Source organism: Delphinus delphis, chromosome 18, assembly GCF_949987515.2.
Source record: "Delphinus delphis chromosome 18, mDelDel1.2, whole genome shotgun sequence".
Taxonomy (NCBI): domain Eukaryota; kingdom Metazoa; phylum Chordata; class Mammalia; order Artiodactyla; family Delphinidae; genus Delphinus; species Delphinus delphis.
The window spans coordinates 13,642,998-13,886,790 of NC_082700.1; the positions used below are offsets into that span (position 1 = coordinate 13,642,998).

The 243,793-nt window shown below is 39.2% G+C and overlaps 1 protein-coding gene across 1 annotated transcript; it reads left to right on the forward strand.

Moving 5' to 3' along the window:
- Window positions 1–90,460: 90,460 nt before the first annotated feature.
- Window positions 90,461–243,335, forward strand: FREM2 (FRAS1 related extracellular matrix 2). Its single transcript, XM_059996086.1, has 24 exons — window positions 90,461–95,639; window positions 106,530–106,619; window positions 159,738–159,884; window positions 166,571–166,801; window positions 176,599–176,724; window positions 177,804–178,055; window positions 203,366–203,515; window positions 205,199–205,408; window positions 206,789–206,986; window positions 207,764–207,928; window positions 208,498–208,680; window positions 211,856–211,986; window positions 213,925–214,083; window positions 217,856–218,159; window positions 220,273–220,404; window positions 223,438–223,769; window positions 233,190–233,382; window positions 234,898–235,002; window positions 236,476–236,603; window positions 236,702–236,836; window positions 237,586–237,712; window positions 238,940–239,127; window positions 239,712–239,858; window positions 242,815–243,335. The coding sequence occupies exons 1-24, from the start codon at window positions 90,461–90,463 to the stop codon at window positions 243,322–243,324; spliced, it is 9,522 nt and encodes a 3,173-aa protein (XP_059852069.1). The 3' UTR covers window positions 243,325–243,335.
- Window positions 243,336–243,793: the final 458 nt, after the last annotated feature.

Here is a 243,793-nt window from a genome sequence, read left to right on the forward strand (position 1 = left end):
CTGTGCCACCAGGGAAGCCCGAGTTTCTATTCTTAACATATATATATAACTCTCTCTCAATAAAAGACTCTGAGACAAAAAGACAATGTGTTTCCAAGGAAGGCAAGAAACATATTTGAGTAAAGAATAAACATCACATAGTGGAGGGAACAGAGACAGCGACAAGCAAAGATAGACGAATGACAAACTTGAAAAAATATTTTCAACAAATATCCAGTGATCCTGGAATGGAGCTCTTCTCATGGGCATTGACAAGTCCTACCACTCAAATTCCCATACTGATTTCCATGGGGCCGGGCTTCCCTTTAAGAGTCCAATAGAGAAAGGGATGGAGACAGTGCCCTTAGTTCCCTCTATCTGTTTCTGGCATGGGGAAGATCCAGAACTCCTTCATGCTCTAGCAGGAGCCAAGAAGATGATGACAGTGGCCTTGGATTGAGAGATGGTGGAGTTAAGACAAGGAAGGCACAGAAGATCTGGACCACAGGACCAGGGGCCGAGAATGGAAGCACAAATGTCAGTGAAGGATGTAGCTCCCAAGGACACGTGAGTCCTAGTACAACAGCAGATGCTGCAGGAACAGAGGCCAACAGCAAAGCCCAAATGGGAGACAGATCTCAGTAGCAACAGAGATTACAACACAGACAACTCTTAGCAACTATCACAATGTTTCCCATCTTTTCTTCTTTCTCCATAAAGGAGAAAGGAAAGCCCTTGAGAGGAGAGCCCTGAAGTTACTGAGAAAGTAAGTGGGAAAAAAATGGTTTTAAATTGAAAGAGATGGATTTAATTTAAGTGACTAGATATAGTCTTTTCTGTCATTGGTACACTGGTTGAGAATGTTACATTTCTGCATACGTGAGTTGCAAATGTGTAAATTTTAAGTCATCTTCTTATTTATGGCATTTCTTTATAAGGACCAACGTCAAAAAGAGTGTCTAAATATCCCTAAGTATTGCCAATGCTCAAACTAATATTTTATGATCAAATTATACATTGGGAGTATTCACTTTTTACTAGAACTTGAACATTATGTGTTTTTTTGAATGAAATTCTATTTAGTATTTCTATTTAGAAGCAAGAAAGTGTTCTTTATTTCCTTAGCTTGCTTGATCAAGTTATCCAAAGTTAAAACTAGTATCTCTAAACACACTACCATTTATAGGGGAAAAAAGTGTAATGGCTAAGAATCTAGAACCAATTTATTGTGTTCAAATCCCAGCTCCATCATTTACAAGCTATGTGATTTTTGATCAAGCTGCATAACTACTCTGTTTCAGTTTCCTCATCTGTAAAATAAGTGTGAAAACAGTACCTACCTTATAAAGTTCTTAAGAGGATTAACTAAATTAATATTGTAAAATTCTTGCAATAGTGCCTGGCATGTAGTAAGCCCTGCATAAGTCTTATCTATGGTTAATATATATTTTTTTAATGTTCTAATCCTGAAGGTCTTTTTAAAACAGAAGCAGACTGGGGTCTTAAATGCCAGGCATAATCACCGATGATCAGTACTACCCACCTAAATCAGCTCTATAGAACAACAGTGGGCTGACAGTGATATCTAATTTATGTCTCTAAATATGATTTACTATTCTTCTGTATTTTTTATTTTGTTGTTTTTCCTATGACTAAAATTGTTTAGATGTCTTTCTTGTCTTATACTGACATTTACAAAATCCCCAATAAGGAATGTACTAGTAAGTTGACCCATCTTTAAATATATCATTTTTATGCCTAATATCTGCAGTAAAGATTTGCTTTTTGAGTTGTCACCTTACAAATCTTCTAAATAAGAATGTAATTGGATATTAAGACATCATTAAGAATAAAGATCCAGGGCTTCCCTGGTGGCGCAGTGGTTGAGAGCACCTGCCGATGCAGGGCACACGGGTTCGTGCCCCGGTCCGGGAAGATCCCACATGCCGCGGAGCGGCTGGGCCCGTGAGCCATGGCCGCTGAGCCTGCGCGTCCAGAGCCTGTGCTCCGCAACGGGAGAGGCCGCAACAGTCACAAAAAAAAAAGTGAAAATGAAAGTACAAAAGAGTTCATAAGGATTTTAAGTACAGCAACCTCTGTGTCAATTTCTGCTAAAATAAGTGGGGAGGCTGCCCACGTATCTACGGTAGAAAGAACATGTATTTTTCTTGACCAAGAGGTCTCCCCTGGACACCTCTACACCCAGAGAAGCCCCTCTGCTGGTCACCATAAATGACCAGTCAATTACAAGTTAAGGACTTAGAAAATTATTGGTTAATCTTATCCTCAGGTTCACACTCCCCTTCCATTTCTCAGTCACAATTAAATTTCATTATAGCCTTTTTTAACTACTCGATATTCTCAAAACCACAAACACTCTGGATATTTTCCCCCCTCTACCCACAATGCCGTCCTCTCTTCACTACCCACCAACACATACTCATCTGACTCAACCTTATGAGTCATAAACTTATCTGACTCACATCCTTAAATTTTTGCTTCAAATTTCACCTCCTCCAGGATGACTTCCTTGATTTCCTCAGGTGAAATTAAGAATTTTCTCTCTTTAATGCTATGTACATAACTCAAATCTATTTCTTCTTGAATTTTAACTTGTTCCTGCATGTATTTAGTCCTCCAACAGAATATAAACTTGGGGATCAGAGATTATTGCCTATTCATTTTTGTCTTTTATATACTTATCACAGTGTTTAGAACATGGTAGACACATTAAATTTTTGCAAAATATAAGTCAGGATGAAGAGAAGATTCTAAGATGTGAGCTCAGAAAGGTCTTCTCTCATTTCTGACATGAAAATATTTCCTGTAAACAAACGGTCTTAAATTCAGCAGAAATTGTTGGGTCCATAGTTTTTTAAATTTTTATCTATTTTGAAGCAAGTGATTTACTTCATCAACATTATTAAAGTTGAATGTCTTCGGATATGCATTTCAATATTTTTAAAAGCCTAAATGGAGAAATACAAATGATATCAAATACCTGATTATTTTTCCTCCCTGTGAGGTTTCAAAGATATATAACTCCAAATTTTTTTCCTCCGTATAAAATAAATATAACAAAGCATAAAAGTATAAGTGATTCAGTGACATTTTAAGAAATGGAAGCTTTTTTTCCATTTTAAGAAGCGGAAGGTTTTCCTGGAACATCCCATGTGCAGAGGCTTGCTATCAATGACGAGTCCAACTGTAAAGTAAACCCCCTTCCCCTGCTGTTGGAAGGCAGCGTATGTAGCAACCTCACACTTTCCAGACATTATTCGTCAACTTCAAACATGGTCCTCTTAAGCGAGTCCAGCCGCAGAGACTGCGCTCTTCACAGAAGCACAGCAAGGCTTAAAGTGTCACTCAACAGAAAGATAATGATGCTTTGGCAAGGTTGTGTCATTTGATCTTTAGTTCTTTCATAAATGCCACTAAGTACCTCTTTGGCCGAGCAACAGGTTTAGCAAACAATGTGAATTCAAATCTCCAATGAGATTGGGCAGGAATGTGCACTGACTGACCGGGTAGTGGTGGAATGAGAAAGCAGAGCCCTTTGGATTGGGGTTGGGTTCCACCTCTTTATTGGTACCACCGGCCTCGCGAGGCTGATGGGGGCTGCTGCTGCTGTATACGCAGCATCCGAAAACAGGAAGTCACCCTCCTCAGGTTGCTCTACCTGATGCCATAATTATCAATGGTCTTTCCTAACAGAAAATTGATCCAGTTTAACAAAAATCAAAACATGGTTAAAAAATAGCAGCTTCCTAGTTGTCAATGAAAAGTTAGTAGACTTTCAACGAACGTAAAACGTTCCTAGAGAAGTGTATATACGTCAATCCCAGTCTCCCAATTTATCCCTCCCCCCGCTTACCCCCTGCTAACCATAAGTTTGTTTTCTACATCTATAACTCTACTCCTGTTCTGTAGATAAGTTCATTTGTACCTTTTTTTAAGATTCCGCATATAAGCGATATCATATGATGTTTGTCTTTCTCTGTCTGACTTACTTCACTCAGTATGACAATCTCTAGGTCCATCCATGTTGCTGCAAATTGACATATACACACTACTATATATAAAATAGATAACTAATAAGGACCTACTGTATAGCACAGGGAACTCTACTCAATACTCTGTAATGACATATATGGGAAAGTAATCTAAAAAATAGTGGATATATGTATATGCATAACTGATTCACTTTGTTGTACACCCAAAACTAACACAACATTGTAAATCAACTATACTCCAATAAAAATTTTTAAAAAAACCAAAAAGCATTCCTAGACTGGAGAAAACCCCTCATGGGTACCTCCAACCTGTCAGGCTTGTGGTGGGGCCTTTACCTAAAGGCACTTGCTTTTATCTTCACCATCACCCTATTCGTTTGGCGTTATTATGCCCACTTCACAGATTGAGGAAACTGAGGCCCAGAGAAAAGTTATATAACTTTTTCAAGTTCTCATGGGTGGGAAGTATCACAGCTAAGATCTGAATTCAGGAATCTAATTTCCTTCCCACTACAGCAAATACATTTCTATTTCACTCCTGGCCTCAATATTTCTAGGTCTTATAAATCCCCCTTTCCCTACCCTAACCAGTCTTTATTCTTTTCCTCTCCTTCTCCCTTACACTTTCTATGGATAAAACCTTAAGAAAATGCACCAACTTCATCGCATGCTTCCCAAGATTTTGTTCGTAACCTTCACAAATTTCAACCAGGTATAGGTGACTTCTAGATTCTTATTGTTTGGTAAGTGCACACTTTCTCGTGGTAGGAACCACTTCCAAACATAAGGAAATCAACCATGTTTCAGAGTGGACTCAGAAACAGGTAAAAGAGAAAGCACAGGCTCTTTAAACAGTTGCTTCTTTGGAGAGACGTTCTCACCATCAGCAACGGGTGCAAATGTATCTTCATTATACTTCGCTTATATTAATGTGTGATGCCCTAAAACTTCACCTTGTCTCCAAATAAAGCCACTTCACCCTGGCTTTTTGCAGAAAACAAATATTTCACTCGACTTTCAGAGGCTGTTTTTTCCTAATTCTAATTTTTCAGATCAATGAGCAATAGCAGCTAGAGAACAAATTTGTGAAAAGGACTTAAAAGGCTAATTGTATGCCAGTTATATGTGACTATTTATTTTCTGATATGTACCAAGATTTGAATGTTTAGACTTTTGGATTTTAAAGATCAACTACAAATGTTCATAATTCGCAGGATGATTTCCATCAGCTGCTCAGTCTCCCAACTGCCACCTCACCCTCTCCATATACAGCCTGCATCAAAGACTTCAGTACCTGCTGCATTGTGTGTCTTTCCACCCATGTTCTGTCGTCGTCCTGGCCAATAACATCATCACTGACAGCACATATGATATCCCAGAAAACCAGCTCCTTGATCTCCAAGGATATTCACCTCCATTCTCCATTCAGCTACAGATACCCCCAGACCATGGTTCCAAACTAGCTAATGTTACCTCCCAGAATGGCAGATGCTTGCGAAACCCCAAGCCCAAGGTTGCTGGGAGCAGCTGAAAAACAATCACACAACCTTCTCTCAGATGAGTTTGTCTGCTGACTCATGGGGGACCTATCTTAACTGGGCTTTCAGTTACCATCCTCTCCTGTCCCAGGAAATTCCCCTTTTCTCCAAAGCTGTTCTTTCATAACCTTGTGTAACTTTGCTAGAATTTACTATCCAACCATCAGCCTCTGTCCCACATTTAAGTTTTTACTTACTTATTTCTTCATAATGAAATATTTATTGAACACCTACTGTTTGCCAGACCCTAAACTCAGGGTCTCAACTCCTACTTCGCAAAGAAAATGGGATCCATTAGAGAGGTAAGACTTCAGTTTCTTTTCATGCCATCTACAAACTACCTGGCATCCCTACCCATCCTTTCCAGCTTCTCTGTATCAGAAGGGGTTCCCACCTTCATCCTGCTGAAGATGCTCCCATCCTTCTATGCTTGGTTTTTTTTTACTCCTTCCAACCTGCTCTCCTTTACCCCAGCCTCTCCTTTTCTATTGGCTTCATGCGACCAACACAAAAACATCTTCAAACTCTCTAAATTAAAAACAAACTGAGCAAACAAACAAAAAACCCCTCTCCTGACTGCACCTTCCTTTTCAGCTACTGCCTTTTTCATCCACTTTCTCACCTCTCATTCACTCCTCCACTTCTTGCAAACCAGCTTCGCTTCCCATCACTCTACACAACATCACTCGTCAAGGTTATCAGCAATCTCTCTGTTGCTAGAGCCAACGGACACTCGATAGTCTTTAATCTTACTTCGCCCTTCTCAGATGTTTGATACTCTTGGCCACTCTGTCTCTCTCTTGAATTTAGAGACACCTTGCGCTCCAAGTTTTCTTATTATCTTCTCAGGTTCTTTGTGGGTTTATCATTCTCTCTGCCCTGTGCCTTCAAGTTAAAGTCCAAATTCACTCACATGGCAAAACTCTGTCTTCTTCCCAGAAGGTCCTGCCTCTTCTTCATCGTAACACATACAACTTCGCTTTTCTTTCTCCCCGACACCTTCCATTTTCACTCTTATCTGGCAATGCCCACTCACTGACAGGTACCACCTTCTCTAAGACTGTTTATCATCCTGTCACAGCACTAATCACACTGTACTGAAATTGCCTCTCTCCCTACCAGACTGTGAACTTCTTCAAAGCTGAAGTGATGGAGAGTGCATTGTTTTATCTTTAGCATAGGACCTGGCAAATAGGTACCCAGTGATTTTAAATTTATTTAATTTATGAATTCTGGGCATTTGTATCTTTTTCATGTACTTCACTCTTCTTTCCTTGATACTACACTATCCTCCCATAAGATTTCTCAAAGTCTCACGCCCAAGGCTCTCTTAGACATAGAGCTTTGTAGGTGTACATTATTAATTCAAAATAACTTTGCTGGTTAGAACATTATGAGTCAATAGTAAGAAGTCAACCTACTACAGAGTTTATTATTATCAGAGTAAATTCCAGTTTAATTAAAATGTCCTCTCACTTTTAAAGAATTAAGTCACATTTTACAGCACACCACAAAGTCTATGATATCAAACATAAAGTGACAAACATCAAAGGAACAAGACAAAAATCAAGAAGAAAACACAAGCTCTAAAACTGAACACAAACTGAAAAAAACAAAAAATGAACCTAGATGTATACAACATTGTCAACATCAACTTATGGAAAAGCGTTAGTGTAAGTAACTTTTGAATATAGTACTCTGTAAATTCCTAGTGGGATATATTCTGAGGACAAAAATAATTGTAAGGAAATCTTAAACTTGACTCTATGTTTAGTGACAGTAGTGCTGTTGGTATTGTAATTCTGAAGAGATTTCAGCTATATTATAGGATAAAGCAAATAAGTAAATACCCTAATGTTATTATGAATCCTGATTTGCAAAGTAAGAGAAAAGAAATTCAAAGACATTTAAAAATTAAACTATATTATTAAACGCAAATTGGAAATAGAAATATAAGCCCATATTTTCTGAAAAGTATATTTCCTAGCTCTAGCCACAGAAAAAGCCTGGAAGCAATGACTCATCAGTACCAATAGACAACCTTAGCACCAAGATTTTTGTTTCTAGATCATTTACATTAAGTCAGATCCACTAAGAAGCAGACATGAAAACTGAATTATGGGCTTCCCTGGTGGCGCAGTGGTTGAGAGTCCGCCTGCCGATGCAGGGGACACGGGTTCGTGCCCCGGCCCGGGAAGATCCCACATGCCGCGGAGCGGCTGGGCCCGTGAGCCATGGCAGCTGAGCCTGTGTGTCCGGAGCCTGTGCTCCGCAACGGGAGAGGCCACAACAGTGAGAGGCCCGCGTACCGCAAAAAAAAAAAAAAAAAAAAAAACTGAATTAGATGTGCAAGAAGTTTATTAGGAGAGGCAGCAGAAGAAGGCAGGAAGAGTCTTCAGACCAAGAGACAGGCGTGACATATTCGGAAGGAGAAGGGGAGGGAAGGAAAGACATCTCGAAAAGGAGAAGTCTTGGACAGCTGCACATTTCTGAGAAAAGATCAGGCAGACCAACTGAGAGGGTTGTTGCAGAAGTCACCTGTTGGAGGAGTCCTGCATCTTGCCAGAATGAGCCTGTGTTCATAGCCTTGCCATGCTCAGTCCTTGGCTGGAAGCAGACACGGGAAGCATGGCCTCTACGTGAATTTGGTGATGCGTCCAGATAAGCAGCAGCTGCTACTGTCAGTCAGTGATGCTTCCCACAGCAGGAGACCTGAGTGGTACATTGGCATGGCCATTATACCGCTTCCCACTAAAAGGAAGCTTTGTACTCTTTGGTCAAAGGACCCATTCCAGATCTAGGCAGGAAAGGTTGAAAGTAAGCCTGAGATATTTTGTATCAAGAGATAAGGAAACAAAAACGAAGTAGGTCTTGTATAAAGGGCTCGGAGCTATCCTGAAGGGGCTACGACTAGCCAAATTTGGGGAAAATGTATATTGCATCTAAAAGAATTTTAAGCTTAGTTTATTTAAAATATGAATAAATTAAAATCCAAGATTTCAGAATATAATGATACTTCAAAAATTAAGAGAAAAAGAAGAATAAAAACGGAAAACTTTTATTTACAGAAGAATACAATCTAGAAGGAGAAATAGAATTTTTAAAAAATCATAATTTTGCACCCTCCAATGTAACAACTGACACAGATACAGATCATCAATGGATCCTAAAGCCAATAGATGAATGATTGTTTGGCAACAGGTAAGTATCATCTACAATTACTTACTAAGTGCCTACAGAAAAATGTACTTTTTTTTTTTTTTTTTTTTTGGCGGTACGCAGGCCTCTCACTGCTGTGGCGTCTCCCGTTGCGGAGCACAGGCTCCGGACGCGCAGGCTCAGTGGCCATGGCTCACGGGCCCAGCCGCTCCGCGGCACGTGGGATATTCCCAGACCGGGGCACAAACCCGTGTTCCCTGCATCGGCAGGTGGACTCTCAACCACTGCGTCACCAGGGAAGCCCGGAAAAATGTACTTTTATAATGAAGAGACATGGCGGTCATCACCTTAATTGATCAAAATAAGCATCACTTAAAGTGGGACAATTCAATAGTGGGAGCCTTTTTATGTGATGATAATAAAGTGACATACATAATATCACCTGTGAAATATTCTTTCCTCTGAAATTTAATCTGAATGTAATCAAGCTTCTGGACCTGACAGGATTCAGGAAGAAGTTAAATAATTAATGGGGAAATAATCAGACAAATCCAGAATGTAAGAGGTTCTAAGAAAACAGGCTTGAATCCTGCTAAAAGGTAAAATTAGAGGGAGAGACAGATGGAGACAGAGAGAGAGACAGAGAGGGAAAGAGAGGTAGAGAGAGACAGAGAGAAAGGATGGTTACTTCTAGATTAAGAGTCATAACCATCAAGTACAGTTCCTGAATCTAAGTTGGATCTTGGATGAAATAAAATACATACAAGGGGCATTCTTGGAACAATGGAAGAAATTTGAATAAAGACTACTTTTTAATGATATTATAGAGTTATTGTTGAATTTCCTAATAATGATATTGTGATTATATAGAAGAATGTCCCTGTTCTTAGAAGAGTCATGGCCAAGTATTTCAGAGTGAAGTGTTCTAATGTTTTCCTTTTCCAATTTCCTTTTATATGGTGCATCGTACATGGGATGGATAGATACATAATAGGCAGATAGGGCAAATATGTAAAATATTAAGTGTTATAGAGGGATAGAGAGAATGTGTGTGCTTATTATAAAAATCTTTCAACTTTTTGCATATTTGAACATTTTTATAATAGAAGTTGGTAGTATCAGAAAATTAAAAAATGAAAGTTGGCAGTAAAAAGACAATGAGACAAAGATAGCATAAGAAACAAAGTCCAGGCACTTTTTAACCACTGTAAGAAGAGATTAAAGTAAGAGCTTAGCAGTTTTATTTGACATTTCTGTGCAATAACCATTCTGATTTGGGGAAGACTGGGCACAGTAAAACCTGATACTTTTGGGTGCGTTTCATATTATATTGCTCTTTCTTAACTTTTATTTCTATTTTAACCGTCACACTCCTTGTTGGAGAGAACAATCATAAAATCTAAGTCCAAAAAAACCTAGATACTTGAAAAACAGAGATAATTTTTTAATTTAAATCGTTTTTAATTTCTTATACAGTTTTTAAAGGTTCCTTTCCATTTACAGTTATTACAAAATATTAGTTATATTCCCTGTGTTGTAATACATCTTTGAGCCTCTCTTACACCCAATAGCTTGTACCTACCACTCCCCGACCCCTATATGGCCCCTCCTCCCCCCATGGTAACCACTAGTTTGTTCCCTATATAAAAACAGATATAATTTTTCAATGCCAAATTAAAGCACGTTGATTTATATAATATTTTCAATATTTATATAAAAACCTTCACTTTCTCAAACATTATGATCCTGAGATAACATATACTCAAAGCACAGGAAATTGCAACTCCTAATCTTGGCACAGTTGCTAGATTTCAACTTCGGCGATTTGTTTAACCTGCATGACCCAGACTCCTCCCATTAAAATAAGGGCAGGATAAGGGACTGTCTCAGGGGGTAACTACAAAGATTACCCTAAAACATCATTCCGCGTCGTCGTACAGCCCATCAACACATCACTGTGTTTTTGCTGTGCTGATGTAATTGATGTCTACTAATTTACTGAATTTTACAGCAATCCGAATTGTGAAAGCTTCTGGTTTAAAATTATTTGAGAAATCTAAATTGTACACAGTAAGAAACAAAACTTAACTAATTTTAAACTGACATCACATCTACTCTTTGCAAATTATAATAAATTTAACCTCAAAATGAATGAGTCTCTTTGTTTTCAGAATTTAAGGATAGTAGCCACCAGTATGGGTTTTGCACTCGTGACAAAATGCCTTTTGGATTTAAGAGCTAGGCTTTTTGTCATCAGATTTCTAAACGATTTCTTTCCTCAGGCCAATTTTCAGGGCTTGAAGGGAGTCATGGCCTTTATCAAAGTCACCTTGTTTTACAGAATCCATCACTACCAGCTTCTCTTAAGTTGTCAAGATGAGGTCAGCTCCAAAGATAATAAGGTGGAATTCAAACAAAATTCATTTGGTTTTGTACTGATCTCCTTTCTGAAGTCTCCTAAATTACGAACATAGTTTTAAAGAAGACCTGCTTTCAAAAATATACTTGTTTAAGAAATGTCACAAATGACCTTCTTAGAGACTTTAGGAGGGCATAGAGGACATAACCGCATTTAGCAAATTGTCTTGTGGTATACCTAGTTCACTACACATGAACAAAAAAGTACAAGGCTGCTTGCTAAATAGGTGAGGTCAGTGTGATCCGCTCCAGACGAATCATCAACTATTATTAAAGCACTGCCGGGTTTAAGGAACATATGGAGAAATCAAAGACATGGCATATCTGTCTCTTTAAGCTTCAGACTCCACATTTCAACTACTTTCTAGACGTATATTTATGAAACACCATAGTATGCAGAGCTGTAAGTCAGATATGGACTCTGACTCCAAGTATTTATAGTCTTGTAAAAGAGATTAGACCTATTCCTAAATAGCTGTAAAGCTGGGAGAGCTAAGGTAAATGCTTGAGGAAGATATTAAAAATATGTTATGGCAGCGTGGGGAAGTTAAGAGCAGAGATGGTTTCACATGGATGGAAGCTCAAACTCATCACGTTCCAAACTGGACACCTGTCTCCCCCTCTTTCTCATGCACTTACTCACTGCTTTCTTCAAAAGAGTTGTCAAAGTACTCAGTATATGCCACGCACTGGGCTGTGCTGATGACAGAACAATGCATAAGATTCAATCCCTGCACTCAAGGAACTTTCAGTCTAGTTCCTCAAATCTTTCCCGCTACGGTGTGTCCCTTCTCAATTAATAGCACCTTCATGCCCCCCTTCCATCAAGCCAAGAACCTCAAAATCATCTTTGACTCCTTCTCCTTTATATTCAGTTAGACCACAAACCCAGTCCATTTTACCTCTTTTCTTTCTATTCACATTGCCACGTTCCAAGTTTAGCTATTTGTTAATACTTCATTATAATAGATCCATCGCAATATGGGATCTCTCCACCGTCCTAGTCAATATCTACAGGTCACCAAAACACAGACCTGGTGCTGTCAGAGCCTTAACTCAGAAATAGCTCCTTGTCTGTTACAAAATGATGTACGATTCATTCCTGCCATTACCCTGGCTCTTGTTATCAGATACCAACCTCTCTTCCCAGCCTCATCTTTTTTTGCTTTTAGTTTTTCTTTACAGGCCCAGATGGGATTTTATTAAATTTACTTGGTTCTCTACAGGTTCTAATTTCAACCACTGAATTAAGTTACATAAGTCAAGTAGCCTGCATTCCATGTAAAAATTCCCTTTGACGTTATAGTGATCATTAGGCAACATTTTGTGCCTAACGCTGCACTAGGCTCCCAGGAGAATACAAAACTCATTGGAGGAGAATGTTGCTTCTGAGAAGCTCTTAGTGGGTATAACTCCTTGGTGATAATCACCTTGTATTATTGTGAGTCTTTCATTTCTCAGCTCTGGGTCGTAGGCATCTGGATGGTACTTGCACATCACCAGCATTCCTCCATGTGTATTTTTTTTTAACATCTTTATTGGAGTATAATTGCGTTACATTGTTGTGTTAGTTTCTGCTTTATAACAAAGTGAATCAGTTATACATATACATATATCCCCATATCTCTTCCCTCTTGCGTCTCCCTCCTTCCCACCCTCCCTATCCCAACCCTCTAGCTGGTCACAAAGCACTGAGCTGATCTCCCTGTGCTATGCGGCTGCTTCCCACTAGCTATCTATTTTACATTTGGTAGTGTATATATATCCATGCCACTCTCACTTCGTCCCAGCTTACCCTTCCCCCTCCCCGTGTCCTTAAGTCCATTCTCTACATCTGCATCTTTATTCCTGTCCTGTCCCTAGCTTCTTCAGAACCTTTTTTTTTTTTTCAGATTCCATATATATATGTGTTAGCATACGGTATTTGTTTCTCTCTTTCTGACTTACTTCACTCTGTATGAAAGATTCTAGGTCCATCCACCTCACTAGAAATAACTCAATTTCATTTCTTTTTATGGCTGAGTAATATTCCATTGTATATATGTGTCACATCTTCTTTATCCATTCATCTGTCGACAGACACTTAAGTCCAGCCTCATCTTTTATACATCTACTATACAGCCAAGACACCAGTCACAGGACTATTCACTTTTCTGGAATATTCCCTGTACTTTCATGCCCTGTGTGTTTGGTCAGAGAGCTCATTCTTCATAGATTACCTTTCCTCTACCTCATTCTCCTTCAAAGTTTTATTTAATTCTTCAAGTTCAACCTCCCTTAAGCTTTTTCCAGTGTCCCTGGTCATAATTATTCATTTCTTCTCTTGAATACTTATAGGCTTTTGATTATGCCTTTTAATCATGACATTTGTACTACACATTGTATTTTATTTACATAATGATATTATACAACTTGCAAAGCACTTTCACAAACTTCTAATAATCACAACCTTGAGGTGAGTGAAGGAGACCAGATGAGGGAACAGTTTCAGAGAATTTAAATATAATGCCTAGGTCTCACAGCTCAATAGCTCTCCAACAATTTTTATTCATACATAAATGTGGAACATGTATTTCAGATTATTACTATAATCTGTTTCCCCTGGTTGACTCTGGGTCCCTGAGGGCAGGAGTCCAAACATTGCCTACTGCCTGGAACATAGTAAACGTCAATGCCAACTTATTGAGTTAATAAACCCCTGCTGGAATTCCTTCTCTATGTCCATCTCTCTCCTTAGTTGAGCTCACTTCATTCCCTTGAATGAATGAAAGAGATAGAGGTTGATAATCAGCGCTGAATCAGACCTGCCTACTTCATATCTTGTATTCCAGATGAAGGAGCTGTGTACCTCAGTCCTATTTCTGAGACAAAGTCTCAGAGTAATAACCTGATTTTAGTAAGCAAGCTTTGCCTTATATCTCTGGTCCTAAATCCCTGTCCTTAAAAAATCTGCCCAACAAAAGCTATAAGCAGACAAGGCACAAAAGAGAAAATATACACAAGAAGCTAAAGTGTGGAATAGTATTGAACCTTACTTAACAATACGTCCTCATTACCCTTCAGCAAGGCTGTGTTATGCGCTTGGCACTGTGCTACATGCTACATTTACATTGTTGAATTGTTTCAAAACCCCTGTGTCGGGTAAGCACAATAATCATTTCCATTCTCAGATGAAGAAACTGAGACTTAAAAAGGTTAAATGACTTTCCCACTGCTAATAAGAGATAGAAGTAGAACTTGCCCAAAATTTTTCTGCGGCAAGGGAACTTGTCTTTGGCTTGCAGAACATATACACACACACTTATGTGTGTACAGGAAGTCCCCTACCTATGAACGAGTTCTGTTCCGAGAACACGTTTGTAAGTCCAATTTGTTCATAAGTCCAACAAAGTTAGCCTAGGTACCCAATTAACACAATCGGCTATATAGTACTGTACTGTCATAGGTTTATAATATTTTTCACACAAATAATACATAAAACACAAACAAACACAACAAATAAAGAAAACATTTTTAATCTTCCAGTACAGTACCTTGAAAAGTACAGGAGTACAACAGCTGGCATCCAGGGGCTGGCATCGAGTGAACAGGCAAGAAGAGTTACTGACTGGAGGAGGCAGAGGGGGTGGGAGATGGTAGAGCTGAAGGATCGTCAGCAATAGGGGACGGAGGGCAACCTGCAATTTCACTCACGCCTGACGTGGATGGCACAGGTTCTGGTTCCCTGCTGGATTCAATTCTATCCACCCTCTTGAAAAAATGATCCAGTGATGTCTGGGTAGTAGCTCTTTTTTTCTCATCATAGATGACACAGTACCACTGGATGCATTCTGAACGCTGCTGCAACCTTCGAGTACTGTTCTACGTTTGGGTCCTGTGCCTCAAAAACTAACAGTGCCTCCTCAGATAAAGAAGATCCCCTTTCCATTTCCTGCGTCGTGAATCTCTTCAGTTCTTCACTTACTTCTTCCTCTTGTCTCTCTTCGTCCTTTCTCTAGGCCTCCAATTCCATCAGGTCTTCATTAGTAAGTGCCTCGTGTTGCACAGCAAGGAGTTCAATGCACGCCAGACACATGAACTAACTTACGTGATTGGACATGCAAACACATTTCACATCTTTGAGAGTTTGCAACTTGAAAGTTCGTATGTAGGGGACTTACAGTGTGTACTGTGTGTACATATATATATGTATTTGTATGTAATTTCTAACATGAAATACTAGAAAATGTACATTGAAGTTGAAACTCATATTTTTTTTGGCAATTTTCATTCTTTCAAACCTTTTTAGAAAATAATATGAACTTATTTATCATTACCAATATCTTTTGACTAAATCTTCTTGGGATAATTCTTATACGGTAGTTAAAAATGTTTCTTTCGGAATTAAACAGACTCCATTCTTTATTAGTTGTGTGATCTGGGGCAAATTCATTGAGGCTTCATAGAGAGGTCAATAAAGCTTATATATATATTTATTTATTTATTTATTTATTTATTTATTTATTTATATTTATATAATAACACAGACACATCTAACACACACACATGTGTTTAGATGGGAAATAAAGGTTTAGAAAGGTCAATAAATCTGCTTGCCCCCGAATGCCAGCCCTAGCCTGGGCCCAACTACTCACTCTGAGGCCTTCCTGGTGTCAGCCTCAGCTGCTGCATTTCATCTGCTCTTAGACCCCCATGATCAGCCTCTGCCCTTCCAATTGTTGAACCTGCCATGGCTTCTTCATCTCTATCCTTCCTTGAGCTAAGATGGTTTACTATGCAGTAAGGTACATACAACTAGAGATGGACTGTAATTTAGTCATCCATATAGAAGGGGAATTCTCACAACTGAAATAAAAACTGCATGGAGATTAAATTCATCATATTTTAAGAAATAGAAGGAGCTCTTGCTTATAGACCACATCCTAATCATCTCATCATCTTCATCACCATCATCACCATCATAAAATGGAGGACATTTAATTGTATGCAAAGTCTAGTGAAGTACCAATAGTGGAATATCAAGTTTTCCTATAGTGCTTTCTCCAGGTCAGATGTGATTTGTTAATCTGGAAAATGCCACTAGTAACAATAAAATTCTCTAGAGGGACTTCCCTGGCGGTCCAGTGGTTAAGACTCTGCACTTCCAATGCAGGGGGCACAGGTTCGATCCCTGGTTGGGTAACAAAGATCCCACATGCCACGTGGCATGGCCAAAATATGAAAAAAAAAAATTCTCTAGAGATTTCACCATCTCTTTTCCAATGACTGTATTATTGATTAGTAAGATTAGCCAAAGTGGGGCTTCCCTGGTGGCACAGTGGTTGGGGGTCCGCCTGCCGATGCAGGGGACACAGGTTCGTGCCCTGGTCTGGGAAGATCCCACATGCCGCGAAGCGGCTGGGCCCGTGAGCCATGGCCGCTGAGCCTGTGCGTCCGGAGCCTGTGCTCCGCAACGGGAGAGGCCACAGCAGTGAGAGGCCCGCGTACCGCAAAAAAAAAAAAATATATATATATATATATATTAGCCAAAGTGAATCTTACCAATTGATTGTGAATAAACTAAAACAATTGGAGATATTGTTTATGGAGTACCTACTACATGTTAGCATTCTGCTGGGCTGTTTTCAATTCATTATCTAATTTAATCTTCTCAGTTACTTAGGGAAGTAGTAGTAGTACCAGGAAAACTGAAGCTCAGAAAGCTTAACTAATTGGCCCATAACTGAAAAACGGCAAGACAAGGGTAACTTGCTCTCTCTGTGTAATTACAAAGTCCATGCTCTTTCCTCTGTGCCACATCCTATTTAGTTGAGAAATTCTTGAAATAAAAGATTAGTTTAGCTTTTAAATGTAAAGATGATTCCGTGCTTTGTGTTTTTATGTTCAGTGTGTCGATTATTTAAACATCTTTAATTCTCCTCTGTCTTCCAATCTTACAAAAGGCTACAAAAGGCTACTACATTGCTACAGTGACTATATTAGTACAAGATTTACTATCTTAGGTAACATAAGACCTAGGTTCTGTTTCCAAGTTTGAGCTTGGACAAGTCATGAGATTATTGTGCCCCTACTTATTCACTATATAGTTGAGAGTTTGGACTAGGTGACTTTTAAGATTTTTATCTAGCTCTGAAATTTCTCTATTAACTCTAAGTTAATTCATATTTTGAGTTTATTCTCCCAATGGAGGGGAAACATGTGGTTCTCCCAAGAACTTTTCTTTCACCATAATAAAAGATCATTAACTCAAATAACATGGTTTTTTTGGTTTTTTTTTATTGGAGTATAATTGCTTTACAATGTTGTGTTAGTTTCTGCTGTAAATGATGTGAATCAGCTACATGTATACATATATCCCCATATCCCCTCCCTCTTAGACCTCCCTCCTATGCATCTAGGTCATCACAGAGCGCCGAGCTGATCTCCCTGTGCTATACTGCAGGTTCCCACTAGCTATCTATTTTACACATGGTGGTGTATTTATGTCAAATCTAACCTCCCAATGTATTTAACTTGGAAATTATGGTGATGAAGGATTCAAAATGTTAACTCAAAATGCCATACACGAAAAATATACCATACATGAGATTTGTTAATGTTTTTCTACTAAAATGTAATTTCTAAATCTTCAATATTAATAACAGTTTTGACAAAGTGAGTCCTGAATATTTATGTATATATTACTAAAAAGTGGAAGGAAAGACAAATGTCCACAATCCAAGTTCGACATGAATTAGTAAAGACTGACGCCTACAGTAATAAATTTCAGGTCTGAAGATATTCTATCTCTGGTCCATAATGACTTCGGCCCTGGTCGTTACAAGTGCTATTTTACTATCTTCACGTTAAAAAAAAGTGACATCTCAAGATGGATAAGAGAAAGGCATTAACACTAGAATTCTCACTTACATTATCAGAACTGTCTTCCTCTCCCCTTCTGCTATATGTTGCTAAAAGACCAGCTTTGGAGTATGAATTCTCACACTCCCACGTTACTCCTTCCAGCGAAGTTACAGAAATGACAAGCAACACATGAAAACATTTGACAGCTTAATATCTGTGCCTCACATTTCAGTGTCTCCTTTGATGCTGTAAGAAAAGCTGGTGGCCCTACATAAGACAGCAAGATTGGGAGGTATGTGTTTCGACTTTGACTATATCACAGTGTGATAACCTTACCTGAATTTTCGGTTCTTTCTAAACTAGAAAGACTCCATTGTCACAAAGTCAAGTCTGAAATAAATTATTAAAGGAGGTACCCATATTGTGTTAGTAGTAAATTTAATCCAAATCTTAAATCTCTACCATAAAATTATTCTGTAACGAATTAGGAGTTTGAAGTAAAACATACAAAATAAATTTTTGCGCTACTTGAAAGCATTTAGAAGTTATCTGTATATTATCTTCAGTTCCAAGCATTGTACTTTAAGAAGAAAATGGATCAATGGAAATATAACTCAGAGAAAATCACCAGGTTGGTGAAGGAACATGAGACCACAGGATATCAAGAACTGCTGAAGTAATTGGGGGGTTTATCTTAGGAAAAATGAATATTCAGGAGGGAGACGACGATTATATTCAAGTGTCATTTGAAAAGGATGGTATTTGCCTAATAAGACACTAAGATTTAAAATAAACCCAATGGATAATAATTCCAGGTAGGAAAAGAAAAGAAAGAAGAACTAATTTTTGGATACCTTGAAAAAGAAAGGGCTTCTTTGGAAGGTTATATAGTAATATATTCCCTATAACTAGAGACGTTCAAAGAGCCACAGTGACCTGGTGGATTCTGACCCTGAATGAGTGGGCCAGATGATCATTGGGGTCATTTGCAACCAGGGATTCTGTGATTCTCTTATTCTATGAAAACAGAGTTTTTAGAAAAGTGATAAAGAGCTTCTAAATAATGTGTTCCAAGCATAGAAACAAGTAAAAAGTTGTTATTCAATTATAAAATGTTTCTTTTTTCATTCTCTGCAAAAATATAATTCCAACTGATTTTTCACTCATTTTCAAGGATCCAAGGAACACGGTAAGTAAACACATTATTAAAAATAAAATATTCATCCCCAGTTTTGTCAACACTTTATGAAACTGAACTAAGAGAGTACCTGGAGATGAAGTTTCCATCCAATGAGATTTTACAGGGCAAGCAAAAAAGCAAGCAGCAGGACAGCAGGAGTAGTATTTAAATAAGCGAAAAATTTTGGAAATACAGAGTAGTGATGTTTGTACAACATTGTAAATGTAATTAATGCCCTTGAATTGTATACCTAAAAATGGTTTTGATGGCAAATTTTACACTGTATATATTTTACCACAATAAAAATAAAGGCAGTGATGATACTGAGGAAAAAGAGAAAGAAAGAAAGAAAGAGAGAGAGAGAGAGAGAGAAAGAAAGAAAGAAAGAAAGGAAGGAAGAGAGAAAGAAAGAAAGGAAGGAAGGAAAGAAGAAAGGAAGGCAGAAAAAGGAAGGAAGGGAGGGAGGAAAGAAAAGAAAAGAAATAAAAGAGAAAAAATTGGAACATACACCAAATTACTAAGTAAGGAGTGGTTATTAAGAATAAATATAACTTTTTACTCATTCATAATATTTGAAATTTGTTTCAATAATCCTGTATTATTTTAAAAAGTTATATTTGAAATAATTGTTAAAATAAAGCTAACAGAGGACCAACCCTTCTTTAGTACTCAAATAAATATGAATGACTTTCATTATAGAAGTTCTCAAAATACATTTCTGCCTTAAATATAATTTATTTTGGATGGTACTCTGCATTAAATTGTCTATTAGATTTAACTACATACCAAAGGAATAACACGTGAGGAAAGTAAAGCACTATTCCTTTCTTCATGAAGCTTATAATCAAAAAAGAAAGGGCAAGAAATACATCCACGATATAACTAAGGGGCATATTTACCAAGCAACATATTAACAGAGTAGGGTTCAGTAGAGAATAGTGAAAAAAAACTATGTACATAAATGTTAAGGAATCCTAAATAAAGGCAGGGTTAAAATTAGGTGGGGTTACACAAAAATACCTTCTGGATGAAACAGAGATGTTATTGCAAATTTCAAAGAAGATAAGAGACGAGGAAATACATTAGATTAAATGTAATTGTATGACTCCTTCTCTATCACTCTTTTAATTATTAAATCCTTTCATAGATTCTCACCCCCACTTAGGAAAGCAGGTATTCAGTTGTTCTCTTTGCCGCCTCTGTGGAGCATGTAGTGCCTGGAAGGCTGGCCTCAGGCCCACCCACATGGACACCCTCCCTCCTAACTGTGCCTCAGTGTCTTTGTTTTTTATTTTTTATTTATTTTTTATTTTTTGGGTTTTTTTTGCGGCACGCGGGCCTCTCACTGTTGTGGCCTCTCCCGCTGCGGAGCACAGGCTCCGGACGCGCAGGCTCAGCGGCCATGGCTCACGGGCCCAGCCGCTCCGCGGCATGTGGGATCCTCCCGGACCGGGGCACGAACCCGTGTCCCCTGCATCGGCAAGCGGACTCTCAACCACTGTGCCACCAGGGAAGCCCTGTGCCTCAGTGTCTTTGGTTCCCTTCCTCAGTGTTCCAGGGAATGCCATGTAAATGGAAGGTTTGCACACTTCCCAGGCTTCACTCACGAAAGAGTAACATTGAACTCGATGTTCTTCACTCACTTGAACCTATCCCAGTGTGCTCGCTATGTAACTGGAAGTGTGGACTAGGTGACTTATTTGATGGAAAATCCAATCCTACTCCCTGGGCTTTCAAATCTAAGAGAGATCCAAGTCCTCAACTCTACTCCCTCTCTCAACTCACCTAGTCCTAAGGGCTCTCCTCTGTTTTTTAGGAAGTCACGGTCTTATGACTCAACCTTCCTCCTCTCCAACTCTTTGTGAAAACCTATGCTCCAGAATTCCAGGTGTGGCTTTCAGGATTTCAAGGAAAAACCTTTCCTCCATTCAACAAAGTCTGACTTTTACAAATCAAAAGTACTTACTTTTAGGCTATGATTTTCCTAAGAACTCAAAAAACTCGACTTATTTTAAAACTCAAAGCAACTTCTTTGTGTCAGGGGTATTCTGAAGGAATGAATGCCTCTCTTTCAATGGGGGAAGGCCACGAGATAATTAAGGAATGAGAAAGTAGCTATAGGAAATAAAGACGTTGGTTGAATATTATTTTAAAAACTTTATGCCCAATATTCTACATTTCCCTTGCTCATTAGCAATTCTTTTCAGCATTTCTGACCGTATGCATATGTGTACATATACACCCACATACATACACACATTTATACATGTACTGAGATTCTCCTTTGAAGTTGTGCAAACATCTTATCAGTTCCCTCATTAATGAGTGAAATGACATTTTTTACACATATTCATTTTTATTTGCATGATTTTATCCTGTGAAAATTATACTTAAGAAAGGGTTTAATATTTAAAGTAGAATGGTCAGAGAAGGTCTCACTGGTAAAGTAATATTTGGGCAAAGGCTGAAGGAAATTAGAGAACAAGCAGTTTGGTTCTCTGAGGTAAGATTGTTGCAAGCAGAGAGAAAAGCAAATTCAAAGGTCCTAAGACAAGAGACGTAAATAATGAGAAAAAGAAACTGACCCACTTCCATCTTTCACAACCTATGTACAATTGTGGGCTGTAAGAGTAGACAAGAAACAACACACACACATTGCATGGACATGGGCTACAGATCTCTGGAGTCTATGTAATTCAAAAGCAGAACATACAAATTTCTGAGGGGACTTAGCAAAGGAAATAATATTCTGCTTGGACGAAGAGGCCTCCCTATGGAGACAACAATGAACATTTGGTAAAGTTGGCAGGCAATCAGCAATTTAATCATGCTGATATGTGGCTATCCCTTGTCTGGTCATTCTGAGTAAAAGTTACATTCAGGATAATTTTCTTTTTTAACAATTGTCCTTATTCATGAGAACATGAAATTTAAGAAATTAGTCTGAACACAGTCAGCTTTTTGAATAATGATGTCTACTAGCAAGCAGAAATTCTATACTTGTCTTTCTAATAGAGTTTTTTCCTTAATTTCATACTAAAATAATCTTGAAATATGATTGTAGAGAATATTCAGAATTAAGGTGCATTAATAGGTCCCTAAATCACTGAGATCTGAGTGGTCAGTTAAGGCAATTCACTGTATCACATTTTAGAATGTATAAGAGAGTTGTAATATATACTATATATAATATATATACATATATTGTATATATATAACTGAAAAAAATAAGAAGTCATATTCTATTAAACAAAGTTTAAAATCTGTAATAATTGAGTGATTAGTGTCTTGCTTTACATTTTGCCCCAGAGATGAATAAGGCTCAGATATAATAATAAAGTTGATTTATGGATACAAAGCAGGTAATTTGTATTTCCTATTATTAAGGGAATATTCCCAGAGTCTCTTTAGGAATGTCAAACCACATATGAAAAGAAAATAAAAATTTCATCAGCAAATAAGTCATTTTTCATATTTTTGAAAGCTGACAGAGGCAGGTTGTCTGACCAGTTTTTATTCTGCTTATGCTCTCTTATGTGAGAGATACCATTGTGACATTTTAAAACATTAGGCCAGAGGATGAAGATACAAACTGTTTTGAAATATTTGTCTGCATTTCCCAGACTTTCCTTAAAATGTGTAATTGTTTTGGGCAGTAGAAATAAGCGAATAGTTGTACGGAGATGCATTTATGTCCATGGTCCCAGGCAGAGTCGGAGTGTCCCTACTATCATTTTCCTACTCAACTCTTCTTGTCAACCTACAACAAAAATAGACCCTTGCTCTCCTCCCAGGAAACAGCCCAGCAAAGCATGCACAAGACAGCAAGGTGTACAAAGAATACTCTAAAATAGTGCTTAAAAACTGTCATCACAAATACAATGAGAATCTACATCCTGACCCCACCTTAGCTACAAACGTAGGTGCTGGTCTCCAGGAAGTGTCAGGGTCTAGAAAGCAAGAATGACGAAGCAAATGATCAGAACAACATCAATTTCATTCATGACTGCCTTTGATGGCTGGGGTCACGAGTGCAGAGCGGCATTCATGCCACTTAGCACAAAAGGCAGCTAGAAGAGCACCTGAAGGAAGAGGCTGCCAAAGGAAGTTCTCAGGAAGTAAGAGAAATAGCAGAGAGGAGAAAGGGGAGAAGAGGTTAGCAGCAAGAATAAAGACGCTCTGATTTCTTTAGATCTCTCAAAACCTGAGAAAAATCTACTTATAATTTGGGGGTTTGGGGTGCAAACAAGAAATCTACAAGCAAACATTGTATGGACATAGTTTTTAGATGTCTGGCTGGTGGAATGAAGTCGATTTCAGGAAACCTCCGCAGTTTTAAGACAGCTGGAATGTAAGAATTTCCTTCACCTTCAGGGATCCACAAAAAATGGTGTCTTTGGGCAAAAGATTAGAAAAGAGGAGAAAACCTACTGAGTTAACACCGTTTCCTGATCTATGATAATTAAACTTGTCAACTAGTTCGGTTAACGTCCAGTTTATATGTTGGAGGGTAAACCATTGTCAAGGTCAGTGTCACAGATATTCTACAGAAAGCAGTATATCCATAACACTCTTAGGTCATTTGGGGGCATCAACAAAAGGCTTTGTGTGTGTGTGTGTGTGTGTGTGTGTGTGTGTGTGTATAGTTGGATTATACATAGGCATTGATAGAAAATTATTTTTGTTAGTATTGTATCCTGAACATTTTGACATTCTAACTAAAGACTTTCTTGCTGTCATCTCCAAGAAGCTTCTGTAAAGATTAAGAATTAAGCAATTCGAGGTTATATTGGCTCTAATGACAAAATCATTTTCTAGATCCTCGAAGCTTACTGAATTAAGGTACAAAATTTCAATCTGGCATGCCAAATTTTGTACCTTTCAAACTTTATGTGATTCCATCTTATCACACCATCTGCAGCAGCAACTCAATTTCCGGTGTCTAGTACATATCACCCCAGCCATTCAAGTAATCTAGTTTGTAAAATGTTTGGTTCAATATTATGAAAAGCACAAAGTAGACAGGTGGTTTCATAAAACAGCCTGCAGTATTATGAAACCATTTCTGTATCTCCTGGTGGAAGCATTCCTTTCTTGGGAACTTAGAAGACTTTTAAATCAGGAAAGTCCAAAGTTGCAATGCAGGGAAGCAAACATTTGCTAATAGATCACTAGAAGGAATTGTGAGAGGAGCCATAGAGATGTAAATATTTCTGATGTAAATATTTACAGTGATTAATGTTTTACTGACATTATGAGATTATAACTGCTATGTTCTTATGGAACAAGTAATTATTTAATCGATAATTAATTTTTTTGGCAAAATAAGTGCATTTCTCCCATATAATAAATTAAATATTTAAATGGTATGTGATGCAATTAAAACTAAGGTATTCAACAAGCAACTTATTCAATGCCACAACCTCAAATCCTTTCAAGAATGAGGCAGTGGATAAAAAATTCATAAAACTAAACATTAGGTACTATGTACATTATGTTATACATTTTGCTATAAGATTTGAACCATAAGAAGAGTATAAAACATAGACTATAAGCTTTCCATATAATAAAAAATTGTTTCACATAAGCTTATGCTCAGAGAATATGATTTAACTGTGAAATAGATGGAGAATAAAACGCTTTCTGCAGCTTCCTAATTGCCTAAAAGTCTTTAATGCACTTTTTATGGTTTGAAAATTTGGCTTTAAATGAATAAAAACAGCAACATTTATAATTAACTCCTTTGTCAAAATGTTTTCAGGCAGCTAATTCGTCAGGAAATATAGCATGGTCCACTGCCAGGTAGAATGAATTAATGCTTTATTTTCCCTAGGTAGTATCTCACACCTGTTTCTAATATTTGTTCCTTTGAAATAATTCTACATACTTGGTTCACTGATTTCTCCTTTCCATGTCTGCCTAGTCTAAAAGAGTTGAGCATAACTACTAAACCCACGTGGTCTAGAAATCTTCATCACTGTAGCATTGCGGTTAGCTCTAGTGGGTGGCAGTGGATGTGATGCTGAACAAAACACACCACTTTCTTTAAAGAAATCACACAGACCACACAGTCCCACTTCTCCATTCATGGAGTTGCCTAATGAGATGGGTAAATGAATTTGGCTTCTTCAAAGAAATGATACAGCAACTTCCAACATAAACATGAATTGTTATGCTACAAGGAAAGCAGGTGGTGATAAATATCTTTTTGCGGTTTTGAAATCCGACTAAAGATAACCTGAATAAAAATGCTGGACATTTGAACTGAGTTATCCCTATAATGTGAGGGAGCTTCATTTCCATTTGTGTCGTGAACTTTTGCCATTCGATTGAAAGCCATGGATGCACAAATATATGATCTTGGATTCACTGAACATGCCTGAAAACAAAATGTATTCATTGTTTATTCTGAAAGATAGAATCCCTGCCCTTATAAAGGCCACAGTCAAGTAAGAAAGGCAGATAAAACCACCAAATGGTAAGTGTTAGGGTTTACTGCCGAAGTTCAAAGGAAGGAGATCTAAATCAGAACATTAGGAGGAGAAATGCAAATCTAACATAATGTTCCAGTGAATTTAACCTAAGGTGAGCCTTGGGACCAGTAACAACTAATCAAGTACAGAAGTTCAGAGAGACATTTCCCTGGTGAAATAACAGCTAGAAGGTCAAAAATAGTCATAGTGTTCAGGGAATCTCAGGCAGTTTTATGGGGCTGACACAGGGGCCATTTGTGGAAGTGACAGAAGATATTAGGCGAATAAACCCATATTTGATCATGAGGTTGCAATATCTATACGTGATTACTTGGGTTTTATCTAAAAGCCTGAGTAGCCATTGGAGGGTTTCAGGCTATAAAGTAGCATGACTATATATTGATACATTTTCAAAAGAACCTTCTGGCAACCTGGCATCAATTGGCAGAGTGTCAGGTTATATATAGGAGAGATACGGAATAAGAGCCATAACTGGGGTGGTGATAGTGGGGATTCAAGGAAAGATATGAATTTATGAAATATACAAAGAGTAGTGCAAAGAATTTTAAGAGGATGATACATAGGTTTCTGAGTGATGGATGTAACAAAGCACATTGGTCTGTTAAGGCTGTCATAACAAAATGCAGTGACATACTGGGTGGCTTAAATAACAGAAATTTATTCTCACGGTTCTAGAGGTTGGAAGTCCAAGATCAAGGTGTCAGCAGGTTTGGTTTCTCCTGAGCTCTCTCTCCTTGGCTTGCACATCTTTCTGCACACATCCCTGGTGTCTCTTCCTCTTCTTATAAGGACACCAGTCCTATTGGATTAGGACCCCACCCTTATGACCTCAATTAACCTTAATTACCTCCTTATGGTCCTATGCCCAAACACAGATAACATAAATATTAAGCCCTCAACTTATGAATTTTGTAGGGGATGCAATTCAGTACATAACACAAAGTAAGGACTATTGTTCTCAAACTTTAGAGAGTATGAATCACATGATTAGATTTCTGGGAATGTAGAGATGGAGATCACCAGGCTCTAAAACCTTGGTGAAAGTTCCACATCTTTTCCCCATAGATAGGCTTTTGAGAATCTAGAGAGCAGAGTCATAGTGGGAGAGAGCCTGAGTTCCAGATAAAGGCAAGGAGGGGAGCCTTTGTCTTTCTGCTCTGCACTGTGATAGGAGCAAGAGGGGAGACTTTTTTTTTTTTTTGGCTGCATTGGGTCTTCGTTGCTGCACACGGGCTTTCTCTAGTTGTGGCAAGCAGGACTACACTTTGTTGCGGTGCACAGGCTTCTTTGTTGTGGAGCACAGGCTCTAGGCATGCGAGCTTCAGTACCTGTGGTACGTGGGCTCAGTAGTTGTGGCTTGCGGGCTCTAGAACGCAGGCTCAGTAGTTGTGGAGCATGGGCTTAGTTGCTCCGTGGCATGTGGGATCTTCCTGGACCAGGGCTCGAACTCGTGTCCCCTGCATTCGCAGGTGGATTCTTAACCACAGGACCACCAGGGAAGCCCAAGACATTTTTTTAATATGTTTATTTTGTATTATATACTTTACTTTGAGTACTTCAAGAAAGAAAATCATTACAGTGCTTTCAGAATGCAATCCTTGGATTCAATGAAAATTCTTTACATTTATACCCAATCAATATCTAGAAATGTATGTAGAGACTCAGTCATCTAACAAAATAAATAAGATAACTAGGTAAACTATAAATCTCAGAGGTGAGGATCATTTCATTCATTTTGCTACTGCAAGCATTTTTTTAAAAAATACCATAATCACATTTGTTTCGATCACATATACATCCATTACAAGTTAGATAAAACCACTGATGCTAACAACTTAGAATTATGATCTTTGCTACCTTAAAAGAAAATTTAATTTAAAAGAGAAGAAAATTTCAAGATTCTTGATTAGGAATTTTCAATTCTATGAAAAGACATAGAGGAAACTTAGATGCATGTGACTAAGTGAAAGAAGCCAATTTGAAAAGGCTACACACAATATGATTGCAACCACATGACATTCTGGAAAAGACATAACTATGGAGATGGTAAAAGTATCAGTAGTTTTCAGGGGTTAGGGAGGATGGAGGGATGAATAGGTAGAGCACAGAGGATTTCAGAGCAGTGAAACTACTCCATATGAATCTCTAATGGTGGACACGTGTCATTCTACATTCGTCCAAATCCATAGAATGTACACCACCAAGAGTGAACCCTAATGTAAACTCTGGATTTGGGTGATTATGATGTGCCCATGTAGGTTCATCAGTGGCAGCAAATGCACCACTCTGGCCGGAGATAATGGTTGATAATGGTTGATAATGGGGGAGGCTATAATAGTGTGGAGAGGTAGTATATGGGAAGTCTCTGTACCTTCTGTTCAATTTTTCGTGAACCTGAAACTACTCTAAGAAATAAAGTCTATTAAAAAAAAGTAAAACGTTCCTGTTATCCTTTGTTCTAAACAGTTTATTAGACTAGGTGGTAGAGGGCAAAACAACCAACCACATTCCTTCCTAACAGAAGAAACACTGAGGAGGCCAGCTGCTCCACGCAATTTTCATCTTCATAGTGTGTACCAAGCTCTGATAGGGTGTGAGGCATACTGTACTATATGTCACAAAAATACTTGGAGATATTTCTAGATAATTTGGGATAATGGAGAAACACTTGATTCATTTCAAAAGATTCTAAGACAAACTTGTGCTCAGCAACCTTTAAAAATATAAAGTTCATTTAAAAATTATAAAAGCAATAAGGAAATACAGAAATTAGTAAAATACTACAATGTGGTACAGAGAAGTTCCCCTATAAATCCCCTTCCCTCATACGGAGATAACATCAAGCAGTTAAACATTCCAAAAATGTTAAAGTGCTTGAGGCTTTCGTCTCATAAAAGCCTAGTTAGTCAGATTTCAGAGATCAATGATGTCCTCATATCATCCCCTTTTTCCTCTTTCTAGACGAGTAAACTGACCATGGTGCATTTCCTAAAGCCACCTAAGATAATGGCAGAATTAAAACTAGAAACCCCTACTGTCTGCTTTCTGCCTAATTACGGCTTCCTTTAGTAAAATATTTTAAAATGTTTCTTTCCTGCTTTACCATTCCTACAAGTCTCATCTCAAATACTTACCTCAATAAAGTGTTATCAAAAAGCGATCAGATTTTACAGAAGCAGTGTCCAAAAAATCATTTACAGGCTATAGCCTTGTTACTTAGTACCGTGTAGCCTTTAACTTTTGAAGAATAATATTTCAACATTTCACTGGGCTTTACGCATATGCTCCTGTCAGACTGAGTTTGCTATATACATTCTATAGAAGAGAGGAAGTCATCACCCCAAGATTATGTCCAGAGAATTATCAGAAAAAATAGAAAGGACAGATTTGGTAAGTTTCACTAAACACAATTTGGCTAAAAACCATATACTTATTTTCAGAATAAAAATGAGCATATATTGTAGAAATAAAGGTTAAACTGTTATTCCACAAGTCAGAGGGCTCTGACTCGTGGACTATAATGTGAAATCCCAATATGTTCAAAGGTAAAGTCCTGATAACAACTGGGATTGGAGAATGTGCTTTACTATAAGAAGTCTATGTGACATTTGGATTTAGGTTCATTGTGTCTTCTGACGGACCATACTTGCAATTATTCATGGATGAGGAAGGAACAAAAAAGAACACTGCGCGTGCTTTTGAAAGAGGTGGCCCTGTGCTTGTGAGTTTAGTGTGTGGGAACAGGAAGTAAGAGAGAAAGCCCCATGGCATAATAATCCCTCCCCCTAGTGAAGAACTGCCCAGGGAATATTAGGTTCAGAAGTAAATTGTCAACCCCTCTTACTTTGGGAAAAAGCCAAAAAGGTGTGAATAGAGAGTTAGGAGAGTCTCCCATTCTCATGGGTCAAAGGGTTGAAGTAAAGGAAACACCATCTGAATCTTTCTCACCTCTCCAACAAATTCTTTTTTTATCTCTGATGAAAGAAAGAAAGAAAGAAAGAAAGAGAGAGAGAAAGAAAGAAAGAAAGAAAGAAGGAAGGAAGGAAGGAAAGAAAGAAAGAAGGAAAGAAGGAAGGAAAGAAGGAAAGAAAGGAAAGAAGGAAAGAAAGAAGGAAAGAAGGAAGGAAGGAAAGAAAGAAGGAAAGAAGGAAGGAAGGAAAGAAAGAAAAAGAAGGAAGGAAAGAAAGGAAGAAAGAAAGAAAGATAGAAAGAAAGAAAAAAAAAGTTAGCTTTTTGACCCCTCATATTAGTTTTATATAAACATTCCAAATGAACAACTTCTTGAGATTATAATAAAGTAACTCTCAAACCATTTGAAACTTTTTTTCTGGTTTTATTTTGCAACACTTCTATAACAATGGGAACTCCCAACATTGAGACTGCCAGAAGGTATTCACATAAATTAAGATTAAGGAAGAGATGAACAATCTTCTTGTCTGACTTGATACCTTTGTTCCTCATTCAACACCAGTTGCCAAGATGCAAAGATAATATAACAACGAAATATTTCTAGAACCGAACTGTTGAAGTAAGCTAACAATACAAACGATATTTCTCATGATTCAATGTCAGTTCATGTGCAATAATTTAAATCATCCTTAACATCAATAATACGTCAACATCTTAAAACTTTATTAACCATTTCATCCAATTTTGCCTGGTCAGTGCTTACTTTTCACTTCTTTTTTTCTTTTCTTTCTTTTCTTTACTAACACAAGTTTTTTGTCAAGTTGAGGAAGTTCTCCATCTACAGTTTGCTGAGAGTTTTGATCATGAATAGATGTTGGATTTTGTCAAATGCTTTTTCCATACCTACTGATACAATCACATGGTTTTCCTTTTCTTTTTTGAAAGCTTTATTGAGGTAAAATTGATATACAAAAAATTGCACACATTTAATGTATACAACGTGATGAGTTTGGACATATGCGTACATCTGTAATATCATCACCACAACCAAAGTACTAAACATATTCATCAATCACATGGCTTTACTTATTCTATATAATGAATTACATGAATTGATTTATGAAGGTTGAACTAATCTTGCATTCCTGCATTAAACCCCACTTGTGGTGTATGATTCTCTTACACATTGTTGGATTTGATTTAACATTTGTTGAGGATTTTTGCAACTGTGTTCATAAAAGATCATTGGTCTGTAGTTTTTCTTTCACGTAATGTCTTTAACTTGACTTAGAGTAATGCTGGTTTCATAGTATGAGCATTCCCTCCGCTTCTGTTTTCTGGAACTGATTGCAGAGAATTGGTATAATTTCTCCTTAAATGTTTGGTAGAATTCAACAGTGATACCATCTGAGCCTGGTTGTTTCTTACTTGGAAGATTTTTGATTAAATTTCTTTAGTACTATAGTCCTATTCAGATTATCTATTTCTCCTTCTGTGAGATTTGGTACTTTGTGTCTTTCGATGGACCTGTAAATTTCACCTAAGCTGTCAAGTTGATAGACATAGAGTTTTTCAGTAGGGTCCAGGGTCTGGCCATTCCCTAGAGTGAAAATCTGTTTCAGTCATTTTGGGGCAGAATGCTTTGCTTTGCTTTGCTTTTTTTATTTCTTTAACCCACAAGTTGATTCGGATGGATTTCTAGGTTTAAGAACCACTAATGTACAAGAATAATCAACAGGTTTAATTAATTACCAGAGATGAATTATTTGACCATATATCTTTCCAGAAGGGTTATACTCTGCCGAAGCAGGTAATCTTCCTAGTCAGCAGAAGTGCATCATTCAGGCAAATGACTATATATAGATATTTCTCCCTATAGAGTCTCCTCATAAGCTCTTCTAAGGTACTTGGAGTATTTTAAGTTAAAACTTTGGATTTAAAAATCCATTATGTGTAGAGTATTTTATTACACAAGGGGAGAGACTAGAATAATCCACATGATAATGGACTAGTTTTGGAGACGTCAGTGTGAACTCATGTTTAGCTTAATATAAATAGATATGATTACATACAGAAATATTTATAGAAATGTAGAGGAAATTTATGGAAAATTAGAGATTTGATTTAAACTTCCTTATGCCGATGTACATTTGATGTAGCCTTGAATTCTTATGCGCTTTGTGGTAAGTATTGATGCTTGTAATTGTGCCGGTTAATATAGCTGGTTATGACCACTTCATTTTACTTAGGTACCTGTTTGGGAAGGTTGCCTTTTGATCCGTAGCCACAGAGACATTCCTGACAGGCACGTAAAGGGCTGGATACAGGAAAGGCGTATGTAATCTTGTCCTGATTAGGACCAGGGCACACTGATTCCGACTGGATGCATGCCTCAGGAGGTTTAAAAACTCTTATCACACTTTGTCTGAATTTCCTCACTCTTGCTAAGCACATGCTTGGAGCTTCTCTCTCTCTCTCTCTCCCCTTCTCTCCTTCCTCCCCCACCCCTTTCCCCTTTCCTATTTGTATTTCAGTGAGTAGCTGGGCCTCTCACACAGTGTTTGAGTCCTCGATCTGGAGTGAAATTAGCAAATTTTGGGGGGGTAATTGAGCTTTTTTTTTCAGTTTTTAACTCTCAACATATTTATTGTTTTATAAGATTCACGAAGAGTAATCTTTTCCTGCATTCGTGTGGTATTCACTTACTAAATCACTTGAAAGAATTAGTCACAATTCACTACTCTCACCGTATACAGTTATAGCTTCAATTTCATGTAAATAACTTCACTGATGTTTATTTTCATGGTTTTTCTTGTTGGATAGGACTATGAGAAAAAACTATAATTTTTAAGCTGCTATAGACAGCGTCTCTAATCCACTCACACCTTTTTCTTGCTTTGAATAGAGAAAGCAAGTATCACACCTGATACGCGACATAGGAAACAGCCTGCTCCCAAATATATGCTCAGATATTGATACTTCTGCATCTTTCAAGCATCTGTCAGCTCTCTTACCAGCTGCAGCTTACACCCACTCACGTGACAGAGAAAAATATTTGCTGTGTCTTAACATGTGCCTCTGGGGGATGACCTACCTTAACATTCATTCATTTATTAATAAGTTCAATGGACACTCATCAAACATCTAATATATACAAGGCATTATCATAAAAGCTGTTGATGTAAATGCAGAAAATAGAATGGCATTTTGATCTACTCCATCCAAACATAGAAGGCTCCTTCTATTTTATGTTCACATGTGTTAATTAAATAAGCATGGAATTAAGACTCTCTTATATGCATATTATTCTAATAGCTACAATTTGCTTTTGCTATTTTCTTTGATCTTTCTCTTGACTTGCTCGAATAATAGTTACTCTACATATTAGAAACAATGGGACTGGAATTTCTGACACTACACTTGGACATCCAGAAGGAGTTTTTATAAACCATGGCTTGTTGTCCACCAAATGTCAGGCTGACAGTGAGGGGTAGAAGAGAAGAAAACACTAACTTCTTCCAAGTACCACCACATGAGTGAGATGATTCCTCAGGCTGATTCTGTCTAAATCAATATGCAGTCTAGAGAAACTGGACAGACTGCAGCTTGCAGAGTGAGAAGTAAATTCTCTGGTTATATCAGATTGGGGTTGTATTGCAGATGGGAACACTAAGGAATGGGGTTAAAAAGTGATTCCCAATCTTGGGGCAGGAGGCTGGGAAAACAAGACAAGGGATGCAGGTCCTAGCCTGATACGTGGAGAACCAAGTGATTTCTCTGAGTGCCAGCAGAGATGCCATGAAGGGCCTGATGAGTGTTTTGCCTCAATAATCCCCATCACAATATTCTCCATGATTTCAAATAAAAAGAAAAACGTATGTACAAAACACACAAAGGTTGACTGCAGTTTTCTTTTCATAATATCCAAAAACAGAAAGCCCTGGTATATCTATCAGTGGGAGAATGGATAAACAAACCTTGGCATAGCTACTCAACCAAATACAAGTTTGAGATCAAAAGCCATGGACTACTGATACAGACAATAAGGTGAGCTAGAAGGAAGGCTTGAAATGCGTTCTGACTGCGGAGTCATATTTCCAGCTAAAACTCAGGAGCCATGTCGTTTAAGAGGGAAGAGTATTTGTGGACAGCAACAGACTCTCTGCCACAGTAATGATTGTGAAAAGCTGCCTTGCAGATCTGCTGTTCCATAGGGTAATATGTAATGCTTAGCACAGTAAGTACTAAACTGTTGTAGTGTGCATTTATAATCATTATTATTATCAACTGTTTGTACGTGCTTGAGTCCAAAGGAAGACGTGCTATCCAGCTAGGCTCTAGGCTCAGAAGAAACTGTGTTGTCAGCTGAAAACCAGTTCTAGCAATAACAAATATCCCTCCCCCAAAAAATTATTCAGTACAACCCCTTTCAATAATTAAATTTTTTCAATTTATCTTGGGTGGCCTGATTTTGTTTTTTTCTTTTTCAGTTCAAGATTCCAAGAATAGTTACTTCACATTCAGAGATGCTTAGCAGGATGAAGTTTTGTTTCTATGACCAGCCCTAATGGGTTCTTTGAATGAAATAAGTGGATTATGTATAATTTGCAACAGATCTGTTAATTGCCGACAGGAATTATTTTTGATATTTACTGCCTAAAATCGTTCCCTTAAAATCACTGAGGTAATGTTTCATTAGATTCAAGGTTTAATGCCAGTGAACTAAAAAGAAAAATACACACACCCCCAAATGAAAAGCGTATAAAAATGATTGTGAGAAAAGAATTTTAAGCCGAATTGCCATACGACCCAGCAATTTCACTTCTGGGTATACACTCAAAGGATTAAACAGAAACTCAGCAGATATTTGTACACCCCTGTTCACAGCAGCATTATCCACAATAACCAAAAGGTGGAAACAACCCAAGTGTCCATCGATGGATGGACGAATGATGGAACTGTGGTCTACACATACAATGTAATATTATTCAGGCTTAAAGAGAAAGAAATTCTAACACATGTTATAACATGGATGAACCTTGAGGACACTATGCCAAGTGAAGTAAACCAGTCACAAAAAAACAAATACTGTATGATTCCAGTTAGATGAGGTACCTAACGCAGTTAAATTCATAGAGACAGAAGGTAGAATGGTGATCGCCGGGGCTGGCGGCAGGGAGGAGTGAGGAGTTAGTGTTTAATGGGGTCAGAGTTCTAGTTTGGGAAGATAAAAACAGTTCTGAAGCTGGATGGTGGTGACGGTTGCACAATAGCGTTAATGTACGTAATGTCACTGAATTGTACACTTAAAATGGTTAAAATGGTAAATTTTACACTATGTGTATTTCATGACAATTTTTAAAAATAAAATAAATGATCATGAGAGGAATATATGTTTTACCTTATTGAGTTCCTTCTCCCATAAAATCTGTCACCCTCCTGGTCTTGTTACTATCACTGAGGGTCAGCAGTGGACCAGAGGCAACCATCAATTTGCATAGAAATACGTGTACCAAGTAAGCATTAACTAGTGTCCTCTGTGTTGACTGAGAACCTTGTAGTCTACTCATAAATGGCTTCCTAAGAGAAAAAATAATAATATTGCTTTCTTTACGAACGAAGAGTACTTTTTTAAATTAACATAGGGATTCATTCATTCATTTGTTCATTTTTTTCACCCATCTACTGGTAAGTACCTGCTGTAGATTCAGTCATGTGCACTTTTCCTTTTCCAGATCCTCTTTGTAGTGTAAAAGTAAGATAACTGAATCTTAGAGCTGGAAAGAGAGAGAGGTTGAGGCCAAGAAATAAGCCTTGGAGTTCATCCCTGTGTCTGGAAGCTTCAGGATTATCTAGAAATGTCAGCTGTCTAACGGCTTACATGAGTCTTTGGGAATTTCTGGTTTTTAAATATTTAGCAGTTTTAAATAACAGCAGTCCTTTATTTGCAAAGGCACCCAATTCAAATCGGCTTCATAACCCAGTGGCCTTCTATTGCCCATAGGGGAGCTCTGGCTTCAGGGATGGCTGGACCTTGGCCAGCAGGATTCCCCTTTCTGTGTCCTTGTCCTTTTCTCCCCTTCATTGTGTTCACTGGTTTCAGGTCTCTTGCTGTCGACTACTCCATTCCTTATTTGCTCTGCTGCATAGGCATTGCTCTTCTCTTCTGTTTCTAGAACATTCGAAGTGTGATCCTTGCCTTACAACTTTACATTTACTGCTTTTTTTCCCTGAGCCCTTTCCCCGCAGGTATCCACATGGGTCACTCCATCATTTCATTCATGTCAAATGCCATTTTGTCAGAGAGGTCTGTCCTGACTACATAATTTAGTATAATACACACACACACACACACACACACACACACACACACACACAGGCTCGCCACATCTCTGTCAATGCCCATTCTCCTTACTCTGCTTTATTTTTTTCACAGCACCCAAATGTGATTATTGTCTAACTAAAATGTAAGCTTCATGCACGTAGAGACATTTTTTCATTTGGTTGCATTCCCAGTGTCTAGAGCAGGGCTTGGCGAGACTACAGCTCACAGCCAGATGTGCGCTGCCTGTTTTGATGTGGCTTATGTGTTAACGACAAGTTTTTATGTTTTCAGATTTTTTTAAAAAAATCAAAAGAAGACTATCTTGTGACATATGAAAGTATAGAAAATTCAACTTTCCGTGTCCACAAATAAAGTATTATAGGAGACAATCACATTTATTTATGTATGTATTGTCTATGGCCGCTTTCACCTTACCATGACAGAGTTAGGCAATTAGGACAGAGACCATATTTGGTCTGTAAAGCCTCAACTTTATAGAAAATTTGCTGACCCCTGGTCTAGAACAATACCTGGCACGTAAAGGTGGATGAAATAAATACTGGTGAGTGAGTGCATTTCTGCTCTCCCAATAATAGACTTCTTTCAGTGACCTGAAAATTATACACAGCTTTTATCTAATCACTGGTTCCTCTGATAAAAGGATTTAACTTTCCATAGTGATAAAGGAATTGGCACAGAATCCAAAAAATATTCTACAAGAAAAAAAAGAAGAGAGTAAAATAAGAACAAATGATAAAATCACAGCATAGTCGTATATAAAACTTATGAACAACAATATATCCAGGAACTTAATAACATATTCATCTCCGTACATTATCATTAAATCCCTTCATTCATTCCCTTTGTCTCTTTCTTCTGCTATATAATCCAAGTCTGTCTGATACACCCTATCCTTCAGCTAATCATGACTCTCGGTTCCCCAAAATACCAGATTTTCCTTCCTTCAATAAACCCACACATTCTCCACCCTCTGTCTGGGATGCTTTCCTTTTACCCACCCGGTGAATGCGTGCTTGTTATTCAAAAGATGAGAGCTCAAATACCACCACCTCCCCACCATCCCAGTACAAAAACTACCATACATGATGGCTCACATCTGCAATCATTCATTCATTCATTCATTCATCCTACACACATCCGTTGGACAACCACTCTATGACAAACATTCCTCCAGATACAGGGCTACAGCCGTTATAAAGAGAGATTTCATTCTACTCTCTTAGAGCTAATATTTTATTGGAGGAAAAGACAATAAAATTTTTAAATAAATGATATTGTCAGTGTTGGATAGACAGTGAGTGAGTGACACATGCTGTTAGTAGTTTGAGTTCACTATTAGGAAGTGGCACACAGAGATGGAAACTATGTGAGTATTTTGAAATATTAGGAAAATGTGCACCAGTTTCAGAATTATGAAACTTGTGAGAAAAATAAATGAGAAGATAAAAATTATTGCTATTTAAAGACCCGTTTTTAAAGGGAGCATAAAAGCAAAAAAACAAAAAAAAGGGGGGGGGAGCAAAACATGAGTGTAAACTTAATATTATGTGAGTAGAGAAAATTTCCGTTGTTGGAACTGAATCAGATAATTTTTTAAATCAATTGGTTCATTGCTTTGCAATTAATCTGTGTAGCTGGAATCTGGAAGTACCAGTTTCACATCATATTAAAACGGTCCTCGTTTTTAAGTTGCACTGACCAATTTTTTTTTTTTTTTTTTTTTTTTTTTTGCGGTACGCGGGCCTCTCACTGTTGTGGCCTCTCCCGTTGCGGAGCACAGGCTCCGGACACGCAGGCTCAGCGGCCATGCCTCACGGGCCCAGCCGCTCCGCGGCATGTGGGATCCTCCCGGACCGGGACACGAACCCGCGTCCCCTGCATCGGCAGGTGGACTCTCAACCACTGCACCACCAGGGAAGCCCCTGACAAATTTTTTAAGATTTCGTTTTTCTCCACTGATTCCCTGCTGTGAGAATAAGCACTGTCTCAAGCTATTTATTTCTATGTCTAATAAAATATTAAAAGGCATGTGTCCAAGAATGATAATATTCTGAGCTTTCAATTTAATTTTTAAATTTAAAATATAGGTAAATTTCATACTCATTTTCCGCAATTTCATATTCAGTTCATTCAAGTGTATTCAGTAGATTCAAACAATGGTAATTAAATGAGCTATAGTAATTTTTTAAAGTTTACTTTCTCAGAAGGGCTAAACAAGGTCAAGTTTATTTGCTGATGCCATAGTTTCTCAGAACTTTTCCAAAACATCTAGAGAAGACAGGCAGGGAGACAGCTCTTTGAAATATGGCTTCAAGAAATACTATTTCATATCAAAAACATTGTGAGTGTGTGTGGACACAAGCTATGTGTGTCAGAAAGAGAGTCTGGCTGTGTGTGTACCTTTGTGTATTTTCATGCTGAGAGCACAAGAGTAACATAAACATTTGGGAATGTTTTTGAAAAAGTCTCACTCCCACGTGATAGGAATAGAGATTACATGATATTTGCTGTTGATGTTTCAATCCTAATTATTGAGGCTCAGCGTCTTAGGGTAATTCTTTCTTGAGGCACTGGAAGACACTCCCATTGAAAAGAAAGACAGTTGCTCAAGTGTGTTATGTATTAATGATGAAGACAGAAAAAAACAAGGTGGGAAGGGCTTGGCCCTAAAATTAACTTCCTTTCTACTACAGAAGAATCCCTATTTATTGGCATTCAGGGCAATGTACAAAAAGAATACCTTTTGCCTCAATTTCTGAGAATTAGCAGAAAAATACAACTCAGTTGCCTGGAATCACACTTTCTCCTATTTGTCTGTCTAATTAATAATTTCTTCTATCTTATATTTGTGTACACAAAGGGTAACTGCCTTCTTACAGGATGTCTCCAAATTTCAGAGTTTTCTAAATTTTCAAAGTACATAACTTTGCAAAATAAATAGAGTGATTACTGTAACTCTGTGACTGCCCAACATTAAAAGCGAGAGATGTCTGACAATCATCTGTTTGGGTTAAACCGACTTTTGATTCATAGAAATATGTAGAGGATACCTCTGAAATGATCATTAATATGGTTAATTCTGATAGATATGGCCAAATGAAAATATGATTATTGGTTAATCAAGGAGCAACTTAATGTTATTCAGTAGTAGATGGGAGTTTTAAAAAATGTGCTTGGACTATTGTCCATCTTGACATTGCAGTCAGCTGAGACATCTGCCACAGTGAGCAGTTACTACGGACAAAATCACATTGATGCTGCAGGAAGGTCATCATTGCAGTAGCAGGAGGAAGCCTAGATTAAAGACAAGGGGAAAAAGACAAGAAGGAGACAGCAATCCAGGGAATACATGATTACGGCTTGAATTCAAGCAGTGGGAATAAAAATGGAGTGAAAGGAAGGATTTAGAGATATGAAGAAGGTTGAATCTAAAAGACCTAGAAAATGAATGGATGTGGTCTAGGTGGACTGAGGGATGAGTGAGAAGAAAGAATTGAAGATGTGCTTCAAGTTTCTAGCTTGGATGGCAGACTCTGACGGCAACTGGGGGAGAAACAGATTTCAATGTAATCTTTCATGAATATACTAAAGATGGTGATTTTAAGAAACAGCTCTATTGAGGCATAATGCACATAGCATACAACTCACTCATTTAAAATGTGTAATTCAGTGACTTTCACCATGTTCCCAGAGTTGTGCAACCATCACCACAATCAAATTTAGAACATTCTCATTACCCCAAAAAGAAACACCATACCCTTTAGTCGTCACCCTCAACACCCCACGCCATCTCCCCCAAGCCTAGGCAACCATTAATCTACTTTCTGTACCTATAGATTTGTCTATTTAGGACATTTCATATCAACTGAATTACATAATTAATTACATACATGGTCCTTAGTGACTGACTTCTTTCACTTAGCATAATGTTTTCAAGGTTCATCCATGTTGTAACATGTATAGGTCCATTATTTCTTTTTATTACTGAAAATGTATTATCATATAGATATGCCACCCTTTATGTATCCATTCATCAGTTCATGGGCATTTGGATTGTTTCCACTTTGGGGCTATTACGAATAATATCGCTATGAATATTTACATGTAAGTTTTTATGTGGATGTATGTTTTCAACTCCCTTGGGTACATACGTAGAAGGAGTATTACTGGGTCACACTGTAACTTTAGCCTTTGTAGACTGCCAAACTGGTTTTTTAAATTGTTGCATCATATTATGCTCCCTCCAGCAGTGTCTGAGGACTCCAGTATTTCCATATCCTCCCCAGTATTCTTTATTCTCTATCTTTTCTATTATAACCATCCTAATGAGTGTGAAGCGGTATCTCATTGTGATTTTAATTTTGATTTCCCTAATGACTGTTAACATTGAACATCTTTTCTTATGCTTACTGACTATTTGTATATCTTCTTTGCAGAAATGTCTATTCATAACTTATGCCCATTTTTCAGTTGGGTCATTTGTCTTTTTGTTATCCAGCTGTAAGAGTTCTTTATATATTTTAGGTACACGTCCCTTATCAGATACATGATTTGCAAATATTTTCTCTCATTCTGTAGGTTGTTTACTCACTTTCTTTCTTGTTTTTCTTTTTTTTTTTTTTTTTTTTTGGTTGTTGTTCAATATTTATTTCTTTATTTACTTGGCTGTGCCAGGTCTTAGTTGCTGCATGTGAGATCTTCGATGCCTCGTGTGGGATCTTCGTTGAGGCAGGCGGGATCTAGTTCCCTGACCAGGGACTGAACCCCGGCCCCCTGCTTTGGGAGCATGGAGTCTTAACCACTGGACCAACAGGGAAATCCCAATTCGCTTTCTTGATGATGTCCTTGGAAGCACAGAAGATTTTAATGTTGATGATCTCCAGTTTACCTATTTTTCTGGCATGTACTTTGGGTGTCATATCTAAGAAGTCATTGCCTACTCGAAGCCTACAAAGATTTATACCTATATTTTCTTCTGAGAGTTTTATAGTTTGACCTCTTACATTTAGGCCTGTCATCCACTTTGAGTCAATCTTTGTATATGGTGTGAGATAAGTGTCTATGGTATGAGGTAAGTATCTAACATCATTCTTTGAATGTGGATATCCAGTTCTCTCAGCACCTTTTGTTGAGGAGAGTATTTTTTCCCATTGACCTGTATTGGCACCCTCTCATGGTCCTAGCTGATTGCCCCAGAGTTGCAAATCTGACTTAAAGGTAGTTGATCCGTAAGTTTGCCAATGGTAATGATGTAACTTGAGGTCTAAAAACTCTGCTTCGTAAGAAAGAACTCTGTCAGTGAGATCGTTCCTCTTGGAAATTTGAATAGACATGCAAAAAAGAATTTTGTAATTGGAAGAAAAACTAAAAGATTATAAAGAAAAATGTTGTTAGTCATATGACGATTATGAATGAGCTGAATTATTAATAAGTAGATGCTATAGACAGAGAAAATATAGACAGAGAATGATTTGATTGATCTGACAACTTAGAGAGAAGTGACAAGAGACCCAGGAGAAGCACAGCCTGAAAGTGCTGAGTCATTGTCGAGACAGAGTGGAGAGATGATACAGAAAGCGTTGTTAAGGGTTTTATACAATTTTTTTTTTCTTAAATTCCTAAGAACTACTAGACTCTTCCTTGTGTGAGCCAGAGAGATTTGCTGATCCTTGCAATCAAAATGACCACCCACATGTGTTCTGACAGTTAAATCTATGGGCTCCGTAGAATACTGTTAAATGAAACGAGACAGCTTATGTTAGCAAGTCTGACACATACCTGGCTCCTAATAGAAGTTGCACAAACACCAGTTTCCCTGACCTACTCTCAGACTCTCCTAGCAGGTTTCATGGGCACTGTCGGAATTCTGCAGGTATCAGAGATGCCCCAAGTCATCCCGTTGTAACCTGGATACACGGCAATCTAAATCATAACTGAAATTCCTTTGGCTCCAGGAGTAAATACTGTAATGAATGAGGTACCAAATTTAACTGATGCACAGATGGGGCCTGTCCAGTTGACGTCTCTCTTCAGATTTCCTATTCATCCACCTCAGTGATTTTTTTTAACTTGGAGTCTTTTTACGTAGAAAATATTTTGGATCAGATACAGTACTTTTTTTTTCACTTAATAGGAGAAATCACATTGGAAATGAATACACACACGCCATGAATACATGAGCGATCTCAGAGATACTATATTAATGGTAATCTCAGCCACATATTCTTTCTTTTAAACTAATTGTGATCAACTTTTTGTCTTTGATTTCACGGAATGTTTAGTCTTTTCTTTTTTTTTTTTTTCACTTGTCAATGGATTAAGCTTGAGAAGATAAGCCTGGAGCAATGCAGCTTTGCAAGGAGGCACTAATATTCAGACAAAAATGATAGGGGTGGAAAGCAGATTTTAGGCAAAGTTCCAGGTGGGCTACAATAGCAACATTCTTGAAGACTTAGAGCTTCATTCAGATTTTTTTGAATGTTGACTTTGCTTCTAGGATTTAATGCTGTATAATTATTTTCTTTCTTTACTCCTTAGATCATTACTGACAATAGAACGTAATTTACATGGAAATCTGGGTTACAACAACATAATTAGTGATTTTGCTAAAATGGCATCAACAACAAATTTCATAGAATAAATAGTAATTATAAATTATGCATGTCTTTATTTTTATTATTCATTTAAACCTCATTGGTCCATCAGCAGGACTTCCGTATTGGATGTGGGTCTCCATTTGTGCTCTGGCCCAAGCCCTGCAAATATTGGGGGAAAAATGACAAAACAGAAGATAGAAATTTAAGGCAGAAACTAACTTAATAAACTAGCAAGTGGGAATGTGGTAACTTTTGGTGACTGTTAAGTGAAAAACAAGGAAGAGCAAGACTTAGGATGGGAATTTATTTGGGAGGCACATTGCACCTGTTCTTTCTTCCTTGCTAGAATCATTTTATTTGCTTCCTAACTTGCACCCAAAAATGTTAAATCTCTGGCTCAAGCTACTGTCAGGTGGAGCGCCCTTGTCCCTGGAACCTCAGATGTTTTATTATTCCCTCACTGTTATTCATTTTTTAGGTTGTTGGGATTTTTTTCATATGGGAGAAAATGACCAGAATATTAAAATAGAAAACCCATCATGTTTTATTCTCTCACATAAAATATAAAAACTGTACATCGATGGAGTGTAATGCAAGGATATTTCTCATAGGTAAGACAAACACACGAACACTGCAAAAGCCATAAACACCATAAATAACACTGAGCTAAAATCGAGCATCATCAGTGAAATAGAAAGATGCTTTCCTTATTCCTAATGCTAACTGAACTCTGCAGTGAGATTAATGATAGCTGCAGATAGCGTTAAGTTATTTTGGTAACAAAATTCAAGTGATTACTAATCCTCCATTCATTACAACTTCAACTGAAGTCACCGCATTAAATCACTTGAAGGATTCAGAATTTTTCTCTCATGCAATTTTGAAGAAGGTCTGTATCAGAAACGATATTTTCATATTTGACTTCCTAGAATGATAATATGTTCCATGAGTACATCAAATGCAAGTCTCCGTATTACCTTGTCATGAGGGATGGTGTCTTACTATCCTTCCCATCAAAACTGAAACATCTTTTCTGCAGAAAGCCCTTGCCTGATACCCCAGTCTAAATTTGGTCACATAGTTTTGTAGAGGTATTCCTCATTTTATTGCATTTTGCTTTATTGCACTTCACGTTTTTTACAGATTGAAGGTTTGTGGCCACCCTGAACGGAGCAAGTCCATCGGTGCCTTTTTTCCAACAGCATTTGCCCACTTTCTGTCTCTGTGTCACATTTTGGTAATTCTAGCGATATTTCACACCTTCTCATTACTATTATATTTGTTTTGGTGATCTATGTTTAGTGATCTTTGATGTTACTATTGCAAAATGATTACGACTTGCTGAAGGCTCAGATGATGGTTAGCATTTTTTAGCAGTACAGTATTCTTAAAATTAACGCATGTACCCTTTTTTAGTCATAATGCTATTGCGAACTTAATAGACTACAGTATAGTGTAAACAACTTTTACATACACTAGGAAACCAAAAAATTCATATGACTTGCTTTATTGTGATATTTGCTTTATTGTGGGGGTCTGGAACCGAACCTGCAGGATCTCTTAAGTTACGCCTGTATTCGCCGTGTGTTTCCTTTATAGGGATTGTTACAATTGCCGTTTACTTGGGCCTTTATGTGTTTTAGTTCTATTCCACTAGATGAAGTTTAACGACTACAAGGACCATGTTTGTTAGGTTCACTACACATCCCTGACACCTTGCACTGTTTCTGGCAAACGTTAGTCACTCAAAAATATTTTGGGGATAAATTTTATTCACCTCATCACCATTTACACACTCTGAAGCTCATAATGCAGAAAAGGTAAAAAGTGCAAAGGGAGGTTGGGGGGAATGATGTGATGAAGACTCAGAGGTTCTTAATGTTTAAGGTTCCCAGAGGATCACACAACAAGCAAAAGGCTTGAAGAAGTTGAAAATAGTTTCATTTTGGAATGAAGTCTAGGAGGGCCAATAAGGTGGGCCTGGGTTTATCCTTTTGAAAGGATGCTGATCAATAAGGTGGGAGTTTTATGGCTTCTTGAGTTTCTCTTGTTTAAGAAAGATGACGAACAGATTCAGAAGAGGGTGAACTTGCACCTACTGTTTTCAAAAGTAGACAACGTTTACGTCAGCCCCTCAGGACATTTATTTCAGGTGAGGTCTATCATTTACTAGTCTGCTGGTTACTCTAAGGGAAAATAAGATTTTTCAGACTCCAGTTTGAAAGATTTTATCTATGTCCTCATAGATAAAATTATTGAAGTGTTGAAAAGTTCCATTTCTTATCTTTTCTGTTGGGTTCTGTACCCCCTGGGAATATATTACGGACTTTACCCAATAGGAGAACGTGAAAAATTAGATGATGTCTATAATCCACCCCCTTCCCAAACTAAATGTGACCTTTGTGTCTTATTTGTCTTAATGTCCCTAGAGCCTAGGGCAGTGCCAGGCACATAGCAGATGCCCAAGAAATATATGTTGAATAGAAATACCCACGCAAAAGTACGTCATCTATAGGTCATCCTTTCCCCCAAAACCCCCAGGCCCACCCTCAATCTCATTAGATTGAAAAATCCAAATATATAGGACTGTTTGGAGTCAAAGAGATGGCAGCATACAAGGAGGGTTTGGAAGAAAGTTGCTAAGAACTTGGAAAAGCCCCTCCACGCACATCCCCTGGATAAGAGATAAGTCTTAGACAAGGTCCAACCAGGACGAAGCAGATTTATCCATTTTCTGTGTAGACATCTATAGGCATCTTGGACATATGATGTGATTAGGAATGAGGTAAATCCAAGACACTCATGTTAAATGGTAGCAGCAAATCAACTGGGGAATAGGACAGAGCTTTACTCTCCCAAGACAGTCTGTTCTTGGAGACACAGAATAACCATGTTTACTGATCAAGACGCCAGGAAGATACTGCCTTCCCTAGAGGACAGTAGTTTCTAACCTTTTGCTATAGCGTATGACGTAGAGGATCTGATTAAGGCGTTGGACCATCTGAAGATTGATGTACGTTTCCTGTAGTGCATGGGAAAGACTACAACCATAGAACATCACAGGACAGCTTAGCATCTTTACCCTTCAACACAGAAACAGAAGAATATTGTCAAACCCCACTATGTGAGGCAAAGCTTTTAGAAATATTAAGTAGATGACACTTTACCGGTCCCCTAGAAAGAAAGAAATAGAAAGGAATAAAAAGAAAGAAAGAGGGCTTCCCTGGTGGCGCAGTGGTTGAGAGTCCGCCTGCCGATGCAGGGGACACGGGTTCGTGCCCCGGTCCGGGAAGATCCCACATGCCGCGGAGCGGCTGGGCCCGTGAGCCATGGCCGCTGAGCCTGCGCGTCCGGAGCCTGTGCTCCGCAACGCGACAGGCCACAACAGTGAGAGGCCCGCGTACCGCAAAAAGAAAGAAAGAAAGAAAGAGAACAGCAAGCATGTGGTGGATTCTAATTATAAATAACCAAGGCGGGTGGGGCAAAGCCTGGTGCTCACAATCATTAGTGTTAGGGAAAACGCTTCCCCCCCTCCCGCCCCCCAGCTCTTTGGGAACATCTGGACTTGCTCTGCCCCATTACTTAGTCAGCCCCAAGTGGAAAGACTTATCAGATCGATAAGTTTAGTAAGAAAAAATCAAGCATGCCCTGCCTCTTTTCCTTGGGAGCAAACCTAAAAGCAAGCTATTCCCCAGTGATGAGGCCAGTTTTACTCTTCCTTTATGCCTACATCTTAATTTGTACAGAAACTTGATGGGGAAGAAGCCATTTGTGGTTTCCCCTTAGAGACCTCCACTACTTGGTACCAAGTGATGCTCAGTGCATGCGGTACTTTTTCATTGGTTCGGTGATGTGCACATGGTCTCTCCTTAAGCAAATCTTTTAGACATCTCAGGATTATTCTCAAAGAATCATTACAAGGAGGAAGTTTAGGCATGTTCCACAGAATCTTTTAAAATTATGTAACCTAAGTCGATTCTATTTTGAATTTAAACATAATCTTGTATGGAAATTAGTAGTGAGGAAAAAATGGTCAATGGCTCCACGCTTAGATAACCTTGATGAAAGCTACTTTAGAATTTGTTCGGCGCAAGAAACAATTAATGACGGACTAGTAGCCAATATCTTCAAGTTATTGCATGTTTGTTCTATAGTGATATGCTCTATTGTGGTTGTCATTGTCACTGCTGTTATTCTCAACATTTACTAGTCAGGATTTTTTTCTACTAATTTACAAGGCTGCTTAAATAAATATACATCAGAGAAATAAATGGTAGCTAGGCAAAACTAATTTTTTTCTTAGGTGTAATTGCTGAAATAAACCTCTAGAAATCATGTAAAATCAAAAGCCCGGGCTGTATAAGGATACATAAGTAGATAACAGTTTTTTGTAATCTTTGAAATTTGTAATAAACTTAAATTCACACATACCTACATAGACTTTGCTTAAAGGGATTCCAACAATGTTCAAAGGGATTGCCCATCTGAAGAGCGGTGGCTAGTAAATAGGAAAACACCGCTGGGAATTCCCTGGCTGTCCAGCGGTTAGGGCTCTGCGCTTCCATTGCAGGGGGCCGGGGTTCGATCCTTGGTCAGGGAACTAAGATCCCCCAAGCCACTCAGCGAGGCCAAAAAAACCATAAAACAACAGCAACAAAAACAAGCCAGTGTTCGTCCAGCTCTCTGGGTGACTGGTGATGTCTGGCTGGACGTCTGCTCTGAATGGTTTGTCATTAAGAACAAGTTGAGCAGGTCAGGCCACTCTCCATCAATGCGTGTTATCAGCAAGACCTATTAAACTTTAACTCCACATTATGCGACTTTTGTGGCTGAGAACATTGAGGGTGTGTGTAATACAGGAAATGCATGTTCAGAATAGTTCCCAGCAGGTATTTGGTAAATAATGTTTGTGTCTACTCTAATACGGTTGAGTGATAAGACATTTGATATAAACATTGATTATCTTTATTATAGAAAGTTATAAGTGCAATTCCAAATGAAGCAAAGCCTATATACAATTAAAAAAATACAACTTATTTAAAAAAAATTTTTTTTGGAGTATAATTCTTTACAATGTTGTGTTAGTTTCTGCTGTACAGCAAAGTGAACCAGTTTTATATATATATATATATATATATATATATATATATATATATATATATATATATATGTATATCTCCCCTCTTTTTAGATTTTCTTCCCATTTAGGTCACCACAGAGCATTGAGTAGAGTTCCCTCTGCTATACAGTAGGTTCTCATTAGTTATCTATTTTATACATAGTAGTGTATATACGTCAATCCCAATCTCCCAATTCATCCTCCCCCTTCCCCCCTTGGTATCCATAAGTTTGTTCTCTACATCTGTGTCTCTATTTCTGCTTTGCAAATAAGTTCATGTTTACCATATGTTGTTATTCTGAATATGTGCATTTTAAAGAATGATTTGAGTGTATTGGATTGGGGGATAAGAAAGTCTTTAATCCATGTATTGTTATTAAATCGTCATCACAACTACAGATAGGTATTTTACATTGGATTTGAATTTATTGCCTTCTAAACAATATAAAATACCTTATGAGAAATGGGGTATTGCCTGCCAGGTCACTAAACAAAGGATGTCACAGTCCTCACTGATTACAGCCATCACCGAAGGTAAGCTTGTGAGCCCTGAGGGAACTCAGGAAGGAAACAAACAATACCTGCCATCTAGCAGCCATCAGACTGCAGCCACTCCCCACGGTGAGCCCTGAGGAGACTCAGGATGGGAAAACACAGGATACTGGCCCCAGAGAGCCGAAGTGCTTATCAAAGGGATAATTTCAGTGAGCCCAGACTCTTGCATCTTCCCACGCAGAGAAAAGCGCTAAATGCCTTAACTTGAAATTTCTAGTTTTCTTTAATTAACAGTAATCTTTTGTTCTTACTACCTGCCCTTTTTTGCAAAACTCCTACATATCCTAGCTCTCCCTTCACCTCTTCAGAGCAGTTCTTTCAGGGTTACTTGAGATGCTGCCTCCCCGGCTTGAAGTCATAAAAACTTGCGCCAAGTAAAACATAACTCTCAAATTTTAGGTTGTGCACTTAATTTTTTAGTCGACACTTATAATGTAAAATTTTAACCAAATTTGATGTATTTCTTTTAGACAGTCATCGGTAAACCTGCTTCATTTCTATTTGTTATAAAAAAATAGTCAATGAAAATAATGTATTCTGTAACTCTGATTTCTAAAATGCTAAATTAATCAAATAGGTTTTGGTTCAATATTTGGTGGTAGTAAACACAAATTAAGTGACAGAATTACAAAAGTTCACTGCAGTGAAACCTAAAAACTATATGGAACATACGAGAAAAGGGAGACGTAGATTCTGAGACCACAATCCTTCCCCTTGGCTATTGCAACAAATAATCCTGTTTTCTCTCCTTCTCTCTCTCTCTCTTTTTTTTAAAAATTATTTATTTAATTTTTGGCTGCATTGGGTCTTTGTTCCTGCGTGCAGGCTTTCTTTAGTTGCGGCGAGTGTGGGCTACTCTTCGTTGCAGTGCGTGGGCTTCTCATTGTGGTGGCTTCTCTTGCTGCAGAGCACGGACTCTAGGTGCATGGGCTTCAGTAGTTGTGCCATGTGGGCTTAGTAGCTGTGGCTCCCATGCTTTAGAGCGCAGGCTCAGTAGTTGTGGCCCACGGGCTTAGTTGCTCCATGGCATGTGGGATCTTCCCGGACCAGGGCTTGAACCCGTGTCCTCTGCCTTGGCAGGCGGATTCTTAACCACTGCACCACCAGGGAAGCCCTCTCTCTCTTTTTTTTTAATGACAATGAGCCAATGTATCCAGAAGCATGGATTATAATGTTTGAGTTCATTAAGTAGAATTTTATTTTTAAGTCAATGAGGAGCCCATTGAGACATTATATAAGGAAGAGCATAGTCCAAATTCACATGAGAAAGGGGCATGTCAATGAATCCGATCGAAGAAAAAGGTAGGGAGCTGGGAAAATGATGGCAGAGGTCCAGATTCAACGTGGTTAAAGCCCAGGCAGGAGTCCTTGATGAGATAATATATAGGGTTAAGTGAATGACTATGAAAAATACAGGAGAGAAACACGGTAGATTGAATATAGGTATTTTCTTCTATTCCCTCCTGAAACTCAGGAAAATGGTGATAAAGGGATTTTCTTAAGAGCATAAATGCCCAAGAACAAATGGTAGAGAAGATGTGACAGCAGTCAAATTTTGGAAGCTGAAAAGCCAGTGAACGAACTTAACACAGTAGAGGGAGCCTGGACCTGAGTTGGCAGCAGAGAAAGGCCAGCAGCAAGGCCATCTGAGCTGCAGAAGCCTAAAAAGGCACAGAAATTGGAGGGACCATGTACCTGAAAGTAAAGATGCAGTTAAGAATAAAACTAAGATAGGCTACCTGTTCACATAGGGAGCGGTTATCCCCCAGATTCTCTTACCCTACCCAGCTGAGCAATTGCTTCTCATCCACGCAGGCAGAGGACAAGTCTGCCTTCCGCAAAGGTAGGGTTGGGGGAGAGTGTGAGGCCAGGCACCAGGCTCCACTGGCAAGGGAGTGAGTGAGCCGCTGAAAGTGAAAACTGGGGCTGCGGTGAAAAACCTGTGTAAGAAAAGAAAAAGCTCCCACCACTTAACCCAGTCGACTGGCTTAGTCTCTTTGTCCTTCTAGGCAAAATGATAAGTCTAGTTACCGTCTGTCACCATACAAAGATAGTATATTATTATTGACTACACACATTCTCCACACTGTACATACCATACCCGCGACTTTGTAACTAGAACTTTGTACCTCTTCACGTATTTCTCTTATCCCCTCATCACCCTCTCCCTGGCAACCCCCTGTTTGTTCTCCATGTCTATGACTCTGCTTCTGTTCTATTTGTTCAATTGTTTTGTTTTTTAGATTCCACATATATGTGAAATCATATTCTTTTTGTCTTTCTCTTTCTGACTTATTTCACTTAGCATAGTACCTTCTACGTCCATCCATGCTGTTGCAGGTGGCAAGATTTCTTTCTTTTAATGGCTGAGTAATATTCCTGTGCGCGTGTGTGTGTGTGTGAGTGTGTGTGTGTGTATCACATCTTCTTTATCCATTCATCTGTTGATGAACACTTAGGTTGCTTCAATATCTTGGCTATTGTGAATAAGGCTGCAATGAACACAGGGGTACGTATATCACACACAGAACATTTCCATCATCACAGAAAGTTGTATTAGACAACGCTGATCTAGATTAGTGTGTTCATTATGGAACATGGGGACATGGACTTACTCACCTGAAGGGATTTTATGTTATTAATAATAAGTGATCCAAAGCCATCCCAAAGCTCTAGATTCTATCATCGTCATCCAAGATGTTCAGACTCAAAACCCGATTGCGCTTACCTTTACATAAAAGAGTTAAAATTCACTAGTTTAGATAATTTATTTAAATTTAACAGATTTCTTTACTCCAACAGATCAAAGGCTATGTGGTACAAATATTTTAAATTATCCTCAACATATTTCTCCTTTCTGATCTTACCAGATATAGCCGTATGATCCTCTCCTTTCTTCCTTAGATCAGAAAAATCAAAATGGAAACTTTCTTATTTTCCAATGAAGTTAATTAAAAGCAGTATCAACAAGAGAACAGTTTTTTTTAAGAATGCATAGGCATAATAGGTGTAGATAACATTTATCCATGACATCGTATTAGAGGAAAACTCAAAACATTCAAGCTAAAAGTAACATTTTTGATTTTGGTTTGGGGGGGGTTTCTTTGCAACTCTGAATGTAAAACTTGCCACTGAGTAAATTCCTTTCTCTAACTCAATCATAAGAATGTATAAGCACTATATTGAGCTATACAAAAACATTTTTCTGGATGAATTGAATGAACTCCCAACTTCTAAAAGTTTTAAACATTTACTTATAGATAACACATATAAATATCATGTTTTATTTTATTATATGAATATCAAGATATTTGATTAAAAATATTATTATCCCTACCTCAATATGTCAAATAAGCCATTTAATGGGATCATTAATTGGATTATTAATGAATCCAATCATTATTAAAAAGAAAATTTATATAACTGCAATAAAAGATATAAGTAGGACTTTTTTTCTTTTACGTCAAAATAATACCCTATTCTGCAAATGCTTAGGACTTCAGCCTTTAACAATATTCAAAAAATAGTTAATGAACATCTATAAGTGCTGGAGAGTCAATACTTAGCTAAGCATGGTGCCCCCTGCTGTGAAATTTTCAGGCTAGTGGTAGAACTGACAGCCACGTAGACATTACACCCATTTGCATGTCATGGGAATATGTCAAACAAGATCATGACACAAATCATCCCTAAGAATCTCAGATATAACCTGCCATACATATTTATTAATTCAATAACTATTTCTTGATTTGTGCTATATATCAAGTACAGTTCTAGGCCCTGGTGATACGACAATAAATTGATAAGGTTTTATAAGCCAAAGAACAATCAGCATTAGTTTATATAATCATATTCAAGTTTTATCTCTTGCCTTTTTATAGGCTCATATAGATTGAGAGGGAATTCACGTTGCTGTGAATTTTATCTCTTAGTTATTTGGTTTGCAGAACTAGAGAGTAGAAACCAGTGCCCATCAACTCTTTTCTTCAAATCATAGCAGGGACTTCCCTGGAGGTCCAGTGGTTAAGACTCCGTGCTCTCAGTCCAGAGGGCACAGGTTTGATCTCTGGCTGGGGAACTAAGATCCCGCACGCCGCACGGTGTGGAAAAAAAAAAATCATAACAAATATTTGTTGAGCCTTGAGATACCATCTGAGAGTAGTAATGAATAATTAAATAAACACAAAGTGACAAGGCTGTTATAAAAATGTATCCAAGTACTCTTGGCTGTTAGAGGAAGATACAGATAAGTATTCCAGAGTAGACTAGTAAGGATTTATAAAAGAGAAGACATTTGAGTTTAGTCCTGAAGATGGGTGGATGTTTCCTACGCAGAGAAGAGCATGCCAAACATAGGAAAAATGAGAGCCTCTGAATTCAGTCTGGTGATTTAGAGCGCAGAGTTCAAGGGGGAGAATGGCGAGAGAACGAGATGACATATTTTTAGAGGGTATATTTTTACCATGAGAAATATATGTGTTTGAACTGAATTATCAATCAAGAGCTCTTTTACAATCTGACTCACGAGCCAAACATCCACTTTCTCCTTTTATGTCAAGCTTTTTCACAAGAAATGTATCGTTTTGCGGCATTCTATTTTGGTCAATGCTGGTTGATAGAAAGAATGTAAAAATCATCCTTAATATATTTTCAACTAAAATTTTCATTAACCTAACAGATATTTTAAACCATCTGCTCTGTCCCAAGCACAATATACGGAACTGTAATAACACAAGAGGTAAATAGGATACAGTCTACCTTTGAGAATTTGCTGTTTAATTGGGGAAACAAAGGTGATCCAACATAATTACATACAAACATGACATGTGCTCTCTGATAAAGATGAGGGAATTTGGAGGGGAGGAAAGATGTGGCTACCTCAGGGAAAATATAAGATATTTAACAGAAAAAGTAATATTTTCTGTGTCTTTAAGAATGATTAAGGACTTGGCAGAAAGAAAAGTGAGAAGAAAGTATTCTAGGCAGAGGGATAAAGATAAATGATGTCTTCTAGCTATAAATGTTCCTGGCAAACATTTCTCTGTCCTAGTTTTGGATGTTAATAAAAATATTTTCAAATGTAAGAAATTCATATTTTTATAAACATACTTGCTCATTATAAATGTCTATTTTACTAGATTTTATATGCAGCCAACTAGACACCATGCTTTTGAAAAATATTATTTATGAAATAAACATATTCTAAACATCAAAATCCGTGGACCCAATTTTCATTCCTCCATCATATCCTGGATGTATTTCCCCTACTTAGAAAGCCCCATTTGATATTGCTGTTGACAAGAGCAAGTAAACTTTTAGAGTAAAACAAAGCCAGCATGGGAGACTGAAAAGCCACACAACTTTAATCGAAAAATTCCTTTCCAGTGTTTCTCCAAATTTGGTCCATAGCAAAGTTGGGAACACCTCAGTAATACACTTTCAGATAAGATTTCTCTCCTTTCTGCTTTAACAATTCCAGTATCTCGCTCTTTTATATTTAAGTTTTTACTAAGGTGTAGTTTATACATAGTGAGATGCAAAAATCCAAATGTAATTTTTGATGAACTTTGACAAATATATACATCCAGGTAACCCACACTCTAACCAAATACTTCTGTCACCCCCCAAATTTCCCTCTTCTTTCCATGTATAGAAATTGGTATTAATCATTATTGGTGTCTATATTCTTATACATTCATTTATAACCTGCAATATCAAGTATACAGGAAATCCAGTCTCTGCCCAAAGGTAATGGTATTTAAATACATACACAAGCAATACATAAGCTAATCATAAGTTCTGTAATAACAGCTTCCCTGTAAATACAGGAGTACTTTTAGCATGGAATAGATACCAAAACGTCATCACTAAAAACACTTATTATTTTTATCATAGAAAGAATGCACATAACTATATTTATATGAATGAGTCACCAAACCAAAATAAAAGTAATACCAAATATAAAACGCTTATAATAGAACAATGCTATATACAGACTTTACAGTAAATACTTCATGGAAGAAATGAGATTTCAGCAGAATGCTATATAAGGAGGAAAATACAGGGACTTTCAGGAAGTCACGTGGAAAATGCAGGAAGAATCATGTGTAAATGTTACATGCGTGTGTGTGTGTGTGTTTGTGTGTGTGTGTGTGTGTTTGTTGGGGGCAAGTTAAAAATGGAACAGAGTGTAATTTGTGAAGCATGAGGCATTAGTAATTGCTTAATAAAAACAGTGCTTACATGAATTAAAATAGATCATAGAATCCATTGAGTCACTGCTGTATGAGAATGTCTTGAATTTCTCAGCAAATTCCTGAGACAGAGAGACCTCAAATGGACTGTGGTACAAATGCTACTGGTGTAGAAGATTTTTGTCCCAACCTTTGTAATGTGCTTAGCTGACAGTTGATGGGGGGGTAACAATTTTGACCTTCTGTCCTTGGATAATTTTCACCACTAGTAGATACGCTAATGCTTATTATAAATGTCCTCTAATGTTGCTAAGAAGATGGCATGTTTTATAGTTGAAAACAAACAAAACACCTCTGTGTGTTTGCATTACTTACTGTTATGCTATTCAGTTCTTACCACGACTGCAAACACAACCTCATGATGACATAAGAAATCTCTTCTTGGACTTGTTTGCATGTGGCTTTGAGTTCATTCTTATTTATCTTTCCAATGAATACCATCTGTCTTTCCAGTTAGTCTATAAATTCCCAAATATCTTGAGCCCACTTCTCTACATTGTAAGTAGTCAATAAAGGTTGAGGACAGAATGACTTTAGATGACCACTTATAATGTAAGCTCCAGATGCTTCCTAGAAACATACAATGGATACAAGTCTTTCTTCATTACTCTTTAAATATACACATAAAGCCTTTTATAAAAATATGAGATAAAGTTTATTTATTAAGTTTAGCTATGTATTTACATTCACTTTTTTTCTTGTTATAAACCTCAAGAAAGCAGTAACTGACTCTGTATTTATTTCTACTTGTAAAGTGACTAATGGGACACAAGGCTTCAGTAGAGACTTAAGAATGTATTCTGAGTTAATGATCATGCTATCTAGCTGGGTTATAGTATTACGAGCAGAGAGAGCAGGCTTTCAACAACTGTTCTTAATTGGGAAAAATAAGCCCTTCTGAAAAACAAAACTTACATTTTTAAATCAATACCCAATATAAAACTATAAAAAGGCAAAAGGACAATAAAACACACTAAAAGGCAATAAATAAGGGGCAGGCCATTGAAAGTAAACTGAAGTATTTCTGGGTGTAATCATCTTTTGATGGGTCTACTTGGCTGAGCTACAATGCCCAATTATTCAACCAAACATTAATCTAGTTGTTGCTGTGGAAGTATTTTGTAGGTGTGATTAAAGTTCATAATCAGTTTACATTTACATTAAGTAAATAATCTGGGTGGGCCTGATTCAATCAGTTGAAAGGCCTTAAGAGCAGAGCTGAAGATTTTACATAAAGAAGAAACTCTACCTGTTGACAGCAGCTTCCGCTCCAGAGTTCCAGACTGCCTGTCCTGACAGCCTGCCCTATCTATGTGGGCCTTGCCTACCATCCCCACAACTACATAAGCCAATTCCTTGCAATAATTGTCTTAATATATATCTCCTCTGCTTCTGCTTCTCTGACTGAACTCTTTCTGATACCAGGCATGCATTAAATGACAATGTTAGTGCTTTTATATAAAGCTTCTATCTCAGCCCCTCAGTTTTAGTGACAAAGGATTGCTATAATTGCATCCTAGAGGAGAAATGTCCTGAGATCACGGACTTTTTTTTTAAAATAAATTTGCTTAACACCATTTCAGAGAGCTTTGTATTAACAAGGATTAAAAACTATATCTTCAAATATTTTAAACAAAAACAAATATTTCAATATTTTGTAATCAGAAAGTCATAACCAAGAAAATGTTGTTTAATTCATTTGATGTTAACATGTAAACAATAACCAAGTAAGAAAATTTCAACAGAGTCTTTCAGGTCATTATTTTCATAGGTTTTAAGGCAAGTACCTAAAGTAATAGTTCAGCATTCCTAGCTTATTTGTTTATGCAATGAGAGCCATTAATCATTCCATTTGAGCTCAAGTATTTGCAATTGAACCTTGTACCAGAGCTCTGATAGAGTAGCATACTTGAAGACTGACCCTGTGGAATTTCTTTTCTTACTTCAACAAACAATTCAGTTCAGTTCAAACATTTATTGAATACTCATTAGTTACTAGGAATATAAATTCTTTATGGCTAAGTTTTGATTATTTGCCTATTAAACTCTCAAATACAAAATGGGTGTCAGGATTCAAATACTTACACTACTGAGAAATGTTAGAAAATTAGAAAGCCACCATTATTCATATTCTGAAAGAAATTTTCTTCCATTGACACTCAAATGAAACAATTTCTAATATTTTCCCAAACTTAAACCATACCCCTCTCTTTCCTAATTTGGAGGAAAACGTTTTATAGTGTTGTAATGCATTTGTAATGCAATTCTGTAGCTAAACTAACTACCACTAAATATTATACTTTCTTAATGGATTAGATTAGAAGAAAAGAAAGAAGCTTGGCCAGCACTTAGGGTATAAAAATAGATGGCAAAATCAGAAGGGGTATAAATAAATGAATATGAAGGGAGGGTAGAGAAATGGTCACAGAAAAAGAAATATACAAAAGAGGAGTAAGAAACAGATGACAGACATTAAACATCTAAACATCAGGAAATAAAAGCAAGGAATAAGGTTCAAGCAAAAGGAATTTTAAAAGTCATTCTTCTGTGGAATAATCAATTAACAATAAAAAAATATTTTAGCATCCTTAGAAGAAAGTTTACATAATAAATCTCAGATGATTTGGTCTTATTCTTCCACCAACTAGACAGTAGGAAGACTAACTAAACTATTAAGTCTAAGGCAAGGAAACTGATCCTCTAGAATTCGGATTTATAATACCAGTGGAGATGACTATGGAATACACTCTTATTTTTCTCCTTAGAAATCGAGGAGTGGTCTAAGGCCTAAATTCACTTGAGAGAGTGAATGGATTGGGGCACAGAACTCTTTTAAAAATGTATCTGAACCCACCTTGCTTTCTAATATATTAATAGCTTAAAATAATACATGTCTGTCTACCCCTACATTTAGCCCACAATGTCTGTACGGCTGGCCTACTTTCTTAAGAGCTCTTTTTGTTTTTATGGGATTGCATAGGTATGAGTGCAACCTATCTGCGGAAGGAACTGCGGCAAATCTTCCCATGAATCTCTGAAGTCAGATCTGTTCTCCTCATAATGCACAAAATCTTGTTTTTCTCTCATTCCTGTAAAGTAGCAGAAGTTTTTCTGCATGAAAGGTTGGTTGTGGGCAAATTCCAAGAAGCAAAACAAATTGAAAGACTCATGTCAAAAGGTCAGTTTTATAAAGATTCTTCCCTTGGATTGTTTTCTCTCCTGATACACCTCCCCTGGTGTAAAGTAAGGCCAAGTGTTTATTTCTTACAGTCAAAACATTTGATTCAGCCCAGGTGAGGACACTAGGACAGTAGGAGTAAAAGGGCTAAAAAGAACAGGGGGAGTAAAGACGGAAAATGGTAAACACATAGCTAGTTTGTTTAATGTAAATCCTAACATGCAAAGCCTTCTTTACAAAATCCCTGTTTGCGATGTTAATCTTTTTATCCTTGCCATTGTTGAAGAATGTTCCTCTTCTGGTATTATAAATCCTGGATTGTTTCCAAAAACTCCCTAACCCAAGAAAAATGTCTCAAGGCCCTAACCTATTTCTAAAGATTTATGAACATTAAAAGAAATGAAGGATTTAAGTATGAAGCATGGTCTCTCTGCTTATAAAGTTGGTGTGTGTGTGCTACTTCCCTAGGCCTATTTTACATGATGTTGTTTTATTGGAATCAGCATGTTGGAAGTTTCTAGGTTTGTTTATCTGAAGCATTCGTTACTGACATCTCTTTCTTTCTTTCTTTCTTTGTGTGTTTGTGAGTCTATTCATGTGACTGCTAGTTTTTCTGGTAGCATGGTAGCTGAGAGTTTTTTTGTTTTCTTTAGTTTTATTTATTTATTTTTGGCTGCACTGGGTCTTTGTTGCTGCACACGGGCTTTCTCTAGCCACTGCCAGTGGGGGCCACTCTTCCTCGCAGTGCGCGGGCCTCTTGTTGCGGAGCATGGGCTCTAGGCACGCAGGCCTCAGTAGTTGTGGCACTCGGGCTTAGTTGCTCTGCGGCATGTGGGATCTTCCTGGTCCAGGGATCGAACCCATGTCCCCTGCATTGGCAGGTGGATTCCCAACCACTGCACCACCAGGGAAGCCCAGTTACTGACATCTTTAAAACATCCTGTAGTGTACTTACGTGCCCATTTTGACTGCATTACAGAAGAACTATCTCAGCAATAAGAAGTAAAAGAGGGCATTATTTTTATCGATTAAGGGATCAACTAAAATATTAGAAACTGAACGCAATGAGAGGAACATAAGTGGGAGAAGGTATTGGATAGGAAGAAGCAAAATAACGGATAATATTTAATGAATGATTACTACGATGCCGTCACACTTCTAATTACTTTACATCTGTTGTTTCATCCAATCCCTAAAGCCATTCAGCTAAGCAATAACTCAAACAATATTTTTATTTCTATTTTATAAATGAAGAAACTGAGAAATGATGAAATAAAATAATTTGCCCAGTGATTACACAAGTAATCATATATACACCATATACAAGTAGTATATGGTGAAGGTAGGATTCCAATTCGAGCATTCTGACCCCGATTTCCACAACTTCACACTACGCTACATTGGCTCACTTAAATTATTTTCCTGAATTATACATTAATATCTCTATAACCCGAATTATACCTTAGCAAGATGTTGGGAACTCCCAATACAAAGGCCAGGATGACATCCTAACCCATGTTTCATTTGCTTACACAGATTTGTCATAAGAGTAGATGATGATCACTCCGAATTTTCTTCACTTTTTAAAAAAACTTTTTCCTGGTTTTTCCTGCATAACACTGTAGAAAAGAAATTCTAACCTTTTTGGCCCCATGGCCCCTTCATGCTCTGAAAACTGCTCTGAAAATTTATTGAGAATCTCAAAGACATTTTGTTTATGTAGGTTCTGTTTTATATATTAAATCTGAGAAATGTTTAGAAGCTAAATTTAGTACTTCATTTTAAAATACAATAATAAACCCATTAGATGTTAACATAAGTAAACCTATTTTTATTAAAAATAACTACATTTTCTAACACAAAAAAAGCAAGAAAATTGGCGTTATTTCACATTCTGGCAAATCAACGTCTAGCATAACAGGAGACAGCTGGATTGTATGTCTACTTCTACGTCAATAACGTCCTTAACTGCGCATGCACTGGTGGTGAAAAATACAATGACCACTAGTACCACCAGCATAGTTTGGTGCACTGTGTTGACATGCGCTAAGGCACCAGGAGTTTTGCCCCTCATTACGTTTGCTCCTTCAGTGCAAAGGCCAAGAGACCTGATATTTAAATCCCAATTATTTAAAAAAGAAACAACTAAACACAACCCTGACCAAATAAAGCTTTTGTTTCTACCAGCACACTAATAAAACAGTAGTGGAAGAAATCATCATTTATTATGGAATGGTTTTCATCATGTGATTTTAATCCAATGAGGAAAGTTATTGGGAAAAGAATGGAAACCTTGATCTGATGCAGAAAGCAAAAAGCAGCGCCAGGCTCCTCCTTTTCGGGTGGCAGCTGTTTCTCATAACCAAGACACATGTTTTTTTGGTTTTTTTTTGCGGCACGCGGGCCTCTCACTGTTGTGGCCTCTCCCGTTGCGGAGCACAGGCTCCGGACGCGCAGGCTCGGCGGCCATGGCTCACGGGCCCAGCCGCTCCGCGGCATGTGGGATCTTCCCGGACCAGGGCGCGAACCCGCGTCCGCTGCATCGGCAGGCAGACTCTCAACCATTGCGCCACCAGGTAAGCCCGAGACACATGTTTTATTTTCAAAAATAATTGCGAGAACTAAGGAATAGCTACAAATGCCTTATGTAAAATTAGAATTGTTGTATTTTTATTTGGTTTGTGGAACTTTACCAGAAAAAAGAAGAGATCAAACACTGTTTAAAGGAACTGTTTGAAGTCCATTGAAAAAAAAGGTTGCAATGAGCCATGTTATGATACTTCAGTCTTCCTTTGATACATACTGGATAAAACTCTGGCAGAGATATATGTCTAGCTAAAAAGATTGGTGATGGTTATGTGACCAAAAGAGTGTGACCTGGTAATGAAGACAAGGCTGTGGTGGAATTGACCCGCCTTTCTCCTGGCAGTAATTAGCACCTTGGTTGTGTACAAAACAACCAACCAAACTAACTGTGATATGACAATATTGTTAAAAGATGCTTTTTACTTAGTATGCTCACACCAAAGGACAGGAAAATCTTGCAATCATCAAGTGGGGTCCATAAAACTAAGCTCTCTATTTGTTATTCTTAGAGGGGGCATCTTTAAACACAGAACAAATAAAAGAATGAATTATTCAGAATGGCGGAACCAACACCATCAAATGGGACACATAAACAGAAGTCCAGCAGAGATGTTCTAACACCTTCCTTCGGCCATAGAGATACTTGTCAATCTCAAAACTGAAACAATGAGGTACATTAAAGTCCTGTACCATATATATTTTCTGAGCATCCAGAAAATATACTCTTAAACAAATGTCTCCCTCCAATGACTTATTATCTGAGTAATGGTTTCTCTATTTAGTATATTGTATTATTGCACTTGAGTGTTTCTAAGTCTGTCTGCCTCTGGGACTGTGATATTAAGGCTGAGAAACATCGCCCTCTGTGCCCCCAGTGCCTGGCACACAAAAGGGACAACTTTATATTTGTTTATATCTGTTATATTCCAAGAGTGCAGGGATTTCCCACTATTGCATTCTCAGTGCCTAGACCACTGGCATCCAGTAGGTACTCAGTAGATTTGTTGACTGAATGGCACAGTTATGATTAGTGGCCCACGTACTTCTGCCACTGAAAGACAGAAGAAACTATGTTCCTTTTCTGTTAATTTTATTTTATTTTTTTGTGTGTGTGTGTTAGTTTATTTTAAATAGCATTTTTCCTAACCATGACATAGATTTCTATGGCTTTTGTTTTTACTGATTTGCCCTGGCTAGACCCTTAGATTATAAACTCTTCAAAAACCAAAGACACTTGTCTTACCCATATCTGAACTCTGTACATTTCTCTTCACAACAGCAAACTCTAATGATGTTATCCACGGCAAAATGTCATAGCCTATTCTCAACGTTTTCATTTTATGTTAAGAAAATGTTAAACCTATCTCCTTCATATCTCACTTTCTACGTCCATCAAAAAGTTAAGAAAATCAAATAAGCGTATTTTAGAAAAATGCAATTAGTATAAGCACTTAGAATGCCCTCTGTCACCCATCCGCTCCTGCTAGCTCTGGTCCAGGCTTGTCCTAAGACATCTCCCTGACAGACAGGATCAGGGTGTGGCTCACGAGGCAAACCGTGGAGTCTTCTAGTTCTTGTGCCTCACAATGGGTATTATGCATAAAAGAGCAAAAGTCTATAGAGTCCTATTTCTATGCAATGGCTACTAGGAGAAAATTTCTGTTAATGTCCCATCTACTATGTTTATGCAATACTAAAGTATAATTTGAGTCTAAATGAAAAGTTTAGTTTTAATACTAAAGTTACAAATGTAATCGTATCAACATTAGGAAAAAATAATTTATGAAAATGGTCTTTACATAGTAGCCCCTATTTATGTTCTGGAGCGCTCTAAGGGAAATGACTCTGCCATAGGGAAGCCCAAACACGCACAAAACTACAAAAGCTCACTGCTCATCCTTCTTTAGAGGTGGAAGTCATGGAGTGCAGTGGACTTTGCTTCTATTGGCCAGCCATACTGATAGGCTGGTACCGCCCCCTTATTCATAGAAGGCTATGACCACCTTCACCCAGGGCCTCCTTTTTCCTAAAGAGTCTGGCTTCATCTCCATTTCACAGCTAAGTTAGCTTCCCCAAAGATTATGAATCATCTTCTAATCATCAAATCCAATGACTGGTGTTTGTGTCACATTCTGTGCCATCCCACTGAACCAGTCCATTTCCCCTTCTACTTCTTTCCCCTTCTTCACTCTTTCACCATCTGCCCCTCACTTTTTAAAAAAAATTTTAATTAATTAATTTAGTTTTGGTTGCATTGGGTCTTCGTTGCTGTGTGCAGGCTTTCTCTAGTTGCGGCAAGCTGGGGCTACTCTTTGTTGCGGTGCACAGTCTTCTCATTGCGGTGGCTTCTTTGTTGTGGAGCACGGGCTCTAGGCTTGTGGGCTTCAGTAGCTGTAGCACGCAGGCTCAGTAGTTGTGGTGCACGGACTTAGTTGCTCCAAGGCATGTGGGATCTTCCCGGACCAGGGCTCGAACCTGTGCCCCTTGCATTGGCAGCAGGATTCTTAACCACTGTGCCCCCCAGGGAAGTCACTGCCCCTCACTTTTAAAACTGGGTCTTTGATCTTATTCTTTTCTCACCCTGTCTGCCCTTCCTCAGAAACCCTATTCATTCTCCCAGCCTACATCTAGAATGTATATCACTTGGCTTTCCTTCCCTAATTTTCTTATTTCGGTTTGTGGGGTAGCATCTCTTTCCAAGCACCTACACATATTTTGTGCAAATATTAAACTTTACTGATTCTTCACCTTATTAGATTGAACCGTATGAAGTAGCTATTAATGTAGTCAAAAATGGTCAAATATCAGTAATTTCCCATGATTCACTTTATAATTACCAGCAAACAAGTTCAAGTGCTTTTAATCTCAAACTACTCCAGTGGCCTCCTGTCTCTGTACTTCCATTTCTATACGTACAACAATTTCTAAAGGCTGTAATTTATTAATCCTTCTGAAATACTCATCTTTGAGAACTTGTCTTAAGTAAATAGACTAAATTTCTTCACTTTTCGTTAATCATCTTACAATTTGCTCCAAACCTACCTTTACAGGCTTGTTGCCCTACTGACCTTAATATTCCTCCCTTCCAGTTGAACTGGTGTAAATATCATCTCTCTCCCATCTTTAGTCAGAGAACTCTCCTTTCTTATTTCAGACATTCCTCTGCCTATAGAAACACTCAAACATTAACCTTACGTATACGTGGGACATTCCCAGTATCATTCACTTCGCTTGCAATTATTTTTACTCATGATGTGTCTTTCTACACACTGTTTAAATACCTTCAAAGTACAAATGGTGTCTTTTATGTCTCTTTATTTCTACTTTAAGCAGAGTAGAGAGTCTTATGTATAGTAAGGGATCAAAAGATAGTTGCTCTCAGTGATTTTTTAAGTGGTCTGAGTCATCTCCCAGATACCATCACTTAATCTTCTCATCTGAAAATAGTTCTCCAGGCCCAGAGATGGGATGTCTTTTAAAGTGGTTTTTAGACGAAACTCTTTCCTATCAGTGCTACTGCAATTCATGGTATCACGCACTTGTGGACTGATTTATCTCCTGGGCAGACTCCTAGATTTCATCAGAATAAAAACTGATGAAAGATAGAGACTTTTCACAGGTTTTTAAAATCTTGGACTAGACTTGAATTTCTTTAAATCGCTAGCAATGAAATCTTGTAGAGATGTATAGTGATATATCTCAGAATCTACTAAATCCAAACAGCTCAATGAGTAAAGTTAAATTGAGAACTTTGGTACATGAATGCTGTTTTCATGGGACCTCATAATCTGTTATCTGAATATCCAGACAAGAAAATGCCTCTTTTGTCATCAAGTCATAATTGTCTGGTTCGTCCACTGCCTGCTTGATTTATTTTTAAATACCCTGATCTTTGTCTTCTCCTAGATCTAAACAAAGTAATTCTTACAGGCCCTACTGGTCCCCTAATGTCTTCTACCCATGTTTCATCCGTGCTGCCAGACAATTGCTGAGATCAATCCAAGATGATTTAAAAATAAGCTAGTTTATGTTTTTAGATAACTCCCTAAAAAGGCAACTCTCAATCCTAAAGTTGTATTTCTTTAGAAACTTCTATTGCATTGTCCACTTTATTGCACAAAGGCAAAAAAGACTAAAAATGGGTGGTTTTGACTTTAAAACAACTGAAATAACTTCTATAAAACAGCATACTCTCTTCTGGTCCTTTGGGCCATTTTCAAAGACTACTTATCAGAAGAAGAGTCAATAGACTTAAACAAAGGTTTATACCATTAAGCTCCAGTGAGGAAAAGATTCATTTCAGAGGACCACAAAAATATATGAATAGGGAATAAAATAAATTAAATTTAATCTTCAGATGGGACATACTTAGGTAGATTTTCTAAGTATCTGATATGATAGCATTCAAAGTCATTTGGTTTAAATTCATGATTAAAGAAATAAAGATATCACATTTATTTAAATGTGCTGTATTCATTAATTATTGAACCACATGACTGACTTGCTATTTTACCTTGGTTAAAGATTAATTGTGGTTGTTCTTAAGCTTTCCTTAAATCTTTTTACTTTGTAATTGAGTGGAAAGAGTATGCTTAAAGTTAATTTCTATGTCATATTAGGAAGGAAGGAAAATTGATTACACCAGGCAGAAAAATTTCCCTTAACTCAAACACACTGATCTAAAAATGAAGGCCAAATGAAACAAAAGATCCTGGGTTTTTTTTCTTTTTTTTTTAATTGACCTCTGTTCTTCGTTTGTTTGTCTTGGAATAGGTTATGAAGCTTTCTTACTAAACATTTCATTTCTTGGCTTATAGCCAATGTAATATTATTAGAAAAACATTTTCCCTCTCTATAGAAATTCATATGTCCGTTAGTTCTTTCTTTAATACTGGTATCTGCAACCTAATTGTAATTGAACATTGTAATTAAACATCATCATTTATTTCTCCAAAGGAAAAAATTTGCATTTTTATTTGTTATCTTCCAATTCACACCCCAAAATAAATATTAAATGTCTACTACGTGAGAGTGCTTTAATAATTCCAATAATACTTTGTAAGCAATGCAAGTAAAATGTATGGATACTTTTATTGTGTTTGTATTAGGTGCAATGGGCAGCCTTTACAATGGCTCCCAACAATCTCTGCCTTTCTGTGTTTGTGTCCTTGTGTAGCCTCGTCCCAAATTGTATCAGAGTTGGTCTGTACGAACGTTGAATACAGTAGAAGTAAGGTACTGTATAATAAAAAATGTTCCTGGCTTCCCTGATCTTGCCCTTTGCATCTCTTCATTTGACTGGTTCTGATTTGTATCCTTTATAATAAAACATTATAATTATACTATTATAAATTTATAAATATAATTATACATTATATTTATATGAAATATAATTGTAATATTTTATTACAAAATTATAAATATAGTGCTTTGCTAAGTTCTGTGACTCAGTCTAGTGAATTATTGAACTTGAGATGAAAATAGGAACCTACAGATTTGTAGCCAGTTGATCAGAAGTGCAGGTGACCTGGTGTCTGGGGTTGAGGGCAGCCTTGTAGGAGACTGTGCCCTGAACTTGTGAAATTTAACCAAACTCAGGGAAGCTGGAGTCAGAATTGCATTGCATATGGTATGTCACTTCCAAGAGTACAAGATACAAGATATCGTGGCTTCTGCCTCTCTCTCTGAGATCCCTTGCTCTGGCGAAATCAGTTACCATGTTGTGAACAGTCCTAGTAAGAGTTCCATGGTGAGAAACTGAGACCTCCAGCCTACAGCCATGTGAGGGAGCCTGTTTTGGAATTGGATTCTCCAGGCTCAGTGAAGACTTTAGATGACTAGAGTCCTGACTGACACTTTTGTTATAATCTCATTTGAGACCCTGAGCTAGAACTACCCAGCTAAACCATTCCCAGATTCCTGAACCACAGTAACTGGAGATAGTAATTATTTTGTTGTTTTTAGCCACTAAGTTTGGGATAATTTGTAATGCAGCAATAATTAACTCACTAGGGAGTATAAGGTTATTTGCGTTTGGTTTTAAGATTCAGATCTCTTGTTTTCCGGTCCATCCAAAAGAATAACATGTAACTACCCGTTCGTGTCATTGATTGATTTTTCTTTGGAATGGATCTCAGTAAATTTGCATTAGTGCCCCAAAACAAGTAAGACTATCCCTCTTGACTCTAAGATAGGCTCAACACCCCCAAATCTCACTCGCTTATCATAGTAAAAGTGTATTTCTTGATCACATTGTAGTTAGACGCGGTCCAAGCGAAAGATCGGCCATGTGAACGTCTCTCATCTTTTCACATCCCCACATGGGAAAAAGTGGGGAGAGTCTTATCACCAGGGGTCTTATTACCAGGGCTGGAAATTATGTACCTTACTTCTGCCCACATGCTGTGGCCAAACTCAGTCACACACCACCAACCTAACTTCAAAGAAAGCTGCAAAATGGGCTTTTTATACCTGGCCAAGAAGAAAAAATAGAATTTGTGACAATCAAGTCTCTGCCGTAGACATCTGCTTTCTTTGAGGTCCACTGGCTCCGGCCAGTAGCATCAAGAGGTATAAATAACATCTTCCACCCCAAGTAGAGGAATCTTCACGATTTAACAGAACATAGATTAATGCAGTAACACTAAACATCTCCCTGAGACGGCACGTGTGGCGTATCATGATTGTTAGTTTCTATTTTGGTGAAAATGTTATGCTGTTTATTTACACTGTCACAAAACAGTACGAAATGTCGGTTTCTCTATTTCGTGTACTAGTATGTTTTTGTTCTGTCACGCTTGAGACAGTTACAAGATCTGTACATTTATATATGACCTGATTGTGTGGACTCACTAGGATGAGTAGGGGAAGGGCATTCTCATATGCACCTAGAGACACACACACTCAGGTCCTTTGTTCTGACCTGTGTTGCTTCCGAGATGGACTAGTTAGTGCCTAATTTCTCCAGCTCCTCTCATCTGCGGGCGTTAACTTTACTGAACTTTTAGGTTTTGCTCAACTAGGCCCCTGAGCCAGTACCCATGATGAAAGTCATTCCAATAGGCTGTTCACCAACATGCAGCAATAGAGTATAGCTAATCATTATAGTTCATCTTGCTGCCCTCAATACATGTACATCATATCCCTCACCTGCCTCCTTCTTCTTCAATGCACACCCCTGCCCCGCTTCGTCCTGCTCCCTGTCGTACGCACACACACCTTCCATGTGTGCCCAGTCAATATGCTTGGGCTTGTGCTTAATTGTATGTCCACTTCCCACTCAGAAATTAAAGCATTGGACTGAAATGTAACCTACTACATTTAGGCTCCACTATCCACTTTGGTTCTTGTTAAATTTGAATCTGAACTCTCCATACCCTTTCAAGATATTTAATTTGGACTAAAATACTAGAGGGAGACCTACATTATACATTTTTCTAGTGTCTCTGGACCTGCTCATTACTAAATTCCTCCCTGTACTGGCAGCCACTGCTGAAGTTTCAGCATGTATGAAGGCTAAGCCTCTATGGTGATGACATTACGTTGTTTATTGGTTTTATTCAAAGACCTTACAAAGATGAAGTGAGCTAGAGATAAAGAGAAGCTTAAAAGGACTGAATATTTATTTTTGAAAATTGAGTATTCTAAGTAATTTTTGGTATCTGTAAGATATTAAAGAAATCACCATAATGTATTTTCACATATATGGATTTGCCACAATAAAACGAAGAATACAGAAATAGATATAAATATGTAAAAATTGATCATGTTGGAAACCCAAGAGACAATATATATTACTATAAAACACCTTAAATCATTCTCTTTATATACTCATTCTTTAGTTCCTGAGAACCCAGAAGAAAAAAGTATATATTATCCAAGCTATTTGGGACTCACTCAGAACCTAGAGTTTAAACTGAAACTTGAGATTAAAAGTCGGTTTTGTGGCTAATTGGCATATACCCTAAAGAAGAAAGGGATTATCCGAAGATTCAGACACTCCCTTTCCCAAAAATCTGTCAGCAAAGCTACCTTGAACTTTAATGATGGTAACAAGATTGAAGTTTGATCATGTTTTATTATCTTCTTGAAAAACAGGTGAGGATGGGGGTAGAGAAGGGAAAAAATGCACTAACGAGCACATTAATTACTCTCTTTTAAATCTTGATTCATCAGACTTTCCAAACTGGAAACCCTTGATATCTTATCCTGAGCTCTGCTATTTATCAGTGGATAGATTAGAGAAAGAAAATTAAAAATTAAAATAGCCTCATGTGTTCTGACCTCTTCTGTAAGGGCTCTGAAAAAATGCTTTAAATAAACAGGCATGTAGCATTTTTCTTTCTCTTCTCTCTGGAAGAAGAGAGCGAGGGGCAGATGTTTCCACTGTCCTTTCTTCTAAGCACTCTCTGTTTTAGCTGCCAACCACGCTTAGCAAAGAAAGGGGGCTGATTACAAAATCAGTTCCAAACGCTCTTCTTAGGATGAGAGGCTATAATGAATCATTGAACTGGAGACCTGGGCAAGACCCCAGCTGCTTACAGGCAGTAACTCTTACAGTCGAGATAAAAAGAAAACTGACACAGAAAAACTTAGACAAAAGCAAATTTAAACTTTTCTTCTCTGGAAGTAATAACTGAGCCAATTTTGTCTTCACGTTAAAGCTGGGTGGGAAGTTTTTCTCCCAAAGAGAACAAATGGAAAATTTTTTTTCATTGCAAATATTAACTCTAGGTTTAAATTCTCACATTCATAGGCAACTTGTCTTTCTGGAAGGCTCTCAGAAAGAGTCTTCATCATTTGCTGGTGATTTTATATAAGAAACATGAAAGGGGATGCACTAACTCCACCCCCATCCTCGCTCAAGGGGGTGGGGACTACAGGATGTAGTCCTGTAGTGATGTTTTCATTCTCAAAAATTCGGAGAACTAACTATGTGTCCCACATATTTTAGGTTCTAGGGACAGAAAGATGAACAAGAGGGTCAAGAGAAACGGTTCTTCCCTTATTATCTGTAGGACTTTCAGGTCATCTCTCTCTATTTAAAAGCTTAATTCCCACGCTGTGAGCCTTAAGAGGTACTTTCCCTACTCTGAAGATGTCTTTATCCTTCCGAAGAAATCCAGAATATACATTTTCTCACAGGGCACTGAGACAAAATCAACATTGTCGACAACAGGGGTGTTCCAGCGCTAAATGTGTGTGGAAGGTCGGGCTAGGAGTCAGGAGGAGGTGGGTGGGCATCTGTTTAGCTTTGGAGAAAATGCAAAACCTTTCCAATCACCAAAATAAAATATATTTCTGAGACACTATTGCCCTTCTGCCCAGGTGAGTGCATGGTCTAAAGACGGGATAGAGGAGTAGGCCCTAATTCATCTCTTCTTCCCACACTTACCCCACACCCTTGGGTATGACTGCCTTTCTAACACGTATTATTTCCCCTTATGTACCACACATGCATATATTTGTTTGTTCTCATCTTATATTCCTTCTCTCTCTGAAAGAAATGCTGACATTCCTTACAACCCTGTAACACCCAGAAGACATAAATAGGAATCGGTTCTATTTTGGTACTATTCTGTTAAGGACGCTGTTCAGCTTCCCCCAAATATTAGAGTGTGATGGGATTATATTGGTCTTTCTCACTAACAATACCAGTAAGGTTTTATTTTGTTTGTTAGTTTTATTAATTCGAGACATTATAAAGTCAATAAAAGAATTTGTAGATAAAACTAAACCTAGTTATTTTAATCAATACATATTTATTGAGCATCTATTATGTGCCAGCCACTTTCCTGGCACAAAGACAGACAAAAAAATCTTCTCTCAGGGAGTTTAAATCTATGAAATGTATGAAATGTATTCAGTGCACACACACACACACACACAATGACTTATAACAGGTAGTGTGTGTCTTATGTAAACTAAATAGTATCTTAGAGAAGTCTTTAGCAAGAAAGCGGGAAAGACAAGTGATGATTACCTAGTTTACCTTCCATGTCAGACGCTATACTCATTACTTATTTAATTCTCCTAATCACCTAAGAGATCAATATTATGAGGAAATTGGGAATTTAAGAGATTACACTGTTCAGTGGTAGAATAGCAAAATTCTTTTATATCCACAACTCCCTAATGCCTTCTATAAAAGAACATGGTTTGAAACGAGCAAATTAGCCTTTGACATGTTAACTCTGGAAAAAAACCAGGAACATCATAGGAAAACTAAATGAATGTTGCTCAGTAAAGAGAAGGGCCTTCCCTTTCCTGCCACTCTCTGCTGTCTGTTCCTCTTTTCCTGTCAGTGAAAATAGTACTGCCATGTCCCCCCAAACCAAGCAAGAAACAGAATAATTGCTCACTTTTCTCAGCTCTTTAAATCGCACTATAATTCAGCTGCCCTATTACTCTCAAATCTTTTCACACAAATGCCTTTTCCTGAAATCTTTCTCTCCTTTTTACCCTTACTTGACTCATCTGCAATTTCTCCCCTAAAATATTGAAATCTCCTCACCGCATCCTTCTAGGTCCTGCACACCACCCTCTAGCCACCAGTGTCAGAGTGGCTGCTCTGTGTAGAGACTCCACTCCTTCTACAACGTTACATCCCAAATCAGCAGCAAATACAGCCCTATCTTTATTAATCAGATTAAAAATACATCGTGCAAAAAAATGTTTCTTCTTCGTGCTTGAATTATGAATTCTGTCGTTAAATCTCTACGTCATTGCATTTCCACAGTATAACTGGGAAAATTTTTAGTAAAGTCATAAACATCATTCACACCACTGGGGGTATCTTGCATTTCTTTCATAATACTGATAAAACTTGCAATTTGCTTGTTTACCATTTGTCTTGTGCTAAGTTGTAAGTGCACCTTACATTTGTTTAGCTTCCTTTGGTTTGGTTTGGTTTTAATTCAACAGTATAAGCTCAGAGCCTCACACACCTGAGTGAATGAATAACACAAAGTCAAGACTGGTGCCTGGAACCAAGGAGTGGCTTTGCAACCCAGCTAACTGGCTGCAAGCTCACAGTTAATCAACAAGCATTTACTGCATTGCACACACTGTGCGTCTGGCGGTCTGCGTTTTGTCTGCCTCTAAAAACATGTATCTGCTTTTCAAGCTGTCATCATTGCTTTTCGTCAGCCTAACTAAGGTAGAAAGAGACATGCAGAGGTGGAGAGAAAATAACTGTGCTCTACGTGTTCAAACTTGATGGTGTGTCGTTTTGGTGTTTGCATAATAAAAATATGCCTAAGACTGAATTATGTCAAATATGTACGAATGGTATTTTGCCTGCAGTAGTACCAGAAATCTTAGAGCCTTCAAACCTCTGCAAATCAAAGACAGACACACAGTGCCAGCTACCAGGTGATGTAAAGAAAAGGTTTTCCCATTTTGTGGGAAAGGCGACGGATCTCAAGTTAAGTAATTTGCCCACAGTCGTGAAGTAAATCAATGAAAACATCAAGGTTAACACAAGGTGGGCAACAAAAGGTAACACACTCTCTGTTTAAAAAAGCTCATGGTGGGGCTTCCCTGGTGGCACAGTGGTTGGGAGTCCGATGCAGGGGACACGGGTTCATGCCCCGGTCCGGGTAGATCCCACATGCTGGGGAGCAGTTGGGCCCGTGAGCCATGGCCGCTGAGCCTGTGTGTCCGGAGCCTGTGCTCCGCAACGGGAGAGGCCACAACAGTAAGAGGCCAGCGTACCGCAGGAAAAAAAAAAAAAAAAAAAAGGTTATTTAGTAGGAATGTTCTGACATCAGTCAACCTTAATTTAAAATTCAGAAGCTTCTGGGAAGGAAAGGAAGGAGAGAGAATCAGAGGAAACTAAGACACTGTGGGATGAATTTTATGATTCAACAGAGGGGTTAAATCTGAAAAGATTCTATTACTGCCCCCCCATCATACCTCTCTATTTCCAGGCTCTATTCCATTTTAACGCCTATGTTGAAATTTTAGTCTTTAGCCTGCTGTCTGCTTCTTCTGTTGCTTTCTATAGAGCAGATGTTTTAAATCTAATATCCAAGAACCCCTGGACTCCACGGATGAATTGGAAGCCCGGGAAGTCCCTCTTCATGAACTCCTTGAAACTGCAGGCAAACCCTTCGTGTAAATGTGCAGACGTGCATCCCACAGGCAAGGGGTCAATAGCCTTGATAAAACTGCCATGAGTGTTAATACTATGCAAAAATGAGTCGATTGCTGCCATAAAAACTAAATAACGAGATCCACACAGCAAGTCCTATTCAGAAATCAACAAATTGTTTTGTTTAGAAATACAAGGAAAGTATTAGCTGAAAAAAGTGTTGATAAGAAACATAGAACTCTAAATTGTGCTACTGCTATGCTAGCTGATGAGGGTAAGCTGAAGTACAGTAACAGTAACTTCTCCCCCCTACAAAGGGTCACCTTCCCAGACCTGCAGGAACCCTTCACTCAGCCCTGGCTCATGACTCAGAGTGAGTCCCCTCCCAACAGTGATGGATGTTCTGATGCCCACTGACCGCTGATGTCTGTTCCTTTCCTTTTATCTCCAGATCTTTGGTTTTACTGAAGTTAAAGCTTCCCTTCCAATAATTTCTAGAGTCCTTTTCTCTGGAAAAATATTTATTTGTTTTTTTGTTTCTCTTTCTCTTGTAGTGCGTCAAACAGTACATGATGTGACTTTCTGTGTGCTGTGACATCACAGATGTAGTCAAGTTTCTAGTATACATCTCACTTTCCATCCTGACTGGCAATAGTATTCAATGATGGGTTTAATATCTTAAGAAATGCCCAATTTTAGAAAAGATTTTCATCTACAATCTACCTAAAATGTAACATTTTCAGATTGTTACATCCTTGTGCTAAAAACGGATGACTCTAGTCTAACAACTGACTTCTCAGGCTGATCACGGAAAGAGATTTTACAGTAGAGCAATCAAAAGGAAGTCCTGTTCTCAACTTTTTATGGTAATTCAACTTTATACTGTAATCAAGACACAGGAAACAGAAAAGCAAAGGATTCAGTCCTCATTGTTTTTCTAAATACTTAACTCACAAATGTACTGAAGACTGAAGCAATTTAGCAAAAATTTAAAAAAAAAAGTAAATATAAAAGCACAGGATGTGTCCAGGCTAAGTTAGAAAATATTCTGATGAAAGAGTGCCCTTAATAATTCTAAAAGTTTTTCTGTCTCTACCTAGCACAAAACAAGTGTTTCCCAACAACTGAATTAAGAAATGTCTCTTCATTCAATGGGACTATTTAATGACAGTTAACTTTTATCCTTGATTAGTAAGACCTTTTTGCTGTAATTAATGGAAAGTGAACTCAAAATAGCCCAAGAAAAAAATGGGAGAGGGGGATTTATTGCCTTACATAATACACAAATATTCCTATTTCTCCTTCAGTTCTGAGTTCTAAGTCACCTCCTCTGGAAAGTTTTCCTGAACCCCTACAAATCCCATAGGTGATTCCATAGGATGCCTTATAGATTCCATCTTGGGGTGAGTTTCATTTGAGAATTTTTTTTTAAATTCTATATTCCTAGGAAAAGACTAATCGTTTTATAGCCATGGTAATAAGTAGCCACCAGAACTTTAAAATCGGTTTCTTCCGTGACAATTTGCCTCAGGAAACATATTTTTGTAAGCCACCCAATCAGTAGCAACGCCTCATCAATCAGGAATCAGCCAATCAGAAATAGACTCAGACTCAGTCCTCTAAACGCTCCTTTAAGTGTCAAACAACCCACAGCAGTCCCATCGAAACATATTTCTACAGATGATGTTCAATTCATTTACATGCTTGAAATTTTGCCAAACTCTGAACTGCATTCTTTTTCTAAACCTTGTGTGAGATCCACAGCCTCCTCTGCTCAGAAAGACTGTGCCCGGCCAACGTAGCTCCCCCTCACTGCAGTCAACAATCCACTCATCTTTGTGCTTTTTGCTTTTTATATAGCGTAGTCATCTCATAATTCTTGGACCATCTATATAGTCTGTTTTCTTATCAGTATCCAGCACTGGACACTCTCATTAGGGCAAAGGCTGAATCTGTGTTTGTTGCAGTTGTACTTCCCTTGCCTGGCAAGGAAATATACACATGGCATTTGTTGATTAAATATGTGAGGATGTGAGGATGGACGGGTAGGTGGGTCAATGGATGGATGGATGGACGGATACATCGGTAGATGGATGGTGATAGAAAGGCAAAATCATATTGTCACCTGGAAGGTTCTGGGAGATGGTCCTCTGGGCAAAAAACATCAGAGGTCTCAGAGGGCACTCCAAAAGCAAAGGTAATGAAAAGATCCTTCATAAAGAGATTGTGATTATATGTGAGATACTGGCAGAAATTCTCAAAATAGGTAGGGTTAAATTTTAATGGGGTCCTTTTCCAGTTTTCTAGAGCAGAAGGGGGCCCATGAAAGAGAAAATGATTCAGAGACAATAGTGTCTCAATGAATATATAATCTGACATTTATCCATCATCAGGTGGAATCGGAAGAAACTCAGATTATTAAATTACTTACCAAGCCACTTAGAGAGTTGAAAGTTTAGAACCCATAGCTTAGCATTTGATTTGATCCAAATCACATGCCTCAGGTTGGGTTCCGTGGGGAAAGAGCCTAAGATGGAGATTCTCGTTCAAGTGATTTTTTGAGGAAGAACTCTTGTGAGATTGGGAGTGACAGAAGCAGGACCACGCAGGGGAAAAATCCAAGCAAGAATATAATCTCAACTACAACCTGGCTTTGGTGTGATTCCTCAGGAAAGCTCTGAAGTATGAATTAGTCCGCAGAATTGGTCGCACTTGAGGCAAGGGGGCTAGCCTTGTGAGCCACTGGCCTTGGTCTGATGCCGTCTGGGTAGAATAGAGTCTTAGTTTGTCCAGTGAAGTGGTTCCTGTTTGGCCAAGGGCAGTTCTCAGAGCAGGGAGAGGGCATGAGGAGTTATCAGCCGACCCCAAAGCAGCTGGCAGACAGATGCACCTTGGGGATCTGGGCAAGGTACCAACAGCGTCCTGTACACAAGGCTAAAACAGGGCTTCTCAATGGTGGTAGTATTGCCAATTGGGGCCAGAAAATTCTTTGTTGTACAAGGGATATCTTGTGCACTGTAGGATGCTTAGCAGTATCTCCAGCCTGTACCCACTAGATACCAACAGCACCACACCACTTTTTTCCCCAATTGTGAAAACCAAAAATGTCTCCCAACGTTGCCATACGTCCCCTGGGGGCAAAAATCACCTTGGTTGAGAATGCCTGAGTTAGCACAAGAAGTGAACGTGAAGGTTAATTAAATAACTTTATCTTTTTTTTTTTAACCAGGGCCTGGGACTTTATTTTTTATTTTTATTTTTTTTAACATTTTTATTGGAGTACAATTGCTTTACAATAGTGTGTTAGTTTCTGCTTTATAACAAAGTGAATCAGTTATACATATACATATATCCCCATATCTCTTCCCTCTTGCATCTCCCTCCCTCCCACCCTCCCTATCCCAACCCTCTAGCTGGTCACAAAGCACTGAGCTGATCTCCCTGTGCTATGCGGCTGCTTCCCACTAGCTATCTATTTTACATTTGGTAGTGTATATATGTCCATGCCACTCTCCCACTTTGTCCCAGCTTACCCTTCCCCCTCCCCGTGTCCTCAAGTCCACTCTCTACATCTGCGTCTTTATTCCTGTCATGCCCCAGGTTCTTCAGAACCTTTTTTTTTTTCAGGTTCCATATATGTGTTAGCATACGGTATTTGTTTTTCTCTTTCTGACTTACAACACGCTGTATGACAGACTCTAGGTCCATCCACCTCACTACAAATAACTCAATTTCATTTCTTTTTATGGCTGAGTAATATTCCATTGTATATATGTGCCACATCTTCTTTAACCATTCATCTGTCGATGGACACTTAGGTTGCTTCCATGTCCTGGCTATTGTAAATAGAGCTGCAATGAACATTGTGGTACATGACTCTTTTTGAATTATGGTTTTCTCAGGGTATATGCCCAGTAGTGGGATTGCTGGGTCGTATGGTAGCTCTATTTTTAGTTTTTTAAGGAACCTCCATACTGTTCTCCATAGTGGCTGTATCAACTTACATTCCCACCAACAGTGCAAGAGGGTTCCCTTTTCTCCACACCCTCTCCAGCATTTATTGTTTCTTAATTTTTTGATGATGGCCATTCTGATTGGTGTGAGGTGATATCTCATTGTAGTTTTAATTTTCAGTTCTCTAATGATTAGTGATCATTAGTGAGCATTCTTTCATGTGTTTGTTGGCCATCTGTATGTCTTCTTTGGAGAAATGTCTATTTAGGTCTTCTGCCCATTTTTGGATTGGGTTGTTTGTTTCTTTGATATTGAGCTGCATGAGCTGCTTGTAAATTTGGGAAATTAATCCTTTGTCAGTAGTAACTTTATCTTTTGCGGCACAACGCAGAAGAGGCTGTGACACAGAAGAGTCACGAATCAGATATTTTTGAACAATATTCCAAATTGTGAGGTAAGGAAAAGGGACTCTGAAAGAATTCACATTGACTCTCCAGCAAAAATTATCTCAACAATTTTGCTCTTTCCATGTACAGAAGTATGCACCTATTAATTGTTTTGAATGCATAGATAAATGCTTCTAACACAATGTAACACGTTGCTCCCTAAGTAATGTGTTTCCTCAAGTCATGAGGCACCTGTCACCATGGGGTTTTCTGACAGTGACAATTATCATACTCTCTCATTCTTAGAACCGGGCAAGTAAAACAAAATCCATTGTCAAAAATAGGGCTCAGAGCAGGTGATCAAGCCAGACAGGATATGAGGAGGGTTAAGCAGAAACTTCAGTACATGAGAAATGGAAAGAAGGCACCAGTCGTATAGACTCAAGTGGAAACGGAGAATGTGATCTAATGTATTTCTGCAATTGGTGGCTCAGCAGGACAGGTGTCAATAGTTCCAGCAGCAAGTACCTGAATCAGTCATGGAGGCATCAAACTCAGTGATGAGATGCCTCCCAGCTTGTCTATTTGATGGACGTGTACAAATCCCTTCCTGAAGACTCAGTTGAGTTTTCATCTTCGCTGTGAAAACTTCCCACCCTGCTCTCCCCACAAGCAGAGGTGAGGTTTCCCTCTACTCTTTTTCTCTACCCAGGGCATAGATCTATTAAAATACATACCCATTGTTTCATCACCGTTGGACTATTTGTCATTCTCTCCAACTTTTAAAAAATTTTTATTTTATATTGGACTATAGTGGATTTACAATGTTGTGTTAGTTTCAGGTGTACAGCAGAGTGATTCAGTTATACATATACATACATCTATTCTTTTTCAAATTATTTTCCCATTTAGATTATTATAGAATATTGAGCAGAGTTCCCTGTGCTATACAGTAGGTCCTTGTTGGTTATCTGAGTTTGGGATTGACCTATACCTTCTCTCCAATTAAATGGTGAGCTTCCTAGAACAGGGTTTTGTTTTTTATCTTCATGACTTAAACATCTAGAATATTTATGCAATATTCATTCAACAAGCCTTCACTGAGTACTTGCTATGAACCAGCCACAGTCTGCCTCAACGCTCTTCTGTCCTACAGATTCCCTATAATAAGGGAAGAACACCTCAACACCAAAAAAAGGAAGTATTACCTCTCATTGTCTTGAGAATGACATCACCCTGCTACCCTAAGAGTCTCTGCTTCTGTGATGGGCTTTGATTGCCATTCTCCATCCCAGGGAGAGCTGCACTGTGATGGATTCGGTGTCTCACGAAGTCTGTGTGCCCTGGGCACCCCCTGTAATTTAAGCTGTCCTATGAAGAGACAACCAGAGAACTCAGGACATTTGCTGCAGCTGATTAGCGTTATAATACATGCAATATACGACTGTTGATGATGAATGCCCCCAGCAGAGGGGAATGTTTGATATCCCTCTCTGGGATTGCCTGATTTTTACTGCTACTTTTTAAGAACTCATATAAATCAGAGCCACCTCTTCTCATAAAATTGTTGAGATTTTTCTAATATTATTAAAATCTAATATGTCATTCAATGATATTGGGAAAGAAAGAAATTATATTGGAGAAGTCAAGTGGATTTTGATGTTCCAATAGTTGTTTTCCTTTATTCACGTCACCAGCACTGGGGACATGCAATATATTCCAAAAAAAAGAAACCTTTTTTTTTTTTTGCGGTATGCAGGCCTCTCACTGTTGTGGCCTCTCCCGTTGCGGAGCACAGGCTCCGGACGCGCAGGCTCAGCGGCCATGGCTCACGGGCCCAGCCGCTCCGCGGCATGTGGGATCTTCCCGGACCGGGGCACGAACCCGGGTCCCCTGCATCAGCAGGCGGACTCTCAACCACTGCGCCACCAGGGAAGCCCAAGAAACCATTTTTAGAAGCTACTTTCATTTGGAGACATTAATGGGTTCTTTTAATAGCCTGATTTCCCCCATCTAAGATTATCCAGAACACTTGTGAAATATTTTGATATTTATAGTTGTAAGAGGCCAGTAATTTCGATCACTTAAACTCCCAGATGACATCACAGTAGTACTATCTCAAAATTAGGAATGTTTTACAAACTTTTTCTCTTATATATGTTTTTATCATATACATGTATGTATTTCTAGTATTCCTTTAACAGCTGTTCTACAGTCGGGGCTAGCATAGCAAAATCAGCACCTAAGGTGTTATTTTTAAGCACACACAGCAGCCTATCTGGAAACATAATAGTATTATGAGTATTGTGATTTACATTCTCTGGGGAACAAAGGCAATAAACAGAGTCAGAATTTCATCACGGCCTAAAAAAGATAATCTTCTGCTGTATCATATACCCATATCAACATGCCTATAAAAGAAACATGTTTCTAGATAAAACACAGAACCCAAAGATAAACATATATATTTTTCTGAGTTAAGACTCATCTAGCTTAGCTGCATATTTTTACAAAAACCATCCTCGCAACCTGGAAAGCTGTACTTAGATACACAGTCAGACAGATATCAACATGCAGGGATCTTGAGGCATTAGGAAGAAAAAGTATGAAAATGCCCAAAAATATTATTTTGGCTACATAATTAAAAGAAGAAGATAACTTCTAGAATTTAAGTGGCAAGTTACACATTTTAAAATATTGTAATTATATTATTTCAAAGTCTAAAATAATAGTGCAACGAGCTGGAAGAAAAATCCTCACTGGAGTTTGAGACATTACAACTCTCCATAAGCAGAGCCCATTATGACTATCTTTGAGCATAACAGTTTCACACCAGGAATAGATCAAAGTAACGTAACAGCCTTGTGTATATAATTACAACCTTCCATCCTTTGAAGACAGTATAGTAGATGTGGGTGTGTACATGTACATGTATGTAAAGGCATGCTCTTTTGGAAAAAGAATTGGGCCAAAATTCTCTTGCTTAGGTTGTGTTGAGTTCCAGTTCTTTGGGTCCATTTTCTCCCCACACGTTAGCGGTCAAACACTTCCATTCCTGCTCCTTGTGAAGTCAGTTCGCCACTCTTCCAGTTAGAAACCATGAAGCTGTCTTTAATTCCTCCCTCTTCTTCATTCTCTGTACGTCTATCCATTCTTAGCATAGTCCTTTGCATGCAGTAAGCATTCGACAATTATGTCTTCAAATTACTTGCTATGGACATATTTTCACTTCCAAGTGTTCTAGCCTTTCCTTTTGTTCCTTATTTCTGCAGCGACCCTACTCATTCCACCCTAGTCAATCCACTGTAGTCCTAGGCACTCTATTCTTATTTACCATACAGGAAACTAGCTGCCACATTAATCTTCCTAAAGTATTACTCTATTGATCACCTTGAAAATCCCCAATAACTACTGCTACTTTAGTTTTCAAATCCTAATGCTATTTCCTTTTCTTAAGTGACTTTCTAACCTGAATCACCACAGAGTACTCATCAATACTTTCATTTTATACCACTAAAAAACCTATTTTCACCATCATTATCCACTACTAAGGTGCAGGGTTTTGGGGAGTTTTGGGGTTTTTTGGGGGGGTGGGGGGCGGGGGTTTGGCTGCACAGCATGGCTTGTGGGATCTTAGTTCTCCGACCAGGGACTGAACCCAGGCTGTGAGAGTACAGAGTCCTAACCACTGCACGGCCAGGGAATTTCCTAAGGTGCAGTTTTAACCACACCCTTTGATGTCCTCCCTGATTTATAGACTCTCCTCTCTTTATTCAGTTATTCAAATGCATCCTTCAATTTCCAACCCAAACCTACATCCTTCATTAAACCTTCCTAGTTTCTTCTTCAAGTACTTCATTTTTTTTCTGAACAATTACTGTCCTTAGTCTACCTTGCAACGTTCATTATTTAATTATATATTATTCTTAATTCCCTTCTAATTTTCCCTTAATTTCCTTCTGATTATTCTGGTCTGGTTTATCCAATTTGGCGGTTCAATTTTTAAAGGTAGGACAGGTTTTAACCACCATCTCTGAGCTCAGAAATCATGAATAATAGGCATAGAAGATATAGCTACTTATTTTGTCAATGCTATATACTGATTTTGATGCACTAAGTCAGAATACATCAGACAAAATAATTGAAAGAAAAGTAAAAACTACTTTTTCCTTCCAAGAAATCAGTGTCAATGATAAGCATCATATGTAAGTTATGGAAAACAGCAGGTGCATTAAGTTCAAATTCATCAATATGAATTTGAAAGCTCTTTAAGAAAATTTAGAAATTGCTTCAGTAGACTTTACCATTCTTGTTCTTCCCGTCACCAATTATTCTAGTAAGCTTTCTTAAAGATGAGAAACCTGTATATTCTTATTAGTGGAAAATAATATGATTACATTTACAAGAAGACAAGCTAACAATTAGGAAAATTTGTTTCAATTAAGTTAGCTTTTTAAATGTATTCGATTTAGTATTAGGTTAAAATATCTCCATTCATTTAAAGTGAGATGGACACATTTTGTTTTCTGTAACTGACATTTTCATTGAGAAATAATCTCCTTCCTTTATCCATCCAAATCCCAACTGCTTAACCTTAGACATAGTAAGCACTCAAAAATTATTTCTTCAGATGACCTGCAATGAACACATTCTTACTTCCAAGTGTTTTTTCTCCTTATTCCTACAGCCACCCTAGTCATCCGGCCCTAGGACCCTTATTTAAAATATTATAAATAATAACAAGCACTTGTTACATATTGATCTACAGTGATTTTCCGGTGTTGTTTTGTTTGCTTAGGACAAGGTAATAGGTACAGACAGAGCCATAGTCTGTGACTCAATGGCAACAGCTCATATGTAAAAAGGCAGCATTTGCCAACCCTATTGTGTAATGCGACTCCTCAAGTGACTTCTCTGTTAATTTGCTAAATTTTAATTTATCTATCTATTTTCTTTTAGACAGTTTTTCTTTGTAACTTTTTTAAAGTCCATTATATTGCCGTAAACATCTTTGTTTGTATAGAACTCATTTCAACCTTGGATTAGTTCCTAGGATAAATTCTTAAAATGGCAATAACTGTTTCAAAGGAATAAAAATATCATCTCCTCACTGGGGGCTAACTAATATACTAACAATAAGCTAATTCCTTTCTGAAAGTGTGGTAACCGTGTATACATTTTCTATAACTTAGCATTCCTATTTTTTCCTTTTCCTTTTTAATTTCTGTTGCTGTTGGGTTAGGGTTAGGGCTTTGTTTCTCTGAGAATTTAAGAGGTTAAAATGGAGCTAGGGGGCTTCCCTGGTGGCGCAGTGGTTGAGAGTCCGCCTGCCGATGCAGGGGACACGGGTTCGTGCCCCAGTCCGGGAAGATCCCACATGCCGCGGACCGGCTGGGCCCGTGAGCCATGGCCGCTGAGCCTGCGCGTCCGGAGCCTGTGCTCCGCAACGGGAGAGGCCACAACGGTGAGAGGCCCGCGTACCGCAAAAAAAAAAAAAAAAAAAAAAAATGAAGCTAGGGAACTTTTCAGCTAATTTATTTCTGCTGTTTCAAATTATGTTTAGCAGGATAATGTAGCTTATTTTACTTTGAAATATCCTTGAACCACAAATAATGGAGGCACTGTGTTGGCAGACGAGATTGTCTGGAATAGAAGAACCCAGTCACCGGATCTATATTACCTGGGTTCAGAGCCCAGCTCAGCCACTTATCAGTCCTGCAATCCCAAGAAAGCTATTGTGCTTAGGTCTTGGTGCTACCTTTTAAAACAGACACTGATAAACAGAGCAAACAAAATGGCAAGGGGTCTGGAAAACGTGTCGCAGAAAACAGTTGAGCAAATCAGCAATATTTAGTCTGGAGAAAAGATAACATGGTGGGGACACGATTGCTGACCTCAAATACCTGGAGAGCTGTCATGTGGAAGAAGGAGTAGATAGAATCCATTTCATGCCAGAAAAGAGAATAAATGGAAATGACAAGGAGGCAGTGTTCAGCTTTATGGAAAGATGGACTTTCTAATAATTACAGCTTTTCAGTGATAAACCCAGCTGCCACCTGGAGCAGCAAGCTTTCTGTCATTGGAGGATCTGTAGCTGCAGCCAAGTGACCATCGATCCTAGATGGTGAAAGTTAAATAATGAAGTCTGGACAGGAAGGAAGGAGATGGGGAACGGAGCTTGGGGGACCTGGCAAAAGATAACAGGGCTGAGCGGGAGGGAGCAAATTGGGAACACTGCTTGAGATGCTAGGAGGTCACTGGCAGAACCAAGGCTGGCATCTTTCTAGGTCGGGGCTAGAAAATTGTTGGAAAATGGGGTCTAGAGATTGATTCATAAATAAAAAAGGAAAGAGAATATTTTTTGAAATATGTCAGTGACCTACCAATGAAATCATTCTCGAGGACTAATTCATCTTAAAAAATAATTTCCGAAAATAAATCTGTAACTGTTTCTCTGTTATAACCTTATAATTCTGTTTTGAAGCTATCAAAATAAACGTTTTTTTCCCCCTCTAGGAATGTGTGCACAATTCATTTCATATTAAAGTTAGATTTTTTAAGTTTATTTAAATGTATCCCTTAGATTCCTCTGTCTCACAGAACTTAATTCGTGTGAGTAGACGGGAGAAAGCACTCTATTTCAAAGGAGCTTTTGTAAAACTCCACATGGTATATTTCTAGGACACAGTGAGTACTTCGTTGGAAACCTACTAATAGGAGTCGAAAATAGAATTGCTATAAGAAACCTACAGAAGTCATCCCATAAGATTTTGTTTTTAATTTAAATCCCAGGAAGAGAAGAGTTTTTCCCTTATTTGTTCTTTGTTTAGTTCTTCTGGGTTCCCCTGAGTGGTGGCCTCTTGTTTCAACTGTGCTTAAATTGCACTTCGTTCTGAGTTTTGTTTGAAAACTTATGGGTGGAAAATCCACAGCTATTCATGCCCTAGGATCATTGGCTTTAAAAAAAGATCTTAACATGACACAGCCAAATATTGGGGAAAACTGTTTTTAAGGGCGTCAAGGCTTTTATGCTGAACCTCAGGCCACACTGAGTTCTTATTGCTGGCTCAGCTCAGGTTCCTGCAAAGCACAGTGACCTGGCCTCTCCTCTCTTCTCCCTCCTCCATCAGTTACTTTTCTCAACAAGGATTTTCACAACTGTGTGGATTGAGTACGTTTCCAATATGTAATCCAGTTATCCCCATTAGGAAAGCCCGTCAAAAGATAATGCTATCATGGACCACTTTCCCCTCTCTGCGGTGCTCAGTTAGCCTTTCACTGAATAAGAAAAACATACGCAGGTTTTGCCAAATGTGCTTAAAAATGTTTTTTCATGGCATATTTCAGAATGTAAAAGAAAGAACAAACTAGCAGTAGTCAGATGACTTGAATTGTAATTCATGTAATTTATTTTTCATTTCATCAAATTTATTTAATTCTAATGTCATTAATTGCGTGAACTTGAAAAAAAAACCTCACTGAACCCAGCTATGTCTCAATTTTCTCAGTTACAAAATGGTACTATTGATACTTAACCTGCTACAATGTGCAGTGGTTGTTTCGCTCCCTGGAATTGGAGCTCCTTTCTTCTAAGTGAGAAATTCCCACAGTGCGAATCTTAGTGGTAAGGAGAGTTACTCAACACCAGGAGGCCAAAAAGCGCAGACACACACTCTCCCCGTGCCCTTGGCAGGCAGAATGCGGGCCCGAGACTTAAGCTGGAAAAATCCGTGCCTGCCTGGATGTTTGAATTTACAGTGACAGAGAGAGAGAGAGAATTCATTTGGTCCGTGGCTGCCGTGACCTCGAGTTCAAGAACGGCAGAGGTGACGTTTACCGAGCTGCTGCCTCACACCCAGTGTTGGCCGTAGTGGAGGAGTCGCCTGCAGGGTCCACTGTCCAGCGGTGGCTGCAGTGGCATCCCCACAAGACCCTTGCCGAGCAGGACTTCGCTTCTGGTTGCCTAGGCTTTTCGGTTCATGTTCACTTTTCTGAGCCTTCTGCTATTGCCTTCCCAGATATGAGAGCAATCCAATATCTTTTCATTTCTTTTTTGCTTAATTCTCTTCTGCTTGCTACTAAGAAAACTGAATAATATACCTGGCTACCTCCCAAAGGTGTTGTGAAATCTGGCTGAGTTGTTTCAATCTGGCTTGGAAAAGAATAAAATGTGATCTAATTTCATGTAATAGGTGTTTATTAATGTCTTTATGGAGGTAAAGGATGAGCAAGTATTCATCAGGCTGTGTGCTCAAGATGCTTTCAAAATAGTGATGGGCACAAGAACACAATGACAATACCACAACATACAGTAACATTGGTTTCAGGTGAGAAACGCAAGCAAAGGCCTATGATGCAGGGCGAAGAGGATGGAGAAAAAGTCAAACACATGTAGCGTGTACTAAGTTGAGTAGATGAGCAAAGATTCCATGGGAGAGGGAATATTTGACATCAGCTTTAAAGGTTGAATTGGAGCTTAAAAGAGGATACAGACACTGGCTTTGCAGTTGGAGCTAGGACTCTCTTTTCCTCTCCAGCTCTACACCCAGATCTCAACCTCCTTGGTTCAGTTTCCTCACCTACGAAAGGAGGAAGTTATGGTATTATAAATGGTCTATAAGGTTCTTGTAGTTCTTAAATTTCTGATAGACTCCCGTGGGCAGAGAAGGAGAACACTGCAGGTAGAAGGAGCATGGTGGGCTAAAAAGTGAAGGTTAAAAAGGTGAGATGAGCAAAGATCTAGAAGGAAGACAGCACGTTCAATCCCCAGACAATGTATAGTTTAGCATAAAATATAAAGATGAAGACAGTGTGTTTTACTTGACAGACAATGGGAAGCCAGAAGAGATTATAGCAAAATGCTGTGATCAAAGATGAACTTTTTTTCTGGAGAGATGCATAGAATGACAGATACAACAGTAAGGAGACTGGAATTTGAAGGAAGTTAAAACAAAAATAATGTTGAACTGAACTAGGATGATGCCAGACAGGACTGGGAAGAGAGGACAGTTGTGAATGACATTGTGGAGATAGATTCTCTCCAGCTTAATGACTCCAGAGAATGAGGGAAGTCGTGGTCAAGAAAACTTGCAGGGCGAACGTCACCCGATAGAAGGTTTATAAATCTGTTTGGTAAGGAAGTTGAAATAGTAGATTCAGAAGATTCAACAGATTCAGAAAGAGCGAGATGTGTGCATAGTTTGAGGGGGTACTGCTACTGAGGGAGATTGTTTTCTACAAAATAGGAAAAATTAAGCAAGATTTTAAGCAAAGATGAAACAACTAGGAAGATTGGAAATCCAAGCAAGAGAGGAAAACTGATAGAACAATTAATAGATATAATTAGGATATATTATTTGTTATAATCACAATCAAATGTTTCACTTTCACTAATAAGACACTAAGAAATAAATTCAGAAAATGAGATGAGAACCAAAGAGAAACTAAGAGTTTGCTATCTTTACTTCATAAAAATTTGGAATATATCTCTATCTATACCTATATATTTTTAGATATAGAAAGGTATTTGAAAACAGTGATCATTTTTCTTTATTTCAACTTTGCATATATGCATATACATAAATACATATACATTTTGTTATTTCATCTTTCCTATAGCTTCATGAGGAAAGTCAAGGTGGTATTTTCACCTTCCTTCTCTCCCCTCCAATCACATTTTTAGAAACGGAGACAAGTGACTTGTCCACAGCTCCAAGCAAGTAAGTGGAAAAGCCAACTTCAAAGCAGGGTTTTCTGACTTCTAGTCCAGTGTTGTTTCTTTTTCCACATAGTAGACCCCCATCTGAACATAGCTTCGTCTGGAAAATCTGGGTATTTATGACACTATTTGTATCACCTTATGATAGATCCATCTTGAAAATTTACCTATCCTCATAATGAATTTTAATTTAGTTTTGTATTGCCAGATTTTAATTTTGATTTTCTTGTTGATTAAAAACTATAGCCACTTAATGATGTTGTATGTAAACTGCCCATGTCAATGAATACAAACATTGTCATACAATCGAAAAAGGAACAATCGATTCATTGGCAAAGCGCACAAGCTATGAGTTCTAAGTTTTCTAACCTAGTAGTAGTGACTTATTTTTTATTAACAGAGTCAGTCTTTCTGGCAAGAATGAAAACTATTGCTTCTGAGCACAGAACGTAAGGAAGGAAAATGGCGGGTCATCCATAAATTTGGTCTTATGGCACCAAATACCAAAACCCAAAGGGTAACCAAAGGGGAATTTGTCCACAAAGACTGAGTCCCTTGTTTTATAGTTGAGGAGACTGTGGTTGCAAAACAAAGGGAACTGCTGCAAGGCACACAGTGGGTGTCAGAGCCAAGGCTGGAACCCAGCTCTTGGTCAATCAGCGCAGGGCTGTTTACCCCTTCAGCACTGCTCTGAAATCAGTTAAGTTTGGATTTATAGGAAGCCATGGTTTTGAAGCTATCCAAGAATAAAATTCTATTGAGAACGATTACAGATTTTTGACATAAAGCTTCAATCACTCATCTGTAAGTATTTTTAAGGCGCCTATGAGGCAATCTCTATTGGAGTCTTTTGAGCCAGTAGAGGAGCATAACGTGAAATAAACCCTGAAGTGGCACTGTAACAATCAAAATGTAACCAGGTGTATCTTTAGCTCCAGTCTTACTTTAGAGTACCAAACCCATTGTCCAGTGTCTACATGAATATCTTGCCTGCATCTTAAATTCATCACATTACCTCTTTTATTTTAGGGCACAAATCCTCTGGTGCTTAACCTTAGGTCAGAAGTCATTTGAGTTTTTTTTTTGTTGTTGTTTTTTTTTCATTTGAGTTTTAACGATCAATAAATTTAGCTTTAAGTTGATTTGAGGAGACATTCTGGTGTGTTTTTCATAGAGTAAACAAATTTAAGAATTTATTATAGAGGATATTTTCCCCAGAATATATACAGCAATTGTCTAAAAGCTTTAAAAGGTAAGAACTGAAGAATTAAGCTCAGATTTAAAAAAATTACAAGCTTGTCAACTTATTTTGTCTCTTGTAATATTGTGAATGTTGGCCATAAAATATCCTTGCTAATTTAAGTATAGAAATATTTTAACACTGAGCCATTTATCTTAATGTGAGATCATTACCACCAATAATATTTGCTTTCAGATGAGAATTTAATATTTCACTATTATATCAACGATCATCAATGCAAAATATATTTAAGCAAATGACAGTATGTGTTGCCTTCGATGTAATTTTAAAAACCCAAATAACTAAGACATTTACCAAAAAATAATAATAATTCCTAAGAATCATTCCATCACTTCAGTCAAGGCAGGCTAAATTAAAAAGTCAAAAAAGATTATAATTTACTGATTTCCTTAGGCTACTTGAAAATACATGTGGACCTCTATTCTTCTTCCCATGAAACAAAATATTGAACTCTGCCCTTCGGGCATACTGCCATACCTCAGATGCTGATCTTATCATTGCTTGCAAGTCAAACAGAGTTGGACTTTAAAAGGAAGAAAGGAAATGCCTGGAGCCATTGGGAAGCATCAGGGGTCAGGATGATGGTCTCATTCTGGTCAGAACATACCCAGAGTCACAATGCCTGAATAAGGATGACTTGGCTTCCAGCTGACGTTTTTCAATCAAGACACATAACCAGAATATGAAATACAATATATAAAGAACCATATTCTGAAATTGATGTCCTATTTCACTTGGCATCTTCCCACTTGTTTTATTTGTGAATAGGACATAATAGATGTTTTCCTTGTTACTACAATTTGAATTCTGTATGTAATAGTAAATAAGCATACTAAATTAGACAACAATAATGCCCAAAGCAGATTGGAAATTGCTGAAGAGTTGGTTGGGGATTTTCTCATACATTTAAAAGATTGGTCACATCCCTTCTGTGTTCCTGGATATTCGTTTTGTACTAAATTGTGAAATGTACGTATCAATTGTAAGCGGGAGTTCAAAGTTCCCTAAAAGTACAATATGTATAGAATAAGCTGAAACATATTCAATTAACTAAATGTTATTTGTTTGGATAAGTGGCTCACTTAAAATTAGTCTCTCTCTCCCTCTGGACTCCCAGGGTCAGACACTGCCCAGCGGGCTTCCTGGAGCCGTCTCTGATTATCACTCAGCACTACTTATGCACAGAGGTGATGCTGTGGCCTTGAAAATAGCTCTCAATGCTTCAGGCAGGGATCAAAACCCTAAACTGGGGGAGCTCAGGAGAAAGACACAAAAGGTTTCAAGGGATAACTGCTTCTCACTGCAATGTACCCGCGTATGCCTCTTATATCTTCAATTTAGACTGAAATGTAAAAGGGAATAACACTGTTTTACACTCCTTTTTTTCCCCCCAAATCTAAAATACCTTTAAGCAGGAAAAGGGCAGGATGACCATTATTTCAATTTTATATTCCAATTAATTATCTGATTTGTATTATCGGAGAGAAAAGCACATGACCCAAAATAAAACATTTTGCTCAGGATAACCAAGACTGCTAAAGAACTAATCTAAAATGGTAGAGTATTCATTTTAGTTTGGGGGTTTGGGGGTGGGGGGAAGCAGTTAGAAAACCTTTCGGAAAGGGAATCCACACACTTCTGAAACCCGACAAACACAAGGGGGCAGGCAGCGCTCGAGTCTGACTTGGAAACCTGCTGACTGAGGGTAGCTAACCTGTTTCAGTTCGCCCTCAGCATATTTATCAATTCTCCTGGCAGGCCAAGAAATGTGATTCTGACACGCGGGTCTAGTTAGTACTTGGTCTAATTACTGCGAAGAGAACAGGAACGTCTCTAGTGACCACTACCTCCACAGCGGCGGCTTTGGAAGAGCCAGGGGGCTACATACCCTGGAACGTATCCTCTGCTGCGACTCTCCCGATTCCGCTCTGAGGGCATTTCTCACGCATTCCAAGCGCCCCTTTTTCCTTTTCCTCTGAAATTTGGTCGCAAAGGAGGGGCTTATTAAAATCTCACCAATCCGAGAACTGTAGTCATTGTAATTTACGAGGAGACAGCGAGGGGCGGGGGCGAGGGGAGGCGCAAACTGCTCTAGACGGGCTTTTAATTCCAGCTTTCCTTCTTATGCGCAAAGGCCACAGAGTTTCTCCCTAAACTGCTCTGGGTTTTGATTCACACGCAAGCCACGTTGCGTCTAACTTTCCTCTCGGGTTTGTTTGCAAGTTACAGTGAGACATAAGCATTCCCTGCGCGGGATCCCATTGAATTGGGGGGATGGGAGCTAAAACGGGGGTATTGCTGGATCGCAGGCAGCTGGAAAAGTTGAATCTAGCTCGGCGGCGTGTTCCGGCTCTGGGGCTGGAGAGCCGCAACCCCAGCAGTGCAGTGCGGAGCTAGCGCCCTCACTTCCAGAACCACGCGTCGCGCGTTCTATCTCCTCCCCTCCGCGCGGTTTCCCGGCCTCCGCCCCTAGGAGCTGATTGGCAGAAGTCGCTACCCAACCCTCGTCTCGGGGCCTCCTCCCGGGACCGACGATTGGCCTCCTGGGAGGACTGGAGTAAGGGGGTGCGAGGGGAGGGATTTCCCTCAAAGCTCAGGGTCCCGGGCCCTGGGAGGGAGGAGTGCAGGGACTCAGTTCTCCGCTCGACTGAGCCGCGAGCCGCGGAGCTGGACCGGCTGGGACGGTTTAGCCTCCCCGGCAGCTCCGGGGACCGTGCCGAGCCTCTTCCCCATCCTTCTGGTCCAGCCTCGGCTACAGCAGGAACCCCCGGGCGCCGTGCGGAGTTCCTGGCACTTTCCGGAGGGCTCTCTTACCACCTGCCCCGGACTGGGACTGACTGCGCTCTCAGGGCGACCCGTCCGAGCCCTAACATCCGGACCATGCACGCAGCCCGGACCCCCGGGATCACTGCCCGCGCGCGCCACGCAGCTAACCCCACCACCTCTCAGCTGTTGCCTCCGCCGCCGCCCCGGCTGGTGCTGCTGTTTTTGCTTCTCCTGTCACTGGTAAGCCGCGTCCGGGCACAGCCCCCTGACCCCGGCCGGGCGTTGCTGTCCCCGGATCTCGCGGGCGTTGCAGGAGTCCCCTCCGAAGAGGCCATAGTGCCGGCGAACCGCGGGCTCCGGGTGCCCTTCGGCCGTGAGGTCTGGCTGGATCCGTTGCAGGACCTGGTGCTGCAGGTGCAGCCGGGGGATCGCTGCGTAGTGACCGTGCTAGACAACGATGCGCTGGCCCAGCGGCCCGGCCGTCTGAGTCCCAAGCGCTTCCCGTGCAACTTCGGCGCTGGCGAGGTGCGCTACTCGCACCTGGGCGCGCGCAGCCCGTCGCGGGATCGGGTCCGGCTGCAGCTCCGCTACGACGCGCCGGGAGGGGCGGCAGTGCTACCCTTGGTGCTGGAGGTGGAGGTAGTCTTCACCCAACTGGAGGTTGTAACTCGGAACTTGCCCCTGGTCGTGGAGGAGCTGCTGGGCACCAGCAATGCCCTGGACGCTCGGACCTTGGAATTCGCCTACCAGCCCGAGGCTGAAGAGTGTCGCGTGGGCATCCTTTCGGGCTTGGGCGCGCTGCCTCGCTATGGGGAACTCCTTCACTACCCGTCTGTCCCGGGACGTGCCAGCGAGGCGGGCACCCAGGAGCCGCTCCTGATGGACTGCAAAGCTTTCCAGGAGCTAGGCGTGCGCTACCGCCACACGGCCCCCAGTCGTTCTCCAAACAGGGACTGGGTGCCCATGGTGGTGGAGCTGCGCTCACGAGGGTCTCCTGTGGGCAGCCCTGCTTTGAAACGCGAGCACTTCCAAGTATTGGTGAGAATCCGAGGAGGGGCTGAGAACACTGCACCCAAGCCCAGCTTTGTGGCCATGATGATGATGGAGGTGGACCAGTTTGTACTGACCGCCCTGACGCCAGACATGTTGGCCGCCGAGGATGCTGAGTCTACCCCGGACTTGTTGATCTTCAATCTCACCTCTCCTTTCCAGCCTGGCCAGGGCTACCTGGTGAGCACTGATGATCGCAGCCTGCCCCTCTCCTCCTTCACTCAGAGGGATTTGCACCTCCTGAAGATTGCCTATCAGCCCCCCTCTGAGGACTCCGACCAGGAGCGTCTCTTTGAACTGGAGCTGGAGGTAGTGGACCCAGAAGGAGCAGCTTCAGAGCCTTTTGCCTTCATGGTGGTGGTGAAGCCCATGAACACACTGGCTCCAGTGGTTACACGGAACACTGGGCTCATTCTCTATGAGGGCCAGTCTCGGCCCCTCACCGGCCCTGCAGGCAGTGGACCACAGAACCTGGTCATCAGTGATGAGGATGACCTAGAGGCAGTACAGCTGGAGGTGGTGGCTGGCCTCCGGCATGGTCGCCTTGCCCTTCTGGGTGCCTCGAGTGGCAACCCTGCCCCTAAGACATTTACGGTAGCTGAGCTGGCAGCTGGCCAAGTGGTCTACCACCACGATGACAAAGATGGCTCCCTAAGTGACAACCTCGTGCTTCGAATGGTGGACGGAGGGCGCAGACACCAGGTGCAGTTCCTGTTCCCTGTCACCTTAGTGCCTGTGGATGACCAGCCGCCAGTCCTCAATGCCAACACGGGGCTGACACTGGCAGAGGGTGAAACCGTGCCCATCCTGCCCCAAGCTCTAAGCGCAGCTGACATGGACTCAGATGACTGTCTGCTGCTTTTTGTGCTAGAGTCGCCCTCCTCAACTACAGGGCATCTGCTTCTCCGTCAAACCCATCCTCCCCAGGAGGAAGAGATGCTGATCGGGGGCCCTTGGAGAAAACAGGGAGTGTTCTATGAGAAGACGGTGACAGAGTGGCAGCAGCGAGACATAACGGAGGGGAGGCTCTTCTACAGACACACTGGGCCTCACAGTCCTGGGCCAGTCATGGACCAGTTCACATTTCGAGTCCAGGATAACCATGACCCCCCTAACAGGTCTGGGCCACAGAGGTTTGTGATACGCGTTCATCCCGTGGATCGCCTCCCTCCAGAGCTGGGCGGCGGCTGCCCCCTTCGGATGGTGGTACAGGAATCCCAGCTCACGCCACTGAGGAAGAAGTGGCTGCACTACACTGACCTGGACACAGACGACCGAGAACTACGCTACACGGTGACACAGCCCCCAATGGACACAGATACAAACCACTCACCAGCCCCACTGGGAACCTTGGTCCTGACGGACAACCCTTCAGCCGTGGTGGCCCATTTTACACAAGCCCAGGTCAACCACCATAAAATTGCTTACAGACCTCCAGATCAAGAACTGGGAGTGGCTGCCCGAGTGGCCCAGTTCCAATTCCAGGTGGAGGACCGAGCCGGGAATGTGGCTCCAGGCACTTTTACCCTTTACTTGCAGCCAGTGGACAACCAGCCACCTGAGATCCTCAACACTGGCTTCACTATTCAGGAAAAGGGCCACCACATCCTGAGTGAGACTGAGTTGAGTGTGAATGATATAGACACTGATGTGGCCCACATCACTTTCACTCTCACACAGGCACCCAAACATGGCCACATGAGGATGTCTGGACAGACACTGAGTGTAGATGGGATTTTCCACTTAGAGGACATAAAACAGGGTCGGATTTCCTATGCCCATAATGGGGATGAATCTCTGACTGATAGTTGCTCCTTGGAGGTCAGCGACAGACACCATGTGGTGCCCATCACTCTCAGAGTGAACATCCGGCCAGTGGATGATGAGGTGTCCATGCTGAGCCTTCCTGCAGGCACGCTGGGGTCCTATCTAGATGTTCTAGAAAATGGGGCTACTGAAATCACTGCCAGTGTTATCAAGGGGACCGATGAAGACACTGATGATTTGATGTTGACTTTCCTCTTGGAAGATCCACCCTTATGTGGAGAAATCCTGGTCAATGGAGTTCCAGCAGAGCAGTTTACCCAAAGGGACATCTTGGAGGGCTCAGTCGTTTACGCCCACACTAGCGGGGAGATAGGTCTATTGCCCAAGGAGGACTCTTTCAACCTGAGTCTGTCAGATATGTCTCAAGAATGGAGAATAGGTGGTAATACTATCCAAGGAGTTACCGTGTGGGTGACCATCCTCCCTGTTGACAGCCAGGCCCCAGAAATTTCTGTAGGTGAACGGTTCATAGTGATGGAAGGTGATAAAAGTGTTATAACCTCAATGCACATAAATGCTGAAGATACTGATTCCCTCACTGATGACATCTTGTGCACCATAGTTATTCAGCCTACCTCAGGTTACGTGGAGAACATCTCTCCAGCCCCAGGCTCTGAAAAATCAAGAGCAGGAATTGCCGTAAGTGCTTTCACTCTGAAAGATCTCAGGCAGGGTCATATAAACTACGTCCAGAGTGTCCATAAAGGAGTAGAACCGGTGGAAGACAGATTCATATTTCGTTGTTCTGATGGCATTAACTTTTCAGAGAGACATTTTTTCCCCATCATAATCATTCCCACCAATGATGAACAGCCAGAAATATTTGTGAGAGAATTTATGGTGATGGAAGGCATGAGTCTGGTGGTCGATACGCCCATCCTCAATGCTGCTGATGCGGATGTTCCCCCAGATGATTTAACTTTCACTGTTACCAAGTTTCCTACCCACGGTCACATCATGAACCAGCTGATAAATGGCACGGTTTTGGTCGAAAGCTTCACCTTGGACCAGATCATAGAGAGTTCCAGCATTATTTATGAGCACGATGACTCAGAGACTCAGGAAGACAGTTTCATGATTAAACTAACAGATGGTAAGCACTCTGTGGAAAAGATGGTCATCATTATGATTATCCCCGTTGATGATGAGACCCCCAGAATGGCCGTCAATAATGGATTGGAAATAGAAATTGGGGAAACCAAAATTATCAACAACAAAATATTAATGGCAACTGATTTAGATTCTGAAGACGAATCCTTGGTTTATATTATTCGTTATGGGCCAGGACATGGCTTATTACAGAGACAAAAACCTATAGGTGTCTTTGAAAATATCACACTGGGCATGAATTTTACCCAGGATGAAGTGGACAGGAACTTAATTCAGTACGTCCATTTTGGGCAAGAGGGCATTCGGGATCTAATTAAATTTGATGTGACTGATGGAATAAATGCCCTTATAGATCGTTACTTTTATGTGTCTGTTGGGAGCCTTGACATTGTCTTCCCTGATGTGATAAGTAAGGGAGTGTCTTTGAAAGAAGGTGGTAAGGTCACCCTCACAACAGACCTACTAAGCACTAGTGACTTGAACAGTCCTGATGAAAACTTAGTTTTTACCATCACCAGGGCTCCCATGAGAGGTCACTTAGAATGCACAGACCACCCTGGAGTAGCCATCACATCTTTCACTCAGCTCCAACTGGCTGGCAACAAAATCTACTACATCCACACAGCTGATGATGAGGTGAAGATGGACAGCTTTGAGTTTCAAGTCACTGACGGACGTAACCCCGTCTTCCGGACATTCCGTATCTCCATCAGTGATGTGGACAACAAAAAGCCAGTGGTCACCATCCATAACCTGGTTGTCAGCGAAGGAGAAAACAAGCTGATTACGCCCTTTGAACTCACTGTGGAAGATAGAGATACTCCAGACAAACTCTTGAAATTCACCATCACCCAGGTGCCTGTTCATGGTCAACTCCTATTCAACAATACCAGACCCGCCATGATTTTTACCAAGCAAGACTTGAATGAAAACTTAATCAGCTACAGACATGATGGCAGCGAGTCAAGGGAAGACAGCTTCTCCTTCATGGTGACTGATGGTTCCCACACAGAGTTCTATGTTTTCCCTGATACAGTATTTGAAACAAGAAGACCCCAAGTGATGAAGATCCAGATCTTAGCTGTTGACAATAGTGTCCCCCAAATTGCAGTGAACAAAGGGGCTTCTACACTTCGCCCTCTGGCCACAGGCCACTTGGGGTTCATGATCACAAGAAAAGTATTGAAAGTGGAGGACAGAGACAGCTTACGTTTTTCTCTTAGGTTTATTGTGACGGAGGCCCCTCGACATGGATATCTCCTCAACCTGGGCCAAGGCAACCACAGTGTGACTCAGTTTACACAAGGTATGGTTCACTTTTATTTCTTTAGAATCAAAGGGCACTCCAGGGCTTCCCTGGTGGCACAGTGGTTGAGAGTCTGCCTGCCGATGCAGGGGACATGGGTTCGTGCCCCGGTCTGGGAAGATCCCACATGCCACAGAGCGGCTAGGCCCGTGAGCCATGGCCGCTGAGCCTGTGCGTCCGGAGCCTGTGCTCCGCAATGGGAGAGGCCACAACAGTGAGAGGCCCGCATAACGCAAAAAAAAAAAAAAAAAAAAGGCACTCCCAGTCTTATTTCTTGAGATATGGCTGTCACTGAGAACTTCGTAAATAGAGCATCAAATTAGAGTCCAAGGGAAGGGAAGAGAAGAGAAGGGAAATGAAGGGGAGGTGAAAATACAGGGACTCTCTTTCCTGGGAGAACAGCTCCCTTCTTGCCATATGTCCTACTGCAGTGACCTTTATTAGAAGGAGTATCGTATTTTGAAAATACAAGCTAAATTGTCAAAGGAGGAGCTCAACTTTGGTGAATTAAATTTAAAGCAGGCTTTCCAGTTCTGCTCTGTTAGCCACACCCGTCCTCTGAGCAGCCTGTTTTATATGCTGCACACAGTTCATGAAGCATGTTAGCATCTTAGAGAAAGATGTGCTTTCTAAATTCTATATATCCACATTATTATTATTATTATCATCACCCGCCATTCAAATAGAACCTTCAAATTTATATTATTTTGATTGCTCTTTTAGAGGATTTGTTCTAAGTCTGGTATAGTTGTTAGAAACTTTGTAACGAAAATAAAAAGATGTATTTATATTTACTTCGTAGATTTTATAATTTTTATAAGACTTTATGACTTAGGCTAACACCAGTCCAAAGATGTAAGAGGTAAACACCTATCTAGATTTAGAATGATTATATGTACAAGGCATGCTACAACAATCCACACAAGAAAAGAAAGTATACTTAATGATGTATAAGAAGACAATAAGTCCACCACCAAAATATACAACCCCTTCATTGTTAAGAACCTGCAGATATGTTAACAAGATTAGTAGTAGAAGGAAGAAATTATTTTCTCATTTCAAACCTCCTCTCTGCCCTGTTTCAAACGCAATAACCAACACCGTTGCCTGAAGCATCTGCATCCTTGAGACTAAAGCATTTTTGTAACCTCCGTTTTCTTTGTGTGTGGACAGAATCTGAGACAGGAAGGGCAGGTGACCTGCACAGAGTTACTCAGTGACTAAAGGGAGAAGCCCATTCAATCTGCTGGCTTGGGAGTTAGAGCTCTGTTTTCTAGAACGTGCGACTTTCATTACAAAGGGCTTTGGGTTGCTTTCATGAAAATCTCACCCTTGTCAGAATGGAAACCAGATGGAGTTAAACCCCAGGGCTTCCCAGGGGGAGTGTTCTTTTCCTGCAGCAGTGTTGTGCTCTTAGATAACAAATGCTTTAATAAACATGGATGTTGCAAAGTGTAGTGTTAAAGTAAACTGCTTCTCTGTTTTAGATGCTGGCAAATAGCCCTACACTCCAACCTCCTGATTCTTGGCTGAAAGCCTGACTATATCCTAGGGCTTGCAGGGACAGGAAAACTTCAGAGTGCCAGTGTCATGCCAGACCAGCAGGAAACTTTTGTGTGAAGGCTTTCTGAGGGTAGAAATGCATGCAATCTTAGACTGGTTTATTTTCATGGAAAGTAAAGCGGATGAAAGGAATATGGAAAGGATATTCTTTACAGGATTGAAAATGTTACTTCAAATGACTCCTCTGATGAGAAAATATAACCTGATTTTAGAGATTTTTTTTTTAAAAGAGAAGGAAAATAAGCAAATGATTTAATTTAAATTCTATGGACCAAGTCCAACAGCTCAAAATATTGGAATATTATTTCCTAAATATTGAGCCATAAAATTCTGCTATTTCATTACAGGCTGTTGCTCTATCTGTCATTGACTTGACGTCACCATGATTACTTTTTATAGTCATCTGTAAATATAGAGTAGCTATGAGTTTATTATAAAAAGTGAAGATAAATTTTTAAGGTTACATTTTAAAAGAAATCATCACGTTCCAATAAGAACCCAAATGTTGACTAGGAAAATTGTTGGTATTTAATCACACAGGACTCATTACAACAAGTTGAGGCTGGAGTTTGGTTCATAGGAGTTATTTATGGAGATTAGATAAGTGAGTAAAAATGGAGAAACCTCCATTATAGAGCTACCAAGGCTGCTCTTACAGTAGAGAAACTAACAGCAGTGACTAAAGTGAGGACTGTACTGTCTTTTTCTTTGTTTTTGTTTTATCTTGAAGGGATGAGATGAACTCTATTTTGATGGATTTTCAATGCACTGAATTAAGTCCACTTAGCACATATGGCTTGGGAAGGCTATTGCCAAATAAATTGACTAAATGGTCCCTAGGAGAAAAAAAAATATTTCTAAAACTTATTAAATTTCACTATTAGGAAAAGTAAACAAGGTAGAATTAGACAAATTAAGGAAATTATTTAGTTATTTCAAATTTTGCTCTTTCTCAAGGTGCCCTTCCCTGCTCTCTCCACCCCACATCTAAATCACTTGTCTCAAGTACCTGGATTTTTTTCTCTACAATAAATACATAATAATATCTTGTGGGAGATAATTTAGAAATCAATTTCAGAAATTTCCCAAAGGTAGCCAGGGTGTGACTACCAGGAATGTTAATGAATTTAGAATTAAAAAAAAAATAAAACATGGAATGATTATGTAGATAAACTGAAATAAATGTGATGCATGTTTAACGATGAGAAGAAAATCTAGTTAATTGTTAGACGTTTACTGAAAGAAAATAACATTTTGGCTGAGGTTTTTATCTTCCTAATACTTCTGTGCCTTAAGAAGCAAGTGTTTATATGTATATTTGTAGTGTGTTTTGTTATTTTTAGAGGTACCTGTAGAACAACAGTGTTAGGATCAAAGTCTTTACTCACTTGAGATTATTTAAAAGCCCCCTTTCGAACAATGCATTATTAACAGAATTATGAAAAGGGTTGTAGTTTGTTTCATCTAATCGATAGCCCAGGCCTAACTTGGAGAGAAAATTTGACACCTGAATGTCTTATAATTGAATTCATGTTCTCATTACTTTAAAACAGAAAAGTTCTTAAACATCAGTCTTGAAGAGGTATTTTATTTCAATGAAACTATCTCCCAAGTACTATAGTTTCTGCTTAGAAAACATTGATACAGGGATTGAGTATTGTTGTTGTTGTTTTTCCTATAGTGGAGCCTTTAGATTTTCTTATAGAGTTAAAGAAGAAATGGGAACATTGGACAAAGGTCTTCCCCACATGACCGGAGGATGTTGTCTTTATGCTAAGGACCTATAGTCAGAGCAGAGTTCACTTCATTCCTAAACCGATAATTTAAAGGTTGTAAAAGTTAAGAGTTGTAAGAGAAAACAGGTAAAGAGCAGTGCAGGGGGCTTCATTACCCCCAGAGAGATATCATCCATTCGAAGGGAGAGATGCAGGTGTGGACCACGAGAACTCCGGGCTCTTTCATTTTAGATTAACAAATATTTGAGCCTTTACTGAATGTAAGATCCTGAGCAAAGGACTGTGGAAACAAAAAACAGATTGGAAAAAGAAATTTTTAATCTTCTACAAAAGGCAGCCATGCAGAAAGAGGCAGAATTTGGGGAGATTACAGTAGAGTTAGAAAAGAAATGCTAAGGGAGAACAACACATCTTGAACTTGCTTCACCTTTAGGTATCTCTATTAACAAGAAGGTACTATTAACTATTAAATCAGATTTTCCCCTCCTCAAATGTCTGATTGTAAGCAAGTCACCTTCCAAAACTGTGTGAGCCAAGGTAGATCATATGTTTCACATCTGTAAAGCGGAGCTATAGAAATTCATGGAGTAATTTGTTGATTCTAATACTTTGCATCACTTGATACTATTCTTTGATAAAATTATTTTCTTTTTTTTTTACATCTTTATTGGAGTATGATTGCTTTACAATGGTGTGTTAGTTTCTGCTTTATAACAAAGTGAATCAGTAATACATATACATATGTTCCCATATCTCTTCCCTCTTGCGTCTCCTCCCTCCCACCCTCCCTATCCCACCCCTCCAGGTAGTCACAAAGCACCGAGCTGATCTCCCTGTGCTATGCGGCTGCTTCCCACTAGCTATCTACCTTACGTTTGGTAGTGTATATATGTCCATGCCTCTCTCTTGCTTTGTCACAGCTTACCCTTCCCCCTCCGCATATCCTCAAGTCCATTCTCTAGTAGGTCTGTGTCTTTATTCCCGTCTTACCCCTAGGTTCTTCATGACATTTTTTTTTCTTAAATTCCATATATATATGTGTTAGCATACGGTATTTGTCTTTCTCTTTCTGACTTACTTCACTCTGTATGACAGACTCTAAGTCTAGCCACCTCATTACAAATAGCTCAATTTCGTTTCTTTTTATGGCTGAGTAATATTCCATTGTATATATGTGCCACATCTTTATCCATTCATCCGATGATGGACACTTAAATTGTTTCCATCTTCGGGTTATTGTAAATAGAGCTGCAATGAACATTTTGGTACATGACTTTTTTGAATTATGGTTTTCTCAAGGTATATGCCCAGTAGTGGGATTGCTGGGTCATATGGTAATTCTATTTGCAGTGGCTGTATCAATTTACATTCCCACCAGCACTGCAAGAGGGTTCCCTTTTTTCCACACCCTCTCCAGCATTTATTGTTTCTAGATTTTTTGATGATGGCCATTCTGACTGGTGTGAGATGATATCTCATTGTAGTTTTGATTTGCATTTCTCTAATGATTAATGATGTTGAGCATTCTTTCATGTGTTTGTTGGCAGTCTGTATATCTTCTTTGGAGAAATGTCTATTTAGGTCTTATGCCCATTTTTGGATTGGGTTGTTTGGTTTTTTGTTATTGAGCTGCATGAGCTGCTTATAAATTTTGGAGATTAATCCTTTGTCAGTTGCTTCATTTGCAAATATTTTCTCTCATTCTGAGGGTTGTCTTTTGGTCCTGTTTATGGTTTCCTTTGCTGTGCAAAAGCTTTGAAGTTTCATTAGGTCCCATTTGTTTATTTTTGTTTTTATTTCCATTTCTCTAGGAGGCGGGTCAAAAAGGATCTTGCTATGATTTATGTCATAGAGTGTTCTGCCTATGTTTTCCCCTAAGAGTTTGATAGTGTCTGGCCTTACATTTAGGTCTTTAATCCATTTTGAGCTTATTTTTGTGTATGGTGTTAGGGAGTGATCTAATCTCATACTTTTACATGTACCTGTCCAGTTTTCCCAGCACCACTTATTGAAGAGGCTGTCCTTTCTCCACTGTACATTCCTGCCTCCTTTATCAAAGATAAGGTGACCATATGTGCATGGGTTTATCTCTGGGCTTTCTATCCTGTTCCATTGGTCTATATTTCTGTTTTTGTGCCAGTACCATACTGTCTTGATTACTGTAGCTTTGTGGTATAGTCTGAAGTCAGGGAGCCTGATTCCTCCGCTCCATTTTTCGTTCTCAAGATTGCTCTGGCTATTCGGATTCCTTTGTGTTTCCATACAAATTGTGAAAGTTTTTGTTCTAGTTCTGTGAAAACTGCCAGCGGTAGTTTGATAGGGATTGCATTGAATGTGTAGATTGCTTTGGGTAGTAGAGTCATTTTCACAATGTTGATTCTTCCAATCCAGGAACATGGTATATCTCTCCATCTATTTGTATCATCTTTAATTTCTTTCATCAGTGTCTTATATTTTTCTGCATACAGGTCTTTTGTCTCCTTAGGTAGGTTTATTCCTAGATATTTTATTCTTTTTGTTGCAATGGTAAATGGGAGTGTTTTCTTGATTTCACTTTCAGATTTTTCATCATTAGTGTAGAGGAATGCCAGAGATTTCTGTGCATTAATTTTGTATCCTGCTACTTTACCAAATTCATTGATTAGCTCTAGTAGTTTTCTGGTAGCATCTTTAGGATTCTCTATGTATAGTATCATGTCATCTGCAAACAGTGACAGCTTTACTTTTTCTTTTCCGATTTGGATTCCTTTTCTTTCCTTTTCTTCTCTGATTGCTGTGGCTAGAACTTCCAAAACTATGTTGAATAAGAGTGGTGAGAGTGGGCAACCTTGTCTTTTTCCTGATCTTAGTGGAAATGCTTTTAGTTTTTCACCATTGAGGACAATGTTGGCTGTGGGTTTGTCATATATGGCCTTTATTATGTTGAGGAAAGTTCCCTCTATGCCTGCTTTCTGCAGGGTTTTTTTTTTTATCATAAATCGGTGTTGAATTTTGTCAAAAGCTTTCTCTGGATCTATTGAGATGATCATATGGTTTATCTCCTTCAATTTCTTAATATGGTGTATCATGTTGATTGATTTGCGTATATTGAAGAATCCTTGCATTCCTGGAATAAACCCCACTTGATCATGGTGTATGATCCGTTTAATGTGCTGTTGTATTCTGTTTGCTAGTATTTTGTTGAGGATTTGTGCATGTATGTTCATCAGTGATATTGGCTTGTAGTTTTCTTTCTTTGTGACATCCTTGTCTGGTTTTGGTATCAGGGTGATGGTGGCCTCGTAGAATGAGTTTGGGAGTGTTCCTCCCTCTGCTATATTTTGGAAGAGTTTGAGAAGGATAGGTGTTAGCTCTTCTCTAAATGTTTGATAGAATTCGCCTGTGAAGCCATCTGGTCCTGGGCTTTTGTTTGTTGGAAGATTTTTAATCACAGTTTCAATTTCAGTGCTTGTGATTGGTCTGTTCATATTTTCTATTTCTTCCTGATTCAGTCTTGGCAGGTTGTGCATTTCTAAGAATTTGTCCATTTCTTCCACGTTGTCCATTTTATTGGCATAGAGGTGCTTGTAGTAATCTCTCATGATCTTTTGTATTTCTGCAGTGTCAGTTGTTACTTCTCCTTTTTCATTTCTAATTCTATTGATTTGAGTCTTCTCCCTTTTTTCCTTGATGAGTCTGGCTAATGGTTTATCTATTTTGTTTATCTTCTCAAAGAACCAGCTTTTAGCTTTATTGATCTTTGCTATCGTTTCCTTCATTTCTTTTTCATTTATTTCTGATCTGATTTTTATGATTTCTTTCCTTCTGCTAACTTTGGGGTTTTTTTGTTCTTCTTTCTCTAATTGCTTTAGGTGCAAGGTTAGGTTGTTTATTGAAAAATCAGCTGTTAACCTTATGGGGATTCCCTTGTGTGTTGCTTGTTGTTTTTCCCTTGCTGCTTTTAATATGTTTTCTTTGTAATTATTTTTGATAGTTTGATTAATATGTGTCTTGGCGTATTTCTCCTTGGATTTATCCTCTATGGGACTGTCTGTGCTTCCTGGACTTGATTAACTATTTCCTTTCCCATATTAGGGAAGTTTTCAACTATAATCTCTTCAAATATTTTCTCAGTCCCTTTCTTTTTCTCTTCTTGTTCTGGACCCCTATAATTCAAATGTTGTCCCAGAGGTCTCTGAGACTGTCCTCAGTTATTTTCCTTATTTTTTCTTTATTCTGCTCTGCAGTAGTTATTTCCACTATTTTATCTTCCAGGTCACTTATCCATTCTTCTGCCTCAGTTATTCTGTTATTGATCCCATCCAGAGTATTTTTAATTTCATTTATTGTGTTGTTCATCATTGTTTGTTTCATCTTTAGTTCTTCTAGGTCCTTGTTAAATGTTTCTTGCATTTTGTCTATTCCATTTCCAAGATTTTGGATCGTCTTTACTATCATTATTCTGAATTCTTTTTCAGGTAGACTGCCTATTTCCTCTTCATTTGTTAGGTCTGGTGGGTTTTTATCTTGCTCCTTCATCTGCTGTGTGTTTTTCTGTCTTCTCATTTTGCTTATCTTACTGTGTTTGGGGTCTCCTTTTTGCAGGCTGCAGGTTTGTAGTTCCCGTTGTTTTTGGTGTCTGTCCCCAGTGGCTAAGGTTGGTTCAGTGGGTTGTGTAGGCTTCCTGGTGGAGGGGACTAGTGCCTGTGTTCTGGTGGATGAGGCTGGATCTTGTCTTTCTGGTGGGCAGGTCCACGTCTGGTGGTGTGTTTTGGGGTGTCTGTGGATTTATTATGATTTTAGGCAGCCTCTCTGCTAATGGGTGGGGTTGTGTTCCTGTCTTGCTAGTTGTTTGGCATAGGATGTCCAGCACTGTAGCTTGCTGGTCTTTGAGTGAAGCTGGGTGCTGGTGTTGAGATGGAGATTTCTGGGAGATTTTCGCCGTTTGATATTATGTGGAGCTGGGAGGTCTCTTGTGGACCAGTGTCCTGAAGTTGGCTCTCCCACCTCAGAGGCACAGCCCTGACTCCTGGCTGCAGCACCAAGAGCCTTTCATCCACACAGCTCAGAATAAAAGGGAGAAAAAGTAGAAAGAAAGAATTAGTAGAAGTAGAAAGAAAGAAAGAAAGAAAGGAGGGAGGGAGGAAGGAAGGAAGGAGGGACGGAAGGAAAAAAAGAAAGGAGATAAAGTAAAATAAAATAAAGATAAAATATAATAAAGTTATTAAAATAAAAAATAATTATTAAGAGAAAAAGAATTAAAAAAACAAAAACGGACGGATAGAACCCTAGGACAAATGGTGGAAGCAAAGCTATACAGACAAAATCTCACACAGAAGCATACACATACACACTCACAAAAAGAGGAAAAGGGGAAAAATCATAAATCTTGCTCTCAAAGTCCACCTCCTTAATTTGGGATGATTCGTTGGCTATTCATGTATTCCACAGATGGAGGTACGTCAAGGTGATTGTGGAGCTTTAATCCGCTGCTTCTGAGGCTGCTGGGAGAGATTTCCCTTTCTCTTCTTTGTTCTCACAGCTCCCAGGGGCTCAGCTTTGGATCTGGCCCCGCCTCTGCGTGTAGGTTGCCGGAGGGCGTCTGTTCTTCGCTCAGACAGGACGGGGTTAAAGGAGCAGCTGATTCGGGTCTCTGGCTCACTCAGGCTGGAGGGGAGGGAGGGGCACGTAGTGCGGGGCGGGCCTGCGGCGGCAGACGCCGGCATGACGTTGCAGCAGCCTGAGGCTCACCGTGCGTTTTACCGGAGGAGTTGACCCTGGATCCCGGGACCCTGGCAGTGGCGGGCTGCACAGGCTCCCCGGAAGGGGGGTGTGGATAGTGACCTGTGCTCGCACACAGGCTTCTTGGTGGCGGCAGCAGCAGCCTTAGCGTCTCCTGCCCGTCTCTGGGGTCCGCGCTTTTAGCCGCGGCCTGTGCCCGTCTCTGGAGCTCCTTTAAGCAGCGCTCTTAATCCCCTCTCCTCGCGCACCAGGAAACAAAGAGGGAAGAAGAAGTCTCTTGCCTTTTCGGCAGGTCTAGACTTTTCCCCGGACTCCCTCCCGGCTAGCCGTGGCGCACTAGCCCCCTTCAGGCTGTGCTCACGCCGCCAACCCCAGTCCTCTCCCTGCGCTCCGACCGAAGCCCGAGCCTCAACTCCCAGGCCCGTCCGCCCCGGCGGGGGAGCAGACAAGCCTCTCGGGCTGGTGAGTGCCGGTCGGCCCTGATCCTCTGTGCGGGAATCTCGCCACTTTGCCCTCCGCACCCGTTGCTGTGCTCTCCTCCGCGGCTCCGAAGCTTCCCCCCTCCGCCACCCGCAGTCTCTGCCCGCGAAGGGGTTTCCTAGTGTGTGGACACTTTTCCTCCTTCACGGCTCCCTCCCACTGGTGCAGGTCCCGTCCCTATCCTTTTGTCTCTGTTTTTTCTTTTGCCCTACCCAGGTACATGGGGAGTTTGCCTTTTGGGAGGTCTGAGGTCTTCTGCCAGCGTTCAGTAGGTGTTCTGTAGGAGCTGTTGCACGTGTATATGTATTTCTGGTGTATCTGTGGGGAGGAAGGTGATCTCCGCGTCTTACTCTAACGCCATCTTCCCGGAAGCCCTCCATAAAATCATTTTCTTATATGTAATGCCTTTAAACTCCATAGCATGAACTTATGAGAGATCTTAGGAGATGAATAAACCATAGAACACACACGAGACAAATAAATATCACATACTATTGTTGTAGCAGTTTTTAGCTATGATCTTGGTTTTATGTAACCTTGGAAATAACGACTTGATGATTGGCCCAGATCCAATAGAGGTCTACTGTGAGTATCACTGAACAAAATGATGTTTGTTTTATTATGTTGTCTGTGTGGCATCATTAAGGAGAAAAACTGATAAAATGGATGAATACATTTTTAAGTTGTATTTCAGTCAACACTGAAAACAAACTGAATTTGATAGCTAGAATAGAAAGCATTAGAAAAAGCGTTTCCGAGGCAGAATAACTTTTCACTCTGAATAAAGGTTTCAGCTTTCACTCGATGTTTTCTAAGTTTTCTTTGGCATTGGGTCATGATAGTAATTTCAATCCGTGGGATTTTTAAAAAAAAATATTTTCTTCATTTTTCCTTTTAAAAATTTGGAGAGGTTAAAAGCAGCCTGCTATACCATGAGAGGTAAGAAAAGTTAGCCTGAGGTAGAGCCGAGGAACGTCTTTCCTCTTAGGGCCAGTCCTACAGGGAGGCAAAGGGTGTGATTTCAGTAGTGCCAGGAACTCTGCCATGCCTCAAAATATCTCCCTTTCCACCTGTCATGGAGTCTGACATTCCATATTTAGACAGTCACTCCTTTGGTGCATGAACATGCGAATACCATTGGGAAGGGCAACACCTTGCTATTATTATAACCTAGCTCTTGCATTCTATCTGTAAGGGATCAGATTTCCAAGGGACAGCTGAAATCAAGGGGCTTAGAGATATGAGAAATAGGATAGCAGTCTTTCCCTTAGGAGAAGAAGGAGATCTAAACATGGCTCAGAAAAGTAATAGCCAATAGGATTTACCATAAATGATGAGTCACCAGTTTTGCCCTAGTAATTAATCATCTTCTTATTTGGTTCTTTTCTAGCTGACATTGATGATATGAAAATATGCTACGTCTTGAGAGAAGGGGCTAATGCCACAAGTGACATATTCCATTTTACAGTTGAAGATGGTGGTAAGTATTCACTCTCCTGTTATTATAAACAAGGAGAGTGACTTTTATTCGTTGCTCTTTGACTACTTTATTACAGTGAATCGGTATCAAGTATCAGTTTATGCTCACCTGAGTTTGTACTGAGTGAAGTTGGTATTTGCTCATGAAAATCTTACATTCTCAGTCTGACACAATACTACTCTGCAATGATTGTAAATACATGTTCTAGTTATATTGTTCTTGTCTTATGATTTGTAAAGCACTAAAGAGAAAGATCTATGTAAATAGGATCCCCATGTCCAGTTGTTCAGATTATACTCTGCATAAAGCTGTCTGCTTGAGGCCACCAGAGGATGTTGGGACCAGCCCAGCCCCACTTGCAAACCATGTGTTCTACCTAGGTGTGTCTGCCCAAAGGGGGTGCCTTTTTCTAATTTTCTTGGGTGCTGTGTGGACTAATGCTGGTGGATCATACGTCGCCTTCACCAAGAAATCAGTGCTAAATAAATGTGTATTAAGCTCAGTATGTCTAATGATTTTCTTAGTTTTCTTAGTTTGGGGCATTTTGTGACTTGGTCTAGCTCAGCTTTTCCTTGATGAAGTCTGAATACTGCAGAGAATAGACTATGACCTGGGATCTAAGTCACCTCAGTAATTTATTGTCATCGCTCCCCCACAGCCCTGCCTCTCACACTCTTCAGCTCCCTTCCCCCACCTGCAGCCTAGGAGGAGAGCTGGCCACTTCTAGATTGATCATAAGGATGTTTGTGTTCTCACTTGCTGTCAGGAGAAGGAAAAGAACCTCAGGAAGAATGTGTGAACGGGACACAGGAAACGAGGGGTCCTGTGTGCGAGAGAAGAGAGAGGGAGAAAGGATTCAGTCACCTGTTTCCTTACGATGCTTTATGAAAATGCACACTCTTCTGTCCTCTATATCAAAAAGATTCCATGCTTACCCTTCCTATTTTTTTGAAGCATTAAATAGCACTTATTTAAAATGTCGTTGGATGTAACAGGATCACAGCTCTGAAAAATGACATCTGCTGGGTGTGTGACAGAGAGGAAAAAGAAAAAAGTGTGTTAACTTGGGTTCAACTAAATTTAATAAGTTTAATGCCTTTACTTTTTTAGCAACCGAATCATACTTTAGTATTCTACATATTGATAAATGAATCTTAGTATGAGACCAAGTTCTGAGAAGGAAATCAACTTATCAGAAAATAATCTGCTTGTTGAATCTTGCTGCCCAAATGGGAAATACTACTGTGAGTAAACTTTAGAGTGAGACTCTGAAATAATTCAAATTTGTCTTATATATATACATATATATTTTATATATATGTGTGTATATATATATATGAGGACTAAATCTTTGTTTCCAAACACGATGTGTATCTTTCCGAGTGACTGAATAAACCTCAATAGCAAAAGTATGATTTTCTTTAAAATTCCCCAAAAATTGTTTGAAATCCAATGACTACAATTCCAAGACATTACAGCCTATACTTTTTTATACATTTTGCTTTTTCTTTTTATAGATATATATGCTCTATTATTATGCACTTTTCTTTCCTTAGCTGAATGGAATGGTAGCAATTACTTTAAAATTTTGGTCTGTATTCAAACTTTGGAAAACATTATACTGTATCATATTTCAAAATATTAAGTGAGGAGTGACTAGTTGAAGAGACTGGGTTTATTTTTGGATTTGCTGAAAAAGTGGCTGAGCCTCTAAAGATTGTGTTTATGGAAATAGGAACTAAATCATTTGGGGAGCTTTTTCAGAGCTAGAGTTTCATGTGAGAGAGAAAAATTCCGGAGATATTGTCCTTTACTCTTCTCCTCCCACTGACTTAGCATTACTTACGGAGCTCAGGCACATTCTGGCAACTATCTGTGGAACAGAATTTATCTTAATTTCCCTGATGCAAGAAAACTTCCCTTTGACAGAATAAATACAGAGACCTGCAAGATTAAAAAATAAAAAGTCATATATGTATTTCAAAATAGTTTCAATCTGATACTTATTTTTTTAGGATTTTTGCACTGTCTCTCGTAACTTATTCTAATATATCAATGAGAAGTGCAATACTATTTAAACTTACAGAGTATCTTGAATGAAATTCTCCTCTCTGGGAAGTGTGAGGTATTTTGCTAAACAGAAGTAAAAAAAAGTTTGTAATATTTGTGATAAAAGAAGAAATAAAGATATTCTTCCTCTCTACAGAAATATTATACTAAGAATTATGAATTTTTTCTGACCTAGCTATTATATCTTCTAGTAGTACAGTCAGTAATTTCATCAAAATATACTCTAGAAAAGACCTATTTTATAGACTGTAATATTAACATTTATTTTCAAAATCTTCAAATGTAGCAATGTAAATTTCATGAACTAGATGACATGTTTATGAAGACATATTTGTGATGTCGTTTGACACTTCTCCAAGATATGTATGCCTCAGGAATTATGTCAGGTAATACAGGGATTGAATCTTATGAACAAGGATTCTCCTTGTTTCTCAGTTGGAAGGATCTAGGTCTCAGAGTAGCCAGGTAACTTCCCCAAACACATCCATCCATCTATCCAGGAAGTAACAGAGCTCCCTCAAGGGTACTTACTCTTCCCATCCATTTGATGACAGACTTTTTGGACCAGAGGGTTTAGTTACTGAATTCAGCTATAGTCATTTATTATCATTTACTTTACACAATTATAGTAAGCATATCCGTACACCATTCCCATGAAATGCTTCAGTATTTCAGATCTGAGAAGTCAAGGCACCATGGCATAAAATCAGTCAACTCTCTACTGCCAATTCTCTCTCCAGCTCACTAAAAATCACTTTCTTCAAGTCAACCAGATTGATTTTAGGACAGTGACTATCTAAGGAAATTACTGGAGCAAATGTAATCCTCAAATAACATTAAAAATAAAACATAGGGCTTCCCTGGTGGCGCAGCGGTTGAGAGTCCGCCTGCCGATGCAGGGGACACGGGTTCGTGCCCTGGTCCGGGAAGATGCCACATGCCGCGGAGCGGCTGGGCCTGTGAGCCATGGCCGCTGAGCCTACGCGTCCGGAGCCTGTGCTCTGCAACAGGAGAGGTCACAACAGTGAGAGGCCCGCGTACAGCAAAAAAAAAAAAAAAAAAAAAAAGAAGGCTATAATCTTCCACTTGAGACATGGCTCAACAGAAGCAAACATTTGTAGGCACATGTATGTCACCATGAGAAAAGTAGCAATCTGGAAATTACTAATGCCAATAAAAATAGAGCTTTTTAGTAATGGTATCTGCGTCAGGAAGTGTTATGCAGCCCTTAAAATTCATAATTATAAATTGTCATATTATAATTCTTCAAATGATCAGTTAGTAATGAAATACATTTATTGGAATATTAGTGAAGAACCTGAGGAAATTCCCCAGTAGTCCATTGGTTAGGCCTCTGCGCTCTCACTGCTGAGGGCCCAGGTTCAGTCCCTGGTCAGGAAACTAAAATCCCACAAGCCGCACGGCGCAGCCCCAAAAAAAAACCCCATGAAAATGTTACATCAAAATAGGTCATCCATCCAGTTTTCTGGGGCCAATCAACACATGCATCTTCATAGTTACAATCTAAAAGTTCAAACTCTGAAATTAGGAAGTGTATTCCTGTTATCTGTGGCTTCATCCAAAGAACTTTTGGATATAAGTGTGGGTAGCAATCACCTATGGATTTAGCTAAACCGTCTTCCATCTCTTTTGCTTTTACCCTTTATGTCTTCTCAAGGGTAATTCAATGTAATAATAATAATACAGACTTGGGAAACACATCCTCCTTTGATAATTGCCTCTGTGAATTAAAATTCCAGATCTAGTACTTGGAATTTTGTGGGAAGAAAAACAGCATGTATTCTTGTTTTGTTTTGTTTTGTTTTCCTAAGCTAATAGAGGGAAGAAATTAGAAAACTAATAATAATGAAATAAATCCAAAAGATAACAAGAAATGAGAGAACACAGAACATAGAACAGAAGAAACAAAAAGAAAGCAAATATTATGATGATAGATATAAAGCAAAATGTATCAATAATTATATTAAATGTAAGTGAACTAAATATTCTAATTAGAATATAAAAGTTGTCAAACTGGATAAGAAAACAAAACCCAATTACATGTTGCTTACAAGAAGCACATCCTTGAAAACACATGTATTCTTTTATCCCCTTCATAATAGAGCATTTTACCTGATTTCTTCTCAGCGTTTAACTCTGTAATTTTCCTCTTCTAACATTATAAGTATTCTAACATGAAAGAGCTCCTGTCCCTTTTTAGTTTTGTCTCCAAGGAAATCGTCTAGCTCTTTATTATGATGTGAAATCCAGTCTCATGTAACTATTCCAGTTATGTCCCACCCTCAGCCCTGATGACCGCTAATCACTCCTCAACTTTCAACTCAGATGTCATTCCCTCTCCAAAGTTGCTCCCAATATCTTGATAACAAAATTAGCCATGCCCTTTTTTTGTGCTTCTATCCCTACCTTTCTTCAGAACAAGAATGTTGTATTCTGATTATTTGCTAATGTGAAGACCTCCGTTAGTAGAGAAGAAACTTTTTCAAGTCAAAAGAAGGTGTCATTAATCTTTATACCACAAGGCCTATCCAGGGGTGAACACACAGTAAATATTAAACAAATATTAAAATAAATGAATAGACAAATGGCCAAAAGAAGCTCTATTTTATATAAGGATCAATTAAATAGTATTCTACATAAAGCTCCTATAAACAGTTCCCAGGGGACCCTTTGCATTCCTTTAGAACATTCTCTTATACTAGCATTGATTTAAATCCTTGTGGCAGCAAAAAAGATTTTTAGTAAAGCTTTCACATTTTTAAATACATGAAACTAACTGCTGTAAAAATGGCTTTGAAACCTTCAGTGAAATGTACTTAAGATTGAAGAGATTCACAGTAACCACCAGTTTAGAGCTCATGTTATTCTTAAAGAATTCTTTTAAGAAAAAAAAAGTTGTCAGTATGTTATATAAACAATTATACAATTTTAAAATTTAAAAAGAAATCAACATTTTCTATAAATCACTGAAATTTTTAAGTCAGCACCACTGTCTTAAGTATTTTTAGTCACCCCAATTTTTTTGCCTCATGTGAGACAACTTTATGACAGGGAGAGAAGTAGAAAGCTATATTAGCATAAAGTATCCTCAGTTCTTATTAAAAAGCCATTATGTATATTTTTATGTTTCTTGTTTGTTTGCTTGTTTCAAGTCTCAAAGCCTGATCATCAGATTCAAGATACTTCTTTTTTTTCTGCAATATTTCTCTCTTTTTTAAATTTTTATTTTATGTTGGAGTATAGTTGATTAACAATGTTGTATTAGTTTCAGGTGCACAGCAAAATGATTCAGTTATACATGTACATGTATAGATACATGTACATGTATCTATTCTCATCTATACATGTACATGTATCTGTTCTTTGTCAAATTCTTTCCCCATTGAGGTTATTACAGAATATTGAGCAGAGTTCCCTGTGCTATACAGTAGGTCCTTGTTGGTTATCTGTTTTACATATAGCAGTGTGTACATGTCAATCCCAAACTCTGACATAAATCAAGGTACTTCTTGATGGGCAGAAGAAAGAATTAGGATAACGTGATCATCTGGCCCGGTATACTTAGTAGGAGGAGCCCTACGTTTTTCTCCATTATGAAAACTGGTTTGCCGCTTCCTTATTTGAGCTCTCATATGACATGGGCACACCGTCTATGAGAGCCTCTCTCTGGTTTTGGCACTGAAACTGGGCGTCAGACATGATATGCGTGTTGGCCATTATAATGTATCTGGTCCATAGCCAGACATGTGTTGCCACTGTCTTTGATTGTGCCTTGCGGTGCCCAGTTTTTCATCTGCCAAGATCCCTAATTCATATGCTATTGAAAGATACAAATAGCTTCTTGACATAGTAGAAAAAGCTGCAAAGTCATTTCTGTATATGAAATGTCAGTTAAGGACGAGGCTTTCAGAATTTTATTCCGTACCTGATGGTTGAATACTCAAGACACCAGGAGACTGGAAGCTCTTCATGCTGGTTTAGAAGAAGCACAAGTTTTTGCTGGAAGGTGACCAGTAACTTCAGGGTTTAGAGCAAAGTCATTATTGATAATTAGCTTGAATTTAAAGCAAGGGCTGGAAAAATATAAATAAGTGCAGTAAGTCGGAAAATGAGGTCTGAGTACAAGCATTAAAAGATTTTACAGACATTCAGCTGAGAGGAAAAAAAGCAAGCATTCTTGGCAATAAAGTTAATTACTAGTGACATGAGAACCGGAGGAAAGACACTAGTGCCTCAGGGGCTTATAATAAGACGGTGAAGTAATGTCAGGCACTGATACAAGTATTTTTAATCTGTAAGAGAGCACAGATCCACTAGAATACAGATCCTGGGAGGAGGTGTTGGCGACTGTGGCATAATGTTTGTAAGCCTCTCCTTTTTTATTGAACAGTTCAGAACAGTTCAAGTCGTCAGGATCTTTCTATGCCAGATGCCTGCCTTTAAAAGCATGAATCTATAAAATACCTGTACTGTACTGTGCATGAAAGAATGTGTACCTTTTAAATAGAAAAATATAAACTAAATTTTATTAGTTATTATTCTTTAGGTTCATTCCAAAATTATATGTCCTATGGCTGTACTGTTTTCATTAGCTTTTGTTCAGAGGAAACTTTTCTTAAATCATTAAATCTTCCCGTGAATATGAATCCTTATTAGACACATTTTTAGAGGTTTACCATGGTTCTATATTTACTCTCAAAACAAATGATAATCACCTTTTAAAAACTAAGCAAATCTTTCATAAGTGACTAAAATACCATAATCTCAAATCAAATATTTATTTGTGGTATATATTACATTACTCAGTAATATCCCAGTCTGTCTTTTTAAATTTGCTCTGCGTGGCCGGGAGAAATAGACCGTGGTGTTCAATGACAGTTGTCATTAGTATGATTCTATATTTGCTAGAACCTATAAGAATACAACAGAGAACCAGAATGCAATGGAAGAGAAGGTTCAGAGTTTCTATGGTGAAACTTAAAGAGTTTCCCTATTCACTTATTTATTCAATTATTCAACAAGTATTTTTGGTGCCCCAACTATGTTTCAGGTGTCTATTGGGATCTTGGAAAATAACGACGATCATGGCAGTTTTGACCTCTGACCTGAGGTTCTGATAGCTATGGATGATAAAACAGTAGACAAATACAACACGTATACATTGCTTAAAGTACTATGGGGGTTATAATTAAATCCAAGATAGAGATGCAGATGTCAGGAAAGCCCTCTGAAAGGTGTACTATTTAAGCTTAGACCTAGGATGAGATGAAGCTACATCAGGAAGAAGGGAGGAAGAAATGTTCCAGGTGGAGGGAAAAGCACGCGCCATGGCACTGAGCTTGGTGTGTTCAAGTGACCGGAAGAACATCAACACACCTGGAGCTCAACTAACAAACCAGAGAGTGGGGCAAAGATGATGCTCGAGAGACAGACTGGGGCGAGAGCCTTATAGACCCAGGGCAGTAATTTAGACTTTATTCTGAGGGAAAGAGAATCCCCCAAATCATTTTTTTTAACTTTTTATTTTATTTTGGAGTACAGTTGATTAACAATGTTGTGTTAGTTTCAAGTGCCCAGCAAAATGATTCAGTTATACATATACATGTATCTATTCTTTTTCAAATTCTTTTCCCATTTAGGTTGTTACAGTATATTGAACAGAGTTTGGGATTGACATATACACACTGCTATATTTTAAATGGATAACCGACAAGGACCTACTGTATAGCACAGGGAACCCAAATCATTTTAAAACAAGGGAGTAACACATTCCAGTTTATGTTTTCAGATGATGACTCTTGTAGCTGTGGAGAGTCAAGGGGGACGTATCAAGAAGAAAGCAGGGGCTGTTGCAGGAAGACATCTGATACAGAGAGAAGAAGACAGGCTTGCGTAATTTCAGATCTCAATTTATAGTACTAACTGATGGACTGGATTATGGGGTAAGGAAAAAAGAGAATTAAGCATGATTCTGGGTTTCTTGGCCAGCGGAATATGGTGCTGCCATTTGTTGAGATGGAAGAGACTAGCGGGGCATGGAAAAGGTTGAAGGGAAATTAAGAGGTCCTTTCCAACATATTAATTATGAGATGTCTTACTTCTTTGAAATGTGTACACAGGAAGGTCAGCCTCTTGACCCTGCTTGTCTTCCTTTCCATCCAAGTGAGGGGCGCAGCCTCTGGAGTTAGAACTGGGACAAATACCAGTTGGTGATGTGACCCTGAGCCAAGAGACTGAACCTTTCCAAGCCTCAGTTTCACTTGTAAAGTGGGACAGTAATAGTACCTAGCTAATAGGGTTCTTTTGAAGATTTAAGTAAGATTATTCGTGGAAATAGGATCATTCATGCAGCACAGTTCCTGCAGCATAGTAAGAACTGTGCAGGTAGCTACTACTATGAGGGTTTCCAGAGCTTCTCTTTCTGTTTGTCTCCCTTTTTTTTTTTTTTTCCCTTGCTTATTTTCCCTCTCTCACTCCTCCTTCTGTCGTTTTCTTTCTTCCTTTCTTCCTTGTGCTTGCTTTTCTCAACTGTGTATAAAGTTTGACTGTCTCTTTGTTTTTGGTGGAAAGATGGGATATACAGGGACAAAAGTGGAAGAATAATGAACACTTCTTCAATGCTGAATCTAAAGGCTAAGAATGCTTCCAAAGTTATTGGACCACTAGTAAGTAGCTAAACTAAGATTTCCATTAATCTAATAATAATGAGTTTTCACTTTGGCCAAATCATAGAAATACAAAACACTGTACTTCTTTTCACTGTACATGTTTTATTTCTCTTTTTTACTGACTGGAAATATAAATTTTGTAGACTTGAAGGTTAAATACAGTAACATGCTTTTACCAAAATGCAGTACTCCAAAACATCTTGATTTAGCAATTGTGAGGTTTGAGGGACAGTTTTTTTTTTTTTTTTTTTTTTGAGGGACAGTTTTGATCGCAAGTCTAACACGCTGGGACACAACCAGCCGGAGACAGTGATAAAATACCATGTTTGTTCAGGTCTTAGAATCTCCTAAATATATTTAGTATAGAATGCTGTACTGAACTATACTGTAGTATAGTTATGCAGCTGACAGATGTTCCATTTAATCATTATCATAAAGAAAAAAACAAATAAAAGCATCTTTGAGAAAATTAGTAAATTTAAGTAATAAGAAGAGCATATATTTTGAAATTCTCCATTTATGTCATTGGAAAATAAGTGCCGTGGATTTGTATATTAGTCTTAACATGTTCCTTAAAAGCTGAATATTGCTTATGTGAATTATTTGCAGTAGATGGATACTTCTCTTTTTTTAATTAATTAATTTATTTGGTTGCTCCGGGTCTTAGTTGCGGCATGCATGTGGGATCTAGTTCCCTGACCGGAGATCGAACCCGGGCCCCCTGCATTGGGAGCGCAGTGTTAACCACTGTGCCACCAGGCAAGTCCCCAGTAAACAGATACTTCTTGATTCCGTGTAATAAAAATGTAAAATCTTATTTTCCTGTGATTTTACAGGAAAACTGTCTGCTTTTTTAAAATCTCATCCTTCTAATGTTCTTAAAAATAATGATTGGATAATATGTAGATTTTATTTAACACCTTCATTTATCTGTTTCTACCTGATAAGTTTTGCAGCCGTGGGTCTTTCTGCAATATTCCAGTGAAGTCAAAGGGAAAAATGTCATACCTAATCCCAATTGCAAATAAGGAGAAATATGGTTTTTTCACATTGTGATGAAGTGAGGAATGTGTGAACCACACACACACACAAAATATAGATGTTTTGGTTCTTGCTTCACAAATGTAGATTGACTTCATAATGTACATTTCCTAGGAGCAATACTGTTTGTGTAAATGAGGGGGAAAAAGTTTTCCTGAACCTTTTCTTTTAGAACAGTTAGTGTAAATTTACTAAAATCGTTAATTTATTGATCTGTTTCTGCCCCTAAGGATAAAAAATCAATTGCCAAGTAGTGGTATCATTAGCGATTTTTCGTTAGGGAATAAATATAAGGTTAAGAAAACAGTGTACCTTTAGGTGGTTCACATTTAGAATTCTCGTATTGTTGTTATGGTAGAAGATTCCAGAATAAATTATTCAGTTATGGCTAAGTACCATTTCACATAAGACTCACTTTTTGCAGAGGCTATTAGTATTCTTGGTGCTAAGAAATTAAAAGAAAAGATTAAGGGGACAAAATTATCTTGCTATGTTTGGTTTTCAATTTAGAACTACGTTTTATTCTTCTTGTTGATTGTGATTTAAGCTTGGAAAATAGCACCTTCATAGTATTTTGATGAAGGAAGCCAGGATACAATTCTCCTCTTTTTGTTTCAAGAGAGCTCTGACTACTTTCCTCCAAACTGAGAGAGCGGAAGTGCCTGCTCTCTATTTCTTTGCTGGTTTCCTCTGTGCAGAAAGAGCTAATCATTTCATCTTGGTAATGCCCCACCTGTTACCTTTAACTCCACTTACATAGTTATTAGAGGCATGATTTGAGAACACTGAAAACAGTGTTTTTAAGCATAGCTCAAGAGAGCCACTTTAGAAATTGAAAATAAAGTGGTAAAACTGGTTAGTAGACTTCAGAAATCCAAGAGACAGAGAAGAACCATTTTGTGTTCCCATAATCCTTCTCTTGCTTTGCTTTATTTTTATGCAGAAATAGCCCCAAATTAAATGCATGGCATCATTGCTATAGAATTAAGAAAAGTAGGCTACACTTAACCATTTAAGAAATTGTTATTAACCACTTAAGAAAAAGTTATTCTTACTACTTAAACCTGAAGAACCATTTTGTTTCACCATGCATAGCCATCCAGTTACTAAACCAGTCAGTTTTACCTGCTTCCTGAATTTCTTTTGAATCAGATTCCTTCACTAACTCTATGGCTATTGATCCCGTTAGAACCACATCAGTGTGGTTTATCTTAAATGATTTATTAAAAGTAAACTGCTTAAAATAATGATTGGCACAGAATAAGTGCTATATAAATGTTAGCCATTTTCCCCAGCTGTAATATAGTAAGCTATCCATGAGAACTATCTGTTTTTTACCCTTGTTTTTCATTGATGTATCCTCAGTGCCTGGAGCATATAGCTGCTCAATAAATGTTTATTGAGTGAATGAAGGACTTTTTTCTAATGTAATTCTCCTAATGGAGCTCCTCATCTCTTGTAACTTTCCCCTCTGACCCAGATACACACTGTTTCTATAGTTACCTAAAAAAAACAGTTGTGATTTTTAAAATTATCTTAAAAAAAAACCCTTCTGTCCTTCCCTCTGCTGCCACAGTTCATTTTCTACAGTGCAAATCTGATACCATTACTACTTTCCAACTCACAATGGTCTTTTGTTATGCACAGGATAAAATTCAGACTCTTCTTGGGAATTCCCTGGTGGTCCAGTGGTTAGGACTCCACACTTTCACTGCTGAGGGCCCAGGTTTTTTTTGTTTTGTTTTGTTTTTTATATCTTTATTGGAGTATAATTGCTTTACAATGGTGTGTTAATTTCTGCTTTATAACAAAGTGAATCAGCTATACATATACATATGTTCCCGTATCTCTTCCCTCTTGCGTCTCCCTCCCTCCCACCCGGGTTTGATCCCTGGTTGGGGAACTAAAATCCCACAAGGTGCACAGTGCAGCCAAAAAAAAAAAATTCAGACTCTTCTTGATGTACAAACTAGCCAAATCTAATCTATCCAGCCACACAGCCTTTTCAGGATTCCTGCACATGCCACATGCCTTTCCTTTCTTCTTTGGTGTCCTTCCATTGTCTCTGCATGAGAGTCACTCCAACAGTCTATTTTCTGCCTGATTTCTTCTACCCCTGTTATTAAGGTCAGACATCACTTCCTCTGTGTCCCCATAACTACTAATATTTGTATCCAGGGACAATATTCAAAGTATTGATTTGTATATCCATATATTGATGTAAATAATAATTTAAACCATTGTCAATTATAAAATTATATATATATACATACATATGAATGTGTATATATACACATTCGTATATCTATAATTACTTAGCAAGTGATATAAGTGGCAGCACAAATAATTAATAATAGCATAATATAAGAAGGCTGTTATACTATGCAGTATAATACACATATATATGTTTTATAAAAGTGCTTACAAGTATAAGTTTACAGTACAAATCACTCATCAAATCACTAATAATTTTAAAATGTTGTTTTGGTGTCATCTTTTATGAAAGCAGCTTTCTCAAGCTAGAGCATACCTTCCCTGGGCCATGATTTGACGTAGGATCAAACTCTTCCCTCAAACTGGTCATGATTAAGTGACTTGTAACACTAATTGGTAGAAGATTTCTCTCAGCATCAACGATATTGTTCATGGTGTTTTTGTTGACCTAAATCAATTACATCCAAATTCTTTCTAAGCCCTACAAAATATATGAGGCTCACATATTCAATGTCTATGTACAGATAAAGTCACAAAAATTATTCACTGGAATGCAGGGTTTAATTAGGTAGAACTTCAGGACCAATGAGAGGCTGGGTATTATCTTGGTTAACAGTGTGAGCTCTTCCAGGCATTTTGGGCTTGAATTCTGACTCTTCAAGGTTTTAAATAATCTTTCCGTCTACTTGTTAATCAGTACAGATGCATTCGCCATTTTAACAGTCAGTATACAAGCTCAGAACATACCACTGTGTCCTGGAACACTTTACGTACATCTGGGTTTGTAAAGCTTCTCCTCTGCAGGAGCTGCTCTCTTCATATTCCTGTCTCCTTGTCCAGGGCTTAGTCTCCACCTGGCACTGAGCTGGAGGTCAATAAATATTTATGGAATGAAATCATGAATAAATGCTGAAGGTAAATAACTAATGGTTTCTATTTTCTCTTAAAGTTGTATGTGGAGTATCTTCAGAAGTCGAGAGGACTCTAAAGGAAAATAGAAAAGTCTTACCCATGTAAAAGAATGTGACATAAACAAAAGCTTGTCTTGTCTTGTCCTTTAGCACAGAGGTGTATATGAACATATATTTTCCCAATATTCTTTGCATAGAATTTATGGTGACATCCAACTCTCTGTCTTGCTTATTTTACAATGGAGTTCCTCTTCTTACGTGTATGCCTGGATATGTTTCCAGTTTAGAGACTTAGCTTTTAGACATTTAAGCTTTTGTAAGTGCTGCAGTTTCTTTGACTTAGTTATTATAATAAGCGTGCTGAATCTTATTGATTTATGTTCTAGACACCACTGAGAATGGAATGAGTTTATACTCTTAATAGACTCACTTCACTCCCCTTTTCCTGCATCATTTTGCCAAAGCTGAGAAAACTGCTAACCCCTTCCCCTCTGGGTTCCCACCTCCACCTCCTGTATGTATGTGGTGAAAGTCAACATCCATAAGAAAAGGTACAGAGTCAATTAAATGTGACCTGATAATCGTTTCAGTTCATTTGAGAGAACAGTAACACTGTAAGGGATAAAGTGAATTAACAAAGCACTGGAGATTCTTCCAAATAAATGGTGTTGCTAAGTGATGTGATAAAGTAAATCTGTTTAGAAATAAATCAGTCTCTGCTTTTACCTGCCTGATTAAATATTCACTGTATGAATTTTTAAATAGATCTTTATTGGGAAAAACACTATGGATTTATATAGTGAAGGTGGTGAAGACCATGTTTACAGAGTCTTTAGAATTATAGATACAATATAGCATCTGATTTTGAGATTTCAAAGAAAGCCTTGTCTTTTAAAAAGAAGATTCCTAAAGTTTTACCGTGTTGATCAAGTCACTAGCTTACTTTATTCATGTAGAGATGGTTTTCGGGTGTTGGTTTGTTGGTTTGTTTGGGCATGCCGTGCGGCTTGCGGGATCTTAGTTCCCTGACCAGGGACTGAACCCAGGCCACTGCAATGAAAGCACCAAGTCCTAACCACTGGACCACCAGGGAATTCCCTAGAGATGGTTTTTTAAAGTCTTATTACTTATTTAAAAGTTAAAAATAATTTTAAGATTTTAAAGCAATTTTTCCATGAAAACTACTGAAGAGAACTGAGTCCATGTAATTATAAAAACATCAATTAAAAAGAGCATTTGACACTTCGTTATTACTATCCTCAAATACCCACAGTGCACAAACAGTTTTAAATACAGTGGCTTATCTTGTAGATTCCAAGAGTTAAGGAATTAGATGCAACTAGGGCAGACCGGAAACATAGGTGTGTAGACTGGTTGTGATTAAGGGCTCTTATGCAATTCTCTAGAAAAACATGATTCTGCTTTATTAGGTAGTCGCTTAATCCATGGTGATTGAGTTACTTTACCCAGGGTTTTTTTTATTGTTAATAATAGATACAACTGATTTCATGATTAAGGGTCTTTTGAATCTACCAAGATAGCTTAATACAGCTTCTGCCATATTCTTGTTTCTTCCTTAGGGATAATGTATCCATAGGGACCCCTTCTCGTATTTTAATGATCATTCGGTATCTTTATTAAGTAGAATTCAGAAAGCATTTTATATACACTTTCTGTTTTTATCTCAGTTACTTTGAGTCAGGACAGTACACACAGACACAGATTTCTCCTGTGGGATCCTAGTATTATCACCATTTGGCAAGCAGTTTTACACGTTAATGAGTTAATAACATTTTCCTGCTACCAGTTCCAAAACTGGCCTCTTAAGCAATAATATGAACAAAGACTGAAAAATATTTTTTTTTACGTTCTGAGTTGCCCCTGGATGGTAATTTGATTTGGCATTTAATTCTCACAGTTAGGTGGCTGTTATCAGACACGAGTCTTCTATCATCCCCATTTCTTTTAATGGTATGTCTGTTCTCTCAACCATCTAAACATCTTTATAAAATATTTTTGGACCCATCTATATTCTCTCTTCCATGCTAAAGGTGGAATCAAAGCTGTATTCTTGTTGCTTTTAAGAGTTGATGAGACCAAGACCCCCCCCCCCCACCTCAGCATTCCTTTTCCCTTTTTAGTATTAATGGAAAGAAAGTATGGTTTACAATGATCTTTTGAACTTTGAATTCCTGGCATGCTTATTCAGAGCATCTACTATCTCAGAAGTCATTTTACATCCCCAGCGATAAGCTATACATAAACAGAGGTTTTTTTAGTATTTGCTAATAGCTCTTGTTCTACCAGTTTCTCTCTCTCTCTGTCCTTCACTATAGAAAGTTACACTAATATTGATACATTTAAGAGATAATTCTATTAAATCTATTAGACAATTATCTGTTAATTACATGCCCTCAGTTTTGAATGTAGCCATCATTGCAATATTTATGGTTGGTAGTGGGCCTGCAGATAGAAGAGATAGGAAACAGTGTGTACTGAATACTTTCTATGTAACCAGCCATTTACCCAAGTCAATTTACTGGATTATCAAAAGAGCAGTCAGTGATTTCTATTATTGCCATTTTACCTAGGAAGAAAGTGAGGCTTAAAGAATTAAAATAAATTTCTCAGAGTTACTGTATTAATTTCCTATTGCTGCTGTAACAAATTATCACAAGCTCAGTGACCTAAAACAACACAAATTTTCTTATCTTACAGTGTGGGGATCAGAATTTTAAAATGAGTCTGACTGGGTTAAGATCAAGGCGTCGATAAGGCTGTGTTCCTCTGGAAGCTTTGGAGGGGAATCCGGTTCCCTGCCTTTTCCAGCTCTCAGAGGTTGCCTGCATTCTTTGGCTTGTGGTCCCTCCTTCCATCTTCAGAGCTGGCAGTGTAGCATCTTCAAATATCTCTCTGATGCTGACCTTCTGCTTCACTCTTCCACTTAAAAGATGCCTTGTGATTGTATTTTGCTCATCCAGATAATCTAGGACAAACTCTCCATCTCACAGTCAGCTCATTAGCAACCTGAATTCAACAGACAATCTTAATTCCCCTTCGCCACTAGACTGACATACTCACAGATTTCCCTGGGGGTTAGGGGGAGGACGTCTTTGGGGAGCCATTATTCTGCCTCCCAAAGTAATCCTGTTTGTAGGAAAGAAACCAAGGGATAAGTCAAGTCCAGGTTTGTCCACATGTTGGTGGAATTCAAGGGGCATGAGGCAGGTCCTCCTGTGCAAAAATATCTCACCCACTGCCTGCCGTAATACCTGAAAATCCATCGTTAGAGTTACTTTCTTTGAGGTTTGCATGTAAAAGTCACCAAGAATCCCCCAAGCAAAATTCAGATGTTACAGGTCCTCAGGAGGAGATCTGTCAACAGCTTATTGAATACAAGGGACACTTCCGGAGCAGGAAGTAAGGGAAAAGGGTAGCAAAGAAAGTCACCAGAAGGGGAAGTGTAATGATGCCAGTTCTCTTCCCAGCCTACTACATCATTTGGCCCAGAGCTAGTCTTAGTGGTAGGATTTCCCCCTTACTTAGGGATACGAGGCATGTACAAACAGGGTTGTAACTTTTCTTTGATGTATTTTCTGTATTCTTAATCCTTATTTACTACTCTCTTGTTGATACTTGACAATTTAACTCTAAAGAAAATCAGTTGGCCCACTCTCAACTAGAACGGAGATGCACGTTTGTCTAGAGGGATTGACACTAAATGGACAAAATTCCATTGCCTTCTTGGCATGTGCCAGCCACATTGCTTAAAGATGTAGGGATTACCTGCACTCTAGCAGATACTAAGTGTGTCTCAATTCTGGGTAGATACTGACATACAAAAGCCTGGGTTTATAAATTCAGACCAGAATGATCTATGTGGATTAAAGAAAGCTACCTGAATCATACCCTATAAAATTAGGTATCTGCAGTGTCCCGTGTACCCAGGCAGGGGTTCTGAGCCTGAGCTGGATGAAGGTAAGGGTAGGTTCCCAGCGCATAGCCTAAGGGGCAGAAAGCTAAAGTTCTCAGTCCAAATGCATTGAATTGAATTGAAGATGCTGCATAGTGCTTTGCAAATACTTTATGAGGCAAATGACAGACGCTAAAGAAACCAGGATCAAGCAACCCAGTTCAAAAGGGAGGGAGAAAGACTGAATCTAGACAGCATGGGGCCCCTTGACCTCCCTGGGGTGAGGAGGGAGATGTTAGGATGCTCAGAGGGTTGGGATCCAAAAGAAGGAGTCCTGTTTCTAAGATGTATGTATTATTACTCTCCTCAATATGATCCTGTATCCTCAAATCCTGTATCCTCAAATGTGGAGGTAAAGCAAGATATTTCTGATCATGACTTTAATGGAAAGCAGCACAGTGACTATTACAGCAATTGTGTATTTGGTAGGTGCAGAAGGAAAAAAAAAATCTTGTTGGCTGGCAGTGCATTGAAATGAACTCCAGATGTCTCTAAAACTTGAGGAAAATGAGATTAACTGACAAGACATCAGAGGGAAGAGCCTAACGGAGAGCATAGGTAGGGACCAGGGAAGGTGAGCCAGAGCAACCCCAAAGAAAGGAGCAGCCTTGGATGAAGACAGCAGACCGGAAGGAGAGCAGGGATGGCAGAGGTAGCCATCTGGGGTAGGGAAGTAAAGCCAGCCGCATAGCTTTATAGTCAGTGGGTACATTTCCTGTGGCACAGTGGCAAACTGATCCTTAAAAACAGTCCTGTCACCTGCACCAGAGCAAGGATGGAGGTGTCAAAGATGACATCTACTGATGCTGATCCAAAAGGCAACTTAATACCACGTTTTATGAGAATAAGTAGTCGGCCAGGCTATGCATATTCAAGCAACAAGATTTCAACACACTGTGAAGCTGCAGGGGGAAAAAGTATTAAAATTTCATAACTCTTATTCCTGAGACTGGCTCTTGATAACATTTTAGCACCGATGAATCCATGTCGATGAAATTTGCCAAACTTTATTCCAAGGAACAGTAAATTAAGTAATAGTTACCCTTGCATTTTAGTGGAATAAATACAGGCTTGTTGTCTCCTTATGGTACCCAAAGCTACTGGTGCCAGAAAATAAAACCCTGAAAATACAAAGTTTAAAGATGATGATAGTTTCCATCCTTCCTGAATACTACCTATAGCTTAGAGAGAATGATTTCTCAACCACGGTCAGGCATCAAAATCACCTGGGGAGTTTTTTAAAATGCCGAAGCTCAAGCCAGCCCCAGAAATTTGAATCTCTGGAGCTGGGACACAAGCATTTGGTTTTTTTTTTTTTAACTCCTCAAGTAATCTTAATATGCAGCCAAGATTGAGAAACACTGACTTAGAATAAGTTCTAAATCCTGCCTGGAATTCTGACCTCTTTTTTTCATTTAACACTGATTTAACTGACTAAGCTAAGTCTACATTGCTTGAGAAATGGTTCTCAAATTTTAGCATGTAGGACTTGTTAAAACACAGATGAAAAGGCCCCGCCCCCTGAGTCTCTGATTCAGTAGGTCTGGGGTGGGGCTCCGGCACACTGGAAGCACATTTTGAGAACCTCTGTTCTAGCAAGATGATGTAAAGATAATCAGGCAGAGTTTATATCTGGTAATATTTTTTCCATCCTACTGCCTATCCACTTGACCTCAGATTCAATCTATGACCCAGAGTTAATATCAAACATGAGATTTCAGATACTTTCTATTACTCATTTCTGCCAGTTGAAGAGGTTCGCAAAAGGTTTTGCTGAATGTTGAAAATTTAAGCTTGGAGGTATTTAAAACCCAGCTGGAGGTGATCATGAGGGTGTGCTGCGCTCAATGTGTCTATTCATCTTAAATCTGTTAATATCTGTGTCTGGCACATAGTAAGCAAGTAGAGCTTGTTAACACATGCATGCATTTTTCATTTTGTCAAATATAAGAAGAAATTTTTGACAATATACTACTTATTTAGAGAAAATTTCCTTTGTATTTACCTATCCACTGTTTGTTTTTCCCGTGCTTATCAATGTTGCTGGGGGAAAAAGAAATATGTCCTGAAATAGACACATTTTAAAAGTAAATTATACATTTTTTGAAATACACTTTGTAGGGAAGAAAAGAAAGAGATGAAGTTATAACTAGGACTTACGGGGAATCATACATAACCCCCAGCGTATTTTATATAAGCCAACCAGTAATCTGGGTGTGTAAACGCAAGTGCAGACACACACATTCATTTATTATTCATTTATCCATTCATTAACTCTTCCTTATCTAACAATTTTGTGTCAAGTACAATACTAGGTGCAGGATTTAGAACAATGAAGAAAACATAAGGAATCCTTGCCTTTATAGTTCCTACAAGGAGGGGACAAAGAAACAGTGGACAGGTAAACAGATAAAATTTTAAAATGGTTCTAGATCATGATGAGTGGTCTACAAATAAAAGGAAACAAACAGTGGGTGAGATGGAGAATAATGGAAAGACGGGGAAGTGTAGGAGGTATTTAAACTTTCCTAGGTAAAGCCAGAGAAGGCCCTCAGTAAGCTGTATTCAAGCTGAGCCTAATAGGTGAGAAGGATTTAGCCCAGGGACGACTTGGGAGAAAGCGAGGCCCTCAGTAGGAACAACGCAGGCCATTTCTGCAAAGGTCTGAGGTAGAAAAGAGCCTCGCTTCTTCAGAACTGAAAGAAGACCAGGGTAGCTGAAAGCACAGTGAAGTAGAGGGAAAGTGAGCAGAAGACAAGTCATTCAGAGCTGTTTAAGCTCCATGGATTCCATCTAAAATACGGTGGGTGTCATGGAAGATTTCTAAGTAACTGATAGAATCAATCTATTCGTTAGAATTAATATAGATCTAATTTTTGCGGATCTATAGAGAACTGATTTGGGGGGTTTTCAAGCTCAAGTAATTGGATAAATAGCGAGGCTTTTGGCTGGTGTGGGGGGCTGTGATGTGGGGAAAATGAAAAGTTCTGCTTTAAACACGTCAAGATTGAGGAGTCTTTGAATGAGGCAGCAAGTGTGCAATTTCACGTGGGACCTACAACTCACTGAAGTCTGGGCCTGTTTTGAAATGCAGGTTTCGTTATTATTCGGATATGGTGAGGCCAACAGATTAGGATTCAATGCTATTGAAAAGATAGTTTGTTACTCACAGTTCCCAAGAGGAGGGGGTAGGTACATCATGTCACACGGGGCCACACAGGGAAGCACCAGGGTTGGTCAGGCGTCACAAGGCGCAGGGGGAAAGCATGGGTAGCAGCCTTTGCTGTGGCTCCCGTCACGAGGCAAGGAAGGTAAGCAGGCTTTAGGACTGGCTGGTTTGAAAAATTTCGGCAGTCTCTGGGGTATAGGTGCTGTCTCCAGCTGTCTGGTACCTGACCCGGGGTGGTTAGGACAGAAGAGTGTTGCCTCCTGAAGGGTAAGAACCTGACACAGGAGTTGGTTCAGAGTACGTGCTCTGGATTGGTTGGTTTGCATATGAGAAGCATGTTACTGGGAACAAGACCCCAGACTCCAGAACATCAAGAATACAGAAAATAGGGCTTCCCTGGTGGCGCAGTGGTTGAGAGTCCGCCTGCCGATGCAGGGGACACGGGTTCGTGCCCCGGTCCGGGAGGATCCCACATGCCGCAGAGCGGCTGGGCCCGTGAGCCATGGCCGCTGAGCCTTCGCTCCACAACGGGAGAGGCCACAACAGTGAGAGGCCCGCGTACCGCAAAAAAAAAAAAAAAAAAGAATACAGAAAATAATAAATTGAGAGATCGGGATTGACATATACCTACTACTATATATAAAATAGATAACTAATAAGGACCTACTCTACAGCACAGGGAACTCTTCTCAATGCTCTGTAATGACCTATATGGGAAAAGAATCTAAAAAAGAGTGACTATATGTACATGTATAACTGATTCACTTTGCTATACAGCAGAAACTTAACACTGTAAATCAGCTATACTCCAATAATAATTTTTTTTCTAAAAGGGCTACAGAGCAGCATCAAAAAAAAAAATACAGACAATAAGAAAATATAGTTAATACGGGATTGGAGGTATGAATTTGTAAATGGCATCTGTTGCGTGTATATGGAGGACAGGGTGGTAAATAAAATCTGAGAACTACCCACCATTCCAGATACCTTTGGTAAATGCTGAAAAGTGTATCCAAAAGAGAGGTGGAAAAATATTCTTAAAAAACATTTTTTTTCCCTCCACTAGTAAAGATTATGGCCATAGGGAGCCTAGACAAAGAAATTGCAGCTGCTTCCCCTACCCCAACCTGTTGCCCAAGCTATTCTTATGTGGTGTTTTAGCATAGACGTGTGATTGTGGGTGGAGGAAATAAAAATATTTACCCAGCACGCATATAATGAACTTACAGCTGTTGCTGCACCTTAATTTGGAATCTGATAGCTGCTTCTAAAAGAGTTAAGTGGTGGTTCAGTTAATCGGTAAAACTTCTGCCAAGTTTCTAGGTATTTTAATTAAAACAGTTGAAATGAAAGGTGGTGATTGTCAGGCCTGACAAAGTAAGATTCTTTCCTGACTTTAATTAAGGTGCAAAGGAAGTATTGTTTTAATTCCCCAAAGCTTACTGGAGGTTGTTTTTATGCTTTGGGTCCAATTTCAGCCATACTGAACCAGCAGTTTTCCTCTGTTGCACCAAAACCCCTCTAAATCGTGGGTATTTAAGTTTTAGATTCAAGTCTAAAGGATAGAAATCTTTACCATATCATTGATATAAGTAATGTTAAAAGAAGCCCTCTGGGTAGTGTACTATTTTATTCCTTTATGTAAAATGCTGTAAAAAGTGCAGATCAAACTTCTGCTCTTCAAATGCATTTGAAAACTTCTCTTTTATGGATAAAATATTGCAGGCTGCCTGAAGGCAGGGACCACATTTGTTCACCATCTTATCTATCACCTGACAGCCCTTGGCACAGGGTAATTCATCAATAAAATCTAGTGAATAAATGAATGCACGGACACCAAGTAAATTACAACGGCAGCAATTACCATCTGTGTAATAAATGTTGCCATGTCCCTCATGCTTCTTCCACTGCATAGTCTCTCAATATCTTTCTTTCTTCAGCCCTGTTTTGCTTCTGCCATAATATTTCATAATTTTATTATATAATTTTAGTGATGGGAAAAGTGGAACAATTCAGAACTATAAAATTAACTATCTTTCTCTTTAATTATAATAACAAGTTAATCCAAGCTTGTTACATGAGCATGGCTTATGTGCAGATGGTTATACAACAGCAACATTGCCAAAAGGGTCAGCCGACTCAAGATTAACCTTATAAATGCTTATTGGACCTGGGGTTGGCCCATTTCTCAGATGAAGAAAATTAGGCAAGTAGAGGTTTAGGATATACTTAGATTCACACGGAGAGTTAATGGTACATTCAAGACTAGAATCCTCAGATAAACTTTGCTCTGGTGAGCACATGATATCATAAATAATGCAGAACATGGTATATTCTTTTCCTTTCATTTTTTTTCTACTTGGTGGTTTTCTGAGTCTCTGATAAGGACCAGGTTACCTGTTATCATTGGCAGGGCTGCCAGTGTTAGCATTCTTCACCAAGCAGGATTAATACTATGGGAGTAAATCTACAATAAGCGTGAGCTTTGGTTTTCTCCATTTGGGTTATTGAGAAGGTCAAATATCAAAGGCTTTGTGTTTGAGATGGAACGTTCTCTAAGACTCCCCACCCTGTCATTTCCATGAATATGTTTTATAAGACACTAAGCTCATGAGATATCCCGTGAAAAGAGTTTCGTAGTAAACTCTGTTTGGGAACTACTGCCTACTTCATCCTCCTCCTAGAGAGTCATAGTAGTTTAAGAGCTCTGAAGAAAAGAAACATTTAACTCAGCATTTCCCATACTCATTTGAGCACAGACATTTTCTTTTTCAAGTAACACCAATGAGTATACTATAGGATTTGCCTTCCAAAAAACACAGTTTATTATGCACACTGTGAAAGAGAATGATGAATTTTTGTGCATATGATACTTTCTTTCTGAATTATTTTATTTATGAGATAACAGCAAGATAGGAACTTGTGTGTCATTCTTGAAATGTATTGCTACATAGCTGTCCAAAAAGATAATGTAATTTTGTCATAGCCTCAGGAACATCTTAGCAGATAATTTCCATTATTGCGACATCACCAAGATTGTGAGTTTTTTAAATGTTATTTTAATAATTATCACTAAATTCTAGACCAAAGAGGAATTTGAGCTAATTTTATTTCTGGCATGTGCAATGTTTCTAAAGGACTTGGATTTGATTCTCACTCAACTTCCTTTACCCATGAATACTTCTTTCAAGACCCTATACCCATTTGTGAGTGAGCCATTAGGACAAATACAGTATTGTGACATACGGACTGAGGCTTTCTTTAGACCTTTGCACAAGTGTTAAATGTGGGCTCTGTCATACCTAGCAGTTTAATGTTTGTGGTCAAACTGTGGTCAATATGTTTCTTTCAAAGGTACATAATTATAGAGGTTTTGTTTTTTTTTGTTTTTTTTTTGCGGTACGCGGGCCTCTCACTGTTGTGGCCTCTCCCGTTGCGGAGCACAGGCTCCGGACGCACAGGCTCAGCGGCCATGGCTCACGGGCCCAGCATGTGGGATCTTCCCAGACCGGGGCACGAACCCACGTGCCCTGCATCGGCAGGCGGACTCTCAACCACTGCGTCACCAGGGAAGCCCCAATTATAGAGTATTTAAACTGTAGTTTCCTATGCTGAATTAGTAACACCGGGAGAAATGATAGTCTTATCTGTGGTCTGGCAGTAAACATAAAGTATCTTATGTTGGCTAACTATGTTTTATCCAGATTTGTTAAATGATAAGACAGAGACAGCTGTCAGAATAAAGCTGAAAGTGTATGAAGTAGGTAAATGAAGAGATCAAAAACATGAGGGGCAATTTCTCTTTTTTTCTTTTTTTTGGTACAATTACAGCACAGTTGTTTAGGAGTCATGAGGGGAGTGAACCCTGATGGCCGAGAATTTAGAAACAGTGTTAGAACACTGCCTTTGGCTAATGTTAAATAAACCAAGAGTCCATTGTCCTGCACCTCTCATGGCAGTCCTGGGTCTAGTTGCAGTGTGAAGAGGTCTTTGTTGTAACTGGAATTTTCTTATTTTCTGTTGGACTGTCCCAGTATGCTTACGGTGCATCTGTTTAAAAGCAAAAGTATGGAGGGAGTGGATTTTTATACATTTAACCTCTTTATAAATGATTTTTCTTTTTGTTTACAAAGTGATTCTCTCAACCATTATTCAGTGGTAAAAACGCAAATGGAATCTAAGAACTTCATATATGGAATATGCGCAGGGGAGGTGAACTTGGCACCTCGGCAATTAGTAAAGGCACTTAGGTGCTTGCTAGAGGGATTTCTGTGAGCTTTTGCATTTCTATCAGTGTGAATCAGTATCCCATTCTGGGAGAAAGGAATGCTGCATTGCTGGAGATTCTCATTAAGACTTGGCACTTTCTTGGAAAGAGTTGCAAGAAGAAAGTAAAAGAATTATATTTGACCTATTCCTCAGGCAGCTCACCCTCACTCCCCATCCGCCCCAGACCTATTATTTGCACCTATGTGATTTGAGATGTGTTCATGGCTTATTCTTCCAAGTTTAAAACACTTTTATTCAACCATGATTTGTCATCTAGATAAGGCTCCTTGCCTTCGCTTTATAGGTGCAGATAAGATGAGAAAAATAGCCAGAAATATTATTGTTTGTGTATTTAAGGAGGGAAAGATCAAAGACACTATTTTTCTTCAAGTTTCGAAAGTGTAAAACCTAGCCAAATACACCGAAATGACTATAAAACTATTTTTATGCAACTTAATTTTAAATAAGCTTTTCTGCTTCAAAGTCCTTATCTATGCCTTTGCTGAGAAATACTAGTGCCGCTATGAAAATTGTTTAAACTAAAGGATCCATAATTTTCTTTTTAGACTTAAATTCAAATGCAAACCTTAATGTTTACTGTTCCATTTCTGCCTACCATTTTTTAAATAACAGTGCTCCATTCAAAATTTTATATTGGAGAACTCTCCATAAACGTGGCAAGAAAAAGTAACTAAAAAAGACGGAGAAATCTACGTTAACTTCCAGAAAATGTAGCCACTGAGGAAATAATTTCTGCTTCACTGACTTTATTTTACTTAGTAACTAATTTAGATATTAAATCAAGAAAATTGTAATGACTGAAACATAAATATTAAATGATTAAAATTAGTCTCACATAAATGTCCTGAAAAACAGCATATGGATGTTACTGGGGGATGGGGGACGGGGGTGGACAGAAATTATAAGATGTCAGTGAGAAATAGCCAAGCAGCAAGTCCTCTGTTAGACAGATTAGCTTATCAAATGGGTCTTTGTTTGTTTGTTTGTTTTTGTTTTTTGCGATATGCGGGCCTCTCACGGTTGTGGCCTCTCCCGTTGCGGAGCACAGGCTCCGGATGCGCAGGCGCAGCGGCTATGGCTCACGGGCCCAGCCGCTCCGCGGCATGTGGGATCTTCCCGGACCGGGGCACGAACCCGCGTCCCCTGCATCGGCAGACGGACTCCCAACCACTGCGCCACCAGGGAAGCCCTCGAATGGGTCTTTTATGTTATCCTCTGAGGGAATCAGGTGGATGATATAACTTATTATCTAGCCAGAATACTTTTGAGAGGGAAAGGGGGCACTAACCTTACTGGACACTAAGACAACTGATATAAACAGGAATCGTCCTGGACAGATAGAAAAGAATGCTCAGCCTACAGATTATGGATTCTCACGAGGGGAATAGAAAACCCCTCAATAATCATGCTTCACCATTATTTACTATGTTCAAGGCTCTGGAAACAACTCTGAAATGAACAGAGAGGCCCATCTTCCTGGAGCTTACTACTTATGTGATCAGCTGAAAAAATAAAATATTTGCCCAGGATAGAGTGATTTACAAATAGATGGCCTTAGTCTATATATAACTTCAAGTGTACTGTAGAAATGAAGCAAACAATGACAGTGGACTTAAAAAGAGATCCCATGAATTAACAGTATTTGATACCTGGTATAAAGCAGGGGATTCTGAATTTCATTTTTAGATGTGTCATGTAGAGCCTTAAAATGTTACACTAGTTCATAACACCAGTGACTTCATATTCAAGTTAAACTGGTGACTGCAAAAGACACGTGAAATATGTACGTATCCCTTTTCTTTTTTCTTTTTTCTTTTTTTTTTTGGCGATACGTGGACCTCTCACTGTTGTGGCCTCTCTCCCGTTGTGGAGCACAGGCTCCGGATGCGCAGGCTCAGCGCCCATGGCTCACGGGCCCAGCCGCTCCGCGGCATGTGGGATCTTCCCAGACCGGGGCACGAACCCGTGTCCCCTGCATCGGCAGGCGGACTCTCAACCACTGCGCACCAGGGAAGCCCCCTTTTCATTTTAAAGCATGTAATAGTAAAGGTGCTTAAACTCTAAGCTTGACTAAAATCCTCTTAAAGGAATTTAAGTTGGAAAAAATGTCATGTCTTCGTAGTCCTTTAGAGTGGAAAAGTTAAATATCATTTGCTCTAAGATTTTTAAAATTAAGACCACATATATGTCAGAAGTTATAGATTCATGCTCTCTGTCAGATCTTGCCAAGTTCCTTACTGGGCTTTGCTAATCCATGGACATTGCCAATTGAACAGAAATGACTACTACTAATAAAACATATCTTCATTAAAATGTATGCTTTATTTTCACTTAATAAACTAGTGAAAACCATTATTTTCAAAGTGAGCTGTCTGTAAATTCAGTAAGTGTCTATTGAATTTGTGTTGTGTGTAAAGCTTTGTGCTAGGCTTTATATGGTGATTCAGAGATCACCAAGACACAGCCCCTGGCAGGAGGAGGTGTAGCAAGGAGGAAAGAACTGACATTGGTGTCAGACAGCCTGGGTTCAAAGTCCATAATTTAAGTGCAGTGTCTCTACGGTGCAGTCCTTCTAAAATAGCACGAAAGCTCGCTGGAACTGAAAGAACTGATGGACGTTCTGAAAGGAAGAAATCATCCTAGCATGTGTAATAATGGAAGTTAAGAAGAAATTAATACAATAATTGCCAAATACTGAAGATTCAGTATGGATGTAATGATGAATCTGTAGAGAATGCAGTCAGACACGGTTTGGGGAACTGTCAGAAGAGCTTAGAATGCTGATTGGGAGGGGTCCCACCGGCTTGGGAAACGGTGAGAAATGTTATTGTATTATTGGGATATTGTTTCAGTAATTGACAATGGTTAAAGAACTATTAAGGGTGAAAGTGATGCCAGAAGAGGATCTTTGACAAGGACAAGTATGAAAGAGACTTCGTTATGGAGTGTTTGAGTTACCTACACAGAGGATGGCAACGGATGATGGAGAGAGGAAAACTGTCAGGCACCTGCTAGAGTCATCAAGTAAAGAGGAAGGGTGTCTCAAAGGTCTAGGCTGAAATATGGGATCCAAAGAGGGAACTGGTTTTCAAGAAATGGCAGTAGAACCGCCAGTTTCTAAGAAACACTGAGGAGTAAGGAGCAGACCAGTACCTCCTTCCTCAGTAATGAGGAGTGGATAGTAGGAAACAAGCAGCTTCTGTTGGAGAGAACTTTGGAGGCAGTGGTTTTTCCTGAGGATGGGCAGGTTCAATGAAGGCAAAACAGTGGCACACGATAGATAACCTCAAATGTGTACAAATGTTTGCCTCTAATAGAACAGGGATACAAAGGGCACAGCAGTTGTCCAGAAACCATACTTACCCTTGCTATCTACAGGAAATGGACATATTCTAGTCTACTCCTTTTATTAAAACATTGGTTGCAACCCACCCACTAAAATGATTCCAGTAACCCCTGATGAAATGTATTACAGTAGGAGATTTTTCATGTAATTAAAAAAAAGTTTTTAGGGAATTCCCTGGTGGTCCAGTGGTTAAGACTCTGCGCTTCCACTGCCAAGGGCCCGGGTTCGATACCTGGCTGGGGAACTAAGATCCCACAAGCCATGAGGCGCGGCAAAAAAAAAAAAAAAAAAAAAAAGTTTTTAAGAATCTTTAATCCATATGTATCTACAGCAAGTGGTATAATGATTAAAACAGAGGTATAATGTCATTCTTCAGTTCAAATCCCTTTCCTTTGTTTTATTGTTTTTAAAAATTATTGGACAAAATACCTCTGATATTTATCTTATGGAAACATGAGCTGCCTGCATTTGACAAATAGCTTACATAGAACTGTATTTACTACCTATTAATGATGAAAATAAATCTTCTAGTCTCAAGCCAGAAAAAACTAGCTCACCCAAACAAATGTTTAGGAAGCCTAGTGAACAGGTGTATAAAGCAATGCAAGGAAAGCAACGTTTACACTAAAAACTAGACTTGATGCCTACCTGTTTATGTTCTTATAAAAAGCCATTGTCCAGTGAACAAACCAGGTAAAATGAACCCATTCTTAAGAAGTGTCAATTTGTAAAAAAAATAGCATGTATTGCCCTATTTTTTTTCTTTAATCATGTTTTCTGAACTTTACATGTTCAACATACATTTCGGAGCCTGGCAAGAGGCATAGGACAATATGAGAAAAGAGAAGCTCAGGTGGATTTGTGGGGCAAAAATGTGTTTCTTTCTTTTGCACCTATGAAGTATTCTATCTATATAAACAGTTAAAAGATTTTCCTTGACCCTAGAGCCTTTGTGATTAAATAATTGTTTATGCATATGGTATAACATCAGTGCTCATAATTTTTTGGACTGAGAACTTCCTTTTACTCTTAAATAATTCTTGAGGACCTCAAAGAGACTTTAGGGGGAGATATATCTATTGATATATGCCGTAATTTAAACTGAGAAAATTTTTAAGTATTCATTGTTAATTCATCTAAATATCATAATAATAAACCCATAATATATTTTTAAAATATTTTTATTAATAATAACTATATGTTCCTAAATAAAAATCTTAGTGAGCAGAGTGGCATTGCTGTACAGTTTTAGAAATCTCTTTAATGTTTGGCTTAAAAAAAAAGACAGTCTGCTTTTCATATCTGATTCTGCATTCAATCTGCAGTGATATGTCATTCTGGCCAAAGTATATTAAGAAAACTCAGCCTCACTACTTTCCCTTTTATGGAGAATTCTAATATCTTCATACTATATATAATTATTAGAAATTGAGACTCACACTTATGTATAAGATGTTAAAATCATCTCAATTTATAAGTATTATAATCCAAAATATAAATATGCCCCTTAGTTTAGAAATTATGTGGTCAAATTTTGATAAGCAGAGACCTCTGACTGTAACATATATATCCAATAATGGCTATGTTTGAAAGTGAAATTCGCTAAGGGCAGGAATTATCTGCTGTCTTTGATGGTTCTCTCTTGATTATATCCGTGAAGAAGATAACTGCTCCTTTGTCATTCTATTTTCAGTTTTTATTCTTGGTAAAAAAAAAAAAATGTCCATTGATCAAAATAGTAATTACTTGTCACCACAGCAGGAAATCATAGCACGAACTTTTGACAATGCTTACTCAGAAACTACTTAGGACCATTTAACTAGTTGTCGCTGGACAGCTTAACACACAGTAGTGCAGAGTCCAAAAATGCTCTGGTTGGTCAGAGGATGAATGGAGTGGCTTTTAGGGTAGCCCCAGAAACTGAGTTTTCTGTTGTCAGAAGCCTTGCTCCAGGCAGGTGAGCGTTTGTGGGAGCTGTGAGCACCGGCACGGTCAGGTAACACTGACCGCTTCTCTCTACCTCCCCATTCCCCCCGCCCCGCCGCATCTCTCTACCTCACCCATCTTTCCAGGTGATGAAGCTAGGAGAAAGAGATTTAGTTCTCCTGACCCCCTCCAAGTCTCAGAGACGCTGTTGGTGTGAAAGTTGGAGTCCCCATTTCGCCAGGGAGCAGAGGGGAGCAGTCAGTGGCAGAATGGAGGGTGCAGAACACGTTCCCTTTGGCTGCATGAAGCCTCTTCAATGTATTCTAACTGCCCCCTCCCAACAAGCGCTGAGAACTAGACTAGCTTGCACTGTTTACTCAATCAAGCTTTTCTTTGCCTCAGAGGTTCACTTAATGATACAAGATATCTCAAACCTTGAAAGATAATTTTTAACTAGAAAGTAACCTATTTGTAAGAATGATTTTGAGCAAGTGGTTCTAACTGGCTTGTGTTTTCTGGCCTTAGGGTGCTACAAAATTGTTTCAAAAGGAAACAAATAGGGCTAAAAGCAGTCGCTGGAAATAGGGATGGAGAGACTGATTTGTGAAGGGAACTGGTTTAGACGTATTATGATTTTATTAACGGATACATCATCAAAACTGCTCTCTGTAACCAGGGAGCGGGCATTGTTTTTGAAAAGCAAAAGAAAAGGTACTCATAATTGATTGTAATATTTTATGTCATTTCAACATGTGAAACCTTTTTGATGGTTTACATTGAAATGGCTGCATTTTTCCACTGTCCTCCCAAATGTTTATTTATGTATTACAACATGTTCTCTCTGTCCATTATTTGGTGTGCAACATAATATATAGCAAGACAGTTTTGAGCATGTGGCTTGTAGGAGAAGCAGGTCCATAGATTCACGGTTAAACCTCAGCCATGAGGAAGACAAAGCAAATAATAACTGGTTATTCCTAATTTAAATAAACAATGGAAAACCATCATGGAAAGAAATTTATACTGATGCTAAAAACCAACACATTAACCTTTGATGAAAATTCCATTAACCAATAGATAGTGTTAACTTTTAGCAGAAGATACACAATCAGGTGACTCACACATAAAATTTACTTTTGTTCCTGCTTCCATAATTCTTTTTATTCATTTTCTCTCTTACAGCTTACTTTTAGTGGCCTCTGCGTTTGGTAGTCTCTCTGGCCCCAATGCCCTTATTCCCTTCTTTATTTAAGCAAAGTGCTCTTCGTCTGTGAAGATTAAGCTTCAGCACGGTCTCCTCTTGGAAACCGTTAGTGACTAAGGTGAAGTAGCTCTGTGCACCTCACCCACAAGGGTCCTGTGCATGTGTGCATCGTGTGTGGGCGTTTCAGTAGTTGGTACTCTTGTCCATCTCCCCTTGGGGGCTATCTCTCCTTCATCTTGGGATCATCTACCCCTAAAACAGCCCCTTGCACATCACACATGTTCAAGGCTTGTTGAATAAATAAATAAAATAATGAATTAGATTTAACTTTTGAACAATTAGGAATCCCAGGAGGTCCCGTAAAAATTATTATTTTAATGCTAGGTGTGTGGAATGTACATGTTTTTGCTATTTAGATGTTTAAAATTAAAAACAGTATCCAAGACGAATCTGAAGGGAAAAAAAATACAGCAGTGCTCACATTTCTTTTCAGTATCTATGGCAAAATGCAAGCTTAGAAGCTGCCCAATGGATTTGACCACTAAGATTTGGTTGGTGATCTTACTAAACACGGTTTTCCTGGGACCAGAAGACCTACTGCAATGTAGATCAAGTGTTAATGGAAGGTGGAGAAACCGGTATTCATTATGTTGAGTCCTCTTTAGGCTTTTATGGGAAGGAGAAAAATAGGGCAGCTTTCAGGTGTAGCCCTCTCAGCATGGCACTCCTGACCTGTTCAACCTGGCCCTTCATAAAATCAAATGGTTCCACCTACAGTTGCCTTCCTTTTCTCATACTGCTTCCTTCCTCGAAACAAGAGCCTGCTCTGATCATCCTCTCTAGGACTCAGCCAAGCCCCCAACTTCTCTGTGAAGTCTCCTCTCATCTCCCCTTTCACTGGCTCTCCTGTGTTCCCTCCTTTAGAACGTATCCCCTGCCCCAACCCCACAGCACCATTCAGATCGCCTTAATGCTATTGTCTATTTCCCAAAGAGATTCTACTGAGTGCCTCTAAGAACAGGGATTTGGAGTCTTATTTGGTTATGCAGTGCCTAGCTGGAACTTGTTTTATTGATAATGATAACATAACGAATATATTGAGATGTAATTTAAAGTGGCTTTTTAAAAATTAGCTGTGATATTGGTATCAGAACCTCAGAATCACATACACAGTTAAAGTCTGAGGGCATTCAGAGAAAGATATTATCGCCTGCTGATACCAGCATAATTTTATCCCTCAGTTCAGAGTGGCTACATTTAAGCCTGTTTGAAATAACAAGATGGATCACAGTGTTTCAACTGTTCCTTCCACTCATAATTTATTTGATTCTTTATGGCAGTTCAAAGCCAAATAATATACATACTTTTACCAAAACTTGTAATTGTGTTCTTATAAACTCTAAGAAAACTTTTGGTTGTGAGTTATAATCTATTTTAATATGTCTTCAATATGTTTTTTTTGGTTTATTTATTTATTTATTTATTTTTCATTTTGCGGTACGCGGGCCTCTCACTGTTGTGGGCTCTCCCGTTGCTGAGCACAGGCTCCAGACACGCAGGCTCAGCGGCCATGGCTCACGGGCCCAGCCGCTCTGCAGCATGTGGGATCTTCCCGGACCAGGGCACGAACCCGTGTCCCCTGCATCGGCAGGCGGACTCTCACGGGCCCGTGAGCCATGGCTGCTGAGCCTGCGCGTCCAGAGCCTGTGCTCCGCAACAGGAGAGGCCATAACAGTGAGAGGCCTGCGTACCAAAAAAAAAAAAAAAAATGCACGTGCATATCTAATAATGAGTATTTCCACTATGTTCCATGAGGCAGGATTCCCTAATTTGTATAGCACAGAGATCATGAAAGTGAGAAATGGGATCAGATTCCTCATATAGAGAAATGATATGGACTAGGAAGGGTATCAGAACGTGAATCTGGCACAGGGAACAAAACAGAGGCTAGCCGTGAGGCGCTGCCTGGGACCATCAATTTCTGAACCTACTTTTTAGGGTCCTTAGATACAAATTGAGTCTCTGGGCTTTTCCCAATGCTGACTTCATTTTTCACTTTCTCTGATCTTGTAAGTCTGTTACACTTGTCCATCTGCTTTCCAGATTTCAAATGTTATTGCTTCTACATTCTTTCCTGTTCTCTTTGTTCTTGGGAAATTATGCCATTTTATTGTTTACTGGATTATAATTTTTGTGAAGCTTCCAACGACGGTAGAAATACATCTGTGTGGAATCTTCTAACCGTGAGCCTCCACCCTTGTTCTTTACTGCATGACAGTAGTTCTTCCAATGAGTTTTGAGTTTAGGACTTAAATGAGCATTTAGCTTGGTCTCCATCTACTATATTGGCAAGAACCAACACTTGTAAATTACTGCAACTGTTAAATGATCGTCAGGGCAATGGCAACCATATCGTTGGTGGAAATGGCCCAGTTGTAAGGTCTGAACTGGGTTTTGTAGGATGACTTAGACATCGAACTAGGACCACAAATACTGGAATATTTCACATGTGTAACCCTCAACGTACTTGGCCAACTTATCTATATGGAGCACTGATCAAGAGGAGCAAGTAGGGGCTTCCCTGGTGGCGCAGTGGTTGAGAGTCTGCCTGCCAATGCAGGGGACACGGGTTCGAGCCCTGATCTGGGAAGATCCCACATGCCGCGGAGCAGCTGGGCCCATGAGCCACAACTACTGAGCCTGCGCGTCTGGAGCCTGTGCTCCGCAACGAGAGAGGCCGCGATAGTGAGAGGCCCGCGCACCGCGATGCAGAGTGGCCCCCACTCGCTGCAGCTAGAGAAAGCCCACGCACGGAAGCGAAGACCCAACACAGCCAAAAATAAATTAATTAATAAAAAAAAAAAAGAAGTGCTGCCCGAACCACTGGGGCTCTTCTTCCTGTTATCCAAAAAAAAAAAAAAAAAAAAAAAGAGGAGCAAGTAAAGCAAAACAAGCTTCTGATGAACAAAATTGATGGCACTAAGTACACGCCCCATCTCATTCACCTTCCTCCCAGATATGCCCCGGTGCTGGGGCGTGGGGGGGTTTCCTCTTGTCCAAATCTACACTTAAGATATACGATCCAGGGAGGTTGCAGCTAACTTTATACCTGGCATACTGGAGTCAGTTTTCCACCTAAGTTTTTGTCACTCTGGATAGTGTGTTCTTTACCATTATGCTGTTCCTCCCCCACTAAAACTTTGTGTGCCAAGGTTTCTCCTCTTTGGTTCACTCAGAGTCCGTGGAGCTCAGTTTGTCTCATTATTCCAGGCCCCCGGCAGATTTCAAGGATAATATTAGGATGGCTGCAGAGAATCTACTTAAAAGAGGGGAGCGTTAATAACATAAGTGCTGGTGAACAATTTACAATAATGGAAGAAAGGGAAAATATTTTAAAACAAGCCCGGAAACTCAAAGGGCACAATGGGGGCTATTTAGTGTAAGTACAGAAAGTCTTGTGGTTCTCAATAAGCCATGAGGCATCACTTTATTACAGAATAGTGTAATAACAGCTGTTCCCAACTGTGTTCCGGAGTCTCTAAGCCAACCACCATAGCACCTTTTGCTTTCTGATATCTCAATACTTAACAAACAGAACAATAAAGATATCTTTCTATGTCTTTTCCCTTCTTACATCATGAGCTGGCTTTTTACATCCATGGCCCTGGCACCTAGCACAGTGCCTAGTTCATGGTAGCCACTTGTAATTACTTGTACAGTAAATGGCTTAACAAAATGGCTAGCAATGTGGATAGATAGATAGATAGATAGATAGAAACAAAGATAACTATTGCTGAAGACCAGTGAAATACTTTTGTAACAAAACATATGAAGACAAATTTTAATTCTTACAGAAATGGAAGGGGAGAGGTGGAAAAAAGATGAAGTGAAGAGAGTAAACATAAAGATTTTTTGGATTTAAAGAGTGTCAGCTAATACTATAAACTACTAACATCTGTGAAGTCAGAAGAAAAGCATCTAAAACATTTTGTTGTTATAGCTCTAGTTTACAGGTTAGTAGCAAACCTTAGTTTTTCTTTGAATGACTCTAACTTGTTTCCGAACTTAAAATAATACCAAAAAATTCTATAGAAAAGAAGCCAACTCTTCAATTAAAAGGGATGCCACCTTCCTTATCCAGATAATTAAGCAGATTTTCTTCCTTTTTTTTTAAAATTTATTTTATTGATTTATCTTTGGCTGCTTTGGGTCTTCATTGCTGCAAGCTGGCTTTTCTCTAGTTGCCGCAAGTGGGAGCTACTCTTCGTTTCGGTGCGCAGGCTTCTCATTGTGGTGGCTTCTCTTGTTACAGAGCACGGGCTCTAGGCTCGCGGGCTCAGTAGTTGTGGCTCGTGGACTCTAGAGCGCAGGCTCAGTAGCTGTGGCGCACGGGCTTAGCTGCTCCGTGACATGTGGGATCTTCCTGGACCAGGGATCAAACCCATGTCCCCTGAGTTGGCAGGCGGACACTCAACCACTGCGCCACCAAGGAAGCCCCCCAGATTTTTAACAGTACTTTTACTCATAGAGACCATGTGATAATAAATAATCACAGTCATTATTTATTTAATTTTATATAAACTAACATGACATGGGAGTTCACTGAGTCATGTGTTTCTCACTAGAAGTCAAACTGTCTACATTCGGATTATAACTTGTTTTTTTCTAAGGCAAACAACATCATGGCCATTAAAATATTAGTTAGGATGAATGGCCCAGTAATCCTCAAATATGAAGGTAATGCCTGCATGGAAAATAGAACTATCTTAGAAAATACACAAAATAGAAATTGAGGAGCACATAAGTAGTGTATAGAATCCAAATGATCGGGGCTAAATATTCATAAATGAAGCAGGCTTTAATCTGATTCAGTTATTTTAAATTCTGTTGAAGTATGTTTTTACTAGTATAATAAGAAAAAGAAAAACTCTGCTGAGTGTGCTATTCGTCTTTTGTGATACATGTTAATAAGAAAAAGTTCCAATCTGGGTGACAAAACCAATCCTGAAACACACCTCATTTAACTAAAGTTATTTGAACTTCCATCCCACACTTGGTAAAAACTATGAGTATAGTCCCTGACATTTCATAATAGCATTCTTTATATTTCATTCTGGGTACGATTGCTTATAAAAGTCAACAGGTAGTGAGTGCTTAATCACCTCCCTGGAAACACCAGGCTGGCTGTCTTTCCTGTGTGGTTTTCACATATTTTGTCCCATCTTAAAAATATTTATGAAGAAACAAAATGTAAATTTTAAAAATACTTCTCATATTTTGCTCCCTTCTCCTCTGTTGACCTAAGAAGTCTAGGTTGTCATGCTAACCCAGTCACTTTTTTTTTCTCCAACATGTTATGGGCGTAGATCAAAACCAGGAAGCTGACGAGGTCACTGCTAGGGGATTATCCATATTCTTAGAAGAGATTTGGGGGCAAAAATGGGGATTTTCTGCCTGCGTGTGTTTGCCTACCTCATTTCTCCATCTTTCTTTGCTGACTCCTCACAAGCTGGCCTCTGTGTCAAATTCACCTTCTGGGGTAATGTACCCTTTCTAGTCCTCATAGTTTCTCTATATGAAGAATCTGATCCCATTTCTCACGCTCATGATTCCTGTACCACACAAACTAGGGAAGCTTGCCTCACAGTACAGTTCAAATACTCATTATTAGATGGACAAGTGTATTTTTTGTAGAACCCTTATAATTGCATCCATCTCTACTCGTCTGTCCTAACTTGGTCTTTAAACAACTTATGTTAACTAGAAGCTCTAACATAGGCTCAATAACTATGTACTCTTTTTTTCTTCACATCAGCCTCTCAAGCCTATTTAATTTTTGGTAAGGCTTATAAACAAGTTCATAAGTAGAGAAACGTATGCCCTTAGAAGCTACCATATGTCTTCAGACTGTTCCCATTGGAAGATGTATAATGCTGTCTGAGTGTGTTGAGCATGAAGGGTGATAAAGTTCTGATCCTGACTTTGCCATCGCACATAAAAATGTCCACATTCATATTCCCAATACCCAGATTACTTTTCTAATCAAAACTCTCTCCCTAGCAATGGTAGGGGGGAGGGATGCGGGCTGGCCAGTGGGTGGTGTAAGGAAAATGAAGTGAACCAACCACGTAATCTTATGAATTTACTCCCTGGCAGATTAGCTAAAAATAATGGTCTAGAGTAGGCAACAGTTATTAGAATATATGCTTTCAAATATCTCCACTATAAGAAAAATATTTGCTGTCAAGAAGGCCCTCATTTATAAAAAAAAAAAAATCTTGAAAAGATAAAGTTATGCATAATTTAGGCTGAATTAATTAAGAGAAGTTTTTTTTAACCCCTGACAGTTTTTAGGTAAAGAGGATTAAAACTGAGGTTAGGAAGAAAGAAGGGAAATCGCAGAGCTGGAGGGCTGGCATGAAAGGAGTAAGAGCTTTAAATGACCAAAGGTGATTGATTCCTCCAGAGAACAAAGGTGCAGAAGAGATACACAGAGACAAACTTTGCCTGCCTGGCAACATTGCCTGGGTCCTTGATGGAGCCAGAGCGGAGTTCCAAACACTGGCTAGGTGTAGCCTACCAAACTAGTCCAGACATCTTACTTCAGGCCTTGATCACAAAGTAGGGCAGTTTGGTCCAGTTCCCTTTGTTCAGATTCACTTAGTCCAGCATCTATAATTTCTATCACGTATTTCCTGGTTTGAGCCCTATCCCTCACCTCTCCTGAGCCTCTCATTTTGAGAAAAGAGAAACAAGATAACCAAAAAGAAAAGAAATGTAAGTGTTCCTCACCACTTTACTCACTTTGTTATCAGTAAGGTACTAAAAGATACTTACAGGATTTTCAACTCTTAAGAAAGCATCCTGGGCTTCCCTGGTGGCGCAGTGGTTGGGAGTCCGCCTGCCGATGCAGGGGACACGGGTTCGTGCCCCGGTCCGGGAGGATCCCACGTGCCGTGGAGCGGCTGGGCCCGTGAGCCATGGTCGCTGAGCTTGTGCGTCCGGAGCCTGTGGTCCACAACAGTGAGTGGCCCGCGTACCGCAAAAAAAAAAAAAAAGAAAGCATCCTGAGAGTCTTCTATATTCCTAAAAGCTAGTTTTCCCATTATTATTCTTTCATGTTTTTTTTTTTTTTTTTTTTTGCGGTGCGCGGTCATCTCACTGTTGTGGCCTCTCCTGTTGCGGAGCACAGGCTCCGCACGCGCAGGCTCAGCTGCCATGGCTCACGGGCCCAGCCGCTCCGCAGCACGTGGGATTTTTCCGGACCGGGGCACGAACCCGTGTGCCCTGCATCGGCAGGCGGACTCCCAACCACTGCGCCACCAGGGAAGCCCTACGATTATTCTTCTTTAAAAGGTACTCATGATCTGGTTTTCTGTTTGTGTGCATTTTCTCTTGTAAAGATTTTCAGTTTCAGTTTCTTGAATATATGTATGTATACGTTGGTGTATATACTCTTCTATACATATATACCCCAATAGTGGAGTTAATTAACAATTTGCATTTGTTTCTTCAGTGGATAAAAGATATTTTCCAGTAGAGCTGGCTAATATCATTGACAGCAGTCAGTTGAGATGTGAATCAGTGACTCAAAGATGTTCTTCTGCTTCCTTCTAAAATTGATGAGTACAGAGCTGCTGTATTTATTCATATTCTCATGGGAAGTAGTTACTGATCAGGGTGAGGAAGAAGTACAGACTAGAGAACAATGTGCTTTCAGATTTTTAAACATCTGTTTATCAGCCTTACAGTCTTTGTTGCAGCATTATCCTCTTTCCAAAACCCAGCTAAGTCTGTCCTTCCCGTGCCTGTTGTTTTAATAGCTTCAGAAGCATTCTTCTCAGTAAGCCTTTAAACCCCTTATCAGAGTTGGGCAGAGCATAGGGTTCAAATATCCACAGGGGGTAAGATCCAACTGCAAATGGGAGGCTGACATGGCTCTTTGTACGCTGTTGGTGATTTTAGCTGTATGTTTTTGGAACTGGCCAAAATCCTAATCTTTGTCTCTTCTGACATCTGAGCCCGCATTTGACTAATTAAAAAACAGAGCTGAGGCACTATAGTGTTAAGCCACAAAAATGGCAAAGCATGTGTCTCGAACAATAAAGGTGGCCTCTAGGGAACAAGTATACCAGTAATCAGTCGTATTTATTTGAACTTAGTTTATTTTTCTTGGCATTCTACAAGGTAACGCATTTACTTTTCCATTCGGATTAGGAAATGGAAGTGCCTTGAACCAGAATTTATATAGCTGATAGAAGGAAATCCCTTAATTTTGTTGGTTTTTGCTCCTCAAGATTATGAAGTACAATTCCAACTTTGGAAGATTATGAAGTACAATTCGAACTTTTGGTGTCAAATGTGAACAATTGAAAATTATGTTACTTGGATGTGATTGACACTACACAAGGCTCTCTGCTCCTATCTGGATTTTAAATGCTTTATACTTGAAGCCAACTTATCCCAAAGTACATTCTATAGAACAGAGTCTCACAGGCTAGCTTCAGGAATGGGTTCCCTGGTGAAATGAGATTGAGAAATGCAACACACTCTGTCCCTTCCTTGTACATGCTCAGTGACATTCGTATATCAAAGGCCCTAAGAATTGCAGCAGTGAAGAATTCTGTTTATATAGCTTAATCCCGGGATATTTCTCTCCTAGTTGACTCAGAGTGATTTTTTTAAACACAATACCTATTAACAGACAGGAAAAATAAGGTTTGAATAAACGTATTCAGGGAAATGCTTCTCTAATTTGTTCAGTGGAAGACCATTAAAGGACTGTGTATTCTATACTTTTGGAAAATGTTTTGGACAGTGTTCTCATTCTTTGTAAAAGCAAAAGAAAGGGGGGTGTGTATGTGCGCACGTGTACGTGCCAGCACACGTGCATTTGAATAGGTAGTATTTCTCCTTTCAACTACAGAAAAGCATGGAAAGCTGGATGGCCCGTGTCCAGTTTTGTCCTAAAATGACCAGCTCACGCTCCTAAAATGACCTTAGGAAGTGAAGCCCTTCTACTTCGTACTCTCAACTCTCAGGTGTTCTGGTGAAGCCTAATCTCCTGAAAACCTCTAGAAGGGAAATCATTGCCCACATATTTGATTTCATCCTAAAATCCAAGTCATGCATACACTGTCCCTTTGGCATAGTTTGTGCATTTCTCAATATCCTCACTCCTAACTTCCCTGAGGATTAGCCATAAATTTTGATTGTGTAGGAAAACTACTGGCTCAACTACTTCCTGCAACAAGAGAATAAACTCTTTGTACTGGAAACTTTCCACATCAATGATGGTTTTGAAAATCTCTGCATATTTATGTAAAAAGAGAAGGCGGGTTTATCATTTGACCACATGTATTATCAGTTCATAAGAAAACATGGAATTTATGGAGAAAAGGCAAATAATATGTTTATGTTAGGTTATATATGTTGATATGTCAGAATATAGTAAGTTTTAGATGATTGACATTTGGGGTCAGATAATTCTAATTCTTTATGCACAGTCAAATCTTGACTGTCCTGTACATTATAGGGTCCCTAGCCTCCCTGGCCTCTACCCACTAGACACCAGTAACATTCCCCTCTCTCTCCCCCATTGTGACAACCAACAATGTCTCCCAACGTTGACGAATGTCTCCACAAAGGCAAAATCATTAACCCTCTGCCCACCGCTGGGAACTACCCATTTAGACTAGGTTATGAGCTGCAAAGTCAGTGTATGGCTTTGCAAGTGTGCCTCTGAAGAGTTTTCTGCGACCCGTGAATTCTTTGCAGTAATCATTGTCTCAAATCTTCAGAATATTCAAATCATGCCACCAGCATTGCGTATTAACCAAGTGAAGAAAAATGTGGTTGATCTTGGCCTGAAAGCGAATTTTGTCATACTGAGTCACATTTTATTTTAAGCTGAGAGAGATAGGAGTCAGAGAAACTTACCTGTGGCAGTTTCGGCAAAAGTTTGTTTTCAGTCTGCCAGTTCAAGTATTCATGATATTGACTGTTTATGGTGGGCATTTTGGTTAGCCATTTTATTTATTCTTGGGTAAATTTGAATATCCTAACTATTCCTATTTTATTGTGGACAAAACTTTAATTTTCTTATAGCAGTATTCATAGGCTCATTTGTCTATGAATATTGCTATATTCACAGCAGTATTCCATAGCCAGTGGAAGACTCATTTATCTTCCACTGGCAAAAACCTAATTTGGGGAATTCCCTGGCAGACCAGTGGTTAGGGCTCCTGGTCTCATTGCGAGGGCCCCCCGGTTCCATCCCTCGTCGGGGAGCTAATGTTCCACGAGCTGGCAGTGGCCAAAAATAAATGATAAATAAATAACATTATTTTTAAAGAAAGAAAACTAATCTGGGGGGGTACTTGTGAATGATACCTTTGATTCCTAATCCAACTTTATTCTAACGAGTCCTTGAATAATTCTACCAAACTAATATTTCTTAAAGTAGAATTCAGATTCTTTCTCTACCCCAAATTTCCTCCATCCTCCCCCTGACTACGCCCCAGCCTATCTCCTCCTTCTCCGATGTGCTTCCGCAAGCCCTGCAAAGCTTGACTGTTCTACTGATGAGCGCACCAAGCCGTCCTCCTGCACCTGTTTTCCTGTGATTTCTTCCCCTCCGAGTGGCACCGTCCTTCCTCCCCCACCCCGTGGCACCTCATGTGTCAAGACTTCTGTGGTCCCAGTTGAATGCCCTCCCGTCCCTCCCAGGTACTGTAGGTTCACCCTTTCACCTTACATGTTACACACCCTTTCACCTTACAAAAATCATGACATATGATTTTTGGTTTACCCTCCTTACTAGAGTCTGTCTTACAGAAGGGACTATATGTGAACCCTCCTTATTCTTTACAACACGTGTGTTTGCACAGAGCTCTGTTTAAGCAAACACGTTGCTGTATGTTGTCTAAATTATTTCCCTGCAGGGTCTGGTGCTCTAAGACCATACCAACTTGTCTTTATACTTATTGTGTCTTTTTTCTTTCTCTTTCGGCAGCTATATATGACAGTAAAATCACCAAGAGCGGATGTATTTGTAGCTCTGGCATAATTTTAAGGGGATCAGAGCAGTCACCAAGGAGTCTGACTAATTAAATAATGCACAAGTTGAGCACAAAAGCTAGCTTTGAGAAACTAATCTGAAATAAATGAAAAGAAAATGTGAGAACAAACATGACACTGATGGTTTTCTACTCCTTCTCTCTCCCCTCCCCCTCTCCCTTTCTCTTTCCTTCCCTCCTCCTTCCGTCCTTCCTTGCTTCCCTCTCTCCTACCTTTCTTGACAGACATCAATGACGTGGCTTTTTTAGTTTGTCACAGGAGCGATAGCCAGGTACCCAGACGTGATATGTTTCCATAAATTTCTTTTTAATTTTAAGTCTAAAATTTCCAAATCTTGATTTTACTTCTGAGAACAAATACACCTAAGAACATGTTACTGGCTCAGATTTGAAAACAGTGACAACAGATCAACCTAAAACTTGAATTTAGCGCTAGCATCCTAGGACTCTAAGTCAAAATTCACTCACAGTCTCTTAATTATAGAATGGTTTCTGTGCTGCCATTCCACACTGATCCCTCCATCCTAGCCATCAAATTTAAATTGTGGTAAAAACGTAAACAAGTTAGGTTAAAGAAGGTTTCTTTGTTTAGCAGCCAGATTAAGGCACTTCTGGATGTCCCCCCCCCCTTTTATACATTTGTCTCAAGGTGGATATAACACATTTTCAAAAGACAATCCAGAATAGAGCTCAAACCATAATCCTTGTTAATTGTAATGGTTGTGTCTTCTAGTAATGTGCACGGTGCTCTTATACAAATAGGAAGCAACCTCCCTTCACAGGGAATTAACTAAATGGTGCTAAACTGGTTACTCGGAGAGGTACCGGAGAAAGAACCATTGCTTTCATTTCCCTGCAGAGTCTCCTTGGGGTGAGGGGAGATGTCTGGCGCCACAAAAGGAATTAGGCTCTGGTTTGAACAGAAACCTGAAGGCTATTAAGTTTATTTTAAGAATGTGTTGCCAGGGATCTAATAAATTTATACGTTGCCTCAGGCAGTGCATACATGAAATCTTGCTGCACCAGGTGTTTTGGTTCGCATTTTTTCCTTTCCCCAGAGGCAGGAGAGGGTGTGGTTCTTCTTGACAGACTTAACTCACTTTTGATAAAGTAGTTATTGTTTCTATGAAACTATGGCAGTTTTTAAATTTTACTGCTATGTGTAAATGGGGGCAAACGATAGAAAATTATCTGGGGGCTGCTTTACAAAGAAATGTAAGTCCTCCCTCATTTATTTATGTATATTATATATATGTGTATTATAATTTCGTATCATCTTAAACACAATGTTTATGATCTTATGCTTAAACACAGTATTTGAGATCACAGTCTGTTAAATGGAAAGACCAGTAGCTTAGGAGTGAAAACCCCTGGGGAATTATTTCTCTTCTGCAAATAGCTGCTTTGTAATCTTATTCAAATCACAGCCTTTCTGGATCTTGGGGAAATGGAGCTGGGAGAAAAGATGCAATCTGGAGTTCATTCTTGCCCTAAAATGCTTGGAGTTTATACTTGTCTTGTTCAGCAGATAATTATTTCTTGAATTAGTTGGTGTTCTTGTTTAGCATACAGAATCCCACTTTCATTTTCAGAAAATAGTTTCCTTAGTTACTCATATTACTGCATTAAACTGACGGCGCTAGCTTTTAATTTAGACCTCACGTGATCCTCTCGGAGCACGCATGTTGTAAATGAGAGTTCCCCTTGAAATTATATGTTTGCGTTGTCCTTTGTCCTCTGTAGAGGTACATCTGAATTCCTTATCCTAGGCGTGCATCCCAACAGTGAACACATTCATTTCACCGGGTTTAAACTCCTAATTAAGAAAGCAAAGTATTGCACAATTAAATCAGGTTTGTTTAAGGAAATATTTTTAAGCCCTAAATTAGGAGATATAAACTCATGGTTCTCCCCTTATTTTTTTTTTTTTTCATTTTTTACAGGGGCTGCAAGTAAGCACATTCCTTTTTTTTGCTAGGGATGGAGTTGGGGGGAGGGACCATGCTGAGAGAATTGTGGAGGATCCCTGCAGGCTGGGGCTTGCCACCTCTGCCCCAGCTGTGGCCCTGATGGAGCACATCATTCAGCCTGGAAGAAGCGTTTTCCTCCCGGTGCCCCTTGCTTTTTGTCTATGGCCTCAAATTCATTCAAAAAATAAGAGGGTCGTACCCTTAACTTAGGTTAATTTTTCTGATTCAGTCTCAACTATTTCAAAACTGACCTGCATATCCGTTTTTTTCCCACTTGATTCTTACCATTTGTCAGCCTTGCTATGAATTAACACAAGAGGGCTTGCTGATGGTAGAGGGAAACACACTCAGATCATCCGTTTTGCTTCTATCCAATGGCGCTCATTTAGAAATTAAGTTAAAGCAAATAAAAATTAAGTTAGCGTCACCTGTAAATAGAATATTGACCTAAAGGAAGTAATCTGATTACTCAGAAGAAGTGTAAAAACAATATTAGCAGGTTGAATTTGAACCTTAAGTCAATCACATACTATATCTATAGAATTTAAAGTGAGTAATTTAACCTGACACTTAATGTCATCTGTAGAATGTGGAGATGCCTAACCTGCAGGGCTATTGTGAGATGCATTGAGATAACATACAAAACATCAAAATCACCCTGACCATGGCCCCCACTGTGCCCAGCCCTCCTCTCCAAGCATATTCAGGGTCCCCAAGGCTGAACTGACATTCAGCCAGTTTACACCTGCCCTCAGCTGAGTTTTAGTTCTTTTGAGCCATTGCCTTTTACAACTGGCCGGTGCCTGTGTTGTGCCAATCTTGCTGGTCAAAGGCCATGCTTCTGCCCACGACTAGGTGTTCTCTGCACTCAGCCCAGGGCCACCACCACTCTGCCGGGAATACCAGTTGCCATGTTCAGCCCCCCAATAACAGGGACCTGCCTGTGGCCCCAAGGCCCCCAAAGAGTGGGTGCCAGAGCTGTGGGGTGATCTTTTCTGTTCTATTGAAGGGAAAGGATGTTTCAAAGAGTGCTGCTTGGAACCTGGTATAAAAAAATAGATTAATTAAGCATCTCTTTAAATTTCCAGTTATGGTTTTCTCTCTTCTGGGACCCATTCATCCAGGAACCTGGGCTCTAGCTAGAGATGAGTAATACCTTCTTACTGTACTCTGAGTCCCTACTTTGAGCTGACGTTTAAGACTTTGTACAGAGGCTACAATATTGTGCCTGGCACATCCATTTTTATAACCGTGAGTTCTCTGTTTAGAGGTTCCTTGGAGTCCAAGAAAATCAGTTTCCGTAGGGTCCGTTCCTCCAGTTTTCCAAACAAGCAGAAAAAGGCATGAATCCCCATTCTTAGCTGTTGCTTAAATTGAGCTTCTAGAACAGAGTATCCTAAGATTCTCTAGGATTAGGAGTTATTCTGCATCAGAATTCTTTCCATGTATATTATTTTCTAAGAGGTTAAAGATAACCGTGTGAGTTACCTAAATTCTCATAATATGTCCAAATTATAACAGGTAGCCGTGCAGGGGAACCCGTCCACCCTTTACCCTTGAGTCATGACTGTGTCTGAAGCCTAGTGCTATTCTGACTAGGGACAGATCTTGGAGGGAGGCCAGGGCTGCCGATCGGAGAATGCGGTAAGGATTCATTTCAGCTCACACTCCTGGGCATGAGCCAGGGGAAGGATTGATTAAAGGAGGGCCAAATGCGTGTGGAGGAAGAACACTTCCACTCCCTGCGCCCCATTGTGCCCTGTCCCAAAAGACTAACCTCTTGTGATTTGTACTGAGTAAACACAGTTGATTCTTGTTCTTCGCGGTAATGTTCTATAAAATCACTGTGAATACTAAATGATAGCTCCCAGGGGAAGTACAGAGTTAGATTCCCTGCAAGCCTCTGGTCATACATTTCATCAACCGATCAATACACAACCTTGTTTTCCGTGTGTTTCTGTTTAAAGACACCTTATTTGATCTATATGTTGTTGATCCATTAACAGTGAACTCGTGGTCATCAGACTGTAACTCGTGCCTGAATGAAACTTCTGGAACATGTGTATTTTCTCCATAAGGGCACATCGCAGCCTTCTTGTGCTCAGGAACACTGCACAGCACTTCAGCACTATGATTGGGGGCTATTTAAATAGAGAAATCACCAACGAAAAGCACAAAAATGTGGAAAATGTGGCACTAAATGGACGGTGAAAAGGACACTTGTTTACAGTACGAGAGCTGAAACAAGAACACTGAGTCAGATGATGCAAATTTTTCAAAACTGCTCTGCAAGTGTCCGGCAAGCCCACAAAATAAATATTATCGAGTGGATGAATTCTTAAATATGGAATCCCAGAATAATTAGAATTGTCTGTGTATTAACCTCTTGTAGAGTAGACGAATGGGAATTCAAGTCTGTGGAACCTCGTGTATGAATACCCATTATTTACACATTACGGGTATATGTGTGATCAAATCATGTCCCTGAGGAATGAACCCACTCGTATTAAAGCAGACTGTGATGCTCTTACTTCTAGGTGAACATTGGTATATTTGTCAGCCCCATATCCACCTCCGTATCACTGGGTAACTTCTTATCTTTAGAGCCTACCAAAGGATAGAGGGTAGAGTGTAAACTTATCCAGGCTTGAGCTCAATTTTATGTAACCTGTATGACAACGACCAAGTCATCACAGCTCCATGTCTGCTTCTTTATTAGGAAGAGCGTGCTTATAAGTGCCTTGCCTGAGAATAGCCTAGAAGACCTCTACATGAGTGTGTATATCCATAGAGATCAACGTGTGCTGTGCCTGTTTCTCTCCACCTCTGGGTCTTTGTCACGCTACCTGTCTTTCTGTACATTTCTCTGTATATTCTTTATGTGTCTTTGTGGATCTGACCCCCTGTACTATGCTGCCGCTTTTTCAGAATGTGTATAGCAGTGGGAATGGCATGGGTAGGTGCGTACAAAATGGAGGAAGAAAATAATATCCCAATTATCGAAAGTTGTATTGCAGCAATTTTGGAAAAGATTATTGGACTAAATCCTTGGAGTTATTAAATAGTCAGCAAAATTGTAAAATCTCTTGACAATTTTTCTGGGTCTGTCTGCCAGTTCTTCTGGAGTTCCGTCGGTCATACTAAGGCACAGCTGCCCTCAGATCGAGGCTCTTCATCTCTGGGGGTCTGGGTCAGGATTAGCACCACCACCACCCCTTCCCAGGGCAGATTTTGAATGCATCTTGACCACTCTCTCTTTGTCTTTAATATCCAATTACTTAAATAGGAAAAGGAGAAGGAAATAAATATTGAGTAAATGTCCTGAGCTCCCATCAAATTCTTTGAACTTCCCTTTCTACTGGATTTCTTATCTCTGTTCTTATACTTAATCTTCCGGGAACACTTCCTCTCCCCCCGCCCCCATCCAGCTTTTTAAAATAGCTGTATATTTGATTTCCAAGTCAGCTTCCAGGCTGAACTTCAGGCAAATGGAATTGTAGCAAGCTAGAAAATCTTAGCAGGTTGGAAAAATATTACCCATGGATCATTTTCTATTGGTAGCTGACTTTTCTTCAAGAAAAAAAAAATTGTCAAAGCTAAACGGACACCCAGAAATGATCCTTATTTAAGCACAAGTCAAAGTCCTGACACTAGTTTCGTATTGAAAAAACTATGCTCTGTCTTTACAGAAATCAGTCAGCCCTAAGTTCCTAGGGAGGGCTAATTGAAGCTTGTGACTCTTTGTTATTCTAAAAAAACTTGTGTTCCCGTTGAAAAAGAAGATGAAGATGACTAAAGACCAGCTGGAAAAGTTCAAAAGAGGTCTTTTCATCAAAACCTTAATGGCTGTGGTGTCAGGGTTTGGGGACAAAGCATTTGGGAGTGTAGTTGTCAGCTGTCAAGCACCTGTTGTATGGATTTATGACACAAGTTACAGACTTTAATTTGTTTCCAATGAGACGGTGAGACTAGCTCCTTGAGCATCATAGATGACAGGATCTATTTTAGAAAAGCGAAGAATCACATTGAAGTGAAACTTTGCTGGTTTTTTAAGTTGTTTAACTTCATCAGAAATTTCACATTCAGTAAGCGGTGGCTATTATTAAAAGTGTCAACAGAGATTATTCCCACTTTGAGGTTTTAGAGGAATTTGCTTGGTAGGTAATTAACGAATAAATAACATGTCTTTCCATTCTTTAGATAAAATATGGAGTTCCATTATGCAAGGCAATTTTAATAATGGGAGTTACAATAAACTTCAGCTTAGTTCCTCAGATCCTTATATCCCTCCTGCATAATAAGTAGTGCCTGAGATTTTCCAAATTCTGAAATGCAATATGATTTGCGTATGTAGAACTCAAAAGAGTTAGGTAGTAGTTAATCCCATTCAGAGTTAAGCTTTTAACTTTGTAGTCTCTAGCAAAATATCTACTTAAAAATCCCCGATGTAGAGTGAATGCTGAACCTTTAAAACAATTGCCTGAAGCATGTCACTGTCTTGCAAAGCAAAGTTTCTCAGTATTGTTTTTGAATTTTATTTCAAATAAAATCTGAAAGTGGTCGACATATAAAATCCTTGGCAAACTTGTTCAGCAGTGTGTCACTTGAAACCCCTGATTAACCAGTAACCGGGCACCCTCTTCCTTCCAGTACATAAGCACCAACCAGAAAATAAGTTTTATAATTTATAATCTGTAAGTAGAGATGAAATTAGCTATCCCTAAGACCATCCTCATGATGGAATGGAAGGGTTAAACAGACCTTTTGTCATCAATAACCCCTGGAGGTATGATCTAGACAAACACAAATTCCAATAATTCACATTCACAGGTAATCATTTAAAATCTTTACATAGTGTTCATAGAATAGAAGTATGCAAGACATTTTAGAAAGAGTGTCATTAAAAATAATTTTCGGGCTTCCCTGGTGGCGCAGTGGTTAAGAGTCCACCTGCCAATGCAGGGGACACGGGTTCGAACCCTGGTCCAGGAAGATTCCACATGCCACAGAGCAACTAAGCCCATGTGCCACAACTACTGAGCCTGCGCTCTAGAGCCCGTGCGCCACAACTCCTGGAGCCCGTGCGCCACACTTACTGAAGCCCATGCGCCTAGATCCCATGCTCCGCAACAAGAGAAGCCACCGCAATGAGAAGCCTGTGCACCGCAATGAAGGGTAGCCCCGGCTCACAGCAACTAGAGAAAGCTCACGCAGCAACGAAGACCCAGTGCAGCCAAAAATAAATAAATTAAATAAATTAATTTTAAAAAATAATTTTATTTAGGGAATTCCCTGACGGTCCAGTGGTTAAGACTTAGTGCTTTCACTGCCAGGGCCCAGATTCGATCCCTGGTTGGGGAGCTAAGATCCCACAAGCCATGCAGCATGGCCAAAAAATTTTTTTAATTTAAAAATAAAAGAAATTAAAAATAAAAGTAAAAATTAAAAAAAAATTTTATTAAGAGAAAATGACTCAGTGCTAAAAGGGATATGTTACATTTATATAGGATATTTATATTGCCCATTAAATGAAGCACTACTGAACTTCTTTCAACCAAGACATTAGAGTGTCTAATTCATTAAATTGGCATTTTTCTAACAGTAAGCAAAATGAACTCCCTGCCCTCCTGGATCATGGGTGACAATGGGAGGAGACAGAGTGAACAAACAAAAAAGAAAGCATAAATAGGATATGAGGTTATGGAAAGCACTGGAGGGAAAAATTGCCCAGGATAAAGGAGCTAGAGAATTCTGGGGTTTCCACTGGTGTTTGTTGTGTCATATTAAGTGTCAAGGAAAGGCCTCATTGACTCAAGATTCTTAACACATGCAATATTTAGAAAAAGGGTAATATCAAATCTTAAAATTAGCTAAAAATTGTTAAAGAAATAGAGAAATGGTATGCTTAGTGATCTCATTCTTAGACATAGGGGAAAGAAACAGGAAGAAATTACAAGAATTATAATAAAATTCATTTGTTAAGCACAAGAGTTACCAAGTAAGTCAGAGGTTATTCATCACAAGTCAAGTAAAACTGTAGCATGTGCTTTGTTTTTGTAAGCTGAGAGCTGTTATGAAATAAGGAATGAAATAGGAGTCACAAAGTAGCCATTTTATTACCCAAAATCATACTTATCCATAGGCTTTTTAGTCAAGGGAGACGTCTTTAGACCTCATTGTGTTCCAGGCACTATGTTCGATTTGGCTGCTAGAAGGATGAATTTGGCCAGTACTTGTCCTGGGGAAGTGCACTCAGGCAGTTAGTGGCAAAATACACATGAAGATAAAAGAATTACAATGACTCTGATTGGAGATACAGAAGAAGTATACACTGCATGGTAAGCCAGGCTCCCTGAGCTTTAGGTGAGCTGGACCTAAACAAATTGCAAGGAGGAGTAGGAAGCTAAAGATATTCTGGGCAGAAGACTTCCCACATGCTTTTGCATGTGGGAAGAAAACAGTGAGAAGCTAGATATGACCAGCTGTTTCTCTCCGTGGAGAAGTGATAGGATGTGAGGCTGTAGGTATTTGGACGGACAGGAGTGGCTTGGTAGAGCATGACAGGAAGTTTGGAATAAAATCTAGGACTTGGTGGAGCCGCAGTCTAACTGAGAGAGAAGTGTGGCATAAGGTTGTCTTCAAGTAATGATTAGTTGAGAAATCAGAAAGGTTTCATGTATTAACTTAATTGATTAAATGTTATTCTGTTCTTGTTGTTTGTCTATGACTTTCTAGAGGAAATGTTCCCAGTAATAGAACATAAACACAATAATGTAAAAAAGTATTTTTAAAGACAATAAGGCCAAGTGTCGGCATGGTAAAAAGAATGCATGCCGGTCAATCTCTGACAAAAATGAGTACAATTAGTGAATGTGTACAAGTAAACAATATGAGAGGATATCTGCTAAAGCACAAAACTGCACAAAATAATCAATAGGCGAAAACCTGCAGAATCACAGAGATGAGAGGGCTGGGGTCGCTGCAGGAGACTTCACGAAGGGGATGGTAAAGGGAGCCTTTGAGGAGTAGAAAGTGCAAGCAGAAGAATGATGGGGGTTATCGCTGTAGGCAGAAGGACAGAAGTAACAGAAAGGGTGAGGGTGGGAAATCCATGGAGCAGCAGGACTCTTGGATGAACCTCAGAGCGAGCAGATTAGAGACAGTGGGAAGAAGACAGGGCAGGACAGGTGAAACCAGAAATCTGCACGGATAGCCTGATGGCTTGATGTGTGCAGCAGCTGTACGGAGACGGGGCAAAGGAGGACTGAGTGTAGATGGATTTGAGGCAGGTTAATAGTCTGGCGGTGGGTGTGCAGGGTGGACTTGAGCATGCGTGGGGTGAGCGGGAAGGAGTAAGGTAACTTTTGTTGAAGGATGCTACGTATGTACTGCGCTGTACTGCATGGGTATATGGGTTATCTCACTTGATCCTCACAGCAGACACAGGCATTAATTAATATGACCCTCATTTGATTCTCCAGATGAGGAAACAGAGGTCTAGGGAAGAAACTTGCTCAAAGTCAGACAGCAGATCAGAATGAAGTGGGCTATGAACTCTAGTTCTGGGTAGCCCCCAGCCCGTGGCCCCTCCTCTCCAGAACAGTACCCGGTGTCTAAGACATGGCAGGCATAGTAAGTTCTTAAGGACAAAATGTGGAATGAATTTCCTGTTCTCCAATCTATTTATATCTTAGATTTTTAAAATGAACGAAAATGACAGGTCCGTAATCCCATCAGTTTAAAACACCAAGCAGCTCCATATTTGAAATGTTTCCTGTTACTACGTCACTGCATGCACAGTATCAATACCATTCGTTTCTATATTTTGTGTTTTAAGTATTTCAACAAAAAATTCTTTTTTTTTTTTTGTTTAATGACTGAATCGCATTTCATTGATTTGATGGACCATAAACAGAGTAAACTCTGAGATTTTTGGTTTGAGGGCTATTATAGAAAATATTGCAATGAATAGTCCCTTACAAATAGATTTTTGCTTCTCGCACAGAAGGACTTACAAGATCAAATGGTATGAACGTCTTTTTGTCTCTTGCACACATTGCCATGTAGCTGTCTAAATGGCTCGGTGCTAATTTACAATTTAAACAGCAATAAATAAGAAAACCAATTTCCCTAAATAATCTCGGCTGTGCTGGGTGTTCATTTTAATCTTTAGTACGTGTCAATTCATAACTCAAAGACGCTGCAATTTTTTTTTAAATTTCTAGCAGAGATGAACATTTTTTTCATGTGTTTGTTAATTATGTTTTCTTTCCCACGTGTGGATTTTTTTGCTCTCAGTCTGTTAAAGCCTTGATGTTTTCCTGTCTCATTTCTTTTTCTCTAGTGTAGCCCTGTGTGAACTCAGAAGAGAAGAAACTGGAGTTAAAATTGTGTCTTTAGCTGTGTTTATTATTTGGGCTTTTTTCTCCCTTTTACAGAAAGACTTACAGGAAATTATTGATGCCTTTGTGTATAAACCTCACCTTACTCTGAAATAATTGGTGTAGATCAAAGGAAGTAGAGGGATACATGCATAGTGATCAGCTGATAACCATTTCTCTTTTCTTTCACCTAGCAGAGCAGCTTTCACATTAGAGAGATCACACACATTTTCTCCTGATAGACCGCCAGCTCCATTTTGGTGGGAAGGTGGGAGGAGAAAGCCTTATCTTCAGAGTAGAATGGAATCAATGAAAAGACCTGTCTGTTTGCTTTAAGGAATGGAGTGGAATCTAGTGGGGAAGGGAGGTGGAGAAGGGGTATTTGTTTTTCCTTAAGTGGTTATAATTAAAGCCTTCCACCCAATTGCTCAGTGAACCAGAAAAAGGTATTTGTGAAGTTGTGTGTGCGTGTTTAACATCACAGAAGAGCCCTGCAGCTTTCTTTATAGAAAAACTTGCTCTCCAGCGGCACCTTGTGGGAAATGAGTCATCCTGCAACTTGGATACTTGACTTGATGATTTAACAAAATTGCTTTTGGTAGTTCTGTGTTCCTTCCCTCTGACCCACTTCCCCTGCTAAAGATCAAGGGATTTTGCAAAGAATTATGTCAGTTGTATTTCTGCATAACAGTCAGTGAACAGTAAGATGTATCTTCATGTATGTATCCTAGATTGTGAATCAAACCAAGTAGCTAGAGTGATTCGTCATGTTGCATCATTAAAGTCGTCTTTGGAATGTCTAAGGTTATTCATTCAAGAAACCACTAATTCGAGGCTTTAAATTTTTGTTTTCCAGGTGGAAACAAGTTAATCAAGCAGCAGTTTAGTCTGAATTGGGCATGGATCTCCTTTGAAAAGGAATATTACATGATCAACGAGGACTCCAAATTTCTAGATGTCGTGCTTAAACGTAGAGGTTATTTGGGAGAGACTTCCTTTATAAGTAAGTTTAATTTGCACTTCTGTCTCAAAATCCCATTTTTCTAGCAAAAGTTCATAATTTTACTATGATTAAAAATGTTGGGCTTCCCTGGTGGCGCAGTGGTTGAGAGTCCGCCTGCTGATGCAGGGGACACGGGTTCGTGCCCCGGTCCGGGAAGATCCCACACGCCGCGGAGCGGCTGCGCCTGTGAGCCATGGCCGCTGAGCCTGCGCGCCCGGAGCCTGTGCTCCGCAACAGGAGAGGCCACAGCAGTGAGAGGCCTGCGTACCGCAAAAAAAAAAAAAAAAAAAAAAAATTTAGTTTTCTGCTCTAGTTTTAAAGCTTAGGGAGATACTGACAATTAAAGGTTCTTTACTAAAGAAACATGCCAAAAGTTTAGTGCTGAGGCTAAATCAAAGAGACAAAGGCTGAAAAAATAGGAAGTATGTAATCAAAATATATACCTCTTCAAATCTTCTACCTACATATGATATTTCTCTGATATAAAATAACTTGACAAAATGACAGTAATAGCTCATAAATTAAAATAACTTAAGTGTCACTAGATCTTAGAATAGGCTTAGGCAAATCTGTAATTTATAAGATAAAATCCTGCTGAAATATAAATTTATGAAGGCTACTTTAATACTAAGTAAACAAAAAACCGTTCAGTGATCTATTAGACATTGAAGTGTAAGTTACTATCTGTTTGTTGCGTTTGAATGCTCTGGTAGGTCACTAAAAGTTTCAAAAACCCTAACACTACATAAGAGCGCTACATAAAAGATAAATGTTGTAACTTTTCTTCCCAGCAGTAAGGTGTTAAATACTAATCCTTTTCTGCTGCCTTACCCTTTTAAATAAAATCAACAAGGACCTACTGAATAGCATAGGGAACTCTTTATGGGAAAAGAATCTGAAAAAGTTTGGATATATGTATATGTATAACTGAATCACTTTGCTGTACACCTGAAACTAACACAACATTATAAATCAACCATACTCCAATATAAGATAAAATTTTTTTAAAAAAGAGTCAAAAGCAAATGAGTAAACCTTTTTTCATCTCCAAGCTCACATTCAATTTCATGTAAACATAAAATAGAGAAAAGTAGGTATATTAGTCATTTGAAACAGTAATATAATCAGCACAAAATATTTGGCATGGTGATGAAAAATAATAGCACCCCAGGTGATTGTATTATTTTTGGTACCGTGTGTTATATAGACATCTAGGCTGATAGAATTTTCATGCGGTGAAAGAGATTTCTTTGTATCAACTAAGGTAGGAATCTAGGAAAATGTTGGCAAAATAAAAAGCTGATAACCCGGTGTTTGTTTCCAAAATGATTATTTGAAATTTTACTGGTCCATGAAATTCAAAAGCCTTAAACAGTAGATCCCTATCAACACACACACACACACACACACACACACACACACACACACACGCATATTCTACACACCATACTTTTGCCATGAACTCTATTCCCACCCACCTGCCATGATTTCCACTGATGCTGGGATGCTGGATATTAATTATCCCTTATTTCCAAAATGCTTTTTTGTTTTCTAACTTTAGATGAGGGTTTTTCACATTATGCTTTACTGACCCCTCAAGGCTCCTCTGGCTTCAGGGGTGCGGGTCCACCTGCACACCCATCTGGCAGCTCTGCTTTTATCATCTTTATTTGCCTGTGCCTCTTTGTAGGCGGTCAGTTACAATCTGTGTTTAACCTTCTAAAGCACGGTGAATGCTCTTATTGCCCTCAAAGAGGCGTGTTCTTTCTGCGCACACACGTGTGCCCTTCAGATCAGGAATTTGATTCTGCCTTACGTATTGTCAGTCAGAGATGCACCTTAACTGTGCTTTGTGCTTGAAAATGTAGCAGATAATTCACAGGGAAAGTAATAACTAAAAGACAGAGCACCTTAGCAATTCTTAAGGATGTTTTCATCTATTTGCGTTTTACCTAAATTCCCACTCCTAGTGAGTATATTTAGTTATTCACTCACATACGGCCCCTTGATAACAATGGGAAAGTTAATGGTTGAAAAATATTTTTAAAACTATCTTTTCAGATTTTTCTCTCTGTTGCCATTTTTTAAGCTGAATGCTAAAATATTGAACGAGCCTCTTTTTCTCTCCCGAAGTTATTTTTTCAATGAACTATTATTTCCTTCAGGCGTGGAGATCATTCATAATTCTAAAAAGGCTCTATAGTGCTACTTGGTTAAGCTCACAAGGTTACTTAGTAACCCAGGGTGATAGAAAGTTGGAAAGACTTCTGTGTGTGGCCCATACCCATCAATCATTGAAGATGGTAGTAGAATTCATGCTAGGACTGGGAATGGAAAAGTCAGGTTAAAGCAAAGGGTAGCCCTGGAGAAGTTCTGCAAGGGCTATGTTTCGTATTACTGTTCCCCTACAACCTCCAATTTCATGTACGGAGGTTTGAAATTAGATAGCTCGTATTATAGCTAAAGACAGAATATCATTTACCTTCAGGCACACAGTTAATAAATCATGTATTTTGTATATGTATTTTCTCAGAGATAATTGTTGATTTTATAACCATTTTAACCCCTTAATAAATTAAATATGTATTTGCATCTCACAAAAAAATTTCAATTTCAAAGATCTTATTGCTCCCGGTTACTGAACACACATTAAACACAAGATATTCCACTAAGCACATTAAGTACTTTACCCATCTCTTTTACTCTTTACAATCTTTTTTACTTTTTTTTAATTTTTAAAATAAATTTATTTATTTATTTTTGGCTGAGTTGGATCTTTTTTGCTGCACACGGGCTTTCTCTAGTTGCGGCGAGCAGGGGCTACTCTTCATTGCGGTGCTCAGGTTTCTCATTGCGGTGGCTTCTCTTGTTGCGGAGCACAGGCTCTAGGTGTGCGGGTTTCAGTAGTTGTGGCTTGCGGGCTCAGTAGTTGTGGCTCACGGGCTCTAGAGCACAGGCTCAGTAGTTGTGGTGTGCGGGCTTAGTTGCTCCGCGGCATGTGAGATCTTCCCGGACCAGGGCTCGAACCTGTGTCCCCTGCACTGTCAGGTGGATTCTTAACCACTGCACCAACAGGGAAGCCCTCTTTACAATCTTTTATTCACTGACTCAACTAGTATTTTCTTGAGTGCTTGTTACGTGCCAGACACTGTGCTAGGTAATGGACTGTGAGGTGATAATAATGATAGCTAATTTATTGAGTTATTATTACAGGCCAGCCCTGGTTCTCAACACCTTACATAGTCAACCCCAAGAAAAGTGGGTCATTATATCCCCCGTTATACAGGTAAGGAAACAGAAAGATTGTCATATCCCCAAAGTTACATAGCTACTAAGGCCAGAAGTGAGATTTGGCTCCAGGGCAGATTCTCTTAACTACCACCCCACAGCACTTCTTAAATCCTCTGCAACTGAGGAAGTTAACTTGCCTATGATTTCATAGCCGCTATGTGGCAGAGGTAGGACTGAAGTCTAACCTCTCATTCCAAAGTACCTTGCTTAACCCCCATACCATTCTTCCATGCCACAGGAAGAGATGCAATTGTAGTTTCATTTAGTAAATCAAAGTAATATGTTCTGTTTAATAATTATCTTTGAAAAAAGAAGCATAAATTTAAGCCCAGTTTATAAGCCTTTTAATTTCCAGAATTCTTTTTCCCCAATATAATAATATTTTTGTAATATGTATGCTTTACTAGCTGAATATTTGTATCTCCAAGTAGGAGCAAAATTTTCGAACATTGAGTGTGTGACTGTCTTGTCTACCAAGCAGACAAGTATGAACTAATCTGTCTCCTTCACAGTCTATACACCATTTCTTCATCCTTTATTAAAATTGGGCACCTATGTAAGAGTGCCTTGTGGAGGTATGATGTATTTAGTATGTATCTACCCACCCTCAGATCTTAATGCACGTAAGACTTACATGGGGATCTTGCTAAAATGTTGGTTCTGATTGAATAGGTCTGGGATAGGGTTTGAAATTCTGCATTTCTAACAAGCGTCCAGATCCGGTCCATGCTGCTGGCCCATGGACCACACTTTTAGTAACAAGGTAGACTAGCCCTGCACTTAGAATAGGTACTATGTGTTAATTATGAAAAGGGAATCTTTATTTTTGACCCCAAGTAAATTTAATATTCCATCATGGTCTTATTGTACCTTTTAAAAAAGATGACATGCCCTTCATTGTTTTCTCATGTTTGAGAAACATACCAAACAGTTTAAGACAATCTTTTTCATAAAATAGAGCTGCATTCCTCTTCACCTGACGAATCAATGATATTGTCTATTTATACTTCACATTCAGTTGGGAATCTCTTTCAAAATCCACCACAAAATTACAGAAACAACTGAGATTTGGCTTTGCAACTTATTTTTTATTTAGGTTGGATGATTTGATTATCAGTTAGAAGTATGACTAGTTGGAACTAGTGGACACTCCTTGTATTATACGGAGTCCTTTTGGTTTTTCACTGCCTTTTGAATCTCCAGGAAAATAATGCATTGTTGATGAAACAAAACAAATCGGAAAAGTGGGCAGTAGCTATCAGAGTCCAAATAATAGATTCTTTTGCTGGTCGTACCACTGGGGATAAATGGGTCAATGAGCCGCGTGTGTGCTGGAACCTCAGAGAGAATGATTCCTTTCATCATCACCTTGGCAGTGAATTGTGGTGGATCCAAGAGGTGTTGACAGCCACTCTGTGCGCATTAGGAACCAGAGAGCTAACAGGAAGTCTGCAGTGCTCAACGAGATACGTAGTGCTGAAATTCCTGGTTCTGTGCCCTTTTTTCTCTTGCCATTCAGTAAATTATGCTTCACCTCCTATTGAAAAAAAGGAATATTTCTGAGATCTATAAGACAGAAATAGTTTAGTGAAATATTTATCTTCATCTTCATTTTAAGATGAAATAGTCAGTGATATATTCAGATGAAGAAATAAATATTCAAATTAATCTTGCAGGGTGGATGAATTGGGAGATTGGAATTGACATATATACACTGTTGATTCTAGGTATAAAATAGATAACTAATGAGAACCTGAAAAAAAAACCCAAATAAATCTTGCATAAGCACCACAGGACAGAGGTTTTATCTGTTCTGTCTGGCTCACAGTAGGCACCCAATGAACATTTGTGATTGAATGGATCTTGGTCCAGTTTCATTTCTAGTTTGAAGAACAAAAGGGCATTTTCTGAAAATAAGATAATTTTTTTCAGTTAAGTGAGAAATGGTACAAAGAATTTATTTTCAGACTTTTTAATTCTAATAGGCACAAGATTTTATTTTTCTCTTTTTAAATCTTTCTACCAAATTCTCTGAAAATGCCAATATTTTTGTTTTTTGCTTTTTTACATCTTTATTGGAGTATAGTTGCTTTACAATGGTGTGTTAGTTTCTGCTTTATAACAAAGTGAATCACTTATACATATACATATGTTCCCATATCTCTTCCCTCTTGCGTCTCCCTCCCCCCCACCCTCCTATCCCACCCCTCTAGGTGGTCACAAAGCACCAAGCTGATCTCCCTGTGCTATGCGGCTGCTTCCCACTAGCTATCTGTTTTACATTTGGTAGTGTATATATGTCCATGCCACTTCTCACTTTGTCACAGCTTACCCTTCCCCCTCCCCATATCCTCAAGTCCATTCTCTAGTAGGTCTGTGTCTTTATTCCTGTCTTACCCCTAGGTTCTTCATGACATTTTTTTTTTTGAAAATGCCAATGTTTAAAGGAATATATTTGAAAATTATTCCATTAACTTGTATCATTAAGAGGTTCTGATCAGTACTTGAAAATATACTAGAACAAATACTAACTGCAATTTTGTAATTTTTCTATGATGTTGAATTTGTTGACTCTTACTCATTGCTTTATAGATCATATATCTTATGATTTGAGTATGTGGCATAGTAATGGCAAATAAAGATGCTCTTGTAATGTACTTAGAGACTCAGGGATCCTTTAACCTTCCCAGCTAACTGAAATGGACCTTGAGTGAACCAACAGAGTACTGCTCATAATAACCATATATATTTAGCTCTCCAATTCTCTTCGCGTGGCTTCGTGGAATTCTGGAATGCTCCACAAAGAAAAACCTGACAGTAGTCATGTTGACAAACACTGAATTAGATTTTTTAAGGGTCCTAATTCCATTAAATGTTTAGAGAATATTATAATTTTTTATTATCGTGCTTGGCCATTTACAGCTCAGATTATCAAAGAATTCTTTGACTCACAGAGTCTCTTGCTGGCTTATATTTTCTAGTTAGAGAATTTTTCTTAAGTTTTTAAAATATAACACATGCAATACAACCCATGCAAAAAAGTAAATGTGAAGGGTTTTTAGATCGTACGAATTTGTGGGTGTGAGACTATTTCAGAATGTGAGCATCGATTTCCTCGGTCCTGTTTTACAAGTGGTTCTAACACAAACTTAGCTCAAAGAATATATAGCAAAACCATAATGGGGCAAGAGTAGAACACAATCATGGACTGCTTAACACCTACAGTAGAACACTTTTACTGTAAGACCCATACCCAATTATCCATCTCATGGAATCAAGGCAGGATTTACTTTGCACTGCAGGATACAGTGACACACAAAAAGTTAACAACAAGGAAAGCCTTAATAACCTAGTTGAAAATGAAACAAAGGAAATGATATTGTGTTTCTGTGAAGGTATTGGCTCAAGAGATGGGACTGCAAAAAAAGACAAAGACTTCAAGGGCAAAGCACAGAAACAAGTGCAGTTCAACCCAGGCCAGACCCGGGCCACGTGGAGAGTGCGGATCCTGAGTGATGGGGAACATGAACGGGCCGAGACCTTCCAGGTGGTTCTCTCAGAGCCCGTGCTGGCTGCCCTGGAATTCCCTGCAGTGACCACAGTGGAGATCGTGGACCCAGGAGACGGTAAGAGCTACCATCAACTCAGTGGTGTTGTCACTGTTGGGTTTTTATGACAAAACACCTTATAAAGGAGGTTTTAAATTCAATGTTTGGATTTTCCATAGAGAGAACTTTCTAGATGAATGGTTCAGTATTCTCAGATATGCTGATGGGAGAGAGAACCCAAAAATTAATGAAAGGAAGGGATATTTTTTCAAGTCAATGAACTACAGATACACCTAGGATTATCAATATGTTCTTTCTCTTATTATAATTTTATCCTTCAGAACCGACGTCACTCACCTCATTTTTCTAGAATTATTTCATGACTTTTTAAAGTCTTTTAAATGTGTTTTAAAATGTCCTTTAAACAAATGCTTTAAGAATTAGACCATTTGGGGATTAATTTGTTCTCCATATAACACTTTATTCAAATTTCTTCATATATTCACCAGCCAAAACTTTTCATTCTGCCATATGTTTCCACATTTGTTACATAATACCCACCAACCCACCCCCTCTCCTTGGTGAAAAATACCTTGCATCATTGCTCTTAATTTCTATTAGATCATGTTTTCTTGTCAATGCACACCCTTAGCTGATGTTGGTTAAAGTGAACCTCACTGATTTGAGTGTAAATTGACCTTTCCCTCCCCTGCCACACTCCTCCAGTCCTGACTTGTCTCGGTGCAGCCAGGAAAAAAAAAAAGGTTGAATTGGCCTTTTGAGGGCTGGCATTTATACAAAGCTTGGTGAGCCTCTCTAAAGCTGAAATCCTGTCAGAAGACAGACGTGACTTTCTTTTAAACCGCCAGCCTATTTATTTCGTTAGTCAGAAAACTCTTAAATGTTCTGTGAAGATACAATCTACCGAGTACGTGAAACGGAGACATATGTGGAAATCTCTGGGTTTAACAACTGAGCATAATTAAGGAGAGAGGATAAGAGAACCGGAGCTCCGGCTCTGTTTGTTTAACTAACATCTCTGCCTTTAGTTGCCTATGAACTTCAGTTATGTTTATCATTTCCGTTAAAGAACAGGACGGAAATGTTAATTAGCATTTAATTACATTTAATTTTATCTGCATTATCTAGGAATAAACAATTAAATTTTCTTCTAGTCCTGAGTTTGGGGTAAGTGCTAGCGTAATAAAGCTTTTCTCTCTTTTGAACAAGCCCATGACGGCTTTAATACATATAAACTGGCCCATTAGTTACAGTTTGTTTGAAGCCATTTCTTGATGTTTTATTTGCCCATTGGTATAATTGCCATGCTTGACCTCAGGAATAGGACACTTAAACTCATTTGTGCCTTCCTGTTTATAAGCCCAGAGTGACACACAATACTCCCTACCCGTAATAAGTCTGAGAAGTGGGATTTTAAAAACAAATACACACAATACACACACACACACACACACACACACACACACTCCTTATATAATGTATACTGTTGAAGGCTACCTAATTAAAATTTGCCACAATTTTATTTTATGTAATGGTCACCTGAGTTGTCTTGGCATTTTCTAGATGAAGTTCAGCCCTATTCATCCCAGGCCATGATCGTCCCTATGATGGCTGACAAGTGTTCTGGTACAGCAGATGCCTAATATAGTCCATGTCTTGTTGAACATCAGCGGTCTTGAAATGACAAGACATGGGTTTGTTTCACAACTCTACAATTTATAGTTGTATGAGATCTAACATCGAATCAAATGGCTCTTATGAAGATTTAGTTTCCTAATGCACACAACAAGGAAAATTAATTATTCTCATGTTGCAGCATTCTTAGGAAAGAGTTCCATACAACATAAAGCAAAATACAAATATTGTTGTTATTTCTAATAGCATAAATACAATGTTAGATTTTTTGTTGTTGTTTATTTTTTGCCATTTATATATATTGTCTATTATTTTCAATGTTAGATTTCATATTAAGAGATTAAATAACCTTTTTTCTTTCCACAAAGGATCACTTTCCCAACCATTTCAAAATTTTGATTATTTCTTTCTACACTTGCTTGTAACTCTTCACGTGTGAATTCACTAGCTCTAGGAACCATTGTGCCTGTAAGCTCTCCCTCTGCTGCATATTAACTCTAGGACATGTTATGAGATTTTTTTTTTGCATGTATTAAAAATGTATCCAGCTCACACTTCTGCTGGGGACAGCACTGTGTATTGGGGATGCAAAGATAATAGGATACAGTCCCTTCTATCAAAGAGCATATGGTCTAACAGGAAACAGAGCCCTGTAGATAAGTTATGGCGGCAGAATGTGATGTAGTATCAGCACAACAGAGAATGAACAGAGTGTTACGGGAACGAGAGGGGGAATAATCAACTCTGCTTTATCTTAGGCTGGGAACTGCTTTTACTTATTAGCCAGTTTATATAAACACATGCAAGTACACACTTGTGCCAGTACTTACCAGTAACTGGTACTGATAACGATAATAACTGAAATTCATCGAGCACCTGCCGTGTGCCAGACAGTGTACTTAACACATTATATACATTCTTTCATTCACTCCTTTACCTCACTGCCTTTCAGTCATACGTACCGTTTAACTTGATGTTTATAGGATGCTCTCAATTTCACATGAGACAAATTTTAGAACATTTGTTCCCAAATTTTATGACAAAAAAACTTACGAACATAACCTTTCTACACACACACACACGTATACATCCATCCATCATGGATCCTCACATGTTCATAATTACACTCTTATAATACTCTCCCTCGATTTATGTTTTTAAATTACACAGTCATGGCTCAGGTAAAGCTTTTTAATGACTATGACTTTATTCAATAAATGAGTATCTACGTCTACCGCAAAAATAACAAACACCCTTAGGTGCTTATTTACTTAACTCGACTCAACACTCAGTGCCCATATGGGTGCTCTGTAATGCTTCTCCTGCCTCCAGATGTCTGTGACTCTCTGATTGGGCACCATGGCTCTGTCTATAATCAATAAAGTTGACTCCTCTCTAACGATTGGTGCAGTCGTTGTGTTTTCCTGCATCATCTGTGCAAGAGTGCAGCCTGACTCGAGGAGCAGACACCAGTGAGAGCCTGGTGCAAGTGCACCCCATCCCCCTCCCTCACAGCCCTGGACTGGCCATGGGTAGAATGGAACCAAAGCTCCCAAATGGCCACACACAGATCTCACAGCTGTGCTGGGACCTGCCCCTGCCCATCCGGGAGGGGCCCCCCGAGCGCAGTTCAGCTATCAGATGGGGCTTCGGAAGCCCACATTTTTGTCCAGAACAGACTTATTTTGTTGCATAAAAGTGGAGACTGAAAAGGAGCTTTTGGTACTATTCAGCAGAATGCTGTTGGAGCACAGAGAGGGAATACAGCGTTCTGCCACGATTATGGAAATCAGTAACTTCCTAGGCAGATGGGTTTAGTCATTGATTAAGTAAATCAGTAAATTCAATTTCCTCATCAATTGAAGCCTGGGGTACAAAGAGAAAAACTAAAATAAGCAGAGAACAGACTGCGGAGCAGAGAGGTAAGCCTCTCTGTGTCGCACCCCCTACGCCTCCAGGTGTTTCTGCAGCCTCAGGGTGCGCACCCGTGGAAAATCTGCTACTGTTATGAGTTTTACCTCTCTCCTTCATCCTCCTCTGTCACTTTGCTGTCCTCCTCGTTTCACTTTGATTCCACAATCTCCATCTTTTGCATATGCCCATAGAAAGTTCCAGCTGGGAGGGGTTTTTAAGTGCATGAAATGTTTAACTCCTTTTCTGGATGAGGAACCCAAGAAATTGGGCCACCTTTTAGCCTCTGCCTAAGTCAACCACTTGAAAGCTGTTTTATTTGGTTTTCTTTTAGAATCGGCAGAGATGGGTGACATTACATTTCATTTCAGGGGATGGGCACTCCTCTGCGAAATTCCATTGAATGGTTAACAGTTGTCTTCTGTTAAAAGATCCGCTGCCACTAGGCTGGATTGTGATCAAAAGCAGACAGCAGATTTCCATAAGACAAGAAGGGCTTTGAGGAGATTTCAGATCACTGTTATTCCTCCTGCCCTGTTTTCTAACCCAACTCAGAGAAGTCCGACAGGATTATTCCTTAGGCAAAGGGTTTCATAATAATCATCATACCAATCTACCACACTGGAGTGCCCACTGTGAGCCAGACACTGCATTAGGACCTTTACAGCCTTATCTCATTCCAACCTTATGTTTACAGCTCTGCAGTTTATATATCAATTTCCAAATGAAATCTCTGAGGCTCAAAGAATTTATTTTCCTAAAGTCCCCCAGCTAGTAAGTGCCAGAGCCAGTGTTTGAACAGACAAATACATACACACATATATGTGTATATATACACACACACGTATGTGTATATACACACATGCGTATATATACACACATGTATACGCGCACATATGTACACACGTGTGTGCACATATACACACATGCATACGCGCACACGTGTGTATGCGCATATGTATACACATATGTATATGTATGTACACCCGTGTGTATACACACATGTGTGTATACACACATATATGTATATATATACACACACACACACATTTCCTCCAAAGCTCTTCTCTTTCCTGAGTTATACTGTTGCCTGTCATTTCACATGAAGAAATAATGAAATCATATCCAAAATCATAATTAAACAGTATATTTTGCCATAACAGCATTGTTTCACCTATTCTTCTATATAAAAAAGTAATTCCTTTTATTCTTATTCTATTATCTTTTGTCTTTATACATGAAGCCTCAAATATATGAGTATAGGTGAATAAAAGCAAGTGTTCTAGGAAAATAATCAAGACCACTTTAGCCCTTGCATGATGTATCTGTGTTTATTGAGCATCTGCTATATGCCAGGAATTCTGCTAAGAGCTAGGGATATATGCCCGAGTGAAGAACGCACACTGACCCTGAAGCATCATATCACTCAGTGATTACATTCCACTAAATAGTTACCTTTAACAATACAGATGCTATGTGTTACGATAAGGGGAGCAATCACGGTGTCCACAGAAGTATCTAACCTGGGATGAAGATTCTTAACTTTCTTCATACTAGGTTCCCTAACCGTGAGAAATTACACCATCTTTCCTCACTCTTAGAAGCATATAGGTATTAATTAATATAAAACACTTTAATTTCTGGGAAGAGGAAAATATGAAGAACTAAAACTTTTGATTTCATATAAAGATCCCTTTCCTTTTTTACTGTGTGTCATTTCTAACCAGTAAAATGACTTTTATGTACTTTATTAGGAGAACACACCTTAAATATAGGTATTTGAGTACAGATACCTAACATAGATATCTGAAGCCTATAAGTATTTTATGCAATTGTTTAGTTTGTACACTTGAAGTATCTGCAAACTTCTGATTGAAGTGGGCTCATTCTGATATTTTAATGATGTCAAAACATAGCCACGAACTAGTGGATTAAAATATGTGATCTCTAATCGTTTTTGGCGGGACCAGTTTAGGTTAATACTATATAATGTATAGTAGAGAATAAACATACTATTCTAGAGGAAAATAGAGCTTATATCTCAAGAACCCTAATCTTATCGGAGACAAAGAAAAGGCAAACTTTCGTGTGCTGAGTGAACCAAACCCATTTCATGAGGTAGAATTCAGATGACATAGGCTGACTAATATATGAAATTCAAATATTATTACTTTTAAAATTTTGTACCATCGGAAATGTTGACATAAAGAGATCACTGGCTAGGTGATATTTTGACATGAGTGTGCTAAAACAGAAGGTCCAGAATTAATGAAATGATAGTCAGTGGCAGCTGATGATACCAAAATGATAAAGCACGCAAGAGCTTCAACTTCAGTGAGTGTCAAAGCTTTCTTCTTTTTGAACTCTATTGCTGTGCAGCATGGGTCATTGTCTTAAGAGAAAGAAAAAGATATTAAACACTTGTTCAAAGGACAAGCACACATTTGTACATTTTTGGCCCCAAAAAGGTAGATAAGGAAAAAGGTGGTGCAAAGTAAAACTATTTCAGTGATGGAAAACTTTCCAAAATTTTCTACATTCACAAAATAAAAACATTCAATGATATGAACAAAGATTACTCAGAGTTTCACTCTAACCAAAGTATTAGCATAGTGCTTCAGAATAATTTTTGGACCTCATGGTATCCTGATGTGAACTTGTAACACTTATGGTCATTGTGACTTAGATATGTTTTCATTATTCTGTTCTTTTAAGTCCCTGTTAAATTAGCCTATATTACCATATCCGTTTCAGAGTTAAAACAAAACAAAACAAAACAAACGATTGAAATGTTAGAAAGCTTCCCACTGATGTTCAAACATCAGTGGCAGACTCCACACTAAGTACCATTTGTTGGCTAGTCTGAGGGCACTGGAGCAGCCTGAAGATGTACCAGAATATCTTCTGAGTTGTTTTTGAATGTGCCAAACTGTTTAAAGATGATGAACACTCAGTGCCTTCATCTAGGCCCTGCATTTTCTTTCCCTTCTTTGTTCTATTATAGGAAAGATTTTTAGGAGATATTTTTCTCTCATGTTTTTAGCAGAGGCTGGTGTTTTTGTAATCCACTCAGTATAATTGAGAAAAGGACATCTTTCAAATGTAGCTACAACTATTTTATTTCTGAGAACAGAAGTCATTTTTTTGCCTAAGTTACAGCACAGTCAAAACCTAAAAATAAAAATTGCCATTAGATAAATCAAAGTACTCCTTTCAGTACAGTCACATTGACTAATAAAGCACGCGTTCACTTTATTCCGCTTTATCTTTCAAAACAAAGAATAATGAAACCAATCTGAAAATATAAAAGTAACACATGTTCATTGTCAAAAATGGACAGATTTAAAGAAATAAAAGTCACTTGCCCTGCCACGTGAAGATAACCACTGTTTACACCGAGAGGATGTCCCTGCAGTCATTTTTTTCTGTGTCTCTATTGACTTATTAGAGAGTTTACTATTTCCGTAATATCACCCTTGTTTTGTCTCTCGGTGTATATAGGAGCGTGTATCTGTTAATCCCAAACTCCAAACTCCCCACCTTTCCTCTTTGGTAACCATAAGTTTTATTCCACTGTAAAACTTTCCCACTTCTCTGCCTGCCTTTGGGTCTCAGCCAAATACAAGTGATGGTGGCTGGATAAATAGCCTTTGCTTGTTTCATCCCACTGCGTGGTCCTTGTATATTTCCACAGGATCCTGCCCTGAGTAAAAACCAAAGTCCTGCCAGTGGTCCTGAAAGCTCCGTGCGATCCACTCACCTCCACTCATCATCACTTCACCGGCCCATGTTCTGTCCTCTCCTCCTTGCCCAGTTTACTCAGACCATCAAACCACACTGGTGTCCTGGCCATTCCTTGCATATACCTGGCCTGAACACTTGTTCATTCCCTTTGCCAGGAATTCTCTTCCCTAAATTACGCACATAGGATATCTCATTACCACCTTGCCATCTCAGCTCAAATGTAACTCTATCACAGACACTTTCCTGTATAATACAGACCTGCCGTGGCGCATACCATGCCCCAGCCCTCCCTCCACCCTCCACCCCCCGCGCCCCCCTGCATCCCCGCCGGCACACTCCATCTTCTTCATATCATTTGTCACCTCCTGGCATACTATATATTTTCTTGAATATGTGTTTATTACTCCACCCCCAACTAGAAAGAAAACTCCATAAGACCAGGGATTTTGCTTACCTCCATGGCTCCTGTGCCTGGTTCAGTGTCTGGCAAGAAGGAGTCAACCAATCCATGTTTGATAAATGAATAATTAGTTATTAAATCTTACATCCACAGATTTTTTTCAATTTTCAATTTTTCAATTGCTGTATCAGTCAGAGTCCCAGGAGAAAAGAAATGGCACATTCAAAATTAGCAAATTTAAAATAATTTAATAACATGACTTTTGCAAAGATGAGACCGAGAATTGGGAAACCACCAGGTTTAGTTAAGTGCCCCAAGGCTGGTAAGAGCGGATACCATCACCACCTCTAGGCCTCGGGGGAAAGGGAAGGAGAAGTTAGCTGGACCAGTGAGCGAGCTAGGGCGGCCAGTGGGCACGATGACCGTTACTTGGTGGGGTACAGCCAGCTCTGGAACCTTGAGGGGAGCCAGGGGGACGAATGCTGACCCCACGTTGCTCTCACCCTCCAAGTCCTGCCTGTGCTGTCAGCCAGAGACAGAGCACAAGGGAAACCTTTGATGTGGTTCTCATTAGTCAGCCCCTGGAGCACAGGGCAGGGTGGAGAGGGGTGGAACGTGGACCTTGACGGCCAGCGTCCACTATTCCAGCGTCTTTTATAATCATCCAAAGCAGTGTGGCTTACTGTTTTAAAAATAATCATGAAGCATTTTCCGTGTGTGTGTGGGACTTTCAGTGAAACAGACTCCCAGGCAACTTCCAAAGTATCTATTTGAGGGTTATCATGTCAAACTGTTGAACTAAACGTTCTATTGAACTAAATGTAGTTTTACATTGAACCACGATTTCCAACAATTTAATTATGCCATTTTTATTATTTAGTGTACCTTTGCGCTACCTTAAAAATGAATCCGTGAGACTCATAGTATTATATAAGTATAATGTATACTCTGTGCTATTGTTATACCTGTAGAGGAGGAGGGAAACCACAGATGTGTCCCTTACAGTGATGCATAGATTTCTAAATTCTAAAGGGACTGCTGTTTAAACACAATAAACAAACAAAAACACCAAGTGTCAAACAATGCATTATTATACTTTTATTTTTTTTTAATTTATTTTTTAACATCTTTATGGGAGTATAATTGGTTTACAAAGGTGTGGTAGTTCCTGCTGTATAACAAAGTGAATCAGTTATACATATGTTCCCATATCTCCTCCCTCTTGCATCTCCCTCCCTCCCACCCTCCCTATCCCACCCCTCTAGGTGGTCACAAAGCACCGAGCTGATCTCCCTGTGCTATGCGGCTGCTTCCCACTAGCTATCTACCTTACATTTGGTGGTGTATGTATGTCCATGCCACTCTCTCACTTTGTCCCAGCTTACCCTTCCCCTTCCCTGTGTCCTCAAGTCCATTCTCTACGTCTGTGTCTTTATTCCTGTCCTGCCCTTAGGTTCATCAGAACCATTTTTTTTTTAGATTCCATATGTATGCGTTAGCATACAGTATTTGTTTTTCTCTTCCTGACTTACTTCACTCTGTATGACAGTCTCTAGGTCCATCCACCTCACTACAGATAACTCAATTTCGTTTCTTTTTATGGCTGAGTAATAATCCATTGTATGTACTTTTAATCATTAATCATTCAAAAGGAACACGTTTGGGGTAAGAAAAAATAATAATAGAGTGGACATTACAAGATCTGAGTTGTAATCCTGACTCGACCAGTAAGAGTCCTTGACAAATAATTTCAACTCTGTGGGTCCATGTTTCCTCATCAAAGTAAGAGGTGAGACAGGATGACTTCTGAGGCCTCTTCTAAGTCTAAAAGTCAACTACTCCAACAGAAGGTGGAGATCTTTCCCGAGAGAACAAAGTTGGACTTAAAGGAAGTGTGTCAGCAGCACTTATTAATTGAGAAAAAAAAAGCAATTACTGGAGATAAAAGCAATGTTGGGTCTTATTTCTAGGTTAAGAATTCACTAGCCCAGAGCCTACACACTCTATACCTGCTTCTTCTCCCCTGTCTTCCCTCCTTCCCCTCACACTGCGCTATTCTAAAAGAATATGCCGGGGAAATGATCAATCATGAGAGCAATTAATTTGCACAGGATTATGTCATATGTAAGACGCTCAGACAAAAACAATTGTGTTTTCTCCTTAGAATCAACTGTATTCATCCCCCAGTCTGAATACTCCATCGAGGAGGACATTGGTGAACTTCTCATTCCCATCAGGAGAAGTGGAGATGTGAGCCGGGAGTTGATGGTGATCTGTTATACGCAGCAAGGTAGCTCGATTTGCGAGTGAACTAAAATGTCCCCGTGAAGATATAAATAAGCCTCTTTAACATGTTGGAGGCATAACATTATGCCATGAAGGTTATACTTTACTAGTCCAGTTTTCAAATAGGAAAAAGGCATGCAGGCGGATGTCTTCCTTCACTGTGGCACCTTTGAGGATCTGGAAGGACTCTGCTGCTTATTGGAAACATTTCTGATTCATTTGGTTACTTTAATACTCAAGGCCTTTGGGGTTGTAAGAAGTTGAAGCTCCCCTCTCCTGCTCAAGCCTGCTCAAGTAGAATGGGGTTATTGTTAAAAACAACAACAAAAAAAGAGGCAAAGAAATGCATACCCAAGGAAAATAAACTAATTTCAAACTGGTCTGAAACTCGTAGCAACCAAATTTCAAAACATTTGTTTTGCTCATTGAGTAAGCTCCCTCCAAAAGGTGATTTTAATGCAATACAAAATTAAAATTAATACATAATACTCATTAATATACTAAATACCTTTCTAGGAAACAGGTAGACTTTTCTAAGAATGTAAAAGAAAAGGTCATAAATGCAGTTGACACTGCAGACTTTCATTAAAATTTTCATTAACATATGTGAGTTGAAAGGCAGTAAAGAATCGTGGTCAAAATGCAAATTTTAGGATCAGCCTTGAGCTCTGGGTCCCAGAACAAGTGGTTGGACTTCTGTAAACCTCAGTTACCAAACGTGTAAAGCCCAGTAGGGTGGTTAAGAGGATTATGGAAGCAATGCATGTAGAACGCTTGGCACTTTGCCGGCACACAGTAAGCATTTGAATACTAAGCTATTATTCTGTATTATTGTGTTGTTTTAAAAGACCACTGGCAGGAAGCAGAGGAGAAAACCCTTGAAATGTACTATTTGTCAGATGTTGGAGACCATTATAAAGGTGACTGATGATGCTAGCACAGTATGGAGGGGTTATTGCAGTTTCCAGGGGTGTTCATAGATATGATGGACCATGAAAATGCTGCATATGAAAATAATCGTTTCTGGAGGTCCCCTTGTAGTATGTTCTACATAAACCCCTTTTGGATTCTCTCTGTTTCCAGGAACGGCACGAGGAACTGTGCCAACATCAGTGCTGTCCTATTCTGATTACATATCCCGGCCCGAGGACCACACCAGTGTTATCCGCTTTGACAAAGACGAGCGGGAGAAAATGTGCCGGGTCGTTATAATTGACGACTCCTTGTATGAGGAGAAGGAAACATTCCACGTTCTCCTGAGCATGCCGATGGGTGGGAGAATTGGATCAGAGTTCCCAGGGGCTCAGGTTACAATCATCCCTGACAAAGACGATGGTAAGTACTAACTTACCCGAAAATTATTCCTCCTACCAGGCGCACCAACGTCAGGCACAACCTTCTAAACAGAAGGATGAGAGTGCAAAAGAATTTTCACATGCACGTTTATCTTATGCTTGATTTTATAGTGCGATTAAGATTCTAAGTTGGCTGCATCAATCGATTTGTCTTTCATGATTTAGTGTTTTCAAAGAGCAAAGTCACACCTATGTGTTTTCACCTATGTACAGTTTCTTTTACAACACCATTTATCATTAGATGATTAAACTTTAAAAATTTCCTGGTGAAGAATTGAAGCAATTTTAATAGACAATTTATCTTTTTGTTTGTTTGTTTTGCTTTGATCGCAAAAGCTTCTATTTTGTAACTTTAATCTCCATGTTTGAACTCGTTTAGCAAAGAAACCCATCAGACGAGGCTATTAAACGAACGAGGAAGGTAATATATGGAAAATTGAGTCTAACAGGCTTCCCCAAAGGGGGAGGGTTTATCCTAGACTACTCTTCCTGAGGGAAACCTAATTCCCATAAAAGAATCCCTCTTTCTGAGCAGAAAAAGGAGCAAAAGGGTCTTCATCATCACAGCTCAAAAAAACAGTTTGTGCTTTCTTGTGAGAAAAGAGAACAAGAGGAAAGACCGTGAGTCATGTTGTCATGAAAGTGAGAGCGGTAAACTGAGAGATAGGACCCCAGGACTTGAATATTTTTCTGTCCGTCTTGAATTTTCCTCATGGTAGATAAAAAGAGGAACAAACTCGGTGGATGAATCTTTTGGTTCCCAAACTGGAGGAGAGTCAGAAGACTGTCATTCGAAAGAATCTGAAAACTCAGGAAGTTAAAAATGACCTACCCGGGGAGTGCTTTGATGATTGTGGTAGTTCAGTTAAAAAGGCTTTAACGTGTCTTGTGAGCTTATACTCTGTTCCAAGCCCAGCGCTGGGTCCTTTGTACATTATGCTCCGAACAATCCTGTGAAATATATAATAACGTCTGTTTTTTACTGAGAAGTAATGAGAATTAGAAATGATTTTATCAAGAAGGATTTGAAGAAAGTCTTACTTCTACCTTAAACTTAGATAATGTCCGGTAGCTTTAGTTGACTAGTTTCATAGGAAATTCTATTTTGTATTTAAATATACAGAAATTTTATTTTAAATTCAGTTGATCTCAGAGAAGAAGCCAGTATTTTGAATGTCAGCCAGAACATAATTAATAGCCCACCCTAAACACCTATCTGCTATCTAGATAGCTCTGTTTTTATTAATATAGATAGAAAGATATAGAGCTTTAATTTTAAAATAGAAAATACATTTAGTGATTACTTTGGCTCCGTTTGCTTTGTTGGCAAAAAATTGTTTCCATGTGGATTGTTACAGATGCACATGGGAAAAAAATAAAGGTTCAGAAAGAAACTATTATTTATTAAGCGCCAGGCATTTTCACTTGTACGTTGCTAGATCTTTTCAAGAGTAAAGGGTGATGTCAATTTTTTACATATGACAAGGCTGAGAGAGGCCAAGTGATCGACTCGAATTTACAAAGCCAGTATGTGGCAAAGTTAGTATTATCGGAGCCCCATATATGACCTTTCCATACTGCCACTCTGCCTCTAGAACAAGTGCCTAGTGGTGACAAGTTTGTGGAACCATAGGTACAGTATCTACTGCGACATAATATTTGTTAAACGCTTTATTAGCATCAGTGTTTCACTTGAGCATTACAGTTCCCTGGTGTAGACAGCTAAAGGGGTATTAGGAGTGGGGTAGCCGAAGCCCTCAGAAGCTTTTCACCCCAGAAGAGGACTGGGGAATTTGGATGCCACAGGCTTTGATTTTAAGGCATTAGAGTACCATGCAAACACTGGACCAGGAGTTTGTCAGGAATGTTACCAGCAATCACCCAGCCCCCGTTTAATAGAGCAGAAGTCCTGTGTCTACCTCTCTGTTTTCTCCCATTTGTCCTTTCCCTTCCACTTCTAACTTTTTATTTTATTTTTTAATCACTCAGGTCTCACTAACGTCTTACCTTGTGGGAAGCACCACAAGTTTTCTAAGGATAAAATAAAACAAAGCAAATAAATAATCCCTACCCTCAGAGAGCTTTCACTGTAATGAAGGGAACAAGGCAAAGGTACACTGAACAGACTCACAAACATAAAACCTCACCAGAAAGTACACGATTAACTATAAGCACATACAGTGCTTTAAATAAATTCACAACGTAAAATTTTAACTTAATAAAGTACAGCACAAATTTAGCGTTGGAAGAAGGAACTTGCCACTTTAAAGATCCCCTCGTGGAGTAAATCAAGAGATGGAATCTCTGGATAGTGTCACGTTGCAGTTTAGTAAATATTTGTTCCTTTCTTCAGCACATAGGTTTTAAGAATCAAAAATTCACTCATTCATACATCTATTCATTAAAGATATGAGTTAAGCACCTCTGTACTCACATATTTCTCAGTGCAATAGCAACAAGGGGACACGAGCTCTGAACTCATGGACTTTTCAGACCCCGGGGGGTACACAGATAAGTGAACAGGCAAGCATAAAATAAATGTAATAAGTGCTCTGCTGAGGAAGGAACATCTTTCTCTTTCAGGAAGAGCTTCTTTGAAAACATGATTTCTTAGCTGAAATTTGAGGACAATATCAGAGTAACCCGGCAGAGAGAGAAGGGAAGTGTGTTCACAAGTGCAAAGGCTGAACGCATGTGATGCTTTCAGGGAACTGAAAGCTCCGATATAGCACAAATCTACAGCTCAAAGGAGTGAATAACAAAGAAGAATTTGGCTGGGCAAGGAGTTAATCTGGTAGGATTGGGTAGCCATGTAAAGAAGTTGTGTTTTATTATTGAAATAGAAATCAGAAACTCTGACAGGTTATAAGGAGAGTGACAAAATCAGATTTGCATTTTTGAGATATTACTCTGCCGTGGCTAAAATGCAGAGACTAGATTGAACTGCTCTGAAGGCTCTTGGAGAAATATGGGTGCTAGGTGATGGCGGCTTGAACAGGGTGGTTGTATGAGGATGAAGAGACCAGGGAGCATGGACATGACATGGGAATTGACTGGACGTGAAAGGCTGGAGGACAGGAAAGTCCAAAGAATGATATCTTCGTTTCCAACAGGGCAGTTGGGTTAAGCGTGGTGCAGTTCACTGAGACAGACAAAACAGGAGTAGAACTGGTATAGGGACAAAACAATGAGTTCATTTAGGACGTGTTAGTTTGAAAAGGCTGCATGACTTCAAGGTGCTGGATATGGAGTAGGCAAATGGAGATATAGGTCTGGAGATTAGGACAGAGTTATGCACTAGGACATTAAATTACATGTTATCGCTATTGATAATAATAAAAGTCATACAAGATGGCTTATACAAGAGGATAAGATGGCTTCAGAGGACATGCAAAAATGGCCCTCATATGACTTATGATGTGGACAGATTTTACTTGATTTTCATATTTTTTTAAAAGGAGCACATTTCACGAATGTTAAGCAGAGATGGGAAAGAGTGAAGAGAAAGGTAGTTAATGTAAGGGTATGACAATCCAGCAAAGAAAGTGCTAAAAAGAATCTAAGGATCAGACATGTTTCAGTGTCTAAGTGCTGTCAAACATTTTTAATCTGTAATGTCTAACATGCAGCAAGCTAGGACATTATCTTAATTCCTCTTGCTAGTCCAAGCTTTGGGGGATTTTTTTCCAACATGCAACTATTTCACTTGTTTTTTAAATAATAGGAAAGATAAACCTAAAACTTATTTTAGAGAAATTTGCTTTGTGATCATCTTTGTTGGAATACTTCATATCTTATGAGCTTTGGGGTCAACTTTTATTAATGTCTCTGAACCTCATTTTCCAGGAGTAAAATGAAGAGTTTACCTGTATTTCCTATATTTTACTAATTTTTCCTATATTTTTTCATTTTAGAAGTTGAAATCTTACGATGTACATAGTTTATAAGCGAAAACAATACTGCTACACATAAAGTACTGTCTGTGCAGACTTTCACCTGTTCATCATGGAAAGAAAGAATGCCCAGGTTAATGGGGAGAAAGTCAAATTTCACTCAGGTGCAATAATACAGTTACTAACAGTTGTCACATTTGAACACTTACTACGTACAAAGGACTTTACGTGAATTATCCAGTTAAATCTCAAAATAAGGTATCTTCTCCGTTTGATTGATGGAAAAATTAGACTTACAGAGGCTAAGAAAATTGCTTAATGTCACACAGATGCAAAGTGTTGGATATATGTCCTAAATTTAGGTCTATTTAAGATTTGATTTGCTTCTCCACTAGGCTATAATGAATCCTGAAATTCATCAAAGGGATTAAAATACGTCATGCCTAATGACATAACTGAAGGGATACGATTGTCATAGAATCTAGAAGAGGATAATCCAAATATAGGTCAACATTGGTCAAGGGAGGGGTGTTGTTTCTGAAGGTGGCCAATTGCTCAATCACTAAAATTTTATGTGATTGGAGTAGGGAAAATATTTAAGCCTGCTACACAATCTGAGTGAAATACCCTGCATGACTTTCCAACACTTTTTGCTCTGATTGCTGTCTCCGTTTCTGTGGTAATGGGCATACCAGATGACGAGTCCACCGACCAAATGTTCCCGGACTAAAAAGAAACACATCCTTTATAACTTTGTAACTCAAAGCAATCTGAATTTTTAAAAAAGGAATTGATTCTCCAAAGCTAGATTATTCCTCAGTGAAATTATAGGATACCATTTCTGTGGCTGCCGAGTGAAGGACCAACACCTGGATGGAAAGTCACTTTTCTTAGGCGCAAATGTTTGAAAATCTCAGCTGGGACCAAAGGTTTTCTCTGTACTCTTAATTATATGAGAGTAGAGCAGGGGCTCAAAGGACAGAAATATGTCCTGATTAAATCTGTATTACATCTTTAAGAAACCGCTAAACTCTTCACTGTGTTTGGAAGAGACTTACACGTGAACAACATGCTGACACAAGAACAGTGCTCTCATTTTGTGCAGATATCCTGAACATCAATGCCTTCAGTCCTCAGTACTTCAGTAAAGGTTACAGTTTAATACTACAGCATTTGTTCCTTAGGAAGGGTATCAAGTCAGTGCTAACAGTATTTCACTAATCTTTGCTGTCGGTCTTTGGTAGTTAATTAAGGAACACTTAAGCTGAACCCATTTTCAGCTTTTGTGTGCCCACCCGCAGGGGTTTTCACTAAAGTGGCTGCCTTCCTCAGTTAACTGCCAAACTCAGTTAAACTAACAACTTGACAAAACAAAGTTACATTCTGCATTTGGTATGCTTGGGTTAGAAAAATATTAAAAAATCAAGAAATGGAAAAATGAGTTTCTGACTGCTCAGAATATGAATGCATTGAAGCCCTTAACAGACTATTTAATGTAGTTGATAATGCTAAGGATTCAGGGAGAGCTAATGGATGTTTAATGAGTGTCTGGTCTGTGGGGAGGCATTGCAAGAATTGGCTGAATAATAAAGATTATGTCCATTTTTCCACATTGGAAGAATACTAGTTGAATGATGTAGATATTACACCGTTTGAAAACGAACATAAGATAAAGGAAAACATATGAAATGTCTTGCATTTTAAAAAATATTTAATCTCACATACCACACACAGAGCAAATATTTATTGTGCACTTACTAAGTGTAACAGGTGGGGACTATAAAGGCACTTAAGACATAGGCCGGGATCTCAGAAAGCTTAAAATCTATTTGGGAAAAAAAAACACCTAAGTACGTTAAAGGTTACAGGAGAATAATTTAGTTCGGTAATAATTTGAAACACCACAAAGCAGACAGAAGAAGGCAGTGTGATTAAAAGCAATGGTATGATCACTCTGTGAGTCAAGAGGAGGAACAGATAAAGGCTTTAACAGATGGAAAGGATTCAGGTGAATGGAGAATAAGGCAAAGTATTCCAAGATAGCATGCGTGAAAGCAGGAGGGAGAGAAAGACGTGGGAGCAGAGGGCAATCCAACTTGGCCACATTGCCTTTTCTGAGAGAGGCTCATTGCCCAGCTTCCAGGATTAGGTGTTAGGAGATCTGGGCTGTGGATGCATTTTTGCTGCTTTCTAGTCAAGGAATCTTCACCAATCCACTTGTCTACTTGTACCTGTTTTCCTCATTTGAGTACATTATCACCTGAATTTCTTATTTTACAGAATCTTCATGAGGACCAAGTAGCATCTGTATGAGAGCACTTTAAAAACTAGCTCAACTAAAGAAAGGGTGGGAGGCATTGGCAGTTGACTCTGGAAAAATTGGTTGGAAGCACACTGTGGATGCAATTGAATGAGATAAGAAGTTCTGACTTTACTTCGTAGGGAGCACCCAAAAGTTTCTGGACAAAAGAGTGCAATAGGGCTTCCCTGGTGGCGCAGTGGTTGAGAGTCCGCCTGCCGATGCAGGGGACGCGGGTTCGTGCCCCGGCCCGGGAAGATCCCACATGCCGCGGAGCGGCTGGGCCCATGAGCCATGGCCTCTGCGCCTGCGCGTCTGGAGACTGTGCTCCGCAGCGGGAGAGGCCACAACAGTGAGAGGCCCGCGTACCGCAAAAAAAAAAAAAAAAAAAAAAAAAAAAAAAGTGCAATAATCAGAGCGATGTTTGGAGGTTATTAATTCGATAGCAGTGTAAGTGAACAGAATAGGAGCCAAAAAGGGAAGTGGACCTGTAGGGGGAGGACGTTGGGACTGGAAAGGAAACAACCTACCGCTGAGAATAAAACCTGCTAAGACTTGGACCTCATGTAAGGAGGGAAATTTAAAAATATGTATCTAAAAACGTGTGTGCTTGACAGGTTCAAGGAATGGAGGAACCATTCGTTAACAGGAAGTTAGGAGAGAGAACCAGTCTAGGGAAAGGAAGCTGAGAGAAGATGAGCAATTCTGTTCAAATATGCCGAGTTCAATAATGGAAGGTTATTAGAATGTGTTTCTACTAAATGTTAATGTGCGGGTTGTTTTGGCTGTTAGCTGCAAATAGTAATTAAGTGTCACTTGTTATGTTACAAGAAAATTGTGGAAATGTACAAAATGAAGTATATTATTGGAGTTGTCACGTAACAAGTGCACCTTTAGACCTTTAAAACAAATGGGTTTTTAAAATAACTTTAAAATAGTGTGGTTTAGTTCCCTCGTTCTGTACCCCCATTGGGTTAAACATAAACCATTTTATGATATAGAGTCACTTCACATCATTTTTTTTTAATTGTAATGGTTTCAGGAGAGGGCTTTCGAAATTACAGGATTAATTCATTTTTAACAAACTCGTGAAGGGGAGAGGGCAGGAAGAAAAAGAGCATTGGTGAATGTGAATGAGTGAGTCATTGGCCGAATAGGAATTGGAGGGGAGAGAGAAGGGAGACTTCCCAGGCTTGGCCTTGGGAGGACCCACAGGGTCCCAACCCCCAGTCCTCTCTTCTTAATTCTGGACCTGGCTGAACTCAGAGCCCAGCAGGCCAGCTGTTAATAGGAAACAGCTCCACGTGGGGCTTGGGTACAGGGACACAAATTAAAATAAAGGCAAGTAAGCAGGGGTCCGAGGCTGCTGGAGTGGGTTCATTAGCAACGGGGTACGTGTTATGGTCACCGGCTCTGAAGGAACTTGCTGCTATGCCGTTGGGAACTGATCTTTTTGAAACTGTTGATGCATTATACTGCTCACAGCAGGAAAGGCATTCAGAGCTTTGTTCCTCTGCACACACACGAGCTTGGCAAGCAGCCACTTGAATCTCTGCTGCCAGTTGCATGAATACATTCACCGCTATTACCAGAAAAGGCAAAGGCTCCAGAGTTCTTTGTGAGAACAGCTCACCGTTCTGTATAACTTACATTGAAGAATGACCTTATGGCTCACCAGAAAGTGAGCACAGGGAACTGTGCCAGGACATAGGGACAGTTCACCCAGAAATAAGCTCTCAGATTCATGGACTGTAAACTTGCAGATACGTTGTCTGCTAGGGTAGTTCTAAGATATTAAGGTTACACTACTGAATAGGATCATACTGTTTGCAGTATTAAACTAACTCATGTCTCTATGTTTCAGGGCTCCATAGATATCATATATGTCATGTAATGATAAGTATAATATATAGCTATTGTAACTATAACTATTATAACTATTATATATGATAACAATAACAGGTGTGCTAAGCCTCTTACTTGAATGATTTCATTTAACATACAGACACACAGACTATGAGCCTGGTTGTGTTATGCCTCAGTTTTATTGTCTTTGAGCGGTTAGGTAACCTGCTCAAGGTCAAACAGTTGAGAAGCATTTAGCCAGGCTGACCACAGAGTCCATGGCGCCAACCGCTCTGCGGCCCACTTCATGCTGTACTGGCAGCATGTATATTTAATAGATATTCTACACTGTATATTCTACCCTGTAATACTCAAAAATAGCATGAGGCATGCTAATAGAAATGAAACAAACTGTGTCCTTTTCTGTGCATGCAGACTTGCGGACCCTAGAATACTTTACATGTTAGCAGTTACAGACGTAAGGCTAACTGATACATGAATTATTTTGGTTCACCTTTTACCAAGTATAACTCCTCCAGGATCATTAAGAGAACATGTGATGGAGTCTGGTAGTTCACTTGCGCAAGGAAAAGCATTGCTTTTCCACATCATTTAGCAAGTTGTCCAGTGGAAGGGTTTCCCTTCTGAAGGACTGGGTTTGGGCTGTCTTGTCAAGTCCTCATGGATAAATGCTGTCTTGTGTTTGTTTTGTCTTTTTCATGGTAACACTATCTGCCTGATTCCCAGCTTTTCCACACAGGAGAGTGAACGCTGGCCGTATAATACCATCTTGTAGACATCAAAGGATACATATTGCTGATGTATTATCACTCAAACCCTGGAAGCAGATCACTACACATGTTATAGGAACCGCAAGGTCTCAGTCACAGCTGAATTCCATGTTAGTGCTAAAATTCACATAAATCTGGGAAGCAACTTCTCAGATACTAGACTTCAGAGTTTGTAAGCTTAAAATTATTAAAAGAGATATTATAATCAAAAACAGTAAAATTCATGAGACTGAATAATTAGAAAAGATCTCTTAGTACATGTTAGCAGTAGCATCGGAAATTCCAAATTATTCACCAGCAGCAGAGGTCTAGTGTATTCTTTTGTTGAAAGTATAAAGCACAGAGTAAAGGCCGATAAACCAACACTACAACTTGGCTGAAAGCAGAACACTTACAGGCTTGACCTGCGTGCTCCATGATGGAAAGAGAGGCCAAAGTCTGTGAAATACTACAGTGAAGTCACAGAGGTCTGTGTATTTATTTAGTAAGTCCAGGCAATGCACTATGTACTTATGGTCTGTTGTTGAGAACATACACTTCATAAAAATCCATTACTAAATAGACAACAGCATCTCCTTTGATTGTATTAGAATGAAAAATTAAGAAAAACATTTTGGAATGTAGGTACTATTTTCTGACACTGTTGGTATGTCCGTTGGTCACTGTAGAAATGTGGAACGTGTTAGTTTGCTTCCCTGAGAAACTTTCACCAACCGGAAATAGTTCTGCTCGAATTAGAGATCTTGAATGGGCGTCCCTGTTCTCTGTATATCTTACGTGCTCTGCACGGGTAGATGTTACCTTTCACGGGAGGCTGATAGCCTTTATGAGCTCCCTAAGAAGCAGGTCTTCGTTCTGCCTTACTGAAACGGACATTTGAATCCCTTTTTCTCTCCCTTTATTCCTAGTTTAGAAGTCATATACATACCTTTTTTTTTTTGTCATTGGCCTTAAATCTTCTTTTAATAGACGTCAAGAAACTTGCTACAGACCTCAAAAGATACAAGATTACCCTGTAAAGTATACGGGGAATGTCATTTGATAAAACCAGTGGACTACATCATGCTACGGATAATCACAATAATAATCTATGTTAGGATTATAAGATGTAGGTAAAACTAAAACCACCTCTTTTCTTTAGGCCATTTGTAACAATTTGAAACACTTAAAATTAGGGATAAAACTTTCCCTTCACACTTCTAGAGACATAAAGCATCGCTGCATCCTTTCTCTAAGACACAGGTTGGGCTGCCCTGGTGGCACAGTGGTTGAGAGTCCACCTGCCGATGCAGGGGACACGGGTTCGTGCCCCGGTCCGGGAAGATCCCACATGCCGCGGAGCGGCTGGGCCCGTGAGCCATGGCCGCTGAGCCTGCGCGTCCGGAGCCTGTGCTCCGCGGCGGGAGAGGCCACAACAGTGAGAGGCCCGCGTACCGCAAAAAAAAAAAAAAAAACACAGGTCTTCATTCTGCTGTAGTGAAACACACAACTGAAATAATGTATATTCAGACATTTATTTATTTAAAATGTCTGCTGAGCATCTCTAATGCACCAGATGCTGTGCCAGGGGAAAAGAGATGAAGGATTTGTCCTGCCCTCACTCCTTATGTATATACGTCAGCACTGTATAGCACCTAGTAGCCCCCCTTCTGAGTAGTGGGCATCCCCCAAGGCACCAAGGACACTGTGATGAACAAGACAGGCCCAATCCATAGAGGGTTCCAACAAGGAAACAGGCAAACAGATACAAAAGTGGCAGCTGATCAAACCAGGCTCCATGTGCAATGGGTGCTTTCAAAGGGGCATCCAGTGGGACCAGAGGTTCTGGGAAAGCCACACAAAGAATCAAAAAGACTGAGTCATGGCATTTGGCAGCCCAGAAATTGATGTGCATTGTCACATGTCCCCTCGGGCTGTGACAGCAGTCACCGAGTTAAACACAGTCCTGGGAAAAGAAATTAAATGGTTGGTAGAACTTTATTAGCCAGTACTTAATAATAAAAGAGTCAGGAGAGTCAGAATATTGACATTGTAAGAGAGAAATAGCTTTCTCTTTACACTTCATGGGGCTGAAATGTATCTCAGCTTCAATTTCCCTGAGGGTGTTTCACAAACAATCTGTTTCACTGTCTCCGGAAGGATGCCACAAAGCTGAAATTCTGGTCCAAATGCCAGCAAGAAGCTCATTCTTCTTTCTGTTGTTGTTCAAGAATCGCACTTCTTCAAAGGGATAATTTTCAGGACCACACTCACTGCCAGGGACAGCTTTAAAACGCCAAACCCGTGGAGTCCTTCACGATCGCAGCGCTGCAAGGTGATCCTCCAAGTACAAAATAAAATTATAGATAGTACAGATGCTGCCTTTACATTTGTGACTCTGCGGTGCGTGGTCTCCAGCTCAGTAAACTGGTAAAGTACTGTCTACACTGCACAACAGGGTTGAAAGAAGTACAGAGATTTATACCCACTTGCCAGGGGATTGTTATCCTCCCAGTGGATCAAGCTTGCATGTCTTAACTGACATTGGTCCAGAATACATATTTTGAAGTTTTTTAAAATGTCAGTACATCTTTTTTTTTTTTTTTTTTTGCGGTACGCGGGCCTCTCACTGTTGTGGCCTCTCCCGTTGCGGAGCACAGGCTCCGGATGCGCAGGCTCAGCGGCCATGGCTCACGGGCCCAGCCGCTCTGCGGCATGTGGGATCTTCCCGGACTGGGGCACGGACCCGCGTCCCCTGCATCGGCAGGTGGACTCTCAACCACTGATCAGTACATCTTAATAGCACTATGTCCTAACCTACTTCAGGATACTGAGAGGACAAATAAACTGTTAGCAGGAGATGTTTGATTAATTCTCTGAGGACAACTTCATTACCTCGTTCAAAACATGATATCCCGTGACATTTCTGTGACTAGGGAAACTCCATTAAACCCTCGTGTTGTAATTATGGGAGACCCAATAATTAAGTTATGTATGGAATTCATTTCTTCTTTTTCTTTTGAAACAGTGAAAGTGTTATAGGCATACAAGTAACCATGGCCCTAGTGCCTTAGCTTCTGAAAGAAATCAAAGCAAATCAAAGAAAAAATAAAGAGCAGCAGTAGTCCTTGCTCTAACCTGGTTTTCCTCCTGCATTCTTTTTCTTCTTCTTCTTCTTCTTATTTTTGGCTGTGTTGGGTCTTGGTTGCTGTGCGCGGGCTTTCTCCAGTTGCGATGAGCGGGGGCTACTCTTTGTTGTGGTGCGCGGGATTCTCATCGTGGTGGCTTCTCTTGTTGCAGAGCACAGGCTCTAGGTACGCGGGCTTCAGTAGTTGTGGCACGTGGGCTCAGCAGTTTTGACTCGCGGACTCTAGAGCACAGACTTAGTAGCTGTGGTGCATGGGCTTAGTTGCTCCGCGGCATGTGGGATCTTCCCAGACCAGGGCTTGAACCCGTGTCCCCTGCATTGGCAGGCAGATTCTTAACCACTGGGCCACGGGGGAAGTCCCTGAGCTACCTTTTAACCACTTAGTTCACACAACTCAGCCCTAACTCAGGGCTGCTCCTTTTATCCCAGGAGGTTATATGGCTCTATTGTTTTTAATTTCACTTTTTAAAAATATTAGACAGATTTCATCCTCTATAAATGAAAACAAAACACAAATCTAAAGGATTAAACACGATGTTTTCTTAGGACCCATGTATATTACTGAGTACATTTTATCTGAATATGAGAAGTCACATGAAAATCATAATGCCTACACTTCTATCATCTGGGTTTATGGTTTCTCTTTAGTGCGCAAACCATTTATGAGAAAGAATGGTTTTTTAACTCTTATTTTTCCTTGAGAGGAAGCAACTGTTTTCTTTTCAATAAAAAATAAAGACAGCATAGATAAAATGTTGAATGAGAGAAATAGCTGCAAGCTAGTATCATTATCCACGAGAAAACGAATCCGAGAAGACCAGGAAGAAGGTGCACAGACCCGAAAGCTTCGTGATCTGACTTCGCACAGCTGAACTGGGTTTCGTCCATTTGCAGACCAGGAATCCAAGAACCATTCCTCTGTCGATGGACATTTAGGTTGCTTCCGTGTCCTGACTATTGTAAATAGTGCTGCTATGAACATCGGGGTGCCTGAATAGGAGGGAAGTCCCAAAGGGTGGGGATATTCATTTTGTGGTGCAGCGGAGGCTGACACAACATGGTAAAGCAACCATACTCCAATAAAAATTTAAAAAAAAAGAAATCCAAGAACCAAAGAGGTTGACTTCCCCAATGTCAGGCATTTCAGAAGTGACTGAAAGGGGACTTGCACTCATGGCTTGTAGGACAGTTTCCTGTGTTTTTTCCCCATCACACTGCAAGAGGATGGAAGACTCCTGGGACCACTTTTCAGGTTCTAGCTAAGAAGCAATGGAGCAGAGTCGGCCACTGCTACTGAGTAATACTCACAAGGAAGAACAGGGAAGGAGGATTCTTACAAAAAAGGAGCACATCCCCTCAGCTTGAAGTGGAGCAGCTTTGGCTATTCATTCTGGAGTCCCTTCCTTTGCCGCCTGCAGGCATGTTTCAAGTGTCGCTTATTGAACAGTCTGTGGTCAAGGTTATTTATTTTTTGAGTGTCAACCACATGCTTTTATCCCTGAGACCTCACACAGGTTGTGTTTGACACCATGTTGGCCGTAATCTTTCTTCGTTCAGCTGCTGGGATTCCCACATAAATCACCCTGATGTCAAAGTCTCTGCAGACTCTGAAATTTTATGAAATTCACTTTAGTCTGCAGGAATAAAAATATACATGCATGCCTTCTGATGGGTGATTTGGGGAGCAGTAACAATTTTAAATGAATGGAGAATTTAAGAATAAGGTGGTATCTTAATTTTCTTTCCCTGTTCCTGTAATGATGGTGTGCTCTTGTTTTTTGGTTTTTTTTTTTTTTTTTTTTTTTAATGGTACGCGGGCCTCTCACCCCTGCGGCCTCTCGCGCAGGCTCAGCAGCCATGGCTCACGGGCCCAGCCGCTCCGCGGCACGTGGGATCCTCCCGGACCGGGGCACGAACCCGTGTCCCCTGCATTGGCAGGCAGACTCTCAACCACTGCGCCACCAGGGAAGCCCTGCTCTTGTTTTTTTAATGAAGAAATTTACCTTCACAACTGAGGAATACTGATCTGTAACATATTCTAATTTTTCTCTTACATGGAATATTGTGTCTCTGTCTTTACAGACTCTCATTACACTTCTTTAAAGAAAAATAGTCTAAAAATGCTCACTTTTCCATTTTTTAATCATTTTCAGAGAAAGTACTACATAATAAAAAAAGCACAGATTTTGCAGTCTTAGAAACTTACATTTGAATCCTGCTTCCACTATATATGAGCTGTGTGACCTTGAGATAATTATTTAATCTCTCTAAGTTTCAATTTCATTTTTGTAAACAGCAGATAAAAATGATGATGTTATAAGTCTGTGTTGGGAGCACGATAGGTAATATAACAAAGATTCTAGGGATTCTGATGTGACCTGCAGAGGCAGACACTCAATAAAAGTAGCTATTACATCATAATATTACTCTTGCACTAGCTTTAATAGTAACTGGTGTGTTTTCACAAGATGAGCTTTAGAGCCATAGTGATGATTACTTTGGATTAGAGACTGGAAGCGGTATCAGTCTTAGCTTATGCCTCCACACACTATTTTATGACCTCGTATGTCAGGCTCCACACTTCTCATTGGAGTTTATGGATGAACAGGAGTACTTGATTTCCGCCTTTGGGGAGGTCTCTGTCTAATGAGGGAGATGAGTGAGTGGATGAGTCATGTGAATACAGCGTGAAAAGCGCCATGTGAAGTATGAGCTGCAGGACTTGCTTGACGGCTGTCAACTGGGAGGAGGTTAGATGTGAAAATCGAAAGGCACAAACCTTGCAGGACCTTGCAGAGTCTTAGATAATGATTTTTTGGAAAGTGCAATAACTTCTCGGTTCCCTAGAGAGGATACTCATCCACACCACTGAGAAATACTGCAGCAAGCTGGTAAAGATGCCAGAATCTGTTAAGGGTAAAAAAAATGTTTTAAAGATTTTAACAAGAGAGAAGAGACTTTCCACTCTGTAATAAATGTTTTTCTTAAATCTACTGTTTTGAGGTTATGTTTAATGGAGGTGTGTTATGCAGATTAATTCTTGCTTAGTATTAATACTTTCATTACAAAAGTATTACATGAGAACCATAGAGAAGTACATAAACTAAATGGCAGTAGTCTTGTCTTATCTCCCTCTTCAGACCCACACCTCTCCCTTGAGGTCACTTAAGTACAACGTGTGGCTTTTCTGTACACACAATTACATGCACACATTTTCTTTTACTTTGATTAGAAGTAATTATTGTTATAGTGAAGAGGCAACGAGCACATATTCTAGAGGGAGGCAGTCTGACTTCCTTTCCACTTACTGGCTATTGATCTGGAACTCCTGGACTTCAGTTTCCTTATCTGTATAGTGGAGATGATAATAATACCTACCTCAAAAGGTTATGAGCACTTAGAACAATTCAGGCATACTGAAAATACTCAATTAATGTTTGTTATTCTACTTGATCTTTTTCTGCATAGTATTTTATGTTATAGTTATTTCACATAACAGTGTATGACACAAAAAGCTTTTTGTGTCATAAACCTACTGATTCTTTTTAATGGCTACATAGTATTCCACAGGGTGGCTGTAACGTATTTCAAAAAGTCCATATTGATGAGCTTTTAAGTTGTTTTCAGATCTTTTTCTATCCCACTCATGAGATAGTAAATATCTTTTTCACATATGCAAGATATCTCTTATTTGCTTAGTACTTATCATTACATTCAGTTTTAGATGCTACAAAGAATACTGTTTAGGAAATTGTAAATTGAATCCATTGAGTTGAGAAATCAGTTAGAGAGTTATAACCAGTTTTCCTTCCTCTCCCTTGTTTATATGATGTGATATCATATAGGATAGAAATAAAAAAGAGTTTTAAAAACACTCTCCTAGAGATGGGTTCTCAGAAATATTTGTTGAATAAAGAATATTCAGGAAGCCTTCTTCAAATGCTACTGGATGGTGGAAAACTCTGATGACCTTAACATTTAAATTTTATTTTAAACTTGTATCGACCCTGAAAAAGGCAAAATCAGAGTTTTGGAGTGAAACTAGATTGACAGAATCTCTGATTACAGTATCTTTTTTGGAGAAAGGCTCACCACGTATTCTCAGCTGAAATCTTGGGAAGATTCAGTCCTTAAGTTATAAGCATTTTAGACATGTCCTGACTTTTCTTTATTCTTTCTGAGAAAATTATAGTTGGCAAGGAAAAGCAATGTCAAAACATGCCTTTAAACTGATATATACTCAAACATATATTTGACCTTTTTTTTTCCAACAAGAATTTTGAAAGTGCTTTTTAGAGACTAAATATTAGGTCTTTCTTAAGAATGTGTGTTTACATATTTTTTGAAAGAAAAGTAGGGAAAGGCCCAGTCAAAATTATTTAAAACTAATTTTTTACAAGATGTTATTTATAGAAGGAAGTTAATCTAATTTTTTTCTTCCTATTTACAAACGTAATAGATGCTACTTGGGGAAAAAATGTAAAGTATATAGCAAATTAGTGTGTGGAAGAAATGTGCAGCAAGGGAGGTAAACTTTCCTCATGATCCCATCTCTAAGAAATAACCAGTTAGCAACTTGATATATATTCTTTCTTATTTTTCTGTGCATCAATAATATGTGTATGAACAACACGGATTATTTTATACATACCATTCTATAACTATCATGTAAGAATGTTTTTTCTTTACAGAAATATACAAAAATTATACAGCGTAATGTGTGCTCTATCTAAAATTAACCAGTGTTCCATTTTTCTTAGTTGCCTCAGGTCCTTTAAAGGAATCAAACACTAGACATAAAACATAAATTTCCTTCTAGTACCATTCAACTACCATGGTCCTCCAAAGTAGCAATGATCGCAAACTGGATAAGTATCTATTTCAACTTGCTTTTTTTTTTTTTTTAAATCAGCATCGTGTCTTCAAGATCTGGTTATTTTGATGCATTTAGATGAGTGTTATTATCCATTCCCCTACTGCCCTACTGACATTGGGTTTTGTATGTATACATAGAGTTGCACTAAACATATTTGTAAATATTCCTGAATATACATGTAGGGAACTTTTCTAGGGTGTATACCTAAAGATAGAATTGATGGGTCATGCTGGGCGTGCAAGTGCAATTCTACCAGATATTGCCAAATCTCTCCAAAGTGATTGAATCAATTGCCTTTCTACCAGCAGCATCTGAGAATGTCTGTTTCCACACATTGTTGAACTGTTTGGGTTTTGCTAATCTTATGAATATTAAATAATATCTCATTTTAAGATTATTTCCATATAACAGTGAAAGTTTTCTCTCCTGAGATTTGAATGTTTATATAATTTTTCAATTTTTCCATTTGCTGTTAAAATTTTTCTTGTAGATTTATAAAAGTTTTCATTTATTTTGGATACCAATCTTTTGTTTTGGGGGTCAGGGATACATACATGCTGTAGACAAAGGTTATGTTGCGATATCTTTTAATATTCCTACTAAATTATTTTGCCTCATCTATCATTTTCTGAGCATTGTAAGATTTTAAAAAACCCACTATAATCGTAGATTAATCAGTATTTTCCTATAATCGTCAATTTTTGCTCTATATATTTCAATACAAATTCAAGCATGTCAGATAATCTTGGTTGGCCGTTGTTTTGTATTATGTGGAATTCCTCTGTATTAATGAATTTGCTTTAAATTGTATTTGGACTTCTGTTAATGTTACTACGCTGCCTTGCTTTTTTCCTGTTGTCTTAACATAGCCTTCTTACATCCTTATAGTTTTCATATTTTCCTCAAATTTTGTTTACAGCTACTTTTTTACGTCTGTCTGTTTTTTAATCCAGCCCATCTGTTTTAAATAAGGAAAGTTAAGCCGTTTGCCTTATCCTAGTTATGGCAATATACTTGGGCTTTTAATTTGGGGTTTCTGCATATGGATTTTTCCTTTATTTTTTCCCCTCCTTCACAGCTTCTTGTTATGCCAAGAAAGTTTTCCGTATCCTTTGTGATCTTTATTTTCTACTGGTTTCTGTCCTTTTGGTGGCAACTCATAATTTTCATGAAGGTACTTTACTATCTGCCTAACAAAGTTTACTCTCTTGAAAAAGACAAGGACATGGAATAGTCTAGACACCCACTGAATTCATCTGTTTATAACTTCCTCTCTGTTGTCTCAAGTTTCAGCGTTAAGTTGAGAATATCAGTTACGAGATTGTTTACGCTTGCCATCAATAGTCGGATTTACCAGCATATTTTATTGATTGCTCAGCAAAGTGTCTTGCATCCAGTTCCTCCATTTGATTTTACTTTTCTTCTGTGCTTTAGCACTTTCTCAGTGTGCATCTGTAGGTGAGAAAACCTCTTCGTCTCTAATGGCCGAAAATATGTTTATTTTGCCCTCACTCTTGAGTTCCGTTTCCCTTTGGTTTCTATGGCTCCAGTGTTCATTCACAGCCTCTGTGCAGACTTAAGAGGCCAGCAGAACCATTCGCTTTGCGCTCCACTCACCACTATGATGTCCTGTTGTTCTGTTACGTTCTTAGTTCACAGGGATGCTTATCTTGTTTTGAGCATAGCTCTCCCTTTCCTTATCAAGCATAATAATGATAAAGGGAAAGTCTTCAAAGCTACCAAGAAGAAATGGCATGCTGTCTTTAATTTTTAATCTATCATTGCTGCTGAGGAAGCCAAGTAGAGGGTGTGAAATCACAAAACTGTCTTTAACCAGATGTCAATGTCTTCACTAGATTTTCTCCCTTAAGAAAAGGAAAGAAAAAAAATCAACTTCGTAGCCTGGTCTTTCATTTTCTGAATGAACTGTAATTCAGCCAGTCCCCTTCTGAGGGATTTTGGGCTTGTTTTCAGTTGTGCCTGAGTACAAATGCAGTACAACATACTTGTGTATGTATCTTTGTACACTTACGTTAGCGTTTCTATATGATAAACCTGCATACATTGAATTCAGGGTAGAAATTATGTTCATTAAAATCTTGTGACAACCTTTTGTATTGTGGTTGCCTTAGTTAAGGTTAGTTAGCTTCGTTAAGGGTACACACTATCTAGGCATGGATCCTAACCCACCATTTCCCTGATGTGTGACTTTGGGCAAATCTCTCAATCTCCCTAATCCTTAGTTTCCTTATCTGTGAAAAGAAGACTAATATAGTACATACCTCATAGGGTGGCTGTAAGGATGAAGTAAGATACTGAAATCAAAACAATTAGTGTGGTATCTAACCATTACTTATTATTTGCTAAGGACACTGACATGAGCTAAAACAGCCTGAAGGTTGCTGAGACCTGTAGAGGTTTTCAAAAGCACTGGTGAGATACATGGGTGGGGCTGGGAGTATATGGTAGATCTCTGTACCTTCTGCTCAGTTTTGCTCTGAAAACAATTCTGAACTGAAAACTACTCTAAAAAATATAGTCAGCTTAGAAAAAGAAGGGAAGGAAGAAAGGAGGGAAGGAAGGAAGGAAGAAAGAAAGAAAGAAAGGAAGGAAGGAAGAAATGAAGAAAGAAAAAGAAAGGAAGAAAGAAAGGAAGGAAGGAAAGAAAGAAAGAAAGAAAAGAAAGAAAGAAAGAAGAAAGAAAGGAAGAGAGAAAGGAAGAAAGAAATGAAGAAAGAAAGAAAAAGAAAGGAAGAAAGAAAGAGAGAGAGAGAGAAAGAAAGGAAGGAAAGAAAGAAAGAAAGAAAAGAAAGAAAGAAGAAAGAAAGAAAGAAAGAAAAGAAAGAAAGAAAGAAAAAGAGAAAACACTGGTTCCTGGGGGAACCCATTGGAAATTATGATTCGATAAATTGGAAGTGAGAACGAGCATCTGTATCTTTAAATCTCCTTGGCGGATTCTAATGCACATCCAACTTGGAAATGCCTGGAGGCAAAGTATTTAAAAAGTGAAAGTAAAAAAAAACCCTTCTCTTGGAGTTCATTGTGGTGGGCTTCCCTTGCCCCTGTGGACCTGCTCCAGATTCAAAGGTCAGCCCTCCACAGTCATTTTACCGGAAAGACAAGCACTTCATCCTCCTGAGGCTTTGTAACTCCCACTGCCTGATGCTAAGGACGGTTGTCTTCTAACTCAGCCACCACAAAGACGTATTTATTCATTTGCTCTGGCAAATCAGTGATCCTATTTTACACGGTGTTCATTACCTCCGCAAATGTTAATTGAGCACCTACGGCCAGACATTGATTACACTAAGTGTTAGGAAAACATCAGTGAGTAAAGGAGGCTTAATTCCTCCCCTTAGAGAGCTCAGAGACAGTGAGGGATACAAGCCTGAGGTGACTGGGGAGGGGGCGGGGTTGACGAGGGAAGACAGGGTGCTCCCAGCACAAGTGACTTCTCCTGAAACCCGAATTCCCTGGTGTCCAGTGGTTTAGGACTCCGTGCTTCCATTGCAGGGAGTCTGGGTTCCATCCCTGGTCAGGGAACTAAGATCCCGCAAGCCGCGTGGTGCGTCTAAAAAATAAAAATAAAAAAAATCTGAAACCGGAGTTATCCTGTGAGGAGGGAAGAGTGTTCAAAGCAATGACAGTGGCATAGCAAAGACTGGGAGTGCCACACCTAAGACATTCAAGACACTGGATTTGGGGTAGAAGAGAGGCCAAAATGAGATTTAAAAGGCAAACTGAGACCAAATGTTTAGTGTTTTACAAACCAGTGTTTTTAACCAACGTTAAAACGTCTGTTAGCAGCCCTAAGAGCGTTGAAACTTTGAAAGGCTTTCAGCAAAGGGATTGCCATGATGAGATTTGCTTTGGGGGATGGCCTCTGGTTAAGAGCCTAGCTAAGTTGCTGTTGGGAGAGTTCAATGTCAGGTGACGCTGGCTGCATCTAAGGTAGTGGCAGTGACAGAGAGAGAAACCAGGGGGTGGGCAGTGGGGGTGACTCTGCTGCCTCTGTTTGAGAGTTTACCTTGAGGTGCCGACGGCATGGCGTTGTGTAGGCAGCCAGTTATCAAGGTCCAAAACTCAGAAGAGAGATCTGAATTGGAAATCATTTAGGGAGGTTCCTTTGTATTATTTTCAGCCCTGAACCAAAAGATGGCGTAGAAGTTTTTTGTTTTTTTCTTTTTTCAATTCTAAGCAAACATCTTAGAGCTGCAAAGCCTACTTGACCAATGTTCCAGGTACACGTGAGTAAATAAGATTTGGCTCCAGATAGCAATTACTACTGACACCTCTTCCTTTCATCTCATGAGACACAAAGTAATTGTAAACATCAATCTAGACACCACAGACTGAGCAAAGGAAAAAAGTTCACTTTTTCCCTGTGGGGAAAAACTTAAATGATTTTCCCTTTGTCTTCATTGCAGGTGTGTGTGTTGTACGCCAAGCCTCCTCGTCAACTATGTTTGCAAGAAATAGACATGATCCTATCTGTGTTGTTTGTATTGAAAGTATTCCCAACCTTGAAAAGCATATTAATGTTTAATGAACTAAAACAGACTCTTCTGTAGGCAATGCCTTGATCTGTGCCCTTTCTTTAAAAGTGTTAACACCACAAAGGATACAGAGAGTAGAGTTTGGCTTCCCTTGAGAATTTCACACTATATCACGTGGCCAATTTAAAAACCTCCCTTGTGCTTCCCTCACACTGTTTGTATATAACTTATCTTTTCTCCGCTGGGGGAATAAACGTGCATTCTGCCGTGTCACCTGTGGTTGGTGGAGTGGTGACGAATGACTGTTTTATGGTGTTTTGTGGGTGTGGGCTACATGACTTTATTTGATATTTTCTCATTCCAGGTAGTAATACCAGCCACTGACTGTTTTCTCTATTAAGATTGTGAACTTACAAGGCACGGTGTGTATTTAAGATCTGATTACACAATTAAATAGTTTTTTTTCTTTCTGATCTACTTGAAGTTGTAATATGGATATTTACAAAACTAATAGACAAAGGTCTACAGTTTACTTAACTTTTAAGAGAAACCAAGCTTCTAGATAAAAACCAAAGAGAGGTGAGTTAAAATCTTATTCATAAATAATGATAATTTGCAAGAACAAGCAATTCTTCTGAATTTCGCATAGGTATCCTTTAACTGTTGACAGTTTCATCCATTTCTCTCTCTCTTCCTTTCACTAGTTTATTACTTCCACATTAAAATGGTCAAGGAAATTCTTGCCAGTTATCTTGAGCAATTATCTATAACTCAACTCACTGCTTGAAGGATTTTTAAGTCGTTCACATTCCATAAGATTCTGTACAAATGGTAATAATTATAAATAATATTTAAGTTTTAGAGACTTATGACAAGGTATTGAGAAGTTGAAATAACAATAATGATGATTCTTTGCAGTTCTCATTCAACCACACTGAAAAGATACAGAGGTGCTAATGCCACCATTTCTTTTTATTCATGATGTAAGAAACTAGGCAGTTAACGAGAATGAATAAAAACTATTAAAACGTGTTTTAATTTCATCAGAGTCACTTTATACTTTAATTGCAGTGACTGCAATTGATTAGTAGACTAATTTTCCAGTGATCATGAATAGAGCACAGAGAGGGAGAGAAAGTACATAACTAACTTAAATCTACAGATAGGCAAAAAAAATCAATCTTAAGGAGAAAAATATCTTTCCTAATGCATTCTATTAGCTGCAGTGGTGAAATTGAGAGGTTTAGGATTAAAACCCTTTTTCCATTCCTCCTCTTTCTTTCTGCTGGAGGTAACCACACACTATACAATGGCGATACGATACATTGTTTGCATCATTCACATAAATCTTATTATTTATTGCATTGTCACATGTGCTGTGACCTCCCACCTCTGTCTCTCTCCCTTCCTCTCTCTCTCTCTCTCACACACACACGCATAAAGCACATATGTCAGACACATAATAAATGTTCTACACGTGGTAACTATTATCATTACTCTTCACTCTTAATGACAACTTGGATAAAAAAATTTCAGAGTACTATTGAATACATAGAACTCTTTTTTTCCTTATATGAACTGCACATTATGCTATAACATCAAAACACTTGATCTGCAGTTGACGGAGTGAGTCTGAACACACACTTGCAGAACAAAATTTGGTCTCTGCGTAGCCCATTTGGTGATCCATGGTCGTATTCACTCACGTGATTTTAGTCTGTTCCACCTCTAGTATGTATCTGGGAGGAGCAGAGAGACGGGAATACGGGAGGGGTCTCCCTCACTGCATTTCACAGATATCTTCCATAACTCAAATCTAATCTGTACAATGATGCGGTTTGCCAGGAATGTGAAGAGGCTTAGATCACTCACTAGATGCAGATGATCAGGCCTCTGCAATAATCGCAAAAGCCTTTTAAAAGACACACAGATGTGCTTGGTGTGGTCGTCTGGTCACAATAAGCATTTTCAGGGTTCGTCTTCACCTTTGCCCCCTGCTCAGCGTGAGAAATGTAAGGAATTTATTGGCTTGTATTTGAGGTCCACCTTGGCTGGGGTGAATAAGATAATCCCTTCATCTGTGTACATCCACTCACAGGCCCTAGCACTGTCCAGGCTGAAGGGATGAGGAGGTGAAAGTAAGCTGTGGGCAGATTTATCACCCCGTGACCCAAAATATGCAGCAAACTCTCCAAGGTTGCTTTTGTATTATTCAAGAGTTCAGGGAGCTCTGTGCTTTCTATCATGCTCGCATATGAAGGGACAAAGAAAACACAACTTTCCAGTTTCAATAAAGATCATTTATTGGGGGGAAGGAAAATAAAGAATCCTTACTCGAGCAGTGCACAGAATGGGTTTCCTGTGGTTGTGAGCCATAATTGTAGGGTTTTGTTTCATTTTTGTGTTTGGTAATTCAGTTAAATGCTCTGACACGTGATAGTCGTCTCTTGAATGACCTTGTGTTTTAGGGAACATTGATGTGAGTTGCATGACCTTTTAGACTTGGATCTCTGGAGTCCTTAAAACCACACACAGATGACTAAACTGTCTCAAGTGAAGGACTATTTGCCTTATCACATGAATATACTCAATTAATTTATCTTTGTTGATAAGCTCACAATAGGGAAAGTATACACTCCATTTACTATTTCTGCAATTTCCCACAAGCCTATAAATATTTCAAAATAAGTTTTGGGAATTTTTTTTAAAAGCTCACAGATTGTCTCCCAGGTTTCTTCATTATTAGTCAGCTGACTGCTATCTCTCAGACTCTGGCAGCTGTCTCACGAGGTAAACTGCTGGTCACGGGTAGAATCAGGGAATGATGGTTAGATCAATTCATCGCCAATACTGGAGAAAAATACAAAGTCTCCAAAGTGTGTGTCCTGTTTTAATGGCCTAAGTCACATGATTTTCATACACGTTTAAAACAAATGTAAGGGCTTCCCTGGTGGCGCAGCGGTTGAGAGTCCGCCTGCCGATGCAGGGGACACGGGTTCGTGCCCCGGTCCGGGAAGATCCCACATGCTGCGGAGCGTCTGGGCCCGTGAGCCATGACCGCTGAGCCTGCGCGTCCGGAGCCTGTGCTCCGCGGCGGGAGAGGCCACAACAGTGAGAGGCCTGCGTACCGCAAAAAAAAAAAAAAAATGTAAGCCCCTTGGTATGAGATTATTTCTCTAGTGGAACCTCAGTATAGAGTACCCCCAAAACCCTATAGGTAACCTACTATCATGTCCTAAAGTCTTCAGGACTCATAATCATATATATTCTAGTTATGCCAATCGTATGTAGTCTAGTTATGCCAATAGGGGCTAACTCTCTAGGGGTTATAAGAGGCCCAAAGACAGTGGACTGATGGACTAGAAGATGTCGTTATGCAAATAGTCTCCAGAGTGATGACGCGGTAGGAGACAGGAAAATGAGCCGTCTGGCAAAATACATAAAATTTCAGCTTTATGTGTTTTGTTTCGTTTTGCAGCTACTTTACCAGCTAAACTTTTAGGAAGTACATTTAGAAGCCATTTATAACCCCACATACAGGGGACAAAGTAACTCATGTGCCTCAAGATAAGGATGCTCCATCAGAGGGAATTCCCTGGTGGTCCACTCGGTGCTTCCACTGCCGTGGCGGGGGTTCAGTCCCTGTTCAGGGAACTAAGATACCACAAGCCGTGCAGCGCCGCCAAAACAAAACGCAGCAAAACAACAACAACAAAAATAAGCAATAAAAAAAGTTCCATTAGACACTTTACCATATGTATTTTTGTTTTTCAACAGAGGCATTTTGATCTGAAAACTGTGTAAGTCTAGAGATTAAAGAGATGTTATCTTGCTAAAAGGAAAAAAAAATGATGGTATAAGGAAGTCGATAAGATGAAGCGAACTGTTCTTTGGAATTTCATCGTACAGTTTGATGTGGAAAAGTAAACGTAACAGAAATGGTTTCTGTTTCCTTCTTAACAGAACCCATCCTCTACTTTGGTGACGTCGAGTACCCTGTGGACGAGAGCATAGGCTCTGTGGACGTGCGGGTGTGGAGAGCCGGCACTGACCTGTCCCAGGCTTCTAGCGTCACCGTGAGGTCTCAGAAGACAGACCCTCCCTCTGCTGATGGTGAGCAGTTTCCTACAGCAACTCTTTTGAGTATTCTACAATTTTCCACTTGCCATGATGAAGTACCTTAAAGCCCAAATACTTCACTTCTGTTCAAGCAGTCTGGTTGAATGTAATTTTTTCTGAAATTATTACTGTATAGTTGGCAAATCTAGGCTCTATTTACTATTGTGAGAAAATACATCTAGAGGGCCACAAATCAAAAGCTGAGTTATAAACATATAAGTCAAAGACTCTACATTTGAATGCCTTTATTTGCATGAATTGCTTCTCTATACTTGGGAAATCTACCATCGTTGAATATTATGACATCATATGCACAACTAGAATAATTGTGAAGGCCACCCTCAGAGAAATCTAGTGGCATTTAAGTATCATGCAGGTATGTATCTCTAGCTTGGCTCCTTCCTCATTTTAAACAAACGTCCCCATAAATACTTGGGACCCAAAGACTTTTCCTACACTTCATTATACAATCTGTCCTAGCCGACACATGCTTGCCTTTTATTCTGGAATCTACATCTGCTAAAAGTTTATCTTAAAGCTGGGACAAGCATAAGATAAGAAATTTCCTTTTTTGTTCCATCTAAATGACCAGCAGTACAAACTATCTCTTACACATGCCCACACGCGTACATCGTGCACACATCACACATTCATCACGCATACCATTCATCCCATTTTATGTCACCCTTAAGTTTTCACTTTTTAAATGTTGTAGAACCAGCATAGTGTTTTGCATGTAGCCGGTGTCCAATAAACATTTGTTTAGCCAAATCAGTCATTTCTTTACAGAAAATTCAAATCAAAGAAAGAGATGAGAATAAAGGTAAAGAAGAGGAAAAGAAAAACACGGAAAGAATCACAGTGAGATTCAGATACAGAGACTTTTAAAAATGAATTAAAGACACATACTCAAATATAGTTGCATATTCAGAGGTAAACAGATACAAAAGGAGAGTTAGAAGAGCAGAAGGTATGAAAACAAGGAAGAAATAATACTGAACACTCTCCCCTCTTCTCAGTCTTTATGGATGTAGTGCCTAAAGATTAAGAGAAAGTTTTGTTTTTTTAACTACTTTAGAACATAAATGGAGATGTCAACACTAGTATGCGCCCCACAGTCTGAAAAATAATAAGCCAAAAACCAAATATGTCTCTGGGGCAGGTGTGGGTGAAGCATGTCAGACAAAAGCTTGTATCTGAAATGTGTTGTTTTAACCAGCAGGCAGTCACACACCTAAAGTTCTGTAGTAGCTTCTGAAAATAGATTTGGATATTTAACTAATGATAACAAAATTTCAATATTTATATTTCATATATAATTTATGATAATCAAATGATTGATATGCTGGTTATTTTTAGACCTGATTTTTACTAGTTCTATTTGAGAATTCCAAAATAGATGGAAGAAAACTATAAGAAAGCTAAAATAACTAAAGGTAAAATAACTTGTTAGACATAGATAAGACAAAGTTCAGAACCTGATCCTTGATCTACCATCTCAATAACCAAAAGGTTAGATACTAATCTTTTGCATTTCGTTAAATGTATTTTCTGTAACGGTATGCTAGTCTATATATTTTAAAAAGGATTATAAATATATCTTCACAGTTTGCTTCTCATAATTTTGTTTAAATTGAGTTAGTCCCCAACTGAAAAATTCTTCTGTTACTGTCATAGCTGGAACAGACTATGTGGGAATCAGTCGTAATTTAGATTTTGCACCTGGAGTCAACATGCAGACTGTTCGTGTTATCATTCTGGATGATCTTGGACAGCCGGTGCTGGAGGGAATTGAGAAATTTGAACTTGTGCTTCGAATGCCTATGAATGCTGCCCTTGGTGATCCCAGCAAAGCCACGGTGGCCATAAATGATTCTGTCTCAGATTGTGAGTGTTTATTAATTTATGATGATAAGTAAAACGATAAGGTAGACTTTATATAAATGTTAAGTAAAATGATAAACTAGGGTTTATATACCCGTATTAGTTTGCTAGGGCTGCCATAACAAAGTACTACAGACTCAGAAATTTCTTGTCTGACAGTTCTGGAGGCTAGGAGTCCAAGATCAAGGTATCAGCAGGGTTACTTCCTTCTAAGGGATGCAACAGAAGAATCTGTTCCAGCCCTCCCTCTTGTCTTGTAGATGGCAATCTTTTCCCCTGTGTGTCATTACATCAGCTTCTATGTGTGTCTCTGTGTCCAAATTTCCCTTTTGTATAAGGACACCAGTCATATTGAATTAGGGCCCACCCTAATGACCTCATTTTTACTTGATTAGTTCTGTAAAGACCCTGTCTCCACATAAGGTCACATTCCGAGGTACTGGGTGTTAGGACTTCAACCTGGGAATTAGGGGACACAGCTCAACCCATAATAATACCTTAGCTGACCAAGTCTTACTTTCTCATCCTGATTATTTTGATAGAATTAAACAGCTTCAGAAGAAAACTTTCAGTCTTCCTCGCAAATTTAAAAAAATGAGATTGCTATCAATATCTTGATTGTGTGTCAAGAACTCCCCCCCACAGATGGGTGGGACCACATGGGGTTGCACAAACCCTTGAGTATTAACGGTCTTTTTTGATTTCTCAACACAAGACATTTTCTGTTATCTCCTTACTCCCAGACTCCTGAAATTCCCCTAATGATGTGCCAAAGACACTGTTCTGAAGCAGTAAGCTTCTGGACACATGGCAGGGCTCTCTGACACGTCATCACAAGAAAATTCTGAATAATCTTCTACCACGATGATCCTGACATTGCTTGGAGGAGTCTAACCTATTGTCAATGAGGCCTGTAGTTAATTGACCTAGTATAGGTGTCACTTTCTATTATGTAATATATATAATATTATAGTCATTGTCAACTTTTCCAACACGGTCCAGGTAAACTATGCATGTGATTATGTGCACAATATTTAATATTATTCATATCAAGAAATTCTGAAAAGCTCATGGTAAAGCAACATATATAGATACAGACATCTTAAAATCTCTGGTTTTATCTACTTTCTCACATTTCATTGCATCTTCCTACTCCACAAAATAGGCAGAGCAAAATTACAAGGATAAGGAAATCAAAATACTGAGTTAAGTGATTTGCTCAAGGCCAAAACACTGGCAAGTGACTGAGTGGAGAGTTGGTTCCAGTTCTTCTCATTTCTGTTCCATTATTCTTCCCACGAAACCATGTTTTCTGAAATGCCGTTTTCCTTACATTTCTATCCACTTTGATTCATATGTTTATTTTCTTGTATTTTTTTTCAGTGCCTAAGATGCAATTCAAAGAGCGAGTATATACTGGCAATGAAAATGATGGGCAGATAGTTGCCGTGATCCACAGGAGTGGAGATATCCAGTACAGGTCTTCCGTGAGATGCTATACGCGCCAGGGGTCTGCACAGGTGATGATGGACTTTGAAGAACGCCCAAACACTGATCTCTCCACCATCACCTTCCTCCCTGGTAAGTTTTGGCTTGCAATTTTTATTTGGAATTTGCAGAAGCCACGTTTTGGGTGTGAAATATCTATCAAGGAAATACAGGTTCTGGATTTCAGCAAGCTTATGACATGGTTTAATGTGCACTAAATGATAACAAAGGGAGGTAGATTAACAGGGTGAATGAATGTTCCTTTGGTTTCCGTATCAACTTATTGATTAGTTTCTAGTGCTGTGCTATATTGTTTATTCAAACTTTATGCAGCAGATGATGTCATATCAAATGTGTAGATTTCACAGTACTGGGAAAGACTTAATGTTCAAATGACAGAAATGAAAGGAAATAGATGTCACATTTTTAATATGTATCCAATGTCATAAAATATTTGACCACTTTGATCCAATAATTGTACAAGGTACATGTGCTGTGGTCAAATTAACAATGACCAACCAGTACAAAGTTGCTAAATTTGCCTCCTGATCATAATGTTAGAAATTTGTAAATAAAATTGGCATTTCCTCTTTTCCCCTTGTTTTCAGACATAAGTGACAGAACTTAAGACAGGCATTAAAGAACTCCCTGTACAAATAGGGCCTGTCATTGCATATGTTCAAACCTCATCATTCATTCAGCAAATATTAATCAAAGGCTTATTACATGCCAGACACTGTTCCTTGCACTGTCGATACAGCAGGGAAAAAAGCAACATCCCTGCCCTCGTGGGGCTTACCTCCTGGTTGCAGATGCTTCCCTTATGGCCTACGGGATGTGACTGCCCTGCTGTCGTTATTATTGTTCCAGGTGAGACTGAAAAGCCTTGTATCCTTGAGCTGATGGATGACGTACTATACGAAGAGGTAGAGGAGCTCCGTCTGGTTCTTGGCACTCCACAAAGCAACTCCCCTTTTGGAGCTGTGGTTGGTGAACAAAATGAAACTCTGATAAGGATCAGAGATGATGCTGATAGTAAGAAGCTGTTTCTTGTGTTCAACTGTAAATTAGGAACTGAAATCCATCTGTATTAAAGTTTTAGGTGGCTCAGAAAATAACCCCCTCTTTCTGACTTGGCTTTTAAAGTAATTGAGAAATAGGAAAAAGACTAAGATAAGTGGAGAACGAAATAAACCATTTAAACTGAAAATTATGTTGAAGAATATGGTTGATACCTAAATGCTAAATCCCAGGCATTCAGACCTCCCTACTCCTCACATACCCTTGGGTGCAGGTCGTCCTGGGTCAACAATTTCCTCCTTCCCTTCCCTTAGTCAGTGGCCCACTCGTGTAAAATTTTTGGCGCATAGACACAGCCCACAGCACGTGATTTCTGGGGGCTGGTTAATTGCTAAGGAAGGAGCTGGGCCATGCATGCTCAGTTTCTCATGACACACCAGTGATACTGAGTGAGGGGACAGAGGGAAGGCAAGAGAATAATATAATTAAGCTCCTCCCACATGGGAAACAGAAAAACCATTAGAAGTGGAGAAAAAAAGCATTCCCTTTACAATTTAATTTGTCTGTGTCTCCCACTGTTTTAGAGACAATTATTAAATTTGGAGAAACCAAATTTAGCGTCAGTGAACCCAAAGAACCAGGACAGCCGGTGGTTATAAAAATTCCAGTGATTCGCCAAGGAGACACTTCAAAGGTTTCCGTTGTGAGGGTTCACACCAAGGACGGTTCAGCCACGTCTGGAAAGGACTATCACCCTGTGTCGGAAGGTATGGGGGCTCCTAGGGCCCGTGTCCAGATGGGTTGTGCTCACACTGTGTTAGTGCTGGTACCCTTGAGAAAATGGAAGAGAGATATCCATCCAACTGAAATACAAATACATGTACTCCTTTAAATTAATCTCCTTCAGGAAAACAAAGTCAATGGAATTTATTTCCAGAGTTTCCCTTTTTGACTGCTGGGTACCTGTGTTAGGGAAATTTTGAGTTAGTGTGCTAGATGATCTTCTGTTTTGAGTCTACAGTCCTTTCATTTTCAGTGGGTTTTCCCTGCGTTATGGCAATCCGATATTAAATAACAATTTTCCTGAATATCCTATTGCATTGAAAATGTGCATGATAGCCAAGAAGATAGTCATAGAACAACAACAATGCAAAACTTCAAGCTAGAAAGTTTAATGTTAATGGAGGACAGTAAAAGGGGGACAGATGACCAACCACAGGGCCCATGAATTCTCTGGGCCTTAGGAACTCATAATGAATACATTTCATCCATCCCTCTCCTTCTTCAAACTTTCGGATCATTTCACCCATTACTTTTATGAGTATAAAACAAGTCAGTTCTTCTCTCTCCCTGTGGGTTGTTTACTGGCAAAATAGAGACTGCCAACAGTTTTTGATGATCATAGACTACAGGCGTTCATCTTGGTCTGCTCAGTTGAGAACAAAGTTTAGGAAGTGACAGAATCAGTAATAGAATTAATGAAACAGTTGGAAAAACTAGCATCTTCTACAAAGGAACACTTATTTTCTTTGCACATATGGTAAAAGTTTGATGAACTGTAGAGCTTCAAAGTTATCCTCATATTATTTTCTATGTAAAGAATGATAATATATTGGAAATATATGCATAAAACCCAAAAAGAGAGGAAAAAACTGATCAGCTGCTAAATTATAAAATCTAAAATAACTATTTCTAAAATGAGCATGTTTTACATGAAGGAAACACCTTCTAAATGTGGATGACAAGATCTTTAACAGAAGATGCTTTTCTTATAAAGAAAACAATTCTTTTTGCTAAGACAGAAACAAAATTACATGTATATAGTAAATTGACAAATGAAATCAGAGAAAACTTAAATAACAGTAAATCAACCTGTGTCTCTTTTATCCTATAAATGTCAACATGTGTTTATAAAAAAATTTTAATAATCTTTCCTGAAATATATTTTAATTTCTCCTTTTATGGTCCAAATTGAGGTAAACAAAAAATTAAATATAGAATAAACGTTGAAATATTTTTGGTTAATATTTAACCCAAATATTTTGGGGTTAAAAATGTCTAGGGGCTCCCCTGGTGGTGCAGGAGTTAAGAATCCACCTGCCAATGCAAGGGACATGGGTTCGAACCCTGGTCCAGGAAGTTCCCATATGCTGCCGAGCAACTAAGCCCGTGCGCCACAATTACTGAGTCTGCGCTCTAGAGCCTGCAAGCCACAACTACTGAGCCCGCGCACCTAGAGCCCATGCTCTGCAACAAGAGAAGCCACCACTCGCCACAACTAGAGAAAGCCCGCCCGCAGCAACGAAGACCCAACACAGCCAAAAAATAAATAAATAAATTTATTTAAAAAAAAAAAGTCTAAAGTGGCTGAGGAAACAACTATCACCTAGCATGTATACTGTAAGAAAACAATTAATTTAAGCATTTAAAATAAACACTTAAGTTTTCAACTTCTCAGAAACTAGGTTTATATAATTCAGAGGGTTACAAAACTCAAATGTTTACAAGGCCAAGACAAGCAATGAAAATGAGGGAAGCAAGGAAAGTGTGAGGGAAAGATGGAGTGATGGAAATGTTCTTCAACCAGAAAGTCCATTCCGTGCTGAGAAAGACCTGTACTGTCATAGCCAGATGACTGTTGCCAGGCAGAAAAGTACAAAAGATCTAAAACATCTGTATTTTTCTATGAAATCCCCAGATGTTGAAGGGTTAGAAAATAAATTTTCATTGCACCTTCACACAGGTCAAATCAAACAAATTGGTGACCCAGAAGTGATCAGCTATTTTCATCCTCTGGAACGAGGACTGTACGCCCTCTTGGGGCATGAGAAATCTAAGGCTAATGGTATCAAAGAACTGGCTAAGGCCAGTGTGGAAAATGGCTGTACCCAGAAACAGAACTAATTTTAAAGATGAGTCTGGCTTACAAACACAATTTTAAAGAAGAAGATCCTTTTCATAATTGATGGAAGTAGGAAAAGAAAAATACATTGGAGACACATTTTCTTCTGCCACATTTTAAAGGATTTCTTAATTTAGAATTATAATGATTGAATACCGCCGTTACATGAGAAAGCAGCGTCTGTTATCGTCTCTGATTGGAATGATTATGCATTATATTCTTTATTTTCTCCTCTGAACCAGTTTTTCACAAGGCATTGTAAAACCAACAAAATTGTTTATTCAAGTTTGGTCAGCTGCTTATTCTTGAGTTCAATAAAATCAATTAATTTTTTAACATTTTAAGAATCTCAGAATGAATGGTTAAAAAAGGATTACCATTATTGGGTTTAATTTTCATGACAATGAAGGAATTATTTTTAGTGAGGAGCGACAGGGTGAGAGAAAAAACACCATTAACATTTTTCTTTAAAAAAATTGCTGAATTTCCAAGATTAACGTCAACAACCGAAAGAAGTCTTTTAAAAATATAATTTGACATGATATTAAAAATTTCAACAATTTTATGTCCAGCTTTTCTAGATATATACATAATGAAAATACTATTCACCCTCAGTAATGCCTGTGATCATATATTTCACTTATGTCCTGTTGGTTTAGAAATTCTGGGAAATGAGAGGTGCGTTTGTCTGATTGTGCCAGTATCAAAATTGTTGATTGTCTATTCCATAACTCTGCATTTTTTCAAACTGTGGGTCAAAAAATCAATTTAGTAGCTTATGATCAGAATTTTCTTCTGGATAAAATGGAATAGAATAGAAAATATTAGAATGCAATGCATATTGTAAGAATAGGTGATGTTTTTAAAACTTTTTATTCCATTTTATCCACACTCACGTGTGCACACAAACATATACACGTAAGTATACTGGGCCACAATATGAAATATATTTCTCATTGTGGATCACTGTCAGAGAAGCTTAAGAAAAACTTCACATATTCCTATGTAAAAGATTTAAACCTGTGATTTTGCATTTGTAGAAATTGAGTTTAAGGAGGGAGAAATCCAGCACATTGTTGAAATTGAAGTAATATTCGATGGGGTAAGAGAGATGAGAGAGGCCTTCACTGTCCACCTAAAACCCGATGAAAATATGATAGCAGAGACGCAGGTAAGTAATTTATGGATATAAATTTGTGGCCAGTATTTTATCATGGAAAATGCATGTAAGCATCACATAGTGTACAGTTAAGTAATCAACTTTATACAACCCTTGTATAAAGACAATGCCCATAATCTCTTTTCACCTCCTAAATAAATTTTGTTTCCATTCGAAAACAAGAATCAAGAAAGTCCTGGGGCTTCCCTGGTGGCACAATGGTTGAGAGTCCGCCTGCCGATGCAGGGGACGCGGGTTCGTGCCCTGGTCCGGGAAGATCCCACGTGCCGCGGAGCGGCTAGGCTCGTGAGCCATGGCCGCTGCGCCTGCGCGTCCGGAGTCTGTGCTCTGCAACGGGAGAGGCCACGGCAGTGAGAGGCCCGCGTACCGCAAAAAAAAAAAAAAAAAAGTCCTAAATTCCCTGGCGGTCCAATGGTCAGGACTCCATGCTTTCACTGCCGAGGGCATGCGTTCGATCCCTGGTCAAGGAACTAAGATCCTGCAAGACCCATGGTGCAGCCAAAATAAAAAATTCCTGTCTCTTTCTTGAAAAATCATGTTTGTAGAAACTCAAGGACTAGAGCCTCCGAGTCCCACGTCAGCCCAGTTACCCTTCCTATTTTAGTCAGTAACGACTGAATCTGGGGTTAACCTCCAGAGAGAAGGCATAGTCTCAGCACAAAGATGAGGCTATTAATTTAGTGCCACAACTCATTAAAACACACATTTCAACCCACAAAACAGTTTGCTAACCCTCAAAATTCCCACCTGCTCATCGTAACTTTATTAAATTGATGTCCAGAGCCTCAATGACCCAAATGTTACTGTCCTAGCACTTCTTTCCTCTGTTTATTTAATTTATATTATTTCATCAACCAGATATTCTTCAAGATAAATGTAATTTCCGTAGAATTTTGAGCTTTAAGCCTAATTTTTAAAGCTAAGTGATTTAACGAACAGACCAATGTTTACAGTATCTGTGCTTACATTTACTCGATTTCTTTTATTATTTGTTTCACTATTAGCATGAGATCAAATTGGGGAGACTGTTTTTTCCCTTAAGTACAGGTATTTTTAATATTTTATAATTTTTACTACTTGATGGTATTTACAGTGCCTTGGGTTTTTTTTTTAAGTCATATTTAAAATGCAAGAAGTAGGGGCAGAAAATCTTTTTCAAATATATTTTTGTAAGTCTTGATCACATAAGAAGTGAGTCTTTAGTTTTTATGGAGCATCATATTAAACTCTTTTGAGTAAGAGGAACAGAGATTCACTCAAATCACTTCAAGTGATCAAAGCCCCTTTTAAGAAGACACACGTAAATATAGGCTTGGAAACTGCAGTGTATCGTTGGATATTAGAAGATGATTCGGGAGCAAAAGGCAAATGTGTCAGTGGGGTTTCCTTGTCATTCTACCCCCAGTAGATGTTCACAGGTTCCTCTTCGGTCTGTGACTCAGCTTCTCCCTCTGCCTGTGCTTCTGTCCTCTGCTCCTCTGAAGCTTCACTTTTCACCTGATTTCCACTTCAGCAGGGTCCATGCTGTCACATGACCTCTAGCATCTGCCTTCACCCTGGTCTCTTTCAGCTTTCCTCCCACTATTAACTAATTGACTTTTTCATGGATCTTCCACTTTACCACCCCGAGACAGACTTAACTACTATCATCACAATTTGGAGAAAAAAATTCAAGCCCAAATACTTTGCGGGCCACTGGCCAACCCAGGACTCAGGTACCCTCCCCTGCACCATAAGATATGGCCCAGGTGCCAGGGTCATGAGGAACAAAGCACATAGAGCCTGTCACACTGCAGAGGCTCTGGGTGTGACAATTTTTACTATAATGAAGCCATGGACTTGCCAAGCATTGTGAGTATTGTTCTGCACAATAGAAGCAGCATGAGTCTAATATGTCAGTAATCATGGAGAATTATCTTTTCCTTCTAGGCCACCAAAGCCATTGTGTACATAGAAGAATTGAACAGCATGGCAGATGTCACTTTTCCTTCTGTCCCTCAAATTGTGTCCTTACTGATGTATGATGACACTTACAGAGCCAGAGAGAGTGCTGGACCTGTGTCTGGTTATCCTGTTGTCTGTATCACGGTGAGTAGGAAGTTGAGGAAAATTGTAAAATAGTTAAAATAATCATGAACATTAACCAATATAGTATGGGCTTTGTCATGATGAAATAAAAGTGGGGGAAAACTGCAGGATTTAATCTATGAACTTTTGAAAGGAAACTGTTGATCAAGTAAAGGTCCTATTTTTCTTCCTTCATCCAACAAAGGTTTACTAACTGATGTACACATAGTGTGTTATCTCATATTATCTCAGGGTTTGCCACTGAGAGAAAAATAAATAAGATATGAACTCTACACTCAAGGAATTTAAACATAAGGGAGAGAAAAATATATAAGAATCAGTCACTCTACTATAAGGCATGATGTGATCATTACGCAAACTAGGAGATAAAACAGCAGCTCCACCTGTGAGGGAAGGTTTGGGATCGTCCAATGAAAATGTCAATAGTTTAAGAGTCACATAAGGGGGAATCCCCATAAGGTTAACAGCTGATCTTTCAGCAGAAACTCTGCAAGCCAGAAGGGACTGGCAGGACATATTTAAAGTGATGAAGGAGAAAAACCTGCAACCAAGATTACTCTAACCAGCAAGGATCTCATTCAGATTTGATGGAGAAATTAAAACCTTTACAGACAAGCAAAAGCTGAGAGAGTTCAGCACCACCAAACCAGCTTTACAACAATTGCTAAAGGGACTTCTCTAGGCAAGAAACACAAGAGGAGGAAAAGACCTACAATAACGAACCCAAAAGTTAAGAAAATGGGAATAGGAACATACATATCGATAATTACCTTAAATGTAAATGGACTCAATGTTCCAACCAAAAGACACAGATTGGCTGAATGGATACAAAAACAAGACCCATATATTTGCTGTCTACAAGAGACCCACTTCAGACCTAGAGACACATACAGACTGAAAGTGAGGGGATGGAAAAACATATTCCATGCAAATGGAAATCAAAAGAAAGCTGGAGTAGCAATTCTCACATCAGACAAAATAGACTTTAAAATAAAGACTATTACAAGAGACAAAGAAGGACACTACATAATGATCAAGGGATCGATCCAAGAAGAAGATATAACAATTGTAAATATTTATGCACCCAACATAGGAACACCTCAGTACATAAGGCAAATGCTAGCAGCCATAAAAGGGGAAATGGACAGTAACACAATCATAGTAGGGGACTTTAACACCCTACTTTCACCAATGGACAGATCATCCAAAATGAAAATAAATAAGGAAACACAAGCTTTAAATGATACATTAAACAAGATGGACTTAATTGATATTTATAGGACATTTCATCCAAAAATAACAGAATACACATTTTTCTCAAGTGCTCCTGGAACATTTTCCAGGATAGATCATATCTTGGGTCACAAATCAAGCCTTGGTAAATTTAAGAAAATTGAAATCGTATCAAGTATCTTTTCCGACCACAACGCTATGAGACTAGATATCAATTACAGGAAAAGATCTGTAAAAAATGCAAACACATGGAGGCTAAACCATACACTACTTAATAATGAAGTGATCACTGAAGAAATCAAAGAGGAAATCAAAAAATACCTAGAAACAAATGACAGTGGAGACACAACGACCCAAAACCTATGGGATGCAGCAAAAGTAGTTCTAAGAGGGAAGTTTATAGCAATACAATCCTACCTTAAGAAACAGGAAACATCTCAAATAAACAACCTAACCTTGTACCTAAAGCAATTAGAGAAAGAAGAACAAAAAGCCCCAAAGTTAGCAGAAGGAAAGAAATCATAAAGATCAGATCCGAAATAAATGAAAGAGAAATGAAGGAAACGATAGCAAAGATCAATAAAGCTAAAAGCTGGTTCTTTGAGAAGATAAACAAAATTGATAAACCATTAGCCAGACTCATCAAGAAAAAAAGGGAGAAGACTCAAATCAATAGAATTAGAAATTGAAAAGTAGAAGTAACAACTGACACTGCAGAAATACATAGGATCATGAGAAATTACTACAAGCAGCTATATGCCAATAAAATGGACAACCTGGAAGAAATGGAAAATTCTCAGAAAAGCACAACCTTCTGAGACTGAACCAGGAAGAAATAGAAAATATAAACAGACCAATATCAAGCGCTGAAATTAAGACTGAGACTGTGATTAAAAATCTTGCAACAAACCAAAGCCCAGGACCAGATGGCTTCACAGGTAAATTCTATCAAACATTTAGAGAAGAGCTAACACCTATCCTTCTCAAACTCTTCCAAAATATAACAGAGGGATGAACACTCCCAAACTCATTCTACGAGGCCACCATCACCCTGATATCAAAACCAGACAAAGATGTCACAAAGAAAGAAAACTATGGGCCAATATCACTGATGAACATAGATGCAAAAATCCTCAACAAAATACTAGCAAACAGAATCCAACAGCACATTAAAGGGATCACACACCATGATCAAGTGGGGTTTATTCCAGGAATGCAGGGATTCTTCAATATATGCAAATCAATCAATGTGATACACTATATTAACAAATTGAAGGAGAAAAATCATATGATCATCTCAATAGATGCAGAGAAAGCTTTCAGCAAAATTCAACACCATTTATGATAAAAACTCTGCAGAAAGTAGGCATAGAGGGAACTTTCCTCAACATAATAAAGGCCATATATGACAAACCCACAGCCAACATCATCCTCAATGGTGAGAAACTGAAACCATTTCCACTACAATCAGGAACAAGACAAGGTTGCCCACTCTCACCACTAAACATAGTTTTGGAAGTTTTAGCCACAGCAATCAGAGAAGAAAAGGAAATAAAAGGAATCCAAATTGGAAAAGAAGAAGTAAAGCTGTCACTGTTTGCAGATGACATGATACTATACATAGAGAATCCTAAAGATGCTACCAGAAAACTACTAGAGCTAATCAATGAATTTGATAAAGTAGCAAGATACAAAATTAATGCACAGAAATCTCTGGCATTCCTATACCTATAAAAAAATAAAGAATCACATAAGGAAACGTCATTCCTGTATGAAGTGGTTGCCTTACAAATGGCATAGTTACTTTTTCAATTGCCTTCTCTTACCTTTGAATTATAAGCTCCTTGTGAGCAAAAACTGGGACGCATTTATGCTTACTTTGCAATACCCCTGGTGTAATGACCTACATATAATAGGTATACAATAAATGTTTATTGGATTAGCAAGGCAGAAATAATAATGCGGTGCAAGTTACAGAGGTCTTGAAATGTTATATTAAGGAACGTGCACTTTATTTGTTGGGTAGCAGGGAGCTCTTGCACAGAAGAATGGCATGAGGAGAGGGGTTGTATTGGAGTGTTACCATGGCAACCGTGGTCACCTGACGAGAAAGGCCCTGAATTAGATAGAAAAGTGATGCTTGGAATGGGAAGGAAAAGACCAACTTAAGAGACATCCTACAAAAAGAATCAACCAAGTTCACTGACCCACTGGATGTTGGGGGCAAAATGAGAGAGAGAAGAGAGGGAGAGAGAAAAGAACGATTCGGCAACTTTGAGGATTCGAGAGATGATGAAATGAGTATCACTTTTACTCGTATCAGGTTAAAGGTGGAAACGGCCAATAAGCTGTTTGAAATGCAAGATTAGAGTTCATAAAAGCTAGCATCGCGAGGACTAGGAATTTGAAAGTTGCATGAATAACATGTAGAAATGGAAAAAAAGTAGCAGTGAAAACACTAAGGGAGAGAGAACTTAAGAGGAATAATTTCCACCTTGTTCTAAACTGCGGCCCTAACATAGTTATTTGTTTCCCATAGGCTTGCAACCCTAAATATCCGGACTATGACAAAACAGGATCCATTTGTGCAAGTGAGAACATCAATGACACTTTGACCCGGTACCGATGGCTGATCAGCGCACCCGCGGGCCCCGACGGAGTCACCAGCCCCATGAGAGAAGTGGACTTTGACACCTTTTTCACTTCATCCAAGAGGATCAGTTTAGACTCCATATACTTCCAGCCTGGCTCCAGGGTGCAGTGTGCGGCTCGGGCTGTGAATGCCGATGGCAATGAAGGCTTGGAGCTGATGAGCCCTACCGTAACCATCGGCAGAGAAGAAGGTAGTGCATGGCCGTTTTCACATGAAGGTCGCTGGAATACCATGAAATGTTATATATGTCTAATTTCCAGTTATTCATTCCTCCAAATGCCCCATGTATTCCGTAATACTCTATACGGTTTTTTTTTTGTTTGTTTTTTTTTGTTTTTTTTGCGGTACGCGGGCCTCTTACTGTTGTGGCCTCTCCCGTTGCGGAGCACAGGCTCCGGACGCGCAGGCTCAGCGGCCATGGTTCACGGGCCAGCCGCTCTGCGGCATGTGGGATCTTCCCGGACCGGGGCGCAAACCCGTGTCCCCTGCATCGGCAGGCAGACTCTCAACCCCTGCACCACCAGGGAAGCCCTCTATAAGTATTTTTAAATGATAATCTATTTTCGCAAAAATATTCATTAGAAAACAAATATTTATTCATTTTGCATTTTTCGATCACTGAGCATATGTCAGGCTTTTGGCTGTCATATGAAAAATAAGGCAGGATTCCTGCCTTCCAGGAGTCCATACTCAAACTGAAGACACAGACAAATTTTAGTCTGGACAGGACACAGAAATGCAAAAGTAGTAGTGATGGGTTCTAGCCTGAGTGGATCTGGAAAGGTTTCATCAAAGAGGAGATGCTTAAGCTGAGTCTTGAAAACAGTAGGGGAAAACAAGCATGAGCAATGACTCGTAGAAGCATGAAAAAACGTGGAGTATTCTGGGAACTACAAGCAGAGAAATGGGGCAGGATGAAAGGGAGAGGAAGGGAGATCAGGAGACGAAGCAGTTGGTACGCAAGGGTCGGATCTGGACAGGGCAGCTCATATGTGATGCCGTATCACTCCCAGCTGGTGGCTGGCTGAACAGGAGTTTGCTGGGGCAGGAGGGGAAGGACAGTCCAGGTAGAGAGGTGTGTACTAGTGTCCATACTTGGTTATTAGAGGGGAGGTTGAGGTCAGGGCTAGGGCCCGGACACAGTGGAGGCGGAAGATACATGTGGCCGGAGACAACACTGACGAGACAGGAAATCCACTTTATAAACTAATCCTTTACTCTGCAGAAGAATGTTTAAATCAGAGTTTTCAAATAACAGTCTTTTAATAAGATTCTATTTCTAAAAATTCCATTTGTGTACAACACTTCGGATGTACCTATGTTGCAGCAAGAAAAGTTATATGTACCACCTCCCACCATTATATACTCAGGATCAATATTTATTGATAACACGTAGAGTAACCATGTTCTTTTATTAGGATTAGAATGTCTGGTTTTTAGATTTCTCTTAAAACCAAACTATTGTGTTGGTACCAGAACTAAATTAAACAATGCCTTAAAGTGAGTCACCCCCAATTAATAGAGCAGACCTCCCAGATGCTAGGGCCTGATTCTGATCTGTTTTCTACAGACAGAAAAGAAGTTATTTATTGCCTAGTTCTCCGGAAACTGTGATCCAGCATCGGGCGGTCTCTTCCATGGTATTAAAATGAAGACACTACAGTGCTTTCAAAGCAAACATACGAGGAAGTTTTTCATGTTAAAATTCTAGATAGATAGATAGATTAGACAATGAGTTATAATTTATAATACACATACTGTAAGAAATTACATATATAGAGAAAACTATATATTTTGCTCTCTGATTCTAAGAAGGCTAGTTTTTGTTTTTTAGAATGAGTGCATTTTTAGTTTTATTATAAATAATGTAAATTTTATGACTAGTCTTAAGGATTTAATTCTAAGGTAACAATCTCATTCATTTAATTAAGCTACACTTACTTTTTCCTGTTGTTTTTCAATCATTTTTACTATGCCTCTTTATACTTCATGTTAAGACAATTTTGTGAATATGACCATAACAGACGGTGTCCAGCACAAATTAAATCACATTGAACAATATTTATTTTTTCTTAAACTTTATAAAACACCCCAAATGTTAAGAAGAAGCCATTGAACTGTCTGCTGGGATTACTTTTCCCATGATGGTCTTTTGCTTCGTCATAATATCAACTCTCAGCAGTGCCTTAGTTCACAGAGAATTTTAAAGTACACAGAAAATTCATAGTGCCTATTTAAAAATATATACTTCCAGTGTTGTCTATTATCTTCTTTTAGCATAAATGTCTTCATTTTGCCTCGAGGTCTTTGTCAGCCCCGGGTGCCAGGGATAGTGGGAGCAGAGCCCTTCTCAGCTAAATTGCGCTACACGGGTCCCGAGGACCCAGAGTATACCAACCTCATCAGGCTCGCCGTCACCATGCCCCACATAGACGGTAGGTGACTTGGGAAAGCAAATCCATGGAGGTGGTTTGGGCTTCTCTTTACCTGCTTTATTTGACTGAACACAGGCAGACCTCATTTTATTGCACTTCCCAGATACTGCGTTTTTTTAAAAATGGAAGGTTGGTGGCAACCCCGCTTCCAGCAAGTCTGTCAGCGCCATTTTTCCAACACCACCTGCTCACTTCATGTCTCTGTCTCACATTTTGGTAATTCTCTCAATATTTCAAACCCTCCACCAGCAAAAAGATTAAGACTCCCTCGGGATAGTTAGCATTTTTTAGTAACAGAGTATTTTTTAATGAAGGTGTGTACCTTGCTTTTTAGACATACGCTATTGCACTCTTTATAGCCTACAGTATGGTTTGTTTTTAATTTTTTTGTTGCAGTATAGTTGACTCACAATGTTGTGTTAGTTTCAGGTGTACAGGAAAGTGAATCAGTTATACATATGTATATATTTTCCATTCTTTTTCAGATTCTTCCCCATATAGGTTATTACAGAAAACTGAGTAGAGTCCCCTGTGCTATACAGTAGGTCCTTGTTAGTTATCTATTTTATACACAGTAGTGTGTATATGTCAATCCCAAGCCAGTCTCCTAATTGGTCATTTCCTCCCACGTTTCCCCTTTGGTAACCATAAATTTGATTTCGAGCTCTGTGAGTCTGATTCTGTTTTGTAAATAAATTCATTCATATCACTTTTTTTATCAGATTCCACATATAAGTGATATTTGTCTTTGTCTGACTTACTTCACTTAGTATGGTAATCTCTAGGTCCATCCAAAGTTTCTGCAAATGGCATTATTTCATTCTTTTCATGGTTGAGTAATATTCCGTTGTGTATATGTACCACATCTTCTATATCCTAGTAAATTTTAACATAACTTTTATACGCACTGGGAAACAAAAAATTCATGTGACTCACTTGATTTCAATAGTTGCCTCATTGCGTTGGTCTGGAACCAAACCTGCAATATCTCTGAGGTCTGCCTGTTTTCTGAATGACCAAGCATACAATAAATGCTCAGTTTGCAACTTAAGCTTCAAGTCCTGCTTCTTTTGAGTGTTTCTGTTTTCTTTCTGCCTGGTTTTCTTCTCAAGTCTGACAATTTTGACGTTCTTTAAAATTAGATAAATTTCACACATGTCACAACACAATGAAACAAAGCTTTGGTTAACGTGCTTGCTGTCTTTTATGACACGGCACAGTGTGCCTTCAAAACTCTTGAGCTTGGACTTACAGGAAAGCAATTTGGAATCTCAGTCCCTGCCTTCAACACCTGTTTGCTTTTCCATATCTGGAGTCTCATAGATCTTTCCCAGTATTTATTGCAACAACTAAGACATTTCCTAGGCATTAAAATAAGGTAAAAAAAAAAAAGCAATTAACAATGTTAAATTCTGTGTCCATTTTCTCTGGATAGGGAAGTGTGGGCAGAATTTCTGAGTCAGTAACTTTACCCACATTTTATGAACATTTCCTCAGGTACAGAAGACATTTTCAAGTTCTATTCCTCTTAATTCGCTTTATTCCTGAAGTATATTAATATTATTACTTAGTATGTTAGTTATATTTTAAGTACCTAAAGGACAGGAAGCATTAGGCAATATTAGGAACTACAAGGTAGAATTTACCTGCCTTATGGAAAGGACATAATTCTGCTTTGTCTGCTTATTACAAACCCAAATTTATGCTGGTGGGCACAGGTGCACAGAAATCTGCACCTCCTTACTTTACAGTGTAATGTTGGGTCCATGTTTGACCACCCTGCCTTTAGACCCATATGGGAGGTGTGATTCAGATGTGCAGAGGGCAGAAGGGACCATCAGGGAAGGGCAGACCTATAATAGTTCTTCCTAATAGAAAGATTGGTCCCTCGTGCTTCTCCTAGAGCTTGACTTAGCATTTTCTGAAACATTCGATAGCCGTAGCTCCGCAGAAGCTGACCAGTTCTTTTGCGGGGCCAGAGGATCTAAGAGGGAGAGGTGGAAAAGGTGTCAAGAGAAGACCCCTTTCACAGTCCTTTTTGCTGCATTGCTTATGCCAGGGCTCAACCAACTGTGTCCCATGGACTGGATCTAGCCTTCTACCTTTTTTTTTTATGGTCTGCAAGCTAAAAATGGTTTTCACATTTTTTAATGTTTGGAAGAAACCAAACCTTCTTCTTCTTTGAAAGTAGAATATTTCATGACACATGAAAATTATATAAAATTCTAATCCATTGGCCGTGATTAAGTCTTCTTGCACACAGTTATGTGAATTCCTTTACAAATCATCTATGGCAGCTCTGGCTCTGCAATGGCAGCTTTGAGCAGTTGCAACAGAGACCTGTGGCCCACAAATCCTTACAATATTTACAGTTTGGCTCTTTACAGAAGAGGTTTGCCAACTCTTAGCCTATACCGTATAGTGGTAGTTTTCAAACTTTTTGGTCTGAGGACACCCTCAACATTATTTATGGCCACAAAGACCTTTTGTTTTGTGAGTTATAGCTATAAATATTTACTGGATTTAAAATTGAGGTATTGTTAAATATGTATTTATTCATTAATTTTTAAATAAGAATAAATCTATTACGTGTTAACACGAAAAACATACTTTTAAGAAAAAGAACTACAATTTATAAAGCAAAACAAAAGAGTGGCATAGTTTCACATTTTTGAAAATATCTTTAGTGTCTGGCTTAATAAAAGATAGCTGGATTCTTATGTCTGCTTCTGCATTCAATCCATTGCAATATATGATTTATTTTAGCCTCTGAGAAACTCCACTGTACACTACTGAGAAAATAAGCGTGGAAAAGTCCAATAATACCTTAGAGTCGTGAAAATAGCTTTAATGTTATACATCTCCTGAAATATTCTCGGGATCCTCCGGGGTCCTAAGATACCACTTTTATAATCACTGCTCTGCAGTATTTTATAACACGTGTCTTCTCAAGAGATAAAGAGATTATAAAGTGTTCAAAGGCCTTTGCTGTTGGTAAAAATGGTAACAGTGATTTACAAAAATCCCTTGTAGGCATGCTCCCTGTGATCTCCACCAAGGAGCTCTCCAACTTTGAGCTCACCCTCAGCCCTGATGGTACACGAGTTGGAAACCACAAATGCTCCAACCTCCTGGATTATACTGAAGTAAAGACCCACCACGGGTTCTTGACTGAGGCTACCAAAAATCCAGAAATAATTGCAGAGACGTATCCTTACCAGTACAGCTCATCTATCAGGGGTTCCAATACCTTGCGCTTCTACCGAAATCTGAACCTGGAAGCCTGCTTATGGGAGTTCGTTAGCTACTATGACATGTCAGAGCTGCTCACGGACTGTGGAGGCACCATTGGAACCGATGGACAGGTACGGATGTTTAGCATCTGAGCTTTGGTCACTGGACAGACCGGTTGCTTTTGTTCAGTTACGTAGACTTGGAATAAATCTCAGCTCCAGTCTTCCATCCTGGTGATGTAGGTTATTAGGCAGAAGAAAGAGCAGGTAATTGGCATGAGTGGTATGGAAATCCATGTCTATTTCCAGAACAATGTGTCAAAATCCATGTATTTTTTAGCAATGGGTCAGTAACATTATCTTTGTATTGAAAGGACACCGTATAGATATGCTGTAAGCTCCAAATCTACTCTGATGTTAGAAAACTCCAAACACGAATTTCTCTTCGAAGTACACATTCTCATTTCTTGTGTTATGTACAGATGGCTGTGATGCATCATGAACGACCTCAAATGAGGGTCCTCGGGGTCAGTCTAGTTTTCTCCCTTTTTACTCTCTTTCTTCTTTCCCTGCCTTCTATCTTTCTCTCCTTCTACTCCCATTTCCCCCCGCCTTTTTCTTTCTAGTTTTCTCCCCATTTCCTCCCTATCTGGTCCATTTCTCCATCACTAACATAGTCAAAAGTATTTTCATTTAAAGCTTACTGTTATTTCTACTCTGCAATTACTTATTCTTCTTCATACTACACAGGCAGACATTTACACATAAAATACACACACACACACACACACACACACACACACACAATCCCCCCCTATCACCACCATCATCATTGTTGTTAAAATGATGGTGAAGCAAGGTCTCCATTAGCAGTTACAGTAGAGAATCTAAAATATGTAGGGTGTAGCTTAGATTTGTGATGAGTATTTGAATTAAAAGCCACGCTTTGTCCAACTGGACTAAAACAAAGGGCTTATTTACGTAACTTATACATTAAGACGTTGAATGGTACCCAGAAGATGTCTTATCTTTCAAGATTTAGCTGAGGTGAGGCTGGATTTTTTTTCCGTGCTATATTCCTGTGATGTTAAACTATAAAACAAGTAGTAACAAGAGAAATGTAGACAGTAACTATCAGTTTAATTCCAGAGCAAAGCTGTAAATCTTGACCGGTTCTGCTGGCGTTGATGTCTAATGGCCACATGTTATGTCTGGGAACTGTTGGGCTCCAAGGTAGTGAGACTTTTATCTATGTCTCCTCTAAAAGCAACAAAATATCCAGAAACTTGCATGAATTACTAAAAATCTCAAGCAAAAACACCAACAGGAAGACAGTGTAGAACAGTGGAAAGAGCCTGCATGTTGGAATCAAGGAAATGTGGACTTATATCTGGCTCTGACAGTCTCTAGCTACGTCTTCTTGGGCAGGTTACTTAAACCCTCATAAGTGTTACCTCTTCAAGTCCCTCTTTCCCACCCTGTCTTTGCTACCTGGAAGAAACGTGAAAGAAAAAAGGTCCTATTCTCAGAATAAAGACTCATATTAACACATCTACTTCAGCCTCTTCCTTTATAGGTCAAATATCTCCATTCCTTTGGCCGTTCCTCCCAGAGCCTGTTTTCAATCCATAATTAAATCATTCCTGTTTTCTTTCTGGATGCTCTTCTCTCAGGATCTTGCTGAAATCACAGGCTCTGTTGGCATAAGCGAAATGGGACATAGTAATAGGATTATATTGTAGTTCTGGGTCTTCTTTGTTAAAAAGCACTTCATCCCATGAAGCGTCTCTGTGGGTCTCGTCTAGTCTGTGGTCACTTTTTAGCCTCAAGAATGTTTTCTATCTTCTCTGCAAATGGCGGTAATTTTCTGTCTTTCATACGTGCAACCCAGACAGGCTTCCCTAGTGAAAACCCTGCACTTATCCTACTTAAGCTTTATCCTACTTAAGCCTATCTCTGCCCACTTTTCTGGTGTATCAAGGGCATTTTGAATGGAAATCCGTCTCTCCAGCCAATCCTCACTATAAAATGCTCAGCTAAATTGATTTTACTTCGCTGGAGTTTTAAAATCACTGTTCCTCTCTTTAGTTAAGTTCAGTTTTTTTTTCCCATTACAACTGCTAACTAGAAAAGTCATTACCCTGCTTCCGTAGCTGAGCTATCGACTGTTCTACTCCACTAGGTGAAAACTGGCAACTGCTGGGTTCAGTGAAGTTTTGCCTGCCTGAACACTTTATGTTACTTTCTACTTAGGGAGAAGAGACAGTGCAGTATAAGAATTATTGAACCATCCAGTTCCCAACTGGCTTGTGTTACCTTGAGGCGTAAGATGGCCAGCTGGTTATATGAGTTTCTTCTGAAAGGACTTTTCTGCTTTCGCATTGTTGAAAATAAACGTAGTAACATAAGCATGATGATCAACATAATAGAGGTGACCAGATTCAGTGTAAATCATTGAAATTTCAGGTTCTTGTGACAAAATTCTTAAAGCCTCAGTGTAAATGGAATTGCAATAGCATCTAATAAAGTGAAGCTCAGAGATGGCTATCTCGTTTTCCCCAACTTTCTTGGGTTTGAACTTCTACTTCTCTAGTTATTGAGATCTTCTCCTATATCCTCACCTTCCCTGACACATAACATTATTTAAATGTAGGTGAGGGAGAAGAAAATACATATTAAAGTAAAGGAAATATAACTCTTTGAGATATTTTCTTAATTTTCCTCACAAGTTCTAGGTTCTAGAGAAGAGAAAATATCTAATAATATTACTACTACTACTAATAGTAATAGCTAACATTTATTTAATATTTACTATATGCCTGTCATCGTGTGTAAGTACTTTACATAGTTTCACTAATTCTGTCCTCAAAACAACACTGTGAGACAAATATGAATTTTGTCTCCATTTTTGGAGATGCTGAAGCAAAGAGACTTCAAATAACGTGTCCCAGTTCAATTCGTTTGTATGCCTGTGCTCTTAACCACATCATGATACTTATCTGGACATTTAATTGAGTGAATTAAATGTCATTTAATTGGGCGAATGTGAGGAATGGTTATGGTCACAGATGAAATTGCAAGAAAGGCAAAGAAACTTTATCCTCTGTTCTTTGTACAAGAACAGAAATAACCCCAGGTCTATTTGTCCTCTGCCAATTCCATACTGCCCTGGCCAAGCAGCTAATAGATGTGTCTTTCCCTCTTCTGGTCCTTTTCTAGACTTGCCACCTTAGATCAAGGTAATCACCATGCAAACAGATTTTACTAACTGGTAACTGCTTCTGCCGGGAACAACATGATACAAACCGATTTTTATCTTTAGTGTTCTTAGTAGCTAAAGCTGCTGCCTGGAAATATTGCCAGGGCCCTGCATTTTATTTTGTGATTAAAAAGAGGTTTCTAACACACTCTTAAAGATTTCTGCCTTCTCTAACCTCCCATATTCAAATTATTTCACTTGTAACAGAGAGTTACCAAACTGAGGGATCACCGGAAATATCCAAGATAGTTATCTGTTCACAGCAGATAAGTGAAGTTAATAAATGAAGTTTTATTAACTTTTATGCAGTTTGACTACAACTAGCTTTAGCTGATATTAAGACCAGTTCTGCTTTTTCCATCTCGTTTGTTGCCCATTCATTCATTAAAGAAATAATCGGTGAACACCTACTCTGTGCCAGGGATCAAATGGGTACCCGGTGAGGACACCAGACACAGACCTTAAACTCCTTCAAGTCGAGTTATAGGAGTCGAATACTTGCTTTTATAAAAGTTAACAATTTTACTTGCCAAGAAGAAGAAACTTGGAATTTCTCTAATGATATTCACCACTAAAATCCCTCCTAATAGTTACTTTCTAAAATGTAAAAACAGATATAGCAGGAAAAGAAAAACAGAGATAAATAAAATAAATTATTCCGCTCCACCTTTTTGGGTGACCTGTATTTTATAAATAAAATTTTAACTTGTTTGGGTACACAATGAAAAACACTTGTGATGCAAAGTAGTCAGTAATGTTAAACTAAGTTTTTAAACTATTGGATATTTTTGATTAGTTTTTCTCTTGAAAACAACTTCTCTTAAAACAAAAGAACTTCAGTTCATTTCACCTTTCATCAGCCTGACTATTCATGTTAAAAAGTCAGAATCTTAACTCTCACCTTGTTAGGTAAACAGCAACTGATAACATCATTCAAGGAGCATGACTAAGTTACAAAAATTCAACTCCAATCATATGACATTGTAATTTACTCATGAGAAGACATAGCCTGATTTTGGGAAAGTATACGTATTTTTTCTGAGTTCCTTGGTTAATGGAATAATTTTCCTTTTTTAAAAAAACTATGTGTTTGATTTAGAAACATAGACCTTTGGGGCTAGAGTACACTTTAGAAGTCATGTCTTTCCATTCCGTTATTTTCTACTTAGTACACTGGTTTAATCTTTTTTTTTTTTAAAGATGTAAGCCACTCTAAATCATTCTGCAAGAAATGGCAAGAAGAATCCAAAATGTATAACTTTCATGAAGTATGTTGCTTCCTATTGTGTCAAATTTGTCAATTAGTATTTTTAGTGGTGTAGGTTTTTTGGTTAATGGAAAGTAAAGATATTACCATGGAAAGCTGGGAAACTAAAAAGTATAAAAAGGAATTCACTCATTATCCCGCTATCACTGTACACAGACATATTTTCTAGTCTCTTTTCAATATACATACACATTTTTAATAGTAGCAGCATAATATTATCCATACCATTTTGTATACTGCTTTTTAACCTAACATATTGTGATTCTTTTCCCATGACAAGGAAAATTCTTGACATAAATGATTTTTGATTACGACATATTTCACCTTGTTGCTGTACCATCGTAATTATTTAAATATTCTTCTATTACTGGTCATTTAGATTATTTATAATCCTATACTGTAAATATCCCATAGAGTTGTCCTTAATCCTAAAGAATTTGTGGACCAGTATTGACCCTCCCTCATTCCAAGGTCCCTTGTGCATCTCTGATATCACAGCCCTTCAGAAAGGCTTGTAACTGGAAAGAAGCCAAAGTTTCCTTCCAGCCGTTCCTGGATGTGTAGACTGCTATTACGCAGAGACCTTGGCTAAGAATTCTAACTTGTTAAAACAATGTCTTCCACTGAGTCGCTAAGTACACACTTTACTGAGACTTCAAGCTATTGAGATCTATGAGCCTTCTTTACACATTCACAGACACCACCGTCTTGATGATATAGACATGCATCTGGCAACAAAAGCAGCAACAGAAAGAAATTCCAGCCAATGGGAAATCCCCACCAGTGGTTGTCCTCAGATAAGGTTCTAATGGCTCTGGCTCAGTTTTCAGTCTTTGAAGTAAGCACAAATCACTTGTCCTGCGTAAAGTAGGGTAGCCGCATGACTATCAAAGATTTTGAAATGATTGTTGTTTTCAATATATGTGGTCTAATTGAAAGACCTTGAGTAGAAGAGTCTAATCTGTGCTGTCCAATATGGTAGCCGTTAGCCATGTGTAGCCACTGAGCATTTAAAATGGGGCTGGTCCGAATTGGGATATGCTGTGCATGTTAAATACATACCAGATTTCAAAGACTTAGTACAGGGGCTTCCCTGGTGGTGCAGTGGTTGGGAGGCCGCCTGCCTATGCAGGGGACGTGGGTTCGTGCCCCGGTCCGGGAAGATCCCACATGCCATGGAGCGGCTGGGCCCGCCATGGCCGCTGAGCCTGTGCGTCCGGAGCCTGTGCTCCGCAACGGGAGAGGCCGCAACAGTGAGAGGCCCGCGTACCGCAAAAAAAAAAAAAACAAAAAACAACACTTAGTACAAAAAAAAAAAAGAATGTAAAATATTACATTCTAGTTATTTTATATTGATGGCATATTAAAATGCAATATGTTTGACATATTAGGTTAAGTAAACTATTGTTAAAATTGGTTTCACATGCTTCTCTTTACTTTTTGAAATATGGCTACTGGAAGATTTAAAATTACATGTGTGGCTCACGTTACGATCCCATTGAACAGTGCTGGTCTAGATACTTGAGTATTAGTCCTGAATGTACTGAATAATCTTGGGCAAGCCAATTACCTTCTCTGTGGCTTAAGTTCAACACGTGTAAAATAGTGCCTTGCTCAAGTGAAAGCTGCAAAGGGGCAAAGTAAATCTGGATTACTTTTTATTAGTTACATACCTCTATTGCTTACTTCTATAAGAATTTTTAAATATCTATAAGATAATATGTAAATTGAATAGCTTCAGCTACAAGTCCAAAATAAGTGAGGAATTAAAACTACTTGCAGTTTGGGCTTCCCTGGTGGTGCAGTGGTTAAGAACCTGCCTGCCAATGCAAGGGACACGGGTTTGAGCCCTGGCCCGGGAGGATCCCACATGCCGCGGAGCAACGAAGCCCGTGCGCCACAACTAGTGCGCCTGCGCTCTAGAGCCCGCAAGCCACAGCTACTGAAGCCCACGCCCCTAGACCCCGTGCTCCGCAACAAGAGAAGCCACCGCAATGAGAAGGCCGCACACCGCAACGAAGAGTAGCCCCAGCTCACCGCAACTAGAGAAAGCCCGGGCGCAGCAACGAAGACCCAAAAGCAGCCAAAAATAAAATTAAAACAAAAAACTACTGCAATTTTCCTCAACAATACTTTCCACCTTGGGCAGCACTGTGAATGTAATTTTTCTCTTGGGGTACTCTTCTTTCTTCCTATTCTTCCCCTTTTCTACCATCTAACACAGATCAGCAGACTTTCTCTTGTCCCTTCAACAGGCAATATCTCCCCAAATATAAACCTGCTGCCCATCATTAGTCACTTACTAGTAGTGATAGAAATTTATATCAGTATGGTACCTTTCACAAGTCATTTGCACTTTGCACTTTCCCTTTAAATATGGAATTTAAACTATTGTTTGCCTTTGTTGAAGAAACAAATCAGTAAGGATGTGTAAACTCACTCATCATGTCAGTTTCTTTAAGAGCAGTATACCAGATTTAACATACATTTCTTTCAGTATAAACAAATACTTTTAAAAGTCCTGTGGAATAGGCTGAAAGAAAATGAAGGGTTCATTAAGATGGCATCTAAAGCAGGGGTCCCCCACCGGTACCGTTAGGAACCCGGCCACACAGCAGGAGGTGATCGGCCGGGCAGGCGAGCGAGGCTTCATCTCCTCCCCACCGCTCGCATTACCGCCAGAGCCATCCCCCCGCGCCCCCCCTTCCCAGGAAAAATTGTCTTCCATGCAACCGGTCCCTGGTGCCAAAAAGGTTGGGGACCGCTGTAGAGGTTACATTGATTGCACTGTGTTCTTCAATTTTACAGGAACGAACAGGTAAGTGACCTGGGTGATCTGCCTAGTCCCATTTAGGGCTCCAATTCCTTTAGACAGAGATTCTAAGCAGACAAAAAGACCTGGCTGTGGTGAACAAGAAAATGCAATAAGATGCCGATTCCATGTCCAGAAATGATCAAACTCTAGGTTACCAGGAGGATCAAATGGAATCACGTAAGAATTCGTCAGGGAGCCAAGTAACTTGTTCCTAGGATGTGCAATGTTAATAGTTCTCTCCAAAATAGCACACTCAGTAACATCTGATGGATAGAATGTAATGTTGGCAAAATTATTTTTAGCACCTAGAAAGTTTAATTGGAAATCCATGTCTACAGCCTATTCTTTAATGAGTGTTTATTAAAATCACAGGATGAAATAGTCATCTTAATTACCAGTGGCATATGGATTGACAATTACTCTCCATTACACTGTCAGGGTGTCAAAACTGCACTTCAAGATCCCTTCCTCAATGACTGCAGGAGTAGCTACCCTTAGAAACTGCTATCTCAGAGGACTTCAGTGCAAAGGCGCCTCTCCTGCCGACCACGTTAGGAGATGATGAGTGTTAGCTACTACACAGCTGAGAATCATAATTTGCTTGGTGGATGGTTTTCTTTCGATACATTTTTGTTGGTGACTCAGGTTGTCATTTTGGTGATTTGAGGAGTTTACTTTTAACCCCATGACAAAATGATAACTAAGAGCTATCATGTTTTAGATTATTCAGTAACTCACATGTATGATTCCTGTTGCCACCTCAGGGTGGAAGGAGAAATAGACCTATCAGAAAACCTGACTCAAACTTGTAAGCAGTATGATGTGACCTCAGCCCATTTCCTCTTGTGTAAAAGAAGATAGTTGTATTTTCTCTGCTATTCTGCCGCGCTATTCTGAGAATTAAGGATGATAACCTTTGTTAGGTGACCTTAAGACCACCCTCAGCTTGGTTTGGAATACGATAAAGTGTGAAAGGGTAGTAAAAGCATGGGCCAAAGGCTGGGGTCTCTTATTGGCAGGGCTACAACAGAAGGAAGTGGGAAATTTGCTTTATTTCTTTGAGTCTTAACTTTCCTCTCTCTCTCTTTCTATCCTTCATCTCTCTATCCATTCATTCAATCATCCACACATACATATAAATATAACTATGGGGAAGAATGAAAACATTGAGTAGCTTTATTTGTGAACTTAACACGATGTCTGAAAAGTGGTAGATGCTCAATAAATATTAGCTTATCCTCCATGACCCCAGTCCACCTGCAAAATACAAAAGAAGAAAGTATAAATTGTAAGAAGACACTTCAACTAATTATTTTTGAGCCATCTTAAATATTACATGGAATCTTAAATGTTACATGTCACTACTAAATATGTTTGCTTTCAGGTCTTTGCTGCTTTATTTCCTCTTCCTCTATATAATAACTTAAAAGTAACTTAGAGCACTGTTATTCATAATAGGCAAAAGGTGGATATAACCCAAATGTTCATCAACTGATGAATGGATAAATAAAATGTGGTATATGCGTACAGTGGGATGCTATTCAGTAATAGAAGTATTGAAACATGCTACACTACGGATGAACCTTGAAAACATTATGCTAAGTGAAGGAAGCCTGTCACAAAAGACCATATGTTGTGTGATTCCATTTATGTAAAATGTTCTGAATAGCCAAATGCCTAGAGACAGAAAGTAGGCTAGTGATTGCCAGGGACTGGGGAGGGAGGATGGAATAAGGGGATGACTGCTAATGGAGATGGAATTTCTCTTGGAAGTGATGAAAATGTCCTAAAACATTGCGGTGAAATGTTTGCGGTGATTGCGGTGAAAGTTGCACAACTCCCTGAATATATTAAATAACATTGATTTGTCCACTTGAAATAGGTGAGTTACATGGTATATGAACTATATCTTAATAAAGCTGCTACAAAAAAAAAAGCACTGTTTTAGTATGCTCAAAATAATGTACTTTAGCTTAAAGATTTCTGCTGCCTATCCTTTGCTGCAAAGGAAAGTAGTAGAGTAATAACTATTTAATTACTCCCAAATTAAGTGAGCGGGACAGTAGTGTTATAAATGCTGTCATTTCCTTTCCTCAATGATTAACTCAAAACCTTCAGATAAGTGAAAGGAGAAAAATGGCTTGCACAAAATTAAGCTGGTTTCATTAGCAACACTGACTCGTGTTGATAGATACAATTTTATTGTTTTAGGTCCTAAACCTAGTGCAGTCCTATGTGACTCTTCGAGTCCCTCTGTATGTTTCCTACGTGTTCCATTCCCCCGTTGGGGTAGGAGGCTGGCAGCATTTTGACTTGAAGTCAGAGCTTCGTCTGACTTTCGTGTATGACACTGCCATCTTGTGGACTGATGGAATTGTCAGCCCCCCAGAAGCTGAACTCCAAGGTGAGCTAACAGAGACTTGGAAAGCTAGTTTTCTTACCTATTTGAATGACTTAAGAGAAATTTTTACTGCAGCTAAAAATAATAGAAGCATCTTTCAATGTATTTTATTTTTATAGTCAATATTTTCAAATCATTTCTGTCATGGAAAAACTTCTTTAAATTATATCAATGCATCAAATTTTGCATGATACGTGACTGTTAAATATAATGTCCATTTTAGGCGATTAATCATTCATGTGTTACTCCACACAATCTCTCTCTCTCTAGATTTTAGAAAGTGGACAGGGAAAAGTTCCAACTGAAAGTAAGGAATGAACCCCAAAGAAAAAGTTACACATTTTTGTTTATGAAAATGGGAGATGCATTTTAAAGCCCAGTATAAACTGTGTCCTGGATTCTAGTTCTGGGTCTATAGCTAACTAACTGTGTGATCTCAAACATATTGCTTGACCTTTGGCAGTCAATTTCTGATGAAAGATAGACTAGACTTCTAATTTTCTTTCAGTTAAAAAATTCTATTATTCTATAATACTTTAGCTGAATGTCTTGGAACAGTGGTGGTGCGTGCCACTGCAATTTGGGCCCCCAAATCATCTGCATAACTTTGTTTCAGTCTTGATGTCAGAATCATAATTCAAAGTCCACAAGCATGAAGCTAATGAATCCATTAGTAGAATTAGTGCTGTTTCTTTTCAGGCACATACTGCTGTTCAGGCTCCACGCATGTCTAACCATCATTGCTTCTTACGAGCCAGAGGGAAAATTCGGTTGATAGGACATCTCAAAGTGTGTTGTCTTAAACAGATTAAAATTACCTTAAAGCTATGTGAAAGGTAATATGGTCACTCACCCTAAGTAATCAGTCTAGACCGTTTCAAATGTTTTAATTCCATATCTTGCCTTAGGAAATGTATATTAAGTGAATCTTAATGCAGATCCATCCCTTGGTTCTCAACTTCTACATCAGGATCTCATGTTTCCTTATTCTATCTGTAACCAACTTTGGTCACCTTGCTAAATTTCTTGGGGAAGTTTTGGAGTTTTCATTAAGCCATTAATGAAATTAATTTGGAATTTGGAATCAATTAATTTGGAATAATGAAATTACATTTGGAATTACTCTGGAGAGCACAAACCTGTTTCCACCTACATGTCCAAATCTTCAAAATTTGACCAGTTCCTCCTGTCTCTCAATTTACAGCTTAATTTCTATAGACTAAAGCTTTAAGAAATATCTTGGCCTATTGTAATCACTCTGTATATTTCATATGGACCTCATTCATGTGACCTTATTCTATTCTGCCTGCCTTCTAGACAGCTTTTCCTGTTAGAAAACAAAACAAAACAAAATAAGAATATTTCTGCCTCTCTGATCACTCCGAATTTTTCTGGTAATACCTTTTGGCTAGAATGCTTAAAGATGAGAGGAACCTGAATTTGGTTTTGGAAGAAACCCCAGACATTAGGAGTCCTTGGTCACCAATATTCCCACTCTTGTGTCCCATCCCATCATAGGTTCTCTCTACCCAACCAGCATGCGCATCGGTGAAGAGGGGCGTTTGGTCGTGAACTTCAAGACAGAGGCTCAGTTCCATGGCTTGTTTGTGCTGTCACATCCCGGTAAGCCCCATTACCCTTAAATAGTCGCTCCCCACACAACAAGGATATACTTGTTCCATATTTGCACACGTTCCAGCATGCTTCCTTATGAGCTTTGAAGCCCTTAATTTCAAACGAACCACGTATGTACAAATATCTACATGAGGGCTTGATCATTGCTCAGCTACGTCTTATAAGCTACAAAATCATCACTGTAGAATTTTAGAGAAAATACCAAATGGTTGAAGTAAATTTAAAAGAAAACTCTACTTGGAGTTCCCTGGTGGCCTAGTGGTTAGGATTCCACGCTTTCACTGCCGTGACCTGGGATCAGTCCCTGGTCGGAGAACTCAGATCCTGCAAGCCGCGCAGCATGGCCAAAAAAATAAAGAAAGAAAAGAAAACTCTACTGAGTTAATTTTAAGAGTTTTCCTTTAGATTGAGAACATAGCCACAACATTCCCATTCTCTACTTCAAATGTGTTGTCCAAAAATTTGAATTTTAGGTCATTTGTTCAGTGAGCACAGCTCTTTTCTAGGTACTGTAAGAAAACTTTATGATGGAGACAGAAGTACCACTTCACTATTACACTTGTTTCAGACACGTTAGCTAATTATGTTAAGTGTTAGCCATGTAATTTTACTAATTGTGCTGTGAATGTCAATAATGTGGCAGTCACTCACGTCTAAGCTTTTATAAAAAGTTTCATTTCATTAGAAATAATTTTTTATTTGACTTCACATTACTAAACGGGTTTGCACATCTTCCTGGTGTGCCAACTCATGTCAGATTGGAAGAGGGAAGTAATTCACGCGCTGTCTTCTGTGTCCTTCTTTTTTCTGGGTCGGACGGAGAGAATAAGGCTGAAAATTCAGGAAGAGAAAGACAGTTTGCTGTATTTTTGTGAGTCTGAGCTCTGAAATACAGAACCAAAAAGAATCATTTTGCTTTATTGTAATTGACTGTTCCGGAAAATGAGGATTTCCTGGTCTTTACAGTTCTCTTCCACGTGTCTACCTTTCTGTGAGACTGAATCTTTGTTTAGATATGATTGAGGCAATCGAATTAAAATTAGCCTCCATGTATAAATTGGGTGTGCCTGGCTCTGTGGGAGCAAGTAGCCCGAGGTTCTGTTCATAGCTTCAGTGCATAGTGAGCCTTTATCGAATGGCTGTGCCTCCCTGGAAAGTAGCCCTGAACTATGTGAGCATTTCTGTACAATTAGTTTTTGGCAGCATTATATAGAGTGGAAAAAGCACTGCATTAGGAATCAAAGGCACACAGCCCAGCTGTGTGATCCCGGGAGAGGCACACAATCGCTCGCAGCCCAGTTTCTTTAACTGCAAAATGAGGATTATTATACCAACCCTGCTACTTTGCAGGCTTATGATAAGAATACATGCAAATAAGGGATCATAAGGCACTTTGAAAACTCCAAACCGTCATGCACTCTTTTAACCACTAGACCATTATTGTTCTTGGCATTTTTCTAGCGGCCTTCACCAGCTCCATGATCATGTCAGTTGATCACCCAGGTCTGATGTTTTCCCTGCGTCTCATAAGGAGTGAACCAACCTATAACCAGCCAGTCCAGCAATGGAGCTTTGTATCTGACTTTGCAGTAAGTGACTAAGGCTCTTAATTTTCCCTTGCTGCTGCCTTTGACTACGTCTCAGCTTTTTAAATGAAAAACACGAATGTCGTCTCTGCTCCTTAAAGGTACGTGACTACTCGGGGACGTATACTGTAAAACTGCTGCCGTGCACCACTCCATCACACCAGGAGTACCGCCTGCCAGTCCACTGCAACCCCAGAGAGCCTATCACTTTTGACCTTGACATCCGATTCCAACAGGTGTGTCTCATAGAATCTTCTCCCACGTAGAAGCCCACTTGGTTAAAGTCATAGTTTACTTTTATCAGTAAAAAAGAAATTTTTTTCTCACCCAATGACTTCAATTCTTACATGCTGAGAAAAAAAAGGAAGTCAGGCAGGAAGGGAACAAGGGAGGAGGAAAGAAGAAAGAATTGCCCTTTATCCGTTGCGGGTTCGGTATATAAAATCCACAGGTTAAGAGTATGCAAGGGTTATTTTTTTTCTTATGGGATCTGATCTCCTCCTGGAGTTTGCTGCCTTGGAGATTTGAGAATTTTCCCCAGAGTTCTGTACTTCTTCATCTTGTCCTTGATCATCAAGGAGAATAAATATCCTGTAGCTCATGCCACCTCAGAGTGCCTAATTGCCAGTATGTATTAAAAGAAATGTGATGGCATCTTCTGCCCAAGAACTCTGACTAAATGTGGGCCTTCCGCTGTTTACAAGTCCCTTATACATTCCAGTAAACCAGTGGAAATGAGCTCAAGCCATGCTAGTTAGTCCCATTCGAAAAATGATGTAACCTTGACAGTTTTGTCTTCTTAAGAAGAACAAAGTCAGTGTTACAATTCCCTAAGAAGGTGGTTTGGCTGGACATGAACATTTCCGTGCAGTGTTTACCATTCTTTATGTCAGCGTACAATGCATGTGTGTATCTGCAAAGAATGTGCTTGTGCACCACCAGAACCATCAACAACACATAAACGGGCCTTTACGCTTGGTTTTAGGTCAGTGATCCAGTGGCAGCTGAGTTTAGCTTGAACACGCAAATGTACCTACTCTCCAAGAAGAGTCTCTGGTTGTCTGATGGATCCATGGGATTTGGACAGGAGAGTGATGTTGCCTTTGCAGAAGGTATCACTTTACACGTGAGACACCTGCTCATCTGTTTGCCATTGTATCTGTCGTCCTTTATTGGGATCGTGTTTGAGGGGAACAATTATAACCTCCTTTATGGTCTTGAGATTATAACTGGGTCTTTATCATTTTGGCAGGGAGGGGTCACTGAAATTGGATATATGTTACAGGATGGTTTTTATTCTGGGGAAGTTAACCTCTATTTCCCTTATCTAAATGACTTTTGAAACAAGTCTGGATTTTTTTCCTTGAATGTTTTTTTTTCAATTTGCATACACACCAATACTGCAGCTCCATGAGAATATATAGTTCATGGGCAAGGGTTGTGCCTGTCTTGTTTAGTGGTATATTCCCAGAACCTAGCAAAATACCTAGTACACATGGTAGGTGTTCAGTAGTTGCTGTGAAAGAGATGATGAAATACCAGGGAGTTTCCTTAAACCCTCTTTCAAAATCAAATAAAGCTGGGTTTGGGGAGGGAAGGATTAAGAGTTTGGGATTAGCAGATGCAAACTAGTATATACAGAATGGATAAACAACAAGGTCCTACTGTAGAGCACAGGGAACTATATTCAATATCCTGTGATAAACCATAATGGAACAGAATATGAAAAAGAATATATATATATATATATATATATGTATAACTGAGTCACTTTGCTGTACAGCAGAAATTAACACAACATTGTAAATCAACTATACTTCAGTAAAATTTTTTTTAATTTAAAAATCAAAGCTAATTCAGCTTTTTATTGATGTTTTCTCTTTAGTGTTATTCTATAATGATTTGCCTATTTCTTGGCAACTACTATACTTATGTAAACTGGACTTTAACCACAATGGGATGTTATGAACGTTGAATTATAGGCCAATGGGAGGGAGACGCAAGAGGGAGGAGATATGGGGATATATGTATATGTATAGCTGACTCACTTTGTTATAAAGCAGAAAAAAGTTATGTCTGGAAAAAAAAAAAATGATAGGCCAAGGCTTGAGGTTATTCCCACTACAGGCTGCGCACGTGGAGGGTCAGTAAATCTCCAGTACCTGTGCTCGTCTGCAAAGTGGCCTCCTCTGAGGCCTGGGAGCGGACCAGATCCTGAAGCTAACGCAAAAAGAGAAGGAAATGCTTTCTAGTGTCATTATGGTCACAAACTGTTTGCAGTGTCACATAGACATACCTTATCACTTAACAGAAATAACATTTCCACGTCTCTGTTTCAGGCGATACGATTTATGGCCGGGTCATGGTGGATCCTGTCCAGAATCTGGGCGATTCCTTCTACTGCAGCATCGAGAAGGTGTTCCTGTGCACCGGGGCTGACGGCTACGTTCCCAAGTACAATCCACAGAACGCAGAATACGGCTGCTTGGCTGACTCTCCTTCACTCCTATATAGATTTAAAATTGTGGTAAGCGCTTTGGCCCAAACAGTGAACTGGCTAGATACTACTCAAAGCTAATGGTCTTTGTCTTCTGTTTTAAAACAACAGCATCTTTTTAAAGGAAACCAAACGGTGGCATTTTATGGTACAGTAAGTCCCCTACATATGAATGAGTTCTGTTCCAAAAGCGCATTCGTGAGTCCAATTTGTTCATAAGTCCAACAAAGTTAGCCTAGATGCCCAACTTACACAATCAGCTATACCGTAGCCGCTATGTCACTGCTGTTTTTACGCTTATTTCTGGACATCCTGGGCTTGAAATAAAGATACTGTACTACCGCACTCTATACAGTACTGTACGGTAAAGTACACAAAAGCACAACCACTTGTAGAGGATGCAAGCGCATGACAATGTACCCCAGAGACGTGAACTAATTTATGTGATTGGACACGCGAATGCAGGTTTGCATCTTTGAAAGTTCGCAACTTGAAGGTTCATGTGTAGGGGACTTACTGTAATTGGTACTTGCACAAAACTAATAGGAAAACCTTCTGCATTTGCAAAAGTTGGCATTATCTGCATCAGTCCTCATTTTCCTTATTGCCTAAAGGACAAAGCTCAGCCGGAGACACAAGCCACCAGTTTCGGAAATGTCCTGTTTAACGCCAAACTGGCAGTGGACGACCCTGAAGCTATCTTGTTAGTGAATCAGCCTGGATCCGATGGATTTAAAGTCGACTCAACACCACTCTTTCAGGTGGGCCAATAACAAGGTCACTTACAAGAGGTGTGTAACCACATGCAAGTTACTTAACATCTGAGCACCTCAGATGTCTCCCATGTAGAAGGCAGTAATTGTCATACTGCGTAGAGTTAATGTGAACTTTGAGTAAAATAACGCATGTAAACCACACCAGACCCTCCTGGGCTCCTAGTGAACATTCCATAAATGTTAGCTATTATTATGTTTATTAATGTATTCATGTTATTTTAAGTCTACGTGTAATGAAGACCCTTATTCAGTCCAGAATATAAATCTAAATTTGATGGTTGGGAACTCTGCTCTTATTGTTCGAAACCTCCTCTCGGTTGACTTTTTATGGCCACCTTTATAAGGGTGATCTTGTGTGAACTGCTGGACTCAGAGAAACAACTGTGCACAGCCCAGGAATCTCTCTTCTTTTTTTTTTTTTAATATAAAGAAATTTATTTTGAAATAGAATAAAGTTTCAGGGGTACAACATAGTGTCACAATTTTAAAGGTTCTACTCCATTTATAGTTATTATAAAATATTGGCTGTATTCCCTGTGCTGTACAATATAGCCTTGTAGCTTACTTATTTTATACGTGGTAGTTTGTACCTCTTAATCCCCTACTCCTATCTTGTCCCTCCCCTACTTTCCTCTCCTCACTGGTAACCACTACTTTGTTCTCTGTATCTGTGAGTCTGTTTCTGTTTTCTTATATTCACCAGTTTGTTTTATTTTTTAGATTCCACATATAAGTGGTATTATACAGTAGTTGTCTTTCTCTGTCTGACTTATTTTACTGAGCATAATACCCTCCAAGTCCATCTGTGTTGTTACAAACGGCAAAATTTCAATCTTTTTCTGGACGAGTAGTATTCCATTGTACATATATATACCACATCTTCTTTATCCATTCATCTGTTGATGGACACTTAGGTTGTTTCCATATCTTGGCTATTGTAAATAGTGCTGCTATGAACATTGGGGTGCATATATCTTCTAGAATAAATATGTTTGTTTTCTTTAGGTATATACCCAAGAGTGGAATTGCTGGATCATATGGTAGTTCTATTTTTAGTTTTTTGAGGAACCTCCATACTGTTTTCCACAGTGGCTTCACCAAATTACATTCCCATCAAAAGTATACAATGGTTCCCTTTTCTTCACATCCTCACCAACACTTGTTATTTGTGTTCTTTTTCATGATAGCTATTCTGACCAGTGAGAGGTGACAGCTTATTGTGGTTTTGACTTGCATTTCTCTGATGATTAATGATGTTGAGCATCTTTTCATGTGCCTTTTGGCCATCTGTATGTCTTCTTTGGGAAAATGTCTACTCAGGTCTTCTGCCTATTTTTTAAATCAGGTTGTATTTTTTTAACATCTTTATTGGAGTATGATTCCTTTACAATGGTGTGTTAGTTTCTGCTTTATAACAAAGTGAATCAGCTATACACATACATATATCCCTATATCCCTTCCCTCTTGCGTCTCCCTCCCACTCTCTGTCCCACCCCTCTAGGTGGTCACAAAGCACTGAGCTGATCTCCCTGTGCTATGCGGCTGCTTCCCACGAGCTATCTATTTTACATTTGGTTGTGTATATATGTCCATGCCACTCTCGCACTTCGTCCCAGCTTACCCGTCCCCCTCCCCGTGTCCTCAAGTCCATTCTCTATGTCTGTGTCTTTATTCCTGTCCTGCCCCTAGGTTCTTCAAAACTTTTCTTTCTTTTTTTAGATTCCACATATATGTGTTAGCATACGGTATTTATTTTTCTCTTTCTGACTTACTTAACTCTGTATGACAGACTGTAGGTCCATCCACCTCACTACAGATAACTCAACTTCATTTCTCTTTATGGCTGAGTAATGGAATCTCTATTCTTAAATACTTTATAAATGAAGATAGAAAGTTCTAACCTAGAGATAGAAGGTAAAAAGAGACCCAGGAGACCATAACACTGAGCAGACAAATGAGACAAATTAGAGATGTGTCCGCATTGTGAATCCTTGGGGGAGCAAGTGCATCTTTTAGGATGTTTACTGAAAATTGTCCAGACAGGATGGGCTGGAGAAATATGTTATCTTTATTCCTCGTAAAGAAGGATGCTTGAGAAAGCATGTCTGTTCTTCTGAATCTTTTCAAACAGGAAGTTAAGAAGTATGATTTGTTTTGTTTTGTTTTTGTTTTTAATGTTAACTCTGAAGGCACTTGACCTCTTCTAAATCCTGAAGGCTTCAAAGAGCCATCAGAAAATGCCTTCTTTTCACAAACCCTGAAAAGCAGAAAAACTGACCTTTTCTATGGCCTTATGTGTAAAATACACAGCAAGACATACTGGGAAAGAGTCTTGAGGTTCAGAAGGTCTGACTCTAGTCCTGCCTCTGATACTAACTAGTTCAGTGACCTTAGGCAAGTCACTTAACTGCTACATATTCTCATTTACTCATTTTTTACTATTTAATTTTTGTACAATTTTTAAAGGGTTACACTCCATTTACAGTTATTACAAAATATTGGCTGTATTCCCCGTGTTGTACAATACATCCCTGGAACCTGCCTTACACCCAATAGTTTGTACTCCCACTCCTGTACCCTTATATTGCCCCCCCTCCCTTCCCACTGGTAACCACTGGTTTACGCTCTATATCTGTGTCATTCGCTCATGTTTTAAATGAGTAAGTTAGACTGTGTGATCCGGAGTTCTCTGCAGCTCTGACAAGTCATAGCTTACCAAATATTTACCACCACGTGCTCCCTTAAGAGCGGCACGGCATATTTTATAGAGCGCTTTACACAAAGCCTTGCACATACTACACGTGTAAAAATATTACGGATGTGAGTTCTGCGGACTAAGTTAAATGATTATTATCTGTGCCATGAGTTTCTCTTGCAGAGTCGTGAATTTTTACGTTGGCATAGGCTTTAATTTTCTGATGAATAGAGTCGTGTTTCCTAGGTCTCTCTGGGTCGAGAATGGTACATACACACCATCTACACAGTAAGATCCAAAGACAACGCGAATCGAGGCCTTGGCAAACGAAGCGTGGAGTACCAGTACCACTCTCTGGTGAGTAAAGGGAAGCCCCAGGCAACTTCCAAGAGCCGGAAGAAGAGGGAAATCAGGAGCACACCCCCGCTGGTGTGGGAAATCGGGGCTGAAAACAACCGAGGAACAAACATCCAGCACATCGCCCTGGACCGCAGCAGCAGGAAGCAGATCCCCCAGGGGAGGGTTCCTCCTGACGGCGTCCTCCCCCGGGAGCTCAACCGTCCCACCTCTGAGGTCAGCCTGGTCACGGTGGTGGGAGGTGTCGCGGTGGGACTCCTCGCACTCTGCCTCACTGCCATGGCGGTGATGATGCGCCAGGGCAAGAACGGCAGGAGAAAGGACACCCCCAAGGGCTCCGGCAGCACCGAGCCCATGATGCCCCCGCGGGGCCACCGCAGCGACAGCTCAGAGGTTTGACGGCCACAGGTGGAATTCAGCCTTTTCCTCAAGTGTGCAGGAAAAGACAATGGAAACCCAGTGCTTCTGTCAACAGCAGAGAATTGGGGACTTCTGTGACAAAGCTGCTCAGAGGACCTGACTGTACTAGTGAACTTTGATTTGCATGCTGTCCACTCGTTCAGGCATCAAAGGACAAATTCAGACCACAGACCACATCTTTCCTCTTGCCCAGAAGGCATCAAGTATGTATCCAGATGTACACAGAGCCATAGACGGACGGTGAGGAATGTACTTCTCACCTTAGGCATTTTCTCTACACAGTAGAGATGAACCTATTCAACGGTGCTAACAGACCCCTTCAGAAGTTTAAGAGGAGTCTATTGTTGCTATATTAGTATGTCTTGAAGGTGCAATTATCACATTGTTTATTCATTGTATAACAGTTTATTACTAAAAAGGTTTTAATTGGTAGTCTCGAAGAATGATG

What these genes read in the sequence shown, in the direction of transcription:
- FREM2 (XM_059996086.1), top strand. Translation starts at nt 90,461, where the DNA reads ATGCACGCAGCCCGGACCCCCGGGATCACTGCCCGCGCGCGCCACGCA. An exon ending in ATCCTGTTGTCTGTATCACG is followed by an intron (nt 214,084 to 217,855) that starts GTGAGTAGGAAG and finishes TGTTTCCCATAG; the next exon opens with GCTTGCAACCCTAAATATCC. An exon ending in GCTTTGTATCTGACTTTGCA is followed by an intron (nt 236,604 to 236,701) that starts GTAAGTGACTAA and finishes TGCTCCTTAAAG; the next exon opens with GTACGTGACTACTCGGGGAC.